The 288,358-nt window shown below is 45.4% G+C and overlaps 3 protein-coding genes and 1 non-coding gene across 8 annotated transcripts; 3 read left to right on the top strand and 1 right to left on the bottom strand.

Moving 5' to 3' along the window:
* Window positions 1-70,689: 70,689 nt before the first annotated feature.
* Window positions 70,690-70,796, top strand: LOC132435666 (U6 spliceosomal RNA). Its single transcript, XR_009521609.1, has one exon. It is a non-coding gene; the product is annotated as a U6 spliceosomal RNA (small nuclear RNA).
* Window positions 70,797-73,951: 3,155 nt separating this feature from the next.
* Window positions 73,952-88,763, bottom strand: CMPK2 (cytidine/uridine monophosphate kinase 2). The gene is made up of 5 exons (XM_060027153.1): window positions 87,970-88,763; window positions 86,453-86,567; window positions 85,316-85,517; window positions 78,630-78,863; window positions 73,952-75,623 (listed from the first exon to the last, which is right to left on the bottom strand). Exons 1-5 carry the CDS (start codon window positions 88,642-88,644, stop codon window positions 75,506-75,508), a joined length of 1,344 nt encoding a protein of 447 aa, XP_059883136.1. The 5' UTR covers window positions 88,645-88,763; the 3' UTR covers window positions 73,952-75,505.
* Window positions 88,764-96,779: 8,016 nt separating this feature from the next.
* RSAD2 (radical S-adenosyl methionine domain containing 2) lies at window positions 96,780-113,195 on the top strand. Its single transcript, XM_060027641.1, has 6 exons — window positions 96,780-97,128; window positions 101,493-101,654; window positions 103,234-103,463; window positions 105,530-105,679; window positions 108,645-108,677; window positions 110,395-113,195. Exons 1-6 carry the CDS (start codon window positions 96,780-96,782, stop codon window positions 110,557-110,559), a joined length of 1,089 nt encoding a protein of 362 aa, XP_059883624.1. The 3' UTR covers window positions 110,560-113,195.
* Window positions 113,196-123,082: 9,887 nt separating this feature from the next.
* On the top strand, window positions 123,083-238,143 carry RNF144A (ring finger protein 144A). Of its 5 annotated transcripts, none has more exons than XM_060027149.1 (10): window positions 123,083-123,236; window positions 147,150-147,294; window positions 198,959-199,104; window positions 210,967-211,071; window positions 211,209-211,269; window positions 216,977-217,184; window positions 221,234-221,381; window positions 225,886-225,975; window positions 229,775-229,971; window positions 233,986-234,034. In XM_060027149.1, exons 3-9 carry the CDS (start codon window positions 198,970-198,972, stop codon window positions 229,967-229,969), a joined length of 942 nt encoding a protein of 313 aa, XP_059883132.1. In that variant the 5' UTR covers window positions 123,083-123,236; window positions 147,150-147,294; window positions 198,959-198,969; the 3' UTR covers window positions 229,970-229,971; window positions 233,986-234,034. The 5 variants fall into 5 exon arrangements, with proteins under 5 accessions (XP_059883132.1, XP_059883131.1, XP_059883134.1 ...); XM_060027148.1 differs by having other exon boundaries at window positions 221,231-221,381; window positions 233,986-234,033; XM_060027151.1 differs by lacking the exon at window positions 229,775-229,971 and having other exon boundaries at window positions 233,986-238,143.
* The last annotated feature ends 50,215 nt before the right edge of the window (window positions 238,144-288,358 follow it).

Genomic DNA, 288,358 nt, shown 5'->3' with positions numbered 1-288,358 from the left:
TCCCTGGCGATCCAGTGGTTAGGATTCGGCACTTTCACTGCAGCGGGCTCGGGTTCGACCCCTGGTCTGGGAACTAAGATTCCATAAGTCACGCAGCGAGGCAAAAAAATTTAAAAAATAACTGGTAGTTTTCAGAAAATCAGCAGGAGGGGCCCCATTACCAAACTCAAGTGTTTCACTGAACATGAATACATCCCAGAGGTCCTGGGGATCCAGCAGACCTGGGACCTCTTTGTACATCCCCAGAGGTGGAAGTCTTACCATGAAGACAAGGCAATGCAATGTCCTTTGAGAAGCTGGCTTTGAGCCCTGTGGCCTTGGGTAAGGTGCTTACATTCGGGGGCTCAATTTCCTCAGCTGCTAAGTTCCTGCAGGGCTTCTGTGAGAGGCAGAGAGAACACCTGTCAAATACTTGGACATGGTTAGCAAATGGTAAGCACTTTGGGTATATGCAGAGGCATGCAAGTCCCATGCCAGCTGTAGGTGACAGCAATTCACGGAGGCAAACACTGAGAGTTTATTTTGAGACACACTTACGCTTGAAACACAGGCTTCCGGAGGGCAATGCCTGGCACACCGAGATTGTGTTGAGGGCCTTAGACACCACAGCATTCACTATTGAACAGCCAAGCTCTTTCCACACTACCTAGCAATTTATTTCTGGGTTAATATGAGGTGATGGTTTCAACCTGTAAATCCCATTAAGTTTGAATCCTGGTTACGTCAAGGTAATGCATAAGAAACAAGGTTGTCATGGCAATTTATATCTGAGACTCACAGGTGATCATAGACCCTAGCTCTGAGGCTCAAGGGACAGTATATTTTCCATGCTTCATTTTTCATACTGGAATTCTCTTCCCCTTCCAACATCCAAAGACTCGATTGCTGGAATCTCTGTGGGGCAGAGATTGACTTTTTACATTGTTTGAATAATGCTCTGAGGTGGTAATTACAAATCTAATAGATACATTTTTATATTGGAAAATTCTATGTATCTGAGAGCTTTCAGTAATGACTATTTTTTAATCTAATAGTTTGAGGTAAACATAGGGATAACCTTCAAGCATATTCCCCTTGATAAATGTGTGAGATCAACTCTGCACTGTTCTAAATAAAACCCCTTCGTTATCTAGTTTGAGGCTATATTTTCAACATTCAGCAAATAAAACGTACCTCTCACACTTGAGACCTCGCTCACTGAATTTAGCTCAGGTACATATTTCAGATTCCTCTTTGTGACACGATTACTTATATTATTGTAAGGCACACGAATGGCCCAAACTGTTGGAATTGTGACTTGTATACAAATAGGAAGATCGCTTTGTCATGAGACCTTTCAGAGAGGTTAGAGGTTCTAAACTACCTACCCTGTTGGCCCAGAGTGTGGTGGCCAAAGGGTTATTTGCTTTTACAGGCCAGTCTGGCTGTTTCCAGTACCCTTTTTGACAGCTTTGCTTGTTTGCCTACATTTATTGTTTTCGAAGAGCTCAGGTTTTTAGATGCAGGAACAGAACTACTGGCTTTTAGAAGATCGGCAGACTTCAAGATTCATCTACTGACATGAGGGCAGAGACGCCATGATTGCTGCCTGGTTCCAAAATTTTCTTGATCTTTCTGCTTTCAAGCACCACTTACCACTTTTCGTAAGAAAATGCTTCTTCTTGAGGAGTATATTATTAATATGTCCAAGGGTATAAGATGACCTTCGGCCGTATCTACATGTTCTTACATACATTGCCTGGAAATTCATTTAAAATGAAAATCGTTAGGTTCTGTCAGCCTCTTTATAATTATCAACCCCAACTGAGAAAAAAACATGGAAAAGGGCTTCCCTGGTGGCGCAGTGGTTGAGAGTCTGCCTGCCGATGCAGGGGACACAGGTTCGTGCCCCGGTCTGGGAAGATCCCACGTGCCGCAGAGCGGCTGGGCCCGTGAGCCATGGCCGCTGAGCCTGCACATCCGGAGCCTGTGCTCCGCAACGGGAGAGGCCACAGCGGTGAGAGGCCCACGTACCACAAAAAACAAACAAACAAACAAACAAAAAAACATGGAAAATGTTACTGCATGATTATAAACATAATTTAGAAAGTATTCTTTAAAGAAAACAATTAACTTAATATTCAAAATAACCGCACATGTAGGTATTGCTGTTATCTCTGTTTTATGAAGGAAGAGAGTAGATTTCAGGAATGTTGTGAAGATTTCCAAACTCACAGTGCCAATAAATGGCAGGCCCAGGATCAAATATTCTTTGGTTGTATTAATGTATTCATTAAACTCTCCTGCAAAGCTCATATATGCCAGCCTCCTTGCAAGGTCAAGATTCCCTGCCCCACTGTTTAGGAAGATTCTGTCACAAGGCAGACAGATACACCAGCCAAGAAATCGCCATACTATGTGCTACACGCTACAAAAAAAGAACATTCATTCTCTCTGGTAGGCTACGAAAGCTTCCAGGAGGGTATTCCATCTGATCTGGGTTTGAAAGGGTGCTATTACCTCATGGACTAGAAAGAGCATAGGCAGAGCCAGGGAAGCCAGGAGCAGCCTCACTTGCTTGTGGATGATAGTGGTTTGGGACTATGGGAACATGAAGAGTCAGGGCCTGAGTGGCAGGAAGTATGACTATCTTTAAGCTTTAACTAGCTACTCTTAGGGGCTGGATGGTGTCCTCATATGGTCTGAAAGTCCTAACCCCCCATGTAACCTTATTGGTCTTTAAAAAGGTAATTAATTAAAATGAGGCCATTAGGGTGGGTTCTAATCTTATCTGACCTGTGTCCTGATAAGAAGAAGAGATCAGGACAAACAGACACACACAGAAGGAAGACCCTGTGAGATCACAGCAAGAAGGCAGCCATCTGCAAGCCAAGGAGAGAGGTCTCAGGAGAAACTGCTCCCATCAATACCCTGATTTTGGACTTCTGGACTCCAAAAGTGTGAAGAAATACATTTTTATTGTTTAAGCCACCCAATCTTCTTTGTTACAGCAGCCATAGAAAAGCAATCAGCTGCTTCTATCTTTTCAACATCTTTATTTAGACCACTCTATGCCTCCACCAGCAGCACAGGCAAATAGCACTCAGTTCTAAGGAAGAGGGCCTGTGCTATAATCACCCCAAAGCAGGAACTGTCACCAGGACGGTAGGCAGGGTACGATGCAGCCACATTCCAGCACCAGCTGGATAAGCGCCTTGCAAGGAGACTTCTGCAGGTGCTAGGCAGAAGTCTTTGCAGGTGTACAGCTTCAGGGGCCATGGAAAGAATGGCCTGGGCAGAATGGCTGGTGGCATGCCCCACAGAGGGCCTTGCCAGAAAGCGGCAGGGGCGGCCGGAGCCGAACAAATCACCCTTAGCCATCCAAGCTGATTTGTGGCCTGATATAGCCTTTTATATGGCTTCCCTCAAACTTCACATAATTCATGGCTGCAGTTCACTTTCATTACCATGCTCAGGACCAGGCTTCCAGAAACTCCTTTGAGGGCGCCCTCCACAAGGTCGCCCTGCAAAGTGGAAGGAAGATGCACTCTGGCTTGTGTGACAGCCACTGGGAGGAACAGGCTTCTGAAGGTGTCATGTAGCCCCTTAAGGCTACCCCAGGTTTTATTTTTAATTGTTACAGTCTTAACTATCTCTTTGAAATGCTGCAACAGGGCTGACCCAGCTACAAGTCAGCTCCTGCTAGGGAAATCATGTGAACCCGTAACTCCCAAAGACCTCCCAGTACATCTCCTAGCCTCTGGTCTTCCTCCCTGACTGTTTCATCCTCCAAAGAGATGCTGGAGGGTGTGCTCCTCCCACAGGGCTGTCATGTCATTCCTGATCCTGAGTTTCATCTTTTAAAACAGTGTTTTTAAAATTTGGTGTCACTGTTGTTAAACATATTTTTTGAGCATGCATAATATGTACATTTATATCTTTTTATAAATTAGACATTTAGGGCTTCCCTGGTGGTGCAGTGGTTAGAAATCTGCCTGCCAGTGCAGGGGACACAGTTTCAATCCCTGGTCCGGGAAGATCCCACATGCCGCGGAGCAGCTAAGCCCAAGGGCCACAACTGCTAGAGCCCACGCAACTAGAGCCCGTGCATCGCAACAAGAGAAGCCACCACAATGAGAAGCCTGCGTACCACAACGAAGAGTAGCCCCCGCTCGCCACAACTAGAGAAAGACCGTAAGCAGCAATGAAGACCCAATGCAGCCAAAAATAAATAAATTATCTTTTAAAAAATTAGACATTTACTACTATATACATTTAGTACATATAGTACTATATACTATATTTATAGACATTTACTACTATATACATTAGTACATATAGTACTATATACTATATTTATAGTATATATTATATACTATAAAACTACAAAAAAAAGCAGAGAAATTAAAGGAAAATAAATGTAAAAGCTGAAGTCCAAATCCTTTCACCCTGTGTAAAAACACCACAAAAAACTCTGTCCTCAGATGACAGCCTTCCGAGTGCCCTGAAATGATTAGCTCACACCAGCCTCTTGCCATTGTCCACAAGACCATGCTTCCTTCCCAGCTCTTTCCTTTGTAGACATTCTTCCTTCTGCCTCCATGTTCTATCTGTTCAAACTTCTCATCTTTCAAGATCCAGGTCAATTATAAACAATGAAAATCACATACCCAAGTAACAGGAAAACTTGTTACGCTATTCCAGAGCTCAAACAAACAACACTATACTGTTCTTTAAAATTACTTAAAGACATTTTAATCACAAAATAAATATACAAATTAAGGACTTAAGAATGGAAAAGTAAAATGATCAGAATTTCTATAAGCATTGAAAATAGTTAAATATAAATCTAAGAGTTTTGGATCTGGTTATAAACATAACTGTAGGTGCCCAGAATTTATTCTTATAAAATATATGGAAATGATAATTAATAATATTAACATGAGTTCAAAATACCAAACCCTATTAGTAGAATGGATAAGTGGAAGAAGGACACTAAGAATACCCAATTCATTATCTAATTCCCAAATTCATTAGGGAATTTGAAATAAAATTTCATTTTGAATTTTACTTATAACAGAAATATACCTTCAGAAATTTCAGGGAAATTTAAATATAACTCCTAGTAGTAATTCAGATGATACTTGAGTCTTCCCAATTATAAGGTAAAATAAAACAACCAATACATAGTTTATAAAGCAAAATATAAAAAAGGAGAAATAATAAGAATGCATAAAAATCCCCATGAAATAAGGTGACAAGATTAAAAACATGTAAATTGGTTATGGCATATATTCAAATGTTTTGGAATTTTTTGATGATGTTGGGAAAGTACTTATTGAAAATATTAGTTTAAAGAAAACATAACACAAATATTTCTAAAGTAAGCACATACCTATATTTATACACACACATCATATATAGGTATATATATGTGTGTTTATACATGTATGTGTGTATATACAACTGTACATAAAACTATCTATCATATGCATGTGTATATGCACACATCTGTGTATATTTATTTACATACATACACACACACACACACACATATATATTTTACATCTTTATTGGAGTATAATTGCTTTACAATGGTGTGTTAGTTTCTGCTTCATAACAAAGTGAATCAGCTATACATATACATCTGTCCCCATATCTCTTCCCTCTTGCGTCTCCCTCCCTCCCACCCTCCCTATCCCACCCCTCTAGGTGGTCACAGAGCCCCGAGCTGATCTCCCTGCTGTGTGGCTGCTTCCCACTGGCTGTCTATTTTACCTTTGGTAGTGTATGTATGTTGATGCTTCTCTCACTTCGTCTCAGCTTCCCCTTCACCCCCACCCGTGTCCTCAAGTCCTTTCTCTACGCCTGCATCTTTATTCCTGTCCTGCCCCTGGGTTCTTCAGAACCTTTTTTTTTTTTTTTTTTTTTTTAGATTCTATATATATGTGTTAGCATACTGGTATTTGTTTTTCTGTTTCTGATTTACTTCACTCTGTATGACAGACCGTATGTCCATCCACCTCACTTCAAAAAACTCAATTTTGTTTCTTTTTATCACGCCACATATTTTAAAAGGTAAAAATGAAGCTTAGCAAAAAAAAAAAAAAGAAAAATATAATAGTAGCTTAGTTCTTGAACAAAAGTGACCCTTTAAGGCCATATTTCCCTTAGGTTTTCTGAATATTGTGAGTTTCCTTGTTTTCAAATGTATTTTAATCTATTTTTTATATTTGTATCATCCGTTTGTCCCTTCAAATTGCCTACTTGAAGCTTGTTCAGTTCTTTCCATCTGAATCATAAAGCGATTCCTGCAAGAGGTGGGTGGGGAGCTCTGGTGCAATCCTCGTGTATAAAAGAGGATCAATGGGTTTAGAAAGGAGCCTTAGGATCACCAAGCTCTGGCTGGTGGCACTTTTCACACATTTTTCCTGCATCAAACTTTTGAGAAAATACTCATAGTTGTAATCTAAGTCTAGGGACTGAGGTCTTTCTCTGCATCACTGCCCACATCTGGCTGCCATGTTGCTTCTTTGACCTCTAATTCCCTGAAATTGGTGTCTGGGGCTTCTTGGGCTCCCAGAAGGAGACACTCCCTCCACAGGTGAGTCTAAAGGTGCCCATCTCCCACATCCCTGACAAGGGTGACATCTTCTGATGCTCCAGCATGGCCATCCCTTGAGGTGCCAGCGGTGTGTTGGTTCCACATGGAAGCAGGGAGAAGACCCTCTCTGAAGCCTCCCACTCCTCACAAATGCACCAGGCATCTTCCACAATCCAAAAACTTCTGTGTCCCATAATGTCATGCTGCCCTAACTGCCTGAGAGCAGCTTATTCCTTGTAGGAGGCAACCTGTGGAAGCTGAAAAGGTACACTGAGAGGAGACACAGGCCATAGCTCTCAACACAACTCCATCACTCACCTGTCTGCAGGTTTGGCAAATAATTCAACCACTGCTAGGACACTATTTTTATCATCTGGAAAGAGAGGGTGATGGTTTATGTCCTCCCCGTATCTCAAGACTCTTATGAGAATCCAGCGAGGCAATACATGTAGTGGCACCCTGTACAAGTAAGACATGCCGGGCCAGCAGAGGAAACTGCTATGTGTACAGCTCCATGGTTTCACTTTGCATCTGCATTAAACATTTACAGGACATTCCCCAATCTCAAATGTGGGCTTCTTACAAGTATACAGTAAATCCAGGATTGCTATCTAATGCATTCAGTATTCAGAATGTGTGTTTTGTTATTGATTTATTGATAAATTCTCTATACAGTCACCTGGATTAATGATATCTATCCTGAACAATTGCTAAGCTAGTGATCATAGACCTGCTTTCACTCAACTCTTCTACTCTGTTCCTGATATAGTTCTATGCACAGCTTGGTCTTCAATTCAGTGCTTTTTGATTATTGGAAATTTTTTCTTTTTCTCAGTTCTAACCCTGCTAACAGATACCAGTAAACCCCTGATTAATGGAATTACACATCACTTTCCATCCCAGCATTTGGAGACCAGTGGTAATATGCATAATGACATGCCACATGCTTCAGATATTATTGGGATGTCCTGGAAAGATTATTTATTGCCTATGGGAGGAATCCATCAATGGGAAGGGCTGGCATCCTGTCTGTGAGCTAGCTGTCACATACCCTGGGAAATGTCTCTTTGTGGGAGAAATCAAAACATGTATTTTCTCCTTGCTGGCTGGCTTCTTATCCATTGTAACCCATCTTTTATTTGGCTTATTAGCCACAAAGTAACACAAACTCAATCAGACTTACTGGCTTTCGTCATGTGGATGAACTGGTTAAGGATTTTCCCTAAGCACACTGAATGAGAGAGAAATGGAGTGAAATGCACAATATTGGTGAGACAAAGGGCATAGGGGCAGAAGTCGGAAGAGCTGTGAGTTACAGCTGGCTTTGGCGTTCACGAGTTTGGTGGCTTCGGGTAAGGTCGCACCTGAGTTTCCTCCCTGTACAATGCGAAATGACCTCACTGGCTTATCCTGAAGATTAGAGATGGCAGATGTCAAGTACACAGCCTGGTGTCTGGCACAGGTTGGTGCTAAAATCTCCATGCTTGCTCCTGGATTCTCAGGTTGTTCTACTTCCCAGGATTGTGTGATGGTCAAGTGAAATAATCCCTGTAAGAGATTTTACTCACTTTGTAACCTCCAACATTATAAAACAAGGTGTGACCATGCAGAAGACTGGTTAAAAAAAAATTTCTTTTGCTTCACTTCAGCAAAATATTCAGAGTATCTTCCATCCAGCCACTATGATCGGTTCTGGAAATTCCAAAGTATCTGAAGTACAACTTGACCCGGAGGAGCTCACAGTACACAAAAGTGTCAACAAATAATTCACTTATAAAATAGCATGTGTTACATTCATAAATAAACACGGTGCTGTGAAAACTCAGACAAGGGGATCTCATCCCATGGGGTTCAGGGAAGACTTTCTGGAGGACAGAACAACTTATTGGAGTCTCAAAGGAGGAAATAGATTATAAATGTGATTTGTTTTGTTTTGTTTTGTTTTGTTTTTTGTCAGAGGAAGGTAGTGGGGGGCAGGGAAGGGGGTCTAAATAAAGAGAACAACGTGAGCCAGATACAGGCACATGAAAGAGTGTGTGTGTGTGTGTGTGTGTGTGTGTGTGTGTGTGTGTGTGTATGCACAGGAAGCCACCCTTAGTATTACTCCAGTGTGAAACTTGATCTGGACTACTGCAGGAGATGGGACGAAACCAAACACTCAGCTTTGAGGGCCATAGAGGGCCACTGCAAGATTTTAAGTCAATTTGCCTTTTAGGAAGATTATCCTGAATGCAGTTTGAGGAATTAATTTAAGGGGAAAGAAGAAAGGCATGGAGCCAGTTGACTGGCTTTGGAACCATGTGAGAAGAGATGTCCTCTGATTCAAGGGCGTGGTAGATGGGAAAAGAGGAAGGGGTTTAGCAAAGGCCTGAGCAGTAGTTTGAAGACTGGCTGAAGAGAGGACAGAGGCAGAGAAGATAATCTAGGACGATGGCCAGAGGGCGGGCTGGGTGTAGTGCCATGAACAGCGCGACGCTGACGGGCCAGAAATTCAGGCTGCGCATGCGTGCGTGAGTCAGGGGGCACTGGAGCTTGGAGACGGTGGAGAGCCCACGGAGCTGCAGTGATGCTGAACCGTCTAGGAACTTGTAGCCTCTGCAGTTACAGAGCAGACCAGCCTTCGCTCGGCAGCAGTTGATTTCTTTCCGGCCAGCTCATTACCAGCCTCACGGCACGTGCTGGACAACCACAGATAATGAACAACCAGAGACACATTTTGCAAAACTAACCGAGGCTCCCAAACTCGGAGGGCCGTATCAGCTCCTTTGCAGAACCGGGGAGTTTACTGATACCTGTTTCAGAGTGAGATTAACCCCACTCTGGCAGGTTCTCTGTATTGTGCTTCTTTATTAGCTTTGGGATTCCCAAGAACATCTCACACCCAAAGTCCCAGTAGCCAATCCAGGGACAAGGTAAGTTAGTGAATACTTAGGAAATACAGACGCAGGAGGAGATCCTTGTAGACCAAGGATGGGCCGAGGAGAAAACTCATTGTAAAGTTAGTTTCCAGGGGTAAAGGACCGAGGCTAGTCGTCAGGGCAGCTTTGGGCAAAATGTGAAGAAGTGTTTGGAGCACTGCTCACTTAAGGCACCAGATGGGGGATTTGGAAATGGAGGGGAAACACGGAAGCAGATAATTACACAGCCTACACCAGGAGCTTACACCGCAGTGCCAGAAGTGTTTCTATCCACGGCATTAGAATAAGGCATGCTACATGTCACCTGCGGGGTGTTTTGGACTGTGGTGTTCTGCCTCTTGTTTCTATGTAAATGCAGTAATCTGTTCTTTTAAAAATACTACATTTTTGTCGTTTCAAAAGGTTTGGCGTGGGAGAGGTTTGGCCATGGTATTCTCTCCCACCTTGGTCCAGTCTCCTAGGGAATTTGTTGGACCTTGGTTCTAATGTGTTGGTATATCTGTGACCTCCTGGAGACAATGCATTAATACAAAGAAGGCTGTTAATGGTGGTGATTTCTAATGCATGGAACTACTTTGAGGCGAGTGAGCTGTGCCTCCCTCCCCAGATTTCACTCCATGCTAACTTTAGGCTTTTTAGAAGATGACACGTGAGCCATATAGGCACTACGTGGTTATAATAGAAATAACACAGATTACTGAAAGGAAGACAAATCTGTATGTTGGAATACCTGTGCTTTAAGTTTGTTTTTTTCTGCTTGTTTTTTATTTTAATTCTACAACTTTTCTAGCTCTGAAGATTTTGGAAGTCAATTGTCAACATGTTTAACATTTTTTAAAATGTCAACTTACATGTCTTGATTATGTTGTTATCAATTGATTACGTCCCATAAATTCAACTACACCAAACATTTCATTTATCTTAGGGTAAAGATGGGAGTGGTTAATGACACTGACATTAACATTTACCCTAATTATGATCTTAAGAAATAACACTTATATTTCCTAAAAGTCAATATAATTAATAGCATCCTACACCTGCAGAAGGAGATGAGGGGACTTTCTCAAGACAGGAGCTTTCATGACAAGTTAATAGCTATGGGCTTTGTTCACAGACTTGCCAGAATTCAAAACTGGGGTTCTACAACATCATGGCATTGCTCCTCATATCTGCAAAACCATCAGGATTCCATGGAAAAGTAAACCAAAGTTCAAAACCAATCTTTGAAGCTAGAAAATAAATGCCAACCTACTATTTTCAAGACCTGATGATAAAGCAATATAGAAAAAAAATCAAGGAAGGAAGAAAGAAAAAAAGAGAAAGTGTCTTCTATCTCCACAGAGGCAACCTGCTGGAAAGCTCATCTGAATTCAAAGGGCAACACGAACCGTTAATTAACTCTAAGGCTCTAGGGCCCAGGGCAGAACAGCAGAGCAGGAGAGAAGAAAACGAATTCAGGCAAAATGCTCACTGTGTATAATAACGAATAAGGAAGAGTTGTCTGACCAGCAAAGTTGTAAGTCACTACAATTCTCCCCAGGGAGAATTATGCCCATGGGAAAGGTGCAGAGGAGGTGGGATGTCCAGAATCCGCACCTGCCTCGGGGCAGCCCTTCAGGATCCTGCTCACACTTGCCTCACTGACTGAGATTCGCCAGCTCACCTATATTTGGCCCTATGTTCTCTCCTGTCTCTTCAAGTCCAGGCTTTAGACAATCCTCTGGCTTTGCTTTCGCTCTTCTCAGGCTGGAACATCACCCGCTTTGACCCTCCTCATAAATGCGACTGTGTGTCCAGCCCTGTTTGGCATTTGCTGACCATGTTTGGTGAATATACTTCAGGGAATCATGTGTGAGATTGAAAACTGAAAGAAGGAAGGAAGGGAGGGAGGGAGGGGTGAAATCTGTTTTCTCAGCCTAACTTGAAAAGAATAGGCAAGTGAGAAAAGGAAAGAGAAGGTGCGAGCTACTATGCGCCAGGCACTGAACCAGGGCTCTATCTGTAGTGGGTGCCTAGCATGCTCTCCCATCACCTAATCCTCAGAACCATGCCTATCTTGCAGGTAAGGAAAATGAGGTTTAAACAGATTGACTCACTGGCCTAAGGACACACAGCTTGAAAGTGAAGAGCCAAGGTTTGAGGTCACGGGCATCTCTGGCTTCAAGTCCAGTGGCATTTCTAGAAGATTTTAGAGCCAAGGTGGCAGACGTATTTACACCATCAGTGGTGTGCAATGTTAAGAAATGTCTCCATCCAGCGCCCCAACCCCAACAGGAAAGGCTTCTGCACACCAGCAATTATGATTTCAGATCCACACGGCTTCAACTACAGTACCTCATTAAATCAAGACAGGAATCTTGACACAAACCGTAGTTCATACCAGCTAATTAAATTAAGATCAATATGAAATCTTCTTTAGACAAAGAAGCAATTGGATGTTTCTGGCAGAGATATCTGCAGGTTGAGTCAATAAGATAAGGACAAAAAACACATGTTAAAGAGTAGCCATGAGCCAGCATCCTTCCTCCATTCTCTAATGACGTGAACAAGAGAAGCTCCTCAGGAAACAGAAGCAAATGAAATAAGCAGGGAAGGCTGGGAGCTGCCTGACAGGGCCCGGTGTTCAGGACTTAGAAGGCATAGGGCCTGGTTATGTAGCTTCTGACCTCAGTTTTCTCATATCTAAATGGGATTTGAAAACCAAGATGATTCTTTCCTGGAGGGTTAGAAGCTCCAAGTTCGTTTTCACACACAGTATCTTCTTGATCCTCAGAACAGCTCTTTAAAGGGGGTGTTATCATTATTATCTTCATTTACACAGTAAAGAGACGACTTGGGCTAAGGCTTTTAAGTGAATTTGCCCAACATTAAACAGCTAAAATGGAGAGACAGAGCACAGATCCTTCTACCTCCCTATATGCTGTAGGTTTGCTACTTGAGCACATGTCCTTGGGTTGATGGCATACTGACAAGCCCAGAGACAGACCCCAGTCCTACCTCCACTTAATGCTTCTGTGTCCCAGAGCCCTCATCTGCAAGTCCAAAATTTTAGATCAGTGGTTTTTAAACTTTGCGGGTCATAGGTTGCTCTGAAATACCAGTGAAAGCTGTAGACTTGACACCTGGTGTGGGCAGGTTGGGGAGGAGGTCCTCACTCACACAACATGTGACATCAGAGCATCACTGCTCCCATGCACCTCTGATGGGGCGTCTACCCTGGAGCTGGGCCCCCAGCACGGGCTTAGCTCTAAGGCCATTCTCACACTTAACATCTCAGTATCCTATGCGGTAGTTTTCTCCTAAGGGACAAGTTCTTATATCTTATTTAACTCTTCGATGTTAAGAAAGATGATGATTAAATAAAAAGAAGTAAAGCAAAAATGAAGTAGTTAAAACGTGCAAAAATGTGCAATTGATGTTTCTACATGCATCATTGATTTAAAGTCAAATTATTTTCAGGTTTTCTTTCCCTCAAACTGTAATTCCCAACCTAGCCCACCCCCCCAAAAAAATAGCAGAATAAATCCTTGTGAAAGAATTTATAAAAACAGAGATGAGAAATTAAGGCTCGCTCTGCATTATTATAAAAGTTGATTTTGTTTTACACCTTCCTGAATAACTTCCTTTAGGGAAGTGGGCCGCAATCCAGGAAAGAAAATCACAAGGAGGAGTATAGCTGGAAAGTTTCTGTGAGTTTAGCTTGTGAAGAGTGTTCTCCAAAGAGCCAACATCTTCAGAAAGTGATGGCGACCATTCTGATTAAAGGATGCTGCAGTAAAGGGAGAGGTTACCTTAGTTCATATTTCACTTGCCCAGTATACTTTCTACCGGCTGCTCCCCTTGGGTGCTGGCAAGGTCCCTGTCGGGGATTGGGAGATGAGAACTCCTAAGGCTGCAAAGGATGGTAATTCATCCAGGGTGAAGCAAGCCAAAGCCTGGTTATTCGAACTAAATTTCAAACCCTGGAAATATGAGGTGCTGAGAGTTACAATGGTCAGAGCAGGAGCTGCAGTGACCAGGGTCCTGAATCAAAAAAGGATGTCAGGGGAGGGAGAGCAGGACAAGACAAGAGTGAGAGGCCACGTGCACTCCATGGACGCCCCAGGAGGAGGTCCAAAGCCTGCTTCTGAAGAGTGCACAGGATGCAGGAAGACGAGATTGGAAGCCGTCAAGAATAGAGAGTCGAGGTTGTACTGCAGGGAGGGAGTGTGGACCAGCATCATATTGGTTTCACCAGATCATGCGGCACCATATGCTGGATCTCAGGTTTTCTTCCCCAGTGGCCTGATACAGAATATCTTGCACATTTTTTGCAAGATCACAGTTTTAACCAAGGTAGGTACAAGCCAGATGGTTTGCCCCCAACCCCTCACTAACTAGATGCTCTTTGCATTTCCATTTAACCCACAAGGATCCGTGAGGCTCTGAGTATAATTATAATGCAAATTCCACATCAGCTTTTACAGATAAATTCTTAGGCAGAAACACTATACAGTGATCAGCCTCTACAGCAGACTGGGATTATTGAAATAATATATATGATTTACTTTCTAATTTTGGATGTATCCACTTTTCTAAAGCTAATTCTTAAGTGCAAGTTTCCAACATCTTTACACTTTTCCTAGTAACCTCTGCCTCTAAATTCTCATGTGTTCCCCCCAGAGGGTTAAACCTTAGCAGATTGTGACTAATAACCAAATAGGGACATAAGTCTTAGATTTTGAAGAATATAAGGGAAAAATAAACTTTATACTTAAAGATGAAAAATAATTATAGGGACTATTTTCCAAGACATTTTAATACTTCAAACATGGTTTATCTGAATGAAATTGACATTTTTGTAGTTGAAAAGCAGTTGAGTGCAGGCAATTTCCTGCAGTAGAGAGAACAGAAGTTTCTGAGAAGAGGGACTGCCACCAGAGAGACCCTCCACATCCTCTGCTGCTGTTCCAAACAGTCGCAATGGATGGGTCCAGATTTCGATGATAAGAATGTCTCAACATCAATTCCACTTCCTCTTTTAATTCTGAAGTGAGAATCAAAACCCCTTAGAGACAGACGTCAATTGGGCTGCCTCTTCCCTTATATCAGTCTTTTCATTCTGAGCTTGGGGTACCCCTGAGATGACACCCTAAGTCTGGGACAACACCTGGGACCAGGTGAGGGTGAGACAAGGGCAATGCTCTGGGGATGCTGGAGTCTCCCTTACCTCTTGACTCTTTCCCTTTGCAGTGAGTTAATTGTTCCGTCTCGATTTTCTATGACTCCAGGAAACCTCTCAAGTCATGGGGTGGGGAGGGGAATCCCTGGAGAGCGGACGCCCTGTAGGGCTGGTCCTGCACAAGGGGTCTCAAACCCGTGCTCCCACTCAACACTCTCCAGCAACTATAACTGCTCCCATTTCATTAATAAGGAGACAGACCAAGGCTTGAAAAAGCTAAATAACATCTCCAGGGTCATAGGGCTCAATAGGGCAGAACTGGCGTGAGATGCAGTCATATCTGACCCCAACACCTCCCGATGTGATGTTTCCTGTCTCCTCCCTGACCTCTCGGCCACAAGCACCTGCACGGTCATCAATCTTTGCTTTATCAACTCAGAGCAGTTTGACCCATTTGGTGCACACATCTTGTGTTTGAAATTCATTTAATGGTTTGTGGTACTTTAATAAACACAAAATGCATAAAAGTAAGGATTTTTTCCTTATTTATGGAGTTGTGATGTTTTCAACATTTAATCCAGAGAGCATTGCCAACTGTTAATGAACTGTTGCTCAAGTAGCTTAACCTGAATAGGAAAAAAACAAAACAGATAATAGATAAACAACAAGGTCCTATTGTACAGTGCAGGGAACTATATTCAATATCCTGTGATAAACTATAATGGAAAAGACTAAGAAAAGTATATATATGTATATATACACATATATATGTAACTGAATCACTTTGCTGTACACCAGAAAGTAATACGACATTGTAAATTAACTACTTCAATTTAAAACAAGAGTGAAAAGGCAACCTAGAAAATGGAAAAAAAAATTTGCAAATCATATATCTGATAAGGGATTAATAGCCAGAATATATATTTTTTAAAACCCCTGCAACTCAACAACCACAAAAAAGAAACAACCCAATTTGAAAATGGGCAAAGAACTTGGATAAATATTTCTCCAAAGAAGATCTACAAATGGTCAATAAGCACATGAAAAGATGCTCAACCTCAATAGTCATTAGGGAAATGCAAAGTTTAAAAGCACACACACAGATAATATACAGAGATTCCTTTCCTAAGATAGGGTCACGTTAGTGACCAGGAGCAAACACACTCCAAGTTCCGTATCCTAACTTTCACATAATAAATGCTCATTATGTTACTATGTGCTAGACAGACGACTGGCAAATTTATATATTTTAGCAATCTTAATTTAACCTATATCCATTTAATTTATCGCATTTAAGCCTCACGTTCTGTGACATAAGCACCTCAGTTTCACAGATAGAAAAGGAGCTTGTACAACCAGATTGGTTCTATAAAGAGATCTTTCAAAGCAATCTGAGGCAACAGTTTTCCCATCGTCCTTTCTGTGCCCATCCTCGATATCTGATTATTAATTTGCTGTATCCTAGAGCCAGAAATAAACTGTTTTATGTTGAAGTCACCAATTAAGTTTGTTTTATTGGTGCTGGGGAGAGAAAGGTCCTCATCTACCCCTATCTGTCATAAAACCCTTGCTTAAAAATCGCTTGGTGGAGACATCATCCTCCAATACAGAGATAAAAGGAAGATTAAAAAGCTGTGACAGGGAGGGAGGGTGGCATGGACATATATACACTATCAAGCATGGAATGGATAGCTAGTGGGAAGCAGTCGCATAGCACAGGGAGATCAGCTCGGTGCTTTGTGACCACCTAGAGGGGTGGGATGGGGGGTGGGGGGGGAGGGAGACGCAAGAGAGAAGAGATATGGGAACATATGTATATGTATAACTCATTCACTTTGTTATAAAGCAGAAACGGGTACACCATTGTAAAGCAATTATACTCCAATAAAGATTAAAAATAAATACATAAACAAATAAAATGCATGATGTGAATCTGTCCTAGAGGCTAATCACATGCAGCGGGAGGGAGAGAAGCCTGGTCTGCTGGTGTTATCAGCTTATCAGCCCGTATTATCTCTCTCATCTATTTATCATCAGGGCTATCATTAGGAAGATTAAACACCAGAGTCTACAAATAGTCCTGAAATTTTTGTCTTTCATTAGTGACTTATTATTATTACACAAGACCTCCCTTTTTCCAGCAAAGACAATGATTTCTTAGTCTGCGTCAGGATGCAATCCATAGAGAATTCATCAGGACTGAGGAAATATTAAATGCTATTTCCAACTGCTGCATCCTATTGTCAGGAGCCATCTTGGATAATAATGGCCTTAATTTCTAGAAATATAAATAATACAACAGTGACACCAGGGATCTATGATCATATAAATCTGTCACAGAACAGTACAAATGAACAGAGTTAAATGAAACTGAACTATAAATATATCTGTACATCAGCTTGTGATGGAAAAAAGCTTACCAAAAAAAAAAAAAAAGCAAAAACCTCAACTGCAATAAAAATGGAAGCATCTTTAGTCAACAGAGGCCTTTCACCTTGAAATGTGAGCCATTGTTGCATTCTATTCTTTTGAAATCTTAAGATATATTGAAAGTGATTTTTTTTAAAGGAAACAGAGGTCGTGCATCTTGTAGTCTCAGACAGTCCCCATGCCTGATGGTGCATGCACTCTTTTATAACTTAAGTAGCGATAACACCTTATATTAGATTTTGTGATGCTCATTGGAATAACTAGATTTACTATCTTATGAATAATCTAGTGCTGTAGTGTTGTTGGCTTGGGTGGGTAACATTATCTTTTTTTTTTATTTCAAAAAATGATGCATTTGCTGTTTGAAATGAATGAAATCTGTTTCCAGGAATGTTCTCTTTATATAAGAAAAGTCATCTGCTTACAGCAGCTGAACAAAAAGATCTTCGTAATTTTTTTCTCTTTTTTTTTTTAAGATTTCATTTTATTGATTACTCCAGGAAAATACCTACATTGCTTTCTACACTAGAAGGGAGAGCATGTACGTAGAACTTTAATGCAGAAGATAAGTTGGATTGATCCCTTCCAAAATTCGTATCAAACACAACTTATTAGAAACACTTTCCATCGAAACAAACAGGCTCAAGAACAAAATAAAATATGCAGAAAGGTTATTGTTGTTATAGGAACATGATATGTTCTGTTCATTATGGAATGTACATTCATGCAATGAGCTGGAAGAAGAAAGCGCTCCACAGTTTTAAATGTTGCCTTGCAGATTTGCAATGTTGAAATTTTTAATTTGACATCCATGACAGAAGTACAAGATTTGAAATAATTAAGTTCTGATTTTATCAAGATGGAAGTGAAGATGCAGGAGCTAGAGGTGATATTTACCCAGACAAATCACAGCTGGTAATTTCACAACGAATCAGGCCATGATGGAGAATTATTCAGAGCTTTTCAATCAGAATACATCTTTAATTGGTAATCAAGATATAATTTTATTAACATGGTGTGTGGTTGGAGGAGGTTTTCTGGGAGCTTTAATCCATTTAAAGAAAATGTAAATATATTAGAATCTCAAATCATCATAAGCGATTGCTACTTTGCTACCAGTGGAATTCGTATATGTTCTGTGCCCTCACACAGTTGTTACATGGGATCTAAGTCAAGGGCAGTGCTAGGGTCTGTTTTAGGGAAGGGAGTCCCTTCCTCATGGCGCCTCAGCCCCAGTCACCCCCACCAGCCATCCTGTATCCTGTGCCATGAACACTATGTCTCAGGGAAGCAAACTGCATCCTGTAATGCCTGGGCTGGTGGCTGTCCCACAAAGCCATAGAACTGATTTCCTCTCTCACCATTTGCTGCCACTGCACTGGGAATGTGAGCATTACATTCTCCCTTTTATCACTTTCCAAATACTGCAGTTCAGGAGACATGATCTTCCTCACCTGTCTCTTCATGTCACATCCCTGGTTCTGGCTTTCACTCAGCATCGATCCATCTGCCTCAGGGGGCTAGCCCCCTCGCAGTCGCCCTCTGTGTGATCATGGTTGGCCAAGAGGACGCACATATTATGACTCATAAGATGTAACAGCAAATGGGCTTCTCTGGTGTCGCAGTGGTTGAGAGTCCGCCTGCCAATGCAGGGGACACGGGTTCGTGCCCCGGTCCGGGAAGATCCCACATGCCGTGGAGCGGCTGGGCCTGTGAGCCATGGCCGCTGAGCCTGCGCGTCCGAAGCCTGTGCTCCGCAAAGGGAGAGGCCACAACAGTGAGAGGTCTGTGTGCCGCAAAAAAAAAAAAGAAAAGAAAAAGAAAAAGAAAAAAAGATATAACAGCAAATAAAGTTCTGGAATTCAAGTGCCTGGGTTCTAACTGCAGCTCCAAAACTCACTGGTTAGTGAACATGGACAACTGACTCGAATCTCCCCCACATCAGGTTCCTCACCTCACACATAAAGTTGGTGTGCAGGACTCCCCTCAGGTACCCTCCCCTCCTGTGTCCCTTGGAGTTCCCTCCCAGGCCGTCCATACCCCTGGCTCCTGGTAGGACTTGGCAGGCCAGAGAGAGAGTGAGAATGAGGGGTGTCTGGGTACTTGTTTTTCTGGCTCCTTCCAGAAGGAACTCTGAGGTTTCTTTGGGCTAAATCATCTCTCCACAGAAAGTCCTTGTTAGACTCAAGACCCCCAGTGTTGTAAGACTTTCTGTTCTTACAACGCCAAGTAGGCTGTACCAGCCTCACCCTTTTTTAAAATTTTTTTATTGGAGGATAGTTGATTTACAATGTTGCCTTAGTTTCTTCTGTACAGTAAAGTGAATCAGTTATACATATACATATATCCACTCATTTTTAGATTCTTTTCCCATATAGGTCATTACAGAGTATTGAGAAGAGTTCCCTGTGCTATAAGGTAGGGCCTTATTAGTTATCTATTTTATATATAATAGTGTGTATATGTCACTCTTTCAGGTAGTGGCAGCACAGCCGCTTCTAGACCTACAAACTTCCACCCAACAGCAGATGTATGATCACTCCCTTTGTGATACCTAGAGACAAATGACAATGAAAGCACGATGATCCAAAACCTATGGGATGCAGCAAAAGCAGTTCTAAGAGGGAAGTTTACAGCAATACAAGCCTACCTCAAGAAAGAAGAAAAATCTCAAATAGCAATCTAACCTCACACCTAAAAGAACTATAGAAAGAAGAATAAACAAAACCCAAAGTTAGTAGAAGGAAAGAAAACATAAAGATCAGAGCAGAAATAAATGAAATAGAAACAAAACAATAGCAAAGATCAATAAAACTAAAAGCTGGTTCTTTGAGAAGATAAACAAAATTGATAAACCATTAGCCAGACTCATCAAGAAAAAGAGGGAGAAAACTCAAATCAATAAAATTAGAAATGAAAAAGGAGAAGTTACAACAGACACCACAGAAATACAAAGCATCCTAAGAGACTACTACAAGCAACTCTATGCCTATAAAATGGGCAACCTGGAAGAAATGGACAAATTCTTAGAAAGGTATAACCTTCCAAGACTGAACCAGGAAGAAATAGAAAATATGAACAGACCAATCACAAGCACTGAAATTGCAACTATGATTAAAAATCTTCCAACAAACAAAAGTCCAGGACCAGATGGCTTCAGGTGAATTCTATCAAACATTTAGAGAAGAGCTAACACTCATCCGTCTCAAACTTTTCCAAAATATTTCAGAGGAAGGAACACTCCCAAACTCATTCTGTGAGGCCACCATCACCCTGATACTAAAACCAGACAAAGATACTACATAAAAAGAAAATTACAGACCAATATCACTGATGAACATAGATGCAAAAATCCTCAACAAACTGCTAGCAAACAGAATCCAATAACACATTAAAAGGATCATACACCATGATCAAGTGGGATTTATCCCAGGGATGCAAGCATTTTTCAATATATGCAAATCAATCAATGTGATACACCATATTAACAAATTGAAGAATAAAAACCATATGATCATCTCAATAGATGCAGAAAAAGCTTTTGATAAAATTTAACACCCATTTATGATAAAACCTCTCCAGAAAGTGGGCATAGAGGGAACCTACCTCAACATAATAAATGCCATCTATGACAAACCCCCAGCAAACATCATTCTCAATGTTGAAAAACTGAAAGCATTTCCTCTAAGATCAGGAAAAAGACAAGGATGTCCACTGTCACCACTATATTCAACATAGTTTTGGAAGTCCTGCCATGGCAACAAGAGAAGAAAAAGAAATAAAAGGAATACAAATTGGAAAAGAAGAAGTAAAACTGTCACTCTTTGCAGATGACATGATACTCTACATAGAGAATCCTAAAGATGCCACCAGAAAACTACTAGAGCTAATCAATGAATTTGGTAAAATAACAGGATACAAAATTAATGCACAGAAATCTCTTGTATTCTTATACACTAATGAAGAAAAATCTGAAAGAGAAATTAAGGAAACACTCCCATTTACCATTGCAACAAAAAGAATAAAATACCTAGGAATAAACCTACCTAGGGAGAAAAAAGACCTGTATGCAGAAAACTATAAGACACTGATGAAAGAAATTAAAGAAGACACCAACAGATGGAGAGATATACCATGTTCTTGGATTGGAAGAATCAATATTGTGAAAATGACTATACTACCCAAAGCAATCTACAGATTCAATGCAATCCCTATCACATTACCAATGGAATTTTTTACAGAACTAGAACAAAAAGTCTTAAAATTTGTATGGAGACACAAAAGACCCCGAATAGCCAAAGCAGTCCTGAGGGAAAAAACCTGAGCTGGAAGAATCAGGCTCCCTGACTTCAGACTATACTACAAAGCTACACTAATGAAGACAGTATGGTACTGGCACAAAAACAGAAATGTAGATCAATGGAACAGGATAGAAAGTCCAGAGATAAACCCACACACCTATGGTCAACTAATGTATGACAAAGGAGGCAAGGATATACAATGGAGAAAAGACAGTCTCTTCAATAGGTGGTGCTGGGAAAACTGGACAGCTACATGTAAAAGAATGAAATTAGAACACTCCCTAACACCATACACAAAAATAAACTCAAAATGGATTCAAGACCTAAATGTAAGACTGGACACTATAAAGCTCTTAAGAGGAAAACATAGGAAGAACACTCTTCGACATAAATCACAGCAAGATCTTTTTGATCCACCTCCTAGAGTAATGGAAATAAAAACAAAAATAAACAAATGGGACCTAATGAAACTTCAAAGCTTTTGCAAAGCAAAGGAAACTACAAACAAGACGAAAAGACAACTCTCAGAATGGGAAAAAATTATTTGCAAATGAATTAACGGACAAAGGATTAATCTCCAAAATATATAAACAGCTCATGCAGCTCGATATTAAAAAAGCAAACAACCCAATCCAAAAATGGGCAGAAGACCTAACTAGACATTTCTCCAAAGAAGACATACAGATGGCCAAGAAGCACATGAAAAGCTGCTCAACATCACTAATTATTAGAGAAATGCAAATCAAAACAATGTGGTATCACGTCATACCAGTTAGAATGGGCATCATCAGAAAATCAACAAACAACAAATGCTGGAGAGGATATGGAGAAAAGGGAACCCTCTGGCACTGTTGGTGGGAATGTAAATTGATACAGCCACTATGGAGAACAGTATGTAGGTTCCTTACAAGACTAAAAATAGAATTGCCATATGACCCAGCAATCCCACTACCGGGCATATACCCAGAGAACACCATAATTCAAAAAGACACATGCACCCAATGTTCATTGCAACACTATTTACAATGGCCGGGTTATGGAAGCAACCTAAATGTCCATCGACAGATGAATGGATAAAGAAGATGTGGTACATATATTCAATGGAATATTACTCAGCCATAAAAAGGAACGAAATTGGGTCATTTGTAGAGACGTGGATGAATCTAGGGACTGTCATCCAGAGTGAAGTACGTCAGAAAGAGAAAAACTAATATCGTATATTCACGCATATTTGTGGAACCTAGAAAAATGGTACAGATGGACAGGTTTGTAGGGCAGAAATTGAGACACAGATGTAGAGAACAAACGTATGGACACCAAGGGCGAAAGTGGCAGAGGGGAGTGGTGGTGGTGTGATGAATTGGGAGATTGGGATTGACATATATACACTAATATGTATAAAATGGATAACTCATAATAAACGGCTGTATAAAAAATAAATCAATTTTTTTTAAATCAAATAAAAAAAGAAAAAAAAAAAGAGTAGAAACAAAGTGAAAAGAGTGACACCAATTACTTTGCTACTACAGCCACCAGGCAGGAAAGGATAGTAGCTTCGACTAGGATGCCTGTAGAAGAGATGCAGATACATTTTTAATGTGGGATTCTTTTTGATGGTGGAAGTAGCAGATCATGGTTCTGGGATAGAGGTGATGATGACAAGGTAGGCATCTAGCTTGGGGTCTGGGAAATCAGCTGCATCGTGACCTTGGAGACCCAAGGGGAGGTGGAGGTGTGAAGAAGGCAGCTGGAGATGGGAGCCTGGAGTTCAACGTGAGATCTGGAGATGAAAGTGGGTGAGTCATCCTTTCAACCCATTTAAGGTTGCAGTCTTGCATGTAATCACCAAAAAGAAAGCATAGAGAGAAAGCTGCAGGGCCAAACTGAGCAACTCCATCCTTTTTTTTTTTACTTGGAGAAGGTTGCTTTTTATCACTGAGATATAATTGACAAAACATTATATTAGGTTCAGGTGTACAACATAAAGATTTGATATTTGTATACACTGAAAAAAATGAGCACCACCATAAAGTCTAAGTTATCCTTTATCACCATACAAACTTACAAAGCAATATTATTGACTATAGTCACCATGCTGTATGTTACGTCTCCATGACTTATTTATTTTATGAGTGGATGTTTCTACCTCTTGACCCCCTTCACTCACCCCTACTACTCCTCCCTTCTGGAAAATACCAATTTGTTCTCTGTATATATGAGTTTGATTTGTTTTATTTCGTTTGTTTGTTTGTTAGATTCCATACATAAGTGAGATCATATGGTATTTGTCTGTGTCTAACCTATTTCGCTTAGTATAATACTCTCAAGGTCCATCCATATTGTTACAAGTGGCAAGACTGCATTCATTTTATGACTGAGTATATTTTCATTGTGTGTGTGTGTGTGTGTGTGTGTGTGTGTGTGTGTGTGTGTCTATATATATCACATCTTCTTTGTCCATTTATCCATCTCTGGACACTTTGGTTGTTTCTATATCTTGGCTATTGTGAATAATGCTGCAGTGAACATAGGGGGGCATATTTCTTTTTGAATTATTAAATTTTGTGCTTATTTAAATCACTGTTTTTGTTTTCTGCTTATAAATACCCATAAGTGGAATTGCTAGATCATACAGTAGTTCTATTTAGTTTTTTGAGGTTCCTCCATACCGTTCTCCATAGTGGCTGCACCAATTTACATTCCCACCAACAGTTCACAAGGTTTGCCTCTTCTCCAGAGCCCTGCCAACACTTATTTGTTTTCTTTTTGATAATGAGTGACTTCATCCTTTAGGAATAAGAGAAGGAGGATGAAATAGCAAAGGAGGTGGAGAAGAGCTTCCAAGAAAGGGAATGGACTCTCTGGACAGTCTAAACACTGTAAAAAAAAAAAAAAAAAATTAGGGTCCAGGGAGGAAGGAAATGACATCATCAAGGAGAAGTAGTTGAGTTTTGAAAGATCCAGGGCTCTCGCATTCAGCTGTGGGGTCTTGTCCAGGAGAAAAAGTGTGAGGGGAAGTTGTTATTGATTGCTTTTAAAGGTTTCCATAAATTTCCGTAATGTTCTGGAACTAGTGATTTGACATAATTAGTATTACAAATACTGTATACACAAAGATAAATGATACTGTAAGGTAGTCAATTGTTCCGCGCTCTCTCAGTAACAAGTGCCTGACACGATTCAAAGTTGCCGAAGCAAAAACTGGAAATTGTTCACTCACACAGTCAGAATTCTCTCCCTGTGTCTCTCAGCATTAGTCCTTTCATCGGTCAACATAATTCCCTGGTAATGGACATTGTCATCCTCCGTCTCTCTGTGGCAGGGGACAGTGAGGTATGACACCAGAAAGAGGCAGGTATCCAATATCTCGGCCTCAGGCATCTAGAACAAGGACAGAATCTTCCTCCTGGAGTCCACATAGGAAATTCACAGGATCGTCTCCCTGGGACCTATGTCACCCCTTTGTTGACCACTTGGGGCAGAACAGGGAATAAGGAGTGACCCATCCTGGACTCCCATGGAGAGGAGGGGCTACACTCCCCAGAGGAAGGAGGTCCTCTTTCCAGCAAAAGACCGGGAGGGATGGGAGCGGAGGAAAGCACCAGCTGTCCATTGCAGACAGCCAGCAAATGCATTATCCTGTCAACAAATGCATGTCCAATTAAAGGACAATTCAGTCTTCTCACTTGCTACCAAGTAAATTTTAATAGTGACAACTATTCCAGCTGAAAAATAGATTCTCTTCCTCTGAGGCGTTAATATGCAAAGACAGCAGCATCCAATAGAGGCTGTTCTTGAGTTAATTTTGTTAGGTGGTGGCAGTAGGAACCTAAGATTTGGCTTAAAAAGAATCTAGCCTGCTGAAATAGTTTTGATATTTTCCTTCAGAACTGATGAATAAAACTTAAGACATTCTAACCTCATGGACAATTTTTTAATTAGTTCACCTTGCTATCCAAATGGGAAACCATTGTTATGGTTATTACTACATAAAATGCATGATAAAATAAGAAAAGAATTCCAGAATCTCATATTCTCATATTATTATGTGTTGAAAAAATATATATATACATATACATACCCACAGATACATACACACACACACTCAACTGAACAAAAGATATTCTAGAGCCACAAATGTGTCTATCTGTTTTTATTTGTTCTGGGAGCTCATACAAGAGCCCTCGTCTGGCATTGACATGTAAATGAGTCAGTGATGGAACTATGCTTGCTCTGTCCCTGATCTACATGTCAATACCTGACTATTCTGTAATTTATGTACACAGAGAAATCAGCTACTAGGCACAAGTCTTATCACCCCTGAACACATGTTAAAAATTTACTCCCTGAAATGGGTATGCTCAAATCCAACTCAGTAATATAGGCTAATGTACTTTACAAGTTTATTCACATGCAAAGTACATTTTGAAGCTATTTATCTTTCTTTTAAAAGAAATCACTGCCTTAAAGACATCTTTGGGGTCGGGAGCCTCTGATTTCTGCATTAAAATGTCCAGCTGTGTATCATCGAGCAGAGTCGATCAAGCCAACGGGCACACCTGCTGACAAGGTTCCCCTGCAGCCTTTTCATTACCAGACACCCAAATATCACTGTTTATGTCCTGCTCAGATGACTGATACTTGAAGATCTGTGTTTTAGAGTTTATACATTAGACCAATTATGATGAAAAATCTGGTTCCATGATGGCAGTAAGGCTGTGCCCATCACAAGTCCTGTCACTTTCAGAAAGGTGTGTCCCAAGTAGGCTTGGACCAAACTCCATTCCAGTGCCAGGCCTTTGGGCAGGGAGAGCAGCCCCTAAGCACTCTGCTAAATGCCTTCAGGCAAATTGCCCTTGTCCATCGAGGTCGCTTGACCTTCCTGTTTCAGCGCCTCCTCAAAAGGCAGCAGCTAGCAGCACCGTGTGACTTCAGACTTCCTGTGACAAAGTCACGAAGCCTATTTTCATCAGAGTCGGTTTTCAAACATCTGTTAAAACTGGGTAGGTTGAGAAAGAACCCAGCCTTATGAAATCATTTTTAAAAACTTTCAGATCGATATGTCCTCAATGAGGGAAGCATACAAATGTATTAGTTGCAGAAAATGGTCAGATCTCTCTAAGGTGAAATAAAGCAAATGCTGATCTTCAATGTCTATGAAATTTCTTTGGAAATATTTTATGATGCTATTCCTCATATCTAATTCCTACTATTTTGATAATTTTAAACATTGCGGTAGGAAGAAGGGCAACATGCTGTGAGGGAAAACAGCTCTGGAAGGGGAATCCACAGACCTAGGTGCTTATCTGCTTGGCTTTCCTTGGGGATCCCAGGAGAACCCCCAGGACCTCCCTTGGCCTGAATTTATATTTATATTTATTTATTTGTAAATATTTATATCTTATATCTGTAAGATTAGGGGATTTTAAATATTTGTTAAATGTTCATATCTTGTATAATGCTAATTAATTGTCACTTTCATTTAGGGAAAACCAGAATGGCACTTAGGTACTGACAGGGATGGATGCAAAGTTGTAGGGTCTTACGTCCTCTGAGATAGAATTAGAGTTCCTGCTTTTCTCTTTGTATCTCATGGAACTTCTGACCGTATTCTTGCAAAAATTAAGCAAAGCAAAACCAAACAAAAAAACTAGGTGTGCTAGAGATTGAAACTGTGGGAGAAGTTGTACTATTTAAAAGTAGGTCTGAACGTGACCAAGAATCTGCACTTCTGACAAGTTCCAGGTGGTGTTGCTGGTCCAGGGCCTACACTTTGAGAATCACTAGTGTTGTGTGTCTATCTAATTCCAACACTAACTTGACATCATTAGGAGTCGCTTTAGGGGTTTTCTGATTTTTTCCCTTTTTGAAGAGAGTTCTCTAAAGCCTAAGTAAGGTTCCTAAAGTTAGGAACGTATTTTTACTTATCAGAAGCATCTTCTACCATGAACAGATATCGTTTTTAGGAATACCGTGGCAGGCAGGCAGCATGTGCAGTCATGATAGTATCACCTTATACCCCAAATCACATGCAGGCAGAGAGAGGCCGCAGCTCCGGGAACATATTCTTAGTCCTCCTTCCATAGCGCAGCTTCTGGGAGCAACCGTGAGACTAGGGGGTTTTCCAAAGACCACCTACCAGGTAACAAAAGCGTGCAGGGATGTCTCCCTCTCCATCCTTAGAAGCCAAGGGAAACACACGAGTTTCCTCGAAAGCCCAGCATGTTTTCCACTTTCAGCTGGAATCACATGTGGTGCTCCCAGCGACCCTGCATGCGCAGTTCTCCTCGGCCGGAACAGGAGGCTGCTTCTCACACCCAGGTGAGGCTCAGTTCCCTGTCCAGGAAGAAGGTCCCTCTCCTGATAGCTGCACTATATGTTGTTGCAGGATCAGAACTAAGTATGTAACATACTAACAGTTACGTATTTTAGCTTACACATCTAGAAACATGCTTTGAGATGTCATTCTCAGGTTCTTTCTTTCTTTCCTGCAAGTAAGTGTTAAAGTTTAGAGGATGATAGGAAGCTGCAAAGCAGTGCAGGGTGCAGGAGAGGGGTCTGGGCTTTGACAACAATGGAGTCCCCGTGGAACATCTCATCTAACCATAGGTGCCGCCGGCCTCCCAGCTTCCCCGCTAGTGAGAAGGGGGCTCTCAGCCCTGGGATCTGATTCAAAGACTCAGAGAGAAGGGGGCTGACTGGCCTGTCTCCTTAGGGGAGGGCTTGACAACTGAACCCCAGAGGCCCACCTCCCTTGGGATTCCCCCCACACAGAGGCTCTCCCTGAACATCACTTTCTCCTCTCTTCTCCCCTTTTTGTGGGCTGGCAGAGAGCACCTCTGCCCCATGATACTGACACATCTACAGAGTCCAAATAGTTCTTTTACAGACAAGGAAACTGAGGCCAAATAAGTTAGAGGGTTTTCTGAATGGCAGGAAAGAAAATCAGTTCGAGGACCAGACTGAATTCTGTGTCACCACACTCCAGGCTGATGTCCAGGGAAGGAAGATACATAGATATATGGTGTTGTTCTATTTCATCTGAGTTATTAGGTACTATGTTCCTTTTTTCTCCTTACTATGAAACTATACAAGGGTTTCTGAAACTGGGCACTGTGGACCTTTGGGACAACAATGTCATTGGTTGGGGAAGGGGCATTATGCACTGTAGGATGTCTAGAGCATCTTGGCATCTTCCTTCTAGATGCCAGTAGCATCAGGCCTGACAGCTGTGATAACCAAAAATGTCTCCTGACCTTTCCAAACACTTTCCAAGGGCCAAAACCTCCCAGGAGACCCATTTAAGTTATCCTGCGGCAACTAATAAGCTGCTAATATAGTAAAGTATTTTACATATGAAAAATAACTATTTTTAAAATAAATTTATTTATGGCTGCATTGGGTCTTCATTGCTGTGTGCAGGTTTTCTCTAGTTGCAGTGAGCAGGGGCTGCTCTTTGTTGAGGTGCGTGGGCTTCTCATTGCAGTGGCTTCTCTTGTTGCGGAGCAAGGGCTCTAGGTGCGCGGGCTTCAGTAGTTGTGGCTCTCAGGCTCTAGGCACGCAGGCTCAGTAGTTGTGGCGCACAGGCCTAGCCGCTCCGCGGCATGTGGGATCTTCCCGGACCAGGGCTCGATCCCATGTCCACTGCATTGGCAGGCGGATTCTTAACACTGCACCATCAGGGAAGTCCCAGGAACTATTTTTAAAAGGGTATGTGTGGGAAGTATATTTGGGTGTGTGTCTGGATGTATCGTTCCGTGTGTGTGTGTGTGTGTGTGTGTGTAAATGATAAAGAGTTCCACTAGATTCTCTTTGGTTAAATCAAAATGCATTGAGACTTCTGTTTCTGGCCAAGATCGAGTCAAAGTGACTGGATTTACCTTTCTGCCTGAAGCCATCAAAACTCCAGGCAAGTTGTCGGCAACAGCAATTTCAGATGCTGGTCCTCGGGCAGCGCGTGCAGGGTTCTGGAGAGAGGATAATGGGGGGTCTGCCACCCCCTCCACAGCTGCCCCAAGTGTGTCCAGGAAGGCACCTCCCCAAGTTAGGAGGCAGGACGCAGCACATCTTGTGTTATCATGATGAACCCAGCATCTCCACATCCTGCACAGCCCAGCTCACGCATGCGCGATGCTCTGCCCTCAACCTGAGAGATGCTGTCCTGGGGACAGGAGGCACGAGTCCTGGCCCCTCGCCTCCAAGTAGGGTGGACACGTTTGAAGTCTGCTTACAGTGCATCGAAGATACAATGATTTCCTGTTTCAGAGAAAATATCTCCTTTCTAGAAAGGCTATTCTCTTGGCATACAATTTCCCCATGTAATTTTGGGGAAAAGTACTTGCAATCTTGTTAATAAATAGACTTTTTCTTACTGACTGAAAATAGTGGTAATTTCAATCTGGCTGTAACCATTGGTATTTATCTATTTTCTGATGTGTATATCAGCAGCCTTAGCATTGGACAACCAGACCCTCACCCCACCCCACCCCAGGGAAAGGAAGAGTTTCCCAACCAAACAGAAACAGAGGGAGTGGGTCGTGCTACCTACTTGCCAAACCTCAATTTCCCTTTCTTTTAAAAAGAGATAGTATGGTAATAATACTACTAACATGATCATGATGAGATCTTTCTCCCAAGTTTGCAGGGAGTGATAAGCGATGCTGAGCAGAGCCTGCTTGCTGTAAGTACTGACACTCTGGCTCCTCCAGTATTATCATTGTTACTATTACTACTTTTACTCTTGCTATTCGAAGAAAGAGATTATATGGAGAAGGGTTGAAAACTGGGTTAGAATCCCAACTATGAGACCTCCTTAGCCATTTAATCATAGAAAGTCAATGATCACCTCCTGCCCTATGTCCCTGTAAGCAAATGGCGGTAATGATGGAATCTTTCTCTAAGCACAGGGGAGCCAAGATGCAAACCCAAGGCTGTTTGACTCCAAAGCCCTTGCTGCTTCATACCCCATCAGAGTCAATTATTGGTGAATCTAATCCTAAAAAGCCACGCCGTCCTTTAGAAGGCACCCAGATGACAAAGCCATCCTGCAACATGTCTGAGTCCTGGAGTCCTAGATTTCACATATGAAACAACTCAGGATAAATGTGGATTTGTATCTGTTCCTATCTCCTTCCACAGAGTTGCTACCACTCCCAGAAAATTCCTTCTGAGCACTGCCTGGCCCACCATCTGCGATATGCCATTTACCTAGACGAACCTTCCTGCAGCAGGAAATGCAGGGCGGGGCAGACATGACTCAGAGCTCCAATTAAGAAAGGAAATTTGCATTACGAGCACTAACCGCCTGTCTCTCTCCTCCTTCCTTCCGAAGGAGAGAGGAGCCTCAGGGGTGTGGGTTTGGAGTTTTGCGAGGGGGATGGGGTGTGATTGTCCGGGTTCGAACGGCTTATTGTGGCGAAGGATCGGAAGCCTGGCAACACGCAAAGGTGTGGGAGGCGCCCACGTGGAGAAGATGGGCTCCCTTCCCTCCGGGCCCTGTCTCTTTAACTCTTCTCCATCCGCTCTCTGTGAGACCCTGGCAGCCCCTCGCAGCCGTGACCTCTCTAAACTGTCAGCCTCAGATTAACTGATACTTCATCAATTTCGCCTGAACTACATTTGCAACCCGCTCTCAGGAGGACGGCCAAGTGCGTCAAATGCCAGGCATTAGCCTCCCAGAGCCAGATTTCCTTCGGAACGATGGGGCATTTTCCAATAGTCTTGCAGGGGCCTGGGCAACAAGCCGAGGGGGACTTTGCCCGGAGGGGAAAAGCAGGAGCCTCTGATTATTCCTTGTAAATTTTTCATGAGGACATCTGCCCACCCTCGCTCCTCTGGAACTGCCCTCATCCCAGCCCCCCTCTGCATTCAGGCCTCCTGACAAGGCATGAAAAACGAGAATGACTGGGCTCGGCCCCCATTAGCCAGGAAGTGGCTGCTAGGAGCCTGGGATTTCAGTCTCTGGAGGGGCCAGGCTGCCGGAGAGGGGTCTTCGAAACAAAAGACCAGCGGGAGAAGGATGATTCTTCGGCGAGTCTGCAGAGCGAGGCCACTCCTCCGGTAGGTGGCCTGGACACACAGATGGTCCTGGTTGATAAAGCCAGCCTGGCCCAGAGAGAGCTGTTAGTCCTGCAGCCTGCGGACCCCACCGATCTTGACCTGGGAAATCAGGGTCCTTGGTCCTACCTTCCTTGCACTTCTTGGGGGGCCCTCCAGCATGGGGTGGAAAGGCAGGCTCCCCGTGCTACCATATTCATATCCCCCAAGTCAAAGCCAGGGAGGATTAAAGTATAGAGATGGGGGAGGGAGGTGCTTCCTTAGTTAAGTAATAAAATACATCTAACCATTCCTTTGGAAATACCAGCAACTCACAAGCTTCAGAATCCTCTCTCTCTCCATACAGTTCAAATCAAGAGCCAGCACCTCTTTCTCATCAATGCATCAAATCATGTCGATGTCCTTTTTGTGCTCCCTTTGAAGTGGCATGTGCTTCAATTTATTTTTAATCTTCTAAGTGATGTCGTAAGGGCTGCCACCCAGGTGACATATGAAGTCGGTTCTTCCAGGCGGAAGAGCTGCAAAGGCTGGTTGGACCCACACCGGACCCATGTGCTGAAAATCGTCCAGGGTCAGAGATTGACCTCCAACGCGGGGAGATGCCTGGAAAGGAGGATTCCACGAAAGAGGGAAATTTATGAAGACACTCACCGGGCACACCTTGGAAAGGCCACCTTTTGTGCTGAGCTTGGCCGGTCCTCGGGGAGCCGGGGGCGGCCCTCCGTGGAGCAACGGTGCCCCCAAGCGGTCGCCCCTCGCCGCTCCCTCCCTTCCTTCCCGTCGCCGCCAACGGGGAGATGACAGAGAGAAAATGAGTTGCTATGAACTGTTGGCCTGAACATCACATCTTTAAATAGTTATCCACATGAAAGAAAGCCTGGGACTGATTCAAAGCCACCTTGATGGGAAAATCTGGGAATGCCCATAAAAAGCAGCGCACAGAACTGAGGAATGTTTTTTTTTTTTTTTTTTTTGCTGTTGCTTTGTTTTCCGCTTTCCTCCCCCCCGCCCCAAACAGCTATACTGGCGATCACATATTCCACAAGAAAATAAAATTAAATACATTTACTTAGTTGATTAATTAATTTGTGGATATCTACCACGATCCAATTCAAAGATCTGAACAACAGAAGCTTAGCTGGGAGGGGTGCGGGGAGGACCTCTTTCACCCCAAAGCAGGAAAAGAGGACAGAAGTATCAGAGAAGCGGGAGTCAGGCAGATGCAGATAAAACTCCTGCCCTGATGTGGACGGTACATGGTTGATGACTTTAGATTAGGCATTTTGCTGTTGATGTTTTGGTTTTCTCATATGTGAAATGGACCATCTGTGAAATGATATTATTCGAGACAGTGCTTCTGAATGATGCAGTCAATACGAATGGGGGTTAAGCTTCCTTTCAAATCCCTGCCCATATTCCTGATGTCCTTCCTCCTGCTCTGCCTCTCCTTCGACCTCATGCTTCCTCCTCTTCACCTGAAAGTCTCACCTCCGTCTTGCCCTCCTCCCAGGAAGCCTCTTCCCAGCATGTCCACGAGTGTCCACGACCCAGTTCCTTTCTGACCATCCATGTCCTCAGATGTTCTCGTTTTCTGTCCCTCAGTTCCTCAGCCACACAGCGGATGCTTAAAATTCCTTACTGGTGAATAGGTTGGTTCTCAAATGAGAAATGCCTGAATTTCGAGGCAGAAAGCACACTGACAAAATCTTTGGATCCAGAATCTAACTCCATCACTGGATTTATCTCTCTGTCACTGAGCAGTCACAATTTCTGAGAATGTTTTTTCCATCTATAAAGCAAAAGGTTGCGCTGGAAAAAATAATAGTATTATTTTTTTGGAAGTTTTCAACTCATTACTTACTGAAGCCTTTAATAATCTCCCATGGTGAGTTGTTTCAGAAAAAGTTATTTAGTGAGTGCTGGGAATTACTAGATTAAATCATGTAAAGTTGCTATTTGTATGGGCTAAAATTATCAAATACGAGAAATTTTATAAGTTATAGCTACAATGGCTTTTCCTGGAGAATTGGATCATACTGAGTGAGTTTCTTCTCTCTGTCAGGCATTTTAGTACCAAGGCGATCGAGGAAACAGCCATGCCATAGTCTTTGCTTTCCTGGATTATCAGGGTCTATGAGGATTGAACAACATTGTCTTAGTATTTGCCAGGCACATGTGAAAGCATTTCAACTTTAAAATGTATTAAGAATAAATAGGTAAAAGTGTGAAGGAAAGTTTTAACAAATGCTGGAGGTCAGAATGTGAGGCAGTGTAAATATCATCTCTAAATACATACTGAGATGGTTTCTAGAAAGCACATCTGCAGACAGCTAACACTTCATAGTTGTTTCATAGGAGTTTGTATATTGACAAAATTGGGTTCGTTAGTGGTAAGAATGTCTGATGGCCTTCGGTGTTCTTCCCTCTATACTGGCTCTTTTTCCTCCCAATCCTCTTCTGTTATGGTTCAGGTATATTACGATAGCTCTCATTTCTTGTCTAGAATAGCATTGTCCAATTTTGTTTCCTCTGATCATGCATATATTTAGGAAACCAATCTGAGAAACTAAAAAGCATCTGTGCATATTTATGTATGTATTCATTACATACAACTACTTCTGAAGAAGATGTGCACAGTATAGGTGAGATAACAGAAAACAAATCATGTTTTGGATGAATTTTAAATTTTCATTTAAAAATAAAAACTTTTGTACCATCAAGAAGAAATATTTTATTAATAATAAGATTATATTTTAGTGAAAGAAATACGATTAAATATGATTTGCTATTTTTTTATGTTGGTTTGACGCTTTGTGATACAATAAAGCTCTAAGTTCAGTTTATTTTTTGTATTAAATTATTGTCATAGTTGAAAAGTATATTTCATGGAAGTACATAAATCCAGATAGAAATGAATCGTGAGCCATGCTTTCTAAATTTGGGTGCCACGATTCAATCCCATTCAACAATTACATGGAGACTTGCCGGGGAGAAGGTGGTTGTTAGAATCCAGGTACTAAATTTCCTTTTTCCTGAATTGTTCTTTCAAGCTTACATTTTGTCATTTTTATAATTTCATCCAAGTGGTTCAAAGCTCTATACCTCATTTTAGAAAAAATTTTAAAATATATATTTTTGTTGTTTTTACAATGCGCAGATTTAAGAGTTTTGTTGTCATTGTTGATGTATAATATTTTGATAATAAAAATCACATCACAGTAGCATCACTTCCAGATATCTAATTCCAAGTTCCACGCTCTCTGTAGTATAAATTTCCCTCCAAAAGGAGTTACCTTCTCATTCATTGTTTAAAAAACACCTATGGGTTGCAGTATACACTTAAGATTACTCATTTAGTTATTCATTTTCAATTTCTTCATTAAAAAATACCTGGTTGGGCTTCCCTGGTGGCGCAGTGGCTGAGAGAGTCCGCCTGCCGATGCAGGGGACACGGGTTCGTGCCCCGGTCCGGGAAGATCCCACGTGCCGCGGAGCGGCTGGGCCCGTGAGCCATGGCCGCTGAGCCTGCGCGTCCGGAGCCTGTGCTCTGCAACGGGAGAGGCCACAACAGTGAGAGGCCCGCGTACCGCAAAACAAACAAACAAACAAACAAAAAAAACCTGGTTGGCAGCATTGGATGACAGCTAATTCTTACCACTACTCCTCCAAAGCATAACTTGAACAAATATTTTTTATAACTCCATTTCACATTTGACAACTCTTAAGAACTTTGCAACGTAATAAACAGTAAACGTGTGTACTAAAGATTTTTGTATTTATTTCCCATGTTCTTAAAAAATGTTGCAACATTTTACAGGATCACTGACTAGGAATAATGTGGGGAGTGAATGGCTTGTGCTAGCATCCTTTGTCATTGGCAGTTAGGCAGAGCAGCCCTGGTTACCTTTACATCAGTTTTTTTCACAAACTATCATTTTGTTAACAGAATTGTGTGCTGTTCAGATCACAAAGAAGTTTTTCGTAGTGTATTTCATTAGTGAAACTGAATTTAGGAAGTACCAGAAGGTTGGATATACTATACACATCTGTATTTTACCCAATTGTAGAGCACACCTCCCAGAATAATTTAATCACAAATTGGTTTCTTCCAATCTTGCATAATATTTTTATGCATCTCCAAAAGCACTTGAAGACAAGGGTACAGGGACTTCCCTAGTGGTGCAGTGGTTAAGAATCCGCCTGCCAATGCAGGGGACACGGGTTTGATCCCGGGTCCAGGAAGATCCCACGTGACGCGGAGCAACTAAGCCCGTGCATCACAACTACTGAGCCTGTGCTCTAGAGCCCACAAGCCACAACTACTGAGCCCATGTGCCACAGCTACTGAAGCCCACATGCCTAGAGCCCGTGCATTGCAACAAGAGAATCCACCACAATGAGAAGCCTGCGCACCGCAACAAAGAGTAGCCACCACTCGCCGCAACTAGAGAAAGCCTGCGCTCAACAACAAAGACCAACGCAGCCATAAATAAATAAATAAATAATAAGACAAGGGTACGATTTCGTATATGACATATTGTTTCGTCTGCTGTTTCAGCCATTTTCACCAAAGGAGGAGAAGCGCTATCTTCTTAATGGATACGGTTTTTCATCTTTTCCCACCAAGGAAAAAAAATTCAGAAGAGACTTCTAAAGAATTATCATTGAGTTTATGGAATTTTGCAAAGCACAGGACTAAATAACGTAAAGCCTGTAGCATTGGCAAAAGAGTTAGATATTCTTGTCTTCGTATTTGAATTCTTAGAGCACAATGTCTTCCTAATTCTGACGGAACTGCACTTTTGTGAGTTAATACGCCGAGGCACCAGCTCTCTGCCCACCAAAAGCGAGGATCGTGGTTATCACGGTGGACTTAAACCTACATTTCAAATCATTTTTATAGCGTTGAAACTTGTGTTTGCTAGTTTCGGATTTTATTACCTTATTGCCCTTTTAATCTGGTTATGACAGAGGAAGCTCTTGAATCATGAATGGGACATATAGCAGCTCTGTTATTTTCTTTTTGTTCATCTGTACTTGCAATATTAGTATTTTCAATCCGTGGTTTTGTAGGAATACTTCTAATGTAGTTATTCACTTTGAAGGGCTAGCAAAGTTAATACTAGACAAAATAATCTATAATAAATGCACTTGACCAGAGATAAGTAAACTACAGTTGCTCAAAACCCTAAAAAGTGGGAGTGCATGTGGTACCACCATAGACCCTCTGCCCTGGAGACCGCCCACTCCTCCTGCACGACTGTCCATCGCCCAACAGAGAGAGAGCCCCAGGGTCTCCACACCCTGACAGCCGTGGGTGCGGGCACAGCCAGCTCCACTCTAATGCTTGTTCTGACACGCACACTTGTTTCAACGAGATTATATATTAAGGAACGATTTGAGAATGATGCAGATGTTGTGTCTTCAGATGCATGATTTCTCCTGCAAGAAACACTAGGTGAGTGTGATAAACTGCACCCAGCCAATCCGAGCCTAGGAACAGGCACACGTGCGCACGCACATGCACACACTCACACACCTCTCCATCATCTCCCAGGTACCACCCACCACCAGATGTCTCTAGAACCACACCCACCGTTCCATTAGAACTGGGCCCCTCCCACATCTCCATCCTTCCTCCAAAAGCCACCACAGCTCACAAGAGGATCCCTCAGCACCCACGTCCTCAAGCAAACCTCTGGCTTTTCTCGAGTTTAAGCGCCGTGTTTACTGCAGTACTGATGTCAGTCCTCATCATTCAACAAAGTGTAAAACTGTAAGACTCTTTTTATTAGGTTCTTATCCTTTTTTTATGTCACTGACAAAGATTTTGTTCAAGCATTGTGCCCCTAGATCCATTTTCCCCATAACTGACTAATTGATTACCCAATTTGACATAGTTTGGTGACTTTTAGGGAGCTATGCATCCTGTTGTAACAACACTGATTGTGTAACTTAACTTCTTTCTTTTTTGTCTCTTCCATCAATTTGCAACCAAAAACATCCCTAACATATTCAGGCATCTAAACGGGATGAAAGGAGCTAGAAGAGCTTATGAGAGACAGTGGCACCCAAGTGAAAAGCAGAAGGATGGGTAGGAAGAGGGTGCCAGACCAAGGAAACAGAAACTCTATTGATGTTCTCTGGGGCACTTTGTATGCATAATTTCAATTAATCCTCACAACAGTCCTATGAGCCAGACATTTGAATCCCTATTTTAGACACAGGGAAAGGAGCCCTGAGTTATCAAAGATTGACTGAAGGTCATGCATCTTTCGCAGCTGTCAGACACCAATGCCCTCGATATTTCCATCATGCTTGGCTGGCACAGTTCCCCTTGGAGTGTCCCATCCTAATTCTGATCCACCAGATGTCCTAATAGGAATCTGCGGCCCTGGCTCCTCAGAGAAAAGTATTGAAAGACAAGTGAGCTCTCAGCTCCTGCAGGGAGAGAAAGACCCACCAGCAAAGTTGAACAAGGTGAGGAGATAAAGATGTTTGAGCCATCTGGTCTACCCACCCTGACCTCCTCCCTACTGTGACCAGTGGTGGCTCTGAGGAGCATATTTCCCACAAAATTCATAAAAGGGGCAGGTCCTGGTGGAGGTACTTAGAATTTCACAGGCAATAGCTCCTGGTACCAGCTCTTCCCGCTGTCGCTGCCTGGTGGCCACAATCGGGTGGCCTCCACCAGAAGCAGCTCCCAGAGGATGCTCCAGGAGAGGCAACAACACCTGGAACCAGCTGCTTCCAAGACTTGGCCCTGCCGAGGACTCTCACCCCGCCCAGCACTTCCCTCTGCTGAAGCAGATGTCTGTCTTTGGCTGCTGCCCAGTTTGGCATCATCTTCCCACGTGGTGGCAGGCACTGGCTGTGTGCATTTGAGGAAGTCACTTTGACTTAGTTTCGGTTCCTCTTACAGAAAATAGAATCAATGCCTATCGACATCGTTCTGAGGATTAATTGAGATAAGATATGAAAAGAGTGTGGCCATAAAGGCACTTAATCCATCTCAGCTCCTTTCATGTTTGTTCATGGTGTATGTGTGTGTATGGTGTGTGGTTTGCGGTTATGAGTGTGTGTGTGTGTGTATGCTTTGTGTATGGTGTGTGTATGTGTATGGTGTGTGTGTACAGTGTGTGTGGTGTATATGTGTATGGTGTGTGTATGTGGTATGTGTGTGGTGCGTGTGCAAGCATGTGTGCCTGTGCTTTCTCCCCTCTATAGCACAGACATAAGAAGACTCCAGCTGAATTACTCTGCTATGATGCAGCTCATACAGGAAGAGCCCCTTTTTGGAACTGAGAATCATAGGCTATTAGAGAAGGGATATTAAAAAAAAGAAAACAGAGACCCAGAGAAGTTAAGTCACTTGCCCAAACCAACCCATTATTTTAGGCAATGGGGTATGATGAAATGGATTCTCCCTCCATTATCTCCCAGCCAGGTGGCATCAGGAGATAGCCTATGGAAGCTTTGGTGTCCTTAAAACCCACAGAGGGACTGGCCAGATGGCCTGATGGGCAGCCCTATGGACCCAAGTTGCCTGGCAGTGGGCTGACCTGACCAGGTGCATTGGTGGAAGCAGCTGCCCTGAGCTCAACGTCCCACAGGATGGGGGTGGGGAAGGAAGGGTGACAGGTTGTGGAACAGCCCAAGCCCCATCTCACCAAAGTTCCAATTGTCCCAGATCCTAAGGTCATGAGATACCGTCACGTTCCACCATGACCACTGGACAACCTGTGTGCAGTGAAGGCCATTCCACAGGGAAAGAGCCCAAGGCTGGTCAGCTTTGCTTCTTCCTTGTTCCTGCCTCTTGCACAGCTGTTGCAGGCACCAGGCTCTTAACTTTCCATATGCTTTCTTCTCTCTGCTTGTTCCTTGGGGGATAGCACATGTGGATGCACTGATCTGATGACAAGTGTGTGCTGGTGCATCCCAGAGCATCTACACCCCTGGGCACACACCCCACCAGCCAAAGGGCACTTGTACACCCCGCTCAGAAACCACCTTAAATTGGTCTCCTTGGCCAATGGCCCAGCCTGGTCTTCCCCAGCCCCTCTCCAGGAAACTGGGCAGACAGGATCAGTAACCTCATTAGTCCAATGCATTCTTTAGTTAAAATTTTTAATAAAAGTGCAGCTTCCTGTGCACGTAATTTGGCACACCTCATGAGGACATAATTCATGTCTTTGCATTTGAAAAATAAGACAAAATGATTTATGGTACTTTTTTCTGCATATCCGAAGGAACCCCCATAGGGTTAAGTATTTCACAAATATCATTCAGGAGCTGGCAGCTCTTTAGAATGAAAATCACATTGTAAATCATCCTAATGAGAAGAACCCTCCTTAGGAGGCACCAGGCTTTTTATAGAGCACTTAGCTTCCCTTCATTTCCTGACCAAGGGGATCTCTGTCACTAACCAGCTTCATTCAGTGTGCTGGGCACCAAGAAGCACTGGACAGAGAACTAGAGACCCCGGCTGTGACCTTGAGTAAGACCCTGGGTCCCAGCATCCAACCCTGGGAAGGAAAAGTCCTCATGCTGACACTTCAGAAGATATTGCTGGATAAAATCAGAACGGGAGATCCAGACATGAAATATCTGTTGAATGAATGATGAAGTAATAATAACCAACAAGAAGGTCATTTCCAAATTGTACGATGTTTAACAAACAGAAGAAATCAGTATATCTGCTGTTAAAACTGATTTTCTGTCTTTATATTTGGATGAAACGGTAGACCACGCTATCATTGTTTCTCAGATATGCAGAAACAAACGAAGACAAGCTGCAGAGAGAAAAGAGAGAGAAAGTGAAAGTGCTGCTGAGCTCAACTGAAAAGACAGAAGGACAGGAAGGCTCACTGACGTGGTGATGCCTGAATGTGCCGGACGTGCCTTCAGCTCTTGGCTCGGGATTTGATGTAACAGCATCTCTTTCAATCCTGGCTACAGCTCAGGGCAGTGAGACTGTCTTATTTTAATTTTACACAGGAGGAAGGTGAAATCAACTCATGCATGGAAGTCGCACAGGCAGAGAAGCGAACAGAGCCCCCATCACAAGGCTCTTCCCACCACTTCACAAAGTCCCCCCATGCTGGGCTCTCCTCCACTCGCCATCCTCTGTCCAGGGAGACTCCTGACACACTGACAAATGCGGAGGGCCATAGGAGGAGGGTCTTTCCTCCCAGGCTGCGGCACAATAGGCCCAGGGGGAGTTCAACAGAGGGGACAGGAATCTCCTTCCCACGAAAGCTCACAGAAGGAACTCTAAAATCTCAGCAGGGACTCGCTGAAATGGTGGCCTAAACCTCAGAAGGGCAGTCCACCTTTTGAGAAGAAAATTAAGCCAATGAGGTTAAGAATGTTTCCTCTGAAGAAACCTCCTTTAACAGAAAAGCTTGGGAAGCCACAGGTTGAGGCATCGAGGTAAAAAATGATGAAGGTAATTAGAAGACTTGAGCCAGAATCCTTGAACTTGGCAAATGCGGGCAGACTCCTGGTGCTTACGAAGGTTCAAGCTGGCTGAGCCCTGAGCACCAAGAATTGTAATCCGGGGCAGGTGAGGGGAGCACAGTGCAGATGAAAAGGGTGGCCGGGTCTGGCCAGGGAGGCCCAAGGCTTCGGGTGCAGAGCGAGGGTGTCTGCTCTTCCTTGGGCTCTGCACGGGGGCCCTCAGCCAGCACTGCCTGGACAGTCCCACCCCAGAGGGGTCTTTCTTCCACAGCGGGACCAGCCCTGGGAACACAAGGGGCCACACACGGAGGGGTCCTGTCACCGGGATGTCCCCTCACTTCCTCCGTCCCCACCCCACACACACCCCTCACCTCCTTCACGACCAAAAGCCTGAAAACCTAATAGGAAGAACTGCGTTTTCAGGAGATGCTGAGGGTGAAGCAAAGCAGAAAACAGAAGGGAAAGAGGGGGCAGCCCCGCCCACTGCCACCTCTCTCTGCCCCAATCCCACCAAATGACCCCTAGGTCTCTGCGGTCTCCCCTCCCGCCTCTGGGTTCTTCCGTGACCTCTCCCAGCAGCGCCTCCACCGTGTTGCCCTGACCCTCTCTCCACTCTACCTCCTTACTCGCCCCAATCCTAAGGAAGCTGCGAAGCCCCATTCAAACATTGCCAATGCCTCAAAGTTACAGCCTTTCCCCTGAGAACCGGAGGATGTGGGCTTTGATTCCAACACGGCCTGGGAGCTCTCGTCTGCTCCCTGAGCTCCGTGAGGCCAGCTCTTCCTCTGTAAGATGAGGGGACAGATGGAACGTGCCCCTCGGGTGTTGAGGAGTGAATGAGACCCGTGCTTGGCACGCGGCAAGCCCCCAGAGGTGCTGGTGCCCAGTCTTCCCTGTGAGAAAGCCCAGCGGCCCCTTTTCCCATCTCCTGGTGCAGACTGCCTGCAGCCCTCTCTCCCCATCCTGCCTCCACTGTGCTGCAACCCCTGTGTCTCCTGCTGCCTCCTGGGGTGAGGGCAGCTTAGCTAATCACGTGTCAGTCTCTTCCTCCATATCAAGTATCATTTGGGGCTTTTTGGGAGGGGGATGGGCATTTATACTACTTCAAGAATCTGACCACCCTCACCTTTGGCCTTGAACCACTCTCCCTTGACTTTCCAGTCAAGACATCACAGCTCATCCTGCTTCCAGCCCTCTCCTCCCCCATCATCACTCTGTGTTCTTTCAGCTCCACTCCAGACTCCCCACCAGACCCCACGTAAGCTTCTGGCTAGTACCTTGGGTGCTCCTGACAATGATTTTGGTCCTGTTATCCAGCAACACTGATCCTGCCACCTCCAATCAAGAAACCTCTCAGATCTACCAGCACTCACAGTGGGCTCCTTTGAGGCACCCTTAGCCTGAGGGGACACCAAGATGCCCACTGCAGCTGAGTGTGCAGTCTTGCAGTCATTTAGTATTTGTAGAGTACAATTGTGGCAGAAAAAGAGGGCTCTTAATAGTTAGATAGGGATGTTCTGCTGAGGTGTGATGCCTAGCCCATAGTTTCTTATCACTAATAAAAATCTTGGCAAATGACCCATACTGAAAATAACACCATGTTATGATGATTGGAGAATGTCTATCTCCATTGAACACACTTTACCCCAGGAAGGACTCTGGAGTGATATTCTTCACAGGCAGGATGGGAGTCCAGCAGGAGACACGGCAATGTCAGGAGCAGAGTGTCCTAAGCCGTGCGAGGAGCTGGTAGACCCCACCACTGCCTCTCTTTCTCCACTCGCTTTGTTCTTTAGAGCGACCCCACTGAAAGCAGCATCCTGAAGGGAAGTCAGCTCCCATCGCCTCACAGACAAACCCATCAAACCATCACGCCTGTTAACTGGAGCCTGGAATTCCGTGTTGAATTTCTCATGACATTAGCAAAGCACTCAGGCATCTCTCCATGGAATTACAACCCTATTATGTACAATTGAGTATACATTACTTCAATTTTCATGTCATTAGCTCAGATAAAGCTATTTCTAAAGCACTGAAGTATGTAAAAGTTACTTAGGGGCAGAAAAAGCTGAACCAGGGAAGCAAATGCAAAACACAAGGTGATAGAAGCCATATTTTTAGCTACACATTCGCACGTGGACTGGGGCAATTAAGCAAACATAAAGTGAGACCAATTATTTTATTTATTTCCATTTTAACTATTGTCTAGTCAATTCTGGATCTGAATGTACCTGTACAAGTTATGCATTACGATGGCCCCGTCACAGAGAAATGCTGTAAACGTGACTCTGCCTCCTCGGATGCATGTCTATGTAGATTTCCTTACAAGAAAGATACAAGCCCCGGGGCCAGATTGGGAAAAAAGTGGCGTTTTTCCCAATACCCGTAATAAATTTTTACTAAAAGACAACAGCTGCCAGTTACTGAAATATTTTAGTATACAGTCTAGGAAAATAGACTATGAGCTAGGTGAGCAGCTGGACTATCGTCATGAATGTTCAAATCCTGGCTCCACCACAGGGGCATCTGGTCTCTCTTGGCCTCACTTTCTCATCTGTAAAATGGGGCTATAGCAGTGCCTACTGCATGGGTTTTCTCAAGACTTAAATAAGATAAAATGCATAGGAATTAGGTCAGTGTAGAGTGCACAGTAGACACCTGATGAATGCTTGTTATTTTTATTATTACTGAGTTGAAATGTAGGCAACTCATAACCATTTTGAGCCTCAATCATCTTATCCACAAAGTAGGAATAATAATAATACCTAAGTCACAGCATTACTCTGAGGACAGAAAATGGTAACGTTGGCCATTGCTGTCGATAGCACTGTGGGTTGAGAGGTCAAGGTGAGCTTCTGGAGGATGGAAGATTCCAACCTCATCTTGAAGAATGAGAAAGGTAATGGGGTTCATCCTCCAGGAGAGCAAACCGTCATGAAGGACGCTTGGATGCATCCGCTGTGATACCATCGCCTGAGGGCAGAAGGAAGTGCAGGGCCCTGCTGGTCAAGGGGGTGAGATGACCAGTGATGTCATCAGAGCAGCTTGACAGGAGCAACGAGATGCGGCCGGATTACAGAGGACTTGACTCCACCGACCCGGGGGAGGCAGCCTCGGTGGACTCGTGTGTGGGAGGAGAGAAGAAGGGCTACGTGCTCAGGTTTAAGCTGATCAGAAGAAGGCAGATGAAGGAAGCAAAGGGAGTCAGTCAGCTGTACGTGAGGTTCTGTAAAGAAAATGCACAAGGAGATGAGGACAGCTATCCCAATGATGTCACAGTTCCTCTTCTGCTGTCACTCCAGTGCTTCTCCTCTGGTGACATGAGTGACACTTTCATCAATGACTACCCTTGCCCATGAAGCCATTGACCTATGGGTTATCCATAGACCTGTGTCCTCCTGGCTAGATCAAAAGCTCCAGCTGAAGAACAAAGTCACGTAGCTGCTGAGGGAACCCTCCAACCAAGGTCAAGAGCAAGCCCAGTGTGGTGGGGAGGGACCGGCCGGCAGCCCCTGGTGGGGCCAGAATGTGTGGTCCAGGTATGCTGCGTGAGGTCAGGGGAGCTGGGAGACGTGTGCATGGGAGGAAGAGTTGCTATGGGGTGGAATGAAGTCTTGTGCTTTTGTTTTTCAATGATCTGAAAGGCCAAAATAAAAGGCAGAGAATACAAGTTACCATAGGTTTCCAACATGACTCAGATCTTCTGGATGACCAGCCACCAAACTAAAAACACGACTGGCGACATCTCTGTAAGCCCGGGACACGTTTCCCTTTCAGGCTTGACAATCGCTCCCCACACAGGGCACGTCTTCAGGTTTGAGCGGCATGCACTCATCCCCACGCTGCTCAGAATGCTTCGGGCTATAAATGAGAAACTGCATCCTCAAAAAATACCTGATCAAAGAGAACTCATCTGTTCCTCTCACCGTCCTACTGGCAGACAGACAACCTTGAAAGGATAGAAGGGGAAAAAAGAAGGAAAGAAAGACAGGAAGAGAGATCATGTTATACTGACAAAAGATTCCACCAAAATTACCTGGTGATTTACCCTGGCAGTTAAAGAAGAGTGTCTGTTTACGATTGTCCTATCAGAATCCCCCCACCCCGAGCTTTGTCAGCATGATCTCAGGAGATGAAAACAAGGATGTCCACTCGAGGTTCCCATCAGCTGTCAGTCGTGTGCCATGCATCGCCCACTTTACACGGCGTAATTAAATCAGCAAGCCCTTCAGACTGTCTCTGTTTCTAAATTACATGAAATGAGGACCTTTCCAATTGTTGCTGTCACTGTCTACCTTGAGGAACAGTGGAGAGAAAGAAGTCAAGTCCATCTGGGAATTGCATTCAACCAGGGATCCCACAGGTGTGAGCGGTACACAGCTATGAGCAAAATTTATAAACAGGGTCCCCTCTGGTGTCAAGTCCTGCAGAGATTTCTGGGGGTTGGCTCTCAGGAGCTCATATTTTTAATGAATGGGCTCCTACTTCACTTTCAACATGGCAAATGTGTTATCCTCCGTAACAGACTGAGGCTGTGCATGAATTATTAAGGATGCAGGTCAGAAGCTCTCGGTAATTGCTTCAGTTTTTCAATAGAGATGCAACTTGTGAACAGACCAAGAAGATTTGAGGCAAAGATCAAAGAAAAATGGGAGATTACATACCTTCATAGTTAAAAAGATCGCCCCATCCCTTAGTTCAAATGCTAACTCCATCACTGATGAGCTGTCTTCTTAAGCAAGTTACTTAACTCAGCTACGGGGCACCATTCCATTATCTGTAAAACAGACATCACATTAGTGGTTTATAAATCTTCCCTTGTGAGATTATTGAAGGACTACAGCATACATAATGAGTGTACAGGGTGAAGACTCAATAAACATTATCTATTATTAAAACTCAATTGCTTGTGAGCCAAGCAGGAGAGTTTCATAGATGGTGAAAGGGCTTTGATTTGCAATGAATAAAGCCCAGCATTTAAATGTTGTCTCTCCTGCCTCCTGATCTGTGGCTCTGGACAAATCAAGGTTCCCGAGTCTTAGTTTCCTCGTTGCTAAAGCGCTGAGAATGACACCAGCCTCGAAGGAGCAGCCGTGGCAGTTGGACAGACCGGTCAGAGTCTCCATGAGCGCCCAATACTAGTGCCACTCGGCTTTCCTCCTCCATCCAAGAGGGAAGTGGGAAGAGCAAAAGCAGACCCACAGGTATCAATGGATGGGGAAAATCGGAGCACACGGGGATCATCTGCCTGTCATCATCTAACATCCGGTGGAGGCACAGCACCCCCCAAGGGCACGTTCCCCAGCACCACACAGCCATCCACCTTTCCCCAAGAGCCCTACCAGGTGACTCTCGTGAGATCACACAGGAGGTACACACCACTTTGTTCATGTTCTCCTTTGGCTGATCTCCTGAGTATTTCTGATGCTACAAAGTATGAGCTAGTAGACCAACCATGCTCACTGAACACCACAAAACTTCACAGTGGAGAAGGAACATCTCTGTATTCTGTGTCTGATGAAAAGAGAACACATGACTCACCCGAAAGGCCCTTCTGCCAGCCACATGCATCTTGGGTGTATTTCTTTTTTTTTTTTATTGGAGTAGAGTTGATTTAATCATAGGATATCACGTATATGTGGAATCTAAAAAAAAAAATAGTACAAATGAACTTATTTACAAAACAGAAATAGAGTCACAGGTCTAGAAAACCAACTTATGGTGACCGGGGGTGGGGTGGGGAGGGGAGGTGGATAAATTGGAAGACTGGGATTGACATATGCACACTACTGTGTATAAAATAGATAACTAATAAGGACCTACTGTGTAGCACAGGGAACTCTACTCAATACTCTGTAATGACCTATGTGGGAAAAGAATCTAAAAAGAGTGGATATATGTCTATGTGTAACTGGGTGTATTTCTATTGGGCATAAACAGAAAGCTGTCCTTGAGCCGTTGCAGGCAGTCACCACCCATGTCTGGTTCATGTCTCTGTGCCCCGGAAGGAGCCTGGGCCTGGTCCACCACAGGTTCAAGATGTCTGGCGCTTGTTCTCCCTCTGCCTCTTTGGTTCTACGTATATTTTGGTTGATTTAGTAAGTGTACTGGGAAGGCTCTAGGGACACAGGCAGTAGAGAAGTCAGCTCCCGTTTCTTGGTGCTTTTCTGGTCCTGGAATCATGATCCTATACCAGGTCACGTGACTAAACTGGTCCCTGTCTCTCAGCTAGTCTAATAGCAGCTGCTTATTAAGTGCCTCCTCTGCCTAATGCACTTTACATGAGTTATTCCATTTAATCGTCACCATCTTGGGAGACAAGGGGGAATAAAATCCCCATTTTACAGATGAGCAAACTCTGGCTTGGAATGATGCATTTGCCCAAACTCTCACCATAAGGAAGTTCCTGAGGCATTTGAGCAAGAAAACTACCTCACTTCCACTTTAGCACGCAGACCACAGCATCTCATACAACCCTCTGGATGGCCTCACGAAGCAGTGACTATTATCCTTGTGCACTGACGGGGAGAAGGCACTGAGGTACCCCTTGAAGATGGTAGAGCTAGAATTGACACCCAGGTCTTTTCACTTCAAAACCCAGAACTGTGGGCTTCCCTGGTGGTGCAGTGGTTGAGAGTCCGCCTGCCGATGCAGGGGACACGGGTTCGTGCCCCGGTCCGGGAGGATCCCACATGCCGCGGAGCGGCTGGGCCCGTGAGCCATGGCCACTGAGCCTGCGTGTCCGGAGCCTGTGCTCCGCAACGGGAGAGGCCACAGCAGTGAGAGGCCCGCGTAGCGCCAAAAAAAAACCAAAAACCCAGAATTGTGCCACATCAGTGAGCTCCCCACTGGGTTCCATGTGCTCCTTAAATGGGGTTTTGTGGACAGGAAATGCCCTTTTAAAGGCACGAGACACCAAGAAAGAGCCACAAACACCTTACCTAGGATAGGGCCTTTTTGAAGTGTCAGCACCACCAAAAAGAGTGGGGAGCTGGGGGACGTGAGCTCTGAAATGTGGTCAACACTTCAGGAAGTGCTTTACCTGTGATCTCCCTTAATTCTTCAATTAGATTTTTAGATTTTAATTTCTCTTCTATGAATTTTGTTTATACCTATGAAATCAATTCAGCAAACTTTATACACAGGAATAGGTGCCAGGCAAATTGCTGCTGTCCTGGTAAACCCAAAGTTGAAACACAGCCATTGCATTCTCCCAATCTTGCTGAGTTTTCATCTCCTTCCACACAACTTTACCACCAGTGTGCACAAGTGCACATGCGTGCACACACACATACACGCTCATTCATCACAGTGCCCTTGTTTTACATGTAGGTTCCTCTTGCAAACTTGACCTCATCTGTTTCTCTAAGGCTGTACTTTATACACCAGCCATCTGCAAGCCCAGTTCCCCACTGTCAAACTTATTTTTTCTTTTCCAAAAATCCAATCCCCAGAGAATACTTGTCAAGTCCAGATCAAGAGTACATGCATAATATGTATAAAATAGATAACTAATAAGAACCTGCTGTATAAAAAAAATTAATTTAATTTAAAAAAAAAGAAAAAGAAGAGTACATGCAGAAGACGTGTCAACTGTTTCTGCCAGATTGAGAAACGGGGATGTCCTGTGGATGCCAGAGCAAAACACCACAGTCCCCAAACAAACGGATTCCATCAAGATGGGTGCCTGGGGCTTCCCTGGTGGCGCAGTGGTTGAGAGTCCACCTGCCGATGCAGGGGACACGGGTTCGTGCCCCGGTCCGGGAAGATCCCACGTGCCGCGGAGCGGCTGGGCCCGTGAGCCATGGCCGCTGAGCCTGCGCGTCCGGAGCCTGTGCTCTGCAACGGGAGAGGCCACAACAGTGAGGGGCCCGCGTACCGAAAAAAAAATATATATATATGCTGTAGATAACATAAGACCAAAAACAATTGCTAGCAGGAAATAGACATACCTAAAGAGGAATGTTATTTATTCATAACTGTGTACACAATTCCATTATTGATATACATTTATTAATAAACATTATGATTTATAATATTGTTAGTTCCCACATAAAATGAGACCAAGGAATTATTCTATTCCTAATTATCTGAAGGGAAACTCAAAAAACTTGATTTTTACCCAATCTTCTTTGTGCCATGATTACAACTGCACGAAAATCCCAAACCCTGAAAATTGTATGTTTTCTGTGAATACAAAGCAGTGAAAATAGTTGTTATGTGCGGATGGTGAGATTATGGGAGATGTTGAAATCCTCATTTATGGGGTGAATTATTAACTATATACATTTTAAAATTTTTGTTTTCTCCTTACTCAGAGTGGTTCTACTTTCCTTGATAAAAATTGTGGGAAAACAAAATGAAATATACCTTCTCACACCTTGCCTTTTGTCTTCTTCTCTTCTGTTGAATGTGTCTAGAAAACAATCACAGGATCTCAGAGTTCAAAGTGACATTTGAGGTCATCTTATCCAAACACAACAACCCACGATATACTTAGGACGCGACAGTCCAGTGATGGTTAACTCATTTCAAAATAGAACCCTCCGTCGTTGAATGAAGCTTATAGTGAGCTGAAATTTGTACTCTCCACTGCCCAAAAATAAGATTTAGTTCTTCCCTTTGGAGCCACAAAGAGCATGGGTATTCCCTGAATTTTTCTTAGAATAATAATCTATCAGCTCTTTACAAATAGCTATCAAAATACCTCCGTCGCACCATCTAAGAGCTCCTGATACGAGCTCCCCATCCAGCATATGCCAGGTTTAATTCAAAGCCCCAGCCACAACATTCCTCTTTCTTGTCAGGTTATCAGTTTCCACCATATTGATTTTATTATACTAATTATCAAAATGGGTGTATGGAGGCAGGTACTCTCCAGGCAAATATGCTTGTCTTATTTACAGCCTGAAATTTCAAGAGGAGAACCTCCAAGCACATTTGACAAACAGCATTGTGTGTTGATATAAATCAAAAGGTCCAGTGGTTCTTTCAATCCGTGAGCAATTTTATTGGCATATTCTGAAATAGCTGGTCTTCTCTGCTTCCATTAGGCAAATCACAAAAGCTGGAAGCATTTAAGAGGTCAGATTCGATGTGAGCCATTCATAACGTCACAGGCTAGGCCAGGACAGTCAGCCCACGAGGGCCGGTCAAGATACCACAAGCCTCTGACTAGGATGGTGGGTGGCCATGTGGAACAGTGGGTCAAGCAGTCAATAAAGGCATATCTGCAGCCCAGATGCCTCAGGCTCTGTGCCAGTAAGGGTAGAGCTCCCCTTTGATGGCTGCCAGGGATGCACTGTGTGACAGACCTCCTCTCCTCTCACTCCGTGGCCAAGCGCATCACCTCAGGGTCTCCGAGCACAGCTCTAGCTGCTCTGTGCCCACTCTCTCCCTCTTCTAAGTGCCTCTTGGAGGAATCCTACCTCACACTTGACTGCCACCTGACGTTGCAGGATGGCAGAGAAAGCAGACGGGGCAGGGGGTCAAGATGTCCCATGACAGGTTAGGTCCCAGGACTGAGCTGGGTCAGTCGGAGCCAGAGGCCTCCAGGGTGAGCTCAGACCTTCATGGAGGTGGATCAGGGAACATCAGATCAAAGAAAACAAACGTGTCCTCTCGTATAAGAGTAAGAGGGTTGAGGAAGAGGGTAAAGCACAAGCCCAAAGTCAGGGAAATCTGGAAATGAGACTCAGGATGAGATCCCAAGTTACAAAGGCAACAGCATCAGCAGTCTGGCTATGAAGAGGGCTGATACATCAGAATCTGCTTCTTATGGGATACAGACCATGTGGTCCTTGGAAGGGGTGACCTGGACCAGAAAAGGGATCAGGATGACTGGATGTGTCCCTGGCACATGGCAGTGTGACAAGATCTGGCTTCGTAACCTGTCTCAACTGGGTTAGAGCTATGTCGGCACCCTTTGCTGGCTGTGTGTGTTTGGGCAAGTCACGTCGGGGAGATGCAATGTTATCATCTCCACGTGAAGATGATCCTGCCTGGGTTGTGGTTTTATGAAGATCAGGTAACATACGCGAGCCCCTCCTACAGCGTCTGGCATGTAGTGGGATGCTTGCATTTTGTCCACGTCATTGGCATAGTCGGAGGGCTTCCTGTGACCAAGCTTAGCCTGTTTTCCGAACGTGCTTTAACCCATTTCCCTCCCGAGGGCAGAGTTTTCAGCTGCATCAGCCCAGATTTCAGGATTCCTCTGGAGACTCCTAATTACAAATGGTCTGTCCCTTTGTCCCACCAGTAAACTTGTTTGCCCCGGTTTCCTGATTGTTTGCTCAGAAAACAACTTGTTCGTATTCAAGGAGCCCAGAGGACTTTGTACAGCAGAGGCCTTCAGAGCCTCCAGGATGCTGCTAGTATAGACAGTGCAACACCACCGGGGACTGCTGTCAGGCACTGATGCAGAGGGGAGAATTTGTGTAGTAATGGGAAAGAGAGAGAGGAGTCTTGGTTGGACTGAGAGCTGGGAGTGAAGACGATGTAGCTGAGAGATGTGGCAGAGGATATCTGATCCCCAGTGTGGCCAGAGGTAGAGCCAGGGAAAGACAGAGGTCTTTGCTAGAAACTTCGTGAGTCTAGACACAGCAAAAACTAGTTAGAGTCTGTCTCAGTTAACCAAGATTGGTGCTGGATTGGGACGGTGGGCATTCTTTTGCTTTGGGCCAGTTCCAGCACCTCCCTGGCACACCCTCCTACTGTGCACATCTGGCTACTGGCACATCTGCCCAAACGTTGGACTTCTTTCCACGAGGACTTGATACTAAGACAGCAATAAGGCTCCTTCAGACAGCTCCATGGCAACAGGTATTGACAGTGTGAGGCGAGCAGGTGAGAGGGACACGGTTTTCTAGTAGCTGGGGTGGTTTGCTCAGCAATTGGGGCCACTCCAGGGAGTTGTGGCTGCAGTCACAGGCTGATGGAGCTGAAGATGCCAGGGACGAGAATGACACGGAGGAGGCGGAGGATTGGTGACGAAGAGCACAGGATGTCTCAGTGTCACAGAGGGAGGGTCCCTGTCCATCCAGCAGCCATGGGCTCTGGAAAATTTCAGGATTATTTATTTGTCCCACACAGACTAAATTCGAGCCAGTAAGGAGGCTTAAGATGATCCAGTTAATGACATGCAAACAGCATTGTGCATTCAAGCCCACCCGGAACATACATCTCTTCCTTGACAAAGGAGGGAAAGTGAGGCACAATATATAGTGATGACATCGTCCAAACTAGACCCCTGCTCTGCAGGTTCCAGAAGGTATCAGTGCCCTCCCTGACCCTGCCCCCCGGGAGGGCTGAAGCATGTGCCCATCTAATCAATACCTTTCAGAAAGCTTAATAGATTTTCTTTCTCTGCTTTCAGAAGACATTATTTCTAGGCTGTGAAAAATCATAGGTAATTTGCATTTAAATGTACAGTATTCTTTAGCAACAACATCAAACATCCTGCTCATTCAGGCTAAGATGCCAATCAGTTTTCCCATTTCTGAATCCACTGGGTCACGCAGCACCCACTGAAGATTTAGAGGGAGAAACCCCTCCCTCTCCAGCCCAGGGTAAGGCAGTGAGAGGGTGTCCTAGGGCAGGTCATGTGACCTGTTGTTGAGAGCCACTAACCCAAAGCAAGGAAATAATCAAAAATTTAAATAACTTTAAGTGTTCAAAAGAGAGTGAGTGAGAAATTGATAAAATGATAAACTGGCCTGGATTTTAAAATAAGATGAAGACACATAAGCCCTGACACAAATTTTCTCTGAATGATTTTTTTTGTCCCGTCTCTCCTGACACAACGGAACACAGTAGCTGTTTTCCTTGTCCAACCAAGTCCCTCCCCCATTCATTATAACAATTCCACCATGTCTCCACCACTTTCAGGACTCTGCTTCAGCTCTGCTCTTCCCTACGTCTCCCATCTTGTTCCTTCCCTTGGTTCCTTTGCCCTGACCCTACTAACTTATTCAGATTTCTCCAATCCATGGGTTATTGTTTTTTAAAGAAAGGAGCTCAGGGCTTCCCTGGTGGCACAGTGGTTGAGAATCCGCCTGCCGATGCAGGGGACACGGGTTCGCGCGCCGGTCCGGGAAGATCCCACATGCCGCAGAGCAACTGGGCCCGTGAGCCATGGCCGCTGAGCCTCCGCGTCCGGAGCCTGTGCTCCGCGACGGGAGGGGCCACAACAGTGAGAGGCCCGTGCACCGCGATGAAGAGTGGCGCCCGCTCGCCACAACTGGAGGAAGCCCTCACGCAGAAACGAAGACCCAACACAGCAAAAATAAATAAATTAATTACTAAACTCCTACCCCCAACATCTAAAAAAAAAAAAAAAAAGGAGTTCAACCACCTTCCATTCTCCCTCCTTCCTTCTCATTCTAGAAAGATGGGCAGAGGAGAGAAGATCAGGGGCAGCCCAGAGAGCCGGCCGGGCCCGGAGGCCAGGCCCCGGGGGCAGGCGGGTCCCCAGAGCCAGCTTCACGTGCTCTGCAGACAGCTTGTCCTGGTGACTGAGGCCCAGCTTCTCCTCTCGGGGCTTCGTCCACATTTGGAGAGACAGCCAGGTGTGGGGCAGGTGATCGGAAGAAACATGTGAAGAAAGGGGCAAACGCAGTCAGGCCCCATCAAGGAGAGAAGGGAGTGTGTGTCTACACACCTCCTTGCTAAGATAGCACCATGTCCCTCTCTACCCATCTGGTCATAGGTGAGATTCGGCAGGTGCTTTTTTTTTTTTTTTTTTGCGGTACGCGGGCCTCTCGCTGTTGTGGCCTCTCCTGTTGCGGAGCACAGGCTCCAGACACGCAGGCTCAGCGGCCATGGCTCACGGGCCCAGCCGCTCCGCGGCATGTGGGATCTTCCCAGACCGGGGCAAGAACCCGTGTCCCCTGCATCGGCAGGTGGACTCTCAACCACTGCGCCACCAGGGAAGCTCCTGGCAGGTGCTTTTCAAGCGCCTCGGCTCCACCAAGCCTGGAGCTGGGGCTAGGGGCTGTGGAACTGGGAAGCAGGGGTTCACGTGGGGAGACAGACAAACGTCCGGCCGGCAAGCCAAGCCCCGTGCTAGGCAGAGCAGGGGGGCAGCCTGAGCCAGGCCTCAGCTGAGTCCCAGACCACGTAGAGGCTTAGCCAGGAGAAGGAGGGTGAGCAGGGAAGAGAGGAAGCTCCGACCAAGAGGGTGGGAGAGGACTTTACAGAAGTTGCGGGGGACACGCATCAGCTCACCCCAAGCATCCCCATCACACTCTTCCCGTTTGCTCAGCCCCATTGCTCCATGCTCAGCTGGGCTACTCTTTCCTCCCTGTTACGTGGAGTATTTCATAACAGCCTAATCTTCTCAAGGCCCTGGGTTAAGCCGACTCTAACACAAGGAGGAAAGGTTAATAAGCACAGACGTGAAAATTCCTCATAGACCTCACCACACACGCTGTGAGTCAGGAGACAGCAACCAAAACGCACTGTGAGTCGCGCTGCTGAGGCGGCCAGAGCACAGCCAGAGGCAGCCCGGTGTCCGGGAACCTCGGAGCTGGAAATGGAAAAGCTCAAGTGCCTCCAAACACAAGGTGAAGAAGCCAAGCTTCTCTCTGATGACCACGAGCCACGTTTGAAGAAAAAAGAAAGATCTTAAAGTGAAAAACTAGTATTGAATCTTTAGGAATCAATACATTTAAAACAGAACATGGGGAAACTTCCCCCGTGGTCCAGTGGGTAAGACTCTGCACTCCCCAACGCAGGGGGTCCGGGTTCGATCCTTGGTCAGGGAACTAGACCCCGCGTGCCGCAACTAAGACCTGGCGCAGCCTAAATAAATAAATATTTTAAAAAATAAATAAAACAAAACATGGGATGTCTGGTTATCCATTAGATCACTCGGGATTCACATGGAAAGGAAAAAATTTATTAAAGAACAGAACTTGAGAGCTGACAGGATACAACCTGAAATTATGACAATAAGCAAGAATCTGATAAATTTCATCCAGATAGCTGAGAACCGAATACAGTATTTCCCAAACCACCTATCATTTGCCCAAAAATAAAGAAACATCATTCCCATTTATCATTTGACTTAACATTGCATCGAGTAATATAATGAATGGGAATTTCTTAGCCAATAAAATGTCCTATATTTCTCAGCAATGCTTTCACATACTGCAAACTAATTAATTCAAAATCTGTTTTGTCTGGTCCCTTGTGTTCTCAGTTAATGAGATTTCATGCAGTCCATCCTGGTAACAGCTTCATGTCCCTTCTTCATTTCCTCCGATGCTTAGAGCCAAAGGGCTTCCAACTAAAAAAATAAAATAGAAAATATTCCTCGATTTTGATAAAATGCTGGATCTACATAATCAAATTTCATCAGAAAGATTCTGAGAAGGGGCCAACCACAAACCATTTCAATTTCAAATATTAAAATATTCAATATTTTAAAATTAAAATATTCTTTTAATTTCTCCATCATAAGTTTTGGAGTTATCAGACCAGGTCTCTGAATTTGAGTGTAGAAACTGTGGTCGCAGGATGAAGAGGGAGAGAATCGCAGAACTTACCCGGGTTGAATGGACTTCAGAACCATGAAGTCCAATAGGCTGGATTTCCAGAACAGGAAAGTGGCCGGTCCAGACCAGAAGTGATGACCCAAACCAGGCAAGAAATGAATGATGGTTCTGGAGCTCACATTTTGGGGATGCCAGCGCACACTTCTGACTTCTGATTGATTTGGAAAGGTTTCCTGGAAAGGCTGGAATTTTGGTGGAAAAGGCAATGAGGAAAGATAAGAATTGGAAAGTAGACAACTGCTTTTTCAGACTTAACTAAATCTTTTAACTTTTTCTCCAAATTTGTATTCTTTGACCTTTTCAACAGGCCCAAGAAAGCGACATGCTGACACAATACCACATGTGCATGGTGGGTTCCGTCTGCCTAGAAGGAATAGAACACAATACGATCATGATCACAGGGCCACACAGACAAAGACAGCCATCAGAGCTGGTGTTAACCTGTGTACAATTACAGCTGCCATCTACGGAGCTCATTTTGGAAATATTAGACTACTCAAACTCTTTCCTAATAATTCTCAAAATAAATTTGGAAGGTAGATATTACTATTAGCTTTAGCAATCTAAAGTTAATCTAAATCCTCTTTTAACAGATGTGGAACATGACACTCAGACAGGTTAAGTCATTTGCTAATTTCCCACCAGCTCGAGAAAGACAGAAATGAGGTTCCTTGTGGATCTTCCTGAATTCATTTGTTTCCTCTCTCTCTCTCTCTCTCTCTCTCTCTCTCTCTCTCTCTCTCTCTCCAATTCTGCTTCTCCTACAAAGTCCAGATCTTTCAAGCTTGTGGGTTTCAGCCTGGCCCCAAGGCACTGAGAATTCACACTACCATCAAGACATCTTATGCAATTTTACTACAGCTGGTGTGGAAACTTTAAGATCCCTGGAGTACTGAAAATCACAGCTCAACAGAATATAGATGAGAGACAGAGAGAAAGCGAGACAGAGACAGAGAAAGAAGGGGGAGACTTAGATACGCAGAGAGATGAATTCATTGATATTTTAACAAAAAGAAAGCTAAAGGTGCCTCTCCCTCTGAAAGTTTCATGTCACCTCAATTCCTGGATCTGTCTCGTATGCCTTCCCTTTGAGGCTCCTGGTATGCCCTTCCAGGACTCAGATGTCCCCCTGGCCCAGGACAGCTGCCCCTGGCTGCAGTTGGCACTGCCTGAAGCGGGTCAGCTGGGCAGGTGGGTGGGCACTCCATATGTCCTCAGCCCCTGCCAGCCCTGGGAGCTCCTCATGGGGACACAGATGCCCTGACCACCCTCTACTACATTAGCTCCTTTCACAGGGGACTGGATGGCTATTGGTGAGCATTTGTCTACCTCCTCCCATGGGGCCGAGACTAACCCAGGTTACTTCCACCTGCTTCTCTTTTTTGCCACCCTCCCTACCTTCTGTTGTGCGCTGGCCGGTGGGAGTTCCTGGGAAGCCACACAGGCAGCGTCCTCTGTGCTCGTCATGCCAACCTTCATCAGAGCACATGCACTGGGGGCTCTTGGAGATGGGAGAGAAGCGGTAAGCTCTCAGAATGTCCTCCCTGGAGCCATTCTGGGGCAGGCTCACTTTCAGTGGTTTGCATGTTGTTCGCCACAGAAACCGTAAGATGGGCAAAGCAGAGAGCTATGGGCCTGAGTGGGAGCAGAGCACTCAGATCCCTCTGGCTCTCATTTCTTACTTACGATGACCCCAAGTAACCTCCACAGAGCACAGCTTGACGTGGCAGATCTAACCAAGCTTCTCCACTTTACTTATGAGAAAATAAGCCTCTGAAGAAGGAAGACCAGCCCAGGAGACACAGTGACGTTGGCTCAGCCTTGCCTCTCCATTGGCCTCTCGAGTCCCAATTCCTGTTCTTCCAGCCATCCTCCCTCATCCAAAAGAGATTTCGTAGAAGGTGGCGGTCCACCAGGTCACCTACTGCCCACTCAGGCACATCCTTCTTCATCCCACCTGCCTCTCACCAAGCTGTTTCTAGCGTGTGTAAGTGTGCATTTATGTGGAGACCATGGTCCATGTGCGAAGGTACATTTAGGTAAGTGACAAATTCCAGGATGGCAGTGCATTAGTTACAACCAATTAGGAGAAAATTATCACTGCGAAGTGCTCGCATCCCCTGCACTGGGCCAAAGGCCAACATGTAGCATTTACTAAGTATTACCTCATTGGGCTCAGTAGATGGTAAAGAGGTTTAAATCCAATTCAATAAAATATTTGATGTTAAGACTGAATCCCTAGGACTATAAATTCCAGTTAGTGGACCAGAAAGAGGTTACTCTGTATGTCCATACATCACTCACCTCCTCTCTCCACTATTATTGACAGCAATAGGTGTTGGAAAATCTTGGTGTTTTGAAGATACATCAACTTGTGTTCAAGCCCCAGCTTTGCTACTTTTAAGATGTGTGATCTCAAGATCATCAGTTCTCTTATGTATAAAATAGAGACAATAATACATACTTGCCAGGTTGTTGGATTCAAAATGGGTAAAGTTTATAGAATCTACCTAGCACATGACAACTGCTCGACAAATGGTAGCTATTACTACTATATTAGCAGCCTTTACATGTTAGTGGTTCTGCTTAATACTTATTAAAGCAAATACGTATCATTACAGCTAATAAGTATTTAGTGCTATGTACATGCCAAGCATTTTGGTACATCTTAGGTAAATTTCAAAGAAGTGCAAAATGTAACTCTTGCCGTCAAAATAACTCGAAAGACAGCTGAAGAGAAACATTAATATATATCCTAACACTAAAATAATTTCACATGGATTATAAAATAGAAGCAAATAGAAGAAAATCAGGATATTAAATTTTTTTTTATCTTGGAAATGAGAAAAACTTTCAAAGCAAAACAAGAAAGGCAGAAGCACACAGATGTTTATAGCAGCTTTACTCATAATTGCAAAAACTTGGAAGCAACCAAGATGTCCTGCAGTAAGTGAGTGGAGAAATAAACTGTGGTGCATTCACACAATGAAATATTCTTCAACACTAAAGAGATATCATCTATCAAGCCATGAAAATACATGAAGGAAACTTAAACGCATATTACCAAGTGAAAGAAGCCCATATGAAAAGACTACCTACTGTATGATTCCAACTGGATGACATTCTAGAAAAGGCAAAACTGTGGAGACAGAAAGAAAGATCAGGCGTTGTCACAAGTCGGGGTAGAAGGCGGGTGGGGAGATGAAGAGGTAGAACACAGAGGACTTTTATGGCAGCGAAACTATTCCGATTAATACTGTGATGGTGTATATGTGTCATCATACGTTTGTCCAAAGCCATGGAATGTATAACTCCAAGAATGGAGCCTGTTGTAAACTGTGGACTTGATGTGATCATGATGGTCGACAGAGGCCCCTTGGTTGTCACAAATGGACCACTCTGGCGGGGGATGCTGATGATGGTGGAGGCTGTGCCTGCGTGGCGGCAGGAGGATTATGTGAGCAGCCTCTGTGCCCACCTCTCAAGATCGCTGTGAACCAAAAACTTCTCTGGAAATATAATGTGTTTAAGAAAAAAAAACAAAGACAGAAGCTATTGAGGAACAAGAAAAGAAAAGGGCTTTGATGAGAGCTCTTAACTAGTGAAGCTGTTTACAGAGAGATTATTCCTGTAACTGGGAAGAGGCTACAGTGGCTTCGTTTTTCCATGGAAAACACGGGAAAGAGGACAAGGGGACAGAGAGTGAGAGAGAAACACAGGGTCACTTCAGAGGAGGAACGTCAGGGACCATGATCACAGACATCCAGGACCGCACGGGCAAAGCATCCCAGACCTCAAGGACGGAGGGGCCGTTGACCACATGGACCTGAGTCGACCTGACAGGAGGTGAGGCTGAGGTTCAGCTGTGTCAGAGCTGCGGGTGAAAGAGGCCGGCAGTACAAAGGAAATTCAAGTCTGCAGCTACGGTTCAGGAATAAGATGTACTTTTGCCTGCAAAAAGAGAAAAAGGAACCTTAGAACCCCAAGAACTGTCTCCAGAGGTCCCCAGAGGAGGGGTGGAGCTTCCCGTGGGCCCCTTGAGAGGTGAATTGAAGTAGGGGCTGGAAAAGAACCCCCGGCAGGTCCGGCCTCAGTGTGGGTTGCAGACTTATGTGCAGGGGGCTCCACTTCTTTGTGGGGTGCTGTGAGCGTGTTCCAGCTTCCGGGGGAGGAGAGAGGGCCAGCGGGCAGCAGGAGAGGAGGTGTGCTTGTGGTTCCTCCTTAACCTAACTTAACCTTGAGGGGAGTGAGTGCTAACGACACAGTTTGGGGTCATCCCAGCAGAGGTGAGTGGAACCAACAGGGGAGCAGGGGAGCTCATGAGAAAGGAGAGGGGGTCCCAGGGCCAGGCACCTCACCTACATCAGCACCTACAGTCTCCTAGCTTAAAAGTAGAAATCACTGGTGATATCAGTGTACACAGAGGCCCTGAGTTCTCACCTCTGTGTAAGTCAGCATCCCGGCCAACTCACACAGTGGACGTTTCCGACACCAACACTGCCTCAAGGGAAGGCCGGGTGATCAGATCAGAGCGTGCAGTTTGGTGTAATGGATTAGAGCAAGAGTTCCCCGTATGGGCTGAAATCTCAGCTCACAAAATTACCCTCGCCAGATGGGAGGGCTAAGAGGGAACGTAGAGATCTTGCACTGGAGGCGGCAGAGCGAGAGCTTAAAGCCAGAAGATGGAGCCAGCCTGCTCGGATTTGAATTCCGGCCCTACCAGGCACTAGCTTGCGGCCCTGAGCAAGCCGCTTCACCCTCCCGCGGCTTCCCTTCCCCACCAGCAAAATGCCGATAATAGTATGACCTACCTCAGGCGGCCGCCTGCAGAATTAAACAACTTAATGTCTGTAGAGTGCTTATAACCACAACTGGCCGGAAATAAGACCTATAGAAATGTTACTTAAATAAATGTAACGTTAACTCCCCCCTTTACAGATGAGAGAAGGGCAGGCTGAAGCGGGAGCGTGATTTCCCCAAGTTTGTTCAGATGCTCTGTGTTCTTCGGGTCCTGGACCCTGGTCTCCAGATGCTCCGTCCACCACCCACGTGGCCTGGGAGCCGACAGGGCCGCATAGAGGGCCTGCAGATTCCGGAAGGGCCCCCGTTGTCCCGCCCCACACTGTCACAGCCTGACCTGCCACCGTGTCCCCTTCTGGCGGGGTCTGACCAGGCCACACAGAGGAAGCCACTGAGGTCTCTGGAGTTCCAGCACTTCCCATCATATCAAATACCATTTCACTTTCCATTTCCTCAAGGGAGGGAGGGAAAGAGAGAAAGACGATATCGCTTGTACTCCCCTACTTCACAGTTTTGCTGTGACGATAAAAAGGGATAAGATATTTTACATGGTAAAGAGGGCTACATAAATGTCAAATAGGGAAAAAATGGGATGCATAGGGCTGCCTTCCAGTGAGAACTTAGGAATCCTATTAATTAAAAAGACTCGCATGACTTTGCCCCATCTGACTTCACTCTAGATAATTCATATACGCGGACCCAGAGCAGCCGAGCTCTTCTGGGAAATATGATAAAAACACGTGGTCTCTGCCAGGAAGGCTTCAGTCTGTGGAGAGAGACGGCCATTTCCTGCTGAGGGCTTTTCCTCCAATGCTCGTAACTGGTGCTCATCCAGTCGGGCTTCACCGTCCTCAGGGAACGTTCATCACATTTACGATACACACTTCACTCCTTTAAGGAGAGGCTGAACCTAATCTGTGCCTGAATCACTTTTGAGTTCCCGCTCCTTCAGGGCCCCTTCTCTACCTGCCGAGGGCGGTTCCCTCCACGTGCCTGTCTGTCAGCACCAAGGCCTCGGATTTGCTGAACTTGCCGGTCCTTGCCCTCCACGGTGGAAGACACAACCCTCGGAGTTGTAGACTCATCCGCTGCCTGGTTGATGCAGCTCCCGTGGCCTCCTTCTTATTCCTCATACACGTCAAGAATCCTCCTATCACCTCAGGGCCTTGGCACGTGCAGTCGCTCCTGATAAGCGCACGGCTGGAATGTCTCACTTCTTCCAGGTATTCAAGTATCTCTTTAGCAGAGCAATCTCCTCACACCACCCAAGTTAAAACCTCAACCCTCTCCCCAGCCTGACTCTCCCTACCTACTGCACATATTTTAATTTCGTCTGTGGCACGAACACCACCAGGGCACTAACGTCGTATGTATTTATTTGTTTTTTATCTGTGTCTCTGACCTCCAGAGAGGAGGGATAGTGTCTGTGTTTATCTAAGACCCGTGTGCTCACAACAGCTACCAGAGTAACTGACACCTAGAAGATACTCTGTCAATGGGTAACAAGTCTCTCAGTATAGAAGAGGAGGTTTTCTCCTAGAAAGTCAAGGAGAGCAGGGGACAGAACAAGGATCTACAGTCAGAAGGTGGAGTCCAGGCTCTATTCGTTATTACCTGGGGGCATTCAGTGAAGTCGTATAACCTCTCCTCCTTCATCTATAAAGTGATATAAAGTCTCACCCACTCCTACATAGGATGGACTGAGACAACTTATAAAGGGACCATTTGTAACTAACAAAGAGCTATACAAATACAAAGCTGTACAAATCTGGGTATATTTGTTTCCAGTTTTCATCTTTGGTTTTGATTTAATTATATATTTAGATTGAACGGTCACTGGGACCGGCTTTGCTGCCACCTGAGGCCTTCAAGTACAGTGCTTAGGGGCCCTCGCTGGTTCCAGGGTCAGGCAAACATAGCATGGTTCCTGGCTCCACCATTAACTAGCCCTGTGACCTCGGGCTGGTTAAATCACTTCAAAATAGATATAAGTTTGTAACAGTATTATGATTCATAGATTTAATGTGAACAATATGTGCAATAATGCATGTGAGACTCTTAGCAGATGTTTAGGGTTAATATTTTTATTGACTAAAGTGGTTTCTCTTTCTAAGGGAGATAATTCTCTGTTGGAAACATTTGGTTTTTAAATACAAATGGAAAGAGGCCTTCCTGAAAGTTTTTCGTTTCTGAAACATGACCTCTTGTGCTGGGCGATGGGGTAAACGCTTAAGCTCATGTCACCTAGATAGCAAAAGTATAGCTCTTAACTCTCAATTTTTGTCTGTTAATAAAATTAAATAATAAGCTGCCATTGTTATTGACTTTATATACATATATATATTTACCACTGCCATGCTTAAATTCGTGGGCAAATCAGCTCTGTGTTTTGGCAGTCTCTCCTGTGGAAAAGAGTGTTTATGTTTATAATCTTCCAGAGCTGGAAAGGCTCAGTTTGCCAGCTCTGGAAATGACTCAGCAGTGAATACTAATAGGTGTGCTTCCCTTTGAGCCCACAGATTTGTGAAAGTCAGAATGTGCTCAGCAATACAGAAGAAGGAAGTAGGGAATTAACCTTAACTTGGTGCCTTTTCTGGGCCAGGACCAGCAGCTCCTCTTCCTTGTATCATCTCATTTCATTCTCACATCAGATCTCTGATGGAAATGATGACGTCCTTGATGGAGAAATGAGAAAATAAAGTCACACTGAAGTTAAGTAACTTGTCCACAGAGCTAATAAAAGCCAAAACCCAAATCCTGACAAGCGGGATATTTGTTCCTCGGTTTGACAAATACTTATTTTGCATCTATTATATGCCAGGCACTGTCCTAGGCACTGGGATTAAAGCAATGAGAAAAAGAAAGCCTCTGCCTTCATAGAGGGCACATTCTAGTGCAAAAGTACAGGTAAACACGCACATACTATACACAGAGATATAGCTATAAGTATGGGTGTGGACATAGAGATATGGTTATGAGTACAGATATATAGTTATGGGTATGGATATAAATGTGATAGTTGTAGACAAACACACAGGCACGGACACAGACATGGAGAGACACAGGTAGTCATGAGTTAGCGCTAAGTGGAAGAGGATGATGAAAGGTATTTCAGATCAAGTAATGTGGAAGGCCTTTTAGGAGAAATACCAAAAAGAGACTTAAAGGAAGACCCCTGAGTGTGATGAACAAGGTGACTTTTAAGGATCACACTGGGTGCTGCACAAAGAGCAGGCTATAGGGGACAGCAGAGTGTCAGCAGAAACACCAGGGTCGAGGTTACCGCCGCAGTTCTTAGGAGGAAAACAGAGGTTCCACTGAGCGGGAGTGACAGCTGCATCCTCCTTAGTCACACTGTAAGTCACACTAGACTCCCCTAAGGAATTTAAAGGTAATTTTTTACAGAAGGCTAATTTACCTAGACGTTTTGTGGGAACCAACACACAATGTAACACATTACATACCAACACCAGGCTTTCCCAAGTTATTAAAACAGTAACAAAATGGTATAAAAACAACAAACCCTGTGTTACAATCTTGTTAAAAATTATAAGGGATTTAGGGTCATAGGTGAATTCCATTCATTATGCAATTATGAAACTATAGCCAATGGAAGTGGAGGGCCCTTGGTCCTCTTCCAGCCTGATGGTTTTGGTTTGCAAACAGAGAGAGTAACTTACGCACGGTCACAGATCCACCCAGTTGGGAATGACACCTACGTCCGCTTACAGCCAGAAGTGCTTTCACTCATTACTTCACTTATATTTATGCACAAAAAAGTGGAAGATGATACATCTTTTCATTAAAAGAGTGGCCACCATAAGATTTGTGGTTACCAGAGGCAGAGGAGGGGGGAGGGGAATAGGATAAAAGTGGTAAAAAGGTACAAACTCCCAGCTGTAAGATACGTAAGTACTAGGGATGTGACGTACAACACGATAAATATAATTAACACTTCCGTACGTTATAAATGAAAGTTGTCCAGAGAGCAAATCCTAGGAGCTCTCATCACAAGGAAAAACATTTTTCTATTTATTTAATTTTATATCTATAAGAGATGATGGATGGGACTTCCCTGGTGGCGCAGTGGTTAAGAATCCGCCTGCCGATGCAGGGGACACGGGTTCGAACCCTGGTCCGGGAAGATCCCACTTGCTGCAGAGCAACTAAGCCCGTGCGTCACAACTACTGAGCCTGCACTCTACAGCCCGCGTGCCACAACTACTGAAGCCTGCGCACCTAGAGCCCATGCTCCGCAACAAGAGCCTGTGCTCCGCAACAAGAGCCCGTGCTCCACAACAAGAGAAGCCACCGCAATGAGAAGCCCGTGCACCACAACGAAGAGTAGCCCCCGCTCGCCACAACTAGAGAAAAGCCCACGCAGAGCAATGAAAACCCAACGCAGCCAAAACATAAATAATAAATAAATTAATTTTAAAAAAAGAGAGAGATAATGGATGTTCACTAAACTTCTTGTGATAATCATTTCATGATGTATCAAGTCAAATCATTATGCTGTATAGTTTAAACATATACAGCGCTGTGTGTCAATTATATCTCAATAAAAATGGAAGGGAAAAAAAAGAATGATCACAGTTTTTATACATGCATCTCCACATTCCCCAACACTAAGCCTAACACTCACTTTTAATGAAGCTCTCCTCGGGTAGAAATAGACCAGAACTGCTAGTCAGACTATTCAGGGGTAAGGGGAAAACTCCTTACTGAAAGTTCTGACTAGAGAAAATGTTGCAAAATCTTTTATGGCTTCAGAAAGCACTCATTGGTTAATGGCCTCGCTTTGTTTTTTTTTTTAAAAAAAACTTCAGAATAGAAAATTTGGGTGTGTGCATATGGTTGTTTTTTCAGTTAAAACTCAGAAAATATTCTTTCCTACCTCAAAGATGAGCACAAAATGCATTGTTTGTAAGAGCTTACAGACCGGGTTCAGCCAGAAGTGAAATATGAGAACTCCCTCAAATGCCTTATTATTCTAGAGAAACGGGACACACCCTCAATTATGGCAAAATAAGTACAGCCACTAATGTCATGCATGTTAATAAAACTTTTGGAGACTTCACAGGAAAGTTTATAGTGCGTTTTTTAAACCATGGTATTTTGGTGATTGGTCAGTAATTACCAGCTCTTGGACCATGCTGAATCCATTAGCCATACCCTACATAAGCAATGCTTTTTGCATCTAGAGTAATACAAGGAGGGGAGTTGGGGTGGGGCGGTTTTAAGAGCAAGTAAACAAGGACACATAAAAGCCCCAGAATATTTCTTAATGCCAGATCTCAAATCATAAACATCAGAGGGAGGAAAATATATGCATACATATACATGTACAAAAACATATATGTAGGTATGTGTCTATAAGATTTATGGCATCAGATATGCTGACCAAATCTATTTCATTATAAAGAGCACAAGAAAAAGAACGGGGCAACATTTCTATTTTTGCATCTGCTACTAGCAAATTCTCCAACCTGGGCAGGGCAGGTCTCTGGGCCTCATTTTCCAGAGCTATTAAAGAAAGAGATGGAGTTCTCTGATCACTAAGGTCTTCTTTTGAAAATGTTTCTGACCCCAGGGCTGTGTTTAGAATTCTTGAAGCAAGAAATTAGCCACTTTTCAATACTTGCTACTTTGACCTAGAAATGTTCCACGGTTTGTCCTTTGTTCTCCCATTAGAGCATATATTTAAATAAAAATGAAAGGAAAAAAAAAGAAAGGAACCACCGTTGTTTATCCAAGCACAGTTTGTGTGTAATGAAGGGAGTGATTATCTCGGCAAAAAGAACAGCTCCTCCCTCAATGTTTAAAATTAGCACTTCTCCTCCCTCTAGTGGAAATGCCATGTACTTACTCTAAACGAAATTGATTTGTTTTCATCAAACAAAACAGAGAAAAAGAGCTAGCATGACTGAGTCCTAATACGGGATCAAACAAACACAATTTGCTACAGGGTTGTCCCACACAAATGTCTTAAATATTTCACTTGTTTAAAACAATTCAGGATTAACAATGAAAGCCTGCAAAGTAGATTTAGACCCACCCAGGGTCTGCAAATGAAATACACGGGTCCAAGTTAGATATTTTGTATTTAATTTATGCCCCCAAGAATGTTAAAATCAGTTCACTTATGAAAATTACAGTCACTAAACAGGACAAGTGAAGCAAACCCTAAGACAGGAGGGCTAAAGACAGGGCTTTTGGGCAAGAAATGTCCATTTCAATCCAGTTTACGCGTAGGTACTTATTTTATGTATCTTCTGATTCCATCTCTGTGAAACCTTTCTTGACTCCCCAGGCAAAGTAAATTGTGCCCTGACTTGTCGTAAACACCTCCTCCAGCCACAGAAAGCACGTCGACAATGGTGTGTGTGCATGTCCACCTCCCATCTGGACAGGGAGCCCCTTACAGGAAGCTTCTCACCCTCCTTGTGTTTCTCTTCCGGTTGGAGAATCGAGTGACACAGCTGGAGAGACTGTGACTTCAAAGGCACTCACATTCAATTGACTCAAAATCACTGTGCTGAAAAGTTATTTTTTCTTTAAGATAAAATCAAATAACACTGTGCTGGCTCCATTCAGCCTGCTAGCCAATCCAACCAGAGCCCTGGTTGGTCCTCTTTCCCAAGTAAGAGTTGTAATAAGATCTACACACCCTAAAGAGTGAACAAGGTAAAGGACGATCACTAAGGAGGTCGGCTGGATGTCTACAGCAGTAATTCAGAAGATGAGAGCGTCACTCAATGCGATCACACCAATCATGTGTAGCTAATCTTCCACACCAATCATGAGCCACTGCCAGGCATCACCAGAATCTGAGGGGAGCATCCTACCTGGAAGGTGCAAATAAACAGAGCAACCTAAATGTCCATCAACAGATGAATGGATAAAGAAGATGTGGTCTGTATAGACAATGGAATATTACTCAGCCATAAGAAAGAATGAAGTAACGTCACTTGCAGCAACACAGATGCTCCTAGGCATGATCATTACTAAGGAAAGTAAGTCAGAGAAAGACAAATACCATATGATAGCACTTATATGCGGAATCTTTAAAAAATGATACGACGAACTTATTTACAGAACAGAAATAGACTCAAAGACACTGAAGACAAATTTATGGTTACTGAAGGGGAAGGGGGGAGGGATAAATCAGGAGTTTGGGATTAACAGAAACACACTACTAGATATAAAATAGATAACCAACAAGGACCTACTGTATAGCACAGGGAACTATACTCAATATCTGTAATAACCTATAGTGGAAAAGAAACTGAAAAAAGAATATATATATACACACACACATATACATATATATGACTGAATCACTTTGTTGTACACCTGAAACACTGTATATCAACTAAACATTAATTTTAAAAATTCCAAAAAAACAAATAAATGGAGATTTTGCATGAGGAACTTTAAACAAAGCCATCACTAAAGTCTCAGAATAGTAAGTAAAGACACTGCATCCAATAAAAAAGAAAAGATATTATTTTAAAAAGAATATTTAGGGCTTCCCTGGTGGCGCAGTGGTTGGGGGTCTGCCTGCCGATGCAGGGGACACGGGTTCGTGCCCTGGTGTGGGAAGATCCCACATGCCGCAGAGCAGCTGGGCTTGTGAGCCATGGCCGCTGAGCCTGCGCTTCTGGAGCCTGTGCTCCGCAACAGGACAGCCCACAACAGTGAGAGGCCCGCGTACCAAAAAAAAAAAAAAAAAAAAAGAATATTTAGATAACAAGAGAAAGAAAGGAAGAAAGAAAAAATGGGAGAGAGTGGAAGCTTTTAGAACTTAGAAACGAGAGCAGAAATGAAAGTCTTCGTAAAAGAGTTGAAAAACAAGTTGAAAACACAAAGTTGAAAAAATATTATAAAATGTAGTAAAGGTATAAAAAGGAAATATGTGAGAGAAAAGACAAGAAAATTGGAAAACCAGTCCAATATGTCCAACATCTGAATAGCAGACAATACAGAGAGAAAAGAAAAAAAGTGAGGAGTGGAATTCGTCAAAGAAACAAGCCAAGAAAATTTCCAAGAATTCAACGACTTGAGTTACCAGACCTATCAAGGGCCCAGTGAAAATGGATGAAAACAGACCCACATCAAATTACACTGTTGTGAAATTCAGAACCCAGTGGGCAGATGGAAGATTCTATTTGCTTTCTAAGGGGAAAAAACTGAAGTGTGAGATGGTGAGGTGCGTGTCCCCCAGTTTCCTGTTTCCAGGCTTTAACACAGAGCCACAGCTCGGTGCGGGGGACATGGGGAGCATCCGTCTCCTCTGAACTAACCTGGAACAAGGTCAGGTTAAACCAGACTGGGCAGAATGATTAAGCAGAGGAGGTCTTAACATCTACTTTCTTGACTGTTCTCTGTTCCGGGACATTTGAATACGCCCTCAGAGTATGTGGTCCCCGGGGGTGGGTCCAATGCCCATGAAACTAGAGCTGGAGGGGGACTGTGGGTGGGCCTGCATGGAAGGATGACACTCAAGAGATCCCAGCACCAAGGAGACCCGAGGTCAAGTTCGACAGAAACAGCCACAAGAAACAAATTTCAATTGCCTACGTGGGCGGGGCAATTCACATCCAGTTAGAGAGAGGATAATGTGACCATAGACCCACCCTCCGCTCAGCCCCAAGGTTGCCTAAATTGACACTTTTGGCCCCAGGCAGATGCCATTCTGGGGAGAGGCCAGCATGGCCTTTGAAGACTGAGAAATCTGAGATCCTGATCTCTCTAAAAAAGAGCAGGCATCACCTAAAGGGCCTGTTAAAAGATCAAATGATATTAAGGCTTAAACCTGATAGGACTAAATATTTTTGTGTCTAGGGACCAGTTAGGCTGCTCAAGAGAAAGACCAGATTATTTATAGGCAATATAAAGGGACAGTGTTTCTTCCTAGTTGTAGATTGCAGCTGTAGGCTGAATGAGTTTCTTGAAATTCCTATGCTTTTAAAGTGAGAGAAAAGGAAAAAAAAAAACCTTCCTGGGGAAAAAAAAAAAAAGGCCAACATCGATTTCTGCTCTCCCTGTTCATACTAAGAAAACAAGTATATGAACAAAGCTGCATTTACAGAAGCCTGAAGATTAAATGAGTGGATATATGGGCCCATGTGAGGCATAGTGTAGTGCCTGACCTCTGCGTTCAAAATTCAAAGAAAAAGAACAGCTTGAATGTGAAACAAACCAAAGACATAAAAGACCCTGTCTCCCAGCATACCTGAAGCCATACTTCTGCTCTATGTGGAGTTTCCATCTGAATCAGCCAAACTTGTGTTGGTTAAAGGGTTTTAGCTATATCCTCAGTTGTTGCTGAAATTTAAATCACTGGCTATCACTGAGAGAAAAGTATTTTTGATAATTTACACCTTCTCAGGTGCATTCCGCTTAGCATTTCATTAAAAGGATTTACCCAAATGTATTTAATCAGTACATATTATACCTAAGCACACATTATGCATACACGCACACCTCGGAGATATTGCAGACTCAAATAAGTGAGTATCACAATAAAGCCAGTTACATAAATTGTTCGGTTTCCCAGGACATATAAAAGTGTGTTTATACTATGTTGTAGTTTGTTAAGTGTGCAATAGAATTCTATCTGAAAAAGCAATATACAGACCTTAATTTTAAAGAGCTTTATTGCTAAAAATGTTAACCCTCATTTGAGCCTTCAGTGAGTCTAATTTTTTGCTGGTGGAGGGTCCTACCTCCACGCTGGTGTGCTGACTGATCAGGGTGGTGTTTGCTGAAGGCTGGGGTGGCTGCAGAAATTTCTTAAAATGAGACAAGAATGAAGATTGCTGCATGGATTGACTCTTCCTTTCATGAACCATTTCTCTGTAGCATGCAATTCTGTTCAATAGCATTATACCCACAAGAGAACTTCTTTCAAGATTGGAGTCAATGCTCTCCAACACTGTCACTGCTTTATCAGCTAAGTCCATGTAATATTCTAAACCTTTTGTTGTAGTTTCAACAGTCTTCACAGCATCTTCACCAGGAGTAGAGTCCATCTCAAAAAAACACTTTCTTTGCCCACCAATAGAAGTAGCTCTTCACCTACTCAAGTTTTACCATGAGATTGCAGTAATTCAGACCCATCCTCAGGCCCCACTTCTAATTCTAGTTCTCTTGCTGTGTCCACCACATCCTAAGATGCTTCCCCCTCTGACGTTCTAAACCCCTCAAAGACATCCATGCAGGTTGGAACCAACTTCTTCCAAACCCCTGTGAATGTGGGTGTTTTGGCCTCTTCCCGTTACTCATGAATGTTCTTAATGGCATCGAGAATGGTGAGTTCTTTCCAGAAGGTTTTCAGTTTACTTTGCCCAGATCCATCAGAGAAATCACTGTCTATGGCAACTATAGCCTTTTGAAATGTATTCCTTAAATAATAAGACTTGTGCTCGCTTTGGCAACACATATACTAAAATTGGAACGATACGGAGAAGATTAGCATGGCCCCTGCGCAAGGATGACACGCACATTCGTGAAGCGTTCCATATTTTTGATGTGGCACATACACACAATGGAACATTACTCAGCCATAAAAGAAACGAAATTGAGTTATTTGTAGTCAGGTCGATGGACCTAGAGTCAGTCATACAGAGTGAAGTGAGTCAGAAAGAGAAAAACAAATACCGTATCCTAACACATATATAAGGAATCTAAAAAAAAAAATGGTCATGAAGAGCCTGGGGGCAAGACTGGAATAAAGAGGCAGACCTACTAGAGCATGGACTTGAGGACACGGGGAGGGGGCAGGGCAAGCTGGGACGAAGTGAGAGAGTGGCATGGACATCTATACACCACCAAATGTAAAATAGACAGCTAGTGGGAAGCAGCCACACAGCACAGGGAGATCAGCTCGGTGCTTTGTGACCACCTAGAGGGGTGGGGTAGGGAAGGTGGGAGGGAGACGCAAGAGGGAAGAGATATGGGGACAGATGTATATGTATAACTGATTCACTTTGTTGTAAAGCAGAAACTAACACACCATTGTAAAGCAATTATATTCCAATAAAGATATTAAAAAATAAATAAATAATAAAACTTGAAAGTCTCCTTGATCCATGGGCTGCAGAATGGATTTTGTGTTAGCAGGCATGACAACAACATTCGTTTCATTGTACAGCTCCATCAGAGCTCTTTGGATAACCAGATTTACTGTCAATGAGTATAAATTATTTTATTTTATGTTATTTTATTTTTTTTGGCCAAGCCACATGGCTTATGGGATCGTAGTTCCCCGACCAGGGACTGAACCTGGGCCCACAGCCGTGAAAGCACCAAGTCTTAACCACTGGACTGCCAGGGAATTCCCAGCGGTAATATTTTGAAAGATTTTTCCTGAGTAGTAGATCTCAACAGTAGGCTTAAAATATTCAGTAAACAGATGATCTGTCATCCAGGCTTTGTTGTTCCATTTACAGAGCACAGGCAGAATAGATTTAGCATAATTCTTAAGGGCCCTGGGATTTTCAGAGTGGTAAATAAATATTGGCTTCAACTTCAAGTCACCAACTGCATGAGCCCCTAAAAAGAGTCAGCCTGTCCTTTGGAGTTTTGAAGCCAGGCATTGACTTCTCCTCTCCAGCTATGAAAATCCCAGATGACATCTTCTTTCAATAGAAGGCTGTCTCATCTACATTGAAGATCTGTTGTTTCATATAGCCACTGTCATTAATTATCTTAGTTAAATCTGGATAACTTGCTGCAGTTCTACATCAGCACTTGCTGCTTCACTTTGCACTTTGTTGTTATGCAGACATGGCTTCTTTCCTTAAACCTCATGAACCAACCTCTGCTAGCTTCAAAATGTTCTTCTGCAGCTTCCTCGTCTCTCTCAGCCTTCATAGAATTGAAGAGAGTTAGGGCCTTCCTCTGGATTAGGCTTTGGTTCAAGGGAATGTTGTGGCTGGTTTGATCTTCCATCCAGACCGCTCACACTGTCTCCGTAGCAGCAAGACAGCTGTTTTGCTTTCTTCTCCTTCATGTATCCACTGGAGTAGCACTTTTAATTTCCTTCAAGAACTTCTCTTTTTTTGCATTCATAACTTGGCTGTTTGGTACAAGAGGCCTAGTTTTTGACCTATCTTGGCCTTTTGACATGGCTTCCTCACTAAGCTTCATCCTTTCTAAATTTTGATTTGAAGTGAGAGACATGCAACTCTTCCTTTCACTTGAACACTTAGAGGCCACTGCAAGGTTATTAATTGGCCTGATTTCAATAATTTTGTGTCTCAGGCAATAGGGAGGCCCAAGGAAAGGGAGAGAGATGAGGGAAAGGCCAGTGAGTGGAGTAATCACATCAGACACAACATTTACTGATTAAGTTCACTGTCTTATGTGGGTGTGGTTTGTGGCATCCCAAAACAATGACAATAATAACCTCAAAGAGCACTGATTACAGATCACCAAAACAAATACAATAATAATGAAAAAGTTTGACGGACTGTGAGAATTACCAAAACGTGACACAGAGACACAAAGTGAGCAAATTCTGTGGGAAAAAATGGTGCCGATGGATTTGCTCAACACAGGGTTGCCTCCAACTTTCAATTTGTAAATAACTGTACTGTGAAGCTCAGTAAGGCAAACGGCATCAAAACAAGGTCTATATGTCTGCACACTATAAAGGACATTATGCAGATATGATAAAACATTTCTATGTGCATCACTGATCATTTCCTCGGTATATATTCCAAAAAGATACCAGGGTCTAAACATTTTTAAGATGCTTCACAACTGCTTCTAGAAAAGAGAGACATTTCACAGAGCGAAGAGTCAGCAAAAAGGGGGATTGTACTGTAGAAAATGTAGCAAACAAAATGAGCAAAAAACCCAGACACCTGCCACTGAAAGGGGAAGCAAACGGAGAAGGTGGATATTGAGCTTTGTACACAGAAGCTGTGTCCCCAGGTGGACACGCCCTCTAGGATGGAACTCCAGACACTTCCATACCCATTCCTTATTGACGTTTCCTAAGTGAAGGCCGTCCCCATTCTCCATCTGCATAGTGTCACCCTCATTACTCGGTCCCCAAATGCCTCACCACCATCGCTGAATACCAAGCAGGTTAAAAGGAGAGAGGGACACCCTCCCCCTGACATTCCTGATGTCCCTTCTGCTCACAGGAAGAACCTGTAAGTGGCCACTTGGCCACTCCAGCTGTAAGGCAGCCTTGGAAATGTACTCATAATTCTTGGCAGCCACGTGTCGGGCTCAAAGTTCTATTGCTGTGGAAAAGATGAAGAATAAATATTTGGGACACTAAAGGTCTATTACAGGAACAGAAACAAACCTGGTAATGAAACAAAGCCAAGCAAATGATGCCTTGTCATCGCTTTCTGGGTAGGAGGCGCTGTCTGTTCTCATACTCAGTAATCTTATACGTATTACAGTGTATAGAGAGCGCAAGTGTATGAAGAATTCTTTCTTATTGGATTAGGGAAGAAAATCCCTTTAATACCTGCAATGAGGAAGGAATTGCACTTTCTTGAAATGACGTTTAAAACAAAACAAAAATGCCCGCCTCTTCCTCTGAAAGCACTTTGACCACAAATTCACACCTTTTCACTTCTTTAACCCCGTATCCCCTCCTGTACAAAAGCCTCATGGGGGGAGCCCCTTCAGGAAAACCAACACACACTGTGACAACAGCATAGGTTAGAAAATCACAGCAAGTTTATTCATTGGCAAGAGACATAAAGAAAGCATTAAATGTTTGTGTTTCTAGGCTGCCAGCATAAACTTTTCCAAGTGTTTAAAGTGAATAACACCAAGAGCATAATTAGATATCACATCTTAAAGAACCCAAACACAATTTATCAGCTTTAAAAAATATTTTCAACTGAAAGTACATCTTTACATAGGTACATATATTATGTATAAACCACCTATAGTTGTTTTGAAAAATAATATGATAGAGTTAATAGAAACCTTATCATTTAAGAGTCCATGTGATAAACCTGTTAATGCCATAAATTTAATTATTGTGGGGAAATGTCTTCTTTACACATTTCCCTAAAATAATTCACAGATTCAATCTATCTTAGAACTGGAAGGAATTTTAAGTAATCACCTGGTTCAGTCAACTCCTTAAGACAAATGAAGAATCGCTATCACTTTTTAGATCAAATTACATGATGCTAAATGACTCATCCAAGGCCCCGTAACTATTAAGTTTCCTCTTTTCTCAGCTCTTTTTTTTTTTCTAGCCAAACAGATCGCAACACTGATTTCATGTGTAACCATAAGACATTCAAGTGCAAGATAATTCACTGAGAAATCCCATTCCAGGATCCACTCTGCTTACTCAGTAAGATAAATTAAACCCGTCTGATGCAAATACACAACAAGCATTGCGTTCAGCTTCTTGTCTTCAATTCTGATTAGTAAAGCACAGCCCCTACACTGAGGACAAACAAGACATAAACAGCAGTATAAGTACGTTGCTGGATTCGCAAAGTTTAATGCATCTACTTCAGTGCAAAACACTCATTCTCTCCAAAGCCATGTTTTCAGAGGAAAGAAGAGGAAAGTAAACAAGCAGGATAGAATCCAAGGACTGTTGGTGTATTTGTATTCAGAGCATTGGCCTCTCAGGGGCCGCAAGCCTCAGACAGAAGTCAGATGCCTTCTTGGTCAGTGTCCCCCACCCACAAGATGGGTCCGTGGGAGGGTCTTCCGACAGCCGGGATACACAGACACGTTCTTCGGGAGTGGCTGGCTCTAAGAATCGGGGCTGAGCTCACAAAGACGGAGTGTGGCTAGACTGGGAGGAAACCAGCTCCGAGCACATCCCCAAGATCTCACCCGGGAGCCGGCAGTGCAGGCGCAGGAGAGGCTGGAGGAGCTTCTGTTGATCTGGAAGGTCTTCTCGGTTGCTTCTGTCCACCTCATGCTTTCTAGGGGAGACAAACCTTGGAAGGATTTGGTAGGGGTGTAGTTGAAAATCTGTTCCAAGAAAACGTTTGTTATACTTGGCAGAAAGCGATCACGGTCTCTCACTGGAATGTGCCCAGTCTCAGTCCCGATGGGTCATCGGGCAGAAGTGAGAACAGTGGTTCAGGTAAAATCGAAATGTCCCACCTTCTGCCACACGACAAGCTCATGCAACTGGAATCTGGGAAAACTGCATAACCAGTCGTGGGCTTAGATGTATCAAACAACATCACATCTAGTAAAATGTGTCTCCTGGCCCAGAGGAACTACAATTAATTGCAATTATTTTGGATCTCGCTTAACACCATCTGGAGGACCCTTTCTCTTGAAGGGCTGGCATCAACCACGTGGCAGCCAGGGTTCTCCATCCGCTGGTAGGACACTTCTACCCTGGAGATAGGCAGAATGAAAAGAGTTGGCCCATTTGTTAACACGGCTCTTTACGCAAATGTTATTTTCCTACCATAATATAGACAGCTTGAAGCCAGGTCCCCATCTGGTTTATCGCACTTCCGACCCCAGGCAACTCGCTTTGCATACAGGAGACATCCGATACATTTAGTTTCATAAATGAGAAATTAATAATAATATTTAATAGCTTGCATTTACTCAAAACCTTTTATCTGCCAAGCATTAGCATCCTGCATGGTCTTCTCATTTCATATTCAGAGTAACTTCAGGAGGAGAATCAATGTCATCCACCCCCATTTTGCAGAGAAAGGAGCAAAGGCTCAAAGAGATTAACTAAGTTGCCCAATGGCAAATTCCTCCAGAGTCTGTGCCCTGAAGGATTTCACACAAGCCAGAGGTTCTTGGCATATACATTGTTTTCACTTAGGAGTCTTCTACAATCACACTAGAATTCTACCTCTCCTTCCAGTCTTAGCTAGCCTTGGTGTGTACAGAATAGCCGGGGCTGATTTGAAACAGGAGGGAAGTGGGCAGGGCACAGCCTTTGAAAGAATGACATAGCCCGAGGACATGACATAAACTGATTAGAACCAAATGGGCCCAAGACGGCAGACAAGTCAAGTTCCACTGGACCTCAGTATACGCTTACTGTGACAAATCAGCAGGCTAAATGACACACCCACAGGCGCCATGACAGTTCCAAAGTCTACCATAAGGATCAAAAAGCAGGTGGTGGCCCCGCTCCTGGAAATCCCCGCCCCCTCCTGAAATAGCTGGAATACTCCTCCCATCCATTAGCCTATGAAATTACCCACCCCTATAAAAACTGACAACCCCATATCCTGGTGCCTTTCTCACCTTCTGAGATGGCCCACAGTTTGACTGTGGAGTGTGTTTCTCTCTAAATAAATCCACTTCTTACCTATCACTCTGTCACTGAATTCTTTCTGTGATGAGACATCAAGAACCTGAGCTTCATTAAGTCCTGAAATCAGGTGTGTGATCTCAGTTGGAGACTGTGGGTTTTGGCTGGGTTCGAGTCCCAGCCTCTTGGGTTCAAATCCCAATCTGAGGTGCATGGTTTCAGATTATACGACCAAAGCTCTAGAGCTCTGCAGTTAAAACAAGCACCCGGACTCAGCCATATAAAAGAACGAAATAATGCCATTTGCAGCGACATGGTTACACTGAGGGAAGTAAGTCAGACAGAAAAAGACAAATACCATATGATATTGCTTCTATGTGGAATCTAAAAAAAAAAATGGTACAAATGAACCTACTTACAAAACAGAAATAGACTCACAGATGTAGAAAAGAAACTTATAGTTACCAGTGGGTACGGGGTGGGAGGGATAAACTGGGAGATTGGGAGTGACATATACACACTACTATATATAAAACAGATAATTAATAAGAGCCTACTGTATAGCACAGGGAACTCTACTCAATGCTCTGTAATGACCTATATGGGAACAGAATCTAAAAAAGCGTGGGTGTCTGTTTATGCATAACTGATTCCGTTTGCTGTACAGCAGAAACTAACACAACATTGTCAATCAACTATACTCCAATAAAAATTATTTTTTTTAAAAAAGTGCTCAGAGTAGATGGTGAGAAGTGGAATATTTCCCACCATTATCAGTAAACAAAGGATGTCCCAGTCATCGGCGATTGCAGCCACCACGGCTGGTGAGCTGGTGAGCCCTGAGGAAACTCAGGATGGGAAAGCACAGGATACTGGCCCCAGATAACTGAGGTGCTTTCAAAGGAATGATTTCAGTGACCCCAGACTCTTCTATTTTCCCATACACAGAAAAACGCTAAATTCCTTAACTTCACTTATCTGGTTTTCTTTAGTTAACAGTAATCTTCTGACGTTCAGACTACCTGTCCTTTGTTGCAAAACTCTCATGTGTCCTAGCTCTCCTGTCACCTCCTGGGAGCAGTTCTCTCAGGGTTACTTGAGATGCTGCCTCCCGGGCTTGAAGTCCTAAAAATTCCCGCCAAATAAAACATAACTCTCAACTTTTAGGCTGTGAGTATTTTTTAGTCGACAATGGTCTGGGGCCATAGCTCTGCCTCACCACCTACCAGGTAGGAGAACATGCCACATTTCTTTCCCACCTGTGCCTCAGTCTCCTCATCTGTGAAGCGAGGACGGAAATAATGCCTTCCTTGCAAGTTTGCCGTGAAGTTGAACTGAATTAATACCAACCAGTCAATCCTTTGACATGGTTTCTCTGCACACAGCTGAGTGGTTAATTATTTATGTTATAACAGCATTAAGTTAGGATAACAGTGCTATCAGTGTTTACTTATATAAACAATTCTGTTTTGGCTTTTCAAACCAGTCCTACAGAAGTAATTTAGTCAGCAGTGAAGCAGTAAGATGGTCCGGACACTCCTGCTATTGTGTTCATAGCTTTCTAATGAAAATCAAAGCACTGCCTTAAAATCAGAAAGGTCTTGAATTAAAACCCAGTTCTACTACTCAGTAGATACGCAAGTTATAGACAAATCACTTAATCTTTGAGCCTCAGTTTTATAAACTGTGAAGTACAGCTAACATTGCCCTTGCAAGGGTTACAGAGCATCAGAAGTAAAATGCCTGACACACAGTGAGCCCCCAATGGGTGAAAGTCACTGTGAGGCCGTCAGACCGTGCTTGTGACCATTCTGTTACGATGACCCAGAAAAGCGTGTTGTCTCACTCAGGTTCACGCTGGTGCTGGCACAGCCAGGACTAGAAAGGCTAGGACGGAGGGCTGATACCCAGTCAGATATCCTGTGGCTATAAAGCCACCACGCAGTGGCCCCATGGAACAATCCCATTGAAAGGAGTGAATCTAACTTGGAGGATACTGCCTCTCAGGTTTGGAAAATGGGAACCGTGTCATGTCCTCCACTTTGCCAGAGTCAGTGCAGTTTCTGGATCGTCGCCACAGCCAGGGACCCCTGCCCCTCACACGGCATCGGGATACCTACTTTTGACGAAATATGCTGTTGGCCTCCAGTTCAGCCTCCTCCTTGGTCCTCTCCATGCCCCGGCCCTCGATCCTCTGCATCCTCTCCTCGGGACTCACGGTGAGCAACAGGACCAGGTCGGGCTTGAGCAGGTCCCTGGGCCACTGGTATATAGGGTGATGGGCAGGAGGCAGGTGCTGGAGACCCCCACTTACCTCAGTGGCTATGGCGTAGGTGGCCGTGCTGTGCCAGTACCTGAGAAGGAAAGCGGTAGTGAGTTCCCCGTCCGCAGAGGAAGTCAAGGGAGCACCTGAAAACCAGCTGCTGAGGACGTTGAAACCAGAGACGGCTCTGCTGAACTTGTCCTAGTACTGTACACATTAAAGAGGTAAAAATAATCTTATTTTTTAAAGTATTTATAAAATGTAAAAATAAGTTAAAATCAACAACCACAATAAGAATCCAGTGCACACCACCCAGAGCTCCATTTACTCAGTTAAAACTGCATGTATTGTGAGACTACTCTGTTGCCTTGGCCTTGCAGGATGCTTTCTTTTGTGATGGCAGGTTGGCATGGGATGGTAGATTTGTTCGGTAGTCCACTGGTATTTAATGCTGTATCTTGGCCAAACAAAAATCTGCAGGCCCACTCAGTTCCTACAATGTTTTAAAACTGAACTTGCTGGGCTTCCCTGGTGGTGCAGTGGTTTAGAGTCCGCCTGCTGATGCAGGGGACACTGGTTCGTGCCCCAGTCCGGGAAGATCCCACATGCCACAGAGCAGCTGGGCCCGTGAGCCATGGCCGCTGAGCCTGTGCGTCCGGAGCCTGTGCTCCGCGACGGGAGAGGCCACAACAGTGAGAGGCCTGCGTAACACACACACACAAAAACTGAACTTTCTGACAAGAAATGGAAACAACCTAAACATCCAACAACAGAGGAATGGATAAAGAAGATGTGGTACATATATACAATGGAATACTACTCAGCCATAAAAAAGAATGAAATAATGCCATTTGCAGCTACATGGATGCAACTAGCGATTATCATACTAAGTGAAGTAAGTCAGAAAGACAAATACCATATGATATCACTTATACGTGGAATCTAAAATATGACACAAATGAACCTGTCTATGAAACAGAAACAGACTCAAAGACACAGAGAACTGACTAGTGGTTGCCAAGGGGGTGGAGTTGGGGAGGGATGGAGTGGGAGTTTGGGATTAGCAGATGCAAACTATTATATATAGGGTGGATAAACGACAAGATTCTACTGTAGAGCAAGGGAATTATATTCAATATCCTGTGATAAACCATCATGGAAAAGAATATAAAAAAAGAATGTAAATATATATATATGTATAACTGCATCACTTTGCTGTACGGCAAAAATTAACACAACCTTGTAAATTGACTTCAATTTTTAAAATAAATAAATGAAAAATAAAAAAATTGGACTTGCTGATGAAATCTGCATTCTAGGAACCCTGGATAGGAGGCCTTTGTCTTTCCCAGCTCTCCAGTCATCCAACTGCAACTGTATGGATCAGAAAGAGAAATAAACCCAGATAAAATCTCTGAAACTCTGTGAATGTCCTCCCTGAGTGACAGCGGTCACTCTTGACCGGCTGATCTTAAAAAATGCTTTGAAGAGAGGAAAATCACAACCATCAAGGAAAATCAAATCAGCCCGCTCTTTCAAAAAGCCCAATGGGGCTTCGCTGGTGGCGCAGTGGTTGAGAGTCCACCTGCCAATGCAGAGGACACGGGTTCGTGCCCCGGTCCGGGAAGATCCCACATGCTGTGGAGCGGCTGGGCCCGTGAGCCATGGCCACAGAGCCTGCGCGTCTGGAGCCTGTGCTCCGCAACGGGAGGGGCCACAACAGTGAGAGGTCCGCACACCGCAAAAAAAAAAAAAAAAAAAAAAAAGCCCAATGGCTTTCTACCACCTGCCAGAAAACATTCAGCCTCCATCTAAGACACAAGCCTCTTCCCAGTGTGGACCCAGGCACGCTCTTCCATGGGGGTCTGTCTTCACACTTTTCCTCCGGCTGGAATGAGGGTCTCAGGCAGCAAAGTGCCTCTTCTTCCTTCGACAGGCCATGCAGAGGGAGCCCCCAGCAGAATTCACTGTTTCCTCCTCTGGGCTCTCAATGTCCTTCATACTCAGCTCCACTGAAGGACTTATTCTAAATTAGAGCCAGTTGTGTACAAGTTTCCCTCTTTCATCTCCTCCATTAGAATTCATTTTTTAGTCATCTCTGTATTCCAAAATCTGACACCAGCATCTGGCACACAATAGGTATGCAAGTAATAATGTTTTTTGGATGTAGGAGTAAATGAATTAGAATTATTTTATTGATTGGCATAGTTTATTATACTCTTGCCCTGTTCATGTCATATGCCAATTTTAAGTGACGAAATGCAAAACTCCAAATCCAGTATCAAAGGACTAACACCTACAAAAACATTTATGAAACAACTATAAACATCCCAATGTCGAGAGGCACCCAAGACCCCATCCTTGTCTGTATTTTCCATTTACTGCCTGTACTGTTTTAAAGTCCTAAATTCTTAATCACTTTAGATTTGAACTGCTTTTCACAGTGAAAAGGACATCCTGGTCCTTTATCTAAAAAATAAATGCAGAGTGTTATCCCAGCTGTGGATTGTTTTACTCTCTGCCACCTACTTGCTTTGTGTACATTGGTTAAGTCTCAATTTCCTCTTCTGGAAAATGAAAATCATGAGAGCTTTGTTTTCCTCCCATAGTTTTTACAAAAATAGTCAAGTGCTTTTTAAAAATGTATCACACTTGAATTGGGAGATTGGGATTGACATATATACACTAATATGTATAAAATGAATAACTAATAAGAACCTGCTGTATAAAAAGATAAATAAAATAAAATTCAAAAAAGAAATGTATCACACTGTCATTATAAGGCAATATTTAATTCTTATTGGACACTAAAGCTGTAAGATTTCAAATTATGATAATACAATACAGAGAATACTGAAAAGAACAAAGGTAAAAAATTAATTTGGGGGCTGATCAATTCTAATGTCATTCATTCTTCAAAGCCCTTTTCCACCTCTAAAAGCGTGGCCAGTGTAGCCGCTAGCACCTTGAATTCTGCCTGGGGCCATTCCTATGTTTCACTTACCAGACTTTTAATCACTCACAAACTTGTACTTTCACCTTCTCCACCAGATACATCTTGTCTCCCAAGCCGAATAAACCCAAGCAGGTCCAGGTTTTCTTCTTCTTGGCAACAAAACTACAATTTGCACTGCATTTTGCACATGCTCCGTGTTCACTGAATTAAATACTTAGCTATGAATACAGAGGCTGATATCATCTAAATGTAAAAAGCCTTCTTTACTGTAGAAAAACCATCAGCAAGAATAGATTTTTTAAAGGTAATGAGGGTGATTAAGTTGCCAACCTTAACTGCAGTCACCATCAAAAATTACTCCATCTCCCTTCTTTTTTCAGCTAGATGATGGTGTTGTCTAAAATGGATTTCCTTAAAATCTTTAAACATGAACAAAACCCATCCAGACAACAAATAACTGCTCTTTTCTTCTCATCTGACAAGGTGATCTAGCATTATCTCTTTAAAGAAACAAAATTGCAGACAATTCACAGACATAAAGAAGAAAAATCAGGGAAGAATGGGAGCCCTGTTCTGCAAAGCCAGAGTTCTCTCACTGACAACACTGCTGCTCATTTTAAATAATCATACCCTCTGGCCATCAATTTCAGACTCATTATTTAGTATTCTCCATTGCTGCCATCAGGGAAACCACATTAGCTCAAATCAAATGCAATTTGTTGACACATTATACATCACTTATAAAATAATGCTTTATATTTTTATAGCAATGTGCTGTTTTCAAAGCACGTCCACCTTCATCAACTCATTGGATATTCACCACAAGTCTTTTAATTTTTAGTCTGTATTGGAGTATAGTTGATGAATAACGTTGTGTTAGTTTCAAGTGTACAGCATGGTGATTCAGTTATACATATATCTATTCTTTTTTCAAATTCTGGCCAGCAGGGAAGGGATAAAGAATATCATCTTTGAACAGATTAGGATGCAGAGAATAAGTGTCTACCTACATGCAGAAACCCGTGCTGCTCCAGGATTTTTGGATATCCTAGGAAGTAATGTGCCTTATGAAGTCACACTTTATTAGGAAAAGCCTAGTCTATCTCCTTGAAATAAAGAAAGACTAACTAACTACATATATATATATATATATATATATATATATATATATATATATATATATATCTCAATATGGTAAATCCAAGGACTTTAACAATAGGGTGGATCCCACAGGTGAAGAAGTCCCACAAAGGAAAGCAATGCCTTACCCTTGTCTAGGATTCCTTGTAACTTGCCAACTTTGAAATCACTATCTTGCCATCCCCAAAGTTAAGAGTACCCACTGGCATTATAGCTTAGACGACAGCAAAGGCCTTCTAACTACTTTGTACGGTTTTCATCTTCCCCACCGCCACTCACCACCACACACTTTTTCTTAGGTCCAGTCACCTTTCCCCAGGCTTCCCACGTCTCAGACCACTCTGCTTCTTCGTCCCATAAATATCAAGCCCCTTGCTTTGGGGAAGGCAGATTTGAGATGTGCTCTGCCGTCCCCTTGCTTGGCGGCCTTATGAATGAACCCTTTCTCTGCTGCAAACAAGAGTCTCAGTGTTTGGCTTGGGGAACGTCGAACCTGGTTTGGTAACACACGTGGGCACCAAAGTTGTGTAAAAGAATGGTCACGGCAACAGGGACGATTCTCACAGGTGGCGTGAAGGAAGGCAGATGCAAACAGCAGTCAATGTCTAGCTGCTTGTAGAGACAGTTCAAGAACACGCAGAACTAACCTTCGGTGACGGTGACGGAGTCAGGGTCATGGTTCCCACGGGCGGGAGGATGGGTCGTGACTGGGAGGGAAGGAACTTACAGGGTGGAGTAAGGTTCTAAGTCACGACCTGGGTGCAGGATGTACTTGAACATGTTCACTTTTTAAAATTCCTTGAGATTTCCATTTATAATTAGTGCTCTTCCCTGAACACTTGTCAGGCTTCAGTGCAACTGCTCATCTTTCCAAAAATAAGTCAAATTGCAGCAAGAACAAGATGTACACTGGAGTCATGTTAAGGACGAATTCAGCTGCAACTGAAGCCCTTTGGTACTCCCCACCAACTGCATTTCTCTCTCTTTCCCAGGGGACAGCACTCTCCTAAATTTGGTGTTCAACATCCTTCCATCCCTTTTTTGGTATTATGTTTTATATTCTTTTGCATGTGTTCTACTGAATATCTTTCTGCAAGTTGATTTCTTTCATTTGAAATTATAGTTTTGTAACTTAGGCACACTGATGCATCCTATGAGAGCATATGGCTGTTCAGTGCTCCATTTCATAAATATATGCCAGTATTAATTTACCCTTTCTTCTGCTGATGCCTTTGGTTTTTCAAGTTTTTTAATATTATGAACAAAGCTGAAACAAACTGTATTTCTTCAGGAAGTGGAAGCAATCTTCTCAAATTGCTCCCCAAGACACCCTACAGGTGCCCACTCCCACCAGCACCATGTGAGTTTCTATCAATCCACATCATCTCCAACTCTGGGCTATCAGACTTTTCTAATGAGTTCTCACCAACGTGATGAGAGTAAAACGGGCTCTCATCCTCGTTTGAATTTCCATTCCTAGTAGGACTTGCCTGCCGTTCCCTTTGTCCATTTTTGTAGCACTTTTAAGCTACTTCTTATATATGAAATTTCAAAATACAACTCAGCTTCTGTCACTCCATTATATGAAACCTCCCAAAGGCCCCCCTCTGCACTCAGCCCCTCGCCCACATGTTTTCCTCACGATGGCCTGTTTCTAGACCTGGAATGTGTTCGCGTCTTCCCGTCTCTACACTTTGCTTTTGCTGAACCCTCTCCCACAAAGCTTTTACTCCAGGATTTTCAGGTGTGTCTCTCTTTGGTCATTCAGAGCTCAGACCACTGGTACCCCCTCAGGCAGGCCTTCCTAAGTCACATCTAGTGGGGGGTTAGCCATCCTCCACCACACGACCTTGATCTCTCCTCTTTATAGTATTTATCACTCTCTGATATTACCTTATGTATCTATATGCTTGATCATTACCTTCTCCTTCAACAGAATGTTTGCTCCATGAAAGCAGGGCACTGCCTAGCTCCTTTACCACCGAATCCTCTAAACTGAGAACTGTCTTTGGCAAATGGTAGATGCCCAATATATGCTTGTTGAATAAGCCAATAAACAAATGAACCACTGAAAGCTTGATTTGTGAAGCAGAGACTTTTGTTAATATCCCCCATATGCTGTTTCTAGCTCTGTCACTTTGGCAAGTTACTTAACTTTTCTAAGACCTGTGTTTCTCACCAGTAATTTTAGTATCTATGTAGTAGTCGTTCCAGATGTTAGTATAGTATGTATAATGTCTTTAACAAAATGCCAGCCAGTGGTGTAAGTGATTAAGAAATCATAGACATCATTCCTGTTATTATCATAATACACTTTGTCTTAAACACTATTGTGTACTTGCATGTATATGTACGCACACACACACACACACACACACACACACACACACACACACTACTCATATGTTAGGAGGAAAATGCCGAATTCAACGCGTCTTCATACCCACCTGTCTACAATCACAGGCGATTTGGCAGATTCTTTAGCTATTTCAGAAGCCACGATATAATTGCCCAAAGAGTAAAAAGCTCTTCTAATGATAGTTGGTTCATCATCAAAGATTTTCCTCCACTGGCTGATGCAAGAGGGTGGTGACTTCAAGAGAACAGCCTTGAGTGAATCTGAAACTGACTGGGTCACAGTGGTTTTACCTGCAGGTCGGATACAAAATGCAGCACATCTCAACCACAGCCACGGTATCACTCCCAAAAGTGAACATTGATGTCAGAGCAAAGACATTCTTTCCCCCTGTTACCAGAAGGAGTTGATTAAATAATACAATTCTTTACAAAAAGTTGCCAATCCTTGGGAATTCAGGATTCCTGTTTGGTGTGAGAATGCTTGAAAGTAAAAAACAAATGGTCATCCCGTTTACAAACTAATGATAAACTCTGCTATCAGCTTCCAGGAACTCACTCCTCCCACCACACCTCACCTGACTCAGGAAGGAGACTCACGGGGAACCCCGTGACCCTGTGGTTCTCTCAGATCCACCCTGTCCTTGGGTATTCCCTGTGGCCCTTGGAGCCACCCTTTTCCTGCTGTCGTGTGTTGGACTAAGTGTGGGCACGTCCACTGTATTCTGATGCCTATCTGGCAGCTCCAAAGGCTTCTGCCCTCCGCTCCCTAGCTCTTCCACACTTTGTTTCCACAGGGGCCTCTGAACTGCCTGCAGTTCCTGGACACACCAGGCTGGTTCGGGTCCCCAGCTTCACCCTGCTGTTCCTTCTGTCTGGAGGCTCTCTCCCGCCTTCCTCACCCGACCAATTCTTGTCCTACTGAAAGCCCAGTCCAGGATGCATCCTTCCAAAGTCTCCCGGACCGTGACCGCCCCTCATCTCCCACACCGAGGCTGTACCCAGTGCCCTCCCATGTTCACCGGAGCACCTGAGGCTCCCCCCACCTTACGGGGATGGATAACGGAAGTTATCCATCTTTGTGTCCCAGGCCAGCCTTGCTCCATGCCTGGCACACGACAGAGGCTCACAGGAGGCTTATGAATTGAACCCTGTATAAAGTTTTGTGTGTCAAGAATTGTCTATTCCTACAACTCATTGCCTGTAACTAGAAGGTAATATTCTCTTACCTGTGGCATCCAGGCCTTCAATGACAATAACGGGGAACTTTCCCTTCTGGACCTGCTCTGGGCACTGGTCAACCAGGTCCAGCACAGCCCGGGCTTCAGGAATGAAGGATGTACACTGTAAAAGAATGTCCGTGCATCAGCAGCAAAGCAACGGGGCCCTGGCAGAAGCCACATCTAATTGCTGAGAAGAAGACGGCACAATGCTAACAAGGCATGAGCTATATTTGGCACCACGCCAAAATGTGAAGTATTTTGAACCTGAGCAAGGGCTGCCTTGCTTTATTTTGTCCCGCGTAGCTGAGGCTCAAAAAGGCCATAACTGTCGGGACCACCCAGCCTGCAACTCTCATTGACCAGCTTCCCCCAGAGGAGGAAGGGCAGAAAAGATGTATAATTGCAAAGCAGTGTCACGTAGTGACAGTGGAACCGTGGGCCCTGTGTGTCACAAATGTGGGAAATCAGCCACACTGTAGGCTCCAAAGAAAGCAATCAGCATCCCGTCCTTTGCTAAGCTCTTGGGGGCTCAGAAGAGTGCCAAGCACTGCAATCACCAAGCGGGCAGGGCGGCGTCTCCGGGAGATTCCAGGTTTTGAACTGTGCATGACCTCACGTGTACTCACAGCACCTCTACAGAGAGGCCCAGACATGTATTTTCTTCTTACGTGCTTACTCTGAGCCAGGCAACAGTCTAAGTGCTTTCACAGTATTAACTTGGCCCCTGTTGAAGAGAACCCTGTGAGTGTGCTACCGTTATTAACCCCATCTACGGATCAGGGAAACCAAGGCAAAGAAGAATGTTTAATAAACTTACTGAAAGTAACACAGGTAATACATGCCAGAGTTTGGATTCGAACCCAGGTCTTGCAATCTTAACCACTCGGAAATACTATCCCAAGGCTCATACAAGGTATCTAAGACCCATAGTCCAGCCTAGGGACCTGCCCAGGCTGCGCTCAGGCAGAATCTTAGCTGTCCCGCACCGAGCACCTCTTGTGGGTCAGATGCTTCCCTGTCCTAACACTGCAAGGCAGGTATTTTACAGATGAAAAGGCACAAAGCAACACGGAGTAGCCGAGTGTCTGGGTGGCAGCCAGTAAGCAAGCAGGCACCGCTTAATCTAAGTTTCTTAAAACCCCAAAGCTCACGCCCTTTCTCTACACCCCGACCTCCCGGAACAGGGTCCTCACTTCCAAGATGGCATTGCTTTCCCCCGTACCCAGCGGCACAACTCCCCCACCTCGGGCACCGCCAGCGCGGGAGCCGCACCGCTCCTGTTGGGATGTCAGTTTCCCCCATGGGGTTGGGGGTCCCTGGCGAGCAAGAATCTGGAAAGAGCCACGGTGTCTAAACAGAGGCTGGCCCACCGGCGACCTTCACCACCAGATTTGCGCTCGGGAGTAAAGCAACTCCCTGGCAAAGGGAGGTCTGGACAGGCCAGCCCCGCGGAGAGCGCACGGTGTCCACGTCCCTGGCCTGGGGGATCCACCCTGAGCGCTGGGAAGAGATCCAACTCTTACCGCCTCCAGAACGGCGCGGGCGGCCTCCCGGCGGGGGAAGACCCCGGAGCTAGGCAGGTCCAGCACCACCGGGTGCAGCGCGGGCTCCGGCACGGGCACGACAAGCTCGCGGCCCAGCTGCCGCCACCCCAGGCCGTCCCGCCGTTCCCACGGGAGCTGCCACAGCCGGCAGAGCGGGTCGCCGGAGAACTCGGCCAGGCGCGGGCGCGGAGCCTCCGGGCAGGCATCCAGCAGTGCCAGCAGCGCGCTCCGGGTGTCGGGGCTGTCGCGGGGGTCGCGGAGAAGGAAGCCGTGCTGCAGGCCCCCCGCCCCGCCGCCCGGGCGGTAGCACAGCAGGCGGCGCAGCTGGCACCGCCGGAAGGGGCCGCGCCGCAGCTGGTGCAGCAAGCGCTGGTGCAGCCGGGCCGCGCGCACCCGGGCCGCGCAGCCCGCGCTCCCGGCCACCGGCACGCTCAGAGAGTAGCTGCGGCCCGGGGGGCCCAGGAGCGCGGCCACGCCGGGGTCGGGGCGCGCGCCCGGGGCCTCGTCGCCCACTGCGAAATGGGCCAGGGTGCAGCCGGGCAGCTCCAGCGCGAAGCAGCGCGGCGGCGCCATGGCCCGACCGCAGGCCCCGCGCCGCAGCCCCGAGAGACGCGCGAGCAGCAGTGGGGCGCGCGGGCGGCGGCCAAAGACCATGGGCGCCTCCCGGTCCCGCCCCGCGCTTCGAAATCGAAACCCGGGACTCGGCGGGCGGCGCCGCGGGGAAAAGCGAAAGTGAAGCGTCAGCGGCGGCGGCGGCGGCGGGGTCGGCGGCGGCGGCGGCGGGGGCGGTGGCGGGAAGCGGGCGGGGCCCTGGATGGGGCGCCCTCCCCGGCCTCCGCTTCCGCCTCCGCCTCGCCGCGAGGTCGCGCCGGGAGCAGGCAGCCGCCGGGAGGGGATTCCCGCAGGGGCCGGGCCGCAGGCTGCCGCCGATGGGGACCTGCGCTGCGATCGATGGGGAGCGGGCACGGGGTGCCAGGCCCCGTTTGAATAATTCCTGGGAGTGTGTGTGTGTGTGTGTGTGTGTGTGTGTGTGTGTGTGTCTCACCTGCGCCACCACCGGCTCTTGCTCGCTCTCTGGTACCGCCGACGCCTCACCTGGGCTCGCCTTGCGGGCCTCGCAGACGCGGCCGCTCGCGACCCCAGCCCTGCGCCCCGAGCGCCCTCCCCGCCCGCGCCCGGACTCCAGGCCTGGGAGCCGCTGGAGCGTTTTCACCCCGCATTGCACACGCTTTCCCCTCTTTTGGAATTAACCCCTCCTTTTGCTGACTTTCAAACTGAGAAGTGTCCCCAGACTGGCACCTCTAAGTTGACTTACGCCAAATTAAAGTCGTGTACGCAGGTCCAATGAGACAGCAGCTTGATGGCCTGGAAGCGCCTTATCAGCCAGCAGCCGGCGTCAGATGTATTGCTGCCTTTGTATAGTAAAGCAGCATGGACAAGATTATTTGGGTGTTTTATTTTGTTTTTACTCATTGACTGATATCTTTGAAGATGATTGTCCAGCAGACCCAAAAGTTAGAATTGAAACAAAGATGGAAACCATTAGATAAACTGAAAGCATATAGTTATGATTTAATCAAATGTGCATTTAGCGTGGGATTAAGTTTAATTCTGAAAGGAAAACCCTTTATGATAGACATGAACTATTACAGATATGTGGTTGAAGTATGGTTAATAGGCAAGGAATAATTCTGAGATTAAGATGTTTTTAGCTCTTTGAGAACAGGATCATTTTTATACTCTGTGAGCAATTTGACTTTTGGACATTTAGGGAGCAGAGATGTTGTTACCTGTGTGGAACATAAGAAAATAGGAAAAGAACAAAGTCCTTTTTGTTCCTTAGGACAGGATTGCATCCTCCCATGAGCCTTTCTTGACCTTTTTTCCATGACCCCCCCCCCAATCATATCTGCTCTTAATTTAAGTTTTCCTCTCCATTTTCACTCACCCTCCTCCCTACCAGAAGACTGTGAAATTAGTGACACTGCAGGATCTGGTCTCGCTCAATGTTAACTGGGAGTCGAAGATTGAAGATACAATGTCTTCATTCATGAAGTGAAAAAAATCTCTGTCATATTTTTGAGCTCCAATTTCAAATTCCCAGGACAGAGAATCTGATGGACCCAGCTTGGGTGCATGTTTAGATTGAATAAACTTGCCTGTAGTAACCTATCCAGTGGGTGTGGAGGAAAGAAGCTGGGCCTGGAAAGACACTTGAAAGAGGTCCTTGAATGAATGAATAGCACAACTTTATTCATTTAAAAAGCCAGAGTCTTCAACACTAACAACGTCAACCAGGAAAACATGAAAGATTCTAGTCATTCTGCTCCTGGGGAAAAGAAAGCAGAAAGGGAGAATTAACTAATATAAATGTTGTAACTAATAAACAATAAAATGAGAAAATAACATTTATTTTGAAAAAGAGATTGGTTTTTGGGGATCCCTTCCATGGCCAGGCTCTGGCCTCCAGAGACCAGCTGGCACCACATAAAACCGCTCTGGGGGCCAGACCCCTGGGTTGTGGGCTTCTGATTTGAAGGGTACACTATCATATTGTGGAGTTGATTTTCTCACTAAGAAATATAGTTTATACAGCTCCCTGTGAGAAGAGAGTTAACACAGCAGGTGCAGATACTTACTCCTGGCATCTCTACTGGGAGCCTGGAACCATGATTCATCGTGGCCAAATCCTAGAAATATGCCCTCACAAGCTTCTTTATATCAGTCGTTGATGGTTCTGTGTTTGCACCAGGAACAATGGACACGCCACAGCAACTTGTCAGGGTTGCTTCGCACAAACATCAAGATTGGTGATGGGCACCTCATTCACAGATGGGGTCCTGAGATTAGGTGACCAAGACTGGTCACAGCTGGATGTGCCTACGTGTCCAGCCCACCACGTAATGGCAAACCTGAGACCCAAGCGGGCTTCCCTGACCAGCCATCTCACTCCTGTACCCAGGGTGGGAGTGCTTCTAGAAAGAAAGCACATCTATCTATGCAACCTAGATGGCGAAGGACTCAGAAGCTGTGCCTGTCTCTCCAGACTCCTCTGATGTTCATCTTTTTCCTGTTATCCTTGCTCTGCATCTCTTCCCTGGAATAAAGCCCACCTGTGAGTGTGACCTGTTCCTGTCCCAAGAGTCCTTATAGCCGATTAGCAAACACGTGGGTGGTCTTAAGGTTCCTAAAACACAACCCAATACACACACACACACACACACACACACACACACACACACACACACGGAAATTAAATTAAAAGTTCAAGGAACTCTTACTTTGAAGTGCTTTGATATTCCATTTTATTTACTTAAATACACACACTCACACACATAATTACAACTCTGTAAATTAGTGAAATGGCGCTCATTGGATGAATTAAATTACAACCAGTAAATGAGTGAACAGGAAAGACAAAGAGTTAAAGAAGATATTTGCAAAACATATAACTAAGAAAGTACATCTATACAATGAATTCTTATAAATCAATCATAAAAATGCAGAAAATCCAATACAAAAAGGGGCAAAGGATTTGAATAGGCACATCACAAAGGAGAATATCCAAATAGCTAATAAATATATTAAAAAGATGCTTAACATCATTAGTCATCAGGAAACTGGAAAGTAAAACCACAAGACACCACTCCACAGCCACTGAGATGCTAAAATTAAACCAGATAAAACAAGCATCTTACAGTGACAACACCAAGTGAGAAGAAAGATGTGGAGCTATACTTACATTACTCTGGTCGGAGTGTAAATCGGGCCAGCACTCTGGAAAACTCTATGGAATTATGTACTAAAGGGGAGTATATATGTGTATATATATATATATATTTTTTTTTTTTTTTTTTTCGATATGCGGGCCTCTCACTGTCGTGGCCTCTCCCGTTGCGGAGCACAGGCTCCGGATGCGCAGGCTCAGGGGCCATGGCTCACAGGCCCAGCCGCTCCGCAGCATGTAGGATATTCCCGGACCGGGGCACAAACCCATGTCCCCTGCATCGGCAGGCAGACTCTCAACCACTGCGCCACCAGGGAAGCCCTATACGTATATTTTTTAGGAACCAGTGATCCCGTTGCTGGGTGTATACCCAACACAGATGCATACTTATGTTGACCAAACGACGTGTACAAGAAAATTCATAGCCTAATAGCAAAATAGTCCAAATGCTCATTATAATTGAGCGATTAAATGGATTGTGGTATATTCCAACAATAAAATCCTAGATGGTTATGAAAATGAACAAAGTACTGGTAGACACAACAAAATGGGTAAATCTACAAATATAACATTGAGTGAAAGAAGCTATACAGAAAACAGTACATAAGGTGTGATTATATCCACAGGAACTTCAAAAGCAGGCAAACCTAGAGGATGGTTTTAGAAAACAGGACATGGTTATCTTTGGGGCAGAGGTAGGGTTTAGGGCCTGGGGGAAGGTACTGGACACGTGAAGGTCTGAGCAAAGTTCTGTTTCTTGATCAAGATGGTTGTTACACATGTGTGCTCATTCGGTCCAAAATTTGTTCTGCTGTATGTGTATGAATTGTGCACTTTTCTTTATGCACAAGATGCTTCAGAAAAAGACTTACCAAAGTAATAATATGAAGATTGCAAGTAACTGAACCGATTCTGCGATCTGCTGGTGTGTGGCAGCCGCTGTTTGATGTTACTGCAGGATGGTCCACATCAGGGAGCAGGGAGTACTCTGGGGATGTGCAAGTCTTTAAAGAAAAAAGTCCCTGTGGCTAATGAAAAATGGTAGTGACATTTGGCTGTTACCTGTTTGCATTTAGATGTCTTTAGAGATGGCTGACTCCTGAGAGGTAGAGACCAAGAAGGGGCTGCCTTGACCTCCCTCCAGCCCACACCCATCTTGAGCAGTTGGGAGAAGAAATCCCTCCCTGGCCTTTGTCAGCCATGACTTTGAATAAGAAAGTCTACTTCTCTTGAGCCTTACTCTTGGATGCATGGAGGAAGAAAGGTTTTGAGTGAATAAGCATATGTTCAGAGGATATCAAAGTGACGTTGACTTTTGTGAGCTCTTTGCCAGAAGGGACTTGGACTTATTTATTTTATTCATATTTATTAATATTTTATCTGATACATAGGAGCTTCTCAATAAACCATGGTTGAGGAAAAGAAGAAAGGAAGGAAAGAAAGAATCCTTGAGTGAATGAGTGAGTAAGTGAATGAATAAACAAATGAATGAATATAAAAGAAACTGGCCTGGATAGAACAGACTTAAGAAGTAATAATAGGGCTTCCCTGGTGGTGCAGTGGTTGAGAGTCCGCCTGCTGATGTAGGGGACACGGGTTCGTGCCCCAGTCCGGGAGGATCCCACATGCTGCGGAGCGGCTGGGCCCGTGAGCCATGGCCGCTGAGCCTGCGCGTCCGGAGCCTGTGCTCCGCAACGGGAGAGGCCACAACAGTGAGAGGCCCGCATACCGCAAAAAAAAAAAAAAAAAAAAAAAAAAGAAGTAATAATAAAATAATGTGATAGTAATTATCAATTATTGAGCAGTATTGCAAGTGTTTAAGTCCTGATTCAAATCTTCACTCCCTGTGTGACATAAGTTTCCCCAGCTGTAAAATAAGTTAGTGCCTGCAAAATATAGGCCAGTGCCTGGTACATAATGTTATATACATGCTAGATATTTCTAACTGATTATGTCTAACTCTACTTTCAGTGCTTAATAAACTTCATGTCATTTGATCCTTAAAATGCCCTGGGTGAAATAGACATTAATACCCATATTTCCCAGGTGTGTTAGCAAAATCAGGCAGGTAAAGAAAGTTACCCCGAATTAAACAATACTGGCTGACCAAAGATTCAAACCTTAAAATGTTTGGCTTCAAAAGTCTGTGTGTTTACCCTTTATGACGTATTTGTCATAATCATATTTGATATTTGATTTGAAATGGAAACTGATTTGATTTTCGTTTCTTCATACACATGTGATCTAGAAAAAACAAAACAAAAGTATTTCTTAATTGAGCCAGGCCATGGTAAGGTTATAAAATACTTTTGACTAAGTCATATTTCTCACTGCAGGCTTGGTAATCATTAAGCATACACTGGCTATTGTGCTGAATTTGCTTTCAGTTTCCCTCTCAGTGAAATGAAAGTCATCTTTGCTTCTATTCAAAACATAACACGAGTAGAATAACAAAAGCTGACCCGAACTGAATGATTTTCCTGGCACTGTTTTAAGTGACTCACATAAATTAGAATTTTCACTCTTCACAAATATCCCTTGAGATACCTGGTCGTACAGATGGGAATTGAAGATCCAGAGAAATAAAGTCACTTAGTCACCCAGCTAGTAAGTGACAAGCTAGGCTTGTGGTTTCATAAACTTAACCACTAGGACTATCCCAGCTTCCTACAAGTCTCATGAAAACATAAAACCACACACTCAAGATCAAACCCAATTCCCATTAAAGAGGGCTAAAGGATAGAAAATTTCAGTACAAATCTCAACACTTACTAGGAAAACTGTGAAAATAGATAATAAAAAAACACAATAATTCTTGCCAACTAAGAAGAATCTTGGTTATTAGAGAAATGCAGATCAAAACTACAGTGAGGAATCACCTCACACCAGTCAGAATGGCTGTCATCAAAATGTCTACAAATAAATGCTGGAGAGGGTGTGGAGACAAGGGAACCCTCCTGCACTGTTGGTGGGAATGTAAATTGATACAGCCACTATGGAGAACAGTATGGCAGTTCCTTTAAAAACTAGAGTATAGAATGTGGATATTATATACTGAATGTTGTGTAAACTTTATATATATTCGTACTTACTTGTATTTGCATAAAGAAACATTGGATGGTGTAGTCACTATGGAAAACAGCATGGAGGTTTCTCAAAAAACTAAAAAAAATAGATATGATCTAGGATATGACCATATGATCTAGCAATTCTACTCCTGGGCATATATCCGGAGAAAACCCTAATTCAAAAAGACACATGCACCCCAATGTTCATAGCAGCACTATTTACAAGAGCCAAGACATGGAAGCAACCTAAATGTCCATCGACAGATGAATGGAAAAAGGAGGTGAGTGGGATGAATTGGGAGATTGGGACTGACATATATATATTACTGATACTATGTATAAAATAGATCACTAATGAGAACCTACTGTATAGCACTGGGAAATCTACTCAGTGCTCTGTGATGACCTAAATGGGAAGGAAATCCAAAAAAGAGGGGATATATGTATACATATAGCTGATTCACTTTGCTGTACAGTAGAAACTAACACAACATTGTAAAGCAACTATACTCCAATAAAAATTTTTAAAAATAAAAATAAAATAAAATAAATAAATGAATGTCTAAGACACACACAAAAAAGATGTGGTATACACATACAATGGAATACTACTCAGCCCTAAAAAGGAATGAAATAATGCCATTTGCAGCAACATGGATGGACTTATATATTATCATACTAAGTGAAATAAGTCAGACAGAGAAAGATAAATATCATATGATATCACTTATATGTATAATCTAAAATATGATACAAATGAACTTATTTACAAAACAGAAATAGACTCACAGACAGAAGAAAAAACATGGTTTTCAAAGGGGAAAGGCAGGGAGGGATAAATTGGAGTTTGGGATTAACAAATACACACTACTATATATAAAATAGACAATCAACAAGGATCTACTGTATAGAACAGGGAACTATATTCAATATCTTGTAATAACCTATAATGGAAAAGAATCTGAAAAAGAACAGATAGATATGTATAGGTGAACCACTTTGCAGACATCTAAAACTAACACAACGTTGTAAATCAACTAGACTTCAATTTTTAAAAAAAGGAAGCATGTTAGAAAAGCATCTGATTTTCCTATTGTCTATTAAAAAAGGTATAGAAATGCATAGACATGCAGGGAAATACAAGGTCTAAATTTGAATATGTAAAAATGCGTACATTAAGATAAATTACTAAAGAAAGATTCAGGCATCAGTGTCATTATGTGCCTATGCGTTTTTTTGTTTTTGTTTGTTTTTTTGTTTTCAGTATGTGGGCCTCTCACTGTTGTGGCCTCTCCCGTTGCGGAGCACAGGCTCCGGACGCGCAGGCTCAGCGGCCATGGCTCACGGGCCCAGCCACTCCGCGGCATGTGGGATCTTCCCAGACTGGGGCACGAACCCGTGTCCCCTGCATCGGCAGGCGGACTCTCAACCACTGCGCCACCAGGGAAGCTCTGCCTATGTGATTTGACTGTGATCTGAAAGGGGATGCTGAGGCTCACGGAGTAGGGTCTCATCCTCCAAGGGTCATTCATTCTTTTCACTATTTGGCTCTCCTAACGAACTCTTGCTGAGTGCCCCCAGGTGAAGGGTGCTGGAGTGGAAGCTTCTACATGTTATGTCATGCACAAGCAATGCAACAGCTACAGACGTGGCTAAGTCTCTGTCTAGTTCTACTGCTATCTGCTAGATGGAGATAGAGATTAGATAGCAACACCTTCTCCATCTGTATCCAGTTAGGAGGCTATTATTTATACCCCTATTATTTATAGACAGGGGGAAGCAGCGGGGCAGAGAAAGCAGATGTCAGTCTTAGCCTTGAGCCTTCAGTCTTGGCCCTGTTCCAACTTTCATTTTCATAAAGAGAGAAATCGAAACTTGTGCTCCGCTGAGAGTTAATCAAGGAAGGTGTGTCCCTCCTCCCCGTGTGACAGGTTGCCGGGGCACATATAAAGTGAGCCTGCAGCTGCAGGGCAGCCTCAGGGAACCTGGCCACCATGTGGATGCTGGTACCCGTGTCATTCACTCTCAAGCTGCTGAGCGCCTTCGTGCAGCACCTGGGCTCCATGTGGAGCAGCCTGGGGACCCTGTTCCCCCGGCTCAGTACAGCATTCTGGCTGGCAGGGGGCCAGAAGAGCCAGCAGCAGCGGGGCAGGAGAAAACCAAGGAAGCCCAGCAGGGAAGACAAAGAGGACCGCGATCTGCCCATCACCCCCATCAGCGTAAATTATCACTTCACTCGCCAGTGCAATTACAAGTGTGGCTTCTGCTTCCACACGGCCAAAACGTCCTTCGTGCTGCCGCTGGCGGAGGCCAAGAGAGGCTTGCAGCTGCTGAAGGAAGCGGGTGAGTCCGGACCCAGTACGAGATCAGGGGCTCAGCTGGTACGTGGCTGGCTGACAGGAGGGGGCTGGGAGCGCGCATGGACTGGACGGCTCCCCCAGAATCCTAGCGGTTCCCACAGCACAGGGAGGATGCCCTCCCTCCAGAGGATGTGGAGGTGAATTTGGGGATGGGTGTCTAGGCCTTCCCAGCCCGCAGAGTCGGCTGACCTGGGTGTAAGTGGAGCAAACCCATCCTCCTGACGCTGCTAAGCTAAGCGAGCCGCGCCTGCACCTGCAGGGTCCCGGTCCGCCCAGCCCGCGGAGCGAGGCAGGTCGGGAAGGTCGTGCTGCACTCTGAGTCGGCCCGAAGCACTTGGGGTTTCCCAGAAACAGTTAATGAGGAAGGTTGCAAACAAATTCAGACACTTTGACTTAAGAAACGCGATAGCTGAATCTTTTATTTTGGATTATTTACCTGTTCTTACTATGAAACTTTAGAGAAACTATTTACGACTCAGACAAGGCAATGCCTTTGCTCTGGAGACTCTCACTCGGTGTCACCACGTCAGTAACTCGAAGGCATCTCAGAGAGACCCCAGCCTGTCCAGTTCTACGGTGACATCTTCCGCTCCAGGTCTGTCCTCCTGTCTTCACTAGAGCAAGTTCAGCCACATGGCCAACTTTTTTCTCAACTTGCTTACCTTTTTTTTTAGTAATTTATTTATTTAGTTTTGCTGTGTTACGTCTTCGCTTCTGTGCGAGGGCTTTCTCTAGTTGCGGCAAGCGGGGGCCCCTCTTCATCGCGGTGCGTGGGCCTCTCACTATCGCGGCCTCTCTTGTTGCGGAGCACGGGCTCCAGACGCGCAGCCTCAGTAGTTGTGGCTCACAGGCCTAGTTGCTCCGTGGCACGTGGGATCCTCCCAGACCAGGGCTCGAACCCGTGTCCCCTGCATTAGCAGGCAGATTCTCAACCACTGTGCCACCAGGGAAGCCCCAACTTGCTTGCCTTTTTTACAGACATGTAACATACATTTGCACAGACCTGCACACACCCAAGTAAACAGCACACAACTCTAGACAGAAAACAGCAGGGCACCCAAAGCGCACGCTCCCTTCAGCCCCTGCCCTTCCTGCCCAGGATAACCACTAGCTCTTACTCTAACACACACACTAGTTTTGCCGGATTTTGTGCTTGATATGGTGAGATCGTAGGCTTGCACTTTACTGGATCGGACTCATTTTGCTTCCCATACGCCTGCCCAGTCATCCACAGCTCATCCAATGCCTGACCCACCTTGCCGTTCCCATTGGGGTCTGGTTCAGGGTCTCATTATTTCTCACCAGGACTGCTGCAATTCATCTCATTGTCTCTGGGTCCCCTCTGAAAGCACATTATCTTACTAAAATATATATTTTGATGGCTAACTCCCCCACTTAGCTCTCTTGCATGGCTTCCAAGCCCAAACTTGTCAGCACAGGCTTCAAGCTCAGTGTTGCCATCCTTCACCCCAATTCCTGAAGGGCCCCAAGCTGTGGACACATCATGTGACACAGTTCTCCCACAACACCTGCATCGTGGAGCCTGTGATCGCACTGTTCTCTCTTCCTGGAATGCTTGTCACCTCAGTCTCTGTTGGTGAACTTTCAAAGCTCCTTAGAATTATCCCTGGTCCTCGTCATGCAGAATGAATGCCCTCTCACCTTCCTTTGTGATCCCATGGCATTTGTTACAAATGCATGTATTATAGCATGTTTTATTTATTTTATTTTTTTACTTGAATGAAAGATTCTTTAAATCCTATAATGCTTCACAGTTTTCAAAAGTTTCACACACATGATTTCATATAATCCTAATTATAACCCTTTTTCTCCCTAGCCCTATCTTGCCCCTCCCCACTTCCCTCTCCCTGCTGGTAACCACTAGTTTGTTCTCTATATCTGTGAGTTTGATTCTTTTTTGTTTTATTCACTAGTTTGTTGTGTTATTTTAGATTCCACACATAAATGATATTATACAATATTTGTCTGACTTATTTCACTTAACCTAATGCCCTCCAAGTCCATCCATGTTGCTGCAAATGGCAAAATGTCATTATTTTTTATGGCTGAGTAGTATTCCTTTGTGTATATATACCACATCTCCTTTATCCATTCGTCTATTGATGGACACTTTTAAAAAAATGTAAAAGCTTTTGCACAGCAAAGAAAACCATTGACAAAATGAAAAGACAACCTATTGAGTGGGAGAAGATATTTGCACATGATATGACCAATAGAGGGTTAATAGCCAACATACATAAATAGCTGAGACAACTGAACATCAAAAAACAAACAACCCAGTTAAAAAATGGGCAGAACTGAATAGAAATTTTCCAAAGAAGAAATGCAGATGGCCAACAGGCACTTGAAAAGATGCTCAACACCACTAATCATCCGGGAAATGCAAATCAAAACCACAATGAGGTATTACCTCACACCAGTCAGAATAGCCATCATCAAAAAGTCCACAAATAACAAATGCTGGAGAAGGTGTGGAGACAAGGGAACCCTCGTACACTGTTGGTGGGAATGTAAATTGGTACAGACACTGTGGAGAACAGTATGGAGGTTCCTTAAAAAACTAAAAATAGAATTACCATATGACCCAACAATTTCACTTCTGGATATATATCAGAAAGAAGTAAAAACACTAATTTGAAGAGATACATGCACCCCAATGTTCATAGCAGCATTATTTACATTGCCAAGGTATGGAAGCAACCTAAGTGCCTACTGCAGCATATTTAAAATTGTGCTCTTGTGTTTTGTTTTTAATATCTGGGTCCCCAAAGAGTTTGAGTTCCAAGGTTGAAACCTAGCATTCTGCTTATCTTGCTGCCTAGCAAAGTATCTAGAAGGTAATAGGAATCTAATGAATGTTTTTGAATGGATGAATTAGTGCATGAATGAACAAATGAAGAGAGGTCTGGGGTTATGGAACAAACTTAGCCTCTTGATTCACACGGCCAGGATTTGAGTTCCTGTTCCAGCACTTAAACAATGTGTCAAGACATTTAACTTTCTGAATATCAGTTTAATATTCTTTAAAATACAGACAATATTGATAACTCATATATCAACCTTAAAAAGTTGTTACAAGGCACAAATAAATAAATGCTCATATGTTTTTTAATAGAGTATAAACAATTACAGTTATAATTAATACTTTTATATCATGACCTCTCAGTTTTAAGTAAATAAAACCAAAGTTAGTTAAAATGGTTAAGGTATAGTATGGGTGATGTGTCCTGTAAGTAAGATTTCTGGCAAATAGAGGAAAATCTATTTTGGTAGCTATTAAAATTTTAAATTTATTTTTAAATTTAAACAATAAAAGTACATTACATTTAAAATGACTGCTCTGGCTGCAGATGCTTCTAAAATATATTATTTACTTCTTTGGCTTTTTTTTTTTTTTTTTTTTGGCTGAGTTGGGTCTTTGTTGCTGCGCGCGGGCTTTCTCTAGTTGCAGCGAGGGGGGCTACTCTTCATTGCGGTGCACAGGCTTCTCATTGCGGTGGCTTCTCTTGTTGTGGAGCACAGGCTCTAGGTGTGTGGGCTCAGTAGTTGTGGTGCACGGACTCAGTTGCTCCGCGGTATCTGGGATCTTCCCAGACCAGGGCTCGAACCCTTGTCCCCTGAACTGGCAGGTAGATTCTTAACCACTGCGTCACCAGGGAAGCCCACGTCTTCGGCTTTTGAACAGAGCAGACTGAATAGAACTCAAGCATTATGAGCATCAGCTATTGATCCGTGTGCCGTGACAGGATGGCTTGTAGGTTGGCACCACTGTGAATTAATTGCTCCTCGTCTAAGCTCTTAGCAACATCTCTACATCCTGTTCGTTCAGTTTTCTCATTCTTTCATCACCTCTAACCTAATCCTCAAACTCCTCACGGGCTACATCACTGGCCAATGCACTGTTTCACTTTCTCTAGTTATCTGCCCCTATCTAACCACACTTTTAGGGGATCGTATTTTTATTGGATAATAATGCTTATCGTACAAGCCACCTCCTAGCATGTTAGCTTATAAATAGTGAGGTGTTATAATTTACCATTGCCCCATTGTAGAAACATCTGAGAGTAAAAGAGGGTGCTAGAAAAAACTAACTGATGAGATTTGGTCCTCCATAAACTGGGACTGTCCCGGGAAAGCTAGGATGGAGGGGCGACCCTGCACACTTAGAAAGATCAAAGGCTTTGGAGCTTAGGCGTACGTCCTAGTGCCGCTTTTCTCTCATCTCATTCTATTACATTGAGAATATACTACTTTTGCCATTAAAATAATAATGGATGTTGGTGAAGTGGAAAACTAGAAGGAAAAGCCGTGCTCTGTCTGTCCCAGGTATGGAAAAGATCAACTTCTCCGGTGGGGAGCCATTCCTCCACGACCGGGGCAGATACCTTGGCCAGCTGGTGAAGTTCTGCAAACAGGAGCTGCAACTGCCCAGCGTGAGCATAGTGAGCAACGGGAGCCTGATCCGGGAGAGTTGGTTCCAGAAGTACGGTGAGAGCCTCACGTGGCACGGGACGGCCGCCTCTGTCACTGTCTGTTGCTCTATTTCCCTCCATCCCGGGCTTTTGGCCAGGCCTGCTGGGAATCCAAAGGGAGGAAGGAAACAAGTGGGCTTGCTCTAATCTCTTTTCAAGCTGGTAGGGCTCTAAGTCAACAAGTATGACAAGGCAGATAACAGAACAGACGAGCCCCAGAACTCTTCCGTCCATGATCAGCGTAGCTAGTTTTAGCTGAGCCGCTAGTGGGGAGAATGAACGCAGTGTGCAGTTTTGCAAGCCCTGACCTTATCGTTTGCTATTCATGTTTAATTTTTAAAGTATTTTCGGAAATAACTCTATTTTAGTAGTCTCGTGTACAAAGTAAGTGATTAGACTAGAACAGTCGTTCTCACCTTTGGCTGCATATTTGGCTACTGAGGAACTTTATAAAATATCTGTACTGGGACTGGACTCCAGACTAATTATATCAGAGCCTCGTGGTATGTGGACAGGCCAAGTTGGGGTGCTCCGAGGGATTCCACTATACGACCCAGGGTTACGAACCCCTGGTCCTAAGACTGGGAAGCTAAGTTTTACATAGATGTTAATATTCAGAGAGCAGTACCTGGAATTTAGGAGGCACTTGAAAAATGTTAGCTATTATTACTACTATCATTTTGGGAAACAGTTCTAACTGAACTCTTAGAGTGTGCTTTGCTTTGTGTAAGTTGTTTGAGCCTTGAAATCATCCAAAGGGTAGTTGCACTTGTGATCTGTTGAGGACACTCACAGCAGATCTCTGATAAAATCCTCCTTCCAAGATGATGAAGAACTGGATGTGGATCTGGGTGTGGATGTGGGTAGAACAGCCCACCTGAGGAAGGTTAACAGGAAGACCACAGGGCAATGAGTCAACATCAAAATGACCGTGAAGGGAGTCACTCAGTGAAAGAGGGGGTTCAGAAGTTCAAAAGTAAGCTTTGGGAACCAGATTCAGAGCAATAAGACAGGGTTAGGGAGCTGTGTGATCAGAGAAGAACTGGTTGGGTTTGCTGTCTGTGTCCCCAGGGCAGCGTGCTCTCTCCAGGATGGGCTCTACATGCTGTCAATATGGTGTAAAGAGTAGGGACCAGGAGGGTTGCTGCACCTTTGGATCAAAAGCTCAAAGGTTGTACGGGAGAGGTGGTGCCAATTAGTGAATTCGGAAGTGCCTAAGTAAAAGGATCATTAGCGGTAGGGAGACAAAAAGAAAGTGTAAGGATTATTAATAGTGGACACGTGGACAGTCATTTATGAACTTCCGTTGATCCTGGTCCTATATGGGAGTTCAAGGTTAGCGCTGCCACATGCTCAAATTATTAAAGATACACCATAAATCTACATTCTGTGTTAAATCTATCCCCCCAAAAATAGTTGCAAAGAGCTTGAAATATTTTTAGATGTCTGGAGGAACAAACAAAACGTTTATGTCTACCTATCTACCTACCTATGTCTACCTATGGTCCATAAGGCTCCAATTCTCCACCTCTGGCTTAAAGGCCTGTGTCTGCATCCTTGGATGGAAAAGGCTAATGGTGACGGTTTTCCCTCAGGGGAATATTTGGACATTCTCGCCATCTCCTGCGACAGCTTTGACGAGCAGGTCAATGTCCTTATTGGCCGTGGTCAAGGAAACAAGAACCACGTGGAAAATCTCCAAAAATTGAGGACGTGGTGCCAAGATTACAGAGTGGCCTTCAAGATAAATTCTGTCATCAATCGATACAATGTGGACGAGGACATGACGGAACAGATTAAAGCCCTGAACCCCATCCGCTGGAAGGTACGTACCGAGTCGCTTTTGCTGGTTGTAATTAAGAGAACGGTCAGGAGAGACTTGCTTCGGCAAAACCCGAAATGATAAGGATACAGAGAACTATGGACTCAGAGAGCCAGTTGGGAAAGCAGGCCCTTGGTCCTTCTTTCAGCTCTGCTAAACGTTAACTACTTACATTCTCTTTGCCTCAATTTCCCCCTTATAAATGATTTCCTTCTGAGAAATTGTGAAAGTAAACATAAAAGAATATGAGAAGTGCTTGGAGATTTTCTGAAGAATATGTTCATAGGAAGTCTAACTCGTATGTGTTTATTAAAATAATAAGACTGATTTGTCTTAAAAACTCTTGGCCTATTTATAAATGGGTATGTGTTCTTCATAAATTCTGTTAGTTCATTTTTCATAGCATTATTAGAAGCTTTTGGGAGAAAGGCCATCCCCAAGTGGTAGCAAAATTCATTCCCAAGATTCATTCACCCAGATGTGTGCTTTAGGACTTAGCCCCACTATCAGCTACTAAAAAGTCTAAGGTTCAAATACTCGTAAGCCAGTTCACAGTGACTTACAGCACCCACCATGCACAGATGCTTACAAAGAATTATAAACTGAAGGTTTCTGCCCCTGGCTGTTCTTCAGAATGAACTCAGGGAACTGTTTCAAATCAGCTTCTTGGGCCTCATCCTATACCCACTATCCTGAAACAGATTAGCAGGAGGGTTTGTATGAATATGTATTCTTAACAAGCTGCCCCGATGATTGCTATGCAGGTATCCAAAGTCTGTGCCTGAACCCCAGACTAATGCAACTAAAGATAAGATGTAGAATTCAATTCTAGCAAGTAAAAGAGTTAAAGAAAACTCTTGTAATATAAAGCTATGTGTGCTGGGATAATGTGGCAGGGTGAAACAGGCAAGCTTTATTTCTGCCAAAGAGCCAGGAAGACTTCGTGTAGGAGGAGGTATTTGGCTCCTGCTTGGACAGAGGGATAGAATTTCCACAGGTAGAGAAGACCTAGGGAAGGAATTCCTGTCTAGACACCAAGAAAACCTTTCCTATCAAAGCTGCCTGGGATGTGCTGTTAATCCCACGTTAGCATTCAGAGAAGGGTTGTGGAGATGGGAAAGGGATTAATGTATTATTTTCCTGAGGTTATCCTGTAACATGTGGAAATGGGTTATGGGAAACAAGAAATGTTTCTTACTTTAAAAAGTTTTAATTTGTATGTTGAACTTGATGTTTGGTTATATATGTGAGTAAGCTGGAATATCAGCCACTCTTCCAGGTCCAGGAGGAACTGAAAACAGCTACAGAAACAGGGGTGATGGGAGGACCCCAGGCTATGACCCACTGTGTGGAGGCGTCAGAGGAGAGCCAGAGGGCTAAGTTCCAAGCTCTTAGATTTCCCTTCTAGAGCCCCCTGCCAGTCATCACTCATGTACTATACTTATATATTATAAATACATATTATATATATTTTTTCTCATAGCTTTGGTTTGCTCATGGCTCCTTGTCACTTCTTCTCTATCTCTTTTCTCCAATCTTTCGACCCCTACTCTGGCTTCCACTTGCCTGATTCACTCCAGAATTGCCTTTTCAAAATTCTGACTTTTTTGGAGGGAGAGGATTAGCTGCTGTCCATTTAGAAAACAGTTTTTGCATCAGATCACTGAGGTCTGCAGGATGCAAATTGATGTAAACCTGGATCAGGTGTCAACTGTTATGCAATTGCTCACGTGGTTCAGAACCTGGTCCTCCAGGCAGCCTCCTCCGCGGGAGGCCCTGGGCTTGCAGGCAACCATGATTTTGTAGTCTGAAAATATTAGGTTATAAGACTAGATCAAATGTAATCTAGAACAGTTTTTAAAAATTTATATTTTGGGAATGTTTGGGCTTCTAGTACCATATCCCTAAATTTCAGGGCATGTTCTCATTTCCCCAGAGCAGTGTCTTTCTAGAATGTTCCCTAGTTGGAGGAGTCTTCTTTGCTCAGGAGAGGTTCAGGGAGAAATGAGATTTGGGGCAAAAAGAGATGGAAAGCTCTTCACAAAGCCAACACCACACTTGTGTTTCAGGTCTTCCAATGCCTCATAATTGAAGGTGAGAATTCTGGAGAAGATGCTCTGAGAGAAGCAGAACCGTTCGTGATAAGTGATGAAGAGTTTGAAGCGTTCTTGGACCGCCACAAAGACGTGCCCTGCCTGGTGCCCGAGTCTAACCAGAAGGTTGTATGAAGCAAATGTTGTTTTGTTCCCCGTCACACATTTAGCTCCAAACAGGATAGTGTCTCCACCAAGGGCTGCACACACTGCGGCTTTGGAGGGTTTGCGTGGAGAGATGGGAGTAGTCTCAGGGCTGAGGTGGAAGTTTCACCAGATCTTTAGGTTTCCAATGTGAAAAATTGGATCCATCCTGTCAGTCCAAGTGTATGTATCATGTAATTTAAACAGTGTCAGCCAAAGCACGTCTACAGTTTGGAGCTTCCAGGTGTTATCAGAGACAGAGTAAATAATCAGTGTGTTCTCAGAAGCTAAAGAAAAAAAAGAACTTATTCAAAGCTACATTACTGCAGTGTTAGGGACAGGAATAAAAAATTGAAAGTAGCCTGATATTCAACTTACAGAGAACAGGTAAGCTCATGTTCCCTGTATGGAATGTTATACTGACTATATAACCTATTTCAAAGAATATTAGGGAACAAGGATAAATTTGCATGATATGATATTAGGTACAAATGAAGAACTATAGGCAAAATTCATTTGACCTTTAATCCTAATGTGCAAAAAAGGTGTGTATGTACACATCCCATGGTCATCTTGGGATAATGGGATTATCAGTCATTTTTGTTTACCTTGATAACTGTTTGGACTTTAAATTTTTCTAAAATAGGTAGTTTTATTATTTTTAAAGTATTTAAAAATCAAAAGCTTTCCCCATCTTCCGCCAAAGAATCTCTCCCTCATATGCTTACATCATATTAGAAATTTGAGAACAAGGATTCATTCCTTATACTTCAGAGTAATGTTGACCAGAGTACGAATAAGAAAATTCCTGAATGGGGTCAGAGCAGCTTTTGAAAAGAAGCCAGAGAACAGAGGAGAATATTCATATCTCTACACTATTTTATTTGACTTTTTAAAATTTGTCTTAATTACACAGGTAATGTGAGATCAAAGAAAATATGTCATAAATTACTGCTTTTTGAGCACTTCACAGAGGCTTCATGAGCCAGAAATATTACCCCCATTTTAGAAACTCTGAGGCTGGGTCATAGGATTAACTGACCTCACCTACGTGACAGAAAGAGTTAGCTGACCTCACTCATGTCAGAGGTAAAGTGAGCTGATCTCACCTACATGAGAGGCGTGGTTAGCTGACCTCATCTGTGTCAGAGGTACAGTGAACTGACCTCATCTATGTCAGACGTATATTAACTGACATCATCTGTGTCAGAGGTGAAGTTAGCTGACCTCGCCTGTGACAGAGGTAGAGTTAGCTGACCTAACCCATGTCAGAGGCAGAGTTAACTCACCTCCCTTAGAGCCCAGCAAGGGACAAACTGGGGTTTGGATAACTCCAAAGCCTGAGAAGCTTGCTAGTCAGTTCATTTCAAACTTCATTGTACAGACACCGCCCCCCCGCCCCCCCACCAGGCAGGGTCTTGCTAAAATGCAGATTTAGAGTCCACAGGGTTGGGGAAGTTATTGAGAGGAGGTGACCACTGTTTGACCCAGAGCTGGACTGGGGCAAGTGGAGGCTCCTAACCCCTCCTCTGTCTTCAGGACGTGCACTCCCACGGTGAGACCATCTGGATGGCACATGTGACTGAACCCAGCTCAGGCTTCTCTATAAACTTTTAAGACGAGCAGAGGGTGCTGAGGTCTTCTTGTCTTGAAGGTCACCCAAGACAAGCTTTGTGTGTCGGTTCCCTTGCTTTGGTGAGGTCAGTTCACTTCACCTCTGACATAGGAGAAGTCAGCGAACCCTGCCTCTCTTGTAAGTGAGATCAGCTAACTATACCTGACAGAGGTGAGGTCAGTTAACTATATCTCTGACATAGGTGAGCTCAGCTAACTTTATCTCCAATGTAGGTGAGGTCAGCTAACCATGCCTCTTATGTAGATGAGGTCGGTGAACTCTGCTTCTGACATAGGCGGGGTCAGCTCACTTTACCTCTGACGTGGGTAAGGTTTCACCCAGGGAACTCCCAAGTTTGCAAACCAGCAAGCAGGTCTGAGGTGGACCCACGATTCAGCATTTTAACCAGCTCCCAGGTGATGCTGATGCCTGGCCCACCTCCAGACATTCAGGAACAAGGTCCCGAACTGGCCATGCAAAGGAGGAATTGGCAAGCTACAGCCTGTGGGACAAACCCAGAATGCAAGCCAAGAACGGTTGGAAAAAAAATCAGAACAAGAATGACATCTGTGACTCATGAAAAGTATACGAAATGCAAGTTCAAGGTCGATAAGGAAGGTTTCAGTGGAACACAGCCATGCTTCCTCTCTAAGCATTGTCTACAGTGGCTTTCAGTTGCCACAGAGACCACATGGTCTATGAGGCTGAAAATATTTACTCTCTGGCCCTTTACAGAAAAACGTTTGCAGACTCCTACCTATATGGGGTACATATAGAGGGTATACCTTCCTATGAGAGTGTAGGCACACTCTCTATATACCTATAGAAGGCATAACTAGTTACAAGTAATGTAAGTAATATTAAAATCCTCAGATAAGCTCCCAGGTAATAGCATTAAAGGGATTCTGCTTTATTCACTGAAAAGGGGGTCCATCAGAGGCATGGCGGACACAGGGAATATTGAACAATGAAGGACAGGGTTCCCCAGAGCTAGAGGAAATGGGGAAATTAGCCTGGGGGTTTCACTGTCAGAGGAGCTTTCAGAGTGGCATGTGACCCTTCCAGCATGGGGCAGAAGCCAGCCTGCTAGAATCTGCTAGAATCCGAATGGACACAAACAGATGGCTCGGAGATGAGTGTTAGGTGGGTATGGGGCACTGGCAGATGGCTCACCTTGTAAGGGACGCATCTAAAGACACTCAAGAGATGTAAGAAATGTGGCCTCCAGAAATAATAAAGCACAAACACACAAACGCGGTAAGACAGGCAGTTGAGCATACATACTGAAAAATATGCTCCAGACTAAATTGGTGTGTGATTTCTGCTTTGCAGATGAGAGATTCCTACCTTATTCTGGATGAATATGTGAGTATGTCTAATGCATTATAAAATGATCCCTTAACAATTCATTAAGCGGCAAGGTCAGGGTTGAGTTATAATCAGCATAACCATTTAGTCTATATTCATTCTTTCTGGCCAGCATTTCATGTTTTTATTGTCACCGACTAACATTAATATTATAGAGCCCTTACTTCGCTGTGTCCATCTCTGAGCTAAGGGGCTGGGCAGGCAATGGCTTGAATCTGGTCCCAGTGTTTGCACACACCCGCACTCGATGGTCTTTTCCCTATGGCTATGGATCCACGGGTGTCGCACGGAGCTGACATCACACAAAGCAGTGTCCTTTGTTACGCCATCTTCAGCTGGGTTCTCTGGCCAAGGGACACCCAGGGATCTTTGCAGGAAGGACACGTCACCCTTGACGTTATTGCCTTTAATACCTCAGATGCTGCCAGCTTGTCCTCTGACAGATAGCTCTTGGCTTTGGAGAGAAGAGGTTACAGTTCCTCTCCAAAAGCCACTGGTACCTTCCTACCCCACTGCCTTCCAAAGGAAGAGATATGCCATCATTCTCCAAACTGAAAAACAAATCACTTCTCCCTTTCCTTGTGTCTTTTTCTTTTCTTTTTCTGTCCCAATTCATAAACTTTTGCCAATATTTCTAGCACTGGACAAATAATTCCATTCAAAGATCTGTTTTTAAGAAATGAGCTCCAACGAGAACCATGGCTTTTCTATATTTAAGCTGAATTTGGTGTTTCGAGAAATGCTTACTGTGACTTTTGATATTTTATTATTTTCAAGTTAAATAGTGATGATTCACAGTCATTCATTTGTTGTCAATATGTGCTTTCTTTAAGGAGCAGAGGGGAAAAGGTGGTAACACAAATGTTCAGTTAATGGGTTCAAGGTAGAGAGGAAAAGTCAAACAGAATTTATTTTTGGAGTACCATGACTAGCTGGGGATTGTTTTTTTTTTGGCTGGGGATTTTGACCAATGTTCCTCCACAAACTCTCTGGTTTCTGTACAGTTGGAATAAATAGAGTAGGAGCAAAATTTACTTTTGGCAATCTAAGAACATTTTGATTCAACAAGTGTTACTACAAAATGCTGTGTGCCATGGTAGGTCACAGAGGTGTGAAGATCTGGTTCCTGTCTGTAAGATGCTTAATCTAGGATAAAAACCAAGACCCTTAGCAGGGCATGTGCTACTCTTCTTCATGTGGGACCTGCCCGCCTCTGTATCACCTTTCTTACCATGCTATCTCCCTTTCATAAAAGAAGCTTTTACACTTTTTTTTTTTTTTTTAAATTCCTGCACACACAGTTTTCACTCCAGGAATATCATCTACCTGAAATTTCCCAAACTCACAGTACTGTTTCACGCTTCTGGGCTTTTACGATATTGTTCTCTCTAGTTTACAATTTCAAAACATAACTTAGACGGCAGCACTTTTTGGAAACCTTTCCTGATTACCCCGCCCCCCAGTGGAGGGACAGGCATGTGTATATAATTCTGTTTATCGTGCCCTTACCTGGTCTCAGGTGTTCACGGGGTGATGGGAGCTGGTTGAGTACAGAGATGATGTCCCCAGAGTTCAACGTCCCCAGTGAAGCATCTGGTTCACAGCTCTCCACAAACATCTGTTGAAATGATTAGAACATCAAAAGTCATTTTGAGTTGATCCCCCAAATTGAGTTTTACAGGAAATATCCCAATTTCTATCATGAATTTCCTAGATGCGCTTCGTGAACTGCAGAAACGGGCGGAAGGATCCTTCCACGTCCATCCTGGATGTTGGCGTAGAAGAAGCTATAAAATTCAGCGGCTTTGATGAAAAGATGTTTCTCAAGCGAGGAGGGAAATACGTATGGAGCAAGGCGGACCTGAAGCTGGACTGGTAAAGCTGAAGGCTGAACAACCTTCAGCCCATCTGTGGGGACCGCCCTGGCACTCAGCGCGTGGCTGCCCTGCTTCCCGTAGGCACTGCCAGCGGCCCCAAATTCGATTTTCAGTCGTACGTGGGATCTGATTGCCTGTGGTAACTGAACAGATAAATAACTGGGAAAATTGAAATCCTTAGAACATGCAAGACCATTAACTTTAGTTAATTAGCTTATTATGGATTTAATTTTTGAGTAGTATTTACTGACTCCTGTATTTCCATTTTGAAGATATTTTTCTAGTCCTTTCATTTGATAGTTATTTTCCCATATGGAAAAATTACAAATTATCTCCCCCAATTATTTCTGCTTGCGGTGAGGCTCTTTCTTTTTCGGCCTTTATATCACTGCAATCTTGGACTTTTTACCCAGAAGTTTAGAAATAGTCCATACATGTTTCCAAGAATAAGAAATGCTCATCTTACCAGGCTTTGATAAGTACCTAGAAGGAGATAACTCCTCTCCCCGGGGCTCTGCATGGCCCTGACCCACGCCGACTATTCCAGGAATGTGAGTGATCTCTGCTGCTCCCCTTTCTCTTCCAAGATTCTTAACAAAACCAAGGTGTGCTTTAAATTTAGTGAGGAAGTTGACATGGGGTCAGGGCTTGGGTTGCTGTGTGAATCTGCTGAGTCTGTCAGGCAACAGCATATGAGTTTACTTGCTTGGTCGTCCCCGTGTCCCTGAAAAGCGCCACGTTCCTGGACTGGCATGAACTCATCTGCAAAAGCAGCAGGCAAAGGTGGAGCAAAGGGTGTGGCGAAGACTGTAGGATGAACCAGAATTTTCTGTAAATGAAGCTGTGGCACAATATAATATTTCCCATTTAACTCTGAATCACTTGGAATAAGAATGTAATCTAGGTCAATATAAGATCCAGAGCCTTCCTTTGCTAGGCTAAGAAAGAGCTTGAGGGAAAATGTCACTGAATTGGGACAAGAAAAAAAAATTCTCCTCTTGGAAATACCACATTCAGTTTTTTCATGCAACCTAGACAATATACCATTTCCTGGGAAATAATAAGTTCCTATCACTGTTTTACAAAAGCAAAATCATGGACAATTTTTTGCTCAAAGAACTCTTGTAATCCAGCTGCAGTTCCAGAGTTGGCCACTAGGTGGCATTTAAATGTTGCCTGATTCTGCTATGCAGCCATGCAGAAATTCCGCTTCAGAATCTTTTTTCAACACTTTTTGAAAGTGGTTTATGTGATTTTTTTTTTTTTCCCAGAAAAGATATTCCTACTTCAAATTTTAAATCACTGTAATTCAACTGAAATATGTTTGTGTGTCTTCTGTGATAGAATTGTTGTCATGTATTTTCCATTTTATTTTATGTTTTTAAGAAAAAAAAAAGAATTAGAAAGTTTTTTTCCTCTGTGGGTCTTGACAGTATCTAAACCATGACGACCTTAATATAATCAGATAACCATAAAACAGGTTTTTTGTTTCTTACTTAACATGAGTTTACTTTGCTGACCATTACATTATTCCACAGAGAAAGGGCACATATGTGAAAGCACAGAAGACATTGTGTGGTATCCAGTAGATGCTCAATTATTATAATCTGAAACAAAATCTGAATCTGAAGCCCAAATCCTCTGAGTTGAAGTGAATTTCTCTCGAGTTGAGGGAAACTGCATTTCTCTTTCCCCAAAGGGAAGTATAAAACAAAACACTACACTTGAGGAAAAAAAAAAAAACATATATATATAAAGAGAAAAAAACAAAAAAATAAAATACAAAAATGAACAAAAATCAGAAAAAAAGAAAAACAAATAAGCTATTTTAAATGCACTTTCCAGCTGTTTTTACACCACAACTCCCTTTCTTATGCACTGAGAGAATTTTCAAAGCCTTCATGTTTAAAATATTCAAATGTTCATTTTTCTTAAGTGGGAGAAGTCAGGACATTTATCATTAGAGTAAAATTCAAGTTTGGATTATATAACATTTTGCTTTATAGTTTCAGTTTTTAAATATGTGTATTAGCTTTGTGAGACATATTCCTTTTTATTAGGAAAATAAAAGGTAATTTAAGTGAGGTGTCTCAATTTAAGTGTTAAAGGCAAGTATTCTGTGGTGCTTTCAATTATTGCTTAGTTTGGCTTGTGATACTATGAATGGAATTTTGTCTTAAGAAACCTAGAAAGATCAGACATTAGTAGCAGTGTACTGGTTTAGAAAGGATGAACCATCTCTGTTATTTAGTGATAAATGCTATGAAAGTTGCCTGTTTAAGTTTGAAGATGAATGAGATCATTTGGCTGAATCATCTGAAATGTCAGCCCTTATTCTATGACAATCTGGAGTTGGGAGTCTAACTGTTGGATCAGTAACGAGAATCATGATACTAAAACAGGCGGACAAATTCTCAATGAGGCTCCATCAGGCAATAATTCATCCCGTAGGCTGCTCTTCTGTTGAAAGGACTGTTTCATTCACTGCGATTCGTTGAAGACTAATCATGCAATAAGATTTTAAGGTTTTTTCTTGAGTATATTTAGGACATTCTTAATTTTAGAGAAATATATGTAAATATGTATATTTTTTCTCCATATATGATGCTCTTGACTACTGGTCTGTTGTATTGTAAGATGTTATAATACATTAAAGTATTTTTCGTACATTACCTTCACTTTCAGTGGGTCAATGTAATGAAGTCTCTCCTTGGTGTGTGTTTTAAAGTAATTACATGCTTTTACAAACCACCCTCGCTAAAGGCAAGCTTCTTGATAAGCAAGAAGCTTATCAATAATTACTAAGCACATCTCAACCAACCCACTGGGCAACAAGATGGAGCAGAGGTGAGCCCCTGGGGAAAAAGCTCCTTGTGTTCTAAAGTAAAAGCCAGCCTCTTGGGGGCCCAGTGTCCAAAACTCGATCCCTTCTGAAGGAATGAATTCCTGCAGACAGGCAGCAGGAATAGTACCAGCCCAGGGTACGAGTGGTCGTAGAACCACCATTCTGAGTGTGACCCGGTCAGCAGTCCAAAGGGCAGGCGTCTGGCACCCTGGAGTCCAAGGACGTGCAGAGCTCCCCCCGAACACCCAGTTCCAAGCGATCTATTCAGTCACCTCAGATGCATCAGGCCGGCCCTGCCACTGCTTCCCCTGTCAGCCTGTTTCTCCCTCCCACCTGCTTCCTGGCTGTGGGAGCTAAGAGTTTCACATCCCTAGCTCCAATGCCCACCTCACATCCTCCAGACGCAGACTCGTCCTCCTCGGACATGCGGCATTTCCCAGACATGTACTTGCACTTGATCTCTGGTTAAAAGCACTCACTTCTTCAAGAAGGATATGGCCTCACTACCTTTTCCCATCCTGGATACAGGCCAACACTGGGCTCCAGCCCCCAGGACAGAGGTCAAATCCAGGGGCTTGAAGACAGTGAAAGAGACTCAAGGGGCAGCCAAGGTCCTCTGTCATCGTGGCTGGGACACAGACAGCCACATCTGGGGTACACAACCCAGTGTCAAGCCACTGCTGGCATATGTTGTACCAGTCAGGGGAAAAGAATGGGAAATTATGCAGAAAACCCACATAGCAATTTCAACTCAGATGCCATTGAGCTGGGTTTGAAAGACCAGAAAGACTTTAACCACATTTCCCCCCCCATGATTCTAAAAAGAATATGCATTTGGAGAATATCTGAAAAACAAAGTAAAGCAAAATGAAGAAAATAAAAATTACCCATAATTGTATCACCCAGAGGCAACTGCTAATTAATTTCATGCATATGTCCAGTAATGCATAGTTTTAATAGAATTGAGCTCTTACTCAATTTTATTTTCCACTAATATCTTATGAAGGGTTTTAAAGCCAATTAGCATTCTTACACTTTAATGAGAACAGCCAGTTCTTAACAATTCACACAAAAAGATGAGAAGAGATTCAATGGTATTCTAAAAAAAGCAGTTAATTTGAAAAAAAAATCACTGGATTTCGTTTTTGAGTTGTTTACGTGTTTGATTATGAATGTGAGTGCAACTTGTGCTCTGGGAATTCACTTTATCTAGAAAATATACATATAATAATGAAAAGAAAGCTTCTCTGCGCAAGTTCATTCCAGGAAGATCCAGGGAACTGCCCAAAAGTGATTTATTTTTTCACCTGGGGCCATCTCGGCTTGTCCTTGCCTGATTCCTTTTTTTTTTTTAGGCTGCGCCGGGTCTTAGCTGTGGCACTCCAGTATCTTCCTTGAGGCACGTGGAATCTTTCAGTTGCGGCACGCGGACTTCTTAGTCGTGGCATGAGGGCTGTTAGGTGAGGCATGTATGCAAAGTCTAGTTCTCTGACCAGGGATCGAACCTGGGCCCCCTGCATTGGGAGCATGTCATCTGACCCACTGGACCGCCAGGGAGGTCCCGTCCTTGTCTGATCCTGCTCCTAATTCCCATGTGTGAGTTTTTCCACACCACCAAGCAATTCTCCCACACCAGCTGGATTCAACTACAATTCAACTCAAGTCTGACACTCTCTACCTGGTGGTAGCATCAGATTCTACAGGTTAAGGGCTCTGTCCTACAGGACTGTCCCTCACCACCCCTCCCCCCAATGCAGATGCCAATCACAACTGCAGGTTGTCACCTGTGCTTCTGACTGAGCAGCTATATTGAAGGTTCCAAGGACCCCCTCCTAGGATTGGATTAATTTGCTAGACCAGCTCACAGAACTCAGAGAAACATTTTACTTATTAGATTACCAGTGGACCGTGAAAGGATATAGCTTAGGAACAGCTGATGGAAGCGGTGCAGGGGGCCAGGTATGGGGAAAGGGCCCAGAGCTTCCATGGCCGCTCCAGGGGCACCAGTCTCTCCCAGTCTCCACATGTTCACCAACCTGGAGGCTCTCTGAACTCCGTCCCTTTGGGTTTTTATGGAGGACTCATTACGTAGCATGACTGATTAGGTCACTAGCCACTGGTGATCGAACTCCCCTTCTGGAGGTCTGGGGGTGGGACTGAAAGTTCTAACCCCCTAATCACATGGTCGGTGCCCTGGCAATCACCCCCCACCAGAGGTGGCCTAGGGGCTTTCCCAAAGTCCCCTCAATAGTGTAGCAAATACATCCATATTGATGTCATTGAGATAGGCTGGGACCTGGGACCTGGGACCCCCTTACCTAAATGCCTGCACCTGCACAAATGTCTCCTACAACAATGGAATAAAAAGAAACTATAGGGGCTAAAAGTAACTGTGCACTCGCACAGTTGGGGCAAATTATGAACAAGATACAAAAAGGCTAAAACCCAACGGCCACTTCTGAGGTGCTGGGAGCAAAAGCAGGGGACCGCACGTGCCCCCTGTACACAGCACCACCAGGGGGTGGGCACACCATCCAAGCCACCCCTCCTGGACCCATCTATGCCCCCGCACCCCAGTTAAGGGACCAGCTCGCCCCCTCTGGGGAGCAAACAAGGAAACCTGTTACTTTTTTTCACTCCCTCCTGCTGTAGCATGAGTCCCAATAAAGCCTTGCCTCAATTCCTCATCTGACCTCTAATCAATTTCTAGTGATTAAAGTGATCCAAGAACCTAGTAATATCATCACTTAGGAAAGTCCAAGGGTTTTAGGAGCTCTGCACCAGGAATGAGGATGAAGACCAAATATGTATTTCTTATTATAAATTATGATCTGTCACCCTGAACCCCCTTAGCTCCATGTCTAAATAGACTGACTTCTACCAGTTCTCTCTTGGAGTTTGGGTTGTAATAAGTTTCCAAGAATTCTTCCCCATAAGCTGTTACTGAGGAGTCACAAGACGTGTGTGTGTGTGCGTGCGTGTGTGTGTGTGTGTGTGTGTGTGTGTGAAGCAGGAGCTGTGTATTTTCTCAAGGGATACCTCGTCACTCCTTCCATCGTAACACAGATGTCACTTTATTCAAGTGTTGTTTGCACTGAACTGACCTGTTGCAGTCAGCTCAGGTGGCCATAATAATACACCTTAAATAACAGACATTTATTTCTCACAGTTCTGGAGGCTGGAAGTCCAAGACCAAGGTGCTGGCTGACTGTGTGCCGGGTAAGCCGTTCCTGCTGCCCTCACGTGGCAGAGACCACCGGTCGGTAACACTGGGGAGGACTCGCCTGGGCTCCAGGCTCTGGGAGGGGGGTATTCCCTCTGCCTCCCCACCTCCCGGGACACCCAGACTCAGCAACTCCAGGTATTGCTTGGTTGTTATTTGTTTGTTTGCTTGAGTCTGTGGAGCCTTCTCTTGATGATTAGATGTTCTAACTGTGCATCTTCTTTCAGGGAAATGAGACGTGGCCTTACCCTGAGATCCTGTGATAAGAAAAAGTTCTCAGAAATGCAGCCGGGCATCCAGCATTCATACACAGATATGGAATAAGACAGGGAGGAAAGGGGAAGACAGAGAATTGCTACAGACCTTCATACACATGCAGGATGGGGACGGAGGAAGAGGAAGCTGCATTCTTTCATCCCAACATGGAACCATGGTGTCAGAGCCATGGACACCACGAGAGTGAGGAAAGTATGAGAGCTCGGGTCAGGCCCAAAGGCTGATGACCTAACGACACCAAAGGCAACAGCAGTGAACTGAGGTCTGAAATATGAGGAGAAGTTTCCCAGCTTGTCCGGGGTTGGAGAACTTAAAGAGATTGAATCATCTCCTTAACATAAAGGATCCTTAAAATCATAGCAGAATAAAAGTTAAATACAAAGAAATCAAATGGTTCTTAGAGACAAACAGAAACAAGAATCTCCAAAGGGGTCTCCAGGTCTGTTTAGGTCCAGAAAGGGTCTTTGCAGCCACGGTTCTATTCTTACTCCCATGGTCCCTCAGAACTGTCCATCCACAGGTGGTACCCAAGGCCCCGTGGATCCTGGCTGTCCAGGACCCACCCTCCACCCTCATTTCTGGTAGACAAACCCACTGCCTCGCCCAACCAGTTGACCCCGCCTGATGTGTCCTGGTTCTCCCCTCTGTGGCTGTGCTGGGGCTCTTCCCGCTGTTCACTATGTCCGGGTCAGCTCTCTGGGAGGCAGGCTCTGCCTTGGATGTTTCCTGGCAGGGAATGCTCTCTGAATGGCTCTCATAGGGAGTGGGGAGAAGAGGGCCTGGGAGGAGGTTGCAATAGAGCTTCAGCTGATGGGACTTGGCTGGGACCCTTCAGGACTGTGCCAAATTAATGCAGTTGAGCAGGCCTTTAACTCCCAATGGACCAATGATTGGAAGCACTGCCTCCAGACATTTGGGTGAGGCAGCTTCCTTTGGCAGAGGAGAATTCCCAGGAAGTGAGCTGTCAACACCCCCTCACTCCAGGCAGCTTGGGGAGTGAGTGCTGCCTGGAAACATGGTTCCATGGTAGGATGGAAGAGCGCAGGTTCTATAGGCGGGTCTGTGCAAAGGCACTGCTGCATCGACCTGTCAGATCTCACCCAAACCCTGTCCACTGGACGGAGCTCATGTCCTGTTCCCCTCTCAGCCTTTATTGTAAACCTTTAAGACATTATACCACATGGCCACACACATGAGGAATGAGCTCCGGGCACCACAATCTCTGTTCTGATTCTCACCTGATTTCCTCACGGTGTTGCCTTTCTGCCTCTCTGATACCTCCATTCCTTCCAGGTTCCCATATTCTCTGGTTCCTGGCCACCTGCCTCAAACATGCTCTCACATCTAAGACTTGATGACTCATTCTACTTACCTGGGACTGCACATTGACTCTCCTTAAGACCCACAGTGCATTACTGTGACTCGACAGCAAGTCTAGAACGAAGGCATTAGTAAGTGTAGGCTAGGTTTCCATAGCTTAACACGTGCAAGTGTACATTCTTCTGGGAATTACCAGAAGAATCACCTAACAGGAGGTAACCCAGGAACCCAGACTGATTTCACTGTAGGGTCCAACCGTCTCACTAGGTGCCTGTGTGCTCAATGTGATGGGGCCAGGCCAGGCCAGTTAGAGGTCTTGAAATTCTTCTCTCTGCCTCAGCTCAGAAGTGACAGTCCTGTGCACAGTCTGGTGAACAAAATGAGTCACATGCCCCCTCCTACCTGCAAGGGGCTGGGAGATGTGGGGAAGTACGTAGATATTTAGTGAGCATCAAATGTCTGCCCACAATTAAGTCCATCTAATGTTGAATATAACAGTCATTCCTTCAGAACTGGAAAAGCCTTTTAAAATTCTGTCAAGCCACAAGGGTCAGATCCCATTGATTGTTCTAGAAAAGCAATATAATAAAACATGAAAATAACTGGATCAGCCAAGAACCTTGAGTAATAGTACCGTGGGTGTCACCAACTGGCAGCGATCTTGGGACCTTCAAGGGCCACTTTAAACCTCAGTGTTTCTATGTGTGAAATGAAAAGATGAGATTAAACTTTCTCTCTGGTCTAAACGTCTGCGTAGAACCTATGGCCTTTGCATCTGAGCCATATAGAAGTACAAGGTAGCAGAGAGTCCTGGAAGACAAGATTTATCTGTTTCTTTCGACAAATATTTATTAAGTGCCCAGAACTTGTTCTTACTGTGCTGGGGTTGGTGGTGAACAAGACAGAAAATGATTTTACTTTCTGAGAGAGTGCCAGAAAACTATCTTTACTTTTTTATTAACATGGTAGCCTTCTTGCTTATTAGCATGTACTTTATCACTTTGGTATGACATTTTTATTTTTGTTATGAAATTATTCTCTAAATCGTAGTCACCCATGGGCACTTTCTAGCTACTTGTATTAGTGTGCTAGGGCTGCTGAAACAAAGTACTATGGGTTGAGTGGCTTAAACAAGAGAAATTTATTTTCTCACAGTTTTGGAGGCTAGAAGTCTGAGCTTAAGGGACCGGCCAGGTCGGTTCTTCCTGAGGGCTGAGAGGGAGAATCTGTTCCAGGCCTTCTCCTGGCTTCTGGGGCTTAGCTGGAATCTTTGGTGATGCTTAGTTTGTGGAGGCATCACCTCATCTCTGCCTTCATGTTCCCATGGCGTCCTCCCTGTGTGCCTGTCTGTCTCAAAATTTACCCTTTGTATGAGGACACCAGTTGTATTGGATTAGGGCCCACTCTTCTCCAGTACGACTTCATCTGCAACAACCCTATTTCCATATAAGGTCATATCAGGAGGTGGCGGAGGTTAGACCTTCAACCTATGAATTTGGGGGACACAATTCACCCCTAGCAGTGCTGTTGTTAAGTGATTGCAAGGATGAATTTCCCCTTCACTTGTACTTTCTTTCCTGAAGTTCTGTTTTTCTTCCTTAAGCTATCATGCTTTTTTTTTTTTTTTTTTTTTTTTTTTTGGTACACGGGCCTCTCACTGCTGTGGCCTCTCCCGTTGTGGAGCACAGGCTCCAGACACGCAGGCTCAGTGGCCATGGCTCACGGGCCCAGCCGCTTCGCGGCATGTGGGATCTTCCCGGACCGGGGCACGAAACCGTGTCCTCTGCATCGGCAGGCGGACTCTCAACCACTGCGCCACCAGGGAAGCCCCATGCTTTGTTTTTTTGACCACACACTTTATTGTGATGGTAAGGCAGTTTTGCTTTTTTGCATTTTCTCTCCACGTGTTCTGGGAAAATACCTGGAGCCTTGCACTTTTTCTAGCTCCAGGGGTCTTTGTACAGCAGAAGGCAGAGCTGCCTGAAGACAGCCTCTCCGGGCTCCTTATGCGGATGCTCCACCTGCGGAAGAGATTATTTGGGACATCTAGGCTGGGAAGGAAAGAGAAGAGGTCTTTGTGGGAAGGGAGGCAGGGGTGGGACGATGAAAGCTTTCCCAAGAAGCCCCGAGAACGGCAGAGACTTGGCATCACCCTGCGAGGTGGGGAACATCTCAGTTTCCTGTGTACCTGGAAGAGAAGCTGAGCACAGCCTGCTTGCAAGGGACTGCAGGGCTTGGAGAAGGGACTGCTGGATGGACAGGGTGACGGGCTGAAGAGGACAGGTTACATCCATATCTCAGCACTGTAAAATCCCCCAGATTCCTGTGCGCCTCTAGGGGGAGAGAAATAGAACAACAACTGGCATTCTGATTACTTGCTGCTCTAGAAATGAGGAATTGAATTTAAGTTAATTTTAAAAATTAAAGAAATGTGAATTTTCTGTACTTTCAGAATGTGTGATTATGAATTCATACAAACTCCATTGTCTAAAATTGTTCTGTTTTCAGCCACCAGTGTGAATCTTGAGCTTTGCTCAATTTTCTATGTAAAGGAGGAACTTCATGATGGACTTCCATTTCTCCAGCCTCTGGACCATTTATTTACTGTGGCACTGATTCCCTGGCCTGTAACCATCTAGCACAGAATCTTGCCCTTAGTAGGTAATCAAAAAGGGGCTTGTACAGAGAGGGAATGATGAGTCACATTGCCCACAGGCACAAACGCTTAGCAACAAAGGGCATTTTTTAAAGTGATCTTGACCTGACAAACCTCTGGGTGAGATGGCTGAGAGCCCTGACCTGTGCAGAGGGTCAGTCGGAGAGAAAACCAACCAGTGATGGGTGGACGTGACCTTGAGAGACATTGGAAAGAACCAGGAAGGTTGCTCAGTGGCACAGCTCAGAGCAGATGACTCTAGTCTTTATTTATTGAGCACTTACTATGCTCAAGGCCCTCTGGGAAATTCCATGCAAAATTACTTCATTGCTGTTCTACAGAATCTCACGACCTAATAAAATCAGGCAGTAAATATCCAAAGCATGAAGTCTAAGAGATGCCATGATCAGCATATTATATAACTTCAGACTCCTGGAGGTGGGGAAAGCAGTGATGGATTGGGAAGACTTCACAGAGAAAAACGACATTTGAGATGCAGTGTATGGCCTGCTGCAAACTGTATTGTCAATGATGGTGTCCTTTTTCCCCATCTTCCCGACAAAAATTATGTTAACAAAGACAAACAAACAAACATGGGAATGAAGTCTCACACACACACACACACACACACACACACACACATCACTGCTTAAGGACTCAGTGACTCAGTTGGGTAAGCAGTTGGCTTTGCACCTCAGCCCTCTTCCTGCCAGCCCTCCCCCCATCCCCATTCCCATGCCCCTGCTAACCATACAAACATCTGCATCTCAGTATGGGCCCATTCATCCTCCTTCCTGCTATTTGCTGTCATCCTTTCATTCATTTAATCATTCATTCATAAGCAGTATTGCACCAGTACGTTCCTGGTACCACAACCAGTGTATAGAAGGGGTGAACCTATTTTCTGTGAAGCTCAGGCCTTTATGCAGAATCATTTTCATCTTCTGGTGAGAGGCTGGAGTAACCAAGTGTTGTTAGAATTCTTCCCATTGTGCCTTTTCCTTGAAAGATGACATTTGTACAAAGAATTAGACAAAGGCATCAGAAGTGCTCATTCATATTTGGGGAGGAAAAATATTTACTGGAATAACTTCTCAATGTAGATGAGAAGATTTATTATGATTATGATTTTTAAAAAGACGGTTATGTAGTAGAGGAAGACAAATGATGCGGTGTCAAGATAGTTAAGAATTTTGTAGTTTGGGGAAAAATGAGACAAATAACAGCTAAGGATTATGGAATCCTTACAATTTTCCAGTTATGCTGAGATTGCTTTATGCATATTTGCCTTATTAACCCCTGCCAAGATCTCGATGACCATCTGTATTTTTCAGATAAGAAAATCAAAGCACAGAGAAGTTAAGTAACTTGCTTAAGGTCACTGGGCCCGTAGGTGATGGCATTAGAATTCGTGTTGAAGAAAGCTATGGTGGTGGGTTTTCCCATACTTCTGGAGAAAAGAGTCTGTCTATTGAAGGAGGCATTCTTTCATACGCACCAATAGGTTTTGTTCAGATACGCATGCCTGAGACATATAATTTAGCACTGGTGCAACTTCCAGCTACTAGAGGGAGTGGCAAAGAGAAATCTTACAGGAAAATTCTACCTTCAAAGATCTTTGGCTCTAACAAGCTAGAAACCCTAAGCATAGGAAGTAAACTGCTGTGCCTGGATCTCGGGAATCCCCAGAAGGAAGGACCAGACAACTTGCCTCCAGTTCTCCGTCCGTCCAAGCAATCAGGTAGTGGGATGCAAAGACATTTCACGTGACGCTGGCGTGGAAAGGCCCTCAGCCTTCATCTCAATGTCCCCACATGCCGGGGCATCGAGCCCAGGTTCTGGGAGCCCCGATCTGCTCTGAGGCAGTGCTCTTTGTATCACCCGCGCTAAGAGTGTTTTGGGATCACCCATTTCTCTCCTGTTTTGCTGATCGTTTCTTCCCGGCGCATCGGCATCTGGGGCAGTCTTCTGGCTGCCGCCGGACGACATGCCCTGTGTGCCTCTTGGCGGCGTGAGGTCCGGGTGGTCCTCGGGCACCGGGTTTCCCTGCGGGCCTGCGCGGCCCAGGGCGGGGCGCGGCGGGCGGGCGGCAGGGGGCGCTGCGCGCCGGACGGGGGCGCTCGGGCCGAGCCTGTGCTCCCCGCGTCTTTGTGCCACTCGGCGCCGCCGCCCACTCTCCCCCCGCGGGCCGTGCGCCCCGGCTGGAGGGCGGACGGGAATAAAGGGCAACTCCGGGCGCGGCGGCGGACGCGCAGCGCGGACACCCGGCCCCGGACCGCGGACACAGGCACGGCGCGCGGAGCCCCGCCCGTGGCCGAGCAGGAGCGGCGGCCCCGGGGCCCCTGCCGCGCGGGACCAGGTGGGTGACGCGCGTCCCCTTTGTGTCGGCCTCGCGGGAGCCGGGCGCGGCCGAGGGGCCCGAGAGAGGTGGCCGTGCCGAGCCGGCCTCGGGCGCCGGGATCGGGCAGGGGCGAGGGCCGGTCCGCGCCCAGGGTGCCACCCTGGCCCTGCCCCTCGGTGGCTCCGGTGCCGCGGCCCCTTCGGGACCCCGCCCGCCTCCCCGGTCCGCCGGCTCTGCAGCGCCGCGTCCCCGCGCTCCGGCCGGTCCCGGAGCGGCCCTGGGTTGGGGGCCGCGGGACGGACGACCGCGGTGGACGGGGTCTGGCGAGGGCGAGCCGCCGGGGCGCGGGGCGGGGTGGGGGCGTCGGGAAGGTTCAGCCCGGCCAGAGTGGGCCGGCGCCGCGTCCTCCGCGGGGCACATCCCGGCGCCCGATGCCCGCGGCCGCCAGCCTCGCTCCTCCAAGCCGTCCCCTCCCCAGGGGCGCGCGGAAAGTTCCCTGCGGGTCTCCCTGCCCCACCCTCCGGCGGTGGCTCCCCAGCTTCCCCGTACTGTCCTGGGCACCCAGCTCTGGGCGCTCCTGCGAGCCTGGAGACTCAGGGTCGCGGGGAGGAACGGGTGCCTTGTGCACCCTTTCGATCTCCATAGGCAGACCTCTGGATGGGCACTCCAGAAGTTCTCTCTGCCTGCACTTTTCCCAGTGAACAATTATAATAATAGTAAAAATCTCGCTCAACAAGTATCCCATGCTGGCCTTGTGCCAGGCCTAAGGCAGGCGGGGTGAGGGAGCCCCAGGGGAGTATCCCCAGGGGGTCCTGCTGCCCTGCGGGGGGAGGGAGCTCTGGTCCCTGAACTAAAAACGGACCTCACGTCTTGCTTTGAACTGTTGTGGGAGGAAAGCCTTTTTCTAGGAGCGGGCCTGGGGATCTGATAAGGACACATTCCAGTGAATCTGGCCGGGGGCAGCTGGCAGATAAGCTGTGCGGATAGTAAAGTGTGAGAAGGAAAGTGCCGTGTGTGGACACCTGCCTGAAGAGTTGTGAGCTCTGTCAGTGCCCAGGAGGTAGAGGCAGGGGAAGGAGGGTCCCAGCTGCTGGGGAGCCTGGTACTGGGTCAGAGCTTGAAGGAGGGGCAGGTTCTAGGTGACAGGAAGGGCCCCAGGCCAGAAGGAACTGCCCAGCGGAGGAAGGGGGAAGGAACACAAAGTGTGACCCTCGAACTTTCCCACAGGCCTGCAGCCCAAGTGTTCCCTTTCCTGGTACTGAGACTCAGGACCTGGTCTTCTGCAGTTTTCCAGCACCTTTTTAATTTTTGCTTTTATTATTTTTTAGAGAGTACAAAGGAATTATGCCTAGAGTGGTCAGATGAGGGTAGATCGTGAAATTCTGAATTCCAGGCCTCCTTTGGCCTTGATCCTGTGGCAGTGGGAGCCACTGATGCTTTTGGAGAGTGAGCTGGGCCCGGATTTAGAGTGGTGAAGGCGGGGTTGAAGGATGGGGACCTCACCTTACTGTCCAGTGTGGGGTGTGTCGCCTTTAGTCCCCAGCGTGGGCTCCCACCTGTGCCCTTGCCCCTTACGAAAGGTCAGGCATGGATTCAGAACCTCAGGAGAAAACAAGGTGCAGATGACCTAATTTTAATGGGAGGGGCCTTTTCCAGATCCAGCACCACTGGGGTTTGGGAGTTTGTTTAAAGAAGCTCTGATTCAAGTGTCAGGACGCTTGGAAGAGGAGCTGATGAAGGGAGAACTCAAGTGCGGGGGGCAGAGCTGCAGCCGGCAGATGATGGTATGGGCGCCCACGGGCTGTGAAGATGGGGGTACTGAAACCTGCAAGAGCACTTACCAATCCCTGTGTTTTAGAAGCGTGTTCCGGTGCCCTTACTTTGATCGAGTGTAATCCCTGCATCCAGGTCTTCACCTGAGTTCAGGGCTTGGCTTGTGGACTCGATGTGGTTTTGGACTTGGAAGGGACTGCCCACACTTCACTTGAAGCTGCTGGCGTTTAGCGGGTGAATGTGCCGCTGGGCCAGACGGCGGCAGGGCCAGACGCCGGGAGCCACGTTGCCTGTTTTTTCCACTGTGGTTCATAATTTGTCCCCACTGCCTTCTTTTGTGCACACTTCTCCTTCTTGAGAGCCTTTCTCTCTGGTGTAGAGACAGGGGAAGTCTGTCCCCGCAGACAGAGCATCACGGAGCTCGCTGGTCAGCACAGGTCACCAGGCCAGCCGGCCCACTGTGACGGAGGACATTGTGGACTGGAGGGGGGAGGTCAAGGGCCCCAGCGACACAGAGGGCCATGACTGGCCTGGGCCTGGCATCAGCTCTCCCGACGGTCTGCTGTTCTTTCTCCTGTTCCACCCTAGAACTGGGAGGATGAAGACGTGTCAGCTGCCCTGGGGTCTGTGGTCTGGAGCCCCCCAGACTCTTCCAGCGCATCTGGCCAATAAGGACCTCCCCTGGATCCCTGGGGTGTGGAAGATGAGAGGCAGCCACGGGGCTGTGAGTAGAATGGAATGCTTCTACGGAAGATGGACCCTCCCTGTATTCCCTTGGGTAGTTTCCTACCTTGGAGACCCGAGAACTAAGTTGAAGGTTCTTTCCTTTAAGACTGGAAAAGTCACGTGAGGCAATCCTTTCTGGAACCAGCCTCCTCTCTCCTTTGTTTCTGCATTACTGACACACATGAATACCTTTTCTTAATTAGATGAAGAAATTAAATGGAAGCAACTGTTCACATACCTGCTGGGGATTCGGGCTGAAAGGCAGAGCTTGTACAACTTTCTGACCCAGCTCTGTGACCTTGAGCAAGTGTCTTAACCTCCCTGTGTGGCCCCAGTTCCTTCAACTGTGAAACTAAGGTGTTGGTCTAAATGATTTCCAAGATCCAGATATAAAAACGTGCTGCTTTAAAGGTCTTTTCCAGGAGCCTCAATATTGCCAATGCAACCATTTTTAAAGAATTTTGCAAGAAAAAACATTATATATATATTTTTCTTTCAGAACAATGGCTTTTCTCAAAGATGATAATTTGAGAGATGGGCTTTGAAGAGGGTGGCTCCTTGGTGATGAGAGTCTGGCATCTTCCTTCTTTCCTGGAATCTAAAGCCTGAACCGGATTGTGTTTCCTGAATGGCCTATAGATAGACGCAGAGTAGGGCTTTCACCAAGAAGCAAGTGGACAAGCTGGATGCAGTGTTACAGAGAAAAAATAAGTTCCTGGATAGCATGAAGAAGCATGTCAACCAACATATTCTAGTCTCCTGGAGTTTGGCTCCCTGGAGAGCCAGGGAACAGTGGGTGTTCATTTAGCGTTTTCCATCACCAGGTGCTGATAGGAAGTGCTCTGTATGCTCGGACCCAGTTCTCACTTGGCCCATAGGATAGGCATCTCTACTGTACCCAGCCTACCAAGGTGAGAGGGACAAGGAGAAGCTGTGGCGTCCAAGGCCAGGTACATGGTACATGTTGAAGCTGACATGGAACTCAGAGTCCTGTGGAAAAGGATATCCTCCATGACCTTGAGGAGGCAACGGCCTGGGGGGCGGAAGGTAGACAGTCACAGATTGTTCTAGCACTGGGGTCGGCGTGCACCATGCAGTGGGGCGTGGTGAGCAGCCTGCCCGCTGGAGCCATTGATGCTGGCTAGGACCCGAAGGATGAGTCCCGGTTAACCAGGCAAATGAGAAGATCAGGGTCAAATTCTGGGGCTGGGAACAGCAAGAAACTGCCTGGGGTGGGAAGGGAACTTCGGGCCGGCACGGCGGGGCTGAGCCCCTGTCCTGTTGGAGGGTGGCCCGGCTATCTCTGAACCCTGTTCAAACCAAGCTCCTGGGTGCAACGGCGCTGCTTTCACTTCTGGAATCTCCTGGACCATCCCAGCAGTGTGGGGGACTTCCATTCTTTGGTTTTGGAGCCTCTGTCCTAGAAGTCTTCCCCCCTTTTCCCTTCCTGCCCCCAGTTTCCTTGGTAGAGGAGAGAGGCTTCAGGGAAGATGAGAGGAAGCCCAGCGGCAGCCATGGTTTTACAACCCAGCGTCGCCACGCTCTGTCTGCGGGGTCACGTGAGCAAGGCTGCTGTGATTCCCCAGGTGATGGCAGCCGGGCCTGCAGTGGGGAAGCTCCGAGCTGGAAGTGAGCCCCAGCGAAGGATGGCAGTGAGACTGGGGTCACCCCTGCTCCTGCCGGCTCCACCCTGCAGGCAGGAACCCGGGCAGAGCTGGTGGGGCAGGGAGTTCCAGACCCAGCAGATGGAACCCTATGATATGGTTGACCTGGGACATGTTTCGGCCTCCAAAGGGTCAGTTTTCAAACAGTCCTTTGAAACAGCATGTTTGATGTTGAGGTGGCAGCGTTTAAAGGTGGTTTGGAGGGAGGTGGGCTGCGCAGGCTGCATCGAAGGAGGACAGAATGCCTTTCGGACTCCACGGGTAGCCAGGGAGCCGTTCCTTGACGGTCTGTCTCTGCATCCGGGACATGGTCCCTGGCCAGCGGCAGGTGGTGTGTGCATCCCCTCCCTGCTTGTCCTCTGTAGCTGGCAGGTCTTCAGGTGCTCTCACGTTCCAGAACAGCCCCGCTGGCCACCCCTTGCTGCCTCCTTCGCGCGGAGGCTTGCCCACACACCCTACAGGAAGGGCAGCCCCCTGGGCAGAGAGGCTGCTTTCCCCCGCCCCGCTCATGGGTGGAAAGTGTGCAGACCTCTGCATTAGGGGGCCTCTTTGACCTCAAGGTAGAACAGTCTCTTCAGTAGGTGTTCTGAGGCCAGAATCATGCAGATATTGTTTCACTTTCCCGGGACGACTTTTGCGGTTCCCAGTGGTGTCCGCCTCCAGGCTCACCACTGACCTCTTGTCACTTTCCTGCTGAGACACCGTTGCTTGTTAAGTCACGCATGTGTCCCTGGATCGAGCTTCTGAGATTCTTCCCCACTTGGTTCCAGCCCGTCTTTCCAGGCTGATCTGTCCGCAGCTTCCACACGTAGGCCCTGGAACATTCTCCCACCACCTCCACGTGCCAAATTCCTAATGATCCTTCCAGGCTTCGCACACATGTTGCCTTTTTCTTAAAGCTGTGGGGTCATCAACGTGGTAGCCGTGGAGGCTGACTCCTCCAGCACTGGCATCTTGCAGATGAGAAAATGCAGGCACGGAGCAGAGAGGACGGAATGGCAGACCTGGGGCTCCAGCCAGGCCCCTTTCTTTCCAGGCCCCAGCCTCTTCTCCCATGAGCTGGGAGCCTCTTCTCTACCAGGTGTTTCCACAGCAACGTTTTTTCAGAACCTGTAATTGCACTTAAACCTCTCTACTCTAATTTTCCTGTAACTTTATCATTTCTTTTACTAAATTATAAGCTCTACAAGGGTAGGAACTTCTTCATGTTTGCATTCCCTCAGTGCCTATCATGCTCTCTCTAAATGAATTTTTGCTCTGTGATTGAATCCAAGATAGAGAAACCTGGTTCAAAAGGGAACCTGAGGCGGGTTATCGACAAAGAGATGGGATCAGGGTTCACATTCTGTTCTCCAGCAAGATCTGAGCAAATCGAAAGATGCTTTCTCTTTGGGGAGGTCAGGCCACAGAGCAGGACACTGCAGGATGTGTTCCTGAGGATGTCGGGGACCCGGGGCTGCGGGTGAGGCTCCATCAGCCTCATGAGTCTGGATATTTCTAATGGGAGACAGAGGTGCTCTAGGTAAAGAGGTGATCAGGGTTCCTGGAGTGTTTGCCAGGTGAATGTGGTGGGGACCCTCGAGTCACATAGACGAAGAGAGCTGTTAGAGGTTCTGGACCTACAGGGCATGTAAGATAACCCATAGTGGTGAGTGTCTTCTCTGTCCCCGAGGGGTCTGCTTTTTGAGTGCCTTCCCCTCTGCTTTGGTGCATGGGGCCAGTTTGCATTCAAGAGCATCTTGTAGGCTGTGTGTTCCCAGAGCAGCTTTGCTCTGGGAAGTGGGAAGGCTTGCAGACACCCTGGGGGGCTGGCTGTTGGTTATGCCATTAAGAACACAAAGAAACAAACAGTCCCATAAATTGATTTTTCCTGACACCCTGATTGCCACACGGTACTTCTTGGTACCACATGCATCGCTCATAACAGTCCTAGGACAATGGAACACAAAGAGCTTCCCGAAGGCTTTCAGAGCTGGCGCCTTGGGAGCCGAATTTGTTGGCGGAAACTGTATATTTCTTCCTAATTGCTTGGCAGGGGTGAGGCGGTGCCAGTGCTGGTGTGGACCAGACAGAGCTGGGTGTCCCTGCTGGGATCGCAGTTGCTTCTTCTTCTTTGTGTCCTGCTGAAACGTTAGCCTGAGATAGTGGGAGGTAGAGTGGTGTGTGGGCTGGATGTATGAGAAAGAAGAAAAACGGGATCTTTAGTCCCTCAGCTCGTGGGACCCTAAGAAATTGCCTCTGCTTCCGTGTTTATTCTCCCTGCTCCTCCCAATCTCGCTCACTGAGACCTTACTAACTTCCCTCTTGTCCTCAGGCAGACGTGTGATGCTATAGACCCAGGGTTTGTGTGCCCCCCGAGTTCGTATGTTGAAACCTGACCCCCAGTGGGATGTTGCTAGGAGGTGGGGACTTTGGAAGGTGATAGGTTTAGATGAGGTCGTGAGGGTGGGGCCCTCATGAATGGGATTAGTGCCCTTGTATTGATAAAGTAGACCCCAGAGAGCTCCCTCGCCCCTTCTCTGTGGGAGGACATGGTGAAGACTGCTGTCTGTGAACCAGAAATGGGTCTCACCAGACACCAGATCTGCTGGCACCTTGTTCTTGGACTCCCAGCCTCCAGAACCGTGAGGAATAGATGTTTGTTGTTTAGAAGCCACCTAGTCTGTGGAATTTTTGTTAGGGATACCTGGATGGACTAAGATAGGCAAAATGGCTCGTCACCAGTCATACTCTGCTGATCATCTTCAGAGACCCTTATAAGGTCATGTTCCCAGACGCTGGGACCTAGGAGTTCAGCATATCTTTTGGGGACACAGTTCAGCCCATAACACACATCTCCCAGTGCCATGCAGTACATGTGCATATGTCCTTGTATGTTACTGTATGTCTGGCCAGCAACACAACACTCCCTGTGTCCTCTGTGACAAGCCATGGAAGGGGCTGGTGGCTGGCCTTGGTTCAGCTGCTCTGACAACCCAGCGTCTCCTGTGTCTGCACCGTCTTGCCCTGGACCCCGTGGCCAGATGGCTCTCCAGGCTGCACTCACACCCGTGTTTAGGTAGCCGGAGAGGTGGGGCAGTTGGTGTCAGATCCATTTGTCTTTCTTTATCATGGAAACCACCCTTTCCAAAAGCACCACGGCTGCCTCTGTTTCTGTCTCATTGCGGTAGGCTGGACGGCAACTCCAGGGAGTAAGAGAAGCTGAGAACGTGAGAGACCACGGGAGCAGGGAGAGCATCCCCGAGTGGACGGGACAGGACAGAGCTTCCGGTGTGGTGCGTGGCTAGACTGTGATTTAATACAATGTCTTTGCTGCTCTCACTTGCTCTTCTCTGAAAGGCAAGAATCCATATGGGATGAGATCCAGACCACTGTGCACGTGGCTTAAATGTTCGTGGTGTCTCGCCAGTGTAGTGCAAGCACCCCTGAATCTCCCGTGGATATCTGTGGTTTGGGGTGCAATGAGGGCCAGGAAATCAGTCCAGTCTTGTTCATTTCTGTACCCCTCTAACACCTGGCACACGGTAGGTGCCCAGTAAACATTTGTTGAACTTAGTAGGCGTCTTTTTCCTTCAAAGATGTTCGAGTCCAGAAGCAATCTCGTCATTCCTTCTTTCTTCTTGTTCATTCATTCACTTGGCAAAATGGTTTTGGTCCTGGGGGTTGAAAGGCAGATGAAGGAATAGACAGTGAGGGTGAGCCATGGGGGGTGGGGCGGGGGGACTGGTGAAGCGTTTCTAGAACAAGATAGGGTGTGCTGTTCAGTAATCAACAGGACGGACAGGTATCAATCTCGTAAACTTTTGTAATTTTATAAATTGCAGTTTCACTAAAAACAACCACTTGGGACACAGGAATTTCCATATAGCAACACTGCTCACTCTCCATTTCTCCTATTTGTGAAATAGCTCCAACGTAAGGTGCATGCTTTTTAATATGCTCAGTAAATATTCATTGAGCCCTCACCCTAAGCCAGGTCCTGGGCTGTGGAATGTGCAAACGTGATAAGTCTCTGAAGGAAATGTTTTCAGTTTGTCCTTCGATGAATGTACCCTTCCTATAGCAGAGTGGCCGGGAACAGTTCTTATCTGTTAATACTTTAATCACTCCTAGGATTCTTTTCCTTTGGCCTGAAGCCATGCTTCCTTGATAGTGACCTTGTTTTCTCCCTGTCCCCAGCCACATGCAGCTGGTCCAGCCTTTGTCCAGGAGGACCAGCTCGACTGCCCGAGGGGGCCGCTGGTTGGAGGCCTTGAGCTGTGTCCTGGGGCCTGACAGATAAGACCTCTCTTTGGGGACCTCTTCCTGGTACAGCAGGAGCAAACCAAAGGCGGGCAGGCAGAGGGGAGTGCGGGTGGAGGTCCGGGCTGTCCAGGCAGCAGCCACTGGTCCTGTGGGGCTGCTGAGCCCTTGAACTGTGGCCATTTCCACGTGAACTGTGTCCTGAGTGTAGAAAGCATCTGGCTTCCAAGATCTAGTGTGAAAAACAGAAAGCAAGATATCTCATTAATAACGTTGAAGTTGATTACATGTTGAAATGATTTTAGTTTGGCTGTATTGGGTTAAATATATTACTAAAATGAATTTCCTTTGCTTATTTTTACATTTTATTTTTAATGTGGATACCAGAATGTTTAAAACTACTGATGCGGCTCTCCTGATATTTCCTTGGACTGATGGTCCAAAGGGACTTGGAGGGGTGAGTTTCTTTTTCAGCTGACAGACCTTGTGACCAGCCCAGCTCTGCCCCCTTCTAGAACCTGGCCACCCGGGGACTTGGCACTGGTGGGGCCGGCCAGGAGCGGGTCTGGGCCTGACTTGTGTCGAGTTTACTGTCACTGGACGGTTCTCTCTTGAGTTTAGTCCTGGATGCTTGAGATTCCTGCCCAGCTCGGCCCATCCTCTTCTCCACAGCCTTCGCTATTCAGATTCAAGCATTCCACTGAGTCCATTCAGTACCAATTCAGATGCAAGTCCTGGACTTTTATGTTTTATGTGTAAAAGGAGGGGCTCGCCTTAGATGAACACTTTTCTTTACAAAGCTCCTTGATCATTGAAATCTGCCTCGACTGTCAACTTCCGGCCTCGGGTTAATAGCCGCCTTCCTGGTTTTCTCTCCCAAGTCCCCCGTGGCTCACAGTGTCCACCTGGCTTGCCCTGGGACATCGGCTTCTGGCCACCCGCTGTCCAGGATCAGGTCAAGTGTATCCACCAGTCCTCCACCACTAGATGCCCAATGGAGGCTGGTTGAGAGAATCCTCTCCCACACGTCCCCTCTTGGTGAATCTTGCCACCTGTGCCTGGCCTGAGTCCACACATCTCGCCTAAGATGTTCTAGAGTGTTTTCTCCAGCTGGTCAGCCACCCACCCAGGCATCCTTCTCTAGCTGACCTCCGGAGAGCTGTCGTCCTCATTCCCGGCAACGGTGCCTGCCTTGTTTGCATCCCCACTTTCAGAGCTGCCAGCTTTTTTTTCCCTGCATCTTTGAGATGTGTTTCTTTCGCCTGCCTTTTCCATTCTCTGGCCTGCTGTCCTTGGCTGGCTGTATTCCCCGCAGTCACTGGACACACTGCCATGGTCCAGGGCGACCCAGGATACCTCTGCCTCCACATCACCTGCTTTTCCCTGCATCCCAGGCTCACCTCCGTTTTCCTGACTCGGCACTCTGCCTTCTCCTGTGGTCATCCTGGCTCACCAGCTGCTTCTCTTCCTGCCGGTTCCTGGGAGCTCTGCGTGGCCCCTTTGGACCTCATCCTGGCTCTGAACTGCCCTGGCATTTTGCGGATGACACGGAGTTGAGTCAGCATCCTTTCACTCGCGATCACAGCAGGCACGGTGCCTAGGGCCTGCGAGCTTTGCAAAATTGAGTATTTTAAAAGCCTGGAAACAAGTATTAGCTCCAAAGTATTATAAAAAAACAAGAAAGGAAAAGAAGCCCAAAACCTGAAAAGCCAAAATTGATGGTAACACCCGTGTCGTGTTATGTCAACAAAATATAACTGTCATTTAGTCAGCTGAGAGTTAAGACACAGTTATATAGAAAATCATATTCAACCTGAAATGAGGGTACTTTTTAGTGTTTGGCATGATTCATGGTGGGGCCTCTGGGAGTAAAACATCCCTGAGGTAAGCACTGCTCTCCATGCTTTTGCCTTCTGAGATTCAGACTTCCCCATTTATTTATCACACGCGCCTCGCTAAATGGCGGGCCAGGCCTATCACTCAGTTTTGAATTCCCAGCACAGGGCCTTTTACACCCAGCTTCAGTGTGCTAAGCTTTTATCGCAATTCAGTACGTTAAAAACATAAATAAATGAGGGACATTAAGATACTGCCTGAAGGTTTAAAAGTTTTCTCTTTTTTCTGAAACACTACCCTATGGTAGTTTCTAAAACCACTGACATTTATAAACGGACCCCACGTGACAAAAACCCTTAGATGAACTGCTAATAAAAATAATCATCTAGAAGCTGCAAATGTAGTTTGTATCATTTTAGCTTAGATTGTGTGTGGGTCTTTCCTTCCATGGACCCCATGTACTTTATACCACTCTGCTTATCTAGAAATCAGTCTAGTTACAGCGTAGCTACCGTTATGTGATAATAAATACCTTGGGTAGTAAGATAAAACATTTCTGGGTTAAAATTTTTTTTAATTGAAAAACAATCCTAAGATAAGTTAGCTACAGGGAACATTTGCTAATATGACGAAGTGAGCCCTGCTGCAGAGCAGGAGCATTTAAATATAAATCATGTTGCCTCAGCAGGAAGAATGAATTGCTAGGTCTAATCTGGGGGAAGGGATGACTGAAGGATAAATGCATGATTTTTATTTGTAACCACATGATTACTTCAGACAGTTGCACTTTGGAGAATTTTGCTCAAGGAAATGATACTCAGTCTGGAGAAAAAGAAGTGCTTGAGGCCCAAAGGCTCTTCATTTGTTTCTTTGTGTGTTTTTAATAATAGCCCCAAATGGCAAACATCTAAATATGGATAAGCAAATACCCCGCTCTTATTTGGTAAGATTTTTAGAGATTATGGTCATGGGAAAATGTTTAAAATATATCATTAAATGAAAACAATTATGAGACTGAAGTGTATGCATGATATGTGTACAAAGATGGAAAATATACCACAGAAAGGAAATCCTAACTCACAAGGATTGTGACATTTTTTTTCTATTTTTGATTTTTTAAATTGTGGTTCTGTTTAATTTTATAGTGGACTTATTTCAGTTTAAAAACGTTTAATTATAAATTCTGCACTCCCCCCTCAAAAAACTTTATTATTTCATATACAACAAATATATTTCAGCAAATAACTCTGTGTCTCAAGTGGACGTTCTGCTGCCAGGGCTTGAAGAGAAATGAGTGTAAACTAGTAGACATCCCTTCTGTTAAACAAGATAAAGCAATACAAACACTGACATTTTTCCCAAAAGGGGGCTCTTTCAGGCTGGCTTGTAGCTAATGCCCCTGCATCCCAGCAGTGGCAGTTCATGTCAGAACCATGACTCGCCCTGTGAAGTCCGGGCACCTCCTAGCCCTGTGGTTATGGTCACTGCCTGAGCTGAACGGAGCAGGACTGCAGGCCCGGTGGCTCAGAATCCTGCCCCAGACTTCACATCTCATCGGTCACTTCTGCAAAAACCTTTAACCTCTCTGTAAACGGTCCCATTTTATTCACCTAAAAAGTGAGACTAGTACTAGGGCTACTTCTTTTTTTTGGCTCCTCTGAGGATTTCATAAATCGCCAATGAGAAAACCTGAAGAAACGCCTTTAAGCTCTATCCAAAAGGCAGAGTCACGAATAAGTCTTCAGAATTCCACAGGGACGGGGGCAGCCAGGTATGAGATGTGAGGAAGTGGTGAGGGGTCTGGGAACTCGGACAAATACTGCCTCTAAATGCTCTCAAATTCCATCTGGGAAGCACGTCCTGGTTGGATACAATACTGCCCTTCTGGTCCACAGAAATGGAAAGTATTAGACCCATCAAGGCTGTTATTTTCTCTAGCTTTTCATTTGTTTCTGTTGAGCACAGTCTAAATGAAATAATGCCACATTTCTTCCTTTCCTTATTTTTCTCTTTTGATTGTTGTTTTGCTTTAAATTTTCAGTGAAAATGCTCTAAACCACTGCATTGCTGGTAGGCAGATACAGGCTATGGGCTGAGGTTAGTCCTACGTGCATTTCTTATTGAAAGCTCACACTCCTTATGTTTTATGTACCATCTTAACCATCACAATTTTAGCCTAGCTAGATGTTTATCAATTTTACTGATCTTTCAAAGAATCAGCTCTTGGTTTTGTTGCTTTTCTCTGTTTTGTTCTGTTTATGATTTCATTGATTTTTGCTCCAGTTTTTATGATGTCTTTTCTTCTGCTTGTTTTAGGCCTAAGTTGCTCTCTTTACTCTAGTTTTCTAAAGAGGAAGCTTTGGTTATTGGTTTTAGATCTTTCTTCTTCCAGCATATAGGCAGTTAATGCTATAAATTTCCCTGTAAGCACTGTGTTTGCTGCATTCTGCTCATCTTGATAAGTTATATTTTAATTTTCATTCAGTTCAAAATATTGTTAGTTTCTCTTGAGGCTTCTTCTTTGGCCCATGTGTTATTTCGAAGTGTGCTGTTTAATCTCCAGATAGTTGGGGATTTTCCAGCTCTCTTTCTGTTATTGACTCCCAATTTAATTCCATTGTGCAGTGAAAGCATACTTGGTATGATTTTTGTTGTTTTTGTTAATTTGTTAAAATGTGTTTTAGGGCCTAGAGTGCTCCATATGAACTAGCAGAATGTGTATTCTGCTGTTGTTGGATGGAATATTCTATGTGTCAAATAAATCAAGTTGACTGTTTAGTGCTGTTCAGGTCAGCTATGTACTAACTGCATTTCTTCTTGCTGAATCTGTCCATTGCTGAAAGGAGTGGGGAAGCCTCTAGCCATAATAGTGGGTTTGTCTATTTCTCCTTGCAGGTCTGTCAGTTTTTGCGTCTGTATGTTGCCACTATGTTGTTAGGTGCATACACATTTAGTATTTTTATGTCTTCTTGGAGAATTGACTCCTTTATTGTTACGTAGTGCCCTTCTTTATCCCTGATGATTTTCCTTGGTCTGAAGTCTGCTTTGTTTGAAATTAACATAGCTACTCCAGCTTTCTTTTATCATTAACATGTTATGTCTTTCTCCATTCCTTTATTTTTAACCAGAGTCTTTTTATCTAAAGTGGGTTTCTTTAGACAACATATAGTTGAGTCTTGCTATTTTATCCACTCTGAAAATCTCTGACTTTTAACTGGTATGGTTAGACCGTTCACACTTAAAGTGATTATTGATATAGTTGGATTAATACCTACCATAGTTGAAATTGTTTTCTATTCATGACATCTGTTCTTTGTTTTTTTCTCCCCCTTTTTCTGACTTCTCTGGTTTTGAGTATTTTATGTCATTCTATTTTATCTCCTCTATTGGCATATCAGTTATACTTATTTTTAACCTTTTTCAGTGGTTGTCCTAGAGTTTGCTATATATATATAGTATATATATATATATATATATGTATGTATGTATTCAATGCACATATTTTACTAAACTAAGTCAGCTTTCAGATAACACTACACCACTTGCTATGCAGGAAAGGTGCCTTATAGCAGGTATTCCTGATTCTTCTCTCCCTGCCCTTATGACTTCACTGTCATTCTTTTCCCTTATCCATATTCTGTAGTCACCCAATGCACAGTTGCTATTCCTGCTTTAAATAATTTTCTTTTAGATCAATTAAGAAAATTAAAAAATGAAACATTATATTTTACCTTCATTTATTTTCTCTCTAACTCTTACCCTGTGTTTATGTTGATCTGTGTTTCTGACTTATTTTCTTTCTCTCTGAAGAACTTTACATTTTTTATGGTAGATTCCCTCAATTTTTGCTTGTCTGAAGAAGTATTTATTTTTCCCTCACTTTTTTTTTTTTTTTTTTTTTTTTTTTTTGCGGTACGTGGACCTCTCACTGCTGTGGCCTCTCCCATTGTGGAGCACAGGGTCTGGACGCGCAGGCTCAGCAGCCACGGCTCACGGGCCCAGTCGCTCCGCGGGATCCTCCCGGACCGGGGCACGAACCTGCGTCCTGTGCATCGGCAGGCGGACCCCCAACCACTGCGCCACCAGGGAAGCCCTTTCCTTCACTTTTGAGGGATAGTTTTCCTGGAAATAGAATTTTAGTTTGGTAGTGGCTTTCTTTCAACATTTTAAATAGTTCACTGCACTTACTTGCTTGTACGGTTTCTGTAGAGAAGTCAGATCTACTTTCTTATTCCTGCTCCTCTATAGGTACAGTGTTTTTTCTCCTTCATTTCTGGCTTCTTTCAAGATTTTCATTTAGTATTTGATTTGTGCAGCTGAGTATGGTATGCCTAGGAGTACATATTTTGGTATTTCTCCTATTTGATGTTCTCTGAGCTTTCTGAATCTGTGGTTTGGTGTCTGTAATTGATTTTGGGAAATTCTCGGCCATGCTTGCTTCAAATATTTTTTCTGGTGTTCTAATTACGTATATGTCATATTCTGACATATGCCTATGTCCGTATGTATATTGAAATTTTCCTACAGTTCTTGAATGTTCTTTTATTTATTTATTTATCTATCTATTTATTTATTTATTTCTGTTTGCATTTTAGTTTGGGAACTTTCCTCCTGTTGAAATTTGAAATTTTCCTACAGTTCTTGGATGTTCTCTTCCTTCCTCGCTCCCTCCCTTACTTTCTTTCTTTCTTTCTCTCTCTCTCTCTCTCTCTCCCTCTCTCTCTCTTTCTTTTTGGTTTGCATTTTAGTTTGGGAACTTTCTTTTACCTGTCTTCAAGCTCACTGACTTTTCACTGTGCTTACTCTGTTGATGAGCCCGACTAAGGCATTCTTCATTCTTTACAATGTTTTGTTTTCTAGCGTTTCCTTTGATTCTTAAAAAAAAATCCATTTTTATGTTTACATAACTGTGGGTGAAAAATGTCACCTGCCACATCAGTAGACAAAAGATGTTGTGGCCATCAAGCCATCAGCCACTGCAGCCACCACCAACTGTGTACCCTGAGGGGATTTAGGGTGGAGAAAGGTAGGACACTGGCCCTAGATAGCTGAGGTGCACAACAAAGGAATGGTTTCGGGATGAGTCCAGACTCTTATATCTTCCCATACATAGAAAAGTGCTAAATTCATTAACTTGAGATGTCTGTTTTTTCTTTAATTAACTGTAATCTTTTAATGTTCTGAAGACTGGGTTTTTGTTGCAAAACTCCTATGAATCCTGGTTCCTCCCTTACCTCTTCAGAGCAGTCCCTCAGAGTGATTTGAGAGGCTGTCTCCCAGGCTTAAGTCCTCAGAAAATCCTCCAAATAAAACATAATTCTCAACTTTTAGGTTGTGCATTTTTTTTCAGTCCACATAACCCATTGGCTTTGTGTTTTGTCTGCGCTGCCCCAAAAGAACCCTTATTGCATTAACCATAGCTGTTTTAATCCCCTGTGTGATAATTCCAGTACCTGTGTCATGTCTGGGTCTGGGCTTGATGCTTGCTCTGTCTCTTCAGATTGCAATTTCTCTTGCATATGGTATGCTTTGTGGGTTTTTTGTTGATAGCTGAGCATGATGTATTTGTTAGTAGGAACTAAGGTAGAAAGCCTTTAGGGTGAGGTTTTATGTGAATGTTGGTAGGAGCTGAGCTGTGTTTAATGTGTGCTGTAGCTGTAGGTGCCAGAGGCTTCAAATTCCTCTCATGAACTTTTTTGTCTTCCCTGACGTCTTTGTGGTTTCCTAAGAACTTTCCTAAGAACTCATCATTAGAGGGTGTCTGTTTCCTGCAGCCCTCTCACCTGTAATTCACTGTTACCATACTGGTGCCCTGTTAATGGGGCTGTAAGTTGCGAGGCAGGGGAGTATTCTATACTCTCAACATTAAGCCTCAGTCTTTCAGCAGGACAGTGTACCTGGGCTGTGTTCTTCACAAGAGTTTCTTAGCTATTTTGCTCCTCCTTGGGTGAGACAGGGTGAGACAGGACTGGAGTGGAGTCATTGCTGTTCTTCAGGTTCGGTGAGGGCTGCAGAATGGGCCTGTGTTATGTAGACCATCTGGGCATATTTCAATTGGTTACTCTTCCCCTCTCCAAGCTAGAACCAGGAGTGAATTTTCTTGGTTCTTCACTGTGAGAACCTGGTGGGATTCCTAGAGGTCAAACCCACCAAAGCATGGGGGCCTCCTCAAGACTGTGGCCCCTAGTAGTTTCTTTCTCGCTCAGTCTAGTTCATACTCAACTTCTAGCAATTCATGAAAATTACCATGTAGGTGATCCTATCTGTTGTGGCCTAGAGGATTCTCCTTCTGGTGAGCAGATCTTGGCTGTGACTTTGTGACCTCTCCAGATTTCAGGGGATTGGTTTGCCCTGCGCCCTCAGTTTTCTGATGGGTCCAGAAAGTTTCTGATTGTGGGTTTGTCCAGGCCTTTCGTGTGAGAATGGGAGTGACAGCTCTTTATGTGTCAGAGCTGAAACCTCAGGTCTCCACCCTCACAGTTTTCTGCCCACATGTGCTATTCTGCCTTACTCTCCTTTGTTCAATAACAAACCTTGTGAAGGCGTTGGCTGTGAGACTGGAGAGGATATCAATGGAAACCAGGGCACTCAGAACTGCGGTGTGACACTGGGGAACTTTGTGGGTCTGGGCCTTGACTTTTTAACCTATAAGTGAATGAAACCTCTGTTCCCTTCCAGCTTTGAATCTAACCTTCTCTTCCTTCTAAATTACTCATGATACTTTGCAGGAGATTCTGCGTAGGGTAGGTGTTCAAACTTTTCTTCAGTAGGCTGATAACTTTTTGCCCTTTGAAGTGGAGCATAATTAGCTGAATAATCTTTTCATGGCTAATTTCATTGTTCTGTCATTTATGGGACATGATATAATGGATTTACATATATTAGGCATTTAAATATTTTTGAAAAACGTAATGAATGACTTGAATGGAATTTTTCCAGGAAATATTGTATTTAAATTTTAGTTTTTAAAAATGAAGTGCAAAAGAACCCAGACACAAAGGGTCACATATTGTATTATTCCTTTTGTATGAAGTTCCCAGAATAGGTAAAACCATAGAGACAGAAAGCCAATTTCTGGTTGCCAGGGACTGGTTGGACTGAGAGTGGAGACAAACTGCTTAGTAGGTAATGGGCTCTATTTTGGGGTGATGCGACTTATCTTGGAACTTGATTGAGGTTCTGCTTGTACAACATTGTGAGTGCACTGAATGCACTGAACTGTTAACTTTAAAATGGTTAATTCTATGTGAATTTGACCTCAATAAAAATCATATGTAGCACATTAAAAATTCAAAAGTCTAACAGTATAAAAACTTTTACAGTACAAAGCAATTCTTCCTTCTGCCCCAGGCTTTTAATCTTCTGAACCAGATGCACCTGCTATCAGTTTCTTATATACTTCCACACCAGTCCCTCTCACCTCCCTTTTTAAGTGGGAAATGCTGCATATTGCTTTTTTTCTACTTATTTTGGATTTTTCTTTATCAGCACATAAAGATCCACCTTTCTCTTTTTCCGAGCTACATAGTCAAAGGAGTTATTTTCTAAGTTCTTAAAGTTGGTGTGTGTTTTATCTCACCATTCTAAATAAACCATTCTTTCCTGTGGTAATGCCTCTACTATAACAAGCTGCTTAATCTGTGCCTAATTCAGTATCCAGTTGGGTAAATCAATCTGCTCTTTGTGAGCAGGTTTAAACCTAAGAATTAGCTTCATTTTTATGAGTCATTTCTTAGAATCAGGAAGGATGATGGTATTAGCCAAATGCCTTTTATCACAACAAGATAATTGAAAATCATTTAATTAATTGATAGTTAAGGAGCCAATGAATCTGTTCCATAGCTGTAATTTGACAAATATCTCCATTGCTGAAGACCGTGTTTTATTTTCCTCCAGAGAAGACAAATGTGAAATAACTAACTGCAGGACGACTCCAAAGGGATGGCTGTGGGGCCCTCTGTCTCCCAGTGTGTGATGCTATTAGTATACAATACCCGTAGACAGAGATGGCTTTATACACGCCGGACAAGACCTCTATTCATCTCAGAGTCAAACAAATTGCACATACGAAAACCTCCACTTGCTGAGGCCACAGAAGCTGAACCGAGTAGAACTACACGGATTTTTGAATTAAGAACTTTCAAGCCCAGCAGCAACTAAAAGACAGTTCTTGATTTGGAAATTGAAAGATTGGGAAGAGGTAGAGGGGCTGCCTTTGGATCTCTCTTGAGTACTCGTGTGTACGGAACCGTAGGTAAGTGGGAGGACCTCACTCTGTGAGCTGGAGTCTGTGCTGATAACCAGTGGAGTCTCAATGTCCGTCCAGTGTAGAGACAGACAGGAAGAAGGAAGAGCCTCCACTAACTCTAATCCCTGTGCCCATGGCAGAGCCAGTCCCGCTCTAAGGATTTGCTTCAGGGAGCCCTGGAATGCAAAGCAATGGGGCTTTCTGTGGGATTTTAATTCAGCTTGCAGTACGAGATCCTGGGTGAGGCCAAAGAAAAATAACTCCTTTCTCTCAATGTTAGCATCTCCTGGGCAATAGACTACATGAAAATCTTTAGTTCTAAAAGCTTAGAGTTATAAGTGTAGAAAGTGAAACAAAAACGTTTAATTAGGAATAAAATGAGGAATAAAATTCTCTTTAGTATAAAGTGATCACTAACTGTTTTTTTCTACATTCTTCTAGAAAAATTTTGTGTGTGTGTGAGTGGATAACTAAAACTTATGTTTGTGAATGGGATTATTATACACATTGTTATGTATTATGCCTTTGTATTTGCTGTTATGTCTTAGACATCTCTTCATACCAATGCCTGCAGGTCCAGCTCCTTTCTTCACTTATATGAAAGACACCATCTTATTTATTCAGCTTGTCCCTTTTGATGGACATTTAAGTCACTTTCCAGTTTTTATCTTGCAAAGAGTGCTGTGAAGCATTCTGTCATCTGCCCGTTCCCAAAGTGATACCTGGTTATTCCGACACCTGACATCCAGCACCCACTCTGATCACTATCGTTCCTCAGTGCAGCTAATCCTTTTGCTCCTGGTCTTCAGAAATACCTCATCCCCACAGGATCGTCAGCCCTACTTTCTTTTCAGCGTTCACTGCCAGCCTTATGTCTTCAATCCTCTTCTTTCTGAAATGTGGCCCTTTCTCCCACTTTAGTAATCACCTGGCAAAACCCATTTTTGGCTAAGTCCATTTTCCTGCTACTGTGTGCCTGCACCTGAGCTGCTGTGTGGAGGTGAGGGAGTGCTCCGCCTGGCCCCCTGCCACCCTAGATCTGACCACAGTGCTCCCTCAGCAGGGCCAAGCAATCCTGCAGTATGTGTGTATATATATATGTGGGTGTGCGTATATGTATTACGAAATTCTGAAGGTTTTGAGTGGTTATCACTAACCCCAGTTTTTTCTTTTGTTTTTGTTTTTTTTGGCCGTGCCATGAGGCACAGCATGAAGGATCTTTGTTCCCCAAATAGGGATCGAACCTGTGTCCCCTGCAGTGGAAGCTCGGAGTCTTAATCACTGGACCACCAGGGAATTCCCCCAGTTTTTTTCTAATAAGCCTGGTTATTTTAGTGATTCCAGCTGTTCTTTGTTTGGTGAATTAATTTAGCAAGGAATAATCTTATATATAACTCACTAATAGGACCCATTTATATATTGATGTACATACAGTTGGTGAAATAATTTCTTTAATGCGTATTTTTGTACCAGGTTGGCTTTCTCAGGTTATTCCAAACAGTTGAGACCTTTGTTATTTGATGTAACATCCCTGTTCCTATAAAAGGGTGAATTTATTAAATTTCTATTGGAATGAAATTGAGATTCCAGAGGAGCACAGACTTAGGAAACAAGAAGCCTGGTCCTAGGCTGTGGTGTGTCATATTTCTTCCAGTGACAAAAAGTAATGTTTTTTATGTTTGATCACCCAGGAGAGTAATGTGTGGGCATAAAAGTTCCTATCAATTCTGATCTCCTTGAGAGCAGGATCATGGCAGATCCGTGTTTGTATCATTCCCACCCAGATGGTGGGAGTGCAAAAAAAAGGTTAATAACTGATCAATGTTTACTATAGGTGTTTCTGCTAAAACCCAGTACATATATTCCCAGTTCTCTGCAACACCAGCACTAAAAATAGCAGGGCTTGTGGGGACCTAGGATGGGGACTGACCGATCACAATCTGTGCAGCTCTGTAAGCAGAGCTCTGTGAAGGGCACTGTTTCATACCTGGAGGATTGAGCCAAGGCTGGAGGTGGCCACCACTTCCACAAAACGTGTGATTGAAGAACCACCGTGGGAAACACTGCAGCACTTTAATACTTTAACCCCTGCTTGTTTGTGGAGCCCAGGCGATGCCAGCGTAAGGCAGCCCCCAGAGTGGGGCTCTGGAAGGTGGGCAGGGGTTTTCCGACCTGCTGGCAGCCTGAAAACACACAGGCTCACAGCACAGCCTCCGGGCAGAGAGCTCTGCGTGCAGCCTCTTTTCATGAACCTTTTTCTAATGTAGCTAAAAGTCTTCTGTTGTCACTGCAGCAGCTCACCGAGAGCTTTTCTTTCTTGCTGAAGATTATAGTTCTATTTACTGGCTCTTCGTACCTGGGAAAAATGGCAGAAACATGTAGTAAAGCAGACTTTTGTATTATCTTTTGTTTGAAGGATTCTTACTGATTGCCAAGTACAGGCAGAGAAAAGATGTGCAAACACAGGGTCATATTTTCTGAAGTTGGTACCTTGATGCTTCAGGGCAGAGGAGGAGCTTCCTGCAGGTGGACAGGGTTGCTCTGTGCAGGGACCAGGTGACGGGCGGGGGTAGCTCAGAGGTTTCAGCCTCCACATTGAAGGCTGTAGGCTTTGGGAGCTGGTCAGGAGCATTGCAGGAAAACTCACTTGCTCAGGCCACACGTGGGCAAAGCTTGTCATTTTAGTAAAAGCACAGGGAGGAAGCGCTAGCTCCAGAGGAGATGTGGATTTGTCCATTGGGATGTATCTCACGTCTACCCCGATGGAAACATCTGCTGCTCTCGGATGCCCTACTTTGAAGTGACTAGAAAGACAGAATTGATTTTGTTCTTTGCTTCCTGACCATAGATGCCTAAAAATAAGCCAAGTTCAGATGCTGGTGTTGCATTTCTGATGAGCAGATGCTGTACTTGAGGAGAGAGAAACTTGGGAAATTCTGGAGTTAGTATGCCTTTACATTTTTTCCAGTTGATATATTTCTTTTTCAATAATAGTTTCATTGAGACGTAACTCATATAGTATAAAATTCATCATTTTGAAGTATAAAATTCAGGGATTTTCAGCATATTCACAGAGTTGTACAAGCATCAGCATCATCTAACTCTAGAACATTTTCAGTTCCCTCCCAAATCCCTGATCCAATAGCCGTCACTCCTTACTCTGCTTGGCTCAAACCCCTGGAAACCATGAATCTACTTTCTGTCCCTCTGGATTTACCTGTTGTGGATATTCCATATACATGCTTTCTTGCAGTTTGTAGCCTTTTTGGTCTGACTCTTTTTTTTTTTTTTTTACTTAGCATGATATATTCATAGTTCATCCTTATTGTAGCATTTCAAATCCGTTCTGTGGACGTACCACATCTTGTTTTCACATTCACCAGTTGATGGACATTGGGGCTGTTTCCACTTTGTGGCTATTTTGAATACTGCTGCTATGAACATCCATGTACAGGTTGTTTGTGGACATTTGTTTTCCATCCTCTTGGGTGCATACCTAGATGTGGGATTGCTGGGCCATATGTGACTCTGTGTTTAACCCTATGAGGAGCTGGCAAACTATTTCCCAAAGCAGCTGCCCCACTTCAGTTTCCAGTAGCAATGTGTAAGTGTTCAGAATTCTCCACACCCACACCCATGCTTGTTATCTTCTGTCTGATTCTAGTCATCCTAGTGGGTGTGACGTGGTATCTCATTATGGTTTTGATTCGCATTTCCATAATTGAATAACCATGTTGAACATTTTTAAATGTGCTTATTGGGCATTTGGATATCTTTTTTGGAGAAATGTCTATTCCGATCTTTTGCCCATTTTTTAATTTGGTTATTTGTCTTTTTATTGTTGATTTGAATGTGTTCTTTCTATAATCCGGATACAAAGTCCTTATCAGGTACATGACTTGTATATGTTTTCTCCCTTTCTGTGGGTTGATGTAACTTTATTGATGGTGTTCTATAACACACAAAACTTTGCAATTTTGGTGGAGTCTCAGTTTATCTAACTTTTCTTTTGCTGTTTGTGCTTTTGGTGACATATCTAAGAAACTAGTACGTAATCTCAGGTCACAAGGATTTACTCCTATGCTTTCTTCTAAGAGTTTTATAATTTCTGCTCTTCCATTTAGGTGTACAATCCATTCTGAATTAATTTTTGTGAAAGGTGTAAGGTCTGTGTAGAGATTCATTTTCTGAATGTCAGTATAATTTGCTGAAAAGCCTATCATTTACCCTCTGGGTTGTCATGGCAGTCTTGGCGAAAATCAATTAACCGTAAATGTATGGGTTTATTTCTGGACTGTCAATTCTAAGCCATTGCGCTCTATGTCTTTCCTTATGCCAGTATCATACTCTCTTGATTACAATAGCGTTTTTTTTTTTTTTTTGACATCCAAAAGTGTGAATTCTCCAACTTTGCTTTTCTTTTTCAAGGTTCTTTTGGCTATGTGAGATGTCTTGGATTTCTGTATGAATTTTAAGAACTGCTTGTCAATTTCTGCAAAAAAGAAAGCTGAGAATTTAATAGAGATTGCATTGAATCTGAAGACCTATTTGGGGAGTAGTGCTGTCTTAACAATATTGTCTTCCAACCCATGAGCACAGGATGTCCTTTCTGTTTACTTAGTTTTTCATTTCTTGTAATGATATATTGGTAGTTTTCAATGTACAAATCTTGCATATCTTGTTAAATTTATTCATAAGTATTTTATTCTTTTTGATTCTGTTCTGGTGCTCTTCTAACAGCATATGTTATTTATCCATTGTACCAATTTCTGCCTTTTGATTGGAGCGTTTAGACCATTTAGTGTAACTACTGATAAGATAGAATTTATTTCTGCCGTTTTGCTTTTTTTCCTTATGGATCTTATGTCTTTTGTGTTCCTTTATTCCTCCATTTTGCCTTCTTTTGTGTTAGTTTCTAGCATACCATTTTAATTCTGTTGTTCATGTCTTATACATTTTTCAGTTGTTTTGTTAGTGGTTGCCCTGGGGATTACAGTTAACATAATCTTGCCTTATGTTTAAACTTTTCTATGGCCCTAAACCTCTGCCTGTAGGAGTCCCACTGGGGCAAACCTGAATGGCTGTGATTGGAAAAGGAGGGGACAGAAATGGAGACCCAGGGACACATTGTTATCTGAGAATTGTCTGTGTTGGTAGATTTATCTGTTAACTTCTTTGTGGAATTTGATTACCTATACCATAAACCTTAGTTTCTTCTCTGGTGGTACCTTCCAAATGTTGATCAGATTAGATTTCTAGTAGTTATATCAATAGCTTTCCCCCTTGGGTTGGGGATTTGAAAGGCTGATGTTGGGTTCTAAATCAGCACAATGATCTTTGCTGCCCCCTGCCACCCCCCAACCTGCTCTCTAAGCTCCTGTGCCCTTCTCCTGCTCCCCAGGTGTTCACCCTGCTGAGTCTGATATACTCCCCATCCCCCAGGTCTGCAGGGACCCCAGTGCCAGAGATCTTCCCCCACTACTCCAGATGGGCAGCCTGTCATGAGAGGGAGGGCCAGCTGAGCACATCAGGACACCAGGATTTGGCCAGAAGACCGTTCCTCTCCTCCCATCAGGACTTTTCAAAGGTAACTTTGACATTGGAAAATGAAAGCTTAAAAACGTTCATTTATGTCTTCTTGGTGGGCTCTCAGGCCACTGTTGGGAAAGACCCCAACCTGGATGGGTTTTTCTGTACCTCTTAAACCACACCAAATAAGCAATTGCCTAGTTTGCTTCCCTTGAATGAGTTTTGAGGATGGTCTTCAACATATTATGTTAAGCGGTTATAGTAATTAATATGTTACCAAGGCTACCACACGGGTCCTCATTTTCTGCTTTTAACAAGCTCATGAGGCTCTTATTGCTAGTCTGGTTTTGTAGACCAGGAAACAGGTTTAGAAGATCAAAGTGACGTCCCTAGGGTCTCAGTGATTCATTAAGTTGTCCAGAACATATGGATTGAGCAGCCGTATTGCGCCAGGTGCTGTTCTAACCCAGGACCCACGGTGAGCACAACGGACGCAAACTTCTCTCATGGAGATTCCAGGTTGTGGGGGGGGGGGGGCGTGTGAGTGGAGGGTGGGGACAGGCACCAAGAGACTGACCACCATGTGAAGAAGTAAATTTCATGTCTCATTCCCAGGCATAAGTGTTGTGGAGAAAATAAAAAGCTACCAAGTTTAGAGGGGTGGAGTTTTAAATGGAGTGCTCCGGGAGGTCTCATAAAAAAGTCAACATTTGAACGTGGATTTAAGGAAGTGTGGGAATTAGCCATTTAACCGACTGGGACAAGAGACTTGGAGCTAGAAGAAAAGGTGGGTGTGAAGGCCCAGAGTCCAGTCTGTGCATCGCAGCACGTTGGGGGAACACCGAGAGGCAGGGGAGCCAGCAGAAGCAGTGAGTCGGGCGGCGGGGTCAGACAGTGGTCAGGAGGTAACAGAAACCTGTTAGCATCGCGGGCTATTGGGGGGAATTCTAGGCTTTACGACGGGAAATCAGTGCAGTGTTTTAGGCAGAGGAGGGACGGGATCCATTTTGATAGGCTCATTCTGGTATCAGTGTTGAATGATGGGTGGTAGACCAGGAGACCACTTAGAGGTCATTAGAGAAATCCATTGTAGTAAGTCAGACAAGAGATAATTTGGTGGCCTGCGCCACTGGTAGCCGTGGAAGTAGGGAAACGTGGTCACATTCTAGATATATTTTGAAGAAAGAGCCTTTACGATGTCCTGGCAGAATGGGTGTGGGGCTTGAGAAGAAGGGAAAGTCCATCATGATGGCAGAGATTTTGGGTTGTGCAACTAGAGGGAGTTGTCGCCACCTGAGATGGGGAAGTCTGCAGGGTGGGGAGGGTTTGGTGCCAAAAGAGGTTAGAAGTTCAGTTTTGAACAGGTTGAGTTTGAGATTATAAGACCCCCCCAAATGGAGATGCTGAGTGGACAGGTATATCCACATCCGATAGTTGAAGATGGTGATCTGAGCTGGAGGTACAACGGGGGTCTCTGGCCTGCAGTTGGGATTTAAAGGAATAAGGTCAGTGAGATCCTAGTGAGAGAGGAGTTCTCAGGATTGGGCCCTGGAACATTCCGGCTTTAGGAGGAGCAAAGGAAGTGGGACACCAAGAGGCAGCCCCTGGAGAGGGAGGGGAAATCTAAGGGTGAGGCATCTCGGAAGCCACATGAAATCACTTCAGAAGGAGGGAATGATGAGCTGTGCCCAGCGTGTGGATGGACCAGATGAGGCGGAGACTGGAATTGACTCTTGGATCAGTGCCACGCAGGTCATTGGTGCCTTCCGTAAAAACAGCAAAATGTCATGTGGGTCTGGTGACTATGGCAACCGAGGGAAAGATGGAGGGAGAACTCTGAGACCGAGATTGTTGACGGCAGTTTGGAGGTTTGCTGCAAAGGGGAGCCGAAAATGGGATGGGACCTGGTGGGGTGAGTCAGGCCAAGAGAATTCGTTTTGAGTTGGAAGCATTAACATTATTTATACGCCGATGGGAATGATTCAGTAGAGAGTAAAAAGTTGATAATATAGGACAGAGGGTTGCTGGAAGCATGTCTTGAGTGGGTGAGGGAGGTGCGTTCGTGTACAGGTGGAGTTGTTTGCTTCAGGCAGAGCACAGATAGTTACTGGTGGGGGACGGACTAAATGACAGATACATGGGGGCCGAGGTAGTGCTCAGAAGAGGAGTTTTCTTCTGATCGCTTTTATTTTCTTTGTGAAATAGGAAGTAAAGTCACCAGCTGAGAGAGCCATGGTGCAGGAGGGCTTGTAAGTTTGGGGAAAAAGGGAAGGAGGTGCGGAGTGATCACCTGTTAGTCGTAAGAGTCCACCTGTACTCATCGGTGAGATTGTGTGTTTTTCTAGACAGTTCAGCTGTGGAGTTGAGGGCACACACACACACAATAGCTCAAGAATTGAATTATGGAGAACTGTGAGTCTGTTTCTCTTTTGTAAAAAAGTTCATTTGTATCAATTTTTAATTATATTTCACATATACATGATATCATATGATATTTGTCTTTCTCTGTCTGACTCACTTCACTTAGTATGATAATGTCTAGGCCCACACACATTACTGTATATAAAATAGATAACTAACAAGGACCTACTGTATAGTACGGGGAACTCCACTCAGTATTCTGTAATAACCTATATGGGGAAAGAATCTGAAAAAGAATGATGGATACATATGTAAGTATAACGGATTCATTTTGCTGTCCACCTGAAACTAACATACATTTGTAAATCAACTGTACTCCAATAAAATTAAAAAAAAAAAAGAATCGAATTGTCATTTGGCTGAGCAGAGAGGGACAGATTGACAGGGGTGGCCCAGCAATAGCATCTGCAGGAGAGAGATGGCCCAGGTCACCTGGAGATTGCCACGGTGACTTGAGGACAGAGGACATCGGTCGTGAGGAGGTTGGGCTGGGCGATAGGGGAATTGGAGGTGCAGGAGAAGGGCCAGAGCTGTCTGGCCGGGGACACTGGAGGGAATGGCTGGGGAGACCAGAGGTGGTGGGCTGACCGTGTGCCTGAACCTGGGGATTTGGGGTGCTTTCGGGAACCTAAATTCCAGCGTTCCTTGCCCCGAGCCTCAGGTTCTCATCACCCCACTTTGCCTTTTCACTGCCTGCCCTTTATTTTTTAAATTTTTTGGGCCACACCTCTAGGCTTGTGGGATCTTAGTTCTTAGACCAGGGATTGAACTTGTAGTGAGAGTGCGGAGTCCTAGCCACTAGACCACCTGGGAGCTCCCTCACTGCCTGCACTGTGAAAGGGCCTGCTCGAGAACTCTTGTTGAATCCCGAACCAGATACCGATATTACCAATGTTCCTCTGGTAATACTGGGAATATATTGCTAATTTCTTACCAACACATTTCTTTGCTGAGGCAGAGGGAGGCCTGCAGCCAGCTCATCAGTGCAGTAAAGACACAGGAAATGTGACAGCTGACATTTGAAGCCGCCCTTCCCCTTCTTCATAGGCCTTGGACACTAAGAGGATTTTTCTTTTTCTTTTTTTTTTTAACCTCGACTTTAATGTTTTAGGGTTACTGCATCCCTCTCTGCAGTACATTTGCTGGTCCAGAGACAGAGTTCCCTCAGGTATGAGGAAAACATGAAAGCACCCTGGAACAAATGCACTGCAAGGCCAAGTGGAATTGTGCATTCTTTCCTGAATCTGCCCACTCCCACCTCCCAGGACGTTCTGCTTGGGAATCTGTCTCCAGCAAATTCCAAGAGCTGAAATGGCTTCATAGTTACAAAAGGTTCATGTTGAAGAAGCCAAAATACCAGAAAATGGCATTCCAGCACAAGCAAAGATATTTTTAAATGGTTAGGTTTTATAAAGAGACACGGCCTCCGTTGGATATAAACCACCCCCAATTCACACTTCTGTCATTGACATAGCTATATCTAAAAGATAGTTTCATTTTTTCTTTTTCTTTCTTCCCCCAGTGGAGAATGTCATTGGTAAGAAAATAAATCTTCTGTTAAGAAACTTTAACTGAGCCTTGGCCTTGACTCAGCCTTGGGAATGGCCGGCATGTGGAGAGCTGCAGCTGGGACAGCTGGGCTCAACCCTGCTCTTGGCTGGTGAAGCTTTAAGGCAAAGGTCGTTTAAAACTCTAACTAGAATCGAAAATATCAATACCCTGCTTAACTTCTCATGGTTTTGGAGTGGCTGAGGTAGTTACACGAGCAATATTTTTAGAAATAGAAACACTTAGAGATGCTGTTCTGAGTTGCTATGGTGGAAGGCCCTGTTCAAATAAATCTTAATGACCACATTTTCCACATTTGTCTCAATTGCAGTTTCTTTGTTTTTTTAATTAAAAAAATTTTTTTGTTGTTCTTTTTGTTGTTTTGTTTTGAGAGCTATACGTGCTATCCTCTAAGCCCTGCTGTCAAGTCAGTATTTCCTGGGTAAGTCTCCGTGAGCGTTCTCGGTGTTTCCACATCCCAAAGTGCAGAGGCAACGAGAACCACTGATCAAGAAGAAGCAAGTGCCTGTTCCCTGGGGCAGTGTGGACTTCTCTAGACAGCCAAGCAGCAGACACTTAATGAGCATCTATTATGTGCAAGGTCATGTGCTTGGGCCAAGAGGGATGGAAGAGTAGACACGGGGCGGGTCTCTGCTGTTATGGTTTCCTTTGACTAATGTTAACAAGCAGATGTGGAACGCCAATTCCCAAAACTTGAGCGCGGGACAGAGCAGAAGTGAGGCTGTGAGAAGTGGGTGCTGAGTACTAGATCCCTTCACGGCTGAGACATGTCTGAGTGGAGAGGAGAGAGGGACAGAGATGAGAAGGCAGTACGGAAGGCCACTCGGGCTGGACCCTGCAGGTTTGGAGTTAGACTCTTTCCTGTGGCTGGTCGGGGACCGTTATGATTTGCTAAGGGTAGTGATAGGATTTTTTTAAAAAGTGATTTGCACAGATTCATTGGGCACTCTTGTGCTCCTAATACAAAGAAAAGATGGAAAGCAGGGAAAACAGTCAAAAGCAAAAGTTTGATCATGTGGCTTAACAAAATTAATGGAATATTTTCCCCCCGATTTAAAAAATACAGTACGTTTTTGATTATTCCCCAAAGCCTAAGAACAGAGCTTCACAAACACATGCAAGCACTTTTACCAGAGCAATATCATCCTTTTATCATACTTATGATGTTAGCTACATTTAGCATGGCTTGATTAATATCAGTGAGGAAACCTTTAGTATCTAGTCATTATCATGTATTGAAAACTGCATAGCATAATTGAATTATCTCAATCTCATTTTAATCCTGAATTTACTTATTTTAATGGCTGACTTTATGGGTGTATTCCATAATTTATCTATCATCTATATATAAACACACTTATCTGAATTTAAAAACAAGGTAAAATCTTTCTGATAGAAAGGAATTCTCATTGGCTCATTGGTTTGACAGTGAAAACTATCTTCATCTCTTAAGTTATTGGAAGGAGCTAAATATGCAAATAATATGGACAAACATATAGTTGAAACATGGTTATAATAAAATCATGTATTAAGGTATTTTCTATGGAGAGGTGCATTGAAATGAATGTATTTTTTCTCAAATTTTTTTCTGAGTGTATTTGTTTAAACAAGGGGCCTCTATAGTCAGCATGTTGTACGTTAGATCCTCAGATCTTATTCATCTTATAACTGAAAGTTTATACTCGTTTACCAACCTCTGCCTATTTCCCACACCCTCCTGCACCTGGCAACCACCTTTCTACTCTTTGCTGTTTCTCTGAGTTTTACTTTCTTTCCTTTTTTTTTAGATTCCACATGTAAGTGATATCGTGTGGTCTTTTTCTCTGTCTGGCTTATTTCCAGACAGAGAAATAGCCTCCAGGTTCATCCATGTTGTTGCAAATGGCAGGGTTTCCTCTTTCTTTGAGGCTGAATAATAATAATAATAATAATAATAATAATAAATACACACACACACACACACGCATATCACGTTTTCTTTATCTATTCGTCTGCCGACAGACCCTTAGGTTTTTCCATACCTTGGCTGCTGTGAATAGAGCTGCAGTGAACATGGGGGTGCAGATATCTCTTTGAGTTCATGATTTTGTTTCCTTCGACATATATCCAGTAGTGGGATTGCTAGATCACATGGCAGTTATATTTATAATAATTTGAGGAACCTCCATAACTGTTTTCCATAGTGGCTGTACCAGTTTACATCTCCGTCATGTGCCCAAGGGTACCCTCTTCTCCACATCCTTGCCAGCATTTGTTACCTCTTGTCTTTTTGATAATAGACATCCTAACAGGTGTGAGGTGACATCTCCTTGTGGTTTGATTTGTGTTTCCCTGATGAATGTTGATGTTGAGCATCTTTTCATGTACCTGTTGGCCATTTGTACATTTCCTTTGGAGAAATATCTATTCAAGTTCCTTGCCCATTTTAAAATTGGATTATTTATGCTTTTACTATTTTTTTAAATAAATTTATTTATTTATTTTTGGCTGTGTTGGGTCTTCGTTGCTGTGCGTGGACTTTCTCTAGTTGAGGCGAGCAGAGGCTACTCTTCATTGCAGTGCACGGACTTCTTATTGCGGTGGCTTCTGTTGTTGCGGAGCACGGGCTCTAGGCGCACGGGCTTCAGTAGTTGTGGCACATGGGCTCAGTAGTTGTGGCTCGCAGGCTCTAGAGCGCAGGCTCAGTAGTTGTGGTGCACAGGCTTAGTTGCTCCATGGCATGTGGGATCTTCCCGGACCAGGGCTCGAACCTGTGTCCCCTGCATTGGCAGGTGGATTCTTAACCACTGTGCCACCAGGGAAGCCCTGTACTTTTACTATTGAGTTGTATGTGTTCTTTCTATATTTTGGATATTAACCCCTTATCAAACATAGGATTTACAAATATTTTTTTTCCCATTCTGTAGGTTGCCTTTTCATTTTGTTGATGGTTTCCTTTGCTGTGTGGAAGCTTTTTTGTTTGATGTTTACTTTTTTTGTTTACATTGCTTTTGTTGCCTTTGCTTTTGGTGTCAAATAAAAAAAAAATCATTGTCAAGGCTGGTGTTAAGGAGCTTACTGCCTAGGTTTTCTTCTAGATTTATGGTGTAAGATAGGGGTCCAGTTTCAGTCTTTTGCATGTGACTATCCAGTTTTTCGAACACCATTTATTGAAGAGATTATTCTTTCCCCATTGTATATTCTTGGTGTCTTTGTTGAAAATTAATTGCTCCTATACATATGGGTTTATTCCTGGGATTTTTATTATGTTTTGTTGATCTATGTGTCTGTTTTACCCAGTACCATACTGTTTTGATTACCATAGCTGCATCATATAGTTTGAAATTGAGAAGTGTTCAGCTTTGTTCTTCTTTCTCAGGATTGCTTCAGCTATTCATGCATATTAAAAAAAAATGATATACTGAAAATTACATTTTTTCAACTGTTGCTACTTTATTTTAAAAAGGCAATATTTCCAATATGCCAGAAGTTACATATTCTGCAACTATTTAAAATTCTTCTATAATTTTTAATGGCAACTGAGGAATGTGCTAAAGGCTTGTGTACTTGTAAAAGGTTATTTTTGGCTATAGCCCAGCCCCTCTCCAACAAAACCAGAAAATCTCTGCTTTGTGCCACACAGAGCAAATTCAAGGCTTTGTGGTGTGGTAGGAAGTGATGGACACAGGGGGTCAGAAGACAGGTCTAGGCCCAGCTTCACCACTAACTGCCCAGTGCAGCTTGGGAAAGTCACTGACGTCTCAGAGCCTGGATATTTTCATAGCAAAACGGGAATGACAGCAATTCTTCCCTACCTACCCGGAAGTCCTTGTGAGGATCAGATGTGCGTGAAGGATGGGGACATTTCTCATGATGTGTAAACAACTTTCAGCTCTTATTTACTGGTTAGGAACCAAATGCAAATGAAATGACCACCTGCAGCCTCCTCTGGGACCTGAGGGAAGGGGCAGTGAGGGTAGTGTGTGTGCAGGTGGGGCTGGACCTTGGAACCACAGAAGATGCAAACAAGATGACAGGAAGCACGTTGCTCACAGCTGTGAGGAGGGCTAGGCATTCCCGCAGTCATGGGCGTTTTGTTCTCTGAGGAGGAATATTCTGATTACTAGGGAGGGCTGCAGGACTTTGGAGGATCTGGCTAAGGGATGTCTTCCAGCACAGCAGGGAGAAGCCACAACCCTAGAGAGTTTGATTTACTCTCTGGCTTCTGAAGCCACTGTCCAAATGTCTAGGGAGAGATGAGGTAACTACTGATGGCTGCTAATAGCTGTCGTTGGTATATCGCTTTGGAGTTCATACATGAACCTCCATGTGCACTGTGTACTGTTATTAGCTTACACAGCTCTCCTGTGATTATAGCTATTGTTCTTCCTACTGTCCAGTTGGGAAAACTAAGACTGAAAGCAACTTGTTCAAGATGATGCAGCTGGAAGTTGGTGGTGGAGCCCAGCAAAGCCAGGACACCCAACTTCCAGATCTCACTTGACCTTTCTGCCTGATAAAGAAGGTTTTGTATGCACTCTCAGCACCAGGAAAGCAGGGAGGATTAGGAAGTCTGGGAGAACATCTTGGTTCAGAAATTTCAGAAACAAAGTTATTTAAGTTTTTTTTTTTTTTTTTTGCTAGATATGGTTAACTTTACAAGAAACTTCCAAACTGTTTTCTACATTGGCTGTAACATTTGGCAGTCCCATGAGCAATGTATTAGAATGTCAGTTCCTCTGCATCCATGCCAACAGGAAGTTATTTAGGTTTGCAAGACATCTTGAGTGCCAGCAGTAACTACCCAGCTATGGGAGAGGCCATATATATTGAAATGTGATGAATTATTTGCGGAGTTTTGGAACATCACTGTGAAGTCCATTAGTGGGCGGGGTTGGTGTGGTGAGGGAAGAGGCCAGTTGGGCTCTGGGGCATCCATCCCTAGAAGTATTAGGAAGTGTAGGCTGTATAAGATGACCACAGGGTACTTTGTAATTGTGTTCTGGATTCTCTCTGCTCAGTTCAAGTTCAACACTGTGGTGCAAGCTGAAGTGAACACCAGAGAGTGTAATCTTATCACTAATATCCCCCAGAAAGAAAATCAAATGAACTATGGGGTTTTGAAACATCAGAATGAAGAGCAGACTGTGACTTCTCCACTGTGTGAGTGAACTGAATGTGAGGATTTACAAGAAGCAGGATGTTTTGTGTATAAATTGCTCCAAGATGGGGAAAAAAAATCGTATTTCATAATCTTTGAAGAGGGGGCTAGCCAGGGGAAAACATTTCATCGTCCTTTTTCCCCCGTTTTTAGGGAATCAAAAAGCTTCCAATAGAATAGAGAAGAAATTACAAGTACATAATCTGAGGAAGGTTCTTATTCTTTTATAGGACAGGACCCAAAGGATGTCCTCTTTATTGAAAGGATCATGAAATCTGTAGACCTTAAGAGCTGGTATTGGAGTTGAATCTGGACTTCTTGCGCCCAGAGCTGCCTCCCTGGCTGGGGCAATGGAGGCGTGGGATTGGGGGGCGGTGTGGGCATGGTCCAGGACATCCGTTCAGAGAGCTGGCCACCAGCTCAGCCCGGACATCCTTGTTTTCTTTAATTTCATTGATGATGAATCAACAATGATCTTTCTGACTCCAATGAGCTATTGTTGCTCATAACCACCAAATTCGAGTCCCTAAAGCTTACCAATTAAGCTGGGTACTTAATTTTTTAAATACGTATATGCATGTAGTAAAATTATTAAAATATAGACAGGTTATTGAATACAAATGTAAATGCTTCATCTCCTTGTCCTCCCCAGAGGAAACCACTATTGATTTTTATTTTTTTAATTTTTTTTGATTTCCCCATCTAGAAAATTTAGTACCCATGAAAAGATACTCATTTTAAATCTGAACCAGATTAGACAACACCATTCTAAGCAGATCTTTTAAAGAAATGTGCAGATCTTTTAAAGTCGGATCCAGTACAAACAACACTTTATGTATGTGAGTTATGAAGCATAATTAATGAATATCCATGAACCTGTCTCTTAAACAAAAATATCATTAACACTGTGATATTGATGTCGACATTTTCCTCTATCTGACTGCTTTTCCCCGCACTATCATTTAATCTTCCCTTGCTATTTTTGGTAGTCTGTACTTCTAAAAGTATATATAATGTTACTCATTAAAAATTGTGTCATGCTGTTGTTCAGTGTTTTGTTTCTAAGATTTAACCACCTTGTTCCGTGTAGCTATATTTATTCATCTCGCTTACATAATATCTGATAAGGTTAACATCCATGCTTCCTCCTGTCAGTGGGTGTTTGAGTCATTTTCAGTCTTTTACTGTCACAAAATACTCTGCTATTTATATTCCTGCACATATATCTCTGCTATACGTACACTATGTTTTTTCCTTGGTTATATACCTAGGAGGAGAGTTTGGGCCTGAAGAAAGGCTAATTCATGACCAACTTTACAAGAAAATGTCCTGGTGATTTCCATAGTGATTATACCACCAATGCACATTGCCATCAGCAGTGAATAAAAGTGCCCTTTAAGATTCATGTCTGCCTTATCCCAACACTTGGTGTTATTGGACTTCTTAATTTTTGACAAATTAATAGTGAAGTGAACTTAATGTACCAATAATATTGAGCTTCTTTTCACATATTTAATTATCATCTGTTTCATCTATTGTAAAAGGACTGTTCATCTCCTTGTTCTAGTTTCCCAATGGGTTGTATATTTTTTTTCATTGATTTGAAAGCATTCTTTATATATTCTGAAGATTCATACTGTTAAAAATATTACCTTCTATTTTGTGCCATATATTTTCACAAGGTGCTTTTTGATGAACAGAAGTTCTTGATTTTAATGTATTTAATGTATACAACCTTGGCCATTTATAGTTAGAGCCTTTCATTTAAGATATTCTTCTGTATCCCAAGGTTATAAGTTACTCCCTTATTTTCTTTTATCAGTTTTACAATTATTTGTAATTAATTTTTGTGTGTGATAGAAGAATCCAGGATTATTTTTATCCATAAAGAATAATAATTCTCCTAGTACCACTTATTGAATAATCCTTTTTTTCTATTGATCTGGGATATACAGTCTGTAATATATTGAGTTTCCCTAAGTGCATGGGTTTGTTTTTCTGTGTTGTCTCTATTTGTATGTTGGTTAATTTGCCCACCTCTGTATCAGTGCTGCCTGCTCTTAATGACTGTAGCTCTCTACGAAGTCTTGATATTTGGTCCTTTCATCTTTTCCCTCTTATTGGGTGATGTTTGGCTGTACGTGGACTTTTGCTCTTCTATAGAGATTTTAGAGTTAGTTTATGAAACAGCAATAGCAACAATAAAAACAACAACAAAACTTGTGGGGAATTTGCTTGGATTGCAGTCAATCTATACATCAATTGAGAAAAAATTGACTTTTTTTGATATTGAGTTCTCCTATCCATGAACATTGTGTCAGTATCCATATATTTGTCTTCACAAATGTTTTTTGGGAAAGCTTTATACTTTTCTGTAGATAGATCTTACTCATTTGCTGTATGCCCTTAGGTACATGTGACATGTTTGTTTGTTTCCAGCCACCTCAGTTTTGGGGTGCCTTCAGAGATGGCATCTTTGCTGGAGGATAAAAGTGTAATTGATATCTATACATTGATCTTACATCCAGCCTCTTAACTCAACCTTTAGTATTTCTAATATTTTGTCTATGGATCCTCCTATATGTAAAAAGCCATTTGTGAATAATTAAAGTATGGTTTATTCCTTTCAATTCTCACATTTTCTTTTTCCTGTTTTCCTTGTTTGAGTTAGGACCTCCAGTACAATAATGAATTGGAGCAATAGAAGATAGCCCTTCATTGTTCTTAATCTTTATAAGGAGTGTTCTAATTTGATTAAGAATGTTGTTTGCTATCACTTTTTTTCCAAATACCCTTTATTAGGTTAAGGAAGTTCCCTTATGTTTCTGTTTTACAGTTTTGTTTTCTGCTTTTATTCATAAGTATATGCTGAGTTTTATCAAAGGCTGCTCTGTATCTATTAGGATGATCATATGATTTTCACTGTTTCTATTACTATGTTATCTTACACGTATGGCTCATTCCGAGGTAAACTCTCTTCTATGCCTAGGATAAATCTAGCTTGTTCGGCTTTACTTTTTTCCCCCTAAATACATGCCTGATGCACATCTGGATTCTATTTGCTCTTATTTTGTTTTAAATTTTTGTTTCTTTACTCATGAGTAAGTTTGGCCTCTATTTTTCCTTTCTTTAACTGCTTTTTGTCTGATTTAAAGAGGATTTTTTTTTCTATTTCTTGCAAGATTTTCTGTATGATTTGAATTATCTGCTCTTGAAATTTTGGTAGTACTCGGCTAAAAACAAGAACTCGTGCTTTCCTTGTTGTAAGATTTTTATCTATTTAATTTTTTTGAGGCTTTTAAAATGATCTGAATCCCTATTTCTTTTTAAACTGAATTTCTTTCGGTTTTCTTAAATTCTATTTTTCTAGGAGTATATTCCTAGTTACCTGTTTTTCAAGTTAAAATTAGCGTAAAATTATTCATTTAGTTTAAAATCCCTATCCATTTTTTTTCATTACAAATATGTTAATTGGGCCACATCTCTTTTTTCTTCCTTGACCAATCTGCCAGACAGTGTATGTTTTATTATTTTCAAAGAAAAATACTTTTGACTCTGTTGACTCTATTTTAACTTTGTGTTTTATTTATTTTTGTTTACCTGTTAATAGTTATTTTCTTCTACTTGCTTTGTGTTTATTCTGCAGTTGCTTTTCTAACTTCTTAAGCCAGAGACAGCTCAATAACTTCTAGACTTCTTTTTAAATATAAGCATTTAAGATTATAAATTTCTTAGTACTGCTTTAATGGCATCTCATAGGTTTTGTTAAACAATATTCTCAGTATGTTTAGTTCTACATGTTTTTAAAGTTCAATATTTTCTTCTAAACCCATGAGTTTATTGATGAGTCTTCTGTGCTTTTCAAGCATGGAGAATCTTTTCATTATTGATGTCTGTCTTAATTGCACTGATGTCAAAATACATGATCCACATGATACCAGTTACTAGAAATTTGCTGGTCATTCTATATGTCCCTGTGTAAGGTCAGTTTTTGTAAATGTTCTGTGTATTTTTGAGAAGATTGTGGATTTTCAGTTTGTTGATTATGAGAGTTCCTATGTCTATTAAATTTAGATTGTTAATAGTGCTTTTCGTACCACCTCTGTTTTTCCTAATTTTCTATATTTGCTATATTAAACAATGTATTGTGATTTCCCCTCTGTGGTGGTATATTTGTCATTTCTTTTCAGAAACTAATTTATTTTTGCTTTTTATATTTTGAAGCTATTTGATATATACAAACTTAGAATTACTATAGCTACGTGATGAACTGGGTATTTTATTGTTACATAATTGCCTTCTTTTACTCTAGCTATGTTTCTTGCTTTAAGTCTTCTTTCGTCTGATAGCTTTCTTTGGGTTGCATTTTTCTGGACCGCCTTTCTCCATCCTTTGACTTCCAATCTTTCCAGTTTCCTATGGTTTTATGTGTATCTCTGTTTTTAACTTTCATTTTTATCATTTATTTCTTTTGGCTATTGAGTTTAATCAGTTTATTTCTTACATGATTTAATAGGGTTGGTTATTTTCCTACTAAATTATTATTATTTTTTGCGGTACGCGGGCCTCTCACTGTTGTGGCCCCTCCCGTTGCGGAGCACAGGCTCTGGACGCTCAGGTTCAGCGGCCATGGCTCACGGGCCCAGCCGCTCCGCGGCATGTGGGATCTTCCCGGACCGGGGCACGAACCCGTGTCCCCTGCATCGGCAGGCGGACTCTCAACCACTGCGCCACCAGGGAAGCCCCTACTAAATTGTTTTTATACTATTTTCTTTGTTGCTTGTTTTTTTAAAGTGCATGTTTGTCTGTTTGTATTCTTTTTCCACTTCCTCCTTTTACATTGGGCAGTTATATATTCAATTTCTCTTCTTTTAGTGGAAACTGCTGAAATTTTACCATAAATACATCTAAGGTCTAAAATAAATATTTTAACTCCTTTGTTCTCAAAATACACAAAAGCCTCAGAACACTGCAATTAACTTGGAGGCATATAAGCTAGGGGTACTTATTTATTTATTTTTGGTTCAGTATTTTAACTGGACTTTAGTTATCTTCCAGTGTGAGAGACCTCTGCAGAATCTAATTCATCATACTGAGAGAAGTAGATGTCTCCCATTTTTTTTGTTTTAAAGTAATTGAATCTTTGTTGCTACTGAAGATACGGATGGTTTCCAAGCCCATTTCAGTATTGGGAGCATCACTGTGGCTGATAACCCCTTACTGCTAGGAAGGTTTTCATGACGTTTATGTAGATGGTCAGTGAAATGGGTGCAGCAAGTGTTAGTGTAAAGAAATATTTGTTGGTCAGTTTGGACCAGATGACTGATCCAGATGTAACCTGTATGTAAACAGAGGGGCTTCCTTCATACATCATACAAACATACAGAGAGGACACAACAGCATTAACGTTGCTTCTTATCAACATGGTATTCTAGATCTTTTAATTCTGTAATTTCATTTTACCCTTATTTTCTATAGTATATCAACATTTATAAAGATACTTACACCCTCTTCCCTCAAAAACAAAACAAAACAAAACAAAACAAGTCCAAGTGTGTATTTCTTTAAAAAGGAACCTCTCTGTCCCATGTTTTTCTCAGTGACTTGAAGTTCTGGGATCTGGCACTATGCCAGACCCTATGGGGCAAGATCACACTCTCTCTTCTCCTGCACGCTTCCCTGCCAGGCAGTGCCGATGTGTCTGGATATAGAATTGTGGAGTGTTCTGCTTAAAGGAAATCGTGCTTCTCATGTAGCACGTGGTTTCCACAATTATTTCGGGGAGGTGGTTCAGTGATCCTTTCTTCAAAGAAGTCTTCGGGAAGCCTGATGTCTCAAAAATAAACAGGCTCAGATTGGAACAAACTTGGGGCACCTGTAGCCTGTGCCAGTGAAGGCCTCCCCACCCTGGCCCCCAGGGAGAGCCGGGGAAGTGCAGACCCTACACAAGGCCTTTCTTTCTAGCTCCTAGCTCAGCAGAGGAGAAGCTGGAGACATCAAAGGTCCCCAGGTTGGCTGGGGGCTGGAGCAGAGATCAGGTGATCAGATCAGATCTGATCAGCAAAAATCAGAGATCTTTGCATCCTTTTCTAGGCCTTCCTGCCGCTAATAGTTCATTTCCACAACCAGGACAGCTGCTCGTTCGTGCAAAGCCAATTAGGAAGCAATTTCCACGTTTCCACTTTCATTATTTTCTTTATATTCAGAACCATGTCTAGACGTTTTGCTTGGGTGACCCCAGTTCACCAGCTAGACTTGCTGCGTCCTGTGTCTTCTGAAACCCCAGCCCCGGGTCTGTTGTCGGCTTTCTTAGGGGTCTCCCAGACTGGGGAAAAGGTGGCTGGTAACAGGGAGATGGTGACAAAAAGCTTCATTTTATTCTCTGTCTTGGGTTTGCTTCAGGCCCTTTGCTGGTCTTCTCCCTGCTGGTCACAGAGGGACCCATTCCTTCAAGCAGACAGACCACATGCTATTTCTGTTCTGTAAATTTCCAAGGCTTCTCCCCTGGCCACTCTCCAGTCACACGCAGGAGCAGAAAGTGTATTTGCAGCTATAATCAGCACGCTTAAATGCTGGTTAAATTCAGAGTAAGTACAAAATCTGTACTGCTCTTGACTCCAAAAGAAGCTATAAAAATATCACATGGCCTTGAGCCCTCCGAGACCTTTGACAACGAGGTGGTCCCTCTGAATCATTTCAAGGCTTATGGCTGTTCCAGAATATCCCAGATTACATGGTAAGGGGGGTGTGATCCATAGAGGACTGAGTCATGGCTGCCGACGGGCAAATTCCTCTCTTGTTTCTATTTTTCTGGGACAAGATGCACAGTAATGGTCACTTATTTTCTCGTAAACTCTTTGAGGGCGGCACCTTCCTTAATTGTCTCGGTAGCCTCAGTGTCTGGCACAGGTATGGACCCGAAATAGTTGTGAAGTGGCTGAACTAGAGAGTCAGGGGGCGGAGAGCAGAGGGCCGCCAGCTCCCTGCCTGATGCTCCCACGCGGACGCCCCTGATGCTTTCCCGTTTCGTTTATGCAGTCCCCGTGACCGCCCCATGAGACGTGGGGTGGTCGCTATTAATTCCAAATTACAGATGAGGGCGCTGAGGCTTCCAGGGGGTGTGGAATCATCCAAGAGCTTGTGAAGTTAATGTGCAATCGGCTCTTGAGTCTAGGTCTCTTGAATCTTAGGGGTTCTTTTCGTCTCACTACCGGTACATCCTCAAAGATGCTCTTTTTTAATCTACTGGCCCCTGGGGGCACTGGGCTGCCTCAGCATCACGCTCTGGAAGGCTTGCCGCTTTAGATCCCATGCCCTCACGCGTTCTCTGGTAGCCTTGCACTATGTCCATACACTGCTGAAAACAGAGAGGCTGCTTCCAAATTGTTACTGGTCTTCAGCAAAGTTCTAACTGGTTTCTCTGCCCCAGTAATCTAACTGGATTACTGCCGAGGAGTAATCGTCCTAAAATGATAAACATACCCTCTGTTCAAAACTCCATCATTGGCTCCCAGAGCTTCAAGGACCAAGATAAGAGTCTTTATCTGAACCCACGAGGCAGCTCCAGCCTACCTGCGGCCTTGTCTGCTCAGAGGCCCCCCGGCACGCACCTGGCTGGAGTCCAAGGAGTGATTTCTCAGTTGTTACTCCCTTCCCTCGGTCCAGTGTCTGCAGGAAGCTGGTCCTGAGACCCAGTTCGGTGGAGAAGCCCCTCCCCTGTCCCCTTCATTTGCTTCTGTTGGAACCCATGTCCCTCCTCCCTGTCATCAGGATTTAACCAGCTCTGAGTAGACTGTGAGCTTGGTGGGGAAGACCGTGCATCTCCTTGGGCTTTGACAGCGCCTGGAAGGCCGTGCACTTAGTCAGTGAGTAAACGGACTGCGTTTACAGTTCAAGAATTCCCTCCTGAATCCCCTTACATGTGTGTGCGCAGTATGGGTATTTGGAAGGATGTGATGGAGAGGAGGGGGCTTGCCATGGGGTCACTCACAGGGAACCTGCTCTACGTGGCGTTCACCTTGGCGCTAGTCCTGGGCTCCAAGCCCCTGATGTACGGACGGCGCTGTGGCCTCTGCCAGGGAGGCTGCCCCATGGGGTTCGTCTCTGTGTTCTCCCAAGCAGCTCTGCACGGCGCTCTGGCACGGCTCTGGCTCTCAGTGATGTTTATGGGGTTGTATAACACTGTAATTTCTCTCAACACTTAGACTTTTTTTTTTTTTCTTCGCGGCACGCAGGCCTCTCACTGTTGTGGCCTCTCCCGTTGCAGAGCACAGGCTCCGGACGCGCAGGCTCAGCGGCCATGGCTCACGGGCCCAGCCGCTCCGCGGCATGTGGGATCTTCCCGGACCGGGGCATGAACCTGTGTCCCCTGCATCGGCAGGCGGACTCTCAACCATTGTGTCACCAGGCAAGCCCAACACTTAAAACGTTTTGAGGCTTTTCGGTTCTGGGCCTCTCATAGATCCCAGAGAACACTTAGAGGGTTGCTCTGAGAGCTAATTCTAGAAATGCTTTTGTTGTAATAAAAGCAGTATCCTTTGCTCCACCCTTTCCAGTCTTTGAGCTGTGTCACCCTGTGTGTCACCCTGTGTGTCACCCTGTAGGCCCCGTGGGGACCTCACACTCCCTGCTTTCCCAGCACCCTGTACTGACTGGTCAGCAGCCCGATACAGGTTCTCAGCTTTTCTCCTGGACCGAGACCACCTAATCTTGGATGTGTCCCATTAGTCACCTACAGACCGGGGTGGGAGCGGCAGGGGACGTTCCGGGAAGCATGTGAATCCCCGGAGGGCTTCTGCCCTGTGCGTGGAGCTGACAGAGGGACACCGGCAGTCTGTAGAGTGGCTGTCATGTGGCAACCTCAGGGGACAGGCCCGCTTGTTCTCGGGATGCTGGGCCCCGTCCCATCGGCCCTGCCCCTGCAGCCCCTCCGTAGGCCCCCTGCTCTGCACTGCTGCTCCTGTAGAAGCTGGGAAAGGTCCAGAAAGTAAACAGGAATGATGGAAACACAAAGCCCGGCTAACTCGCTAATGCTGTGACAGAGACGGTGTACACAGACAGACGGACAAAAAACAGACAAGCTCTCCTTGCTCTCCTTGCTCTCTCGTCACCCAGCGAGGGAGAAAAAAAGCCCTACTGCAGGTAGAGCAGTTTCTAAGAAGAAAGGTCCTTAGCTCCCCTCAGGCCTCTCGGCACAGACCTTGAGAAAGTGGCCATGGGACCCGTCTGCGGTTCCGGAGTAGCTCTGGGCGCCTTTGGGCATCACACAGTCAGGCTGGGACTCGCACCTTTAGCTGATGACATGGCAGCCTCTCCTGAATCATAGTGGCAAGTTCCTGGGCCTTTGATGTGGCTTTTTGGGCCAGGCCAGAGCCTCAGCGTCCACTATTCCAGGAACATCCGTGTGACCACAGTTGACTTCCCAGAGGGTCCCAGGCTGGCCTTCCCTCCCAATCAGTCCGGTGTTCCCGTGAATCTTGGTAGGGGTTTGGCCCGCATGTTGCACAGATGTCGCTGACCCCGGGAGGGTGCGAGTGCCTGAAAACACGGGATTTAGAGGAATACGGGGGCCTTTCGGTCCTTGGTTTTGTTGTCAGGGCAGGTGGTGTTGCCAGACCTAGAGGCTGTCCACAGCAGCAGGGTTCATTCGGAGGGTCTCAGACCCACAGGGGCCTTAGCAACGAATATAGGCCACATGTTACAAACTGCTTTTGTTTTGGCAGTGGAACTTTTTCCCTCCAAATCAGCTATCATGTGTGATCTGAGCTGGGGTGGAGGACGCAGAACCCCCTTCCCTTCTACCCCAAATCATTGTGCAAACCCTGGGGCCCCTTCCTGGTCCTAAGCCAGCCCGCCTGCCTTCACAGGTGCACAGACACACAGATGCACAGATACACAGATGCACAGACATACAGATGCACAGACATATAGATGCACAGACACACAGACGCACAAACATACAGATGCACAGACACACAGATGCACAGATATACAGATGCACAGACACACAGACCGGGGGTCAGAGGCTTGAGGGGCCCGGCGGGTTGTCCAGACGCAGGTGGCTGTCCAGCAACGTGAAGGGGGAAGGCCAGAGTGCCGTCTCCCCCGCCTCTTCCACATGCCCGGCTTCACCATGAACACTCACCAGCCTGATGCCATCTTCTCGGGCCTTGGCACAGGTGTCGGGAGCCTGGTGGCCTCGGGCTGTCGAGGAGTTGAGGCTTCACCTCTGTCCTCCTGGGCTACCGCCACCGTGTGCTGGAAGGGCTAGCTTTGCCAGTGCCTGAGACCGTGAAGGGTGCCCAGCCCCACTGACCACTTCTTAAAACCCTTGCAGTTAGGATGTGGTGTGTTTATGTCAATACTAGGGAGCTTAGAGTTTTGTTTTTTTCTTTAAGAATCATTTAAAAGCCCTTTCCCTTCAATTCAGTGCTGACTCTGTCATGAAGCCCCGGATTCAGGCAGCTGGCATTGGCGGGTCTCCTCTGTCCAGGCCGTGGGTGGCTTTGTGCACAGAGAGGCTGGTTCATCCCTCGCGGAAACCTCATGCACGAGACAGGCCTTATGCCCCTGTTTTTCCCATGATGAAGCAGAGGCGCAGAGAGGTCAGGCCTGTGCCACAGGGCTGGTCAGTGCTGACCCCCTTTTAATGGCCATGTTTACCTGACGCCACATCTGCCCGCTGCATCGCCCTCTGCCCTCCACTCATCCAGCGGTCAGGGCACACTGTCTTTTACTTTTGTACATTTTTATACACCTGTGCCTGTTCTCCCGAGGCCAGATCCACTCAGCACATGTGTCTTAAGCTTCTATTTTGCAGAAGGCAAACGTTAGAAGACCTAAAGGATGAAAACGTGGAGAAACTGCCACTTTTCTCTCAAAACCCTGCAGGAGAGGGTCGAGGTCATGGTCTGGGTTGAGTGTACAGGGTGCAGAGTAACACTGTGGTGGGTTGTGCAGAGATCAAGGTCTAGAGCGGGGGGGGCATCTGAGAGGACTCTGGGTACTGAATTAAGAATTATGTATTCCCCATCGGTCAGCCCCCCTAAATCCTACTTCAGATGAGCCAGCATGTGGCTCGGTCACCGTCGAGCAGGGCTGGCTTCTCCCCTTAGAGCAGGGACGTGCGATGCTCCCGTCAAGTGGCCCCAGTGACTTACCTGGAATACACACCTCCCCCTCCCCCATCCCTACCCTGTGAGGACAGGGGCCTCCGGATCCCTGTAAAAGGTGCTGTTGCAGCCCAGTCACAGCCCCGGGCCAGGCCGGCGATCTTATACGGCACAAGCATCCCAGGCCGAACCCGGGGAGCTCTCAATTCCACATCCCTGGACTCTTAGGATGCCTTGGAATGTTCACAGCCTCTCTCCTAATGAGAGGTCTGGGGTTCCCAGGAGTAGGAAAGGGTGGACAGGAAGAGGAGGAATTGAGACCTGGGATGGAGCAGTGGGAGAGAAACTCAGAACCTCTGCAGAATTTGATGGTTAGTTAAGAGCATGGAGGCCTTGGGTCCGTTTGCGTGCTCACGTCCGGGCAGGAGAATTGTAGCTGGAACAGCCCGTGGAGCCCCAAGTCCCATGGGTCCCCCAAGACTTGTCTGGCATCAAATAGGACTTTGATCTCACCTTCCTGCAGGTACAGAGATCACACGTTTCTCCTCTAAGCCACTTCTTCTCTGTGACGCTTTGCTTCCTACGATCTCCTCAGCCCACGTTCTGAGATTCTAAGAATTAGTTCTTCTTTGGAAATGTGCAGATCGCCTCTCATACTTGAGAGGATGCTTTACGACAGTGGAGGCCTTTGGAAAACTACACGGACACACGAGAAAAGGAAAAGTCAACTGTGCCTTGTTTTGGTTTCTTGCTTATTGAAACCCTTTAAGTTTATTTTTTTTTCTGTTTCTCCCCTGGGGTGGGCTAGGGAAGAGGTACCGTGTAGATGGAGACGTTGGTGCCTTTGGAAGAGAGTCTTTATAGCAGAGCCAAGCCCTCTGAGGTTTCCAGATAAACGCTGGCCTATGTTCTTATTTTTTGAAACTTAGCATCGCAAGAGCCTGCTCTGATGCTTGGAAGGCTCACCCAGAAGGGGGCCTTTGCTTCTGTTTTGTTAGCAGTTGAGTGGGGGCACATGTCCACGACGATCCCTACATGCTGCCCTTTCCTCCTGGCAATGAGAGCGGCCAGGCACGCGTTATGGAAAGTGGTGACCAAAACCTGTCATTGAAGAAATTTAACCCAATCTTGAACGTGAAGAGAAAGCAGTCATGTCTCAGACGTGCTGGAGTTCAGGGAAAGAGTTACTGAAGTCAGAGGAGCCATGGGCTTGCTTTCTGCCTGGCGTTTATTTCATCTCACTGGCCCTCAATTTCGTCACCTATAAAAGGAAGAGGTGCTGGCAGTCCTGTCTTTGCAAATCGCCCTGCATGCGGCTGTGTGTGTCCTTACTCCCCTTGCCCTGGATGGGTGAGGTGTTGCAGGCAGGGTGTCGGGAGCTCTGCCGTGTTCACATTCACAAGTGGTTTGTTTTGCTACCTTCAGTATGAAAGGAAGAACAGAAGAAAGCACTGTCTGCCTTTTATTTTGAACTTGGCAGTGAAGGGATTGTGTGAAGCCATTGCTCAGTGTAATGCCAGTTTAGGGTGTGCGTGTGTGTGTGTGTGTGTGTGTGTGTGGTATTGAAGAAACCTTTAAAACAGCCTGCTTAGGTGTTTGAAATAAACCTGGCCTCCTTCATGTCTTTCTTGGTTTGTGAGTTTATCATTTAACTCTTTATGCCTTTTCTTGTATTTTCTCTTTAAAACATCAAGCCATACTTTTGCAATTGGAAAAGAAATAATAAATGCTTTTCTCTTTTTTAAGTCTGATGTTAAAGCAGTCCGTGTGTTTCTCACTGCCTCTTACTGCATTACAGAGAGGTTGGTTGCTTCATAGGTATTTGATATATATTTAGATTGCGTTTTATTTCTTTCGTTGTACTCAGATGTTAAAATGATAATATGCAGCAAGATCAGATCAGGAAAAAAAAAACAATGATTTTCTAAGGGGTGGAGGTACTTTATTTTTGCCGTTGAATTCCTGTAAAAGTACACTGTGCATCTCAGCAGTTACCTGTTCATTTAAGATTTGCGTTAAGTGACGACTACACTCAAGGCTCTGGGAGTGGACCTTTTGGGGATTTGAAGATATTTGGCATAGATCCAGCCTTCACAGAGATGTTTATGTATTTGGAGAGGTGAGACATGCATGATAATGACATCGTCAATACGTTATTTCAAGAGACACATGTCACTAAGAAATGGGAATTCCGATGCGGGTGGGTCCCGCAAGGTCGTGCTTTCATTTCTGGCATGTGGTTTGTTACTTTCCATCACTCCCTGGTCCTTCTGCCTGGCATCTCTTCCCTCTCGCACAGCAGCATCCTACTAGTCCCTTAAAGCCACACACAAATAGCTCCTCTTCCGTGAAGCATTACCGATGAGTTCATCTGGAAACGCTGTGTCTCTTCTGGGAACTCCTAGAGTGTTTGGCATTAGCTATGGTGTCTGGTTGGCATTTGGAAATCTCCCATTGTTGACTAAATACATGTAAGATTTTGTGAGAAGTCTTTAACCTTCTGACAGTAGGTTTCCTCATCTGTAAAGTTAGGGTAACAAATATCCCATTGGACTGAGGTCACGGCTAAATTAATGTAAATAGGTAAAGCTCCTAACACTTACTGGGCAGCCAGTAAAACATCACTTCTTTTCCCTTCTATGTTGTGTAGTTATTTGTGCACGTGTCTTATTCTATCACCTGCGTTGGAAACCTCCTGAGGCTGGATGCTGTCCTACCCAGGGCCCAGTGAAGACCCTCACACACGGACTGGACGGCCCTTTGCCCTCTCCATGGTTTGTGCCATCGTGAGGCCAACGCTGGACCTTTGGAGTCTTTGGTTGGTCTTGGTCTAGGGAGACCGCATGATCATAATGTTGATCTTGAAAGACGGAAGAATAACGGGGCCGTCCTCGGCGCTGGGAAGCAGAGGACAGGGGGAAAGTTGCGTGTGGCCTGGAATCAGGCAGCAAGTCTGAGAGCGGCGATTGATTGTTGAGATCCAGTTTTCTGTGTTTGAGGCACGTGAGAACATCTTTTTCTGTCCCTTCCACAGAGAGGCACTGGGCCTTGAGAGGAGGGATCGAGGTGGCATCATGAGTTCTCTGATGACACAGATTTTAAATGCCTAACGATGCAAGCCCAACTCTTGCACGAGTGTATTTTCATCCTCACTGGCCAAGCAAGGGGTCTTTGTGTTGAAGTATGTCCATGCGTTTTAGAGAGAAAATAATTTCCACTCATTCTGTTAGGGCACCAAGTTACCATGCAGCCGATTCTGATCAGAGAAATCCCCCCGTGTTGGCTTCTTCCTGTTCTTGAAGGTGTTGATCGAGCCGAGAGCCCTCCATGTGCCCCCACCTTCTCCTCACATGTCACGCTGCTCCTCGGCACCTGGCTCTCCTAAGTTAAACCCTTTTTCTGGCTTCCTCCCCCTTCTAGAACGAATCTGTGTAGTCAACTGTGTGATGTCCGCTTAGATGTCCTCTGCTTGAGCCCCACGTCTGGAAAGAAAATGATGGAACGAAAGAACATTACAAGAGAAGAGAACCAAATAAACCACGTGGTTTAACTAACTCCCTTTCCTTCTCTCTTTATCTTTCTTCCAATTTTCTTTCTTTCTCCGCACCCTTCCTCCCTCCCTCCTATTGATGAGTAAAAGTCTTCCAGCTGGTTCATGACCTGTCCAGGGGTAAAACTCAGGGTTTCTGGCTCATTTGTCCTTTACGTGCCAGTCACTGGATGAAGAGCTGGGGTCACGGAGATGCATTTAATCTAGTCCCTGGTCCCGAGCGTCCTCAGCTGGGGAAGGCGTCGGGCACACAGGCTATGCAGAGTGGAGCGGTTTTGCACTGGAGAAGGGTCCCTCTGGGAGTCTCGTGTTTTCCTTGCTCACCAACTGGCCACCTCAGCAGCTGGAGGCAGAGCTGTAGAAGAATTAATGAAGTGGCCCGGAAAAGAGGAGTAGGGTTAAAGGAAAACCATTGCAAGAGTAGCGGAGATGGAAAGGAACAACGAAAAAGCAGGGGCAAAGGAACACACTGGTTTCAGTGTGAATTCTCCTTATTTGGAGCAGGGCTTATGGTTTGAGATCAAGGAGAGAGTAAGGAGATGAGATACAAAAGCAGGGTTTTCTGCATAAAACGGGGTCCCGAGTGCGTGTTTATGCGGGGCCCTCGTTTGGAATTGCGTGTAGCCACGTGTACTCAGGTGGGAACTGTTTCCTTTGCCTTGGCTGGCGAGGCTGTTTTGAGCATATTACAGAAGCATAAGCACTCGGCAGACGAATGGGCAGTGATCAGGGTGGTGCGGAAATGAGGACGTGTCCTTTGCTGTTGAAGAAGGGTTGTATGAGGCGGTGACACGAGACAGGTTTTCTGACCCTGCTGGGGAGACTGAGGTGTCTGTGCAGGGCTCCCTGCCGGCCCTCCCCGCTACCCACCACACCTGCCAAGGCCGATGGGAGCCTTGGGGTGCGTGGGCTGGCAGTACCAGGCCCCCTTCCCTGGGAAGGTAGATTTCTCTCAGTTACAGCAAGGTCTGTACATTTAGGGCCTTGATAAAGTTTGGGGGACCAGTTTCTTATAAAGGCAGAACCTCCCAAAGTCTTGGACAAGGTTGTAAAACGTGAGCACAGGCAGCTGATCCGCGTGCAGGTGGCTTCCCCAGATGTGCAGGGCTGATAGGCCAGTGGCACCAGTTCTTGGAAAATGTTGTAGGATTCTACCTTCAGGGTTTCCTAGATGAAGCCATCTGTCTACCCTTTCCAGGTGAACAGTGAAATAAGCACCACCTTTTTCTTTTTCTGCAAGTAACTTTGTAAGAGTAGAAGGACATCTTTGTTTTAACTACCAGGTATGTGTTTTGGGGTTTTCATTTATTACGTTTCTGGTTTTTAAACAGGATTTGCATTTTAGTTTTGAGAGACTTAAAAGTTTAGTGTTATTTTAAAAAGGAAATAAAGAAGAAAGAAAGAAAAGGGAAGAAAAAAGAAGACTGTCCCCAAACCAAAATCCCACGTTCAGTATTAGGAAAGTCCTCACTCAGCAAGCACTTGCTGTGCCCTCGTGAGGCCCTGAGTTTGCCTCGTTTTTTTAACTCCTACATAGTAAGAAAAGAGGAGGTTTAATTGACCGTGTGAGTCTTAATTGTGACAAATTGGCCAGAAGGGCTCTAGAATATTTTAAGATTGGGGGTATCTTCTCCATGTTGGGTATTTTCTTCACCTTCAGGCTAGGGTGCAGGACCCAGACCACAAGCACAGCGGGCAGACTGCATGGTATCCAGTTGCCATGGCCCAGCCCTGGGCTTCCCAGAGACGGGAAAGGCTGTGCTTTGAGGGTTGTTTTGGGAGAAGGGTAAATGGCCACTGGAGAAATCCCCAATCACCAAAATATCCAAAACAATCTGTTATAAAAAGAACATTTTAGGGTAGAGGCTAATGGTAGCTAAATTAACAACCTCCTCCCTTGCATTTATGAAGTCCAATCAATATTGGTCTGAGAGGGGGAGTGACTGGAGGCTATTTTGGGGTGGTCTGAAGAACCTCAAGTTTGTCTAGTAGAATAATAACCGAGGAGGGTGTTCTGTGAACAGGCCAGTTAGGAGGTTAGTGGTTAGGGCTGTTGGGCAGGTTTTGGCATGCCAGGTGGTCCCTTGGGCTGTGGGTACCCAGATGGGTGTATGAGCTACCCGATTCCCTGTTGACAGACCTGGGATACAGAGACTGGGTTTGTGTGTCCACCTGGAAGCCCTTCTGTCTTGCTAACGTCCATGTTTCTGCCCGGCACAGACTCCTGTTCTCAAATCTTGATTTCTGTTACCGTGTCAAGAGTGTCTCCAGGACCTGCGAGGGGCATTTGAGGGGTACTTCTCTGTCTCCTCCTCCCCAGCCCCCGATCCTTCCCCGCATCCCTCTGGCATCTTCCCTCACTGACTGTCCCATCCATCCTATGCTCCTGCATTTCCCATCGCCATCCCCCTGAACGCAGGTTCTCATCAATTCAGGCACGTGTTCTAACAAATTCTCACCCATCTCTGTGCATTTAGGTTGTTCTGTCTCCAATTAGAGACTAATTTATCTGACAAATTACCCCAAATCAAGCTTGGAAGATGTTCTGTGAAACATCTAATTCCTCATGTACAGAAAGGCACAGCCTGTTTGTCACCTGCCCCAGGAAATCTTCCTGAAGCTCAGAGCTGGGCACTCCCATTGGTGGGGGGATGGAGACCCCCGGTCTGCAGTGACTCCTGTGGTCTGTACCCCGCCCCACCCCCTGCAGCACCCAGCTGTGGGGAGGAAGCCCCCATGACCCATGGGGGGAGCTGTTCCTGATGAATCCTGCTCTGGCTGCCTTTCCTCTCCTGCCTCACTCTGCACGTCTACAGCTGGGTCTCTGGGATCACTCCCCAAATCAACTGCTTCTGCTTCTGGGGGAGGCCAAGCTGAGATGCTTCCATAGGCTCTGTTTCTCTATGTGCGAAACGAGGGAAAAGCCAAGAGCTTGCTGGGAGAATCAGATGAATTAAAGGGCATGGATGTACTTTTAAACTCAAAGCGCTAACCTATTGGAATTTGGAATCCGTGTGTTGGCGGACTTCCTATGAGCATTTCAAGGAACACTGATGCTTTTCAGAAACGGGTCACTGCTTGCAATGATAAGTCGCTGACATCTCTGGGGCCCGAGAAATGGTTCCCTCTTGAAAGGATTCTTAGTTCTGTGGGATTTGTTGTTAGTTACTTTTAAATTGTGTCCCTCTCCTGCACTGCACTACTATTCCCCCTGTATTGCCACTATGACACGGAGTGAAGGGAACTTTTCTATGAAGACAGGATATTATGGCCTGGGGCAGTCTGATGCAAAGACAGCACGGCAGGGGCAGACGTACTGGACTTGCGGTCCGCAGACAGCCCATCCCTGCCAACCCCGAGTGCGTCCCTTTGTCAAGTCTCTTCCACTCTCTGGGCCACTGTCTCGAAGGCTGGCAGAGAGACATTCCAGGGCCCTCGGGCTTTCCTTATTTGCATTAGAAAATACAGAGTCACAATATCCTCCAGGATGACTCTCAAGTTGAAATATGTTGGCAAAAACACTTTCATTTTATTTTGGTCGAAGGAGGAGTGCGGTGAACATTTAGGGCACAGAAGGAAGCCAGGTGGGAATTAGGGCCGCAGCTCCCTCCTGGCTGGCAGGCCCTGCTGAGCCAACTGCTGTTCACCTCCACAGCCGGGCAAACCCTTGACTGATTCTGGGAAAACACAGCCCGTCCAGTAATTTTAGTGTGTCCTGTGGCAGCAGCAGGGATGAGGGGCTTCTGACCCAGCCTGCTCTTGTCACAGAAACAGACGTGCTTGACACAAAGGTCATTCTCTCCAACCATACAAAAGAGCGCCCGGAATTCCTTGTAAATTTGTTCTTTACAAGTCAATTGAGCCACCATGTCTAGAAAAACTAATTCGCTCTTCTTCAGGACAAAGGAGGCACTTAGAACTTAGGGGGCAGTGGGCAATGGCTCTGCAAATCTTCCTCCTCCAGCATCAGAAAGGGTGATGGTGGCCACGCTGTGTCCCCGAGTGCTGCCCTTCCAGGCCACCCTGTCCCCTGCAGAGAAAGCGTGAGGCTGGCAGAGTGTGACTCGTCCTGTTGGACAGATGGGGTCCTGTGCCTCGGGCTGTGCCTCCTGCCTCTGGTCCAGGGCTTGCACACGGCCTTGGTGACAGCCTGTCACCAGGGGTGGAGCTCTGGGAGTGATGATGACAATGATGGTTAGTCCGTGAAGGGCACTGGCTGAGTTTAGGGCCCTCAGCAGTCACCTGGGGTCTTCACAGGTGGAATTAAGTTTAAATGAGGTTATTAGGGCAGACTCTAACCCAGTATCATGAGTGTCCTCATCAAGTGGGGAAATATGGAGACAGAGACACCTCAAAAGGGAGGACGATGTGAAGAGACATGGGCAGAAGATGGCTGTCTGCAAGCCAAGGAGAAGGGCTGTGGAGGAACCAACCCTGCCCCCAGCCTGCCCTGGGACTTGCAGCCTCCAGAGCTGTGTGACAATAGATGACTGTTGTTTCAGCTGCCTGTCGGTGGTGGTGTGTTAAGGCAGCCTTAACTAACTAATGCACATCTCCTTATCCTCATTCTATAGATGGGAAAACTGAGGCTGGGTTGCTTGAGTAACTTGCCCAAGGTGCCCAGAGAGCACGGGCCTCAGGTGGGTGTGACCTAGGTCATCTGGTTCCAGCCACGTGCTCTCGGCCCGCAGGCCCGGGGGGCGGGGATGTGGGCCTTCTTCCTGCACAACCTCAGGGGCTGAGTTTCCTCACCCTACGGAGACTTCTCAAGGGACCCAGGGCTCCCTGCCTTTCTCCCAAGACCTTGTCCCTGTTCAAAGTTTTTTTAAATTAATGATTAATTAATTAAATTTTGGCTGCGTTGGGTCTTCGTTGCCGCGCGCGGGCTTTCTCTAGTTGCGACGAGCGGGGGCTACTCTCTGTTGCAGTGCGCGGGCTTCCCATTGCGGTGGCTTCTCTTGTTGCGGAGCACGGGCTCTAGGTGCGCGGGCTTCAGTAGTTGTGGCGCACGGGCTCAGTAGTTGTGGCTCACGGGCTTCATTGCTCCGTGGCATGTGGGATCTTCCCAGACCGGGGCTCAAACCCGTGTCCCCTGCATTGGCAGGCAGATTCTTAACCACTGTGCCACCAGGGAAGTCCCTGTTTGAAGTTTTGAGCTCAATGTATTGCCCCTGAAGCATGGCCTGCACACAATTTATTGCAGAAAAAAACGTTTGGGGCTTCCCTGGTGGCGCGATGGTTGAGAGTCCTCCTGCAGATGCAGGGGACACGGGTTCGTGCCCCGGTCCGGGAAGATCCCACATGCCGTGGAGCAGCTGGGCCCGTGAGCCATGGCCGCTGAGCCTGTGCGTCCGGAGACTGTGCTCCGCAATGGGAGAGGCCACGACAGTGAGAGGCCCGCGTACCGCAAAAAAAAAAAAAAGTTTGTTAAAAAAAATGGCAAACAAACAAAAACCTCGAGGACATGAACTTTGTGCGCTAAAATCACTCAGCTCTACCTTACTTTCCTAAACTTTTTTCTTCTTTGCCACATTTTTCTTACTTGTTTTTCTTCTTACAAAGTATAACATACACTTTGTGAAATATCTGGCAAATCTAGAGAAACAGGAATACTGATTAGCACCTTGTTTGACTTTATTGCCTGTGCCTCTGGTTGCCCACTGTCCTCTTCTGTCCTGGCTGCAGAAGCTCCAGCTGGCTTGAGGTTCACCGTAGCCCGGAAGTTATGCGGGGGCCTCTAGGGAGGGCTGTGCAGTGTTCTCTTAATCCTCCGATTTCCAAGAGTCTGTGAACCATTGTGAACCCGTCTGAATGCTCCTCCAGCTGTCTGGTTTCTCCAGTCGGCCTGATTTCTTTGGTGCTGTGAGCCCAGGACGGGGCTGTGATGCGATGGCTGGGGGGCGGTCCCGCCGATTGGCATCCGGTACACGTGGTAGTTCCAATCTTGCTCCGCATAAATGCCAGGAAGATGATGAATGCTGCAGAATTAAAAGACGGAGCTACCTCTGAGACGTGATGGTTAAGAGTGAAAAACAGCTTGGGTTCTTGGGTGGGTCTGGATAAAAACGAGATACAGTGTCAGGGTTACTGAGCATTTTCCTTGACCCTTCTCTGTAGACCTCGTGCCCTCTGCCCCTCATTTCAGCTGTGTGAACAGCTTATTCTCGACGCAGACAGTCCTCCAATCTCACTGTGCCGGTACGGCCCCTCCGCTGACCTGGGGATTAGGGGCCTGTCTTCTGATTAGATTCTGCCGCTCTGCTATGTGGCCATGGAGGTCTCTTGTCTCTGAGTGATGTGTATGGAAGAGGGCTTGGACAGTGTGATTCCCAAAGCTGTCCCTCCTCTTTTACTGTGTTAGCAAGTGTGGAGTAAACTCTGCTTAACTGCAACTCTACCTTTGAATGAGGCCTTGCGTGTTTCTCTGCTGTAGGTTAAGTACAGCATGTATATTTCTGGATTCCTGTTGGCTTCTTTTGAATTTAATGCAGTTTTCTTTCTGGTCTTTTCTTACCGGCTTGCACACAGGGGAGACCACAGCCTGGTTCCCGAGTGGTGGGCCGTGGGGGAGGAGCCTCATTTCTTTGTTCTCAGGCTCCTGGGGAGGAACGGCTCCCACCCCCAGGCCCACAACCTTATGCAATAACCGCAAATCAGGCTGGAGCCACAGAACCCCTCCGCTATCCTGGAAGCCCCAGCTCAGCACACAGCTGAGAAGATGCTAATTTTACATGATCTCCCTCCCCCTCCCCACCTTCTCCTCTTCATCACGAGCCAGGGTTTGGGATGGGCTCACTCGTGGGCACATCAGTTCCACAGAAAGACTGGGTGGCAGTCTGAAATGCTGCCACGTTTCTTTGTTCATTTGTCAAACTTCGGGAGACAGCTTTCCCCCAGCCTACAGAAGGGATGTTATGTAACTTCTGGCATTCACCGCACCCCTTACCTTCTTAAACTGCAAGTCTTCATGTGTTTGTAACTGATTTTTCCCTTTTAGAAGAATTTTCGAGTGGGTCAGGCTGAGCAGAAACAGCCCCAGGTGGTTTCTTCTGTGGGCTAATTGCTCTTTCTTGGGATGGGAGCGTAGGATCAGACTCCTTGGCAACCCTTTCCCTTTCTAGGTCCTCCCCACCCACTTCCTGGCCTCTCTAGCTTATGCACCATCTTACCATTGGCTGTAGGTGTTGCTGTGATCTCGGTTGACAAGGCAGCCAGCAGTGTTCCAGGGTGTGTCTGACCCTCCGTGAGGGCACTGTCCACACCTACCAAGGCCGAGATCAGGAGGCCCATCCCTGGGCTGTGTCCAGGCCCAGACTCCCAGAGGAAGACCTCCTGTAGATGCTTGTGGCTGGTGGAGCAGTTGATGAGGCAGGAAAGAGTTGATGAGGTCAGTTCTGCAACCCGCCTTAGCTAGAGAGGTGTACATCCTCTGCCAATGAGGAGAGAATAATCATAATAACAGCATGTGTTGAATGATCAATAACAACAGACACCATTGCCAGTGAGGCCCAAGGGGCCCTAGAGTTTATGGTTGGAAGAGTGGGGTTCTGGAGCCAGAACATCTCGGTTTGGAACTAGGCTCTGACACTTAATGTTGGACAAGTTGCAGCACTTCAGGGCCTCAGTTTTCTTATCTATAAAATGGGGATAAGAGTGCATACGTCACAGTTGGTGGAAGTATTAAATGAAGCAGTATGCATTTTATACAGCCTAAGATAGCGCCGTGGTAACTGTAAGCTGATGTTAAGTTTAAGTGATTTGCCACCATCCTGTGGCCGTGCCGAGATTCAAACCCAGTGGCCTCCGGTCCTGGAGATTGTCCACTTTCAGCAAAGGCCACTGTCTATCAGACTAGGCGCCTGTGATGTCTTAGGCTCCTTGGATAAAGAGACTTAGGATCTTCTCTCAGGATTGCCACTAACTCTTTAACCACAGCCTGGCCGGGTTATTGTACTGCACCTTCTCAGCTCCTCGCGTGTGTACTGGGATGGTAAAGCCATCCTATTGCCATTGACCCACAGGATAAATGCTTACGTAAGAGTCAGGAACACAAGGCAAGATGGCGTAGCTTTGTCTGGAGGGTCTTAGATACTGAGCATGGAGGTAAGACGTTGTGTCTGAATCTAAGTTGTGGTCGGGGTACCTCGGACCTGGGGCCGGGGAGACTCATGGGAGGGTCATAATGCCTCGCGCTGCAGTGATCTTGGCAGGTGCCATGAAGCTGGATGGTGAGGGGGGCACAGATTCACTAGGTGGAGGAGAGGCGTGGACATCCGCGCCCTTGGAACAGAGCGAGCAAAGGCCCAGGACTTCTGCGAGAAATAAACACTAGAGCACGTGGCCTGAATGGAAGGCTCTTTCTTGACCTTGACTGGGTCCCCATCCTGCGTGAAGCCAGGCGGACTATTCGGTGCACAGGTTCTTCGGGCTATAGTTGGCAAAGCCTCAGCTTGTGTAGTGTCTTCACCGCAGGCTCAGGCATTCAGAATAGAAATGATTTCAAAACAAAACAAAGGCAAACTTTGTTACAGTCTTGAACCACGTTAGAGCAGCGGGACGGTCAGAAAGACGGGCAGGATTCCCCCACAGGCATCTACACCGTATCCTGACCCCTGGTTTCCTTGGCGTACAGCCCCGCCCATGGGTTAGGAGCTGCCTCCGGCTGCTTTGAGGCTACCACTGCCGAGTGTAGCCGTTGCTGTGGAGCCTCTCTATGACCCACAAAGCCTACGGTAGGAACTGTCTGACCCTTATGGGGAACATTTGCCAGCCTCTGGTCTACACCTTTACTGGGCTTTCATAGCGCATTATTCACTAGTGGAAGGAAGGATGTAGAAATTAAGATTGGTAAGAATTCTAGACTCCACAGCTCCCAGACCATGCTTAGTGCTCGTCTGTTGATGGTAGCTTGGACACCACCCACTTACCTGCTCCATCTCATTCATACTCTGTAAACTGGGACGGCGAGCTCACTTACCCCTGTTCACCAGGAACATTGTAACTGAACACATAGGATTCTTAAAAAGCAAGAGCGGCGACTGGAGCGTGGTCCCGCGTGTCGCTGAGGTTATAGCTGCCTCGTGACAACCAGTGCTACGTCGATCTCATTGCATTCAGAAAATAAAGGCGTACAGCCTTGTGGTTAGAGAACAGGCCTGGGTCCTGCCTGCCGAGAGATGCACCCCACCTCCACCACTCAGCCTCCCTGTACCCCGGCCCTCCTGCAAATGAGGGCTGATGTTTCTTACAGCTGCTGTATGATTAAGTGGCTCATGAATTTGTGCACCTAGCAAGTTCTCAGTCAATGTTAGCTGTTATTATTATTTCTTAATCTTTATTTGAATTGATGTTGCTTTTTTTTCCTTGTGGGAAGTATAAAACCCTCCCCCAAAGGCTGACACTGTGAAAGTCTTATTACTCTGTGAGCTGACAGGCCCTTGTCTGAGAACTTAGCACTGACAGGCAGCTGATCAGAGGACGTTGAGCCTTTCAACAATAAAATAAATGCCAGGTTTTAAATTTGGAAGAGACATGGAGGAGAGCATTTATACGTTGACAGTTCTGGAACTCTGAGCTAGCTCAGAGAAGAAAAACACTATTAAAATATCATTTGGAACTTTTCTCTTATACAATTTTGAAATGATTCCCCTCACTTTAAGTACGCAAGTCTATGTGTAGAATGAATAGGCATTATCCCTTGATGGAATTAGGACCAGGCAAGAGACCCTCTGTTTATTCTAAATTACTGTTATTAAAATACTTAAGTTTATTTCATGAAAATCTTTGTAATCTCTAGACAGGAGTATCCATATAGTTCACAATCAATTTATTTAAAGGTAATATTTGAAGAGTCCTGTTCACCTCTGTGCCCGGTCAGTCCCTCCACCCTCTAGCCCAGCCCACTCCGCTAGGTAACTGCTTTAATTATGGTTCGGGTATTCATCCAGTGTTCCTTTTTTTTCCATTTTCTTTTTCTTTTTCTTTTTTTTTTTTTGTTGAAGTATGGTTGATTTACAATGCTGTGTTAGTTTCAAGTGCACAGCAAAGTGATTCAGTTATATATATATATATATTCTTTTTCAGATTCTTTCCCCTTATAGGTTATTACAGATATTGTGCTATACAGTAGTTCTTTTTTGGTTATCTATTTTATATGTAGTAGTGTGTATGCGTTAATCCCAAACTCTTAATTTATCCCCTTTCCCCTTTGATGACCATAAGTTTGTTTTCTATGTCTGTGAGTCTATTTCTATTTTGTAAATAAGACCATCTGTATCATTTTTTTAGATTTCACATATAAACGATATCCTATGAGATCTGTCTTTCTCTGTCTGGCTTAACTTCACTTAGTATGATAATCTGTTTTTCCATCCATGTTGCTACAAATGGCATTATTTGTAAATAAGTTCATTTGTATTTATTTTAGATTCCACATATAAATATCATATGATGTTTGTCTGACTTACTTCACTTAGCATGATACTCTTTAGGTCCATCCATGTTGCTGCAAATGGCATTATTTCATTCTTTTTTATGGCTGAGTAATAGTCCATTGTATATATATACCACATCTTCTTTATGCATTCATCTGTTGATGGACATTTAGGTTGCTTCCATGTCTTGGCTATTGTAAATAGTGCTGCAGTGAACACTGGGTGTGTGTATCTTTTTGAATTATGGTTTTCTCCAGCTATATGCCCAGGAGTGGGATTGCAGGATCATATGGTAGCTCTATTTTTATTTTTTTAAGGAACCTCCATACTGTTCTCCATAGTGCCTGCAGCATCCAGTGTTTCTCTATGCAAATACAAATAAGTACGAATATACATATGAAGTTTACACAACATTCAGTATGCAAAATACATGTTCTACAGTTTGCCTTTTAAATTTACTACATCGTTCAAATCTTCCCATCTTAATGCGTGGAATGTTTCTCCTCTTTCTACAGTAGCCTAGTAATCCATTCCAGGGTTGACTTCCTCAGCTTATTTAACCTGTCACCTACTTGGATTGTTTTTAATTTTTGATATTTCAGACAAGACCACAATGACAAACTTGCTCACACATACACTGGTCACATGCCCGAGAAGTGGGATTTCTGGTTCAAAGGATAAATGTAGGTGAAGTGTCGGTAGATTCTGACAACAAAACCCTTTTGATGTGTTGTATCGTCTCGGACTCCAACAAGTCAGGCAGGAGAGCAATTATTGACCGACAGCCTCGTGGACGAGTGTTTTGTCAAACGTTTGAATGTTTGCCGGTTGGAGAGTTGAGAAGTGGCATCTTATGCAGTGAATTTGCATCTCTCTTCTTAGGAATGAGTCCATCTGGGGACACTTGTCTTTCTTTCCCTGTGAACTACTTCTTGTACTTTGATCATTTTCTATTACTGTTGCTCTCTTACCTCTCAATTTCTAAAACTGTACAAAGGAAGTTAACTGGAATAAGTTTTGCAACTGTTTTTTAAAATAATTTTGTTATTTATTTTGACTTACCTTGGCTTTGCAGAATTTTTTGAACTTGTATATATAAAGGAATATTGCCAGGAAGAAACATAATGTCTCCTCATTCTAATGAAGCAGTGATTTTACTTATGTGGGTGTGTATCCTTTCTTTGTCTGTGGTGGCTAACATAGCATATGATTTTTATCCAAAATTATATTGTAAAGCCATCGGTTAAGGCTGTAAAATATCATTCTGTGGCTCGTACTTTTCCATTCTTCCGTTTTTACCGGTTTGATATTTCTTTTTAAAACGTGTATTTATTCTCTGAAAACTTTTTTAATATTATGAGAAATGCTATAATGAACATTTAATGCCCTTGATTTTTTTTATTCTTTTTTTTTAAAAATAGATTTATTTATTTATTTTTGGCTGCATTGGGTCTTCGTTGCTGTGCGCGGGCTTTCTCTAGTTGCAGCGAGCAGAGGCTACTCTTCATTGTGGTGTGCGGGCTTCTCATTGCGGTGGCTTCTCTTGTTGTGGAGCACGGGCTCTAGGCACGCAGGCTTCAGTAGTTGTGGCATGTGGGCTCAGTAGTTGTGCCTCGGGGGCTCTAGAGCGCAGGCTCAGTAGCTGTGGCGCACGGGCTTAGTTGCTCCACGGCATGTGGGATCTTCCTGGACCAGGGATCGAACCCGTGTCCCCTCCATTGGCAGGCGGATTCCTAACCACTGCACCACCAGGGAAGTCCTGATTTTTTTATTCTTATGGATGAATTCCCAGAAACGGTGTTACTTGATCAAAGGAGTTGAACATTTTTAAGGTCCTTGAGGAAGATTGACTGTTGCCTCTCAGTAGTGGTCTATCATTATGTGTTACCATTAGCCATGTGTGTTAAGTAGTGGCTCCGTGACTGTAGCCAGGTAATTATAATTTTAAAAATGTGCAGTTGACTTTATAGGTGGAGGATCAGCCCTATCATCTTCCACGTGAGTAAATCAGGGTGCAGAGTGCTCAGGAGGTGGGCCAAGGTCACAGAGTGGCTACGGCCAGTGTCCTGGCTCCCAGGAAGAGAGAGCTGGCACCTTTCCACATGAATTCACACCAGAGCACAGGTGACTGGACGTGGTCCTTTGGACAACTTTCACATAAATTTAACTGGGCCAAAATGAGCAATTGTATTTCACTGCAGAGAAAAGTCACACCAAATTGCTAATTTAGTAGTTATTGAGACATCCCCTCAGTAAATATTTACTTTCCACGTGTAGCCCATAATACCAGGTAGTAGATATGACATGGACATAAAATCCTCCCTGTTCCAGAAAAGCTTCTAGTAGAGCAGAGATCCCTCTCACCCAGTCACCCTGGGTTTCTCCCAGGCATGAGTTTGGAGCATCAGATAGATTGTGCGGACCTGTTTTCATGGGACACGTCCTCTGTGTCGGGGCCTTTGGATGCAAGTGTGAGAAAAGACAATGAAAATCAGCCTCCTCGAGGAAAGGGTGGCAGAGGATAAATGAGATAAGTAAGGTAAGCCGCAGACAGTGATGGGCTCTGAGGAAGAGGAAGGTGGGTGCAGGTGGAGCTTGAGGGCTTTGCATTGCATCTGCACTGCTGGGGAGTGGTCAGAAGCTTTCAAGCAGGAGAGACCTGATGAAATAGCGTCCTGCAGACACGTGAGGCTGCTGCGGAACCCGGAGAAACAGCCCCTCGGCCCCCATCCCTCATCGTCTCTGCGCAGGTGCGAGCAGACTTGGAGATGAGATCCGGGTGCCTGTGGACGAGGGTGTGTGTGGTCTTCCACGGCCCTGGAGCACCTGAGCCTGCTCCTTTCTGGAATGTCAGGAAGCATGCAGACGGCCCTTGATGCGTCAGAGGCCTGTAATCTGTGAAAGAGGAAAACATTGGCTGGACATAGCGGGTCCTATTATTTTGGGTGCTGTAATTCTACACTGATGATTCTCAAGTGACCAAAGAGTTGTATGTCTTTGAGAGAACGTAGTCCCTTTAGACCCATTATCATGTCAACAACTTGGTCCTTCCCCGAAACAGACTTCTCCACGTCTGTTCTCCGTGAAGGAAGGCTCCACGCACAGGAACACCATGTGCCGGTCCGAGGAGTACAACTCAGGTTTCAACACGGGGCTGGAAATAAATGCGCTTTCTAGACTCGCTTTCTATGGGTATTCCCAGCAGGAATGTTGCCCACATTGGAAGCTGGTGTTTTCTTGAGAGTTATCTGAAGTTGGCATCTCTGTTTCCCTGCAGGAAAGGTTGTATCAGTTTATTTGATTACATCCAGTTCCCTCATGGGTGGGCTTCGAGCAAAGCTGCATGTTCAGGAGACGGTGAAGTAGTTCTGCAGGCAGTGCTGACCCTGTTCGTCTGGGGCCTTCCTTCTGTCTTTGTGACTCTTCTCTAAATTGAAGCTCTGTGTCTACACCTGTGGGGCATCATCGCCACCATGTCAGAACTAATTTTGAGTAAGTTTTGTGGTTTTGATATTTAATAGAGTCCCCAGTGTTGTCTAGCTAAAGGCTGGAGAGTGGGGACAGGCGGGGTATTGGAACAGGAGAGGGACAAGAAGGGGTTCGTGGCATCTCCATGATCCCATCTCTCTGTCATGACTTGGGTATCTCTCTCTCCATCCAGTAAGCTCATCTGCACTTGGGGTCTCCTTAGCCAGGGGCAGAAAAGAGAGATTGGAGCAGCTGTGATGTTCTCTGAGTCCCTACTGGAATATGAGTTCTAGAATTGTGGGCGAGGGTTGAGCCTGGGGCTTGGGTACGTGGATCTCAGGACCCTTCCTGACTCCCTAATCTTGGCCACACCTCTGGACCCCTGGTCTTCAGTCCTGTCCAAGGACATACTGATGACCCAGCTTTCTTCACAAAGAGGTTAGGAAACCCAGTAGGGTGATAGATCGTTTCTCCTGATTATTAGAAAGTACAGACTCTGGCATTGGGCCTGGGGAAGACAGAGGAGCTTTTTGTGAGATTAAGATTCATCATCTCATCAAGGAAGTGGAACGCTGGATTGATTTCGGTATCTTAGCCAGCTAAATGGACTGTCCTTAACCATCATGGGGCCAAATGCCTCATTTCATAACTGGAGGACTCTCGGTGACGGAAAGGATATTTTTATGTGCAAAACATGACACTTTCAAAATTCTTAGGTTAAAACAGCAGTGGCGTTTTTTCTCAGAGGGTGGCCTCTTGTCATCTAAAGGTGGAACAGCCAGGTTAGCAATTGGCTTCTGTGAGCAGTGGACGAGAGTAGAGGGGCCGTGAGTGGAGTTCTTGTGAGTGAAGGAGCCTCTCCAAGCCCCAGGGAAGACTCTGCCACCCCGTCAGCAATCTGAGCAGTGGGTGCCTTGAGAGCGTTCGGTGGACCTGAGAGTAGTGGAAACGTTGGTGCGGGAAGAGAATGTGGCTTTGGAAAGTCAGGAAGGGGGTGAGAATTCTGGATTTGCCATCTGTTACCTTGGGACTTTGGCAAATGTTTTATTCTTCTTCAGCCTCTGCTGTTATCTGTTAAATGAAGATAACTGAGCTGATTTCCTTCTTTGAAGTGTTGATTAGCAACTATACAATAGAAAGTGTTTTTGAATAGAAGTTCAGAAACAGTTGCAGGCAATCACAAGGGCATTCTGAGACGCTATTCAGCATTGTTTGGTCAGAAAATAGGTATGTCCTCTTCACCCCAATGAAATAAGTAATGCCCACTGAGGCTAGTATTTTTTTTTTCCACCTAGTTAACTAGGCAGTAAAGGAAAGAACTAAATACAGCCATATTTTTCTGAGTAGGTTTTTTTAAACTGTCGGATGGTAATACTGACTCTTCTCATGGAACTTACTTTCGAGGGGGAAGAAAACAATACATAAATAAAGACGTGCGTGTAGACAATGCCTGGGGTAACATAAAGAGGGACAGGTGGCCGGAGGTGATGGGATGCAGGGGGTTTTATGTAGGTGATCAGATGATTGAAAGAAGGTGAAAGATGTGATAGTCTGTAGGTCATGGGCTTTGGAAAACAAAGATTCGTGATATTGTTGTCATAATCATCATACGGATGAAGGTGACATGGGATTCTTTAGGCTTGTTCCAAGCTCTCGTTTTCTGAATACAGGGGTCCTTTAATAGTTACCAGGCCATTATTACAATGAGAAAATAGCTGAGCCCCCAAGGAATAGAGTGATGTGGATTCTGCCCAACTCGGGGCGCAGCGGGTTATAATTTATTGGTGATTAAAAGTGAACTCTGAGTATACCCAGAGGTATAAATGAGAGTTTGGAGATAGCATAGGGAAGATACTTGTCATAGAAGTGTTACAGGGTCCAAGGCAGGGGACACCACTCCTGCTCTGCACGTGGGATTTGCATGTCTCTCCCACGCCTGTGCTGGCAGGTGTCAGAGGTTACTGCTTCCAGATCTAAAGACGTGGGGACTGAGTGTGGCTCACACCACGAGGTGATTGCACTTTTATGTGTCTGGTCCCTGTGTGAGCAATCACCTCATGGTCTGCTCCAACTAGGAGAAGCGGGATTTAAAGCTTCCTGTTTGCCTTCCCACAGGAAGTCTCCTGGGTGCTGAGGGTGTGCACTGGACCTTCTGACTTGCGCCTGCTGTGGTCTTTCTAGGACAAATCCTTAGGAGCCCTTGGGTCTCAATGAACTAGAGCACAAAGGATGGGGCACTGAGAACTGTCTTGTCCAGGCAGTGTCCAGCCTTTGGCTGTCATACATGTGGAAGCAGAGAAAGGGCCCAAACCTCTAGTTCTTTCACTTCCTTTCTTCGAACCTCAGGCTTTGGAGAGTTGCTCACGGTTACGTGTGTTTAAAGTGACATTTCCAGGCTGCTGTCGTCAGTCCCTGGCCTTGGTCCTGACCTTGGGCCTGCTCTCCTGGAGGACTTCTTGTAGGAATTTCCTGTTTCTGAGCCTCATCCAGGAGTCCTAGTTGGCTCCACCCACGGAATCGAGGATGCCCACCTGTAAATCAGGGGCTGGCAGGCTTTTCTGTGCAGGGCCAGATAGTGAGCGTTTTAGGCTTTGCTGGCCCACATTTCTTTGCTTGTGTTTTTCTTTGCCTTGTAGTCTCTCAAAATGCAAAAAGACATTCTTAGCTTGAAGGTTGTACAAAGAAAAGGCCTGGCCCTGGTTCGCAGACTCTGCTCTTCACTTGGAGGGCTTCTGCCCCGTGCAGAGCCTGCCTTGCCTGCTGGTAACGTGTACCCACCGAGTCTGCTTCCTGGGAAAGCGGTTGAGCTGGGCTCAGAGAGGCTCATTGAGATCCTGCAGCCGGCGGTAAATGATGGAGAAACCCTGGCACCTTCCTCCCACGCCCACCAGACTTGAGCACGGGCAGCTCTGTCCTTCAGTCCTTCCACTTGCGAGGTCAAAGGCCTTGGGGCTGGCCTGGACCCTGTCTCTCTCATAGCCATACCTGGGCTGTCAGCTCGTCCTAGCGTCTTTTCTTTCCAAGCAGGTCTAGAGTATGACCGCTTGTCCTCGGCCTGTTTCTCATGGCATCACCCGGACACACCCCGTCTCTCACCTGGACAGTTGCCCTTGTCTCCCACTGGTCTCTTGGCCTCTGCCTTTGCCCCGCTGGTCTGTCGGGGACCCTGGACACTATTTCAGCACATCTCCCCCACCCTGCTTGTTTTGCCCACTGCACACGCATTACTGGCTGACATACTGTCTGTTTTACCGATTTACCTCATTTATTTCCTGTCTTCCCAGTGGAGTGTTAGCTCCCAGAGGGCAGGGGTGCTTGCAGAGTCTGTGCACTGTTAACGTTTCCGGTGACCAGAGCAGTGCCTGGAACAAAGCGCTCCGAGATACCTGTTTAATGAATGATCGAAGGAAGACTGCCTTCTGTTGTCCCAGGTGTGAATTCCCCTAGGGACACATTTTAGTTCATCCCAATGATATCATGTACATTTGAAAACTAAGGGGTATATGTGTATGCATGTTTCTCGGGCATGCAGACCCTGAACGACCCCAGACCTCTGGCACGTGCCATGGCCTGGCCTGCAGGGACACCACCGGAACCTCAGGCTGGGCCATGTGTTCCTCTTGGTTATTTCAGGCCCCTCATTGAGTCCTACATGTCATCCTGCCAACTCTGTCTTCAGAGAATCTGGCAGATACCTGGCCTCCTCACTGAAAACATGAATCAGCTCTAACTACCCAAGTGGAGTTTATGGTGTCCACTTACTCTGTTTTTAGCAATACCCCTTCCTCTCATCTGTTCTTAAGAAGCAAAGACAAAATCCAAATAAACCTGATAGAAGAAGTGTATATATCGGTACAATAAGAAATCTGCTGCATGTATTTGGAAGCTCCAAATTTTACCTAATTTTCTGGCTAAAGTACATCAAGGAAGCCGAAACCATCTGCAGCTCAATATTGATAAAAGGGTGATTCTGCTCGACTCCCCCAAGGTTTCTTTGAACAGATTCCCTGTCATTCTATACCTTTTATTTGATCCCTTTTCTTTCATGCTGAGGTCTTCACAAGCAGGTGCTTCAACCGGAGAAAAGGCTTTGGTTGTTGCCCGACGTGCTGTGTGGGTGAGACCTCTGGCCCTTGTCATCCCGTGTCTAGAACAGTGTTTGGATCATTACAGAAGCCTAACGCCGGCTGGCTAACTACCGATCGGGAGTACATGGAAGGATTGGGTGTGTAACCATAGGCGTTGGGATGGGAGGGGCTTGAGGTGGAATTGTGGTGAGCTCTTAGAAAGGGCGGGCAGGAGTGTTGAGATGATTTCGTGGACAGACAGGGCTCACAGCCGCAGGAGTACCTGAGCTCTGAGATGGGTCTGTGGTGGCAGGATCGATCCTTCGAGAGCATGTTTTATCCTCTAGCTCTCTCTCTCTCTGAGATGCATCGCCCCCCAACCCCCCCGCCGAGGCCCCCCTTTGCTGCTGCAGTCACAGCAGCAGTCACTCTTGCTGAGAGCTGGGTGACAGCTTCCCAGGTGGGTGGAAGGAGGGAGGGTTCAGGGGCCTGGAGGAATCCTGCGAGCCAGGCCCGAGCCAGTGCTCAGATGAGGCTACTGATCCAGGAGGGTCCAGGACAGGTCCCGGGGGTCACGTGGTCGGTGGGCAGCAATGCTGACATGAGAACCCCGGCTTCTGGAATCTTCACAGAGGCCCGTGTCCATCCCACTGCGTGTTCCCTACTCCATCACGTCTTGTTCTGTTAACCCAAGGGATTGACAAGCTCCACACCAAGGAATTTCCCAGGCTCCTTGTCTTAGCAGCAAGACCTCTGTTTGGTGCCTGGAAGGACACAACTACGTACCTGTCCTACCCCCACCTGAGCTGGCCAGAGCGTGCTCCCAAAGCACCTGCCATCAACCAGGACTGACTTAAAGGGGCGGGGGGACGCGGAGGACACCTGTGCCCCACTGAGGGCCCTTTCTTTGGCAGAGTGTGATTAGGAATGTTTAGAGCCAGGAATGGGCATGGCCCATGCTGTCCGTGCTCTATCCTACATGTGTGGACATGTTCTGTTGCTCTTTTCTCTGTGTCCTTGTCTGAAAACTAAAAAGTGGAGATAATGATTCACTGTGTCACTGGCAAGGTTTGGCAATAGTACCATCAGGGTAGTTCACGACCAGGTAGAAGGCAGTGGGATGGCGTGAGGTGGCCGTGCGACCTCTTAGCAAATCCCTAAACAGCTGGGAGCAAGGCAATCATCTCTCAAAGGACACACAATCTGATGAGGATCCCCATCGGCCTTAAAACGCAATGCCTTTATGTCTGACTTTTAAAGTTGTCGCTCGCTGGTAGCCAAAGTGTGACGTTTGCGGTGGGAATAATAGTCCCTTTGTGTCTCCCTCTTCGTTTCATTCCTGGACCGAGGTCAGAGAGCCAGGCTGGGCTGGGCCGCCTGCGGGAAGCAGTGTGTGATGAGGAGGATACTGGGGCGTTGTGAGTGAGTGCTCTGCCGTGAATGTCACTTGTTTCATAAGCCAAGCCTCCCGCAGAGGGGCAGCTTCCAGAAGCAAGTGCGCAGGTCTGCCCAGGCCGGGGAGGAAGCGTCTCAAGGCCGGCGCCCCGGCTGGCGCTGGAAACGTCTGTAAGGGCTTTTCAGCCGGCTTTCTGTCGTGTCTGTGTGGACCTCCCTCTTTGGCACCCCGGGCAGGCAGACGGGCTCCGGGCCCTGCTGCAGGAAGACTCACTGTGTTGGCCTCGCCCCAGCCCAGACGTTTTCTCTGGCAAGAGAAGCGCAGACCCAGAGCGCCAGGGTAGGATGGAGGGAGGATGTGGGCCTGCTCTGTGGAAGGAGGCGGCTCGTTTAAGTCACCCTTCCCCTCAACCCCACTGTGCACTTCAGCGCCCAGGAGTAGAGGCTGCATCACAGTCAGGATGCGCCAGGTGAAGGAACTCCTCTTCGCTCTCACCTGTGCAGGTGCATTTGAAAGGTGCAGAGCTCCCATTCGTGGATGTTTTTTTAAACCACTTTTAGTACATTTCAAGATTTTGAATATGACAAATTTATCAAGCCATAAATCTATAGGCAAGGCAGTCAGAGCCCCAGAGCCCAGTGGCGATGGGAAGCAGATCTCCTTCGCCTTCCAAACGACATCTAGAAGGGGGTTAAGTTGAAATATGTTGAACTTGAGATAACTACAAGCAGAGAAGCTCCCGGGGCAGATCCCACAGCATTAAAGGAATAGAGCATCGGGCCAGACCTCTGCCTTCCCTTCCCTGCTTGAATGCAAGTATTTCCCAGCACTAAAAAAAAAAAAAAAGACAAAACTAAAAACCCCATTTTACGGAAAAGGTGACTGAGGGACACCAGTGTCGGGTAACCAACTGAAGGCCTCAAGGGGAAACAGGCTTACCTTCCTCAGACGCGGGGCCCGGCTGGGACACGGGTTTGTGGGACGGCCTGGCAAGGGGGTTGCCTTACTGGATGGGGCCTCAGGGATGGGGTGGGGGGGGCAGCCAAGCGCAACAGGACCTGTTTGCCCGAGAATGGCTGACTGCCTTAGACATCCATGCTTATAGCACAAAGAGGCTTCTGGGTCACTGTTAACAGAGGCGAGTTTATATGCTTGTAAAATGGTCCGAATCTTTGGGAGGCAGGAGGGAAGTAAACGGAAGGTCCCAGGTTAAGTGAAGGCAAGTTTCCTCGTCCTGTCTGTGGTAAGGGACCCTTGGGCCTCTACGACATGTGGAGTGGAAACCCTTACCTGTGCCTGACAGGTCTCTGGCTGTTTCTCCTGTGCAGAGTGCAGCCCGGACAGGCCAGAGTTCTCTCTGGTCCCTGGGCCCCTTGTTGATTGTCTCCTCTTTGCTCTTTTCCCTGCAAAGTCTGAATGTTGGGGAACCTGTGACAGTGAAATGACTGAAAAGTAGCCTTTTCTTCCCTTTTTAACCTGATGGTGTGTGGTTGTGCTTGGGAGCGTGTTTTGTGCTTCGTCCAGCAGAACCACACTGTACGGCCTTCTTGGAGTATCACTGTGTTCATTACCACCTGAAGACCCGCGCGGGGTTTGATGGTTAAAAATAAGCACGCGAATCTGCCCAATTATATTTAATCCCGTATTCCTCTGATTTTTAGTATCACACTTAATAGTACTGTTTGGAGTCAAATCTAAAAAAAATGATACAAATGAACTTTTTTACAAAACAGAAATCGGCTTACAGACATAGAAAGCAAATTTATGGTTACCAAAGGGGAAAGGGAGTGGGGAGAGATAAATTAGGAGGTTGGAATTAATGGATACACACTACTATATGTAAAATAGACGATCAACAAGGACCTACTGTATAGCACAGTTTACTATACTCAATATCTTGTAATAACCTATAATGGAAAAGAATCTGAGAAAGAATATATATATATATAATTTAACTGAATCACTGTGCTGTACACCTGAAACTAACACAACATTGTAAATCAACTATACTTCAATAGAAAAAAAAATAAGTTAAAAAATAAAAATAATACTGCTTGGGGAAAACATGGTCTTAGATTAAAATCTTAGATTCTTAAAAGATTCCAGTTGACTCTGCATGTTAATAGGCTTATTCGGGTTTAAATGAAAATAACAAATTTTTTAAAAGAAACTTTTTATTTTAGGGCAGTTTAGATGAACAGATTTGGTTTTAAATTTAGCTTTAGGTTAACAGATTTGGACTTATATTTAGAAAGCTGATGCAGATTGTACAGGGAGGTACCATATAGAAGAGTTTGAGGTCTCCACCACTGCTGACATCCCATCCCCACCAGAGGTGTGGGTGTTACAACGATGAACCTACACTGAGACATCCCTCCCACCCAGAGTCCATAGCTTGCCGTATTAGCCCAGGCTGCCATAACGAAACACCATAGACTGGGTGACTTAAAACACAGAAGTGTATTTTCTCACAGTTCTAGAGGCTACAAGTCCAAGATCGGGAAGCCAGCAGGGTTGGGTTCTCCTCAGGTGCTGGTGAAAGCCCTCTTTGTGGCTTGCAGGTGTCTACCTTCTCCCTGAGTCCTCACCTGTAGGAGAAAGAGAGGGCGATGCTGAGATCTTCCTCTCTCATAAGACCACAGCCTTACTGGATTAGAACCCCACCCTTACGACCCCACTGAACCTTCATTGCCTCGAAAGGACATACAGTCATCACTGAGGGTTAGGGCTTCAACATAGGAACTTTGTGGGGGACATGACTTTGCCCACACCATTGACATTGGGGCTCACACTTGGTGTGGGTTTTGGCAGATGTATAATGACATGCATCCACCATTACAAATCATACTGATTAGTTTCACTGTCCTAAAATAGCCTCTGTGCTCGGCCTGTTTATCCTTTTCTCCCTGACAGGCAATCTCTGATCTTTCTACAGTCTCCATAATTTTACCTTTTCCAGAATGTCATATAGTTTTAATCAGACAGTCTGTGGCCTTTCAGAGAGATTGGCTTCTTTCACTTAATAACATGCATTGAAGGTTCCTCCATGTTTCTCCATGGCTCGATAGCTCATTTCCTGTTAGCCCTGAAAAAATGTTCCATTGTCTGGATGACACACAGGTCATTTATCCGTTCACCTCCTGAAGGACATTTTGGTTGAGGCCACGTTTTGGCAGTCATGCGTAAAGCTGCCGTAAATATCCGTGCACAGTGTTCGTGTGAATATGTTTTCACGTTAGTTCCGTGAATACCTGGGAGCAGCATCGTCTCCTCTGGAGGAGATGACACTCAGACACCTTACTGAAGGTTCATGGAACCACATACACTTGGATAAGTCAACCTCCCTGCAGTCAGTTTTCTACCCAGCAACCGTTCTCATGTTTCTGCTGTGACTGGCAGCTCCAAACTGTGAAGCTGTAGCTTTCCACCCCGCCGCCAACATGGAAGCACTCGGGTGAGGCCCAGGAAGCTCCGTGGCAGAACTGGAATTAGTTTGTCTACAGACCCAGAAGGCTCCCTTCTCATGCAATGCATAGGATATACAAAGGACGTCTCGCAGGCTGGTTACGTGCCTTCTCTGTGTCTTGCTTTCCTCATTGTTGAAATTGGAATAATAACAACTACTAAAGCCTCAAAGTCACTGTGCGGATACATGAAATAATGTATAAAATTGGTTCACATAATGCCTGATGCACATATATGTGTATGTAATGGGCTGTCTGCCTGTGACCAGCACCGTCCAGCAGGGTAGAAAGCACTGCTTTTCAATTTGGGGGACAAACTAACACACGTGGCAGATGTGGAAAGGCCACGCTTCCATGGAGGGAGTCATGGCAAAGAATAAAGGAGGCTAATATGCAGAGTCTAACCCCGTGCCTGGCAGACACAGGCTGTGCAGTGTAGCATTTTTGAGAGGTGATCATGTGTTGGGCTTAAGCCCCTATGGGCTTCAGGGTGGGAGGGTCCTCGGGGGAGATGCTATCCTGTGGAATCATGTAGCCCAGCGGTTCTTAGACTTCATTGCATATGGGAATTCCCTGAAAGGCTAGTGAAAACTCAGATGGCTGTGACTCCCCCTGCCCCCTCGGCTGGGGAAGAACCACCAACATGCGTCTGCCGGCTTTAGGGCAGTCCTGCAGTGATTGGCTGACACCAATTTGATTTTCCCTTCCCCTACTTTGCCTTGAAGGGGTGACAGTGGGTGAGTAGGGACCTTCAGAATCCACAGCCCCAGAGCCCAGGTGCAATGGTCCTGGCCAAATAACCACTTCGTACTTTTAAGACTATCTCCCTCAATGGGTTTTTTTCCCTTCTAGCTCTTTCTCATCTTTGTATACCTCTCATCACAATGCACCCTCTGCATAACCCAGTCGTGCTTAATAAGTAACTTGCCTTATAAACATTTTGAGTTGCTTAGATTGAATAATGCTTATAATTGACCAGATGTTCTTAAAATAGTTTGTTGTTTCATTCTACTTGACATGCACATTAGGAAAACAAACACTTTTTTTCTCTTATTGTGCATTGTGATTTTCTTTGCAAATTCCTGTTTCAATTTTGCAGCTGTTCAATGTTTGCAAAATCATATTCAGCCCATCCTGTGTGTCGGGAAGGTCGTGATGGGCTTAGACAATGTATCCTTTTTTTTTTTTTTTGGTAAAATATGTCCAATTGTTGTTCCCATTGAATCATGATTGTGAGCTCACCTTAGAGAGTGTCTACTCTGTAGGAAAGAATACTGACAAGTTGCCAGGAGACCATGTCTGACCTGCTTCAAGGCTGAATCGTGGGGCTGGGAGGTGAGAGGCTGCAGCTAACCTGTGCCCAGGGCAGTGGAGGCCACACTGTCTCAGGTCAAGAGGAAATCATGGTCCAGGAAGAAAGGAAGTGAGAGGTCAAGCCTTGCAAGTTGAACTGAGGGTCATTATAAACAAGAAAGGAGCCAAGCTCAGAAGCTGGGGGAGAGAGAATTGTCTGAGGAGGAACCAGCCAGGATGGGACCAGTGGTCCAGGGTGAAAGGCAGTGAGTGGGGTCAGGGCCGTGGGCTTCAAGGACTATGTCAAAGGGTTAAGTCCCTGATTTCTGCCATTTGGGGTGATGTCCAGCCTTGGAGCAACCTGCACAGCAGATGATAAAGCAGGAGGCTTCTGAGGTTTTGGTGTTTGCTTCTTCCAAAGATGACGGCCATCAGCGTGAACTTCCTAAGACTAAGTCCATCTTACCATCTCTCAGTTTTTCTCCTCCCCTTGGTTCATATGGGTTAATGTCCAAGCTCTTGAACCCGACAGAGCCTAATGACCTTTACTTACCAGGAATTTTAAACGTATTCTTTCTCACTCACTCTTCACAAGTGTACCTGGGAGGTGATGGTGTGTACGTTTTACAGAGAGAAAAACACTAAAGTTCCTCGAGGTTGAGTAATTTCTCCAAAATCACATGACCAAGTGGCAGAACAGGAATTTGGACCCAGGTCTGCTGGGTGACATGTCATCTGCTGCTCAGTGCCCTACAGAATCTGGACCCCAGGGGGTATAGCTCAGGGGTAGAGCATTTGACTGCAGAATCTGGACCCCAGACCTTTTGGACAGTGTCCACTGCAGCCTTTCCCCAGCTCTCCAGGACAGAAAAGCCAATTAAGCAACCTCTGTCCTCTTGGGGACATTTCCAGTCTTAGGCAGTTTCTCAATGCTTCCAGTAAAGCTTTGTGATCCCTGATAGGGCTTAGCTAACAGTCTTAATCAAAACACAGTTGACACTCTGTACTGTGAGCTTTAAGAGATATTAAGGATTAAAACAAAAAAAGGTGCCGAGAAACATACAGAAAAAAGTCTTGGCACCTGAGCCCAGGATCCAGGCAACACTGGACATTTAAAATAATCATAATAAGCATAAATTCAAGATGCAGGGAGATGTGCCAAATGAAAATGAACTCAGGGACAGGAGGAGCCTTGATTCTGGTACACTTTGCACCCCCAGATCTCTGAGTGACCCCCAAATCACCTAAGTGTTCTGGTGCCCTTGGATGAAGGTCAAATGATCATGTTCGTTTAAATTAGCCGGAAGGCTCCAACCCACCCCAAAATTACTTGAATTTGTGTCAGAGTTCTTTTCTAACAATGGAAAGTGCACTTACTTTAGACTAAGTCGCCCACAGATACTAACTGTCCTGGGAGGAGGCTGCTGTCCATTCCCTGCCCCGACCTCGGATTTCCCGCCCTCGTTCCCAATGCCGATTCCCGCCGGAATTCAGTAACTCCCCTCACTTGCTTGAGCTCTTATAGGTCAGGGTCTCCTCCGCTGCTCTGCCACCCTGACATCACTCATGCGCCTGGGTCGTGTGTCACTGTGTCTTACCTCCTCTGTGCGTTCCCAAGACCATCGCAGAGTCTCTTCCCCAGCTCACACGTGCCTTCCCCGCCCCCAGCGCCCTGCGCAGAACCCACAGTGGTTCGTCCTAAGTAAATATTTGCTTAGTGATACCCGGTGAGCTGTGACTGTCAAAACACGAGAAATGGATATATTTTTTTTCTAAAAAAAAGTATCATGACAGCTCCCTGACCCCAGAAATAACTTGCACACCCAGCCCCTGGCTGGTATCATCAGAGGCCTTCTCACAGGTGGATAAACTATGGCCAAATGAGGCATCCCAGGGGAAGGGACGAGGGTTTACTGAGCATTGCCATGTGTGTCAGGTCCTTCATATGATCTCTGCTAATCCTGCACCAGCCCTGGGAGACGGAGGTTGTGGCCCCATCACACACATGAGCAGACTGAGGCTGACAGTGGCCAAGTAAGCCAGCACCCTACTAGATCGGGGTGTTCTGTTTGCCCTGGAGGAGCAGAGTTCCTTCTGCCCCTATGGTGTTGCCTCCACACCCTGTTGCCTGGTGAAAGATGCTGGGTTACCTCTCTCTCTTATTTTGATATCCACCCCCTTTTCACCTGTATGAAATGTAACCTCCCCTTAAAACTCAAGCCTTATCTCCCCTGCGAAGTTCTATCCGGAAGATTCTAGCCCAGGCTGATTTCCAGTTTTCCCGAGTGCCTTGAGCACTGATTTCACACATAATCCTACACTCTGCCTTGTGTTATCAATTAGCTTTTTATTTGGCAAAGGATGTTCCTGGGTTGAATCCGAAGACCCTAAGGTGGGGAGCTCTGTCTCACGCATCTTTGAGACTTTCCAGGATCCGAGAGCCGTTTTGTGTACGTTCTGGGTGTTGGTTGGTGTTGCTTTGTCTTGTTTTCTTTCCCTTCATGTGTGTACCTTGGTCGTTATGCGTACAGTCTTCTGCTGTACATGTGGAGTTGAACAAGACAAACCCTCTTTTCGTGGCCTCACAAACTCGGGGGGAATGTAGGTGTGTCTTGCCATCCAAATCTTTTCATGCCTCAGTTTAGAGAGTGAGGTTAGGGGTTCAGTAGGGAAGGATACCAAATTCTCTAAATCAGTTTAGATCCTGAGATTTGGATAGCAGATAGTGAGAGTTTGGGTGGCCGTGGATTTTATCTGAAATTTTAACTGAATCTTTCTCAGTTCTGAGTTTGGGGGGCAAGGGGCTGCTGGTAGAATAAAGCACATACTTACCCACCACAGGTGCAAAATAAGTGTTGTAAGGCTTAAATCAAGTCGCAGGGGGTATGCTAAGAGCAGGGAGCCATTTCCCTGGATGCAAGAATTCAGTCAATCAACAGGAAATTATTGAGGCCACCGTGGGTCAGAGCCGAGCTAAGAGCTGGACACTCACACCTTCTCTGTTTCCCTCGAGCAGTAAGCAGTGGAAATCGGTGTGTAACATAGCAATAGGAAGATGCCTGTTATCAGGGGAACACAGACCAGAGGTGGATGTGCACAGAGAATGTTGGGGAGGGTGGGGAAGTGAGGACTGTTCCGTGGATGATTGTAAAGTGTCTGTCACATACCGGGCACTGTTGGACGCACTTGACCCACATAAATGAACAAATCTGCCAAAGGGCCTTGCCTCCCTGAAACTTAAATTTTAGACAGTCTTCCAGGACTTCGGAGGCAGTGGTGCTTGAGCTGCTTCTGGAAGGTCAGGTGACACCTGGGTGGTGAGGACAGAAACCAGTGTGGAAGGACCATTCTACTGGGAGGGCACAGAGAGGCCAGAACTCCACCAACTGGTTTCCCTGGGATATCCCTACAGCAGAGACTGGAGAACACTTTGATCTGATTAGTAACTATTTTAACAAAAGCTTCCTTTGCCGGGTTGCTAAGGTTCTGCCCTCCTGAGCTGGGTGCTTCGTTTAGTGGACGGTGTCTTCCTCAGTACCCATCGGAGGGGTGGAGGGAAGGATGCCGATGGGTAGATCACTCGCCGTTTTGAATATTACCATCAATACGGGAAGGGAATCACCCACAGGCTCAGATCGGGGACCTCTGGCTAAAACTTCTCAGAGGACCCAGACGAGGACTCTAAAACCCCGGGCCCCTCAGTGTTCACTTGGCCACCCCCCAGAGCCCCAGTTTCAGCCAGGAGTGACCCCTGCCTCAGTTCTGGTGGAGGCCACAGGTGTCTGATGGCTTGTGCTTCTCTCGTTTCAGACTAATCTGCCATGACCACAGCACGGTGCCGGCCCACCTGGGACCTGGCCCTGGACCCGCTGGTGTCCTGCAAGCTGTGTCTCGGGGAGTACCCAGTGGAGAAGATGACGACCATTGCCCAGTGCCAATGCATCTTCTGTACCCTGGTGGGTCTTGCAGAAAACGCCAGTTTAAAAGAATTTCAGGATGAGCCTTTTTCACTTTTGTTTTTGGAGACACCGTGCAGCCCTTTGCCCTCACTTTTACCCAGTTATCGGAGGGATTCTCCTCCAAATCAGTCAGGCTCCCCAAGCAGGTTCGATTGCAGGCGCTCGTGGTGCAAAAGTAATCAGTTAAACAGAATTTTAGGAGCTGGGAACGCAGTTGAGAAACCCTGAGCATGGCATGTGCGCTCCTTTCTGGAAAGGCAAAGCTCCACCACAGCTCCCTTTAAATTTAATTGAACAGTGACATGACTGAGATTGCAGGGGTGCTGGCCTGGTGAGTGCGTACGGTAGAACAGTCAGCTCTCCGTGTCAGCCGTCACTGCTTTAGTGCTAAGCCGGAGAGGCTGCATCTTGAAATCACATTTGAATTTCCTGAAGATGCAGCCGGCGTCACCGTGGGCCAAATGGCCTGCTCTTAATGCCTGTAGGGGCTTCTGTTCCCATCAGGCCTCTCTCAGACCCAGCATTTTACCTATCAGAAGAGAAACATGAGGGTGTAGGGTTTGTTTTCAGTTTGTCTCGTTTAATTTTGCTTGGTTTTTCTTCCCATTCAAGAAATACAAAAAAAAAAAAAAAAAAGAAAAGAAAAGTCTGGAAAAAACAATTTTCCTTTAAACTGTGAAAAACTAAAAAAGTTTCTGAATTTGACTACTGTTATAAATGGACTGTAGGGACGGCCTTCCCATGTATGGTTCAGACGTCTGGACTGGGTTCTGTCCCCGACAGCCTCCTTCTGATTTTCAGAGACTTCTTTCTTCCTGCCCCTATTTTACAGACCTTATTCTGTTTGCCTCTGTTTTACAGACCTTGTCTGTTTGGGACCTATGTGCATTCAATAGCATCATCTGCATTTTACGGATGAGACGGAGCTTTCAATCGTTTAAGTCTGGGTCTCTGACTTCCCTTTATGTTAGACACTGGCTTCCTGAGGGCACGGTTCTGCCCCCAAATGCCTGGTTTGCAGCGGGGCCCACGATAGATAATCGGGAGAGGCAGCTGGGTTGAACCGCACAGAGTCAGCCTCAGCCGTGTGCTTAGCAGCCGAGAAATGTGCCTCATTAAAGCCCCAGGAAAGTAACTTCAACCTGGACCACCGGAAGTTGCTTTGGGCCTTTTCTGAGCTGGGGAAGGATGGGAGGGAGAGAGCCCTGGGGGGAGGTGGGTGGAAAGACAGACGTGCAGCCAATGAACACAGAGAATTGGGCTTGTTTTCATTTCTGGAGGATGAGATGGTCCAGCGTGGGGATGGATCAAAGGGTTCTCTTTATGCAAGAATTGCCCCCTCTTGCCTGAAGGGGAGTTTTCCGCAATCTCAACCAATTGGCTCGATTCTCCTCTGCAGATGTGCCTGTAGGCGAGCTTGCTGCCACTCGTGTCCCCTGCCTGCGTCGTGTGGGGAGGGCCTCACGGGCCCACGACTTCTTTTCTTCCACTGTGAGGTCGCCCATTCACCCTGGCATGGTTTTACCCAGCCTTTCATTTGTTGTCATTGTTGTTTTAGTTTTCTATTTCTAGAGCATAGTAGTGAAAATAAATAGGCAAGTCTAATTCAGATCAAACATTTAATTTAAGTCAGGGACTGTGAACAGAGGAAAATAACATTGTTTTCTCAAAGAGGGGTTTGCTGGGAGCGCTGAGAAACAGGTGACAGCTGTGATTGTTTTCTCACAGCCATTTATTAAAAATTAAGATGTTGAGGCAGGCTTACTTGTGTCCGCAGCTCCCTGCACCGTGAAGCACAGGAAACACCTGCGTGTCGCAGACTGGGGGAAGGCGCCCATGTCCCCTAGGGCTTCCGTCACCTGCTGTCCCCTCTGTGTAGGCCTCAGGGACCCCCAGCCAGCAGAACTGCCATTGTCTTCTTCCTGGGGACAGACCTGGGAAGGTAGGAAAGAGTGAAGAGAGAAAACTGTGCAAAGCTGAAAGGGGGCACTCTTAAAATAAAACACTACTAGAGAATTATGGGCTTTAGGTCTGAGGTAGATTGACCTCAAGGAGGAAGGGGCTCTAGGGGAAAGCCTGGTGTTTGGGGTCAGGCGTCAGGGCACTGAAACGCAGGCTGTTTCTGACCTCAGCTTCCCTTGTGTGCCTCATCTGTATAATGGAGCTGAACGGAGTTTACCCTAAGGTTCAGGAAGGACGTGTGAAGGAGTTGCCACGTGGAGGCTCAGATCCTCTCCATCTCGCTTCTGAACTGGGACTTAGAACCGCAGGGATTCGAGGGAGCTCTGGGCAGCTTTCCCCAAGCGTGTGTCCTGAGGAACACTTGTCCTCAAAGATGCACTCAGACAATCTGTGTGTTTCAGTGGATTTACTAAACACAGCATACCGTGTCCCTCTCTCTACCCTTACCCCTGGGACGCTCTGGGTGCCCAAGAGCACAGAGAAAGCCCCGAGGAACCCACACGAGGGACAGCTGTTGATTTAACCTGCATCTCCCCAGATTCCTCGAGCACCAGAAGTGTGTGCCTACCACGTACTAACGTGGCGTGACCATGACACATGTTCTGGGGGATTTCCCTTGTTTATAGGGGGCCTGGTGGCTTTAGGGTGAGTTCAAAGGTCATGGAGAGGCTGTGCACGGGGCCGGTGGGGCGTGACACAGGTAGGAGGGGGATGCACTGGTCCAAGGGTCTCAGTGGCTGGAGGGACCCTCCCAGCCCCGTGCACATTGCAGGTATGATGCTAAGCTCCAGGGGTTTGGAGATGTGACGCCCACCAGGTAGCTCAAAAGGTCAAGTTTTGGCTGAGTGTGAGAATGAAACTTAAAGAGATAAACGTAAACATTTGTGTGCAAAAATGTGAAATCTTCAAGTATGACCATCAGTTTCTGTGCAAAAGTACTGGGAGGAGAGAAAGGGTTGTTGACGTTTATGTCAAAACATGTCCTTAAAGTAAGATCCTGCACTGAGAGCCAATCCCACCTCCATTTCGTCAGCCTATGTTTCTGGTGGCCTGGGAGATGCCCCGTGGACCAGAAGCTAAAATGTATGACATTTTAAGCTAAAATGAAGCCCATCAAGGCCATTGTGGTCTCCCCTATACTTGCAGCATCCTATAACATAGAACGTTTATGGTGTTTCACTGCTGACAAAGCAGGGTCAGTGTGACAGCTCGCAGCACTGGAGGGGATCTTCTTGTTCCGAAGGTTGGGGGGACTTGAGGCTCAAAGACGTGGGGTTTTGTGGTTCTCCCCTCAAAATAACACGCCCCAGGGATCAGGAAGGTGGAAATGTCTGTCTTCCGAGACCCAGAACTTCTGACTCTTTCCCTTAGTTATGTTTTCTCATCCAGAAATCCAGCACGTGAAGAGATGGACCTTGACTTGCACACCTTAACATCCCCATCAGCTTTGCACAAAGTGGGTGCTTGGTCACTTCCATTCTTCAGTCCTTGTCAAGCGCCAGCCTGTGCCAGGTGCCCTGGGTACCTGGGGGAGATGAGAGCTTCCAGTCTCTTACTCTCCTGATCCCATGTGTAGGCGCGAGAGAGGTCTGGGTTGCTGTCATTGGGATGGAAAGACTTGTAATCGCAGTATAAACAGAGGTATGTGACGACACAGAGAAGGGAACTCACCCGGCAGGCTTCAAGGGGTCACTTGAAGAAAGCGTGATGGATACAGCCCCATCAGGAAGGGCAGGCAAAGGACGGGGTGTCATGGGGGGTTCCCACAGTGACATAACTGGCAGGGACTAGAAGGGCATCAGGCCAGAAAGATGCGAATGTGCAGCTGTGCTTGGATGGTGACGTGCAGAGAGCAGGGCAGCTTGGGTCATCCATCTCCCACATGAGGCCAGAGATGTGCAAGGAGCAGAAAGCTTTGGGCCTAGAAAGTGCATGAATCTTCCAGTGAGACCAGCTTCTCAGCAGGGCATTGTTTGCATAGACAGCCACAGTTTGGACACTGCAGGAAGGGCACTTGGCTGTAATTCACAAGTGTTGACTAGTCCTAGGGTCCGCCCCACCATTAACAATGGGGGGCCCTGGGCTAGTTCCTTTCCCCGTCTTCTCTGATGCCCTTGTCCAGGGAAGGAAAGTGGGACTCTTTAGTCTCTGAGCTCTCAGACTGCACGGACATTGTCACTTGCCAGTCCCACTGGCACTGCCTTTGTGTAGGCATTAAGAGCTTCCGGTGGCATGAGGATCCTGCCCGTGACCCAGGAAGCCTGCAGAGCTGGGGCTCCCAGCGATGGTAACAAAATGGTAGCAGCTGCAGACGGCACGTCCTCACCCTGCGCTGTCCACAGGTAGAGCGAGGGCATCTCTCTCGGTGACTTGTGGGTAAGGAAGACACGTGTGTTCCCAGGGAACCCTCTGGCCTCCTTGGCTGTGTGACCGTCATTGCTCCTGTTCTTGGGGCCGGCGAGGTGGGGCACTGCTCACAGGCTCTGCAGGCTCTGCAGGTGTGGTTTTCATTTTTACGTCTGGATTTAGGGTCCCTCTAAAACTTCCCCTTGTGGGTGAAAGAACAGCTTCTCTGATTGCCGGTGGTCTACCCCGTGCCTTGCGACATGGCCGCACTTCCCATAAGACCCTGCCAAGTGGGCAGGATTCTCCATCTCCTAAAAGGGACACTGCAGCTCAGAAAGACGGGGCCAGCTGCTCTAGAACGTTCACTGGGTGTGCCTTGACTCCGGTGCATTTGGTTTTTGCATTAAAACCTGATGCCTGTGCATTAACCATGCAGAAGAAAGTGCTGACTCCTGGTATCAGCTTTGCTGACAAACATAACAGAGAACTGAAGGGCTGCTGGGAGGCATTTGCAGGCCATGTCCTGGGTCACGGGCACTGGGCTTCCTTCTCATGCCCCCAGATCTCAGTACCTTCCTACCCAGGAAGGACACTTGGGTCCCTCTTTCTCTCTCCTTGTTCTGTGCACTTGATTCTGAATCTCAAAGCCGACCTCCCTGTTCTCTTGCAGGAGGCCTATCCACATCCTGCTGCAGTCAGGGTCCTGGAACCCTGCCCCACTGATGGCAAGACACCCAAATGGGCATTCTCGGTCTCCCCAGCCCCTTCTTATTCATGAGATAAAAGACAAACAAAAGTCTTGGTTTCTCCATTCGATGGAATAATCTTCAGTCCTTTGGAAAATCTAGACAGCTGAACCTAACGAGACTGGGTGAACAGAGTACCCCTCTGTTAGAATTAGCCCTCAGGTACCACCTATTCTGAGCAGTTGCCCATGTACTCCCATTGTCACACCCTCAGACCCTCAAACTCATCATATCCTTGCATCCCCTTCTCTCACGTGCCTTCTTAAATTCACATGCACACAACACACAGATCCCACACAACTGCGCACGAAACACACTCATTCTACTTTCAGGAAGAGTTCAACCCAAGGTTTATCTGTTGCTTCTGCATTTCCGGCCTCCTGGACTGTTGGTGCAGAGTAAATGAATATCTGTTGAGTGGATGAAACAGAGGACCCCTTTGTGTCCCTGACTCTGATTTCCATGTTAACCCTGCCCACCACAGCCGGCTCTGTCTGGCCTTCCCTGGGAGCTCTTGGTGATGAAGGTGTGGTTTGGTGAAACGCTCATACTTGCTTCTCCGCGGCTTAGGAGAAGAGAGACCTTGTCCTACACACACGGCATCTCCTGCAGCTCGTTTAGAAGCCCGAGGGTGAGGAGAGCGCCCTCCCTGCGGAGGAGAGAATGGTGTCTTCTCCCCAGAAAGGCCCAAGGACAGCCAGGGAGCAGAGCACTGAGGTTACCTGGAGCAGGGCTGACTGTGGGGCTGCACCTGGTCTTCAGCAAAGCCGAGGGGTCGGAGCTCAGGGGAGCTTTAGTCCAGGAGACAGCAGATCCTGTGGTCTGTCAAGAGCCGAGGACAAAGAGAGCACAGAGATGAGAGTTGGGTTTTGTTTTCTGGGGGTTTTCTTTTGGTAGAAAGTACGTCTGAATTTTGTTTTCCTCTAAAACTTTTACAATAGCAACCTTCATACTCTGGACTCCCCTGCTTTGGGTAAAGTCCCATTCCTGCAGTCTGGAGCAGCGTCGCGGCCAGCACGTTCACCACGGGGCCGGCTGGGTGGCCTGCTCAGGTTTCCAGCCCCTGGTGGCATGGCCGGGGGGCGGGGGGTGATGCAGGAAGCATCCTTGTCATGCCTGCTGTGCCAGGCAGTGGCTCCCGCCTCCCTGAGGACAGCTCTGTGAGGAAGGGCTTGCCCTCCCCGCCTGCAGAGATGCCTGGGATGCCACGTCGTCCAGCTGCTCTTTGGCAGTGACCTGAGGTCCGTGCCGCCCTGGGTCTCCCCTCCTCTGCACGGCTGCTGAGTGTCTGTGTCCATGCGGGTGTCGGCTTGTCGTGTGTGTGAGCGCTCGGCTCCCCAGTTGTTGGCATCTGCCTTTCCCTGCGGCGTTGTTAATCCCTTGCATTCTACCAGCACTCACAGGCACAGGGACTGGAGAGATAAACAGTTCTTGCTTTCAAAGAGCCTGCCTTCTAATGGGGAAGGAATGTAAGCAGACCCTCAGTGATGGAGGCTGAGGGGATGCCGGGCAGAACACGTGGTGCGTGTGCGGGCACCATGCCGGAGCACTGCGGACCCTGGGGCACCGACTGCAGAGGCACCCTTTTCTGTCCGCCAGGCTTGTCTCATTCCACACCGTGGAGGACGGGGGCTCAGAGAGGCACAGCTCCGGCTCCAGTCACACATCTGGCAGGCGGGTTCGCTGGCATCCCAACCCAGGGCGGGGATTCCGGGGTCCTTGCTGTTTGAACACTGTTCGTGGGGGTCCCACCACAGTTGTTTGGACCTGCCTGCATGGACTGTTTGTAAACAGTGGATCTTGGTAAGCAGAAGCTACTCAAGCACCTTTGAGCACAGTTTCTGGAGGTTTCTTTCAGCTGTTAGCATCATCAGTAGCCAGCAGGCCTCCAAGGGAGAAAGCAGATGAAATTCAGGCTTGCTGCAGACTTTACATCAGGCAGCGGTGTCTGCGTGGCCCCCTTCTCCTTGGCAGAAAAATTCTGGCACAGCGGAGGTACCTTAGCAGATCAGCAGTGCTGCCTCTGCCTTTGGACCGGGTTTCAAAGACTTGGACGACAGAGTGGAAAACGAAAGGCCTGGAACATTCTGTGGCTCTCAACAGCCCCCCTCCCTCCTCCTGCCCTTTGTGTGGTAGACGCTCCTTTGCTGGGACGTCTTGTCCCTCCGGCCAGCTTTCCATCTCTGGGATGCCTTCCTGACCACCCGCGCCCCTGAGGTGGGACCCCACTGGAGCCCCCAGCACAGTGCGTCTTAAGGATCTGCACCCGCATCTTTTCCCACAGGGGCCTTGGGGTCTTGATGTCATGGAATGTCCTGGCATCCAAGCATCAGGGACACATAAAGACACGGTCTAGTTTGACTCAGACTTTGCCACTTTAAAATGCATACAATGCTTTGTACTGAAAGAAAAATAAAAAAACCTCATGAGGTAACAGAAAATAAGTAATAAATGATTGCTTATGAAAGAATTCTTGATTGGGGAGGAAGAAGACACGAGTTTAGAAAAACAAAACCCTCACCTCTTTGGAGTCCGGCACACGTGGGTTTGAGCTCGAGCTCCTACACTTACAGACTCCACCTCTGGGCTCGTTTTTAACCTCCCTGAGCTTTGTTCTCTCCTCCATAAAATGGGAGTGATTAACACCTCCTAAGAGCCTCCCGTTTATTTAGTTGGCTAACACAGGTAGTGATGAACACAGGGTCCTGAGGCATTTGGTTACAGAGAGCTATAACTAATATGATGGTAGGAAGTATCAGTACATCAGTGTCTGCCTTTGTCATGTATATTTTGACTGAGGTTTCTCTGGCGTACTTTTGTGCTCGTTTCAAGACATCTTTTTGCTATTAGATTGAAAACCATAGCTTGTGAGTCACGGTCTGCTTTATATCTGGAAGAAGCCCGGGCTTGTTTTCGGTGGGTGCTTGGTCAGACACTTAGATCCTCATCTCTTTTTATATAGTAAACAAACGGATGCTTCCAGAGCACAGTCATTTTGCAAATTGCATAGCGGCCTGCTAGTGGCATAGGACGGACGCTGCTGGGTAGTCCTCCGCAGACGTGACGCACTGCTTGTTGATATGTGCCGTCTCTTCAACAGCGTCGTTCAGACTCGGAGATGCCCCCGGGTGTGTGCTTCACACCAGCTTTCATGGTTGCATTTTGTAAACCTTCTCTCGTCACGTACTTCTCTGCACAGTACTGTGAGAGTTTTCAGCATTTTATCAGTTTATGACATTCCAGTGTCCTCCAGAGACTCAATGTAGACAAACTTAATTGTAAAAAGTAAAATGATGATCTTGTTGCTAAGGTTCTGACTTTCTTTTCACCTATGACTGTAAGGCATCTATCACCCAGAGAGACACACCGCAGGTAACAGCGGTCCCTCTCACTTAGCTGGTCTGTGTGTTGGGAATTGTGTCGGGTGCTTTTGCATAGTTTCTTTCTTACCGTTGCAAAAGCCCAGCAAGATGGGCATCTGTATTCTGTAGTCAAGGGGGCTGTGGCCCAAACTCTTCACGTAACCGGTCCGCGGCTCTGCCTGGAAGGGCAGGGATTCCAGGTGTCTCTGTAGCTCTGAAGCCTGCGGTGTTTCTCTGCCTCAGCCTCTGCCCCCAGCCCCACACGGGACATTCGCTTTCCAGTCACCTCCCACCGTGAACAGACCTTGCTGTCGGGGTTCAGCACACCACCAAACCCTGGTGCCGTCCTCCTGAAGAGGTGCAGGCCTGATGGAGGCTCGGCGTGACCCCCTCCCTCCTCCTCTGCCCCTCCCTCGTTCTGGGAAGCTCCCGTGTTGGTTTTGATGAGTTTACCTCTGAAACCTCTGCCATCTTAGGCCTCAGAGGCAATGCCAGGACTAGGCTCATCCTTACTCGGTTCTCTGGAGCTCTCTTCATCATCACTGCATTGGTGAAGCATAGATGATCTGGGGAAAACCTGAGTTCAGGGCCCGCGTGGTCACAGGGAGCTTGGATAGGACAGAGGCATACAGGGCCCTTGGGTCGTAGGCACCCAGGCTGCAACTGACACGTGGAGTCTTAGCATTCTGTTCAGTGCTCTTGAGAGAGGCTGTAGGAGGTGGGTCTTTTCGAGGACTACCTTGATTTCTATTTTTTAAAGGAACTGCCATCTTTAGAGTCTTTAGTGAATGAAATATTCTGGTTTTGCTAAAGTGGTGAGAATTACCCATTTAGATCAACTGTCATTTATATATTGAGCATACACTCTTGTCCATGTAGTCTTCTAGACTCTTTCTCTTTTTGTTTTTTAACATAAATGTATTTACTTATTTACTTATTTATTTATTTATTTTGGCTGTGTTGGGTCTTCGTTGCTGCGCACGGGCTTTCTCTAGTTGCGGCAAGTGGGGATTACTCTTCATTGCAGTGCGTGGGCTTCTCATTGCGGTGGCTTCTCTTTGTTGCACAGCACGGGCTCTAGGCACGTGGGCTCAGTAGTTGTGGCACATGGGCTCAGTAGTTGTGGCTCGCGGGCTCTAGAGCGCAGGCTCAGTAGTTGTGGTGCACGGGCTTAGTTGCTCCGCGGCATGTGGGATCTTCCCAGACCAGGGATGGAACCCATGTCCCCTGCATTGACAGGCGGACTCCTAACCACTGAGCCACCAGGGAAGTTCTCGACCTCTTTCCCTTGCACAATATTTTTTCAACTCCACCATGATGTAGGCTGAACCACCCTAAAATGCAGATCCAGAAAATGAGGCTGGTAGAGAGGCAGACTTGTTCAAAGCACAGAACCACTGGAAAGTGCAGCTGGATCTGATTTTAGGCCCATCCATTCCTAGGAACCATGCATTCTTATAATGAAATGGATTAGACATTTTGCCGGGGGGAGGAAGAGGCTTAGGAAACAGCTTATGTGCTTTCCTTTTTTTTTTTTTTTTTTGAATTTTTGAATTTTATTTTATTTATTTTTTTATACAGCAGGTTCTTATTAGTCATCAATTTTATACACATCAGTGTATACATGTCAATCCCAATCGCCCAATGCATCCCATCACCACACCCCCTGCCGCTTCCCCCGCTTGGTGTCCATACATTTGTTCTCTACATCTGTGTCTCGATTTCTGCCCTGCAAACAGGTTCATCTGTACCTTTTTTCTAGGTTCCACAAATATGCGTGAATATACGATATTTGTTTTTCTCTTTCTGACGTACTTCACTCTGTATGACAGTCTCTAGATCCATCCACGTCTCTACAAATGACCCAATTTTGTTCCTTTTTATGGCTGAGTAATATTCCATTGTATATATGTACCACATCTTCTTTATCCGTTCGTCTGTCGATGGGCATTTAGGTTGTTTCCATGTCCTGGCTATTGTGAATAGTGCTGCAGTGAACATTGGGGTGCATGTGTCTTTTTTTTTTTTTTTTTTTTTTTTTGCGGTACGCGGGCCTCTCACCATTGTGGCCTCTCCCGTTGCGGAGCACAGGCTCCGGACTCGCAGGATCAGTGGCCATGGCTCACGGGCCCAGCCGCTCCGCGGCATGTGGGATCCTCCCGGACCGGGGCACGAACCCGTGTCCCCTGCATCAGCAGGCGGACTCTCAACCACTGCGCCACCAGGGAAGCCCCTGCATGTGTCTTTTTGAATTATGGTTTTCTCTGGGTATATGCCAGTAGTGGGATTGCTGGGTCCTATGGCAGTTCTATTTTTAGTTTTTTAAGGAGCCTCCATACTGTTCTCCATAGTGGCTGCATCAGTTTACATTCCCACCAACAGTGCATGTGCTTTTCTTGAATCGCTGTGACACGTAATAGTGTTATTATAATAGTGTAGTGGTGGTGGAATTATGAGCCCCAGTATTACACTGGGCTGTGACTGAAGGGAGGTTTGGAGACGCTGGTGAGATATTGTGCTTTGTTGTCCCTTCTCTGAAAGGTCTGGTTTCCCATGCTCTTTGAGTTCTGATGTAAGCGCTTCAATGTTTGTCTCAGTCACAAATGGTAGTGAGCTTGCAACTAGGGAAGGTCATGACCTTTCTTCTACTTGTTGTTTACAAAGGCTTTTTAAGGGAGTATTGGATTTTTACGACTAGCAGACAGTGAAGCAAGAGTAAACTGGCATTGGGAAAGGCCTCCTCGCTTTGGTATGAACTTTGCTTTGTGTCCCTCACTGATTTTTCTGACTTACTTCAGATGTCCAGCCAGACTGCCAAGTAGCGGAAGGTGGTAGCAAGTAATTGCCCAGTAAGTAAGGGGTCCCTGAAGGAGGATGGGCAGCCATACCTGGGTTCTCGGTGTGGGGTGCAGGGGCGACTTAGAGGCAGGCGAGGCTGGCTTGGAATCTGGGCTCTGCCCTTGCTGTCTGGGTGAGCTGGCAGTTCCTTCTTTGGTGACTCAGTGTTCACACCCGAGTGATGACATGGTCACACCTTTCCTGCGAGAATATTCTAAGGAGCACGTGAAACAATGGAATATAGGGGACTGAGCATGGCGCCTGACGTCTGATGTGTGTCTGAGGGACGCGGCTTCCCTGCTTCCCTCGATGCCTCTGCTCCTGACCTGGGCGCACTGGCATGGTGTTTGCCGAGGTCGGGTCCAGGGGTCCAGCCCGCATCCCTAGTCCCGGTGCAGAAGAGGTACCACGCAAATATTTGTTGAGTGAATACAACCCCTAATTTGGTCGTTGCTATGGCTACATGGTAAATATACAAAAAAATGCATTGGAACAATGTTCTTGATTTGCCCTTTTTTTTTTTTTAATGCCTCACTGCTCCTTCAGCCTTAGGGAAGTAAAGATGTTTACAGATATTTCTCTGTTTTGTTTTTTCTTTTTTTCAGTGCCTGAAACAGTATGTGGAACTCTTGATCAAAGAAGGATTAGAAACTGCAATTAGCTGCCCTGATGCTGCCTGCCCCAAACAGGGCCACCTACAGGAGAACGAGGCACGTTCAGCTGGGAAAACTGGGGTGCACGAGCCTGGGCTCCTCAGCGGATCGGGGGTTATGGGTTCTGTCTAGGCTGACCTGGCATTGTAGTCTAGCCCTCAGATTGTTATACTCCTTTTTCTTTTTTCCCTTAGATTGAGTGTATGGTTGCAGCTGAAATCATGCAAAAATACAAAAAGCTACAATTTGAAAGAGGTAGGTGCCCCAGTGTCGTAGCCCGTGACAGAATCCGGGTAACTTCGGGGAGTGCTTTGGGTGATTGTGATTATAGATCATTTGGCTACAGCAGAAGTGAAAACATGGATGTAAATTAGACTTCTAAAGTTCGGCTGTCGTTTGAATTCTCTGCAGAGCTCACAGCTGGAAGGCCTCTGTTGGGGATCTAGTTAGAACAGGAAAGATTCGTGAAACACAGCTTGCTTCTAGGGGTTTGGGATTTGGGGGGTAGTTTAAAGAGACCCTCGTGGGGCATTATTCTCCAGCCAGGTTAAGGCCTAACAATCTGAGAACTAATTCTTTGACCTCCGGAGAATTTAAGAGATACAAAGGCCTGGAAGCAAGTCCCAAGGTCACGCAGGGTGGAATCGTGGCGCTCGCCATCCTGACCGCACACACGTCCATCGCCTTCACAGGCTGCGTCATGCACGCTGGGACCAGTGGGTGCTGAGTCCTTAGTTCACCAAGTCTCCCAACAGCCCGACAAGGTTGTCTGTTAACCTGACACCCACAGGGACTCACTGACGTGCCCTGATTTCCATCTCTGGTGGGTAGTGGGGTGGGGTGTGGACCAGGTCCCCCGCAGTGCCCTGCCCAGCCCTGCTGGCTGGAGCCGGGCCGCTCCAGAGTTCAGACACGCTGAGCGTCCGGGATGGGTCTTTCTCTTTGCCGTCTGAAATACTTCAGGATCATAACATGGTACTTTAAAGAGTCTGTGGATTCTGTCTGGCCTCGTTTTCATATATATTCTGGACCTTGGGCTCATCTGAAAAGGAGCAGAATAAGACATGGGTAGAAGATGCTCTCTATGTAAAGCTTTATTGTGAAGATGCTGCATCCGGACTGTAAAATTTTCAGCTCAGTTTGTGAGCACTGAAGTTTGCTCCCCACTCTTCCTGGACTGGTTCTCGGTCCTTGCCTGGATCAGGCATTTATGAGAGATGAAACCCTGGGTGCCGTGTTTACAGGAAAACACCATCAGGATGGGAATGGAATGCGGAATAGACTAGAGTAAAGTGTCCAGAGACTCTTAGTTTAGCTGAATGTGGAAAGTTTTCTTTTTTTTTTTTTTTTAAAGAACTGCTAAAGATAGCTGCATTTCCTCTTGAGGCTCACTTCTCAAGAAACAAAAAAAAAAAGGTAATGTGTGGCCAACCTAAAAGAAATCAAACAGGATTTTTGATGGCATTGAAATTTGTTTTCAAGAGTTTATTTATTCAAATGCCATATATTGTTTGGTTTGGGGCAGTTTATAGCTTAAATATAATGTCATGTGATACAAAAGTCAGTATGTGGAGCAATAAAATTAAGTTGGATTTCTGAGACTTTGAGCGTCTTCTGAAAACATTTTCCAGTGGGAATCTTGACAGAAAGTGGCAGTTACTTGGGTTACAAGAAAATGAACTTTCTATGACATTGAATTTAAAAACGCAGCTGGGTAAATATTCCTACATAATAATTTTAACTGTGTTATTTCTTCCGAACTTTAGCTTAGTCAAAGATTTTTTTTTTTCCTCTGCATAATAATGAACCCAACTCGACTTAGGTTAAAAAAATATCTCTCAAACCCATCACTTTAAAACATTTTTCTAGCATTACGTTCAAAGCAGCAAAACACACAAAAAGGACTCGGACTTAATAGGACCAGAGACCGGTCTGAATGAAATGTTAAAATGTTAGGGCTAATAAAATACAGCTCTTGATTATAGCTGGTCACTGAGCAAATTCTGAGACAGGATCAGTGAGCAAGTTTCAACGTACTCCCTCCCTTTGAAATTCGTTTTCAAATGAGGATGGTGACTGGATTAAAAGTGACAGTTGCCATGATTTTCTGACAACCGTTAGTTACTAAAAAGTCCTATGGTTAAAGTTTCAAACACTGTCTTCCTGTGAACTTTGCACGTCTCATCTTATATCAGAGCCTTGATTTCAATCTGAGTTTCCCCACTCCTCCAGCCAGGTCCTTGGGAAGCAGGAAGCCAGGAGGGAGGCTGTGAGGTGCTTTCTGAGCACCTACTCTCCCAACTGGAAGACCCCCAAGGCTAGGAACAAACAAGCTTCCAGGGAAGGTCCATCGCCCTTGCCTGCATGCCCCACTGGACGACACACGAGCTCCTATTTGGGCGCCGACCACACCACGCTGCAGGCATTTGTTTATGTATCCAGGGCAGTGAGAATGGACCAATATGAGTGGGGATGCTGGGCCCTTCACAGTGTGCTTCTCAAAGGACAGCTGTGTTTAAGAAAGAAAAACATCTTTATGTGGCACATATATACAATGGAATATTCCTCAGCCATAAAAAGAAACAAAATTGAGTTATTTGTAGTGAGGTGGATGGACCTAGAGTCTGTCATACAGAATGAAGTAAGTCAGAAAGAGAAAAACAAATACCGTATGCTAACTCATATATATGGAATCTAAAAAAAAAAAAATGGTTCTGAAGAACTTAGGGACAGGACAGGAATAAAGATGCAGATGCAGAGAATGGACTTGAGGACACGGGGAGGGGGAAGGGTAAGCTGGGACGAAGTGAGAGAGTGGCATGGACATATATACACTACCAAATGTAAAATGGATAGCTAGTGGGAAGCAGCCGCATAGCACAGGGAGATCAGCTCGGTGCTTTGTGACCACCTAGAGGGGTGGGGTAGGGAGGGTGGGAGGGAGACGCAAGAGGGAAGAGATATGAGGATGTATGTATATGTATAGCTGATTCACTTTGTTATACAGCAGAAACTAACACACCATTGTAAAGCAATTATACTCCAATAAAGATGTTAAAAAAAAAAAAGGAAAGAAAAACATCTTTTCAAAGAGTTGGGCTTTTTGATAAGTAGAGCTATTAGGGAACTGCTTCATTAATCTATTATGAATATACCTTTGGGAGATGGGAGTTAAGATGAGTTTCTTCTAGTGTGCAAGAAAATACACTACTTGCCTTGTGTGAAAATATATACAAATATGTATATATATATATATTAAAAGATGCAATATTTATAATAGTTATATCATATGATATAATGTATCTAATGTATAGTACAACATATATATGTAATACATAGGTAGATGGACAGACATAGATATGTGTGTGTATACACATCCTGGAAAGAAAACCTCTGCTGTTGCCCGGTGTGGATTTTCCTGTTGATTGCATCCCATCTTGTACAACCAGCTGGCAGACTCCAGCAGCGGGGTGATGATGTAGAATTCCAATAGACGTCTGAGAGAGGAGCCCAGGCTGTGCCCACAGGGGCATGTGTGCCGGGCGCACGACAGAAGGGTGTTCTGAGCTAGCAGATCCATGGGGCAGAGTGTTTGCCCTCCACATCTCCCACAGGGAGTCTCTCCCATAGGGATGGGCGGTGCCATAAGGACCCAGGTCGCACAGTTGAAGTCGTTACCGTGGAAACCCTAACTGGGTTTCCTCTGCTGTGCGCTGCAGGATATAATTGGGCCTTTCATGAAAAGCTCCCCCCCCCACCCGCCGGCAGCCACGTGTGCCGTCTAAGAGGAGTGGACGGAAGATGGCGCTCTGCCGTGAGATGCAGGCAGAGATTCTGCTGGTCCCCTCCTGATGTCACAGGCTCCTCAGAGCAGACGCGGGGAGCGGTGGTAACTGGAAGGGTCTAAACTGGACAGTGTTGCCCCTTTAGGGGCAACAGCACTAAACACCTTGCCAAGTTGGCAGGGAAACAGACCCCGCTGAGGACGTACCTGCCCGTGTCCAGCTGTTGGAAGGCCGATCGCGCACATCCCGCAGCACTGCCCTCGGGGGCCGGGCACATAGGGGCCCCGTGATGTAGGTGCGGCAAACCCTGGCTCACCCACCAGCACAGCAGTACCGGAGGCAGAGCTCTTAGAGAAATTCCAGATGACGGAGGGGGAGGGCCGCCTGCTAAAAGGCACAGGACCCTGGGGCAGCGGCCGCCTCTGCATCCCTCCCTCTGCCTTCCTCCTGCCTCCTCAGCCCAGGGGCCTGCAGGCCGCTGCCCCACACACGTGCGTTTTCCCAGAAAACCACTGCCTCGGATCGGACAGCCAGAGACAGTCTTAGAAAAGCCCCCACTCTCAACTCATCGTGACAAGAACGAACTTTACTCCTTTGCTCACTATTAGGCGCATCAGGAAGATTTTACCTTATTATAAAGAAAAACAATTAAAAAGTATCACATTTTCCTGAATGCAGGTGTTCCTCTGTATTAGCAAGTCTTCTAAAGCTTCTGCCAGACCTACCAATTTGATACTTTTGTGCTGTTGATTAATTCACCTTTTAAAAAAAGTTAGATTAGGTTAGGAGTCGGCCAGCCATGGCCAGTGGGCCAAATTAGTACGGCCCCTGGCTTGGGGTTATAAATCAAGTTTTATTGGAACACTCATTTACGGATCAACACAGATGCCTTTGTGCTACCACAGCAGAGCTGAGTAGTTGGATGGAGACCTCATGGCCCTCAAAGACTGAAATACTTACTGTTAGCCCCCGGATTGGATGGTGAGATGGGTTTTAGTCCAGTTGTACCTGACAGGAGCTCATTCATGGCGGGCTGAATCCACATTTGATTGGGGAGCATGGCAAACACACGGGTGGCCTGTTGAGGTGAGGCCCGGACGCCTGCAGCTCATGACAGCCCCAGCCTGTTGGAGTTCCCAGTGACTACAAATCCTGTCTCTGATGTGGGTGAACCCACCCACCCTGGCCGTCGCTGGTCACGTGGCCGAGAAGCCTGCAAGTGCCTTTCACTGCTTCCAAGTTCCCAGCACAATGCAGTCCGTTCCTTCTCAAGAGCGACCCTCAGTGGCTGACTTGGAGGCCTTTGAACACACCCTGGAATCCTCTGGCCTCCCTTGCGGCGTTTTGGCCTTGCATCAGCATCCCTGTGGGTTCCTGCCCAGCTCTCCCTCCCGCTGGCCTGCATTGAGAGTCCAGTCACACTGGACAAAGGGTCCAAGGAACCAGTAACCAGGCTCACGGGAAGGACAGCTCGGGACCGTTATTTAAAGAAATGCGAGATATGAAAGCAGATGTGAAGGAATGGGAGGGTTGTGGTGTTCTGTTTTTCAAAATCAACTTCCTGACTGATTTCATCAAATCAGGCTTTTTAGTGACGTGGGCTCCACTTCAGAGGGAAAGCCTGCTGTTGAAGAGTGAATTTCATACAGTCCTTAGCTCAGGGCTTAGCTTTGAACTTGGGAGGGAGATAGTCATAAGTCAGAGGTCTGACCTTCGATGGGAAGAAGAATCAGCCATCGCCCTTCCCTCTTTCCCTTCCATCCTTAACCAGTATTTGGGGATGCCCGATGCACGCCCCACACTGGGCTAGGTTGTGAGGCTATGAGCCTGAAGGACGGTCCTGACTCCATGAAGCTACGTCCCAGGGCAGGCGGGCAGCGAGCAGCACGTGGTCCCTGGACCACAAGGCTTCCAGGATGTAGGGGCCCCTGAGCCACGAGGACTCTGGGGGTACTTGGGGATCTGCTGTCCCCCACGTGAGTGGAGTGGGAAATGGGGAGTGGCTGCGGGGGAGGAGGTAGAGCCAGATGGGTCCCGGATCGTGAAGGGGATGTTATGTCTGACCTTGATTTCCTTTTCTCCCTTAAACACGTGAAGTCCGTGTCCATCAGTCCGAAGCCCCGCCAGATCCTTGGTCCTGCGGCGTTTGACTTGCCCGTTTTTATTCCCTGTGCCAGAGGTGCTCCTGGACCCCTGTCGGACTTGGTGCCCGGCGTCCACCTGCCAGGCTGTGTGCCAGCTCCAGGAGATGGGGCTGCAGACCCCGCAGCTGGTGCAGTGCAAAGCCTGCGACACGGAATTCTGCTCCGCCTGCAAAGCCAGCTGGCACCCTGGCCAGGGCTGCCCAGAGACCATGCCCATCACCTTCCTTCCCGGGGAGACCAGGTACGCTCAGGGCACAGACTGCAGGCCGGGAGAAGGAATCAGGCTTCTCCCTCAATGTGCCTCTGGGGAGGACAGGGCTGCACCCCGGTCAGTCTCCAAGGTCAGTCTTCTCTTGGGTCTCATTCAGACCTGGATTTGTTTATTATTAAATTTTGAGAACTGATTATGTGCCTGGCACTGTGCCAGCCTCTGGAAATATAAAGTTGCATAAGAAACAGAGTACACTCTGCCCATCCAGAAAGGCAAACGTATGAACAGTCAGTTACTAGGCAGGGTTTTAAGTCCTGTGATAACCTGAAGTTTTGCCAAGACTCCATTGTGCTGAAGATGATCCGAAATGGGGGTGCGGGAGCAGAAACGAGAGGGGGCAGTGGTTAGAAACACCAGAAGGATCACCAAATACAGGCTCCTGGTGCCTGAGGCCAAGGGGGCCACATGTCCCTGAAATGGGGGCCTTGGCAGGAAGGCTGCGGTAAACCACTATAGCGGTTTTGCCCTCCCGTCCCCCGCCAGACCCTCAGCCTGGATGGCCAGGTGGACACCACAGCATCACTCTGTGTACCTTGAAATTTAGTAGGTTGAAGCATAGAAACTGATCGTATTCAGCTGTTTTGTCCTCCAGTATCTGCAGTGGCATCTGGTTCAATCAGATAGAGGTGGCCCAGCGCCTGTTGAGGCCAGTTCCTGGTGGAGTAAATCTCACCATCCACCTGAAGGTGTCACCAGCCTGTCTTCCTCTGTCCCCATCTGCTGCCCCCGCCCCTCTCACCACAGCTCGACCTGCCCAGGGACCCTCATGGCGACGCCGGACACACTCCTGTCCCCTGCCGACTGCACCTCTGCGCTGTGCCTGGAATGTCCCTTCTCTGCCCTCCTGCTTCCCCTGGGGACTCCTTGCCACCCTCGAGGACATGGCTTATGTCCTCTCTTTTGTCAAGCTTCCCAGTTCCCAGGGCAGGGTTGGAGACCCATCCTCTGTGCCCCCGCTGGAGATCGTTTGCATTGATGACAGCACCAGCCTTGTTGGCTGTTAGTTCATCTGTTTATGTGGCCAGTCCCTCCACTAGGCTGAGCTCTTGTGTGTGTTTGGGCGTTGTCACCCCACATCTTGGCATACGGCAGGCGCCGAAACACTTAACTTATACTTAGGGTCTTGATCCTTCATAATTTTGTGAGGAGAGCCACACTGCGAGTGTGACAGATTACACATAACCGGGAGAGCTGGATTTCCAGGCTGGGGAAGAAGCAGGTAGAGGGCAGGCGGGGCTGTACCCTCGTGAAGCAGTCGGGTGACTGTTTAAGAGAAGGCCCCACTTAGTGAGTGAGGGGCTCCTCCCTTCCAAGAACCAGCGAAACCAGGAGTCAGGAAGAGCCGGTGTCCTGCTCTTGGGAGGGATGGAGAAGGGATCCATAAAACCTCCTTAAGGTGGAGGGTGGTGGGTGGTGGGTGGTGGGAGCCTGACGACTTAGTATTTCTTCATCTGTGGTGCTCTGATTTCATGGAGGTCATTGCCCAAAGACTGCAATTATGTCACGGTGGCACAACATACGTGTGTATTAAATCATCCGTGATATACCTTAGAAAGGACAAGAACAAACAAAATGAAAAAAAAAAATCAGGTTGTGCCACCTAAGAAACTGACACAAGGGCAATTTGAATAAGAACTCACAAATCTCATTTTGTGAAAATATAAAAAACAAAGATTTTACCCCCAAAAAATCTGACTTTCTGGCTTATCCAGCCACATGGAACTCCATCCCCACCAGGAGACAGGTGTCTGGAGCTGGGCAGCAACCCCTTCTTTATCTGGGGTTTCTGGCATCTTTACTTTGCCACAGTCCTCACCACTCCCTCTTGTCTCCCTGGCCCCTGGGCTGACTGTCAACTACCATTTATAACTGAGGACATGCTCGGTTATTTTCATATAACAGACTTTTTTTTCCTTTAAGTTAAATCTTCCTTTAACCCCCATTCCCACCCACCACCTGACAAGCCCCACTCATTTATGTTGTGTGTTTGCCCCTTAAAGACATTAGACCACGTAAATTGTGATGAAACTGTCAAAAGACTCCTACCTGCCTTCACAAGTTTGAGTGTATAGTAGTAGTTGTTACTAATAATCATTTTAAATATAATTAAGGTACCAGAAAATCTTTGAAAACTATTGTCTATACCGTATAATTTCCATGCCGCAATGCACCAGAACTTACATATTTTAACTGTTTCTGCTTGAAAAGTCTCCCTGAGAGGCGCTTTCCACTCTCCACTAACGTGGCCTCTGTTCATGGCATTTCCTTCAAAATTAGTTTATGAGTCACATGAGAAAATTGGTTTCATTATTTTAAGGTCACACCTGGCTTTCAAATCAAAACAACGTTTTCTAACCTGATAGTCAACCTTAATCACGGGACTTGGTACCTCCTGACTTTTGGCCTTTGTTAGAAATCAAGCTCATTCCAGAAGGAGGCAGCTAGCGTCTGTGCATGGCTGGCCCCTGCCCATCCCCATGGAGGTACCTGCACGTGTTATGACAGCCCTGCTTCATTGTAAATCTCATTCTGTGCAGCCAGGCTGGTCCGCAGTTTGCTGTTAAATTAGAGATGAATTTGAGCTACAGTTGTATTATCTTTCAGTAATAGTATTACTAACAACTAGCATTTATTGAGTGATTACTATATACGTGCTGGGTTCTATGTGCTCAGCACAGAGAAACTCTTTACATCTTCATCACCCGCTCTGAGACGGATGCAGTTTGCCTCATGTCTGCAGACGTGGAGACTGATAGTATGTACACAGCCCAGCTAGGGCTTGCATGTCTGTCTCCAGACCCCCTGACTACGAGGACATACTGCTTCCTTCCAGGTCGTCTTACCTGGTCACCTTGTACTAGTGAACGAAACAAGAAGCTATTAAGCTGGGGCACGTGCCCCACGGTGTAGGAGCCTCGAGCTTAGGAAAACCCTGAGACTGCAGTTGTTCGGAAGCTCACTGATCCTCAGACAACCGTGTAAAGCGATGACATAATTAGGGCTGACATTCACTACGATGCTTATGGAAGATCCTTCAGCCAGAATTTACTCAGGATGCCAGAATTTGCTCACTTGCAGTGAATTTATACTCACGAATGCATTAGGTTCTGAAAAGGCTGCTCATCCCAATGGGAAGTCACTTTTCTCCTGGTGACGTTGAGTAGCTGCAGTGAGTTCAAGCAGTACGTGCCCCATAATCAGCGATGACTGCCCTTGGTGGCTTCCTTTTCCAGATGATTCCATATTTTTAGCTGTCTTTTAAGATGAATAGCATGGGATGGACATCGTTCTACAGTCAACCTAAAAAGATACCTAGGCCGTCTTGTTATGAACAGCATAGAATCATTGCTGCCGTTTACTGGGCACTTCACACAGGCCTGCACTGCCCTTTGCCCTTCACACATGCATAACCCCATCTGTCACACTCACACTGACCAGAAGGCTGGGCCTCAGAGAGGTTGCCACCCCGCCAGTGTGCAGATGAGCTGCACTTGACCCCAAGCTTAAATGCCACCATGCTCACCCCTGTGGGCCTGCTCAGACCTCTCAGGAAAACAGTTTTGTACAGACAAGCCAAGTAGATCTTAATAAGCGATTTGTGTGTATGTGTGTGTGTTTTAATATTTTTTTCTGATAATGGCAAAGAACATACCATGTGTTACCAACCCTTAGGAAAGTACACAATTATATGAATAAGGGCATAAAATTCGACCATAATCCCATTATTCAGAGACCTCCATTCTAAGCCTTTTGCCCTATTTTCTTTGGTTTGTCTGTGCACGTCTAAATTTAGACATGTGCTGATCTTGCTTTTTCTTTTCCCCAAGCCAAACTGGCTGCTTCACAGTTTTTCGGTGATTGTTTTCCAGAGTTCGAGTCTCTTTGGTTTCAACATATTTCACAGGTGACCTCAGTCCCTCTATTTGAGCTAGTGCTTCCAGGGTTAACCTGTGCTGGCAGGTGTCTCCTGGCCCTCTGGCCCTCTGAGCACAGCCCTGATGCAGCTTCTCCTTCAGCAGCTCCACTTTCCAACTGGAGGAGGACGACGCGCCCATCAAACGCTGCCCCAAGTGCAAGGTCTACATCGAGCGGGATGAAGGGTGCGCACAGATGATGTGTAAGAACTGCAAGCACGCCTTCTGCTGGTACTGCCTCGAGTCCCTGGACGTGAGTACGCGGCGGGGGCTTTGGGGGTCAGGCTGAAGCCGGAGGCGTGTGCCAGCCGCTTCACTGAAGTTACACTGTCAGGCGTTTTCTCTGTGCGTATTTATGGTAATGTGAGCTCCCTGGATGCAGTGGTATCAAAAGATGGGAGTTTGTGCAGGAGCCCTGGGAGCGAAGGGTCAGCTCAGACTGGGCTTCAGCCTGGGTGTTAAAGGGGTGGGTAGGATCTCAGCATCTCCCCACATCGGGGAGCTGAAACAACAGACGTTGGTCTCTCCGTGCTGGATGCAGGACGTCTGAGGTCAGCGCCGGCGTCCTCAGGTTCTGGAGCCGCTTCCTGGTGTACAGACGGCCGCCTCCGCTGTGGCCTCACCTGGCAGAGAGAGGGAGCTCTGGACTCTCTTCCTCTTCCTAGAAGGACACGAATCCCATCACGGGGGCCACAGCCTCATGACCTCCTCTGAACCTAAACACCTCCCAGCAGCCCCACCTCCAAACACCATCACACTGCAGGTCAGGGCTTCAACACAGGGATTTGGGGGAATGCAAACAGTCCATAGCAGGGGCCGTTACTGGAATAGCAAGGATGATGGAGGCAGGGGACCGCGGATGCTGGGCGCGGGGCAGTTACTTTAGTGACCCTCGTGTCACCTGCAGGGCAGAAGAACATACAGACCCTCTGCCGTCTGGCAGGATGGCAGTTTCTGGCCTCATACGGCCACCGTCTCCCCAGTGTGCCCTGCGCTGTCTCTGCTGTTTGGAATGATGTCTGAAGCCTTAAAAAGTCTTCAGGGCCGTCAGAGGCTTTATGTGTGTAGTTTCTTTATTTATCGTATATATAATTATATATATAGTCCAAATATATAGTCTCTATATATCATATATAGGCTATATATAGTCTCCCTGTATTATACATAATATAAATATATATGTAAGTTGCATTTTACTGTATTTCTTTTTTTTGAAAACTGATTATTAAATTATGTTATATTATCTAAAGTCTGGCCTGCAATTTGCAATTCCTTATCAACTTTTCCTAAAGGGGGAAGGAAATGAAATGCCAGTTTTACCTCATGTTATCAAATCTCCTGGTAGATTTTTTGGGAGAAGTATTAGAAATGGACAGACACAGATTTCCAGAGGGAGCATTGCTTCTGCTGTGACCTCCCCTGCTACCGTGACCTCCCCGAGGTCTGTCCCCTTTGAGCCCAAAGCTGTTCTCTCTCTGCTCTGGTCTCTGGAGAGACACCCTCTCTGTCCGTCTGTGTGTCCATCTGACTTGGCTCTAAAGCACAGTCCCTGCCGGCCAGAGGCCCCGTTGTGTCCTGACTCTGCCCGGACCAGGGACAGAGGTAGCACAGGGCAATTTCCTCCTTGAAGGTCAGTGTCCTTGGGGCCAAGGGTGGCCTGTTTTCCTCTGTAGGTGATGAGCTGCTGAAAAGTGACCCTGTGACCACAGAAAACAGACCCTGAGGGACAGGGGGTCTGCTCTGCAGCGGTCAATCAAGGACAGTAGCCGTGATTTAGGGCAAGTGTGTGAACGTGTGTCTGGAAGCAGCAGAGCTTCTGAGACGGAGGAGGGGCTTACACGGCCCCCTTCCCTCCTCTCGGGAATTTTCCTCTCCGAGCACCGGCTCCTGGGCACGTACACCTCCCGGAGTTATCAGTCATCTTAGGGTGATTCTTTCCATTCTCGTCCTTGCCCCTGCCCCCCCCGCCAGGCCCCGCCCTCACCCGTGAGGCCCAGGACTGCACTGCTTCTCTGCTGCCCCTGCGGGCCCAACATTCACCGCTTACAGACGGAAGGGACCCGCTCGCCTTCTATCGTTTTTGGAGTTGGTGGTAAATGGTCCCTATTTATGAAGTGATGCTTACGTGGGCTGAAGGTTAGCCTATCTGTGACTTGCGCTGCACAGCCCTGTTGTTTCATACGGGCGCTCCTTCTGTGAGAGGTGGAATGATTGTTTCCTGACTTTAAGAAGCAGTCCAGGAAGGTTAACCACCTTTCCCCAAAGCACCGAAGGAGTGAGGAACGGACTCGGCATCCACTCTCTGATCTTTCAGACCCCAAGACCCAACAGCTTGGGTACGACCAGTCACTGTCAGCCAGAGTAGGACAGGAAGTCTCACACCTTCCGTGGTGGAGCTGCTCTGAGGAATTCACTGTTATCTGCGAGCATCTGGTCCACCGTGCTCTCTTTCGCCAGCACCATTGTTTCTGCTTCCACCCAGAAGCTTGATGAGGCTTCTCTGAACAATGTAAGGGAAACATTCACTCTCACCACGCACCTAGGTTCCTGGCAGGCCCTGCGGTGGGTATACCCAAGGGCTTCATCCAGGAACTTAAAGTCACGATGAAATCACTTTTATATTGTAAAAGCAACTTGGAGTGCTTTTGTTAGGGAGAAGGCTTTTGTTTTGCTCAGGAAGCATGCCGTGAGTGTTGGCAACTCAACTCCGCATGGAGGCCTGGGCTGCCAGGATGCCACTGGCAAAATCCGTGACCTTGAGGGGCTGGTGACCTCTCGACTGAGAAGCCCCTAGTAGCACCTGGTCCTCGTGAGCACAGTGCTACAGGACGGCTGGTGTGGAGTCCCCAGCAGCCCCTCCGGGGCGGGTCACTGGGTCTGGGGTGGGAGTGGGGTGTGGGCACAGCTATGGAGTTAGCCGACCAGGCAGAGGGCAGAATGTGGGAGACGGGTCACCTCCAGAGGACAGGACGTGGTCAGGAAGGATGTGGGCTGTACGTGGTCTGTGTCTGGCCGAGGCGGGTAACGTGACCAGGGTCTCCGTGCCGAGCTACAGCTGGACCTCTGGCACGGGGGCTCGTGCCCCCCAAACACTGGTCCAACAGCAGCTTGATGAGGGCCACGTGGGGCATCTGTGACCTGGGTACCCCCCCCCGCCCCCCGACCCAGAGTCAGGATCCGCGTTTCCCCAGGCGGCCCCAGGGACTGTAACGTGCAGTCCCCGGGTTTGTCCAGCTTTGCCAGGCGAGAGCCCTGAAGACTTTTCAGCTGGGTCACGCAGAGCAGCTCAGCTTGCGTTTCAGAAAACAAATCCAAAGGCTGTTAGGAGTCTACAGAGCAAGGCCGTGAGAGGCAGCCTGGGAAAATGAGGCTTAAAGTGGGACGTGACTATCCGTGGTGTGTGGGTGAAAGAAAACAGAATTAGGAGTTCGAGGAACAGAGCGTCTCCGTGGACAGAAGTCATCAGAAATGGCCCCAGAGAGGACAAGCTCCAGCCAGAAGAGGCGTGTGTTCACCCGCGCCTGTGCTTCCTTGGACAGATGAGGGTCTAGGACAGGGGGTGAGTCGGGGGGTGGCCGTCTGGGCCCTCGCCACAACCCCCAGAAAGCCAGGATTTCCTGATGCTCCAGCGTGTGTTCAGGCTCCACGAGGCCGACCTATAAAATCATCAGACTGGAGGCTCCCTGGGCGGACCACCCAGCGGGGCCGCTAAGGACCAAAGGACACCACCGCCCCCGGCTCTGCCCGGCCCTCGGAGGAGTGACTTCCCGCCTCAGACACGCTGGGCCTTGTGCTTATTTCCCCTTTTCTCAGAAAGAGGCTCTGTTTACAGGCTCAGTTAAGTGAACACACAGCATCAGCCTCTCTCTGTGCTGTTTACTGAGCTGGTCCTTTTCATGGACGATAGGAGAGAAAATGGCGCCTCCTGTACAGGGAGAAGCAGAGGGCTTTGTCCAGAAAACGCACTCCTGTTCCTCGGTCGCTGCTCGCTGAGGTTTGGGGGCCGCGCACCGAGCCGGGGACGTGGTGACAGAGGCTGACATCAGCTCAGGGTCCCGGCTCCAAGAACCTGACGGTCTGGTGAAGGTTGTCAGGGGAAGGTGATTGGAGATGGAGGTGGGACGTGAGGACACCTGGAGGTGGTAGGGTGCAGGATGTTCCCTCGAGCTGTCTCTCACTTCTAGACAGTCCGAGGTGGAGGGTGGGTCTCCTCTTGAGTACTGAGAACATTTTCTTGGTCTGAGCTGAGAGGAAGGACTTTCAGGGCGAGGAGGATGGACCAGACATAAAGGAAGTCATTGCATCCCGGAATAATCCTGCCAGGGTGGCGGGAAGATGCACAAGCAGAGACTCGTGGGGAGTAAAGCACAGCCAGGGCTGGGGGCAGCTCGTGGAGCAGCAGGGGGCTCTGACCTACTTGTACAGAAGTCCTGCATCAGCACAGAGTCCCTGAGCCCGGCGGGGGTGGGGGTGGGGGAGCCAGGCTGCCGCAGAGACCGAAGCTGGAGCAGGGCTCCCTCTAGTGGCCCGTGAGCAGTCTGTCGGGGACGCTCCACGGAGGATGGAGAGCCTGGGGACTCACAGGGACCTGGGGTGGCAGCAGCTCCCTCTGGGTGTACGTTCTTCCTCTGCTGTTGTCCTCATTCTCTCACATCCCCAATCAGAGCTTTAAAAAAAGAAACTGGGACCAGGCAGGACTCATTCACTGAACAGAGAGGACTGTCCCACCCACCCCTGTTTTTTCCCTTCCTTCTCAGGATGACTTCCTTCTGATCCATTATGATAAAGGGCCCTGCAGGAACAAGCTGGGTCATTCCAGGGCATCTGTCATCTGGCATCGGACACAGGTAGGAGGCCGCTCACCTCACACTCTGACCTCTGGGGGAGAGGGGGAGAGAGTGTGTGTGTACATGTGTGTGGGGTTTCCAGGAGACTTGCCGGTTGGTCAAAGGTCTGTTATATAGAAAAACAGCTAGTAAATGGGGTTCCTGCCTGAATTTTTCCTGGACCAAGATGATGCTTTCAGTAGGCCTGGAATAAATATGCACCACGCTTAGCCCCTGATGATGCTTCAACATCAGGCTTTCCATTGCTTGCACCTACTCTCGACCTTGGTAATGACCCACTGTGCTTAGTCAGTCCTTGCATGGCCTTTAATGGAAGAGCTGTCCATAGAGGCTCCCAGGTGAGCAAATTAGTCACAGAGAAGGGTAAGAGGGAAGGAATGGAAAGGTCCCTGGGTGATGATGTCTGTGCAGCTGGTGCGGTTATTCATACTTTCAACACGTATTTATTTCCTATTGTGTGCCTGGCAGTATTCTAGGAGCTGGGAGTACTCCAGTGAATAAGATAGATGCATCCTTCTCTGATGGAACCCACATTCCGTGTAGGGACAGATAACGTATATATATATGATGTGAATTCAGCTACAGGGGAGGTGTGACTGGGGAGGGGTCTTTTAGATGGTGTGGCTGGGAAGGCTTGTTGGAGGTGTTGCTTTAGGACTGAGCACTGAGTGTTGGGGAGCCGGCCATGGGAGTAGGTGGGACAAGGCAGAGGAGACAGTGCAAGCAGGGGGGAACGGAGATGGGCTGATGGGAGGAACTATGGCATAAAGGTCCATGGGGACCAGGAGGCAGCAGTGGTCAGAGATGATCAGAGTTGACCCCATGGGCTTTGCAGAATGAGGTGCGATCTTCGGGGTGTGCTCTGGGCACGGGGGGAGCCCACCGAGGGGAGCTGCAGGCAGGACTCAGGTGTGCGCCAGCTCCTGGGTACAGGGAAGAGCCTTGATGGGCTCCGACCATTACCACATTGTCGGCATTTCTCAGCACAGCCTTGAAGCAGGCGGTCTGGGAGATGCAGGAACCGAGACTCAGGCAGTTTTGTGGGAATAGAAGGAGACCACCCGTAAGTGTGCTTCTTCGGTGATCCTCACTGCAGACCACGTGGCAGGGCTGATGAGCCCCCAGGTGGCCGGACAGTAGACGGTCCTGGCTTTGCAGGCCATAAGGTCTCTGTTGCAACTATCAGCTCTGCCTGGTAGGGAAGCAGCTGCCGCAGCCAGTAGGCCAGCAAAGGCCCGTGGCTGCATTCCAGGAAAACGCTTTAAACAATCAGGTGGTAGCATTGACTGTGGTGAAGGCTGCACAATTCTGAGTGCACTAAAAACCATCAAACTGTGCAGTAAATAGGTGAGTTGTGAGGTATGTGAGTTATAGCTCCATAAAGTTGTAAGAACCAAACTAAACAAAACGGACCGCGGACCAGATCTGGCCCGAGGGCCAGTCTGCCGACCGCAGCGTGGAGAGTGGATTTTAGCTGCATTTTATTTCGTCCTCCTGGCCAGTACGGCCAGCTCCAGTGCTCGCCCCTCCACCTCTGCTGTGTAAAAAAAGCACCCCAAACAACAGAAATAGACACCCTCGCGGTTCTAGAGGCCAGGAGTCTGGAGTCGAGGTGTGGGCAGGGCTCCCTCGGAAACCTGCAGGAGGGCCCCGCCTGCCTCTTCCGGCCCCTGGTCGTTCCCTGCAGTCCTAGCTCCCAGGTGCGCCTCTCCAGCACTTCATCTTTCTCTCTGCACATCTGTCTCTGTGTCCAAACTTCCCGATGGATAAAGACAGCAGTCATAATGGATCAGGGCCCATCCTGGTAATGTCATTTTAACCTGATTCCCTCTGTAAAGGCCCTCTTTCTGCATAAGGAGCTGTCTCTCCATGTGGTCTGAGCTCCCTAAGAGCACGGCAAGCTTCCCAGGAGAGTGTGAGAGCTGTGGAGACCCTGTCCAATAGCAAGGCTGGGCTGGGCGCTCACACCTCAGCCCTCGTGCCTGCTTATCCGCGGGAGTGAGTCACGTGTTCCTGGGGTCCTGGAACAGTTGCAGTTCCTGGTAACAGTCATTTAGAGAACGGGCCCTTGAGAAATGCAGAAGCCTGGATGGGGGTCCGTAGCCTCCCCTGTTGTTGAGGAAGGATCCTGGGGGCACCTCCCACCAGCCTCTCTCAGCATCGTCGGTCGGCACCTGCCAGGGGCACCTGCTGAGTGCCAGCTCTGAGTCACCCCTGGAGCCACATGGACAAAGGAAGCCCCCCCCCCTCCGCCCCGATCTCAGGCCCCTCTTGGTGCTGGTGGAATTGAACAAAGGCACTCGGGGTGCAGGGGTCTCTTCCTTGGGGTGTGAGGAACCCTGGAGACACACAGGGCTGTAGACAGATGTCCACACATTAGTATTGGATTTGGGGTAAACAATAAAATATGAGCGAGCAGTGTCAGAAGGAAAGTAAGGGAGTCACAAAAGCTAGCAAAGCATGTGACATATAAACCAGGAACGAAGGCCAGAGGCTTGGGAATTAGCGAGGGACATGGTGTGCAGTGGAAGAGCCCCGCCCAGAGCAGACATTCGTGTGCAATCACAAGACCAATTCGCTCTTAAGCCTTCAGTTTTCATAGTTAGAACCGCCTCCCAGCACATGATACAGAACCTCCATTACTGAAAGGAACTTGCACTCTCGTAATTTGCTTTTGGAGGTAAAGCATCCACGTGGAAGCTGGGAAAGGCCTCCCTTCCCTTGTGAGTCGCCTGGCTCTCCATCCGATTGGTGGCCTCCATTCCCTTACCCCTCAGACGGGCTCTGGCTCAGGGCACGTTCATCATCTGCTTCGTCAGTGATCCGCGAGTGGAGTTTCACTTTGCATTTATCACCAAATCTCTTAAGCAGAAATGCAGGTTTGATTATCTTCCATCAATTTACTCAGGAAAATTGCATTCAGTGTCTTCCTAGCGCCCGGACGTCATAGTAGGCGCTGATGTCCAGGTGCTCTGGGATGGCGGGCAGGCCCCCGTTCCATGGCCTGACTCTGGGTCTCCCTCCACAGCCCCTCCTCTTTTTCTCCTCGTCACTCACTGGCCTTCGGGACGCAAGCCCCCAGCTGTGCTGTGTCCCTCTCCCTGGCCCCGCTGTGGCCCCGCTGTTGTCCTGGTCTTCATCACCCACCCCTGTCTCTCCCTGTCTTGTCCATGCCCAGCTCTGCACGTCCTAATTCTGCCCCCTTCCCTGACCACACTGAGGGCTCACAACCCGGGCCTTCCACCTGCCCTCGTGAACACCTCTGGAAACACGCTTGTTGTGCGGCGGCCCCTGCCTTTCCCGGCGCTGTTCCAGCCATCGTGCGTAAGAGACAAGGGCGGCATTTCTTTCTCAGTCAAGTAAATCTTCTTCCTTAGGAGGCCAACACCTGACAAGGGGGAGTCGCACCCACACTGGCTCTTCCTTTTCTTCTGAGCAGGAGACCCACCTCCCTGTAAAGAGAGAGCTCACTTAGCCCGAGGGTGGCATTTCACACGCGGCTGATTGCTGATGCCTGTGTTCACACGTGGTGGAGCTGTCCTCACTCAGCCCCCCCGAGGCCAGGCTACAGGGCAGGGGCCTCGCGCAGTGACCTGTTCTGAGGGTGTTTTTCACTACGCTCAGGAAAATACACGCAAGTTGTGTCTTGTACTTGAACTAGACGCCCAGTCCTCTCTGTCTTAAGTGCTGGGGCCTTTGGAATCGCTCTTTGGCCACAGATGTTGCATTGGTGGAATGAGAACATTGGACTGGATCATTATCCAGGGTCAACCGTGGTTTCATTATTCTACATTTATAGGCAGGTGGGACCAGCGCTTGTGACCACGGCAGGGAGGGGACGTCGTGTCAGCCCTCTGTGTGCATTCCTAGAGCCCACGGCCCCCCGGGACTGCAAGGCTATGTCTGCCTCACTTCGGTTTCCGTCCTGGCGGCCCCACCGAACTCACAGCTTCGTGCCTACCTGGCTGCTGGCCATCTCCACTTGGACGTCTAACGGTACATTTCAGCTAGCACAGGCGCGAACAGAAGTTTAGATTTTCCCTCAAGATCGCCTCCTTCTCCAGGTCTCCCTCATGGCGGGAAGCACACCCCCAGCTTCCGTATCTTCTGAGCAAAAGACCTGGGCCGCCCCCAGCACTCCCCGCAGCACCCCTCCACTCCGGCCACATCACCTCCTTCCTGCTCCCTGAACGCTACTCCCAGGCTCACTGCACGGGTAGCCGTCTTAACGTTCCCTGCTGGGGTTCTTCTCCTGCAGACAGCAGCTCCGCGATCCCATCCTCAGAGACAGCTTCCCGTGTCTCCCTTATCAGGCCCCTATCTCCACCTGTCTGACCCCTGCGGGTCCTGACGCCTCTCCTGGGGCTGTTTTCAGTGTCCTGACTCTGTTTTTGGGCAGAAGTTTTTCATTATTTGCATCCACCTCCTCCTCCCAACAGGAGAACCCATTCTCTCAGAGGACAAAAGCAGACCCTAACTCTCTCGCACTCTATCCAATCCAGAACGGCAGATATTCATGAAGCAGAGAAAAGAGGGGCTCTGTGGTGGGGCGAGGAGGACTGCAGTGGGAGCAATCGGTAAATGTTCCATGTAGACGACGCAGCTGCCACCGGCCCCCTTAGCTCATTCATCCCCTGCCTCAGAACACACACAGGGCCAGCGCAGTGAGGATATTCAACAACTGGCCATGGGGCGGCAGGGGGCGGGGCGGCGTCAGCACCCCCAGGATGGCTGTTTCAAGTTGCCAAGGTGATGTCATTGGATGGAGAACTGGAAAGAGACATGGGAGCAGCCCCCATATACCCCAGCACAGCCCTCGGCCAGTGGCCCGGCCTCTGCGCATGCAGGCCTGGGCACAGCAGACACCCAGGCTGTGTCCAATGCCAAGTTTCAGTGAATTAAATGTGTCCCGTTCATCTCACCATCTCTTTGACTTGGGTTAGTGTTCCCAAGCCCTGGAGTGGTTTTGTCACAGAACTCTCTGGGGCCAGAGGATTCAGAAGCTACTAGATTCCATTGAACTGGTTCATCCTATAAACACATATTGGACATTGGTTAAGGCAGAGCCACCAGGCTGTGTGCAGGGGCTCATGGTGGTCACACAAACTGTGTCCTGCTCCGAATGAGTGTACCTCTTGAGAAACTGTCTGACTGCTTAGCCGCTCCTTCAAATCAGGGTTTGCCAGTAGGAATGATCCTCGTTTCACCGTGATTCCTTCTTTATCCTTCTGTCTTCCTACAGTATATCATTTCTGCCTGACACGTACTTATAAGATGCTCACGAAGTGATTATTTTTGTTGTGAGGTATTTGCTTCCTGTCTCATTCTTTACTGTTGGCTGACTTCCCTCTGACAATACCTGTATCCTCCCATCACCAGTTGGGACCCACTGGGTAACATCGCTTGTTCAATGGCATGCAAAGAAAGAGACAAGATAGCCTGAGTGAAAATGAAGATGGGGTCTTATTGACCAAGAATGTGAGCATTTGGTGAAGGATTTTGGTGTGTTATTGGTGCAAGAGTCCCTGGCTCCCTAGAGACTGAGAAAGTGTCCCAGGTGGTTGAGGTTATCCAAGATGCCCTGCAGGTCGGTGATGCCTTCCTGGGGGGTTTTATGTATTCTGAAATATCTGCGTGCGTGATTTTAACAGAGCACGATCTGAGTCCACACCGCGTGATTCCACCGTTGACATTATGTTCAGACAAATGCACTCAGCCAGGCGGCAGAAAACACAGATTCTGAGCATAGGCACAATCTAATTTAGAAACACAACACGGTGTGTGTGTGTGTGTGTGAGAGTGTGTGTGTGTGTGAGAGTGTGTGTGTGTGAGATGATTTTCCAGCAAAATCTAAGGGTGCGCTTTCATTCACACTGCTGTGATGCTGCAGCGTAGCCTCATACTTCAGAGCTGATACTAGCTCTTGGAGATCTTTTACTTTATCTGCTTATTTTATGATTGAGAAAACTGAAGCCCAGAGAGGTGAACACACTGAGTCAGGATTAGAACCATGAGCCCAAGGGGTTCATGTATTTATCGCTCTGAACACTAGGTGGCGGACGAGCTCCACCTTCAGATTCCGATTCTGGACTCCAGCAGCTGGTGGAGGGGGGACCAGTTAAAGAACCACCCCCCTTGCTTCTTTGTCCAGCCTCACTGTCTGATTTGAATGACAGTATGTCTACATTTGAGGCTTACTTCCTTCGGTATTTACTCATACCTAGGGGTAAACATATGTTTTTTAAAAAAATCAAAATTCGTAGCAGTAAATGTTGGGTTTTAAACTCCAGGGATAACACAGGTCTGGTCACCCCCTAATGCACCACGCCTGTGCCTTTCTGTTCTCCCACCTGGAATGCCTTATCCCACTCATTTTTATTTACCACCCACGTCCTCATAACCCTTATAATCTCAACCGTTTCCCATTGCACGCAAAGTCTCCTGCCCCTGGCTAATGTAGGTGTCTGGCTCCTGGGCTCCCTTTACACCCTGGAACCCAATGGCAGTTTTTGTAAAATGTATTATTATCAGTTGTAGTCATGGTCTCTTTCCACCAGACTGGGTGGTCCTTGAGAGCCAAGATCTAATGTGCCTCTGTGTTTGCCACCGCTAATACAGCCTTTGGCTCGGAGGAAGCTTGTTGGTTAACTGGATGTATAATTGGATGGATGTTTGGGTATTTAGGTGGAAGGAGGGAAGGGAAGAGAAGGGGAAGGAAGAAAAAAGGAAACAAGGGAAGGGGGAGTGAAAGGAAGGAAGGGAAGGGAAGGAAATATGGATGGATGGATGGATGGATAGGTGAGTGGATGCTGGATAGATGGATGACGGATGGGTGATGAGTGGATGACTAAATGGATTGATGGATGGATGATACAGGTGGTAGATGATGGAAACACACATGGGTGGATGGACGAGTAGATGGAGAGATGAAAGATGTATGGAAAGATGGGTGGATGTTGTGTGTAAAATGGATGGATAGATGGATAGGTGGATGGATATACGTGGGTGGATGATGGATGCGTGGATGAAGGGATGGATGGATAGATGGGTGGATATAGGTGGGTGGGTGGATGGGTGGACAGATGGATGGATGGATGGGTAGTTGGATGGTTGGGTGGGTACAGATGGATGGATGGATAGATGGGTGGATATAGGTGGGTGGATGGATGGGTGGACAGGTGGATGGATGGATGGGTAGTTGGATGGTTGGGTGGATACAGATGGATGGATGGACAGATGGGTGGATATAGGTGGGTGGATGATGGATGCGTGGATGAAGGGATGGATGGATAGATGGGTGGATATAGGTGGGTGGATGGATGGGTGGACAGGTGGATGGATGGATGGGTAGTTGGATGGTTGGGTGGGTACAGATGGATGGATGGACAGATGGGTGGATATAGGTGGGTGGATGGATAGATGGGTGGATATAGGTGGGTGGATGGATGGGTGGACAGATGGATGGATGGATGGGTAGTTGGATGGTTGGGTGGGTACAGATGGATGGATGGACAGATGGGTGGATATAGGTGGGTGGATGGACAGATGGGTGGATATAGGTGGGTGGATGGATGGGTGGACAGATGGATGGATGGATGGGTAGTTGGATGGTTGGGTGGGTACAGATGGATGGATGGACAGATGGGTGGATATAGGTGGGTGGATGGATAGATGGGTGGATATAGGTGGGTGGATGGATGGGTGGACAGATGGATGGATGGATGGGTAGTTGGATGGTTGGGTGGGTACAGATGGATGGATGGATAGATGGGTGGATATAGGTGGGTGGATGGATGGGTGGACAGATGGATGGATGGATGGGTAGTTGGATGGTTGGGTGGGTACAGATGGATGGATGGACAGATGGGTGGATATAGGTGGGTGGATGGACAGATGGGTGGATATAGGTGGGTGGATGATGGATGCGTGGATGTTGTGTGGTTTATACTTTAGCTATTGAACTTGCAGATCAGCCAACTTACCCTCTGCTCCTCTGTTTCCTTCTTGCAGGTTGTGGGCATTTTTGCTGGATTTGGGCTCCTGCTCTTGGTGGCTTCACCTTTCCTGCTCCTGGCCACTCCGTTTGTACTTTGCTGCAAGTGCAAGTGCAGTAAAGGCGACGACGACCCCCTACCCACCTAGAGGAAGGCGTGATGCTGGAACAAGACCCCACCTCCGGGAAGCGTGGTTCTCTCCCATCCCCACCCCGCCGTCCCCCTCTCACTAAACATGTTTCTTGCCTTATGTGCCCCATTGAGCTTCACAGTGTCACGCCGGATGCCGTGATTTCAGGGACTGATATCAGATCATTGGCGGAGGCCCCAGGTGCAGTCACCCCGGCGTGGGGGAGGCAAGGCTGGCATGGGTGGGGCACGTCCCACAGAGGCTGTCTCTGCAGACTTGACAAGGGAGCTGCTGTATGGACCACCAGGTGGTGGTAGACTAGGAACGTCTGGTGTTGCTTAGGAGACCTTCTCTCGCAGAATGTTGTCCGTCTCCTCCTTGGCTTCAAGCTGGCGCCACGTTGCTGAGAGAAGCAGTCTTTTAAGGATCGCATCTCACTTCAGACAGAATCCAAGTGTTCTGACTTGAGAAAAGCACTCTGTTTATGACAACTCTTTTTATTACTAATGGCATTTAGTAAAATCCTTTTTAGAAGGTTTTTTTTTTTTTTTTTTTTTTCCCAACTGAGTAGTGAAAAATCAACAAGGTGCATTGAAACCATCCTATGCCTTTTCTTGAAATGTGCATTTTAAGAAGTTATGGTTAAATGACCTTTCTGGCTCGGCCACTTTTCAGGAGATTTAGAAAGCCTTATGCGCTCTTTGTGTTTTTCTTGAAACTTGTGGAGACTTTTTGGATGCTGTAAGCTGTGTACTGTTATCAACGTGTTTCCTGTATCATTGCATTTCTTTGAAAACACGGATGCATTTGAAGGGACATGCCCATCCTTAGGTTTGCCTTTTGTCTTTCTCTCTCTGGTGATTCAGCTCAGCTCACAGGACTCCTCTCTTTTCACCCAAGTATCAGTAAATATTTTTTCATGTCTTCAGAAACCAAATGTTTTACTTGGAAATAGTTCTGCTGAGAATCCCTGTGGTTTGGCCGTAGCCTCAGTCTCCTCAAGCAGACAAAACCAAGCAAATAGTGACATTGATGCCCAGAAGGGGGGCCTCCTATCAGGGCTGGGGGACTCCCAGGGGCTGGGGGAGAAGCTTCCGGATGTTCACAGTTTTTGTAATGACTAAGCTAATTTGGAGAAATCATCTTAGTTCCAAATCCTGTTGCTTACCCTGCTGAAAAAAATCTTCCATTTCACTTAGTTATTTGGATTGGTCTTTTACAGGCTGTGTGTGTCGATTACCATGGCAGCAGGATGCCCGGATCAGTAAGACACACGGAACTCCATCAATTGCCTTTGGACAGTGTGTCCTTTACAGAAAGTTGACTTTAATAATGGCTTTTAAAGAGCAAACTGATTGCATCCAACTTGGGACTTCTAAACATAGTAGAAAGGCAAATGTTGTAGATTTATCATGGTGGAACTTTTTTTTTAAACTTACTAAGCATTCCACAAAGGAGTAAAATGAAAACAAAACCTGACTTTTATCTCAGTTGTTTGCTTGTGGCAAGCACATTTGTAAAGTGTGGTGGTGTTTTATATCCTTGACTTCTGCAATTGGGTACCTGTCTCAGGTCCTGGTTTACCTTCCCATAGAGAAATGTCTTTATTTCTTAACATTTCATCAGTTAGGAGAAACAGGCTCACCTCACTCTTCCCCTCTAGTATTGATTTTCTTTTTGAAACCGAAGCCATTTAGGAACCCAGTCTGTGTCAAAATTACATGCAAAAAATCCTCCTTATAATTGCAGTTTGAAAACTCAGTAACAATAAGAACATGCCTGGGACCATCTTTTTGGATGAAGCCTGGGCACTAGGTCTCTGCAGTTTGAGACGTTTTGATCGGCCCTGGAGGTAGAATGGCTTTTCTGGAGAGAGTGACAGCTCCAGGAGGCCTGAAGATGAGGTTGGCGGCCCAGGCGTGAGGTGGCTTCATGATCTGTGAGTGCGCTTTAGAATTCGTATGGAATACAGCAGACTCGTGGCCCATGTCCAGTGGTCCACGGAGCAGGCCTTCATCATCCCAGGTCATCCTGCCTGTGCTCACCACTGCCCATTGCATACAGAGGTCCATACAGTAGTACCCCCTCCTTTGGGGTGGGAACCAGAGGCTTTGGAAAGGTTGCATTCCCTGGGTCAGTGCTCAGGTCCCTTTATTCCTAGCGAGTCGGGCTGTCTTGTCTCTCCTAGAAGAGTCCATGGGCAAATCGTGCACATCTAGAGCATCAACCATCCCTGTGCCTTTACCTCTGCTCATAGCACATGGTTTGACCCAGGTAGGGAACACCGGAGATTCTGGGGCCGGCTGGGCACCTACTTGCTCTGAGTTTTTGCATCAGGCATGCCTCAGAGTGCTCAGTCTGATTCAGTAAAAGCAAAACGAAAACTGTCTATTCCCTAGAAAGATACCAGTGGGATCGCATTGAGATCCTTACATAGACTTGCATCGCCCCCATATGACTCCTTTTCTTTCAGGGAGGAATGCCATCCCGTTGTTTGTGGGGATGCAGTATGAACCAGGCTTGATGTCAGACGTAAACAGGATGTGGGAAGGTGGCCCGCGGTTTGGGTTTTGACCTTTCGGTCCCTCCCAGTAAAACCTGGTGATTCGATGCTTAGGAGCTGGTCTTAATTAAAAATGACACATTTACAGGTGGTTTTCCTGCTGACTCTCTGGAAGCACACGTCTGTGTATTCATTTAGAGGCCTTTAAATCTGGGGAGGAGGGGTGGAAGAGCATGGAGACAGACCACGGCTGACTCTGCCCCTGTCCCGGTGGGGTTATCTGAGTCCCTTTGGTAACTGACAACGCTGTGAGGTTTCCCCGGCCGTGCCTGGTCTCTGAGCCTGATCCTGCCCTGCATCCTCCAGCCTGGCCGGCCGAGCTCGCCATCGTCACAGGGGACCAGCGCCTTCAGAGGCGTCTCTGTAGATGCTCACGGGACAGAGACCCACCTAGGACCTGAGCATGCGCAGAGCCTTTGACAGCACGCATGGCTGTCCAGACCAGTGTCTGCTCCACCTCCAGGGGGAGCTGCGGGCTGAGGGACCAATATCCGCCACCTCTGGCATCTTTTTAAAGGGGAACAAATTCTCTTTACAGCATATTATTGCACAAAACCGGTTTAGCAACCAGGCCAGTTCCCGGGGGAAGGGGAGTATCAGATATGCAAAAATTACTCCAAGATGATTTTATCTTTCTCTCCTATGTTACAAATGTTAAAGGTTATTTCGCAAATTAGAAGAGAGCATTTTCCCTTGGTCGTCTTTAAAAATGAGAGGATTGGAAAGAACCAGGGTGGGTTTTTTGTATATTTCTCAGATTCTCATTGATTAATAAATACCCCGGGATGTGTATATAATCACAGTAAAATCATCAAGGGAAAACATTTTGCATGTATAAAGCTTCCTGAAGGTCTCTCTAAAAAATGCCAAAGCTTGTTTATTCCTTATCATTAACCCAAGCCCTTATGAAAGCAAACAAGAGTTATGACTGGTATTGTCAAAAATGCCTGCTGGAGAGAAGGGGCTGCATTAAAGCAGAATGATGGACGCATCCTAACCAGGAGAGCCTGCTGTTTGGGTGTGGAAAGCCCGTGGTCTCCCCGTCCTTGGTTGGCACAATCCTGTCTTCCGAGATTCCAACAGCCTTCAGGGAGGGGTAGATACCCGACCTTTCCTTCATTCCATGCTCATTTTACCATGGGTGTATTTTAATCTTGTATAAAAATATGCATGAATGAGTCATGCACATGTATACATTATGTATTTGACAAGTGGTGGTAAAAACAAAACAACAAAAACAAGTTTGGTTTGTGTTTTTGAGATGTCAGTACGTTTTGTGCCACTAACACTGTGATGTATAAAAGAGCTGTTTGAATGCCTTTTAATGTTGTGTTTTGTACTTTGGAATCATATGGAAAAGTTTGATTTGTAATTTCAATACATATTTTAAGTGTATTGTGTCTTATGTAGTTTGCCCCCCCCCCCACCCTTTAGAAGGGATTTCTTTTTAAAGATATTTTGGCTGGAATACAGGTTACTTTTGTAAATCCTGTCTGGCTCCATCTTTTTTATGCTCTTAGTTGACTGCTGTCTTGAAGATTGAAAATACTATGAGGATTGGAGGTGGACGGGAAGGGGAACTTCTACCACCGGGAAAACAGGGTTTTTTTGTTTGTTTGTTTAAAGAGTAATAATTAACATACACTAGGATATTGTTTTGGGTGTACAGCATAGTGATTCAATATTTTTATACATTATGAAATGATTACCACAGTAAGACCAGCTACCATTCGTCACCATATAAAGCTTTCACAATCTTTTTTTTTTTATTGGAGTGTAATTGCTTTACAATGTTGTGTTAGTTTCTGCTGCATGGCGAAGTGAATGAGCCATACGAACACACACATCCCCTCCCTCTTAGACCTCCCTCCCATCCCATCCCCCATCCACCCATCTAGGTCATCCCAGAGCACCGAGCTGAGCTCCCTGTGCCATACAGCGGGTTCCCACTAGCTATCTATTTTACACACTGTAGTGTATGTATGTCAATGCTAATCTCCCAGTTCTTTCCACCCTCCTCTTCCCCGCCATGTCCTCCCTTCCATTCTCTACGTCTGCATCGCTATTCCTGCCCTGCAAATAGGTTCATCTGTACCATTTTTCTAGATTCCACATACATGCATTAACATACGATATTTGTTTTTCTGTTTCTGACTTACTTCACTCTGTATGACAGACTCTAGGTCCATCCACATCTCTACAAATAACCCAATTTTGTTCCTTTTTATGGCTGAGTAATCTTATTGACTATTTTCCCTATATTACATTACATCCCTGGGATCTCACAGCTGGAAGTGTGTACCTCTTAATCTCCTGCACATTATCTTGTCCATCCACCAGCCCCCTCCCTTCTGGCAACCACCAGTTTGTTCTCTGTAACTATGAGTCTGTTTCTGTTTTGTTTCAGTTGCTTGTTGGTTTTGTCTTGTAGATTTGCACATATAAGTGAAATCATAGATTCTTTGTGTTTCACTATCTGACTTATTTCACTTAGCATGATACCCTCCAGGTCCATCCACATACACTGAGGTTTTCTCTCTTGGGAATGTTCTCAACTCTGTTTTGCAGCCAAAACGATCTGGGACACTGGGAAGGTGGGCCCATTCATCCTCCCGTGTCTCCTTCTCCCGGTGCCAGCCCAGGAAGGCGGCATCAGAAAGCATCCCAGCCTGGCTCCTCTGCCTACGTCCACAGAGACAAGCACTTGCAAAACTACCAAAGTTTACAAGAGCATCATCAAAGTCAGTGATCATCCTTTCCCTACTGGGAAAAAAAGAATAAATATGGATTCTGTGTGTTTAGCAGGGGAAAGGAATAGTAACTCTGAGTATTCCACCTTGATTTTCCTTTGCTTCATCTACACCTCATGAAGGAATGTATGTACCTCCCTCATTAACCTGAACTGAAAGGCTAGAAATAGACAGTTAATTACCCGTCCTATGGCTACGTTTTAAAAACCACCCTTAGAATCTGGAGATGCAGATGGAGCGAGGAGTGTTGTGTGAACTGGGGACTCATTGCTAGCATTGAAGACACAGAGTCCCTGCTCACAGGGACTCTTAGTCTGCAGTGAGGCAGGTCTGTCCATCAGAGACGATGATTAGTGATCTGGTGGGCCACCTGCAGTCCTTCAGCCGGAGAAGGAGGATGAGCTGTGTGAACTGGGTCTTGGAGATGAGTAAGGGTCAGCCAAGCAAAAACGAGGGCTGGAGTGTTCAAGGGAATGGCCCAGTCCAGCAAGTGCAAGGGCTTTGGTCAGACCAGCACACTGGGGCTGGACTGTCACTCGAGTGTCCACCTGCGGTGGGCATAGCATGAAAAGCTCTGGGACTCGACCTTCATTCTAAAGCTACGGGGAGTGTGTCGGTTTTCTAGGGCTGCCATAACAAAGCCCTACAAACTGGGGGGCTGAAACAACAAAAATTTCTTCTCCCGCAGTTCTGGAGGCCAGAGGCCCAGGATCAACGGGTAACAGGTTTGGTCCCTTCTGAGAACCCTTAGCGGAGAGGATCAGTGCCAGCCTCTCTCCCAGCTTCTAGGGGTTCGCTGGCATCTCTGGTGTTCCTTGGCTTGTTCATGCCTCAAACAAATCTCTGTCTTCATCTTCACGTGTTCTTTCCCCTGTGTGCCTGACTGTCTCTGTGTCCACATCTCTTCTTTTTATAAAGACACCAGTCACTGGATTAGTCCCACCAGGGACTAATCATCCAGGATGACCTCATCTTAACTTGACCGTTTTCAAAGACCCTATTTCCAAATGAGGTCACATTCACAGGTGCTGGGGGTGAGGATTCCACCATGTGTTGGAGGAATACAGCTCAGCCCAAAGAGGGAGCATGGCCCATGGGTGGACAGCCCTGCGCGAGTGAGACTGGTCACAGAAGGCAGAGGAGATCCAAGGTGGGAGGTTGCCAAGCCTCCCCCGCCCTGAAGCAGCCCCTCCCCACTCTGGTTGGACCTCAGTTCTTCAAGCTGACCTGGAACGTGGGAATCACCCCAGAGGACACTCTGCTGAGAAGGAAACTGCTTTTAAGCAAAATAAATCTGCGTGCGTGTGTGTGTGTGTGTGTGTGTGTGTGTATACACATGGGCACGTGGATTCGTCCTCCCCACAAAAACTACTCCTCACTGTACCAGCACTCACCAACATCAGCCTCTTAGGGGACCCAAATTGCAGGGCGCAGGAGAGTGTCGGTGCTGACCACGGCTTGTGCGCGTAGGAGGGTTGCTGCGAAGGTCGACCTCACTGTGTGGAGAACGGTTCTCCACCGTGTGGAGAACGTAGCTGTTGATGTGGCCAGATCCGAAGACAGTGTCAAATGCTGGGCTCTGTCTCAGCCCGTGGGTGACTCAGACATTGAAAAATAGCCATTCCTGCTCATTACTGGTTTATTACAATGCTTCCCTTTCTAGCGTCTCTCAGCGTGTGTGTTTTAGGAATGGGGCTGACACGGAACAGGGGGCAGAGCGTCATGGTCAGGAGTGTGGCCACTGTGCTCAGGGCACCCTGGGCTCAGGTCCCAGATGGGTGACTGCCTAGGCATGTGACTTACCCAGGGGGTCCCTTTCTTCATTTGAAAATGAGGGTTAAAATACTTCACGGGATTTTCTTTTTCTACTTACTTTTTTCAATATTTATTTAAATTTTAAAATAAATTTCTACAAGTTTTAAAGGTTACTTTGCATTTACAGTTATCACAAAATACTGGCTCTATTCCCCAAGCTGTGCAATACGTCCTTGAGCCTGTCTTACACCCAATAGTTTGTGCCTCACACTCCTTCTCCCCCACCCCCGTGTTGCCCCTCCTCCACTGGTGACCACTAGTTTGTTCTCTGTATCCTTCCCTGGACCTTTCCAAGGATAAATGAGAAAAAGCAAGTCAATCGTAGAGTGTTGGGCAACATGTCAAGTCATTGATGAATTCCGGTTCTGATGTGGGTGACAGCCCCACCAAGAATAGTCACTCACATCCTCCAACTACAAAACACCGAGGGCCTCTTCCCCTCTTCTCATTCTAAGACCCGTGAAACATGCCGGATCCGACCAATTTTCCCTCTGATATCACAGCCCATGCTGCCAGGGATACTGGTAATGGCTGTGTTGGACTCTGACACAAAGAAACATGGAGTAAAATTCTCCGTATGGGAAAACCAAAAGTCATTCACTTGTTCCCCTAGGTAGTTATTTGGGTCTTTTTAAATACATATTTTAACTCATTCTATATATAGTTTTTATCGACTTAGAAAATCCACTCAGAATGTCCATATATTTAATGCAGTTTTCATCACACTGGAAAGCTCCAGGAGAGCATAGTCTGTTCTCACTCCTCAGATTCTCTCTGTTTATCACAGCTTTTATGCAAGGCCCAAAATGTAAAAAGAATAAATTTTGAAAGCTTCAGAAAAGTGAACTCGATTGTTAGTTTTATCCAGGAGTTTAGGAAATTAACATTATAAATATGGGTTTTTACTGTTTGCATCACTAACTCCTACTACTGTCTGACACATAGTAGAGACATAGTAGATGCTTGTCAAATGAAGGAATTAATTGCTCTGTGAGTGTGTGTGTGTGTGTGTGTGTGTTTACAGGAGGAAGGTCAATTGCTTGGGTCATTCGGTTAAAAAAAATCAACCATTAAATTTAAACTGGCAGACCCAGCAATCCCACTACTGGGCATATACCCAAGAGAAAACCATAATTCAAAAAGACACGTGCACCCCAATGTTCACTGCAGCACTATTTACAATAGCCAAATGGATAAAGAAGATGTGGTACATTTATACAATGGGATATTACTCAGCCATAAAAAGGAACGAAAATGGGTCATTTGTAGAGACATGGATGGCCATAGAGACTGTCATACAGAGTGAAGTAAATTAGAAAGAGAAAAAACTATCGTATATTAATGCGTATATGTGGAATCTAGAAAAATGCTATAGATGATCTTATTTGCAAAGCAGAAATAGACACGCAGACGTTGAGAAAAAATATATGGACACCAAGGGGGAAAGGGGTGTGTGTGGGTTGAATTGGGAGATTGGGATTGACATATATACACTATAGATACTATATAGAAAATAGATAACTAATGAGAACCTACTGTATAGCACAGGGAACTCTACTCAGTGCTCTGTGGTGACCTGAATGGGAAGGAAATCCAAAAAAGAGGGGATATATGTATACGTATAGCTGATTCACTTTGCTGTACAGCAGAAACTAACGCAACATTGTAAAGCAACTATACTCCAATAATAATTAATAAAAAAAAATTGAACTGGAAGTATACAGACAGTCTAGAAGCAAAAGTGTCACTATACTTGTATTATGAATTGGGACCCTATCATAAGCTGGGCAGTTTGCTCACTCCCTTACACGGGTTGATTTGAGTGCTCACAGGTCTGCAAGGACTGTCATCTCCACAGCACAGGAATGAAAGGAGCTCTGGGAGGCGTGGCCACAAGGACCCCTGTAGGAAGTGGCAGCTGGCGGGGGATGCAAGTCTGCCCTGCTGGACACATGTGCTGCCCATCACACTATTCTCCTGCCTTTTCTTTCTTGATCCACTCTTAAAAAAATTGTTATCTATATAATATATATTATATATTGTAAATATACTACAATAAACCACTCTGCATGGTTTATTGTAATATATTCTGTAGAAGTTTTGCGAACAGAAACAGTGCACAACAGATCCAGGAAGGCAGTTACTTTCTAGAAAACTGGGGTGTGGCAGGGTGAGGGAAGGAAGGGGACACCCATCAGAGACTTCTCAGCCTCACCTGTGATGTTTATTTCACACACCAGACATAAAACTGAGCTCTATAGGATTCAGGTTTTAATTTTTTTTTTTTAAATTTAGCTGAAAAGTGCATGGGTGTTTGTTACACTATACTTTTTAGTTTTTTGGATTTTTAATTTCTTAAGAATTAGATTTTGACCCCCAGCTTCCCGTACTGCTCCTTATTTATGCTTTTACAATTCTAAGACAATAACATATCCCAGGAGTGTGAATTCTCTGGAGAGCTTCAGGGAGATGCAGAAGAACTCTCCCTTCAAGGACTGATTCTTGGCTCTCTCTTCCGACCTCATGGAGGAGACCCCGAATACCAGCATTTCAGTGAAGCTTTGATCCCTAACGAAGCTCCCCAGGGAAGAATCGACAGACTCCCACGGCTGGAAAAACCCCTCAGAGATCACCTGTTCTTATAAACGAGGAGCCTGGCACCCAGCGGGGAGACTTCCTCGCCCACAGCCCGCAGCTCCTTCTCGGCAGATCTTCCCTCTCCATCCTCGGCACCTTAATTCCGCACACAGACCAAAGAGTGTGCAGCGGGATTCTGCCCTCAGGCATCAAGGCCACTGGGCTGCAGAGATGAGGAGGTTATACCTGCCCTGAAGTACAGTGAGGGGCAGAGAGGAGCAGCATCCCTCAGGGGAAGTCAGAGCAACTCCTGGGGGAGAAGGGATTGCAGGGCTTGGGGGTGGGCAGAGAGAACAGGGCTTCCCTGAGCACAGACAGGAGGGAGGGGAGCCTCTTCACACCCTCTGTGTGAGCAGAGTCACAGAAGCAGGCCTCCTGGGGTGGGGTTGGGGACAGACAGGTGGTGAAGGGGCTGGAGCAGCAGGAAGAAGACCACTAGGCTTGGCCAGCCTGGGAGATTCGGGATGAAGGCTGGTGGTGGCATGAGAAGCATGGCTACCAGTTGGGAGCCTGCAGTGGAAGGGAGTGGAGGTCTGGAAGTGACTAGGAGGCTGTTAAAATGGGTGGGCGTCTGTACCAGACTGTGGAGTGGAAGCAGAAAGGATAGAACATCAATAAAAAGACTTAAGATCAACAGAGGTGAAATTGCAGAGTTGGCTCTGTTGGCAGCTGAGTTCTGGGTGTACGGTTTGCTGGACATGCTGCAGTGACCTGGACTCGGGGACTGTGTGTTCCTGGGCCGTGTTGTGGCACTTTGTCCACAGGGTTCAGGATGACCAAGGGAAGAATGACTACTCTGACTGTTCCCGTCCTCTGCTTTCAACACTGCTGGATCTTCCTGTGCTAAGCGCCCTCCTCCAGGAGAATCATGAAAACGCCCAGTGTTAGGAGACACGCAGAGCAATGCTCGCCTGGGTGTGCCCACTTCTTACTCATATTCCCCCTTCTTCAATCCATCTTAATTATGATGCTTAATTAAACATCCCACAAATGCTGCCAACATGCCCCATTGCCTCAGCCGCTAGAGCTTGGAGGAAGTAGATGCACAGGGACAGTCCACGCTCACCCTCAAAACTCAGGTGATACTCCCTCAGAGTCACCTTTTCTTGATGCTGAAAGAGGAAAAGGAAACTGATGATCTTGGCCAAGGAGACCATGGGGAAATGGGCAGGGGAATGACTAATTTCTTTCTTCTGTGACGCTTCACTCAACAAAGAAGCTTACTGCCTAGCGTGGAGCATGAGAAACCTTAACCCTTAACATTTTCCAATCCTTACAAAAATTCTAGAAGTCTGTATCATTTTGCACCCATTTTGTAGATGAGAAACCATAAGCTGACCTGCCCACGGTGAAAGTCAGTATTCCATGGAGCCAGGATTTGAGCAGGTGTCCTTAGGATTGCCAAGATGGATCTCTCCACCGAATTGTTTCATTTTCCCAACGCCTCTTGTAGAGTGGGTACCGTGGAGGCAGGACGGCTCATTATTTTGAGAGAGAAGCTCATTATGGCTCACAGAGGATGTATCATAAGTGATGTAACTGGTAGCAACAAAGCCAACTTATCCCATGCTGAACAGCGACGGTGCGCTTGTGCCTTTGGTCCAGTGTTTTAGAAGGAGAAGCTCTTGGGTTTGTGGTCCCCATGCTGAGAGCATGTTTCAGGCTTCTTTTGTGACATGGTGGGGGCCACTTGTTTACCAAAGACCCTCCTGTTCCCCATAATTCTCAGTTTGTGTATGAAACAGGGTAAGTCGTGCACAGGGACCCATGTACACCATTACACGTGTAATATTTAATTAGAGCTAGCACTTTGTTGTAATTTCTCTTTCCAACATTTATTTCATCATTAGTCTTTTCATTTCTCCTGCAGAGCCTTGAGTATTTCTTGAAAATGACTTCTATGAAATACTTCCATATGCATTTAAACTTGTTCAACATACTTTTTCAGTTTTTAGTGAAATTGCAAAAGTCAGTTTTAGATATTTGCAAACGGCAATAACTTCTTTTCTTTGATCCTCACGTGATTTTCTTCTCCAGCTGGTATATTCCTAGAGTTGGAAGGAATCTCGGTAGGCGTCTTATCTCCTTTTTACTGAAAATGTGGAACTACTTAGAAACGCAGAAACTAAGCCCCACCTCAGATCTACTGAGTTAGAATCTGGATTTTAGGATGATCCCTAGGTGACTGGTGAGTACATTATATTAACTTTTCATGGCTGTGTAACAAATTAGCAAAAACTTGGTGTCTTAAAGCATGCTGATTATCTCACAGTTTTTATGGGTATGTAGTCTGGGAAGCTTAACTAGGTCCACTGCTCAGAGTCTCACCAGGCCAGAAAGGTGTCAGCTGGGCTGTGTTCTCATCTGAAGTCTCTACTGGGGAAAAGCCCACTTCTGTTCTCATTTACAATGTTAGCAGAATTCATTTTCTTCCATGTGCCTGTTGTTGTCTGCAGGGGGGCCCCTCAGATCCTAGAGGCTGCCTGCACTTCCTCACCACGTGGGTTTCCTCAACATGGTGGCTTACATTATCAAATCAGCTAAGAAAGTCTCTCTCTAGTGTGTGCTAGCAAGATGAACATATATGCATATGTATATATGCACTTGTATGTATAAATATATGTATATATACATGTGTACGTGTGTGTGTGTGTGTGTGTGTGTGTGTGTGTAGATTGATCATGGGAGTGACATCTTTGCCTTGTTTAGAAGCAAGTTATGGGACTTGCCCCACTTGAGGCAAGGGAACTATACAGGGTGTGAGCATGGACGCTACCCTAGGGTCTTTCTTTCGTGTACATAGAAATTTGAGGAGCAATGATCAGATCTCATCTGTTACCACATTCTCACAGGTGCAAGGACCTAAGGCTTTGCGTATGAACCACTTTTCCTAAGTGACACAGCTAGATTTCTAGTCCTCTCGTTTGCTTTTACACCACACTCACCAGCTTCTACACCCACTGCCCTCTCCAAGCATCTCTTGCTAAAGTCACCAATGTCCTCTCAACCCCCACGGGCTCCAGTTGCATTATGCCGGCATTCTGCTTTCCCAGAGAGGGTCACAGCTGAAAGGGCTCGACAAAGAACGCGTGGCGGTGTCCCCAGTGGACGAGGGGGTCTGTAAGACCCTCAGCCATTCTCAAAGCACGTGGTAATCGGCGGTTCTGGATGCTTCTTTTGCTCCTCACAAATTCCAAAGGATTCAGCCAGACACATACTCCAAGACCCTCTGGAGTGTTTCCCTTGTGCACAAACTTCAGCCAGAATAAACCAAAAGTGAGATGGAGGGAAAGGTCACAGTGTTTTTCTGGGACTCCAAGTGACTGCCTCAGATTTAGCTCTGATTTTTCCAGCTCACGATCCCTAACCACAATCCCACTGTCCTTCACTGTTTCCCAGACCACATCAGAGATGCCTGGGATCTCCTGCCTTCTCTTCTCACTTGGAAGAACTCTTGACCTCCTCCAAGAGACCCTGCTCAGATGTCCTATGCTCTATGAAGCCTTTCCTGTCAATCCAGCTACTGGTCCGCCCCACCTCCCTGACCAGCTCCTGCAGTCTCGCTTTCCTCCTATGCTCCCCTTGCATTTGGTCGAGTTGCCATGCTGGCACTTAAGATGAGTTGTAATGACCTATTTATGTGCCTGTATTCCTTGGGAGAACTTGGGCCCTGAGTCTACACTTTGTTTTTCCTAATGTCTAGTAGATGGGCACCAAATGATTTCTAAAAAGGTAGATGTAAACTATAGAACTCAAAGACAAATAAAAATGTTTTGAAGACCTGAGTTCTACTAAGACAGCGGCCTGAATAGACCTGTTCTGTTCACCCCTGACATTCATGTGAGCTGGTCACAGAAATAAAGAGGCTGCCAGCATGTCAGACCTGAGTTTCGTTATCAGGTCCAAATTAATTCCCAGTTTCCAGGCAAAAGCAGAATGTGGCACTCTGACAACTCATTCCAAGCTCATTTATGTAAATATTTTTCTGCACAGCTTTATGTCTCTGAGTTGGGGTCTGACTTCCAATGTCAGCACAGAGCCCTGACGGGAGTATAACGTTCCCACCAGGCTTCAGTTGAATATTTATGACTATTCTGTAGTAGCTGCCTTCTATTGTTCCTGGAAGACTTTTATTATTTAGAGAGTAATTAATCATATTCTGAGGGACAATGCAGGAGCCAAGTTCCATGGTGAGGTTTCTCTTCCCAGATGAACAAAATAATAACCACAGCCAAGGCTTTCCCCCCAGATCGCTTATCTCCTGCATTGATCTGCACACGTTCCCACAGGCCAAGGTGGAATTCCACCACCACACAGCCAGCTGAAGAACACAGCTCAGCTGTACGTCTCCTGCTGTGATTTTGTTGGTTGGTTAGCACACCTAGTCTTTGGAATTCATGATTTAGGCCAAATGCTGCGGCCTAGAATTATATCTCATACTTACTTCTGGTAAGGCTATCATAACTCTTCATAAATTACCCAACATAAGAATGAGAACTATTTCTAGAATCTCAGAGGTTGATATGGAAGAGTCCCCACTCTGTGCATGAGACACTCTGTGCCTTTGACAGATGTTACCTATCAAATACATATTGTATGACAGGAATTTTCCCCATTTTACTCTGTAACAGATAAAAAACATAAGTGATAGTAAATCAGTTTGCTATGGATAATCATTCCCAAGTTCAGTGGTTTAAAATAACGAGTATTTCTCATTGCCGGTGAGCCTAGTGGTCAGGGAGGCAGTTCTTCCTGTGTCCCCAGAGCTAATTCAAGCACCTGTGATTAGCTCGGGTCAGCGGGGTTCGTGGTTCTGCCGATCCAGAACTGACTTGGCCTCGCTTCACGTGGAGGCCCGTTTCTAGCAGGTTTGGCAAGTGTTGTCCTCAGGCTGACCCGGGCAGAGGTTGAACAAAGAGTAGAAACACGCAGGGTCCCTGGAGGTCTAGGCTTGAAACTGTTTCATTTTAATTCTGCTGAGTTTTTTTTTTTTATATTGTTTTTTCCTTTTTGTTTTTTTGCCAAAGCAAATCTCAAGAAGGTTCCAGAGTTAAGAAATAGGGAAATATTGTACATTCTGCCTCTTGATGTGAGTGGCTGTAAAATCGCATTGCAAAGGGGGTGGATGGGGGGCCATCCATGTAATCAGTCGCAGATGTGTTCTTTGTAATGATGTGGGGAATTCGACGCAAAGAAGGTTACGTACGGGGCCTTCCATCTCAACCAAGAAAGGCCACAGAAGACATTGCATCCTTGGTATGAAGGACATTATGGTCCCAAGTTAAAACAAGTTGATTACAGACAACTCAGGTGGAGAGTCAGATAAACAAAGAATGATAAAGGTTTGTTCACCACTGATACCAGCGTGCGTGGTGTTGAGTGAGATGGACCAGAGGAGGGAGGAGAGATATACACCCAGTTTCTTTCTCTGAATCTCTGCTGACTTTGAAGGGAATTCTCTTTTCTGCTCAGAGGGCTGATTGTGGTGAAGTTCTATCAGCAGCTTCATTAATTCTTAAGCAGCTCAAATGGGGAGAGCTTCAGATCCCACCACGTATCAGGGCAGTCATATTAGGGATGACATAGTTTCTGGTAGGCTCCTGTCTATGTATGGACCATCTCCTTTCTCTAGAAATTCTTCTTTTGGGGGGAACAGAAATATAATAATACTAAGAATATGAAAACAAAACAATGACAAAAATTCAATTGGAATTGTTTGTGGTCCAAGTACTGAACAGAGGTGGAAAAATGAAAATGTTTGACATTTATCCTATGGGTAAGGTGTAAGCAGGCAAGAGGCAGGATCAGCTTTGCAACTTAGAAAGGGCACATCTGTATGGAGTGAATACTCACACTAGATTTGAGAACACAAAACTGAGTTTGGCAGTAATCTACGGAAGAGATGCTAAAGGTCATGATGGGGGCATTGGTCATTGGGTTGGAGAAACGAGGATGAATTTAATAATGTTCGTAGGACAGAACGTGGCAGTTAGCTGTAGCAGCGTGGTGGTGACAGGGAGAAAGCAGCAGCTCTTGTTCTGGGTTCAAGGCCTTGGACAAATGTGCATATGCACTGGGGTGGTGAATATAGGAGGAGGAGCAAGATGGGGTTGGGAGGGAGATTGTGGGTTCGGTTATGGACAGGTTAAGCTTGACGTGCCCATGCGGTACCCAGTGGAAGTGTCCAAAGGGCAGGTAGATATAAAAGAACAAAGCTTAGGAAAATAATCAGGGCAGGGGATTAACTTTGGAACCATTGTTATATAGATGGACAGTAAGGATATGGAAGCCAAAGAGGTGTTGAAAGAGTTACCAAAGGAGAAAAAGCCCAAGGCAGCAGACCAATATTAGAGCTTCGTCAGAGGAAACACAGCTCATAGAAGGGAGACTCAGAAGAAGTGGTCTGCAAGGTAGAGGGAGAAAATAGGAGTGGAGAATAAAAGATTTCAAAAATGAAGAAATGGTCTAATGTCTACTGCTGCAGACAATTCAGGTTAGATTTTTTTTTCAAAACCATTAGTTTTGCCCTAAGGAGAGCATTGGTAATCTTGAAGAATAGATTGGGAGTCAGAACAAATTCAAGGCTACAGTCTGCTGTAACTATAAGCTGCTGTCGCGTTTAAAGCGCTTTTTAGGTGTCGGAACATTTTCTTAGCTGTAACAATAATAATGGTAAAAGCTAACATTTCCTGAGTGTTCAACATGCTAAGTACCAGCATGGTACTTAGTGCTTTGGGAGACACATTTTAAAATTTAATCCCCTGAACAACTCTATGAGTTTGATACTCTCAGTTTTACTTTAAAACTGAGCACGTGAGGCTTCGAAATGTGAAGGAATTGGCCTGAGGTCAGGCAGCTAATAGTGATGGAACAGAACTGGTTTCCAGGTGCTCCAACCCCAGAGGCAGAACCTCTTACCCAGTAAACCATGACCCCTGTTCATGGTGTTCAGACTCTTTGGGCTGCAAGTATCCCATTCAGTTCTGTTAAGCCCACAAGAAAAAAGATGAATTCATGACAATGAAACAGGCAGGTGTGCAAGTGGGTCTTTTACTGGGATGGAGAAAGCGACCCAGAATGTTCTCTCCTTCTCCCTTGCATGGACATCTTTCTCCCTGAAGCCTGACTTTGTCAGTATCCCACACATCAGTGTCCTGACAACAACTGTCTTTAAGTTGATATTCCCTCTGTTCAAAGAAGATTTAGGTTGATGCTCAAATCTCTTAGTTCCAAATCAAAAGTCCTGCAGAAGAACTCTGATTGGAACAAACTGATCAAGTGTCTTCCTGTGGCCCCATCAAGTGAAGTCAGGAGGCCTGGACCAAATGTAAAAATGGCTACTCTCGTCTTGACCTTGTAGAATTGGGAGAGCTGGAAAGGTAGTTTCCTAAGAAGTGGGATGAGGTGGGGGGAATCTTAGGGACAAAACAGTAGGTGTACATTTTCCATGATGTCTAATTCCTCTGGCATCCCAGAGAATTGGGTAGTTTATCCCATGTTTTAAAAATGAGCACTGACAGGTATATGAAAAAATGTTCAATATCACTCATCATGGGGGAAATGCAAATCAAAGCCACAATGAGATGTCACCTCACACCTGTCAGAAAGGCGGTTATCAGAAAAACAAAAAACAAGTTTTAGTGAAGATGCAGAGAAATTAGAGTACTTGTACACTGTTGGTATGCAAAATGGTGCAGCCACTATGGAAAACAGTATAGAGGTTCCTCGAACAATTAAAAATGGAATTACTGTAAGATCCAACAATCCTACCTCTGAATATTTATCCAAAGCAATTGAAATCAGGATCTTGACAAGATATTAGCATTCTGATGTTCAGAGAAGCACTATTCACAATAGCCAAGGTATGGAAACAAGTATCCATCCACAGATGAATATATAAGGAAAACGTGGTGTATCCCTACACTGGAATACTATTCAGCCACACATGACAACACTGACAGACCTCGAAGACAATTATGCTAAGTGAAATAAGTCAGTCACAGAAAGATAAACACTGCATGATTCCACTTACAAGAGGTATCTATTAGTCCAATTCATAGCATCAAAAAGTGGAATAGTGGTTCCCAGGGGCTGAGAGGAAAAAGAAATGAGGAGTTAACTAACTGTTGGGCATAAAGTTTCAGTCAAGCAAGATTGGAGATGTACAATGAGATGAATGTTGTTTTCGAGCCTGGTAACACAACACCCATTCTGCAGCCCGTGGATCAAGGAGTGATTCTGACTTTCAAGTCTTGCTAAAAAATACGTTTTGTAAGGCTATAGCTGCCACAGTGACTTCTCTGATGGATCTGGGCAAATTAAACTGAAAACCTTCTGGAAAGGACCATTTTAGATGCCATGAAGAACATTCATGAGTAACAGGAGGAGATCAAAATATCCATATTAAAGGAGTTTGGGAGAAGTTGATTCCAACCCTCATGGATGACTTTGAGGGGTTCAAGACTTCAGTGGAAGAAGTAACTGCAGATGTGGTGAAAATAGCAAAAAAAGTAGAATTCGAAGTGGAGCCTGAAGACGTGGCTGAATTGCTGCTATCGCATGATAAAACTTGAAAGGATGAGGAGTTGTTTCTCATGGATGAGCAAGGAAAGTGTTTGTTGTCATTTCAACAATCTTCACTTCACCAGGAGTACGTTCCATCTCAAAAATACACAAAGGATTCAGAACATTACAAACTTAGTTGATAAAACAGTGGCAGGGTTTGAGAAGATTGACTTCGGTTTTAAAAGAAGTTCTACTGTGGGTGAAATGCTATCACACACCATTACATGCTACAGAGGAATCTCTCATGATAGGAAAAGTTAATCAATGCGGCAAACTTCATTGTTGTCTTGTTTTAAGAAATTGGTGGGACTTCCCTAGTGGTCCGGTGGTTAAGACTGCGCTTCCAGTGCAGCGGGTGCAGGTTCTATCCCTGGTCAGGGCACTGAGATCCCAATGCCACCCAACCAAGAAAAACACAATTGCTGCAGCCACTCCAGCCTTCAGCAGCCACAGCCCTGATCAGCCAGCAGCCGTCCACATCGAGGCAAGACCCTCCGTCAGCAAAAAGGTTATGACTCTCTGAAGGCTCAGATGATAGTTAGCATTTTTTAGCAATAAAGTCTTTTTAAATTAAGTTCTGTACATTGTATTTTTCTTAGACATAATGCAATTGCACACCTAATAGACTACAGTATAGTGTAAAGATAAGTTTTACATGCACTGGGAATTGAAAGAATTTGTGTGATTTTCTTTATTGTGCTACTGGCTTTATTGCCATGGTCTGGAACTGAACCTGAGCTATCTCCAAGGTCTGGGAGCATTTCGACCAGGTGGTGAGGATGAAACTAAACTCCTTGAAGCCCCATTAGCTTGGGTGTATTCAGTCCTCCTAAATATAATAACTAGAGAAGATTCAAAGTAGTCCAACCTAAGCAGTCATCAGTAGAATAATTCCTTGTTAGTTGTAGCCCAGCTTCTAAACACACGTGCATTGGAGGTGGGGGGCACGTAACTTAAGAGCGGCTGGTCCCCAGGTGTCTGTGGCACCGCCCATCCTGCAGGGAGTTACTGCAAATTAACCATGGTCCCTTGGCCATGGGTGTCCTGTAGGGTGTCCTGTCCTTCTTGTGAGCAAAAAAGTTGAGGTGTTTTATCAAGAACTTGTTCTTATCAGAGACACCTGTAACTGAGCATCCCTCTGGAATGATAGCCTTTTGGTTTATTATTATTAAGACAGTATTTTAGAGTAATTTTAGGTGCACAGCAAAACTGAGCTGGGGGTAGAGAGATCTCCCGTTTACCATCTGCCCACGCCCACACACATGCCTGCCCCCAATCTTAACAGCCCCCTCCAGAGGGCACATTGCTGGAATCTATGAACCTACACTGACACATCATCACCCAAAGTCCATAGCTTACATTAGGGGTCCTTCTTGGTGTTGTACATTCTGTGGTCGGACAAATGTATAATGACATGTATCCACCATTATTGCATCATACACAGTATTTTCGCAACCGTAAAAATCCTCTGTGTTCCACCTATTCATCTCTCCCCAGTCCCCCAATCCCTGACAACCACTGATTTTTTTTTTACTCTCGCCATAGTTTTGCCTTTATCAGAAGGTTATCTAGTTGTATTCATGCAGTATGTAGTATTTCATATTATCTTCTTTCATTTAGTAATGTGCATTTAAGGTTCTTCCATGTCTTTTCATGGCTCGATAGCTCATTTCTTTTTAGCACTGAAAAATATTACATTGGATGTACCACAGTTCATTTATTCATTCATCTACCGAAGGACATCTTGATTGCTTCTACGTTTTGGCAATTATGAATGAATCTGATATAAACATCTGCATGAAAGAGTTTGTGTGGACATAAGTTTGCAACTCCTTTGTGTAAGTACCAAGGAATGCAATTGCTGGACATATGGAAAACATATGTTTTTCTGGTAAGAAACCACCAAACTATCTTGCAAAGTGTCTGCACCATTTTGCAGTCCCACCAGCAATGAATGAGAGTTCCTATTGCTCCACAAACTCATCAGTGTTTGCTGTTGTCAGTGTCCCAGATTTTAGCTGTTACAATAGGCGTGTAGTGGTACCTCATTGTTGTTTTAATTTTCATTTTCCTGATGATGTACAATGTGGAGCATCTTTTCGCTACTATATTTTTTAGCATTGTGTTTACCCTGGAAAGGCTCTTAAAATTTGTCTCTAAAGATAGGGCAATATGAACTATTAAGATTATCCTCACACAAATGTTACCTTTCTCCTCCCTCCCTCCCTTCCTCCTTTCCTTCCTTCCTTCCTTCCTTTTTTCCTTCCTTCCTTCTTTCCTTCCTTCCTCCCTCCCTTTCTTTTTTTATGATTAAGGCTTTATAGACATGCTAGGCTATGAAAATATAGTTAGTAAAGAATTTACGGTTTAATGTGGAAGCAACATGTGAACTATACTACTATTACTACTACTATAACATAAGAACTATAATAATTCTTAGAAGTCAAAGACAGAATTACTGTCCCTCCCTGAACAGGTGTGGCTCAAGGAAGAGATTTAAGGAGGTACCATGTGATGTGCACACACTAAAGGGGAGTCAAAAGCTCTGGTCCCATTGCACTTTAACCCTACAAGGTGGAATGATCTTTTCAGATTTGAAATGCTAAAGTGATGTGACTTTACCAGTATCAGGAATTGAAGAAACTATTGGCTTGGCCAAAAAGTTCATTCCAGTTTTTCTGTAAGACGTTGTGGAAAAACCCAATCAAACTTTTTGGCTAACCCCAACATATCAGAGCAAAAATCATAGACACTAAAAAGAAGGCAAGATTATGAACACATTCATGCCACTACATTTGACAACTTGGATGAAATAGAGAAGTCTTTGAAAAAAAACACAACTAACCACAAGCGACAAAGAACAAATAGAAAATCCACACATCTCTACATCTACTAAAGAAACCAAATTTATAAGCAAAGACCTTCCCAAAACAAACAAAACAAAAACCTCCAGGCTGAGAGGGTTTGACTGGTAAACTTTATCAAATATTTAAAGAAGAAATGTTAAAAAATCTTACATACAACCTCATTCAGAAACTAGATGAAGAGCGAATACTACCCAACTTATTTATAACCCTGATACCAAAGCCTGACAAAGATTAGAATGTAAGGAAACTGCAGAAACACAGATGCGAAAATTCTCATTAAATTTAGTAACTGAAAACCAAAAATATACCAAAAGTATAATTCACCATAATAACAGAATAAAAATAAAAATCATACAATCATCTCAGTGAATATTGCAAAAGCATTCGACAAAAGTCAGCTTCCATTTGTGTGAGAGCTCTCAGCAAACTAGGAATAGGCAGGAACTACTGTGGTCTGTTGAGAGGCTTCACCTACAATTTACTGTGAAATAGTGAATGCTTTTTCCGTAACATTGGGAGCAAGGCAAGGCTATCTACTCCTTCCATTTCTATTCCACATTGTACTAGAGTTCCTGGTTCATGCAACAGGCAGGAAAGAAGTAGAAGGCATAAAGATTTGGATAAGAAGTAGAACTGTCTTAGTTTGTAGCTGATACGATTACTTACATAGAAAACCCTAAGGAATCTACACAAAACTACTAGAAGCATCAAATAAATTTAGTTATGTTGCAGGATACAAGGTCAATATATAAAATGTATTGTATTTCACTAGGCTAGCAGCAAACATTTGAAAAATTAATTTAAAACTCCATTTTTAACAGCAGCAAAAATACAAAATGCTTAGAAATATATTTAACAAAATATGTATAAGATGTTTACTCTTAAAATTTCAACCCATGGGTAAGAGAACTTGAAGAAGACTTGAAGGAAAGGGAGATACGCGATGTGATGTTCACGAATTGCAGGACTCAGTAGTGTCATGATGTCAATTCTCCCCAAATTGCTCTGGATTCAACGTACTCTCAAGGTCTTATCAGATGTTTCATATAGAAATTGAAAGTTGAATTTATACGGGAATGCAGAGAACCTAGAATAGACAAAACAATCTTGAAGAAAAAAAAAAAAAACTTGGACGACTCACATCACGATTTTAAAATTTCTTATAAAACTACAGTAATCAAGACCCTGTGGTTTGGGGATAAGGATAGACAAAAATGCGTTGACAAACCACAGCTGTGAGCCAAAAACAGCCTGCTGTTTGCCGTTGTACAGTGGTGAGAATGGCTTTCACATTTTTAAAAGTTTGACAAAATCAGAAGAAGAAGAAGATTTTGTGACACGATGTGAAATTTGCCTTTCAGTATTACAGAAGTTCCCCTGGAAGACAACCACACCGCACACTCTGACTATTTCACACCCCAAGCGGAGAGGTGAGTCTTTTCAACAGAGACCACATGGCCTGCAAAACCTAAAATACTCCCTGGCTTGCTCTTTACAGAATAGGCTTATTCATCTTTGGACAAATAGATCAAAAGAGTAGAATAGAGAGCCTCCAAAGAGATGCACGTAAATGTGGTACACTGACTTTTAACAAGAGTGCCCAGGCAATTCGATCGTGAGTTTTCCTAACAACTCCACGTGGAAGGCCTGAGCCTCAGTACCTACCCCACAACCGACACAAAAATGACTTGAGGTTGATCATAGATTTAGCATAAAAGCTACTGAAAGAAAACAGAGGAGCATAACTTTGTGGCCTTGGGGTAAGCAAATATTTTTTTGAGAGGATACAAAAATTTTAACCGTGGGAGAACAAGATTGATAGAATGGTTTTATCACAACTAAAGCTCGAAAGGGGAGGCTATGAAGAAAATGAAAAGACAAGCCGGGGAGAAAATATTTACGATATAGTATCTGACAAAGAACTTATATCCAAAATATATAAAGAACTCCTTCAAATCAATAATGAAAGGGAACCAACCCGATTTTAAAAGATGGACACAGGACTTCTATAGCCATGTCACAATATAAAATACATGATTAGTTAATAAACACATGAAAAGGTGTTCAGCATCACTAGTTACCAGGAAATTGCAAACCAAACCTGCAATGGAATAAGGTTACACCCCCACCAGAAAGGTTAAAATTAAGCCACTGACAACATCTCTCACCTAACAGAAAGACTTTCCCCTCATAATTAAAGTTGGCTTAGGCAAAGATGCAATCGTTTTGAAGAAGCAACAAGTATATGAATGAATATTGCACAGATTTTTGCTCCTGCACAGCTTTTGAAAGATTCAGAAACAGCCACGAGTGGGGATTTTTCAAAAGAAAGTTTTATGTCTCTAGTTCCCAAATCTATTCTCAAATCATAGCCTCAGCCCCGAGGACGAACATGACATTTGTTTACGTGCCCTATGCCTTATAATGGTTTTATTTTATTCTGGTTTACAGATTTTTGAAAGAGAGAGTAGGACCAGCTGAGCTTGAAGGCGTGTGGTATGTGTACTCAGACCCTGCGATCCTGAACTGGACGCCCCATAGTGTGAGGATTTAGGGGAGTAACAGGTGCTCTGCTCTACCTGTTCGTTCACTTACTCACTGGCTCTGAGCACAGGGTGGGGATGGAAGGGAGGCAGCGGGACTGACCACAGGCATCCTGGTCAGGACACAGAACAGTGGACTTTCCAAGCATCTACTCGAGGCCAAGGGCTGCTGGTGGTGGTGGTGGTGGTGGGGGTTCCTTATGGCTGCACAGCGTGGCCAGCATCTTGTAAAACGATCCACACATCCCTCCTCCACCTAAAGAATGTGGGCAATGGGCAGGAACCCATGGCGGGCCATTCGGAGTCCTTCTCAAGGAAGTCCGACGTCATATTAATGCTCACGAGGCCAGATAAACTTGGGGTGTCCCCACCTGAGGAGCAGAGGGAAGGCTGGTCTGCAGGGAGATGGCGGAGAAGGACCAGCGGGGAACGAGACCTGCGCTCACAGTGGCGTCCAGTTCTAGGGAGCTGCCCTGCACGTGGGCAGCGAGGTCCTTTCGGGCTTCGAGGTGTAATAAGACGGAGCAAATGTTTTCAGGAGAATCCTTCTCTGAGGAGCATTGTTACGTTTTTCAGGAAGGTTTTCTTTCGTGAACATATTTAAGGTTTCTAGCTGAGATCAGCCCTGGAGAGGAGTTTCTGGTTCTTGTTGGACACATGGAAGCAGGAAGAAGGGTGAGAGAACCCGGAGGTGGTGGAGGGTGAATTCCTTGGTGTGGTCATTTCTGGGCCGTTAAGGAACCTCACAAAGTGTTTGCGGTGGGCGAAATATGTGCATGTGTGTGCACACTCGCGGAAATAACCTGGCGCAGGGTCCGGACTGGCATGGAGGGAAACCCAAGGTTCATGAGAAGAGGAGGGCCCACGGAGGCCGGAAGAAGTTTGCAAGAGGAAAAAGTGGGCGAGAGCTTGGAGCTCACAATCTCTGGAATTGGGGTTTGAGTCAAGCATCACTGCATTTCTGAGAAGCCGGCCAGCATGCAGTGCCAAGAGATAGCCAGCAGGTGGCACTGCAGCACTTCGTGTTTCCAGTTTCTGGCGGGCCTGTGCTTTGAGGTCTTTTGTTATTTTTTATTTTGTCCTTTTTGTTTGCCATGTAAGTGGCGAATTCTGTGTCTGCCTCCTGCCCTTCCACCCTGTACGCACCTAGCTTCCTTTCAACTTCTTTCAGAATACTTTTTTTTTTCTTTCTCCCTTAAATTAATCAAAACCACAAGGGCAGCAAAGAAAGAAAAAGCAAGTGCTGAGGTTCAGAAAGGACCGTGTGATATTTAGGGCAGCTGAGCAGACCCTGCCGTGCACGTCTCTGACTGAGACCAGACCTCTGCGGCCATCGCCTCACCCTGGTCCTCGGGGGCCACACTGCGAGTAGGTGGAATCCCATCATGGGGTCCAGAGACAGGTGATGGACAGGTACCTCCTCCCCATGCACCTGGTCCACATCCCAGATGGACACACCTGTTTGAAGAGGTCCCCTTTCAAGATAATCTAAAAATCAGCCTTCACCTTAGACGTCTTTCAGTAACTGCTTTCTGTTCTTCAGGCCAGGAGATTGGTTCTTGCCCAGACAATGGTTTCTCCCCGTAGGCTCCTTTCTCCTTAATAGAATGAGAGGGAACCCCAAAGACACACACGCTCAGGGGGAACTCTGGTCCCTGCTCTGCCAGTCACCTCAGGCACGTCACTCAACCTCACTCATCCTCGGTGGCCTCACCTGGGAAAGGTTTTACTACTGTGCCCTCTAGACCCCCAGGAAGCGAGAATAAGAAAAAATTAAATGGGTTTTGCCTTCTCCCTTCGAAAGTGTTTTCAGCCACTTTTAATCCTTTGAAAGGCTTTGAGGTAGGCATTGCCCTCCCATCTTCTCTGCCCCTTAACGCCTGTGGGACCTTGGACCCACTCTGCTCCATCTCTGAACTGCAGGTTCACATCAGCTCTTCATCTGTAAAATATGGACAAGAGTACGAATCCTCTAAGGGTTCCATTCATTGAAATAAACATGCATAAAGTTAACTGGGTTTTGTCATTGCAGTGGTTAGTATTGTATCTTAGGGTCTAGCCTGATTACAAATCCATGCATGGATGAAAAGGAGATCTGTTTAAAACTTTAATGAAGGGACCTAATATTTTTCCTTCTACTGCCAGATTCTACTCAGAATATGGGACCAGAAACATTTGCTCCCCAGTCTTAAGGGTGAGATGTTTGGGCTGCAAAGCAAACTCTTTGTTTCATAAGTAAAAAGACTTCTTTGCATAGTGAACAGAGTGATTCCAGATCTTTCTCATTCACTCTGAGCGGCTCCGTTTAGCCTCTGGGTTGGGATGCAGTGTGTTGCCTTATTGCCAGCTGGGAATTAGAAGGAGAAAGTCGGAAGACCCCAGGTTCTGCTTCTGCTTGCATGGTCTTGGGCCTCACTTCACGCCTTTGCCCACCATTTCTTCCCTTGGAAGCAAGACTACCCCTTCCTAAAACAGCTCATAAGGCTGTTGTGAAGATCAAATAAAGATGGGGGTGTGAGAACACTTCTAGAACTAGAGAGCTTTGTAGACATAGCTGTTACTAGCGGGTCATTTAATTCTCAACTTGTTGAGAACCTCTGTATCCTGGTCCTAGGCACATGGCAGGAAGGCACCTGGCAGGAAGCAGAGTGAGACAGAGCCCTAGAAATGAACAAAGCATAGTTTCCTCCCTCAAGTCATTTCTATGGAGCCCCTGGACTTGACAAAATTGAAGACCATTTATTTATGTTTAAAAAATGACCAGAAAGGGATTAATGTTTGGTTTCCCAGAGGTAATTCCACCAAAAAGGAGTGAGATTTCATTTTAAAGCTTTAAAAAAAAATGTATTGATGAATCTCCCTGGGATTCATTTCTCTAAATAATAAGTTTTATTTACCTTGAAAATCTCAACGAGTATTGTGGACTTATTTCTAGCTGACAAAGTGGGTATTTTCCCTACTTTATATCTCAGTGTTGTACTGCTTTGAAAGAGTGTTGATCACATGAAATCATTTGTTTTTTGTTTTTTTTTTTTTTTTTTTTTTTTTTTCCGGTACGCGGGCCTCTCACCGTTGTGGCCTCTCCCGTTACGGAGCAACAGGCTCTGGACGCGCAGGCTCAGCGGCCATGGCTCACGGGCACAGCCGCCCCGCGGCATGTGGGATCCTCCCAGACCGGGGCACGAACCCGTGTCCCCTAGCATCGGCAGGCGGACTCTCAACCACTGCGCCACCAGGGAAGCCCCCATTTGTGGTTTTTAAACCCTGGAAACATTGTTAGCTTCCTTCCGAACCGCAGCGGGCTGGAACATATGCAACATCGGTGCTATTAACGTTTTCCTGAACAGGCATCTTTAACATATGCATTATTCATTCTTTGTCTTTAAGAATCATTCCCAATTTACAGTTTTATCCTATCTGCATGCAAAATTTTGCCAATTTTCTCACAATTTCATTTTAAGTTACCTTTTCTTTCCTTCCCATCATAATTATAACTATTTTTGTGTCGCTACTTTGGAAACTTTCGCTACTCTTGCATTTATGAGACAAAGTGAGGTTTGTTATATATTTGTAAAACGCTTCAAATCTGAGCACCATGCCGCACCAGCACCTGCGTCGCCCAGCAGAGCAGGTGGGATTTTGTCCTGGAAGATCACTTTCATCTAGTCCAAGAAAAATTTTTAAAAGTGTGTAAGTAGAAAAAACTCCACACTATTGCCCAATCCTATTTCATTAAGAGTTTTAAATCAAGAATGGAATTTTAATTTTATCAAAGAGCTCTTCCAAACGTATGGAAAAGGTGATAGATGGTCTTTTTCCCTTTGGTCCATTCAAGTGGAGGATTGTGTGGTAGGTTCCCTCATGTTGAATCACCCTCGCATTCTAGAATGAACTAGAGCTCTTCATGGTGCTAGACCGTGACTAGGCCTCTGGATTATGTTTGCTAATATATAGTAAGAAATTGGATGTAATTATTATTTATTTATTTATTTATTTATTTATTTTGTGGTACGCGGGCCTCTCACTGTTGTGGCCTTTCCCGTTGCGGAGCACAGGCTCCGGACGTGCAGGCTTAGCGGCCATGGCTCACGGGGCCCAGCCGCTCCACAGCATGTGGGATCTTCCCGGACCGGGGCGTGAACCCGCGTCCCCTGCATCGGCAGGCGGACTCTCAACCACTGCGCCACCAGGGAAGTCTGAATGTAATTATTTTTACGTCGAGTTGGCCCACGGTTGTCCTTTCTCTTCTTGGTTGGTTTGTTTTCATGTTTTGCCGCTTTACAAAATGGTTTGGGAAGTTTTCTTCCCCTTCTCCCTCTTCCATCCTCCGCTTCCTCCTGCTCAGAAACACTTCATGTCATTCTAGTACCTCTTCCTCAAAGGATTGTTAGAAATCTCCTTTGAGAATGACCGGGCCTGGTGCTCTTTTATAGGAAGGCAGTTAATTCTCTAGGACTTCGTTTGTTCTCTATTAACTGGACTATTTAGAATGTTTTCTTTCTTTTGGAGTCAGTTGGGTCATGTATATTCTATCTCAGGTCTTTACATTGATTTGTGCAAAGTTTTGCAAACTGTGCTTTATCTTTTTTCACTTTCCCCTTATGTCTATAATTCTTATTATTAATGGTTCATCATTTTATTGTTATTGTTGCTCTTTAAACCAGGAGTCGGTTTTTAAACATTTTTAATGTTTTTCTCCATTTTATTTATTAATGCTACTACTTTTTTTCCTAAGTAAATAACTTCTGCTTTTATCTTTATTAGTTCTTTTGTTCTGCTTTCCTTAATTTTACCTTTCTTATGTTTTTCTAATTTCTTGCATTAAATAATTAAATAACACATTTCCAGTTTTACTTTCTGATTAACATGCATGATAATGGCAGAGAAATCCCCTCTGAGAAACTTACAGTCCTGTTCTGTGATCCTGGCATTTCACGTTCTCACTGTCCTATGTCCAGAAACTTCACACTCAGTTTTGAGCTTTGGATTTACTCTTTGACCAAAGTACTGTTAAATGGAATTTCTTAGATTTCCTCATGAAAGCCTTTTAGGATTAGTTTTATTTTCTAACTTTGTTTTTTAATCTCTGGGTTTTTTTCCATCGTTGTATATAGCATTTCTACTCTTTGGGGATTTAATGAGTTTTTTCTTGTGACCTCATAAAAGGTCCATTTTTAAAAATTGAAGTATAGTCAACATACAATATTGTGTAAGTTTCAGGTATACAGCAACGTGAGTCCGTTATACACACACACACACACACACACACACACACACACACACACACATATATATATATATGTACATATCTATATTCTGTTTTCAATTCATTTTAAAGGGCTGTTACACGGACACTTGAAACTGTCTACCTATCTTCTGTTCCCATGGCATATGTTAGACATGAATTGATTCTCTTCACCTTATTAACATTTTATTTAAGACTCCTCTTTGGGATGTGTTTTGTCTACTTTTATCTTTTCCGTCATGATACAAGTGACTTAAAATTCTGCCACTAGTGTATTTCTATTTGTCCACGTCCTATCTTCAGTTTCTGATTTATAAACGTGGGTTCCAAGGCATTTGGAGCATAAGCCTTAGGTCTGTTCTGACTTGAATTCAAATCCTGACCCTATTACCTATTAAACGTTTGGCCTTGGTTGATTTCCTTTATTGACCTGAGCTGTCTTTGGAAAGCGGGATAATGATTCATACACTGTAGAATCATGACAGGGTTTAGGAATGATGCCTGTGGAGAGCCAGACCCTCAGTAGATGCCAATAAACTGTAGTTTTCACTCTTGCTGCCATTATCCTTATTAATACACTCTGTTAGCACGTATAACGGGTAGTTTTAGTAATGAAGGTGTGACGGGTAACACACTTTTCTAATGGTTTCTCTACTTCTGTGGACGTTGTTTATGTAAATACTTCCGTACAAATCCTACCGTTCATGTGACTCACACTATGCTCATTACCGTTGCCCTCATACTGCTGCTACTGCTTAAGCTCTTGTCGCTACTGTTAACACCTAGGCTGCTGTTATCTCTAATACTTCAATAATTTCTACCTTCGCTGCTGCTTCTGCTATTAATATGTCTTCCAGTACAACTGCTTCTCCTGGTGTTATTCCTCTATTGTTACTACCACTGTGACTGCTGTTCGTGAATTACAATGATTTCTGAGCGTTTTAGTATAAAAGAATGTGGGACCGGAAGCCAGAGGTCAAGGCATGGTTCTAGTTTTGTCGCAAATCCAGAGCAACTCGTTCACTCTCTGAGCAGATTTCTCTACCTGACAAATGTGGTTTCACTGCTTCTCTAGCCCCCTCACTGAGTCACCATGAGATTCAAATGAGATCACATTTGCGAAAGTTCTGCAAAGACGCTGAGGCCCTAGAGGTTACCTCGGAGGTTATGATATCCTGGCTTCTTTGTTTGTTTGTTCCAGAAAGGCTTGGCCTTGTGTGTGTGTGTGTGTGTGTGTGTGTGTGTGTGTGTGAGGGAGCACAGGACCCAGTGTCTGTTTCCACACCTAGTCCCAAATCAATTCTGGAACCACATCGATTCTATGCTGTTCCTGGAGTGAAAGAAGATGCTCTGAGGCCAAAATGTATCACTTTGCCCTTTAGATGTTGAATCTCAAATTTCTAGTGTTCCTTCCAAGCTAAATATATGTGCCCATAGATACAATAATCTAGTTAAGTCTCAAGATTTATTATGTCACAAGTGAGGCCAAGAAGATGGCTTCTGCCGAGGTTGCCAGGAGAGCAGGGCCACAAGCCAGAATAAGGCTTTTCTGGAAGAAGGAATCATGTGCGGTTTTCATCAGGGCTGGGAGTTCCGAGGTCACTGAGAAGCTTGTTGTTTCCCAGAGAAAGATGCATTTACAAAGTCTCCTGGGCCTTCTAAATTGCAGGACGGAAGTGGTCTCAGGTCTGTGCCCTTCTGTAGCTGTACGTGAAGTCACAGACGAGTTAGGGGCCTCCAGGCCTGGTTGACCCCCTGCTACTGGGGCTACTTCGGCCCCATCAGACCTTCTCTGCACTCCATCCCTAGTGCTTGTTCAATGAGGTGAGGCAGGCAGGCAAAGATGGTTGAAACAGTGAATGCACATAGTAAACCTCAACGAATGTGATGATTAGAATGAAGGTCATAATCTCTACCCTGCAGAGTCCGTGGCTGCAAAACGGAGTGACCACATGACATCATTTTGGGTGTTTTGGAAATGCTCCCATTTCCCCTTAGGTGTTCCGTCAGGAGAGACAAGGATTGAGCAAGAGAAGAGAAGATGATGCACACGGTGCTGATGGGAACCAACCAGAACATTAGAATTTTGGAGGGGTAATTGCGAGAGAGAGAGTTGGGCAGCTTTCATTTTGTGCAAACACGGACATGTGTGTACATGCATGATCTCTCTCACACACACACACACAATGCAATGGCTGTCATACTGAAGATGACAGACAAACAGTTTGTGTACCAGGAGTTGTGTCAGATGAGAAGCTGCCAGCGGCTGGACAGGCCGTGTTCACTCACAGACTGCTGGCTGGGGCAGAGGTGCCTCGTTTGGAGTGGGAGTCCACTGAGGTGATGCTTGGTCACTTACTACGATGACCTAGTGGAGGGAAGTGGGCTAAGGCAGCATAGCTCAGAGAAGTCGGATTGGGTGGACAGGTGGATTGTCCCAGGCTGTCTGGGGTTGGAAGGATTAGGGTCCACTGGGGTGGGAGGCAAGGTGAGCTAAAGAGAGTTAAAAGCATGCGGGGCAGGTGAGAGAAGCCACCTGGGGAAATGGCTGAGCTCCGGTGTGTGTTGATAAACCAGGTTTTTACCCAGAGTCCCGATGTTGTGCAGGGTTTGGGGGGACACTGCCTCATGGCCAGTCTGAATAGAGGCTAGGAGGCCACACAGACTGATCAGAGGAAGAAAACAAGACTGGCTGCAGAAGGTGCCTTCCCTCTGCGCATCTGGGGAGCAGCGGGCTGCCCACTCGCCCTGCACACCCGGAGCACAGGTCAGCAGGGCCCTGCCCCACTCAGCGGCACCCCAGATCAAGGAACGTGACTCTGGAAAACTGATCAAGGAGCTAGGGGCTGACGCATGAGGGCTCCACTGTGAAAGGAGAAAACATGCAACAGGATGGATGAGGGGAGACTTTATCTTGACTTACAGGCTCCGTGGTCATTTAAAAAACTTTCCTAGGGCTCACCTGCATTATACAATAGTATTTCACAACTCAGCAATCCACAAATTGAATTTTTTAGGTCTTGTAATATTTGGTCATCTAATTCCACAGATGAGGAAATAGAGCCTCAAGATAAATAATTTGTCCCCGTCTCTGCAGCTCATGAAAGGGGGAGCCCAGGTGTGACTGGCTGCAGAGTTAGCTCTTTTCCTCTGCAACCCTTGGCCTGAGTGCACTCAATGTATCCAGGCTTCAGATGTCCGCAGTGGGTTGGTTCCTTTTTGAAGGTCATTCGTGGCAGTGAGTTTATTTAACTGTTGCCTGCAGGCAGCCTGGGCACGGGGTGGGTGTGCATGCACACATACAAGACAGGTGTGTAATTGTGAGCGTGTGATGTTTAGCTGAGCTTGCACTGGAGTCAACTCAAGCTGACCAGGGGCCATTCCCACCGAGCTTATCCAAACACCCAGCGAGGACATTCGGCCACTTTATAATGCATGTGACTGGGTTCTGCTGTACGATGGTGCATGACGCCCCTTCATTAAATCCTGGAAACATCTGTTTCTCTTCAGCCTGTTTAAAGGTCTCACTTTATTAGATATTGGGTAATGATCAACAAGTCATTTGCTGTTAAAAACAGGTGTCCTCGTGCTTAAAGCTTGTGTCTGGGGCTGAGGGGAGGACAACTGAGCCTGTACACAAAGGGTGAACTGTGGGTGTCCTCGAGAGAAGCCCCAAACCACTGAGGCAACAGAATGGTCCACTGCCAGGCCCTGGGCTTGTACTATCTTAATCCTAGCCCTATGGACTCAAGATCATGATTGTTATTTCCTTGTTTGGGGGTTGGTTCTGGCCTTGAGGGATGTCTTGTCTGGACACATAAAAGCACATGCACATGGGGGTCCGTCTGTGGCACCTGCACTGTCGCTCTGATCTCCTTTATACCAATGCAGTTGACTGCCTGCCCTTGGATGATGAGAAAATAGTGGACTTTGACCGCTGCATGCTTGATTCTCCAGGAGCCCTAAACCCTGACTTTGCTGGAGCCAGACATTGGGAGGAGCCTCATAGCTAAACTGCAGCCACCAAGCTCTCGGGTCCTACAATGTGAATGTAAAAAAAAAATTTTAATTGAAGTAGAGTTGATTTACACTGTTTCAGTTTCAGGTGTACAGCAAAGTGATTCAGATATATGTATTCTTTTTCAGATTCTTTTCCTTTATAGGTTATTACAAAATATTGAGTATAGTTCCCTGTGCTATTCAGTAGGTCCTTGTTGTTTATCTCTTTTATATATAATAGTGTGTATCTGTTAATCCCATACTCCTAATAATTTATCCTTCCCTCACCTTTCCACTTTGGTAACCATAAGTTTGTTTTCTATGTCTGTAGGTCTGTGTCTGTTTTGTAAATAAGTTCATTTGTATCTTTTTCTTTAGATTCCACATACAAGGGATATCATATGATATTTGTCTTTCTCTGCCTGGCTTATTTCACTTAGTGTGATAATCTCTCCACCCCAGACTTAATTTGAGGTTTTGAGCTCTTTACCACGTATGATGTGAAACTGTAAAAAGAAAAAAATCCATCTAAGTCTCAGTTAATGACGATTGAAACACCTATTCAATGGCTTATTCCAAAGTCTTGTAGAGAAGTTCTAGAATTCTAGAAAGTTCTAGAGCTTTCTTTCAACAACAAACTTGTGGGACTTCCCTGGTGGTGCAGTGGTTAAGAATCCGCCTGCCAATGCAGGGGACACGGATTCGAGCCCTGATCTGGGAAGATTCCACATGCCACGGAGCAACTAAGCCTGCGCGCCACAACTACTGAGGTCCATGCACCTAGAGCCTGTGAGCCACAACTACTGAGCTCAAGTGCCACAACTACTGAAGCCCGTGTGCCTAGAGCCTGTGCACCACGAGAGAAGCCACGACAATGAGAAGCCCGCCCACTGCAATGAAGAGTAGCCCCCGCTCGCCGCAACTAGAGAAAGTGTGCGCGCAGCAATGAAGACCCAACACAGCCAAAATAAATAAATAAATAAATTTATAAACAAACAAACAAACAAACCTGTGATTACCAAAGGGGGAAGGTGGGGGAGGGAGTTTGGGATTAACATACACATACTACTATGTATTAAATAGGTAACCAACAAGGACCTACTGTATAGCCCAGGGAACTATACTCAATATCTTGTAATAATCTATAAGGGAAAAGAATCTAAAAGAGAATATATATAACTGAATCACTTTGCTGTGAAACTAACCTGAAACTAACACAACATTGTAAATCAACTATACTTCAATAAAAATAAAATAAAATAAGTGGCATAAAACCCAGCCCTGAGCCCCCAGTGGGAAGCAACTCTTGACCATGTCAATCTGGGCATGATGTTCAGCTCACCTTAACCTTTTCTCTCCCAAGTGTCACTTGGTGATTCAGTGTAAAAGTCTGTCACAAGTCCAGCTCAGAGTGGCCATGCAGTAAATGTGACTACTGTCCCTCAACCTTTCCTGGATCCCGATGATGGGAAACTCCGAGGACTTGGAACTTCCTAACAGCATCTGCACACGTTGCTTTCTTCTGGGTCCAAGGTGTTGGCTTCCTGACACCTGCAGGTGGCAGACTCTTGCACTAGTTAGGTGTGTTGGCTTTAAGGAAAAAAAAAAAAAGAAAAAGAGGAGCAGTTGGGCTTTTTGTCTTTAGCTTTTTTGGCTAGCTGCTTCCTGCTTCATAAATCTGGGGAGTGAGGCGAGGGAGCCTGGGAGGGGGGTGAGCTCAGCACCTCTCTGGCCAGCTGCTGGGTCCATCTGCAGCTGGGGCTGGCGCCATGATCTATGGCCAGAGTGCTGCACCAGGGGGCCTTTACTGCTGCTTCATGGCAGCTGGTGTGAATGGCAGTGGAAAAATAAACCCTTCTTTTCCCCAACATCAGGAAAAATGTTCCCAAAGACAAACATTCACGCACGCACACACACACACAGACACACACACACACACACACACCCCTTAACTATTCCATTCTGGTTGCAGTTCTCAGGCCTGCAGTACCAGCCCCAAGGGCTGGGGTTTTTACTTTTAAAGATCTGTCCTTTCACTTGGGAGCCATTGAACCCCCAATAATATATCAAAGTTGTTTGGTATCCAAATTTCCAGCTTCCAAGGGAGTTAGGAGTCTCAAGGGAAAGCGTCAGTCATGAATTAAGAAGGAAAACACCTTCGTTTCCACTTACATTGTTTTTTCCCATTTTATAAAAAAATTTTTATTTTGTATTGGAGTATATTTGATTATCAATGTTGTGTTAGTTTCAGGTGTACAGCAAAGAGATTTGGTTATACATATTGGTTATACTTATTCTTTTTCAAGTTTTTTTCCCATTTAGGTTATTACAGAATATTGAGCAGAGTTCCCGGTGCTATACAGTCTTTGTTGGTTATCTATTTTAAATATAGCAGTGTGTATATATTTCGAAAACATTCTTTGAAATGACAGATTGACAACAGTACTTGTCAGCCATTGGAAACTCCGTGTTCTCCCAGACCAATCTGGTAACTAGCGAGACTGCAAAAGGACCTTGGCCCTTCATCTCGGGCCGTGTCCTCAAGCCCAGCACTCAGCAGGGCCCCCCTGAATCATGTTGAAATGCACTTTATTAAAATGGGCTCTACCCCTCTGAAATTCCAGTGCCTCAGTTAAACAGCCAGGGATTCTGATAGGAGCTGAGTTGATAGGACAGAATAGGCATACATTTTTTTCTTTCCTTTGGCAAGTATTTTTAATAGATGCTAATAAATGCCAAGCAACCTTTAGTTTTTGGTTAAGACGATTCCCAAGCCCTGAGGTACTCAGAGCCCAACAGTGCCATGGGTGTTAGGACACACGTCTGCCGAGGGTACTTCAGGTTCAGAGGAAGAAGCTGTCAGGCCTGCCTTGGGGACGGGTGTCAGGACAGGACTGAGGCATTTCACACTGGGAATCCAGGGGCGTGATTGAAATTGTCTGCTCATTAGAGCCCAGATTAAATGCTACTATCTCCATGAAGCCTTTTCTGATGTTTCAGCCAAAAGTGATTTTTTCTTCCTCTATCCTCCACAATTTTAGATTCTAAAATGTGTCTTTACTAGTTCTCAGTGGACATCTAGTTTCTGCCCGTGGACGTCTTGAGGGCAAGGATGGGATGTGGCACATCTTGTACTCTTACTTCGTTTACTCAGCAGGTCAGAGAAGAGCACATGTGTCTTCTTTGCCTGAATAAACAACCAGGCAGGAATCAGCCTCACTCAAGGTCATGCTAAGGTCTGGGTGCCTTTGGCCTTCATTCAGTCTCAGGGCCTGGCCAGCCCAGGACCCATCTGGACAGATGGAAGGTGGAGGCTGAGTCTGTTGCCTGCAAAGCATCCTTGGGAACTCTGGCCATCCTGATGAAGTTAATATCTGCAGATGTCCTTTATCCCTGTGCTGTGAAGCAGGAAAGGTGAGAGATGATAGGAAGAGAATGAGCTCACAGAAGTCAAGAGAATAAGGTTTCATGTTGCTACATGGAGTCCAAATCAAAGAGACCTGGATTGATAGGATACAATACATTGTATTAGGAGGTCATGATTCATGGGCTTCCTTATTCTACCACCTTGCATATATGACCTCATTTCTCTAAGCTTTGGTTTCTTCATCTTTAATTGGCATTCGTTAACTATATTTTGTTAGTGTGGAGAGGAATTAACAGAACATGTGTATGTGTGTGTGTGTATATATATTATATATATATATTATATATATATAATATATATATATATATATATATATATATATAATGTACCTAACACAATTACTGTCATGTAGAAACTGGATTAGTACTCTATTTGTAGAGAGAAAGCCCATGAATTTTTTCTTTTTTTAAAAAAAATTCATAGTAAAAAGTGTGCATGGCTTACAAAAATCAGAGTAATAAAAGCTTAGGAAAAACTGTAGCCTGGGCCCATGTCCAGAGTCATCTACTTCAAACTCTTCTAGTTATATCTTCTGGTTTAAAACTTCAGATTTTGAAATAATATATATTTATTCTATTTTTTAAAAGTTTAAAACCTTCTGATTGATCTCAGTCATGGACGATGAGGTTTTAGGTGTTACATTCTATGCCTACCACATATATCTTTGATAAAAAATATTTTTTCTATTAACCTATCAATAATTCTTTTTGAAAAAGGGGTTTAGTATACCATCCAGTATCATCCAATGCATAGTAAATATATGGGCTCCATTGTTGTTGAGACATCCTTGTGAGAACTTCCATCCTCCTGCTCTAACATGGACGGTTCTGTGTTAAATCTGTGGTCCAGTGGTCATCTCAGAACTTGCCTTCACCAATTTTCTCGGAACTCATTTTTGTTGCACCTAATTTGGCTTACCTTCATTCTAGACTTCATGATTTCCTCTTTTTCTGGAGTTTGCATCTTCATTTGAGTATATCCTCCAGGATCTTCCCAAGAAAATGTGCAGAGGAGGTTCATCTAGTGAGGTACTGCATGCCAAAATATAATTATTTGCAACTAATATTTTATTTCGGTTGGATATAGAATTCTAGATCAGAAATTATTTTAATCTCAGAATGTTAAGTTCTGTGGATATTGCCACATTGGATTGTAGTAATTATTATTATAATTCCTATCTGAGTCCTGTTCCTTCGAAGATATTTTTTTCTTCTCTCTGAAAGCTTTTAACCTCTTATCTTTAACCTTGGCATTCTGAAATTTTGCTATGGTGTTTTTTGCTGTATATATATGTATATATATATATATATATATATATATATATATATATATATATATATATATATATACATATGTATATTTTTCTCCATTTATTGAATAGGTCACTTTATTAGTTTCCTGTGACTGCAGCAGTTACCACTAACTGGGTGGCTTAAAAAAAGAAATTTATTCTCTCAAGCTCTGGTAGCCAATGGTCTGAAATCAGTGTCACTGAGCTGAAACCAAGGTTCTGACAGGGTTCCATCCTGGCCTGGCTGGTGGCCTGGCTGCCACCATTCCTTGGCTTGTGGTTGCATCACTCTGGTCTTTGCCTCTGTGGTCAAAGTGCCTTCTCTTCTGTATGGGTCAAATCTCCTTCTGCTTTCCTCTTATGAATGCACAAGTGATTGCATTTAGGGTCCACCTGGATAATCCAGGATACTCTTCCCAGCTCAAGGTCCTTAACTCAATCACATTTTCAAATACTTGAAATAAAAACCCAACATACAACATTATAGGTTCCAGGTATTAGGACATAGATATTGTTTGTGGGGGTGGGCAGCTATAATTCATCCCACCACAGTCACTCAATAGGAACTGAAGTCCTTTGGTTCTGAGACATTTTCTTTTATTATTTCTTTAATAATTCTTCCCTTCTATTTACTCTGTGTTTTCTCTAACTCCTGCTATTAAGATATTTGATTTCTCAGACAAATCTTCTTAATTTCTTATCTTCTCCTATTTCCCATGTCCCATAATTTTTGTTACATTTTTCTGGGAGATTTTCTCAAATTTAACTTCCAACCTTCTTATTGTGTTTTTAACTTTTTGGATTATAGTTTTAATTTTTAAGAGCTCTGTTCTCTGATTATTCATGTTTAACAGCATTCTGTTCTTGTTTCATTGAAATAATATCTTATCTCTTTGAGAATATATTTTTAAAGTTTCTTCTACAATGAAGAAACTTTAAAAATCTATTTAATTAATATTCTTTTCCTTGTTATTAAGTTTTGATTTGTCTTCCTGCCCTCCAAATGTCTAGTGCTTCTTGGTTTTCTGCTTAGATTTAAGAGTCAAGTACTAAACAGCCACCTGAAATTCTGAGTGTATGGCTTAGTAATTGGTAAGCTTCACTTGGAGTAATTGGTGTTTGGATGGATATGACTGTGTCCTTGGACCTATTTTTTTTCCCCCCTCAGGCACATCCATTCTCAAGAGATTGGTTCTCCCATCTCTTCCTGTCATGTTTTGTGAGCCAAGGAAAGAAGAATCTTGGGAGGACCTCCTCTTCATTATGCTGATGTCATTCTTTCCCTCTGTCTATAGCCTCATACTTTACCTTTTCCCTCTTTACTCCCACCTGGATGGAAGAGTGTAGATGCCTTAGTGCTCAGGGTGGAGTGGATGGGGGGCTAGCTCTCTGTATGGCTATCAAATCAGTTTTGTTCTCAGCCTCTCTTCTTACTCCTGTTTCTTGAAGTAAATGGAATTTCTGAGATTTTCTGTGGTCTATATCCTTAATAAGCCATTGACTTGAGTACAGTGATTGTGAAGCTTTTTGTTTGGATAAACAACAGACACTGAGTACATGCAATGTGCCCAGTTACCATGCTGGGCATTGTCTGGGAAGTGTGAATGGTTTGAGATAGAAGGAACAGTTAGGGAATTATTAAAAATTGAGTTGAAACGCATTGGGCAGACTAATCAGAAAAGTCCCTGTGTGCTGTACCTTGAGGACTGAATCCATCTTATGGCCAATGAGGCACCCATGACAGGTTTGAAACGGAGACATACGATGTCTGGCAGAAAGTCCAAAGAGGGCATATTCACCCTCACATTTTTCTCTCTCTTCTTTTATTCTCACTGCTTTTTCTCTTTGCATCCTTTTTCTTCTCTCACAATCATCCTAATAAACACTTTCATTTATAAATTTCCCAAATGGATTTTCTTTCTTTGAGTTTGTAGTATTTTATCATCAAGTAATCCTTTAACTCAGCTACACTTGGCTTACGCCATTTCTTTCTTTCCTTTTTTTTTAGTAACAAGCACAAACAGTTTGATTTGTTCAAAGCAGATTTTTTTATTATTAAAATGAACAGTTCACACCAATCAAAAGAAGTCAGTGCTTAGAATAGCTGAAAATGGATAGACATAGAGCTTTGGAACATATTTTGATAACTGAACAGGAGGACAGCTTCAAGATTTGTGACTAAAGGTTGTCCAAGTTTCCCATATTTTAAAGATTTGCAGGCAAGCTCAAAACCTGTTTAAAATAAGGAACTCCTGTCTCAAATGCCGATCACACTTGTCCTATGTATAGATCATGCTTATTTTATAAATGTCATCCAAGGGAAGGTCAGAGCTACCCACCTGGTCCTTATCTTTACCAGCTGTGAAAGAGAAAGTTGTGAAAAGACAGCTTCCAAAAAATCACATCTCTGGCCATGTATGAAAAAAAAAAAAAAAAAGGGAAAAGAAACCCAACGTATTGAATACCTATTATGTGCAGGGCTCTGTGCCGGGCACTTTGACCTGCACTCACCTTCCTTCATGCAATAATGATGAGAGGCAGATGGTTTTATTACCACCTTCAAATAGCAAAACCAAGGCTCAGAGGCGGATGGGTCCAGACCACCAAGGTGGAAGCGGGGAGTGCAATCTGTACCCAGGACAGTCTTGGGTCCCACAGCTGCATTTTCAGGTTCCAAGAGAGTGAGGATAAATCATATGGTTTCTTTTCGTCATACACCGCCAACAGAAAGAGCTCCAAAATGCAACTATCTTCGTTGGGAAAGCAGGTCTCTGCGTGCTTCCTTGTCAGCAGTGACAGTCTGTCTTCCCCTGCGTGGTGCAGAGGGTCAATTTAAATCCTCCGAAGTGCCAAGAGCCCCATCTGCTCCTCCATCTGAAATGGGAATATTTTGCTCTTTTTTTTTTTTTTTTTTAAGTCTTGATTTGGTCTTTCAGTGTTTGTGTTGCAGCTTTCAGCCCTGATGCCAATAATGAGGAAAATGTATTAAGTGATAAGGGGGAAATCAATGAAATGAACATGAACGAGAGAGGAAAATGGGAAATGGGAAACTGAATTTGTGCTGTAATATCCAGTCCAGGTATGATGAGGAATGAAAGCGCATTCCTGAGAGATTCCAACAGAACTGACGAAGCCCTCCACGTCTGGAGTCGAGGGTTCAAGACGGCCCCAGAAGACGTGACAGAAACACCTTGAAGAGCCTCCCTGAAGGTGCAGCCTGTTCTAGGGTCCAGCTGCTGTGTATTAGGAATGCTTATATTTTATGTATGCTCGCCTGAGAAGGGAGTGCTCTGGTAATCACAGTGTTGTTGGTTTCACATCCGTGTGCAGAGCCGCAAGTCTCCATGATAAGAGTGTGAGGACAGTGTTTCAGGGAATCATAGAATTACAGAGCTTGAGGCTACCATGGAGGGAGTGGGGTTTGGGGGTGATAAACAAGCACTGGGCCAGGAATCACAGGGATGGGGCTTTAGAACCATCCCGGTAGGGTTACTGGTCAACCTCCCAAATCTCCCTGAACCTGTTTCTTCAGCCAGAAAATGGACCTAGGGATGGCACCACAGAAATGTAAAAAGCAAATGCAATGGTCATGTTTAACATGTTCTGCTAAGTAACAAGGTATTATTAATGATCCCCTAATCTGATCTCTCATTTTATATTTGGGCAAAGGGAAGACTAAGGAAGTGAAATTATTTCCAGTTTTACTTAAAAACAGGAATTGTTTGGTCTTTTGCATTGATTAAAACTTTCTCAGATAAGTTGTCCCCCTTGATTCTCATAATGGCCAGGAGAACTTCTGCAGGCTGGGTCATCCTCACCCACAGATGGGGATGCACATGTAGTGATCTGCAGCTTGTAGTTCTCGCAGAAATGTGGCCATTGTCCGTGGACCATGGCTTCCACGGGGCTGGACAGAACATCAAGGCAGCTTACCCTGTGCTTGGCAAACTGCCACATGAGGGTCTTTGGGCTGCCAAGGAGTTTTTTCAAGGCTGCTCTGGGTGAAAAAGTAAAGACTCCACCTTTTCCAATTTTAAAACTAGGCTTCTCTGCTGATAATTTGATGCATGCAAAGAGGGTTAAACAGATTTCTATGACACTTTGAAGACTCTTGAATTATGCTCTGACTCCCTGATTTGATCCGTGGAGAACTACGACTAAGAGAGGTGAAGACACCTGCCGGAGGACACCCAGCTCACTTATCCTCGACAGCCCGCTTCCGCTAATTCCTAGACCAGCACTCCCTCCATGAAATAAACTCCTCTGTTTCGGGTATTAGTGACATTCATTTGATGGATTTCCTATGGGTGTCAAACTATCCATGTAGATGAGAAGATAGTTTTGGAACCCCAAAATAATCATTTTGAAAGTATTTACATGACTACTTGAGAGCAGGTCATTTAAAAACGTGTCTACTTTAAAATATATATATAAGGTAGGAATCTGATATGACATCGACACTTCAAGGCCTGCCTTAATTAAAAGTTAAGGCAAATTAAAATCATCAATAATAGAATTATTCCCTAAGATTACAGGTAAGTGTGAAATGGGCATTGATCCTAAATGTTTCCTGTTATAATTTCCAGGGTTTTAAAGAAATCTGGGTACTGCGTCTTTGAACATGAGGACCGTGTAAACTTGATGAACTGGCAACAGCAAGCACTTATTTTCCCAGTGCAGGGAAAACAGGAGAAAGAGGACATGTCTCACCACGCCCTATGCGGAGGAGGGTGGCAGGTGGACCTTGGGTGCTTCCTTGCTTGGGGAAAGTCCATCAGCAGAAACCAGTTCCTGGTGGATCAGGGTCTGCTCTGAGGATGCTGGGCTTGGCCTCCTAGGAGAGAAGGAGAGGACTCTCTGCCCCCAGGGAGGTGTACCCGATCCCTCAAACCACTCAGAATTCCTGGGGTCAAGAGCCAGCTCTTATCAGCCTTTCCTGGCCAGGTGGCTTTGTGCCAGGCTGGCGGGGTCTTTGATCTCTTTGTTTTTCAACACAGAAAACCTTTCTTTCCCCTTTGTTTTTCTCTTCCGGTCCCTGGTCTCTTGTTTGATGTCGCTTGTTCAACGCAGAAGTACTGATTCCTGCAAAAGGAGCCCACTTATCCTTCCAGATGCTGGAGATCTGAAAGCCATCTTCGCCCCACAGAGACTCCTCTGGCAGAAATCGCCAACTTTGTCCTTAACAACAGGTGTCACTGTTGCAGCAAAAACCCTGCCAGGGCCAGGTTAGCCCAAAGACATTTATACCCAAGGGAGAAAAGGCCCTACAGGAGACGCAAACTTGGCCAAAGGAACTCCGAAATGAATGTGAAACCTCCTAAAGGCTGTAAATCATCCTCATGTCATGAAAGGCTGAGCGCCCATCCTTTTGGAAGCGAGACAGTGGGACTGGGCCGGATCGGTAAGCACGGACGATCTCACAAAAATGGGCAGAGCCGGCACATCCTGGAGGCCAGTGCTGCCTCCTGGCCCAGCAGGGATGGAGAGGAGCAGGGACAGACCCCGTGTCTCCTGGACCACAGTCCGGGGGGAGTCTTCTGTGCTGGGTCTGGTGCTCATGTCCTCAGTTTCTCGGTGACGACCTCAGCAAGAAGCCGTGCACTGGAACCCACGCAATTCACTGGGTTTGCCCAGGGACACCCAGAGAGAAGCGAAGCTGTGCAGACCCACTCTTGTCTCGCAGCTCAGGCTGGTAGAGACAGAACAATGAACTTATTTACAAAACAGAAGCAGATTCACACACATAGGAAACAAACTTGTGGTTACCAAAGGGGAAAGGGTGGGGAGGGATAAATTAGGAGTTTGGGATTAACAGACACACACTATTATACATAAAATAGATAATCAGCAAGGACCTACTGTATAGCACAGGGAACTATATTCAATATCTGGTAATAACCTATAAGGGAAAAGAATCTGAAAAGGAATATATATATATAAAACTACGGCACTTTGCGGAACACCTGAAACTAACACACTGTGGTAAATCCGCTCTACTTCAAGACCAGCACAGAGCGCCACCATCGTCCAGACTTCTCCCGGGTCTCTGTACCCAGAAACACGGGGCCTTCCAGTGAATCGTGCAGACGTCCTTTTAGGCTGGTGGATTCCATGTGACTGTCTAAGACCGCTCACTCGCAGGGATGCTAATGGTTACAAGACTCAAAACTCTTTACTCTCAAGTGGGCTTTGTTTTTTGCAGACCTGGTTGTTCGTTTAAAGTCGAAACATCCTGAAATGTTAATAAGAAGTCAGAATTTACCTACCTTTAGGCATACCTGAAAACTGCCCATTTCAGTAGACAGGACTTTGGAAGGCTGACAAGCAGCTTAGCATGCCACCATTGGATTTAAGTACAGCGTACACCCATAAATAGAGGAAATAAAAGAAAGGAAGAAACACTGGGAGAGAAGGAGTCTGGGAACATGTGCTCAGAGAGCTGGATCCATCATATTCCTAAACAGGACCTGTGTCCCGGGAAGCCAGTGCTGGGTGGGGGCAGGCAGGGATCACAACTGCTATTTACTGAGTGGTCCATTCATAACACACAAGTCACGCTTCCTAAGGATGCACCCCTCCCCCAACATCTGCACCAGTAATGACGTAAGGATCGTTTCTAGTTTTGCTTCAGGGAGGGAAAGAAATGAGAGTATCTGTCAACTCAAAAGTATTAGGTGCTGAGGATGCCCGGGAGGGAACAGATAAAATTGTCCTCGGAGACGGAGGCAACACTGTGTGAATAACTCAGATTCCATTCACAGACTGGCTTTTTTTTTGTTTTTAAGCACATCCAATAATTTTGTTTCATTTTGAAAATTGTCTTTAGATTCTGCTTTTTTAAATGAATCCATTTCTATCAGCGCTGTATATGCTGTAATTTAAGTCATCCTTGACACTTCCTACCCATCTTCTCTCTAGTGGGTTCTTCTATCTACATCTATGATCCTCAGTACCAAGTTACACCATCATTTCTATTTCTCTCTCTTTTTAAAAATAAACTTCATATTTTAGAGCAGTTAGTTTTACAGAAAATTGGGCGGATAGTAGAGCGATTTCCTATCGTCCCCTCTTTCCTCTGTCACAGTTTCCCTTATTATTAGCATCTTTCATTAGTGTGGTACTTTTGTTACAATTGAACCAATATTGCAACAATATGAAAGAAGGCCAGAGTTTACACTGGAGTTCTCTCTTTGTGTTGGGCGTTCTCCTAGGGGTTTTGATAACTGCATGATGTTATGTGTCTACCAGCACAGTATCGCACAGAATAATTTCCCTGCCCTTAAAATGCTATGTGCTCTGCCTATTCATCCCTCCCCTGAGACTAGGTTTCTGTAGTTGATCAGTAACTAGCTAACTATGTAACCATAATTAGGCGTCTGATACTTCCAAGACTCAACTTCCAAATAGATGAAATAGGATTTATAATGCTATCTACTTTATGGGGTGTTTGTAAAGATTAAGAGAGAAAATGAACATAAAAGTACCACGCATAAATCCTTACACAGAAAATGTTTAATTTAGTAACAGATAAAGTGGGTTAATACTTGACTCTCCTTCCACAAGCACAGAGCTTTATGGCTAGGAGGATTTCGGCGGTGATAAGGGTGTTTTACCTCAATGCTGCGAGCACTGGTAAGGGTTGTCTGAGGGCTGCTTTGTGCAGGATCCTGAAGCCGGTCCCACTTAAGCAGGACAGAGTTTTGACCTTTATCATCACAGACAGTCAGGGGCATAGGAAGGAGAAGTAGTGTCACACTGCTGCATATTTGCCGTTCCGGGTCCTTCGCAACTGCATCTCAGACAAGCCCAAGGCGGTCAGGGAGCCCTCCTCCTGGGCAGTGCAGCTCATCTGGTGGCCATTAGGTCCAGCCCTGTCTTCCAGCCTGCACTGAGGCCACTTCCCATTAAAGGACGCTGCTCCTATGGCTCTGATGCAATACAACGCTAACCACCTAGACTTTAAGTAGAGGGAGACCTCTTCAAGAAGGGGGTGTCAGTGGTAAACCTTATACCCATTAACTCGGCCTTTGGTTGGGATCCGGGATTTCATTCCTTAGCTCCAGAGCAGAATTCCTCATCTCTTCTCCCAGGACAGAGTAAGACACTGAATTTTGCTACGTGTTTGTCAGAAAGATGCAACAGCCCTGTGGTTGGACAGAATCCCTGTGGAGACGCCGTGCCGCCCTGGAGGGGACACCGTGTGGGCCCGACTGTCCTCCCACACGACCCACATGGCAGGCCCATGGGTGGACGCAGACCAGTGAGCAAGCAGCCCTACTTTAAAGGAAATGTCACAGGTGAGAGGCATGGCAAACAGGACAGGAAGAGCTGGAGGTGACCCTGTGCATTTGGGGGGCAGCGGTCACTCTGAATGCGTCCTGGTCTTCTCTCCTTCTCCCCTCTGCTGTCCCCTTCCCCAGAAGTCGGGTTAGAGAGGAGGGGTCGGTGTCACCGTATGGATGGGGGTCCCTCAGTTCTCCTCTTCTATTTCAGACAAGCCATGGTCTCACCGGCCTGCCCGATGATTTGGTTGGAGTGCCCAAGGTTAGACTTGCTCTTTAAGAAGGGCAACCTGCCCAGGAGAAGCTCTTCATCCGGTCAAAGGGAGGGGAAATGTCTCTCCAGTCCCCACCACTTTGTCTTCTGGAAAATGAGTAAATATTACCAAAGCCACGAGTCATACATTTTGAGTAGATAATCACTAACAGAAAATAAAAATAGACAATTATTTCAAGTAAAAGGACCACCACAGAGCTGCTGGCTGCAAGCTTTGCCTTGCCTATGCCTTGTTCAGTATGGAGGAACTTAGGTGCCAAGAAACATGGATATCTTTTCTTTTCTTTATTGTTAAAATTTTATTTATTTCAGATTCTTTTCCCTTATAGGTTATTACATAATATTGAGCATAGTTCCCTGTGCTATACAGTAGGTCCTTGTTGACTATCTATTTTATACATAGTAGTGTGTATATGTTAATCCCAGTCTCCTAATTTATCCCTCACCCCACCCCCCCTTTGCCCTTTGGTAACCATAATTTTGTTTTCTGTGTCTGTGAGTCTCTTTCTGTTTTGGAAATAAGTTCATTTGTGTCTTTTTTTTTCTTTTAGAGTCCACATATAAGTGATATCGTAAGATATTTGTCTTTGTCTGGCATACTTCACTTAGTATGATAATCTCTAGGTCCGTCCACGTTGCTGCAAATGGTGTATTGTCATTCTTTTTTATGGCTGAGTAATATTCCACCATATATATGTGCCACATCTTCTTTATCCATCCATCTGTCGATGGATATTTACGTTGCTTCCATGTCTTGGCTATTGTAAATAGTGCGGCAATGGGGTGCATGTATCTCTTTGAATTATAGTTTTCTCTGAACCTAGGTACCTTTTCCTAGGAATTGTATGAGGCAGGGGTTCTGGGACACAGTCTCTTCCCTTGGCTCTGCTGTTCTCTTCTTCTTATCAGAGTGGTAGCCAGGAAACTCACAGTTCTCAAGCTATATTCTTCGGGTTTTCCTTTTGAAGTAGATGCTGGGCATTCAGAAGAGAATGAGGCAGAAAATGGAGAGAAACTTGGAAAGAAAAAATTTAAAGAAGTAGTATGAGAAAAGTCTAGCATAAAGTCCAAACAGCCTAAAGTCTTGTCCTGGATTTTGTATGTATGCTGAATATAGCTTGAAAGGAGTAGGCTGAATTAAGACAAAAACGAGCTACTGAGACTGACAGTGATAAAATAGAATAAAAATATACAGCGTTGTAGAGGGTGAAGGGGTATGGCATACTCACACACAGATTGTGTGAAAATACTTTGCTGTAACCTCTTTACAGACTGCATTGAAAGCTTTAAAACTGTTTGTGACTTTGACCTGCTTCTAGGGATTTGTATTAAGAAAATTATTAGTCAAGTGCCAAAATATGTATACACAAAGATGTTCATCAAAGTGTTTTTTAAAATAAAAACAACAACAAAAATTAATCAACTGTGATCTTATTTAAGGCTGTGTAGCAAATAATAGTATTGCGCCCATTTGGTGGAATGGCAAAGCCACTGAAGTCATAATGAACACTATATAAACATTGTAATGAACACATGATAATGAAATTGTTACTACCTATAATGAGCATGATAATGAGCATGATAATGAGCATAATGAGCATGATAATGAAATTGTTACTACCAAAACCTGATAATACATTACAGCTAGCATATACAGTGTGATTTCACTGTGTAATATAAACATGTATATTATAAATCTATAGGAAGCAAAAATGACAAGCTCCAAAAATGTTATGAAGGGATTAAAAAAGATATCTCCCCCCTGCAATTGGGTTAACATAAGTCAAATCAAGTTGATATTAATCTCCCTTAGTTCTGAAGAGATTACACATGATTTCTTCTTTCTTTTCCTTTTTTCTTCTCCGTATTTTCTATTTTTCCAAATAAACATGCATTATTTGTATACTCAAAATAAAAAATACAAATAAATAAAATGTCAATCTGAATTTAAACATCTTTTCCATAAAAGAAGAAATCAACAGTTATTTGACCTTTGTTTTAAAAGTGATTTCTTTATAAATTTAAGGTTTTTCAGTTTAGGACACTTTGAGTCTTTCTCCCAGTTCCTTTAAAGCTACAGTTTGGAAATGCCAGCTGCCATCTGTTCAAGTATTGACCTCGATCATCAGGGAAGTGAAATTGTGCTTAGAAAAGAAACACAGAGGAGAATCCTGAGACTTCAACTACAGTCGAACACAAAGCAGATTGCTCTTCCTGACAGAAAATTCAGGGAGCTTGAGTTGTCTGTTGGTTCCTGTTGCCCTCCAGTTTGATTTTACTTTGTAGCTCTTTCCACAAAGATGTAGTTGATAGGATAGATAGGGTACACATTCATTGATCTTCAACTATATCCTCTTGCTGTTAAGAAAACTGTTCCGTCTCTATGAAGAAACATGTGAAGATACAGTTTCTGTTTTTTTGGAATCTGATACAATATATTTAATAGCTGGTTCAGCCCTGAGTATAAACTAATCAAAATGAATGCTGGTTGTTTTAAAAACAAAGGTACTTGGGACCATATTTGCATGCTGGAAGAATATCGGGGAGCTTGGGTGTATTCACATAACTTCCAATTAAACCATTCTGTTTGGAAGAGTATTTTTTCCTTTGTTGCAGCAGCAAGATCTACAGTAGTGCAGGTCACCTGCTAAGGCAAGCCTTCACTTGGAATTTTTATTGATTTCTACTCCTCTTTCGAGTGGACCTTCTTTAGCTTGCTGCTGGTGGTTAGGTCCAGTTAAGAGCATCTTTGGATTCTGACAGAAGAGCATTTGAACCTCCTTGCATCGCTCATCAACTACATGTCCCTGGGCAAATTATTCCAACTTTTGAGACTTAGTTTCCTAAGCCACAAAATGGGGGTAATGTTATTTACCTTGCCCAATCGTAGTGTAATTGAGATCACATAAGTCATCAAGATGTCTGCGTGGCCAGAAAAAACATATCTCATCAATAGTAGTTGTTCTTGCAAATATCATTAATAAAACAAAATAAAGTTGGCTTCCAGATAAAAACCTGCTTCACATGAAGGCAGTTTTTGAATATAGAATCATCTAAAAAACAAGCTAATTCTGTAGCCAGTGCAAATATTAATTATCAGTCTAGCGAGAAGCAGGTCACAATGCTGAATGTCAATGTGATAAAATGTTTCCCAGTTACAAGACAGTAGCACCTTGCTAATTTGTCATTAAGGGGCCCCTGGAGCTGAGAGAGATGACAAAAATCTGTGTGAAGAAGGAATTCTCACTGATTAAATCAAGCTTCTGCAGTTTTGAAAAATGTGCTACCTTTGTTAGCTCTGCTTGCTTTAGAGTTTTAATGATACCCATATAATGGACAGGGTCTCCTACAGCTGAAAATTTACCACTTCAAGTTTGGCAAAATTTTTCAACTAAATGACAAAATCTTCTCATTGTGGATGGGAGGCTAGAGACTTGGCTAAAGAAATTTAAATTTTTTTCTGAATTTTAATTCAACTACCTAGATATTTTGCAACTGGCTCTGTCTTCAAAATCAACCCATTATATTTGCATTATCATCAGGAAAATGTCAAGACTATTTAGTATTTCCACACAAATATGGGAAAGTTTAACAGAATAAACCTGGTGAGAAGTAGGGATTATGTGTTGGAAAAGCCAATGTTTTCAAATTCAAATACATCTGTATTGGATTTCTAGTTTCAGACTGAGTATGTGACCTTGGGCCTTATAGGTAAAATGGGGACTGTTTTTCCTGTCTGACAGCGTCGATAGAGACAAAGTATGTGATGAGCTTGAATAGAGCAGGCACACAGTACGCTGTAATGGCAGCTTCTCTTATCATATACATTATTTGTTAATTAAATATCATTGGAAAGAAAAAAATGCTCAGTTACCGATTCTAATTTCAATTCCAACCTTTTCACCTATAACAAATATTTTGAGAGAATTAGAGCTATCAAATGTTTCTTCTAAGGACCTGCTAAAGACACCGAGGTAATCATTTTTAAAATGGTGATTGAGTGAGAATTCAGTTCACCAGTGATTTGCGCAGTAGCCCTTCCATGTGGCCTGGCGTGCAAGTCTCATCATAAATGTTCCCTCCCCCAGCAGAGTTTTTTTCTTCTTAACATTTTTATTGGAGTATAATTGCTTTACAATGGTATGTTAGTTTCTGCTTTATAACAAAGTGGATCAGCTATACACATACATATATCCCCATATCTCCTCCCTCTTACGTCTCCCTCCCACCCTCCCTACCCCACCCCTCTAGGTGGTCACAAAGCACAGAGCTGATCTCCCTGTGCTATGCGACTGCTTCCCACTAGCTATCTATTTTACATTTGGTAGTGTATATATGTCCATGCCACTCTCTCACTTTGTCCCAGCTTACCCTTCCCCCTCCAGAGTTTTTGAATTGAAGTTTCTTCACTGTCTGGCCACTCCATGAATACATAGCAATCCAGAATGAATGTCCTGCAGGGCTGCCCAGGATCTCAGACCTTCGCTTCTGTTTTAACAGGGAATTTGGTTCCTAAAAACAAAGCCCACACTTTAGGTAGGATATTGGCCAGGTCAGTGGAAGCAATGCCATTGAATCAGCCTGATCTGAGGTGCTGGGATCTGGGATCCGTCTCAGTTCTACCTGCAGTGTGCTGTGGACCCTGAGCACTACGCACCATCTCTCTGATGCATTTCCTCACCTGCAGTCCTGTTTGAGGTCCCCAACCTGCTCCCCGATCCTAAAGTTTAGGACCTTGCATCTTCCCAAGTCTAGGTTTTCATCAGAAAGTCACTTGTTCTATAAAGAAATAACTAGTTATAGCCACTACTGTACAAAAGCTTTTAGTGATTAGGAACAAGCATATTCTAACTGGGCTCATTTACGTGCTATAGGAGTTTCTACTGGGAGAATGAAACCCAGCTGAGAGTTTTCCCAGTGGGATAGTCTTGTGCTATATACATTTACAAATAATTTACATTTCTCCCATTTTTAGCAAATACTAAAATTCCTTAGCTGAGACACTTATGTTTCCTAACATTATTTCATATTATTTTGCCATAATTTATATTAAGAACCTCCATTTATCTTCTAAAGGTTAATGCATAATTGTATGTGATACTTAATATGTCTTTACCTGTAAACTTGTAGTTATAGGGATCCACTGCTCTTTTTCATGAGAAAGCTTCTTTTTAGCAATCAACCTTTTAGTTCTACTGAAATTGTGTTTATAACCCTGAGGTATAAAACATATAATAATGTCCAACACTTTTATGGTGCCCATTTTATGTCTGGCCTCACCCTAAGGTATTCAACACATTTAATCCTCATGAAAAATCTATAAGCTTGGGAAGGTAGTATTATTACCTCCATTTTATAGGTGGAAAAACCGAGGCACTGAGAGAGAACTATCTTGTCCACAGTCACAAAACTTGTCAGTGGTGGAAACTGCAATTTAACCCAAGCAGGGTGAGTCCAGTAGGTATAGAACCCCTGCACTGCATGGCTTTTCACAAAAAATGGAGCTCATTTGGTTAAAACACAGAGGCTTGGGAGCCAAGAGCCCCCAGTGCTTCATCTTCACTTCTTCCCCTGGGGCAGCCCTAACAGTGGTTCTCAGTGCTGGCCCTCGGACCTTTCCATTGCCACATTACTCTCTGGTGTTCTCTACAGTCTCATTGCTTTAAATAGCTTCTATGCTCCCAATGAATGTCTGATCCCTCCCCTGAACTCCAGCCTTCTACAACCACCTACTTACTTGACATCTCTTGTTGGATATTTCATTGGATTGTCACTCAACATATCCCAGACCAAACTCCTCATTCCTCCATCCCTACACACACACAGAACTCCCTCCCTATCTCAGTATACGACAATCTGTCCTTACAGTCGCCCAGTCCAAGCACCGGGAAGTTTGTCACCTTGGACTTATTTTCTCACGGTTCATGTGGAAAATCCTACTGGAGCCAACTTCAAAATAAATCCAGAATCTGAAGACCTCACCATTTCCTTTTCCATTCCCAATCCATCATCTCTCCAACGGATTATTACAACTGCTCCAAACTGGTCCAAACTGGTCCAAACTTCTCCACTTGCCTCTGTAACATGGGCTATTTTTGACATAGGGACCGGGGTGATCTCTTTACGTGGAAATTCCATCATCTCAGTTTCTTGCTCACAACCTGATGGTCCCCGTCTGTCCCTAAATAAAAGTTACACGTCCTCCCTGACCTGACTTTCTGCTGTTCTGCTGGCCACCTCTTCCACACCTGTCCATCCACATCACTGGCGTCCTCCCTATTCCTTGGACATGCTGAGCAGGTGTCCACTCCAGGGGCTCTTCTTGTGGTTCTTTCTTTTGGATACTCTGCCATCAGATACTCTCAGGGCTCCTTTCCTTCTGTCCCTCAGATCTTTGCTAAAATACCACTATATTACAGAGACCCATTCTTGGGCACTCAAAAAAGAGCTACCCCCTCCCACCTCTCCTGGAAATTTCTTTTCTCTCACCTTGCTTTATTGTTCTTCATAACATTTAACACCATCTAACATCCTCCATAATTTTGATCATTACTTCTACCCCCTCCCACTCCAACCCCTACCAGAATGCTATCTCACGAGGATAGGGATTTTATTTTTGTTGTTGGTGCAGAATTGATAGGGGGCATAGTAGTCAGGTAATACATATCTGTAGAATACAATAATGAATGACTTTCCTAGAAATTTCCAGGTTTCATGGAGCACAACCACCTGGGCTCAATATCAGGGATGCAAATACAGTGGTGGTCTGAGCTGAGGTGTAAGGGAAGGAAGCTGGGACCAGGTCAGACCTGGCTGCTGAGATGACTTGAAACCCTGAGAGCCAGAGTCTAACGCTGTCCCAATTTGGTAAGAAGGGTTAGTGGTACAGCAAACTTTTGCTTAATCCATGCCAGTGTCAGCATCCAGGGCAACCTACTCTGAAAGGTGGGATGCAGGAGGTGACATGTGCAGTGAAGGTCTCAGAAAGTTCAGTCTATTTGTAGCAGAAGGAAGTGTGAGACTGAGGTCTAGAAAGTGACAAGAGCTGGACGGGGAGTCAGGACTGAGCATCAAGGCAGGAATACCAGCAAGGCAGCAGGGATGGTGAGAGGCCCAGCACTGTTGGGGCCACATGAAAAGTGTGGGGAATGATGGGAGAGGACAAGCAGGACTCTATCTATATGGACTAGACTCTGGGTCTGGCAAACGCTTCTACCAAATGCAAACTTCTGCATTCCTGAGAGCCGGGTCCTATAGCTTCTCCCCTACGGGTCTGGGATTCTGCAGGTGCTGAAAGGCAGCACCTGTAGCCAGAGGAGCCAGGGAAGGCAGGGCTGACACCTATCTCTACAGCCTAACAGATTATCTTTCCGGAGGTTTCTCCAGCTTATGTTTATGGTATTTACCTTCTGTTCTCTTTGGATTGTTTGTTTGTTTAAAGGAAGATTAAATAACCTCACACAACATCATGACACTTGAAAATAACATGAATCTGAGATTGTTTGCTTCATTATCTCCTTGTAAAAACAAACACCGCTGTCTCCTGCCCACCTCTCTCAGGCGGGCCTGCTGTCAGAATTCTCCTGTTAGAGCAACGTTACCACTGCGTACACATCATTCTTTCTCATAAGCAAATTGTTTTCATAAACCTCAGTGGCTTCTACAGCCCTTCTCCTCCAAGAAGCCTTCTTTGTGAATTTCCAATAACATTCGCTCTCCCCTACGACCAGCTGGCAGCTCTGTTTATTGAAAATGTGAAATATTGTTCCTTCCTTGTGTTGCCCCAAATTACTCCATGTTTATGTCTCTGGCCCAGATTTCTACTCTGAGCCCAGACCAATAGCTTAGTTGACATCGACACTTGGAAATCTCAAAAGAAAATGTCTCAAACTTCAATATTGAACATTTATCTCTTCAATCCTGGTGTATTTCAGTGCATGACACCGATATCCGTCCTGGGACATCTCATGTGGGTTAGCAACTGTTTCACCTTGAAAACTG

The sequence above is a fragment of the Delphinus delphis genome, chromosome 12 (assembly GCF_949987515.2).
Source record: "Delphinus delphis chromosome 12, mDelDel1.2, whole genome shotgun sequence".
NCBI classification, from domain to species: Eukaryota; Metazoa; Chordata; class Mammalia; order Artiodactyla; family Delphinidae; genus Delphinus; species Delphinus delphis.
The sequence above is the reverse complement of the archived record's forward strand: the minus strand, read 5'-3'. Positions and strand labels throughout refer to the sequence as shown.

What these genes read in the sequence shown, in the direction of transcription:
- RSAD2 (XM_060027641.1), top strand. Translation starts at nt 96,780, where the DNA reads ATGTGGATGCTGGTACCCGTGTCATTCACTCTCAAGCTGCTGAGCGCC. An exon ending in GCAGCTGCTGAAGGAAGCGG is followed by an intron (nt 97,129 to 101,492) that starts GTGAGTCCGGAC and finishes TGTCTGTCCCAG; the next exon opens with GTATGGAAAAGATCAACTTC. An exon ending in TGAACCCCATCCGCTGGAAG is followed by an intron (nt 103,464 to 105,529) that starts GTACGTACCGAG and finishes CTTGTGTTTCAG; the next exon opens with GTCTTCCAATGCCTCATAAT.
- RNF144A (XM_060027148.1), top strand. Translation starts at nt 198,970, where the DNA reads ATGACCACAGCACGGTGCCGGCCCACCTGGGACCTGGCCCTGGACCCG. An exon ending in GCCACCTACAGGAGAACGAG is followed by an intron (nt 211,072 to 211,208) that starts GCACGTTCAGCT and finishes TTTTTCCCTTAG; the next exon opens with ATTGAGTGTATGGTTGCAGC. An exon ending in AAAGCTACAATTTGAAAGAG is followed by an intron (nt 211,270 to 216,976) that starts GTAGGTGCCCCA and finishes TCCCTGTGCCAG; the next exon opens with AGGTGCTCCTGGACCCCTGT.
- CMPK2 (XM_060027153.1), bottom strand. Translation starts at nt 88,644, where the DNA reads ATGGTCTTTGGCCGCCGCCCGCGCGCCCCACTGCTGCTCGCGCGTCTC. An exon ending in CCCGCGCCGTTCTGGAGGCG is followed by an intron (nt 86,568 to 87,969) that starts GTAAGAGTTGGA and finishes ATTCTTTTACAG; the next exon opens with TGTACATCCTTCATTCCTGA. An exon ending in AACAGCATATTTCGTCAAAA is followed by an intron (nt 75,624 to 78,629) that starts GTAGGTATCCCG and finishes GCCTATCTCCAG; the next exon opens with GGTAGAAGTGTCCTACCAGC.